The 288,358-nt window shown below is 47.4% G+C and overlaps 5 protein-coding genes across 9 annotated transcripts; 2 read left to right on the forward strand and 3 right to left on the reverse strand.

Annotated features, from left to right (window-relative positions):
- Positions 1–14,080: 14,080 nt before the first annotated feature.
- On the reverse strand, positions 14,081–150,259 carry WDR27 (WD repeat domain 27). Its single transcript, XM_055136760.1, has 26 exons — positions 150,116–150,259; positions 148,052–148,241; positions 136,299–136,440; positions 125,895–126,019; positions 120,852–120,965; positions 119,748–119,799; positions 118,471–118,541; positions 117,301–117,418; positions 109,337–109,457; positions 108,626–108,729; positions 107,958–108,025; positions 107,713–107,834; positions 107,185–107,267; positions 104,361–104,439; positions 102,773–102,970; positions 101,938–102,015; positions 98,424–98,521; positions 95,958–96,047; positions 88,988–89,109; positions 88,004–88,137; positions 86,834–86,931; positions 85,100–85,221; positions 73,773–73,870; positions 71,425–71,527; positions 62,213–62,311; positions 14,081–14,203 (listed from the first exon to the last, which is right to left on the reverse strand). The coding sequence occupies exons 2-26, from the start codon at positions 148,232–148,234 to the stop codon at positions 14,153–14,155; spliced, it is 2,673 nt and encodes an 890-aa protein (XP_054992735.1). The 5' UTR covers positions 148,235–148,241; positions 150,116–150,259; the 3' UTR covers positions 14,081–14,152.
- Positions 149,749–152,284, forward strand: C4H6orf120 (chromosome 4 C6orf120 homolog). Its single transcript, XM_055136761.1, has 2 exons — positions 149,749–149,809; positions 150,176–152,284. Exons 1-2 carry the CDS (start codon positions 149,749–149,751, stop codon positions 150,985–150,987), a joined length of 873 nt encoding a protein of 290 aa, XP_054992736.1. The 3' UTR covers positions 150,988–152,284.
- PHF10 (PHD finger protein 10) lies at positions 151,327–174,331 on the reverse strand. Of its 3 annotated transcripts, none has more exons than XM_055134416.1 (12): positions 174,180–174,331; positions 171,805–171,911; positions 169,390–169,520; positions 168,690–168,767; positions 167,202–167,335; positions 166,968–167,117; positions 164,140–164,249; positions 161,986–162,139; positions 158,354–158,509; positions 153,365–153,473; positions 152,456–152,644; positions 151,327–151,514 (listed from the first exon to the last, which is right to left on the reverse strand). In XM_055134416.1, exons 1-12 carry the CDS (start codon positions 174,264–174,266, stop codon positions 151,429–151,431), a joined length of 1,491 nt encoding a protein of 496 aa, XP_054990391.1. In that variant the 5' UTR covers positions 174,267–174,331; the 3' UTR covers positions 151,327–151,428. The 3 variants fall into 3 exon arrangements, with proteins under 3 accessions (XP_054990391.1, XP_054990389.1, XP_054990392.1); XM_055134414.1 differs by having other exon boundaries at positions 168,690–168,773; XM_055134417.1 differs by lacking the exon at positions 158,354–158,509 and having other exon boundaries at positions 168,690–168,773.
- A 7,498-nt stretch (positions 174,332–181,829) lies between these two features.
- Positions 181,830–203,624, reverse strand: DYNLT2 (dynein light chain Tctex-type 2). The gene is made up of 4 exons (XM_055136474.1): positions 203,376–203,624; positions 193,104–193,310; positions 185,345–185,503; positions 181,830–182,539 (listed from the first exon to the last, which is right to left on the reverse strand). Exons 1-4 carry the CDS (start codon positions 203,481–203,483, stop codon positions 182,429–182,431), a joined length of 585 nt encoding a protein of 194 aa, XP_054992449.1. The 5' UTR covers positions 203,484–203,624; the 3' UTR covers positions 181,830–182,428.
- Positions 203,625–203,628: 4 nt separating this feature from the next.
- On the forward strand, positions 203,629–231,855 carry ERMARD (ER membrane associated RNA degradation). 3 transcript variants are annotated; one of them, XM_055136472.1, is made up of 18 exons: positions 203,629–203,698; positions 205,218–205,383; positions 207,700–207,839; positions 208,928–209,029; positions 209,520–209,609; positions 212,204–212,301; positions 212,761–212,897; positions 213,966–214,080; positions 215,403–215,505; positions 220,851–220,880; positions 222,440–222,508; positions 223,320–223,493; positions 224,338–224,421; positions 225,846–225,922; positions 226,320–226,445; positions 226,583–226,801; positions 227,466–227,579; positions 230,269–231,855. In XM_055136472.1, the coding sequence occupies exons 1-18, from the start codon at positions 203,636–203,638 to the stop codon at positions 230,447–230,449; spliced, it is 2,088 nt and encodes a 695-aa protein (XP_054992447.1). In that variant the 5' UTR covers positions 203,629–203,635; the 3' UTR covers positions 230,450–231,855. The 3 variants fall into 3 exon arrangements, with proteins under 3 accessions (XP_054992447.1, XP_054992448.1, XP_004617332.1); XM_004617275.2 differs by lacking the exon at positions 203,629–203,698 and adding an exon at positions 203,722–204,092; XM_055136473.1 differs by lacking the exon at positions 208,928–209,029.
- Positions 231,856–288,358: the final 56,503 nt, after the last annotated feature.

Raw genomic sequence — 288,358 nt, forward strand, 5'->3', positions numbered from 1 at the left:
GGGAGAGTCCTGGTCACTAGCCCAAGGGCTGCAGGAGGGCATTCCGAGAGAGCTGGCAAGGAAGGAGAGATGCAGCCTGAGGGTGGTCACCCACAGAACTCCGGCTGCAGCCAGGCAGTGGCCAGGGCACGTCCTGATCGACAGACCAGTCGGGGCAGGGGGAGACGCTGGACAGACAAGCCACTGGGCCCTGCTAATGGTCACCATCCTGGTGTCGTCATAAGCACTGAGGTCATGGGGCCTGGGGCATAGTGAGGAACAGTGGTTACGGCAGGGCACAGTGGGGCACAGCGGGTACAGCGGGTACAGTGGGTAAAGCAGGTACAATGTGTACAGTCAGTACAGTAGGTACAGCGGGTACAGCAGGTACAGTGGGTACAATGTGTACATCAGTACAGTAGGTATAGTCAGTACAGCGGGTACAGCGGGTACAGTCAGTGTAACAGGTACAGTGGGGGTACAGAGGGTACAGTAAGTGTAGCAGGCACAGTGGACACAGTGGGTATGGCAGATACAGCAGGTATAGTGGGTACAGTCAGTACAGTCAGTACAACAGGTACAGTGGGTACAACAGGTACAGTGGGGGTATAGCGGGTATAGTAAGTGTAGCAGGCACAGTGGACACAGCAGGTATGGCAGATACAGCAGGTATAGTGGGTAGTGGATACCATGGCTACAATGGGTTCAGGGTACAGCGGATACGGTGGATACAGCGGGTACAGCGGGTACGGTGGGTACAATAAATACAGGGGTATAGCAAGTGCAGTGGATACAGTGGGGTACAGTGGGTACAGCGGGTACAATGGGTACAGTGGGTACAATAAGTACAGTGGGTACAGCAGGTACAGTGGCTAAAGTGGGGTACAGTGGGTACAGCAGGTACAGCGGGTACAATGGTTAGTGGATAGAGTGGGTACAATGGGTACAGGGGTACAGCAGGTGCAGTGGCTAAAGTGGGGTACAGTGGGTACAGCGGGTACAATGGTTAGTGGATAGAGTGGGTACAATAGGTACAGAGGTACAGCAGGTACAGTGGGTATAGCGGGTACAGCGGATATAATGGGTTCAATGGACAAAGTGGGTACAGTGGTGTACAATGAGGGTGACAGGGCATAGTGGGGTACAGTAGGGTACTATGGGATACAGTGTGTACACTGGGGTATGGTGGCTGCTGTGCACATGGTAGAGTAGTTATGTGCTGTGGGGAGGTGTGGTGTGTATGTGGCTGTGGTGGGCATGTGGTGGGTGTGTGGTGTGTGTGCTGAGTGTTTGCTGAGTGTGTGGTGAGTGTGTGTTTGGTACATGTGGTAGGTATGCATTTGGTGTGCGTGTAGTGGGCATGTGTGTGGTGTGTGTGGTATGTGCATATGGTGTGTGGTAGTGTGTGTATAGGTATGTGTGTGGGTGTGGTGGGTGTATATAAGGTGTGTGTGGTGTGCATGTAGTGGGTGTGTGGTGGGCATGTGTGTAGGTGTGGTTGTGGTGGTATGTGTGTGGTGGGCATGTGGGTGTGGTATGCATGTGGTGTTTGTATATGTGTGTGTGGTGTGGTAGTGTACGTGTGTTGTGCATGTATGCATGTGTTATGTTTAGGTGTGTGTTGTGCATGTGTGTGCATGTGATGGGTGTGTGTGTTGATGTGTGTGGTGCTGTGCATGTGTGCACGTGTGGGTGTGCGTAGGTGTGTGGGTGGGTGTGGTGTGCGTGTGGTATGCATGTGTAGGTGTGTGTGCTTGTGTGTGCGTGTGTAGGTGTGTGGGTGTGGCAGTGTGCGTGTGTGGTACGCATGTGTGTGATGTGCACTGGTGAACGTGGGTGTGCGTGTGTGGGTGTGCGTAGGGTGAGTGTGACATGATGGGGTGTGCAGGTGAGGTGACTTATCCTGTCTCCCAAAGTCCCCGAAGCAGCAAGAAGCTTCCGGGCAGGAGACACACACAGCTGTGCTGTACCCAGGTGGGACCCATCCCGGGCACGTGCCCTCCGGCTCCTCTCCTCACCCTGCCCCACCCCCGCCCCGGCCCCTCGGCCCTCTCCGCTGCCGCCCTGCTCTGGGAAGCCCACAGCGTTGGCTGTGCTCGGAGGGGAGCCGGAGCCAGGCCTCAGCCGGGACTTGGCCGCGCGGAGCCTCTGGCAGCTGGAGGCGGCTGAGTGGAGACGCTGACGCGGTTGGCTCCCTCCCGCGTACACGGCCCGGGGTCCGAGGGGTCAGTCAGGGTCACCCTGCTCTCCCTGCCCCCAGGGGAGGGTCCTTGGGGTGCAGAGAGGACGGGGACCCAGCATGGGCGCCCGCCTTCACTCAGCTCCCACCCGGCTGGCCCACGGCCTGACACGCGCTGTCTCGGGCCTGCCCTGAGGTGCAAGAGCCCACGCGTGCTCGAGGCCGCCGTGACTTCCCCGTGTCCATCTGCCGGACCTCAGCAAGCTGAGGGGGCTGGGCAGGGTCCCCCGGGCAGGCGCTGCCCTCCCCCTCCAGGCCGGCCTCCCTCGGGGCCCCTCCCCCGCAGCCCCCTCCCCCGCCAGGCCCGGTCTGGGCCACAGCCCAGCAGCTGTTCGCCATTAGCGCCTGTGTAGTAGCAGCAAACGCTCTCCAGCCAAAGTCAATCTGCCACGTCCACAAGGAAGTGAGGGGGTAGGCGGGGGGCCCTGGCATCTGCCCAGGCCGTGCTGGCGCATGTGAGGCCCAGAGCAGGCTCCGGGTGAGGCGCTGAGCGCCAGGGGTCCAGGCCTCGCGGTGGCAGTTCCACGCGGTACGCAAGTGAGGCGGGCCAGAGCAGCGCCTGAGGAACCAGGCCCTGGACGGGCTCAGTGGGGACCCACCCCCTGGGGTTTTGGGCCGGTCACCCCACGCGTCAGCCTGGCCCAGATGAGGGCCACAGAGGCTGAAGGCTGTGCCTTGCTGGGGTCCGGGAGGCCAATGGCGAGGCTCAGGGGACCAGGAGTGCCCAGGGGTGCAAAGGAAACAGGGCAGTTGCTGACTGCCTTGCACGCGTCTGTCCCCGTGCTCAGTTCTGATGTCCCTAGACCACGCCTGTCTGCTTCGTGTCATGTCCAGGACAGCCGTCCTGCTGGGCTCCAGGCCCCTCTGTCCCCTGAGCCGTGGCACCAGCCCTGGGCCCGCTCCGCTCTGCTCACAGCTGCCTGTGGCTTGCTGGCCTGGTCTCAGGACGTCCACCTGGCCCGGGGCATACTCACACGCCCTCAGAAAGCTGCCTCAGGCATCAGTGCTCTCTAGGAGCTTCTAGAAGCTTCTGGTCTGGCGGGGGCCCCTGGGCTCATTTTTGCTTTTCTGTCTCTTGCCTTTGCAAGGCCCCAAGCTCTCAGAACAAGGTTAGTGAATTGTCACTGTTTACTTACCAGCTGACATCCAAGCCTCCCTCGACCTCATCCAGACCTGTTTGTGCCGGTCAGGTCTTGACATAGTTCCCGTCTCCGCGTGTAACCATCCAGCTTTTACTGAGTCTGCCCTTCCCTCGCTAAGTGCTCCTGGCTCCCTTGTGTGGCCTGGTGGGTCTCCATGCTCTCACTCCACCAGTCTGTGTCATCAGATAACTGTCCCCCTGTGGAAGACCCGTGCCACCATAGCATAGTTTTGCTTTTTCCTCAGGATTTTGTACTGTGACCTTTTTATTTCAGCGTGTATTTCTTGACTTTCCATGCTTCTCTCCAAAGCATGCCATTGGGGTTTGACAGAATGTTGTGGCATCTATAAATTGCTCTGGGTAATTGAGCGAAGGCCACGGCCGTCATTCCCCTGCCCACGAGGCCAGGACAACCTCCATCTCCTTAACGGCATTTCTGAGTGTTCAGTGCTAGGGCCTCCTGTGGCTTGGGTTACATTTATTCTAAGGTATTTGATTTGTTGTTGACACTATTATAAATGAGACCACTGTCCTCTTTCTGCTAGTTCATAATTTGTTTATAGAACCCAAAATTACTTTAATTTTTCAGCTGCCTATTTTGTCATATTCTTTTACTATTTCCATTAGCTTTTTTCGGGACTCTTGGATTTGGGGGGTTAGGCCACACCTGCAGTACTCAGTGTTGACTCCTACCTCTGTGCTCAGCGGTCACTCCTGGTGGGTTGGGGGCCACATGGGATGCCAGGGTTCGAACCCACAATGGCCGCAAACCCACAATGGCCACATGTGAGGCGAGTGCACTGGCCGCTGCAGTATCACTCCAGCCCTGATTTCTTCCCTCCTGTCATGCTGCCTGGCCAGAGTCCAGGTGAGCCTGGCTCCCGGCAGTGTGGGCGTGTTCCTGCGTCTCTGTCAGCGAGGAGAGTGGACTTCCCTCTCCCCTCTTGGGAAGGCTGGGGACTGCTCTCTTCTGGAGTTCTGCGGCATGGCCTGCGAGGCACTCAGTCACCCTCCCGTTCCCGTGCTCAGGCTTTTTCCCAGACCCCGTCTCTGAATGCCACATGCTCCCAGATGTTCCTGTTTGCGACGGCCAGGTGTGGTGACAGTAGAGTTCATTGTCTCTTACTGTGTGGGTACGCACGTACATGGGCGTGTGGGGCGTGCCTGTGTGCGTGTGTGTCTCTGGGCGAGTGTCAGGGAGTTGGCTTCTTACTTCAGGGAACTGCTCTAGTAGCTGTCCCGTCAGGTTGGTAGATTTTGTTTTGCTTTTCTGTTATTTGGAGGCCACACCCTGCTGTGCTCAGGGGTCACTCCTGGCGGGCTCAGGGGACTGTGTGGTGTCCGGCATCGAATCCAGGTCAGCTGCTTGCAAGGCAGGTGCCCTCCTTACTGTGTTCTCTGTCCATCCCATCTTCACGGATCTTTACATATTTCTCAGGGTTAGGAAATTCTGAGTCATTATTATCGGAGTCTTCTGCTTCCCCCCTGGGTCCCCAGACCCTGCTGCCATTCCGAGTCGCATGGAAGTTCTCGGTGCACCCCTTCACTCCCTCTCTGGTGGCTCTCAGAGTACACAGATGTCCTCCTTCAGTCTCAGCTGCTCCCGCGGCTTTCAATGGCCCTCACCGCTGAGGTTTCAAACCCTGAATTGATGATTCAAGATGTCAAATTCTAGATTTTGCTGCTAAACTTTTTTCCCAAAATTTCTTCTTTGCTTTTCTGAGTTCCTTTGTGATTTGGGGGAACTGCTTTTTGGGGTTCTGTCTGATCCCTGCATTATCTTCTCTCTGTGCTGGTCAGAATCCTCGCCGTGTTCCCCCATGTGTGTTCTCTGTGCCTTGGGCTGTTCCTGCCCACCTGGAGGAATCCCACAGGCTCAGCACTGGGCTCCGCCAATGTCACATTCCCAGCAGCCGATGCCCTGGCTTCACCTCATATGGCTTGTCCCATGGCTTCCAGGTGATTCAATACGGATGTGCTGGTATCAGATGACGGGGTGTTAGTGAGGTGGGTGTTGTGGAGGGGCAACTGGTTGCCACGGATAGGCTGTGGGGTGACACGGTGCGTATCCCTGGTGCAGTGGAGCCCTAGAGTCAGGGTCGGTCCACATTTCCATGCCAACTCCCACGTTCCCACACCGACTCTCACGTTTCCACAATGAACCCACAATTCCCACACTGATCCCCATATTCCCCACACAGACCCCGCATACCTTACACACTGATCCATACTGACCCCCATTCCCACACATCCCCCCCACACTGAGCCCCACATTCCCCCACACTAACCTCACATTCCCAAATGCTGACCCCACATTCCCACACACAGACCCCACATTCCCACTGACCCCACATTCCCACACATTGATCCCACATTCCCACACACTGATCCCATATTCCCCCACACTGACCCCCATATTCCCCCACACTGACCCCATATTCTCACACACAGACCCCATATTCTCACACACAGACCCCACATTCCCACACACTGACCCCACGTTCCCACAAACTAACCCCACATTCCCTTACAGTGATCACCATATTCCCACACTGAATCCCACATTCCCCAACACTGAGTCCCACATTCCCCCACACTGACCCCACATTCCCATACACAGACACCACATTCCCACACACTGACCCCACATTCCCACACACAGACCCCCACATTCCCCCACACAGACCCCACATTCCCCCCCACAGACCTCATATTCCCCCACACTGACCCCCACATTCCCCATACACTGATCCATACTGACCCCAATTCCCACACATTCCCACACACTGAGCCCCACATTCCCACACACAGACCTCACATTTCCCCACACTGCCGCCACATTCCCCCACACTGCCGCCACATTCCCCCACACTGACCCCACATTCCCCCACACTGAGCCCCACGTTCCCCCACACTGACCCCTGTTCCCCCCACACTGACCCCCATATTCCCCCACAATGACCCCATTTCCCCCACACTGAGCCCCACGTTCCCCCACACTGACCCCCATATTCCCCCACAATGACCCCATGTTCCCCCACACTGAGCCCCACGTTCCCCCACACTGACCCCCACATTCCCCCACACTGACCCCCACAATTCCCCACACTTAGCCCCATGTTTCCCCACACTTAGCCCCATGTTTCCCCACACTGAGCCCCACATTCCCCCACACTGAGCCCCACATTCCCCCACACTGACCACCAAAATTCCCCACACTGAGCCCCATGTTTCCCCACACTAAGCCCCACATTCCCCCACACTGAGCCCCATGTTCCCCCACACTGAGCCCCATGTTCCCCCACACTGAGCCCCACATTCCCCCACACTGAGCCCCACATTCCCCCACACTGACCCCCATATTCCCACAGACCCCCATATTCCCATACAGTGGCCCCACATTCCCCCACACTGAGCCCCACATTTCCCCACACTGAGCCTCATGTTTCCCCACAGAGCCCACAATCCACATGCTGAGCCCCATATTCCCACATAATGACTCCTACATTTCCCAACATGGACCTCCGTTTTCCCCCACACCAACCCCCACATTCCTGCACTGAGTCCCACATTTTCCCACTCTGAGACTTTGGACACCTGCTGGGCTAAGGTCCAAGGGTGCTTGGACACCAGTCCTGGGGACCAACAGGTCAGGGAAAGATCCGGGACAACAGTGAGGATCTTTTGCTCAGGACACGCAGGACACTGTGGGATCTGCAGTGGCACCAGGAAGAGTGACCAGTCGGGACACCTCCTGCATTTCTGCACCTTTCCCCAGTGCTGCCCAGCCTTAGGCTGGGGTGCAGGAGCGCAGGTAGCAGCCCCCTCCTCACAGGGCCCAGACCCCGCAGGGAAGTGAGAAAGGAGGACCCGTGTCGTCTCTGTGCCTGGGCCTTCCTCCAGCTGAGCCGCGTCTCACTGCCAAAGGCGACCCCAAAGCTGTGTGGCCTTTGTGGAACTGCACCGGGGGCCCAAGAGAGTGGGGCGCAGGACATGAGGAGCCCCTGGGCCACTCTGAGCAGGCCCTGGGCCGCCCAAGGACGGGATCTTCCCCGGAGAACCCCAGGCATGTCTGCAGAAAGAGCAGTGTGTGATTCTAGCTTGTGGGAATGAACCCTTTTCCATGTTACACAATTCTTAAAATCGTGGTTCAATAGCACAATCAAAGTCACCCAAACATATGGATCGAATTTCCCTTAAAAGCACCAGGCTTCAGAAAATAAACAGAAAAGAGCCCGGCCATGCAACTGAAGCGACGTTTCCAAACGGGCTGTTTCATCAGGCCTGTTTGGGGCCCCAGGCCCACGGCCTCCAGGCTTCCTGCACCTCCACTTCACAAGTGCCCTGAACCAGCCGACAGGGTTCCTAGGCCCACGTGTCCTGGCGCCCAACTGAGCAAGACCGATGTCACCCCTTGGCCCTTGCTGTCATCCTCTCTGGCAAATAAAAGCCCCCAGAGACATCCGATAATCAAAATCTGTTTCCTCATTTTCCATCTGTTCATTGCATTCCTGGAAGCCGAATGCGGTGTCTGCCCCCCTAGGTCCAGCCACCCACGGAACAGTGTGTTTGATCTGAAGCCCGACCAGAGTCTGGGGGCAGCGGCCACGCCACCCTAACCACGTCCTGCCGGGAAGCACGCCGCTCAGTGTGGGAGCAGCACTGCCTCGTGGCCACAGCCCGCCTGGGTCAGCACGGGCCAGGCCGAGGGCCATTCCGGCCTCCTGGGAGATTGGGGACCACCAGTGCCCGTGGCCAGACCCTCAGTTTCAGGAGTGCCTCGGGCTTCACTGACTGAGTCTGGATGGAGACGCCTGTGGCTGCTGTGGAGAAGCCACCCGCCACGGACCCCACTGGAGCAGCTGGAGTGTGTGCGCCTGGAACACATGTGTCACCTGTCAGTGCACACACATTCACATGTGTCACTTGTTGCACACAAGCACTCACAATAGGCTCCCCTTCTCTCCGTCTCCCCCTCCCTGTCTCTCCGCCCGTCTCTGTCCCTCCCAGTCTGTCTCCTCCACCCCATATCCCCTCTCCCCGTCTCTCTCCCTCTGTCTACCCTCCCTGCAGACGGCTGCATCCTTCTGTCCTTTATGGAAGCTCAGTGTCAGCATCTCCCCCGCTCACAGGCCTCACTCTCTCCTCACTGAGGCCCACTGGGAAGCGGCAAAGGCACCGGGGCCCTCCAAGCATTCTCTTCCTCAGGCTCACCAGGATCAGGGCCATGACCGCAACACAAGGACACGGTGCTCACCAGGCCTCATGCCCCACTCCTGACAAGGGCCCATGTTCACATGGCCCTGCAGCCCTCTTGTGGGACAGGGCCATGAGGTGACCACGAGGCCACACGGCTCTCCTATGGGACAGGCCCTCGTGTGGCCACGTGGCCCTGCAGTTATCGCAGGCTTCCTGCATCACTGGAGTGTGCAGCTCAGTCCTTCGCGCCCTCCTGCGGGGCAGCCAGAGGGCCTCCCAGGTAGATCTGCCCAAGGACTTTGCAAGGGCGTTTGCTAATCTGAAAAGCTCCACTTGTTCTACTGGACAGTGTGAAACTGACTTCAAGCAGAAGCCGTGCTGAGACAGGAGGCCCTGCTTGCACGCTGCCCCTCACCTCCGCCCCTCCGGCACTGTCCCGGCCACACCTCTGTCTGCGGGCTTGACCACAGCAGGCCTTCCTCGGGGCACTCAGCCAGCAGAGGCAGGAGCTCTGCACACACAGCAGGAACGGGCTGCGGCTGACAGGAAACAAGCCTCCCCGCGTCATCCCTGCTGGCAGACCCCACGTGCCACGGTCTCACAAGACCCATTTCCAGCGCAAGACAACAGCCACTGGACAGCCCGCATCCTGGTCCACGCTGAGGCTCCTACATCACAGCCCATCACAGAGGAAAGAAGGAAATGCCTTTCCTGGCATGTTCAGCCATCAGAATGGGGTGGCCTGGCCCCCTAGTCCACCGCTTCAGGCCGTAAGTAGCAGGAGTGTGGAGCAGGTTGCCCTTAGCCTGGGTTTTTATTTTTATTTTTGGTGGTGGATTTTTTGCCAGACCCGGGAGGCAAGCGACCATACCCCCAGCCTCTGCACTGTCCTGCGGGGTTTGTCTATTCCTGGGCTGCGCAGGAGGGCCTGTGCACACGCGTGGAAAACCATGATGCTGGGAAGGCACAGGGTCCTGGAGGCAAGTCCCGACTCAGCGGACAGCCTGCAGGCCAGGAGACAGTGGCAAAGGCCCACAGGCACCCAGGCGGCATGGGGGAGCTCACCCTGGAACCCCAACACCGAGTGGGGAGCAGCACGGTGCCAACCTGAACTTGCTGACTCGCCTGGAAAGTCACTGAAGGTTGAACGAAAGGAAAGAGGTTTTTTAAACAAAACACGAGTCCACTGTGGGCAGCTGGTTTTCCTCTGGAAGGTTCTTTTTCAAATCAAAGACGCCCAGAGAAAGCCACTCTGGTCGGGTTTCTCAACAGAGAACAGAGGTTCCCCTCAGGGGACCCGGAACAAGCCGGTGCCAGCCGCCTGGCTCACAGGAGCTGCCCCAGGGCTGGCTGCAGCACCTGGGTGGGAAGGTGCCAGGAGCCAAGGTCTCCCCTGGTGCCAGTGTGCCCATGCCACAGCTGACTGCCAGGGAAGACTCCCGGGAAGCTGCTCTGCCTGGCGTCTCTCAAGCCAGGGCCAGGACGTGGGGTCATGGTGGGAGCATGGAACATGCATGCATTTAGAGTGCACTGCCCTGCAGGCCATCTGTCTCACGCTCACCGCTGCCTTCCCACACCATCGTGGAAAGATGGGCAGCAGCACTCTTCCTGATAGCTGCGTGTCCAAGCTGCTGGGGCCCTGTCAGCCAGGCTCTGCACCCTGGTCCAGCCCCCGAGCCCAGGCCCTTTGCCCCTGGATAGGCTTGGTTCTCACAGTACTTATGACCGTTCAGTGCCGCTTCTACAAGTTGTGGAACGCCATGGCCCTGAGTGACCACTGGGTCACTCAGCCTCGGCCGCAGCCTCGGCCACTCCTATGCTACCCGCAGGGCTGTGATGGCCTCCTCCTTCCCATCTGGCTACTAAGTCTCGGTCACCTTCCCCAGGCCCCTTGCATTGATCTGCCCACTCGATGTACAAGTTGGCAGATGGAACCATAATAAAGGTCCAAAAGGGACTACGGAACGGGGCTTGGTCGTGCCGCTCCAGAGGTGCTGGGCACGGAGTGTGTGGCGCTTATCACCAATGACAGCGATTCTGTATTGCCCAGGTGTAGATCTCTGGTCGGACGTACATGATAAACACACTCTTCCCTCTCTGAACCGCTGTGGGTTCCCCCAGTGCTGGTTTTGAGAAGGAAAGTCTGGGTTCCCCACTCAGCCTCAGGTTGGTAACTGTTTTCCCCAGAGCTCACGCCATCAGCAGCGAAGAGCGAGCCCCATGGCTTTGGGGTGGAGCTTTTATGCACCTCTTCCACATGTCTTTTCTGGAGTTCTGCATGTGTGAAAGGCCAATCTGGGTGTTGTCACAGGAAAGCCCCACGCCGCCTATGGTCTCGTGATCTCACCTGTAGGATAACATTGCTTCGTCCTTTCCCCCTTTGCCACAAGGAGCTTAGGTTCATTCCAGTCACACCTATCAAGGTGCTCCCGAGTCACTCTCATCCCTTTGTTTAGCTGTAACCACTTCTCTATGTTCTCTTCCCCAAACAGTTAATCAGCTTTTCCCCCTAATCTGACTCTGCTAATTTGTAAGGTCAGACCTTCCTAGGACACTGAACTTATATTATAAGTTAATATTGCCTTTCTCCTCTCCTTATGCCTTTTGAATAATTTACTTTGAAGCAATGTCCTTTTTGTATAGACACAAGAAGACAATATTATGCTTTTGTAACTTGGGATTAAATTGGCTTTGAATATTATTCATCCCTGGGCATCTGCTTTCTCCACTTAAGCCTCAGTTGCCCTCAGTTCCTAGCACCCCAAAAGCAGGGTCCCGACGAGGGACGGGAGTTATGTGCTACCCTGGTATCGAGATGGGCCTGGCCAAAGTGCCTAATGCTTAACTATAAGTTAAGAGCTTGATCATGGACAAATGCTGTCATGATCAAAAAGTAATGACGAGACTAGGACCCTGCTAGGGGTAGGAAAGACTAATCTGGCCTGAGCACTGTAGTCTGAAATTGACATGGCCCCAGGAGAGCAATTCTAAAAGCTTAATGCATTTCTTATTGTGTCCATACAAAATGATTAATATTATGAATGCTTATATGTTTGCTGGATGAGGAGAGGAGAAACACACTCATGGGACTCCGCCCTTGGGTGGATCCTCCTGCTGAAAGAGAATCAGTCCTAGGAGAAGCATCCCCTGAAGGAAAGGAACCTCAACCCTATTGATTGTGACCACACCTATGTGTACGCCCCAACCCCCTCATGCTGGGGGATTTAACTAGGCTGTAAGGGAGAGATCCAGAGAGAGATCCAGAGCCGGGAGAGAAGCAGAGAGAGAGAATGAAATAAACTGATCGAGCAACCAGTTTGGCCTTCTTCCTTCCGTCACCTGCCCTTGACCAACAACCACACACAGCGGTTCCAGAGCACCAAACGTGGGCGGTGAGACAGAGCCGCTCGGAGAGCCCGAGAGTGCACACGCCCGTTGGCGTGCTTTAGTTTTTCACACTCACCCCTGCACATGCATCTCACTTCTTTTTCTCTTTCTTTGCTTGCTTGTGTTTTTCACTCTGGAGAAGCCCGTGTTCACTCATGAACACTGACCTCCTGTGTTTCTTTCCCCTCATGTCTTTCTAAGCAAATTTTGTTAAACCAAAGCTACCTTGCATCACCGTTTCGCCTCCTGAACTTTTCTGCGAGGGAAGGTGATGGGCCCAGAAGGTATACACCTACGCTAGGGCGAGGACTAATTCTCCTTTCCTGCAAGGTGCAGTTCCTCGCTCCAGCTAGAGCCCAGGGCTCCCCAGTAACTGGGCGTCAGGGGTGAGGACACCTTCTGGGGCTGGCAGGATGTGTTCATGCCATACAGAGAAAACTGCCAGTCGTGATCCAAGCCGGGCGTTTCCCCAGGTGGCCAAAGTGGATCAAGCTGAGAGGTGAGAGCAATCTTCCTGAGTCGACCTCCCTCGACGTGGCAGCAGGAGAAAGGAGTGGGTGGGAGCAGAGGCTGCCATGCTGGGTGACATTCCTGGTCACAACTATGAAGCTGGCACTTTGGGGTCAACAATCAGAGCACTGGCCAAGGGTCTCCAACTAGTGTGAGAGTCCTGACCGCGGCTCCCACTCACACACTCCCTGAACACTCCAGGATGTGAGTACCATGGGCCTGACCTCCCTCCTGCGGCTGAACATGAGCTGAGTGGTGCCGTGCAGAGCAGAGGGAGGAGCTGCTGCCTCTGCTCAGGCCCTCGTGCGTGGATGGCAAACGGACAGGACCTTGTTTACTCGGGGCTCGTGGGCCTCTGCAGCTGGTCACATGCTCATTTGTCTCAAAACAAGGGTGTGCCAGGCCTCGTGCAAATCCTGTGACCCTGCCCCAGAGTGAGTCACCCCCAGCCCAGAGGAAGTCTAGCTCTTAGCATCCCCCAGCCCCACCCTCACCAACAGCTGGTGTCCCAGAAGCAGGAGCTCGGGACAGCCGATCTGTAACAGAGGGCACTCTCCTCACAGGCCGTGAGGTCAGCAGGCAAACCCACTATTCCTCTGGAGATGTTCCCACTGGCCTGGCCACTCTGGACCTTCATCCTATCTCCTTTCTCTCAGAACCAGGTGAACACCAGTTCCTCCTCCCAACCCCATACTAGCAGGGCCACGGGGTGAATGGCTTGTGTCCGAGTGTCGTGGCAGTCGTGTCCAGTGTGCCCCCCCCACACATGGTGCAGGCCTGGGCGTGAGCTCAGTGGGCAACAGTCTCAGAGTCTCTCACAAAGGGACTGCACACCTGCCACCTCGTGACCTGTATATGCAAAGCAGACATGGCACCACAGAACAGGTCAAGGGACACATGAAAATGAGCCAGGACTGTGACAGTCCTAAGGAGGACCTGTGGCAGTGGACACAGCCCTGAGGGGGGACATGTGGCGGTAGACGTATCACCTGAGAGGTGATAATGTGGCGGCTGAGACAGCCCTGAAGGGGTGATATGTGTCAGCGGATACAACCCTGAGGGGTGGAGCACAGCCTGCTGCTCCCTGGCAGATGGGGAGTGGAGGGGCACCTGCCCCCTGCCTGTTCTCCATTGTAGGGAGCCATTTTACCTTACTGATCTTATCCTGTCACTATTTGTTTAATCACTAGCTAACCCCATGCCACACCTAGCAAAGGTTGCCACTCCTAATCTTACTGATCTTATCCTATCAGCATTTGTTTATTACTAGCTAAATCCCGTGCCACACCCTGCATTTCTGTTGGGGGTCCTGGCACCATCTCCTCCCAACAGGGAGGTATAAATACTGTAACTGCCATAGAATAAATGCCTTTTCTCTCTCCTCCGGGCTCTGTGTCTGTTCTTTCGGCTGCGCCCTACGAAGGGTTCGCCCTGCTGAACAGAACGAGACCTCCACATCGACTTCCACACTCCATGGCTGACAGGACCCTGCCCGGCCCTCACTGCTCCTACCTCATGGCTCCTCCCTGTCGGCGAGCCCTCCTTCCACATCTCCTAGCTGTGGGACACACTCTGTTTCTTTATTGAGGAAGGTACCAGGGGCCACGTGAACTTTTCCACGAAGGGGCTCCCTCGGGATCCGGTGCCCCCCAGGGTGGTATAGATGAGTTGTGCAGCTGCGCCAGCCTCACTGACGCTCATGGGGCTGTGAACAGCTGGAGCTTCCCATCCAAAGAGGCCGTGATGAGCTGTGGGGACAGAGACACAAGCCGTCACTTCCCTGGCAACACCCATGGGTGCTCAAGAGCGTCAGCTCCCAGAGACTTTCCACATCATGGACACTAAGATGCTCATCTGTCACTGACGGCCAGTCACACCAAACCCCGTCTGCTGCCCTTCTCACACTGAGGGGAGCCCGGCTGGAGCTTCTGCCTACCCAGTGCTCTGTTCCCCATTCCTTCTGAGGCGCTCTCTGGGGAAGTGCTCGCTTGAACACATCTGATTCTTCGTCCTGGGGCCGGGGTGCGGGTGGGTATAGCAGCGTAGATTCTGCCTTAGGCCTCTCATGGGGACTCCACAGGGGCACGGGGCAAGGGTGCTGGCGGCTCCCCTCCATGAGGACACACACCCTGTCTAGAAGCTTTGCCGTGACCCAGCACTCCTGATCCCATTTCACACCACGTTTCTGGCCTCGTCATCAGAGCAGGAGCAGTGAGCGACAGAAGCCTGTGGTCCCCAGCCGGCCTCGCTGTGCCCCCAGCCCCAAGGGGCTTCACAGAGCCTCGCCCCTGCCTCGCCCCATCATCCTCCGCCTTCCACGGGCCCCATGAGGGCGGATGGCATGCCAGCTGGTGAAGGAGCATCCGTCTTGCCCAGGCTCCCTCAGACCACAGAGGCTGCGCGAGGTGGGCCGCACAGGGGGTCTGAGTGGAGACTGACCCTGTCCCAGCCACAGCAGCACCTAGAAGTGTCAGCACATGGGCAAAATGTCTGGTGCGTCCAGAGCTTTCTGTGAGGCTGGGGACACAGGACGGCCACCAGGCCTTGGTGGCGGCACTCAGCAGCAAGCTCTGACCTGGAGCACTGCACGGGACAGGCCAGGGAAAGCAAGCGACAAGCCAGAGACAGAGCAGGACACGCGTCCATGACGGGGCTCCCGAGTGCCCCACTGGACCACACATGCTGGCCCTGGAGCACCACGCAACACGTGTGACATGGCTCTGCCCTGGGCTGTGTTTAGTTCTGGGCTGGAGAAACTGAGCTTGTGTTTCCAAGATGGCTGCAGCAAAGTCCGACTTACCTGGATACACTACATGTGGACACCAGAGTCTCTCCGGTGGGGCCTGACGCCTGGCAGTGAAACGCTGCCCGCTCAGCACACAAGCAAGACAGGCCGAGGGCCAGGCCAGAGTGAGGGCCGGCCCGACGCCCAAAGGCCCAGAACAGGAAGAACCAGCCCAGACCTCTGTCCAGGAGCACAGGGAGGACAAGCTGCCTGGATCAGTGGCGCTGGCCCCATGGACACCCTGAAACAGGGGCACCGAGCACAGGCCCCTCCGCGGGCTGTTTGCTACGTGACTTTCTCCTTCCAGGGCTGGGATTCGCCTGTCGAGGAGTCCTGGAAGTGAACCTGAGCTTGATGACAGAAAGCCCAGCTTCTGCCCAAGAAGTTCTGAGTCTGTTCCACAGCTCTCCCGGCCAGCCCCACACAAGGCGTGTTCTCGCGCTCCGTGTCCAGCCACATTATTCCTATTTAGGTGTGAGGGCAAACTAAAGACATTTCAAATACACAAAGATTCAAACACAAAGACTGTCTTTCAGAACCTTACTCAGAGACACAGAGGCCACAGAAAAATATCATCAAGAACAGGGAACCAGGAGAAAGAAACCAGGTACAGAAGATTCAAATGGTGGCAATGGCCCACACCTCCTGCCACAGGGCACGGAGCCGCCCCCTGGACACACTTGCTCTTCCTGGGGAAAGCAGGATGTGGTGATCTCAGGCTCGCTCACCAGAATATGCTGACCAGGGTTAGGTCAGAGCAATCACACAAAGTAGGAATAGCAAGAATACACCCAAAGCCTTGGGTAATGTTCTCAAGATTTAATCAACCTGCAGACAGATAAAAAAAAATTTAAGAATCTGAGTATTAAGGTATTAAGAAGGAAACAGCATTTGTGGAAGCAAGTCTGGGTAACAGCACCAGACACTGTGGTTGTGGAAATCTTCCACTTAGACACACACACACACACACACACACACACACACACACACACACACACACAGATGCACGCACACATGCACACGTACACACCAGGTTGATAAACAAAACCCAGCTGGGAAGAGAAGCAGTACACGGCACGAGAATGCCACTAAGATGCAGGTCCGGCGAAGACACTGCATTCAAAAATGTGCAGAGAAAGTGAGAAATGGTAGGGGAGCCAGGGGGCTGCTCACTGGAGCCCAGCCAGGGGGCTGCTCACTGGAGCCCAGCCAGGTGCCACCTGAGCACGTGGTCTGGGGGCAGTGTCTGCTGCAGCCCTGACATCCCTGAGCACAGCCAGGGGAGGTCCAGTAGTTCCTGGAGCTGCAGGGTCCAGCCACACCACACCCTCAGGCCCGAGCACTGGTGTGCAGGCACAATTGGAGGAGTAACCCCAAGGTCCCTTAAGCATGACTTGGGAGCCCCCCTCCCCATAAAAAGACAAAACCGTACAAAGGACAGGAGGTGGCTATGAAATCACAGAACAAAACAAAATCCCAGGAGACCAACTTATTCTAGTCAGTAACCACACCAGTAAGAACAGGAGGGCCTGGACCAATGTAGGCACCTCCTACATCGACTGCAGAGCAAAGGGCGCTGGAGGGTAGGAAACAGGACAGGCTGGACCCCTGTGGCACGCATCTGCCACCTCCTACCAGACGCTGTCAGAAGCGTGAAGCAGGACCCTGACACACAAGCAGAGAAATGGAAAGAGAGTTTTAAAAACACACAATTGAAAACTGCAAGACTTAACCAGAAAGAAGTAGGTCACTATCCCAGGGACTGTGAATCACGATCTCTGAAGCAGCATATGAATCATAATCCTTGGAAATAATTAGAAGTCACATGTTTGGGAAGGCAAAACACAAAAAGAATGCATTCCTAAGCCACTCATTGAGTAAAAGTGGAACTTTCAGGGAGATTTAGGAACAGTTTCAAATGTATTAAATAACGCACTTGATGTGGGATCTGTGGGCTGAAACAAGTTTTGGTCCTTCAGAGACATCGACAGCCTTAAATGCAAACATTGAGGGGGAAAAGGACACGCAGAGGCACAGCTGCGGGTGCAGCAGGACAGCTGCACAGAGAGAGCACCCCTTCCGGCAGAGCCCTGTGGGTGGAGGAACACGAAGGCTGAGGGGTCGCCCACAGTGTCCAGGAAACACCACCATCTTAGGCTCTTCCCATCCCCCTGGACACTGCTTTTCTCCAGAGCCCCAGACCAGCAGAAGCATGTCCTGGAGAGCACGAGCTACAGACCCCACTGCTTAGGGCACAGTAATCTTCCTGTGTTGTTTCTTAACTGGGTGTTCTGGGTCACACCCAATTGTGTTCATGGTTTACTCCTGGATCTATGCTCAGGGGTCACTCCTGGAGGGACTGGGGGGGGGGAGGAACTAAGTGGTGATGGACCCCAGGTCAGCCACATGCAAGAAAAGCAACTTCCCCGATGTACTATCTCTCCAAACCTGTTAATGTTCTTTCTAAATATCTGCAACATGTTACATCTGAAATGTGTGTAATGTGTGTTTTCAAGGTTTTCAGAGAAAACTTCCTTCACCAGCAAGACGGGAAATAGAGCTCCATCTTTTGCCTGAACAGATGAATGAGCCGTACATGCTTCCCCAGATGAGACCTGTGTCTCTGATGAGGGGGCCGTACATGCTTCCCTGATGAGACCAATGTGATGGTATCAGAGGCAGGAGTGGTCCTTGCTGTCTCTGATTCCATCACTGATCATGTCTACTAGTTTCACTTCACTTGTCACTTGTCATCCCATTGATCTTCGATTTGCTCGAGTGGGCACCAGTAACGTCTCCATTCGTCCCTGTCGCGTGCTAGTGTAGCCCAATGGCATTTGCTCGCTCCAGGAACAGGAAGATCCTCAAACCATTTGTTCAGGGTTTTGACGAAGAAATCTGACCATCATATAGGTGGGCAGCCATGTATTTTTTTGACGCCCCAACATCAATAACAGCTCTAGTTCAGCAGTTGTCTCTAAATTGCATTATGTGTCTGGCCCATGTGATTTTCGATGCCATGGCAAACGAGACACCGTCCCTAATTCTTGATCGCTGATGAAGGTCGGAACTACAGATTCCTTCTCTCACTGAAATGCGACCCGAGTGGCCGCACGTTTGTGTGGCTGCTCGGCTGCTGATCGACCACAACCCGGAGGCCAGCTAGACTACTTTTTGTACCAGCAGCTGCTTTCAGAAATGTCTCTAGACTGTGAACTAAGCCATAGCCCCACACCAGACAAGAAGGGGAAGGTCTTTCTTTCTCGGCTTTTTTCCCCTTTTTGGGGAAAGACAGCGTGGCGTCTGCCATTTTCTAAGGACCACTAAGGAGGTATGAACTTGGAGGCAAGAGAAGAAAAAAAAATAGAGGTATGTACTTGCAACAGCGGGACGTGCGGGTGATCTCGGGACGGGGGCGATACCAGCACGCTCTCCGCTGAGATGCGACCCGAGTGGCCGCACGTTTGTGAGGCTGCTCTGTTGCTGATCATGGTCACGATCTGGAGGCCAGCTAGACTACTTCTGGTCCCAGCAGCTGCTTGCAGAAATGTCTCTAGACTGTGAACTAAGCCATAGCCCCATTCTGCCCCAGGAAGGGAAATGATGAAATTTCTAACATAAATCTCCCTGGACTTAGTTACTAAAATACTAAAATATAGAAATCCCAAACCGCGTAGCTGCAACAGCAGCCGCGCGACTTCATATCTCTTCATTCTCAGCAATGGAAAACTAATTATCAAATGCTTCCTTTTCAGCAGGGCTGTTTTTTTGGGGGAAACTCCAACAACAATAGTGAGTTTTGTGTTGAAATATGGAATGTAATCAAGGTAAAGAGAAAGTGAAGTGAAATTTATCAGCTATGCAGGAAGGAGTGGGGGCGGGGTGGGAGGTATACTGGGGTTTTGGTGGTGGAATATGTGCACTGGTGAAGGGACAGGTGTTCGAGCATTGTATAACTGAGACATAAGCCTGAAAGCTTTGTAACTTTCCACATGGTGATTCAATAAAATAAATAATTTTTTTAAAAGAAAATAAAAAGATGTGCTCAGAGCCGGAGGTTCTTTGTTCTCTTGACAACTTCTTCGATGCTCTTAAAGATGTTCCACACTGCTCTCTTCCTCCTGCACAGTTCTGGTGCCAAGTCGCTCCTCATGTTGAGTTCTCGACCCAGGTACACATAGCTGATCCATTCAGAGATGTTCACTATGTTGAGAACAAATGGAACATCAGGGACTAGTTTGTTTTTCATGAACATTGTCTTGGTGAGATTCAGCTGTAGTCCAACCTTTCCATACTTGCGGTCAAAGTTAGCCAGCATTTGTGCTTCTTGGCTAATGTTTGGTGTTATGAGAATGATGTCACCAGCGAAGTGGAGGTGGTGTAGTCGCTGACCATCTATCTTTACTCCCATTCCTTCCCATTCCAGTCATCACATGACGTTCTTGAGGGTGACACTGAAGAGTTTCGGTGAAGCGGTATCACCCTGCCGAACCCCTCTCTTTATGTCAATGATCACTTCCTTGGAGAATGGTGAGATCCTGGTGGTAATACAGCTCGCAGAGGATCTTGTTGTACTGAGTTTGAACGCCCTGTTTGGCTAGGGCTTCGATGATTGCTTCAGTCTCAACAGAATCGAAGGCCTTCTTTAAATCTATGAATGTTAGATGGAGCAGCATCTCAAGATTCTTGAGAAACTTCAATGAGCTTGGTCACTGTGTGGATATGGTCGATCGTTCTGAATCCTTTTTGGAACCCGGCTTGCTTGTATAGTTGTCCTTCGTCTAGTGTCCTGCCTATTCTATTCAGGATGACTCGAGTGAACAACTTGTAGACAACCGATAACTGGCAGATTGGGTGATAGTTCCCCACATCGTGGATGTCTCCCTTCTTGTACAACAGAAAGCTCCAGCTTGTTTTCCATTGGGACAGAACCTTGCATTTGGACAGGTAGCGTGTGAAGAGCTGAGCCAGTGTATTGGCGAGTACTGGCAGCAGATTCTTCAGGTATTTGGGTCTGACCTTGTCTGGACCGGGTGCTGTATGCTTCTTTACCAATAAAATGGAATGTCAGATTTCAGAAGGGAGGACGTTGGGAACGACATATCCATCCTGTGGATTTGGTATGTGGTCTGGTGGATGTGGCTATCGAAGAGATCCAAGTAGAAGTCATGAGTAATCCTCTCCATTGCCCTTCTGGAAGATGTGATAGATCCATCAGGATGTCGGAGGGCAGTCATCTTGGTCTTGTAGTTGGCGAAGGACAGGCGAGTGTTGCAAATACTTTTCCCAACTTCTGCCGCATTGGCCAACACTGCTGCTCTTCTCTCTTTGATTTTTTTTCTTTTTGGGTCACACCTGGCGATGCACGGGGTTACTTCTGGCTCTGCATTCAGGAATCACCCCTGGCAGTGCTCAGGGAACCATATAGGATGCTGGGAATCGAACGTGGGTCGGCTGCATGCAAGGCGAATGCCCTACCCGCTGTGCTATTGCTCCAGCCCCTACTCTTCTCTCTTTGAGGTCTTCCTTTATTGCTTCTCTGCACAGCTTTGTAAGTTCAGACATTAGCTTGTGATTGCCTTTGGCTCACGCCAAACCACGTTGGCAAATGAGTTCGAGTGTTTCCGAAGACAGGCGTCTGTTTGTGGCTTTCCCACTCTCGGCATTCCTCGTGCAATTATGGAGGTGCTGAACCAGTCAATTGTATTTCTTGTCGATGTTGTCAACAACTGCATCTTTCCACGTTGCCGCAACAGTGCCAAACAACTCCCTGTGGTGGTCATTCTAGGAGTTCTCTTCTTAAACTTAAACTTTGCAGTTCTTTCTCCCTGCTCCATGAAGTAGAATTTTGCACAAAGGAGACAGTGGTCTGATCCCGTTTTGAATTTTGGGACAACAGCGACATTGGTCAGGTAAAACCGTTGATTGAATATGATGTGGTCAATTTCGTTGTGGAACTGTCCACCGGGAGACTCCCATGTCCAATGTTTATATTCAGCCGTCTGGAACTGTGAGTTACCATGGATGGTCTTGGTCGACATGATGAACTCAGACAGTCTCTCACCCTGTTCGTTCCATTCTAGACCATGGGTCCCAGTGTGGAGTTCTTCGGGCGACCTTCTTGGTCCTATCTTGGCATTAACTCACCAACACTGATCTTGTAGAAGGTGTGGTCTTCTTTATAGAACTTCTCCAGCTCCACGTAGAACTTCTCAATTTCTTCTTCACCGTAGTTGGATGCTGGTGCATAGACAACGAAAATAGAAACTGCCAGCAGTGAGCCACATCTATTCAAGTATAATTGTCCAATTCGGTTTGTTAGGCATTCGAATGAATCAATGCTCATGGCCAAGTTCGTGTTGACAAGGACACGGACACCACTGATGCTTCTACTGTCGCATGTTCCGAGGAACAGTTCTTCTCCAGTGTCGAAAATGGAGTGATGTGATTGATGCCTTGTTTTAGTCAGACCAATGATGTCATACTTGATCTTCTGCGCTTGCACCATCAGGTCCTCGATGGATGCTTTCAATGCCAGCATACATGCGTTGAAAGTACAGACAGTCATTTTAGTCCTTCTTCGTTTTTGCAGCCTAGTTTTTCCCTGAGATTTTATCAGCCTTTCCTTGCTCATTCTTCTTAATGCTGCCATATTGGGGGCTCTTTCGGTGTCAGGCAAATGAGGCTCATTATTGTTACTGTTTAGGGGATACTGAATATGCCACAGGTAGCTTGCCAGGTTCTGCCGTGCAGGCGGGATACTCTAGTTGGTGAAAGAAAAGAGGAAGTCCTACAATTTGCTCTTCTATGGAGGGACCCGAACAGGACTGTGCTGAGTGAAATGAGTCAGACACAGAATGATCTCTTTCATTGCAGGATATAAAGATACACGGTAAGGGAATAACAAATACCCAAAGGCAACAGAAGTGAAGAGCATGAGAAATGATGGATGACGAGCAGTTGTAGGGGAGGGTTGATGAGCGAAGGGGTCAATGGTTGGACAAGCAGATAAGTGAATATGTGAATATGTGAATGGATGAATGGGCAGGAGGACAGAGGATGGGTGAGTGACTGGCAGGATGAACAAAAAAATTCATGCCTATAATCTTTAATCACCACAATCTTCAATTTTCAGCTTACTACCCTCCTAAAAGGAAGGTGAGCTCCTTATAAAGTGTTATGAAAGGAAAAGCTGAGTCTCAAAAGATCTTACATCCAGACAGAAATATCTTCCATCCTTAGTAGGAAGCTTGCCACTGGGTTACAGGGGACAGAGTGGGATGGGCCAGGGAAGAACCACTATGTCAATGACAGTGGGAAGGAAGGGGTCACTCTGGGTCAAGGCGAGGTGCTGAAAGGAGATAAAGTGACCTGCATGATGCCGTATCAGTAACACTGCAGACCACAGTGCCTAGAAGGGAAAGAGGAAGAGGAAACAGGGCCTTCCATGAAGGCAGGCCAGGGCAGGCGGGAGACAAGGACACGGTGGAAGGAAGTGGACGCTGGGGAAGGGAATGGTGCCAGAACACTGTGGGACTGACACTCAATCATGAAAATTTTTGTGATCCACGGTGATTCAATAAAAAATATTTAGAAAATGTCTTCACTCCGAGTCCTTCCAGCTGCTGCTGGGGAGTTTCCACCTACACCCCTTATGAAAGTGACTTTTCTGAAACATAATGAAATATGAACAGGCAAAGAGCACAAGTAAAACCTAAAAATTCTGACCATGTTTGCCCAACAAGGAATGTGCTCTATGAAAAGCAAATGCTTGTGGTTGATACCAGTATTTGGCTGCTCCTATCTGCATGAACAGACATTCTCAAAGCTGAAACATGTGGTGCTTCATTGCAGATGAGGAGAAACAGATGACCTTCTGTAGGATTTGGGTGATAGAGAATGTTACCATGAAGCCCAATTAAACAAAATGCTGCCCATCTCAGAAATGTAATTTCATTATTCTCATCCATAGATCTATGCACTAAAGAGAATGCACTCAAAATTGATTAAACTTTGAGAGTTAGTAACAAAAAGACTATAGTTACTTTTCCTTTCTTTTACATGAGTACATACATGATATTCTCAACTTTGCTTTCTGGTCCACAAACTCTAAAACAGTTACTTTATGGTACTTTACCTGAGGGAAAATAATCTTCACTCCTTGTTCTAGATATTGCCTTAATGACCCAATTGACAAGTGACAAGTATTTAGCTAATGGTTAGACAGTACACAAATATGTTACATTCACAGAAAAGTGGATGGATGGATGGATGGATGGATGGATGGATGAGGGAGGGGTGAGTGGATGAATGGATGGAGAAATGGAGAAATTTACGGATGGATGGATGAACAGATGGATGGATGGAGAGATGAATGGACAGGATGGGTGGGAGAGATCCATAGAGAGATGTGGATAACAATGGATGACAAGCAGGTGGCAGGGAGGGTGGATGAACGGAGGGGTCTATGGTTGGATGAGCAGATGGATGATAAGTGAATAGATAAATGGGCAGGAGGACAGAGGATGGGTGAGTGGCTGGTGAGATGAACAGAATTCATGTCTACAATCTTTAAACACCACAATCTTTAATTTTCAGTTTACTACCCTCCTAAAAGGAAGGTGAGCTCCTTATAAAGTTATGAAAGGGAAAGCTGAGTCTCAAAAGATCTTCCATCCAAAAGGTCCATGCTCATGTCCAGAAGCAGCAGTTTTCACTAGGTTTTTTTGTTAAAAGCATTTCAATTCTATTAATAGCAAAATAAGCTTTAACTGATACGAACACCAAAAAAAAACCCCAATTAATTATCTCCTAAATAGAAAACAAAAGCAGAGCCAATGGAATACATATTCTGGAATTGTCTTCACACAGTTACAACTTGTATCTTCAGCCAAATGTGAGAATTTATTCCCAGAGGCTGAAGATAGAGTCCTTGTTAATTCAGCAAAAATAGCTGTCTAATTTTATCCTTCCAATAATCTAATCCTTTGATTTCAATAATGAAAAGCTACTCTGAACTGGCATCCTGATGCAAGCACAGTGTACCCCGAGTATGAGCAGTCTCTGTGGAATCAGGGGTGAAAGCACATGACACAACCCACCCCAGCAAGCCGCACAGCCAGTGGCACACTGGTGAGCTCACCAGGCTCCACACGGCGCACAGGCACATCGCTGGTGAATCACAAGGCGCTGCTTTAGGCTGTCCACACCCCACTGTCTGCTGTTCCCGCAGGATGAGAAATACCTGACCGGAGAGTTTGGCGTAGAGCAGCTCGGGCGTTCACACTCACGCACCTGTGGCCCTGAGGCTGAGCCTTCGTATCCTGGGACCACACGAGGCTGAACCAAGCATCAGCTTTCTGCTCCTGCTCAGTCAACCCTTCCAATGAGCAGTGGAAAGGGCACCCCGCTTCCTGAGCCTGAACAGCCTGGTGTTCTTAGATGATCACGTACTTCAGTCTAACAGGACGATAGCGCAGAAGGATGACCCTAACCACTGAGCTCGGGGAGGCTTCAAATCACATGGTCAGGGGGCTGGAGCGATAGCACAGCGGGTAGGGCGTTTGCCTTGCACGCGGCCGACCCGGGTTCTAATCCCAGCATCCCATATGGTCCCCTGAGCACCGCCAGGGGTAATTCCTGAGTGAAGAGCCAGGAGTAACTCCTGTGCATCGCCGGGTGTGACCCAAAAACCAAAAAAAAAAAAAATCACATGGTCAGTTTCCTTGGCCAGGGTCTCCCGGAGAAAGATGAGCTGGAGGAAATGTGAGTATGAGCTCCTGGGGAATGTAGGAGTCTGTCCACCATGTATCAGGCAGCTGTCCACTATGCACCAGGGGACACCAGCGTGAAGGCCACTATGCACAGGTGTCCCTGGGGGGTTGTCATCTATGTACCAGGGGACCCCAAGCGGCTGTCCACTATGGACGAGGAACCCTGGGGGGTTGTCTGCTATGCACCACTCGCCAAAAGGCTCCAACTGCGAGACTTCCTTCCACACTAATGCAACGGAACCCTCTGGTGAGTTTTTCTTATTTAGACATAAGACTCAATGTGTTGCCTTTGATTTTATTAATGAGATTTCCCACATCTTAAGAGCTAAACTTGGAGGGGGGAAAACAGTTCCTGGCAGATATCTCTCAAACAAAGCCTGTGAAGGGAAGATCCAGAGACTGTGCCAACACGAGTCCAGACTTGGTGTTCAAGTTGGGGCCCCGAGGGAAAGGAGACAGAGAAGGCCGAGTCCCTGTGCGAGAAAAGCCACACGGAGTGGGAAGGGGGAAGCAGCTGCCCAGGGCCCATGGCTGCTGCGGCTCCAGCCCTTCCCATGGGCGGCTCATTCTCCAGTGCCCAGGAACCGGGCGTGTCCAGGGACTGATGCACAGTGTGGTCTCCAGTGTGGACTGCCCTGGTCACTGCATGGCCCAAATGTGGAGGCTTGCCCTGGGGGGGTGCCTACAGCACTGCGCCACGTCTCCGAGCAAACACACCGCAGAGCATGAAGGCAGGGCTGGGCGTGGCCCTAGAAGCCCAAAGGTGCTCTCTGCGCCTGAGTCAGGTGGTCACAGCTGAAGCCCTGGGCCTGGGAGGTGGGGACACTGATCACATCCCTGATGGCAGAAACAACAAGTTCTAGATTTGGAGTGGACAGTGTCCAGAACACAAGGGGGCAGGTGTGGGGGGCAGAGCTGGCCCAAGATGTGCCAGCAGGCTGGAGAAGGTTCTCCAACAGTGGTGGAAGCTGGAGGCAGCTGTTCCTCGACAGGTGTGTCCCTGCAGGCCAACCAGACCCTGCCTGTCCTCTGCCCAGAAACCCAGTGCCTGAGGCACTTTTATTTTTATTTTATTTTTAAAAAAATTTTTATTAATGAATCACCATGGGGGTACAGATACAGGTTTACATATTCTCGTGCTTGTGTTTCGGTCATATACAGCTTGAGTATCTATCCCTCCACCAGTACCCGTTCTCCACTGTTAACCCCATCATCCCTCCCACCCCCTCCCACCCCCTTCACCCCGTTTCCCTCCCCACTCTGCCTTATTGGCAGAGCATTCCCCCGAGGCACTTTTAAAGATACTGCAGAAACAGAGACCCGTCCCAGTCAGGCTGGCGGAACAGAGGAGATGACAGGAGAGGAGCAGTGAGGGGTGCGGAGGAAGTGCAGAGGTATGAAGAGTAGTACAGGCGTACAGGAGTGTGCAGGAGTACAGCAGCAGTGCAGGGATGCGGGGAGCAGGGCAGAAGTGTGTGGAGTAGTGCAGGGATGTGGGGAGCAGGGCAAGGGTTCAGGGAAGAGTACAAAGAAGGCTCTTCTCAGTGAGGTTAGTGCTCCCCAGGAGAGCAAACCTGGAACGACACCTCCTCACCCCACTGGCAAACCAGCTTCCACATGAGAGGCCAAACAGCTGCACTTCTCAGATGACGGCACAGACGGCCTCCATGACTGTGGAGGAAGCACTGACAGAAAGGTTCTCCCAACTACCTTATGCTCTTCATGGAGGCTCGACCGTGCTCCACAAACATGGCAGACAGGAAGCAAGCGGAAAATGGCTGTGAATATGTGCCACTCAGGGTTGCTCTGAGCCTCCTGAGTCGGTGCTGACAAAGAACAGCAAACACCCACGGTGAACTGTGACACAGATAGGCACTTCATGGCAGAGGGCACCCTGGTCCAAGCAACACAGAAAGAACATTCTCTTGGGTTAAAACACACCACCACATGCACAAAGAGACCAGAATTGACAACACTGATGTTGCCGGAAGAACTGGAGCAGCAGCAACTCTCTGTGGTCACGGGGAGCCCACTGTCCACTCAGCCTCCTTGGCAAACCACAGAACTGAGCACAATACCCCAAGGTATGCCCAGGAATGCACCTTGTTTTTCAAGATCAAAGCAAAGAGAATACTGAGTGAACAGTGAGCACTAATAAAAACAAGAAAGATATGCATTTAAAAGTTTCATTCATGATAGGTAAGGCATGATTATTACCATTATGAGATCCAAATGTAAAATAAAATTTAATGCAATATTAAAAAAAGATACGCATGTTTTACTCATTTATTTTTGATTTGGGGGCTACATCTGGCAATGCTCAGGGCTTACTTGTGGCTCTTTGCTCTGGTATCACTCTTGGCAGTGCTTGGAATCGAACCCAGGCCAGCCATGTGCAAGGTAAGCACCTTACCTGCTGTCCTATCACTCTGGGCCCGGGGATGCATGCTTTAAAATGAAGAACCACTGAGAAGGCCAGGACAATCTGCACTAGAACGCTGATGAGCTTTGGGATAACCAGATAGCAGGCTGAGTGCAATCCTCATGGTGAGCCTTTGTGTCATGCACACGTGTTCATGCCCCTATCTCGATACACAGTATTCTCAACAAAAAAGAAAACTGGGACATATGAATTTGATAATACACCTATCTCTTGATAAAACAAAACTCTTCCCGGCAATGGTAGGACCCAACCTCCAGCAAGAAGTCAACCCTCTGTGCTCACAGCTGTCTCCAGTAAACCCATGTGAAGCAACTGACACCAAAACTGCAATATTGTCAGACCTTTCATTTACTACACTTTCAAAAACTACAACAAAATGTCAGTGAAACAAAGGTGTTTGCTCTCACTGCAGTGATACAAAAAAATTCATAGTGATATAAAATGAGGAGCCTAAATGTGGAGCCCAGATGTTGGAAATTAAGTGCCAAACTTATCAGCATCTGCTTAAGTTCTTTCTAAAATAATCATAAGTATCCCACAAATGTTGCCATTTGGTGAGCCGCTGGGGAGAGCTGCAGTGGCAGAGAGGGGCCTGGCCATGAGAGGCACTGGGTCCCACCTGCAGCACCACACGGCTCCTCAAGCACAATCAGGTGAAACACCACATAGACTTGTGGGTCACCATCAAGTGTGACAATCTATACATAAACCTATACATGAGTCACCATGAAGAGTAAAATCTATATAAACCCTGTGGATTAACATCTAATGTAGCAATCTACACATAATGGGAACCAGAGGAAAATAACTAAGAGTACAGTATCTTTGAAGGAATAATGGCAGAAAATGCCCCAAATATCATAAAATTACTAACCTATCTATTCCTGAACAATGACAGTCCAAGTAGCATAAACTCAACTACTACTACCGAACATTTCCTAATCCAGCTGTTCAAGAACAAAGCGTCAACCTGGACGGTACATCCTATAACAGGACCATCAACAGGCTCATTTCGCTCCTTCATGAGACCATGGCCACGGGGTTAGACTCAATGTGCTAGAAGTAAAAGCATTTCTTTTAATTTAATTTTTATAAAGTTATTCATAATAATTTATTACATTCAATATTCCAACCAATTAATTTGTGGAAAAGAGAAGGATTATGCTGCTCTAACAAAGTAGAATTCAAATAGATTTAACTGGATCCCTAGCTCCCCCAGATACTGGCCACAGAAAAGCATACTGAAGGTTAATAAGCACAGAAAATCTCAATGAATCATCTATGATGACCTGATTTTTAATCTCCCAATTCTCCTTCAATCTATTCTTGAATTGGTGAATTGCATAAAGCTGTAAAGTAAGCTGAAGTAAATACTCTCTTTCCCTGCCTCCTCCCTCCCTCCCTTCCTTTCTTCTCTCCTGTCCTTCCATCCTTCCTTTTTTCTCCCTCCCTCCCTCCCCTACTACCCTCCCTTTCCTTCTCTTCATGTCTCTCCCTCCTGCCCTCTGCCTCCCTCTCTGTGCCAGATGATTTCTTCAACCACATGCAATTGCACTGATTTTCTATTTTGAAAGCTCTATTTAGAATCACCAGACATATTACTGATATCAGGATTACACCACACTTTCAGATCCTCTGCTTGAGATGAGACCAGAAAAGTTAAATTGCATTGACAAGAATAGATTTACCTTCTATTCTTGTAGTGCTCAGTGTTATGAAATGTCTCTTACTTGATAGAAGACGGGGGTATTTAGTTTGATGGAATATCTTGACATTGTTTAGGATTAGGAATCAAGATATTCAAGTTATTTTTCTTATTCTGCAATTCAAGTATTCGCTTATATGATCTTGAGAAGCTGCTTCTCTAAGTTACCTCTTCTCTAAAATGGGGATGAAAATAGAGCTCTTCATTTATGCGTTCTACTGCCTAATGAGTATCAAATGAGATCCCTTGTGAACAAGTTCCCTGAAAACCAGAGTGCTTTGCAAATGTTAGTTTTGTTCCTTGGGTGTTTATTTAATGAAGTGCAAAATGAAGTTGCAGAAACTGGCTAGGGGTATTGTACAAAGTATTCTTGAGCGGTGAGGTGTGGGGAGAGATGATTTAGAGTAGACTGTCAGAATTTTAAAGGTTTATTTATTCTGAAATCTTATAGCCTAGTTCTCCCTCTGGGAGAATCTGGCTAGCAACCGAGAGCTTCCTGCCCACATGGGAGAGCCTCGAAAACTCCCCATGGTGTATTCATATGCCAAAACCAGTAACAATGATGGGTCTCATTCCCCTAACCCTGAAAGAGCCTCCAATGCAGCATCGTTGGGAAGGATGAGTAAAGATAGGCTTCTAAAATCTCAGGGCTAGGACGAATGGAGACATTACTGAGACCACTCCAGAAATTCGACGATCAACGGGATGCTGCTGCTGCTGCTGATGATGATGATTTGCTCTGAAATCTTTTGTACATGTATCTTTCTTACCTCCACTACCCAGACACCACCATGCTCCAGGCCACTTTCCAGACACTTGGGCCGAGGCTCACGCATGAGTGAGCCCAGGGATCATACCCAGATGACCCCACCCTACCGGCGCCAGATAAATAACTTCATTGGCCGACCTCCACTACCTCCACTACCCAGCCACCGCCACGCTCCAGGCCACTTTCTGGACACTCAGACACATCATAAGACACTTAATACCCATTTTCCATAATTACTGCACCATATTTGATAAGGTTCAAATATGGTGTGAACCATGGGAACACCTGTAAGGGCAATTAGAGGCCGCCCTATAAGTGTCCATCCATCTCGAAGAGCCTGCCAAGCTACCGAGAGTATCCCACCCGCACGGCAGAGCCTGGCAAGCTCTCGTTTGCCAAATTGTCAAAAATCAGATGGGCTGGAGACGTAATGCGATTTAGAGACGACTGCTGGACTAGAGCTGTTATCAACTGGATTCCACGGGATGTCAAAAGACCGTGTGGCGGCCCACCTATGAGATGGTCAGACTTCTTCGTCAAAAGCCTGAACAAACGGTTTGAGGCTCTTCATGTTCCTGGAACAAACAGATACCACTGGGCTACACTAGCACGTGACAGGGACAAATGGAGACGTTACTGGCACCCGCTCAAGCAAATAGAAGATCAATGGGATGACAAGTGATACAAGTGGTCTTTTCTTAATTTTATGTTAATTTGGTATTAGGAACTATTTAGTGTACCTTTCAGCAGGGGTCTAATCATTCAATCATCTGCACTGAGTAACTAGAATCAGATCATCTTTTATATATATGTATACATACATATATACATAGATTTTTTTTTGCCTTTTGGGTCACACCCGGTGATGCACAGGAGTCACTCCTGGCTCATGAACTCAGGAATCACTCCTGGCGGTGCTTGGGGGACCATATGGGATGCTGGAAATCGAACCCGGGTCAGCCGCGTGCAAGGCAAACGCCCTACCCACTGTGTTATGGCTCCAGCCCCAGATCATCTAATGTTGATTATAGTTCCTAGTTGACATTTTTCTGAGGGAATGTACAGTTCCTGGGAATGAAAAACAAGATATGGGAGACCAATAATTTTGGAATATAGTATAGGTCACTGAAAGGTAAACTAATAAACTTGATATATGAGATAAGGCCAGAAGGTAGAATAAAGATGGATGGAAAAGGAATACCAGTATCTAAGATAAAGACAGAGTTTTAATTTCATAGTGTTTGTTTTTTCTGTATTTTCAAAGTACCAGGTAAAAATATGAGCCATACTAACCTTTTTATCCATTAGAATTAGAAAGTTTTTATTTCATTATAGAGGAAGTAGAAAAGTCTACCACAAGTTTCAGACATTTGTTTTTAACTTCTGCACCACTTTCATCTTTTGAAATAATAGTAGACTCACACAGTTACAGAGATAGAACAAAGAGATGGCGTGTACTTTTACCACTTGTTCCCCAATGGTTTCTTCTTATGTAACTCTAATACAGTGCCAAACCAATAATTTGACAATAGCAGTATGCATATATGTACGTAATTGCCATCACATTCAAATACAGAACTGTTTCATTAAGGACTGTCCTCATGCTATATCCAGTTAGTTATCTGCTATCCCTAACCTGGAAAATGCTATTTCTATTCCATATCCAGAATTTTGTCATTTTGCAATATCATGTGAGTATATAGAGATTCTCTTGCCCACGCACCTGGCTGTCTTCCCCAGGGCCTCCTTGAAGGGGATGGGCTCCAGCTTCCCTCCCCACCCCGAGCAGAGCTCCCGGCAGCCAAAGACCTCCGGAGCCTAGACACAGCCATGCTCAAGGCCCCTCTCCACAACGTTCGGACGAACCTCATGCATGAAGGAACCAGCAGAGGAACCCAGGTGTGTGGGACCCAGGGCTGAGATCTCCAAGGCTGCTCGGATCAGGACTGGGCCTGCTCTGACCAGATTTCCCATCTCCCAGTGGCTAGGTGGTCACACCCAGGGACTGCCCCCATGCTGTGTAATCCTGTCAATGGCCAGCATCCAGAGACTTAAAAGCAAGCTCCCAGAAGCACGTGGCCGCACGATATCTTATTAGCCTACTCTTCCCTCTGGGAGAACCTGGCAAACTATTGGGAGTTTCCTGCCCCCATGGGAGAGCCTCGCAAGGTCCCCATGGTGTATTAATATGTCAAAACCAGTAACAAGCTGGGCCTCATTTCCCTGACCCTGTAAGAGCCTCCAGTATGGCATCGTTGGAAGGACAAGTAGAGAGGCTTCTAAAATCTCAGGGCTTGGACGAATGGAGACGTTACTGAGACCGCTCGAGAAATTCAACGATCAATGGGATAATGATGATGATGATGATATGACCCTTTGAGATTTTTTTTATTCAGAGCCGTACCCCTGAGATTTTATTCAAAGCTGAACCCCTGAGACTGTTGCTTGTTTCAAGAGCTCTTTCTCTTCCTTCACAACTGAGCAGTATTCAGTAGTATGGGTGTATCACAGTGTTCATCTATTGTGAATATTTTTACTATTTCCAGTTGGGTGAATTTAAGTGAAACTTCTATAGTTATACACAGGTTTTTATGTGGACTTTAGCTACCTCCATGATCTATTTCTTTCTTCAGACATTTAGCATTGTCACTATTTTGTATATACTTTGAAAAATTTTCTTCAGATTATGAGATTGATGTGCTGCTAAGAAGACACATAAAATTTGGACAGGAGCAATAGCACAGCGGGTAGGGCGTTGCTCGTGGCTAACCTGGGTTCGATTCCTCCATCCCTCTCAGAGAGCCTGGCAAGCTACCGAGAGTATCCGCCTGCATGGCAGAGCCTGGCAAGCTACCCGTGGCGTAGTCGATATGCCAAAAACAGTAACAAGTCTCACAATGGAGACATTATTGGTGCCCACACGAGCAAATTGATGAACAACGATATGACAGTGCTACAGTGACAATATTCCAACATCAATTCCACCATCATTACACCTTTCCACCATTATTTTTTAGAATTTTCCCACCACCACCCAAGACTGCCCCAAAAGCAGGTCCTAAATAATTTATTTTGTGTTGCTTATTATGAATAATCTGCAAAAAATGATCCAAAAAGTTTCCTTAGAGGAAAGTGCACGGTGATTGTTGTATCTCACCCTGGAGCCATTAAACCCTTGTATAAGAGATTACTAATATGTTGTTACAGGCTGAACCTTGTGTGCTAATATATGTAAATATATATATATATATATTTTCAAGATTGGTTGCCTTCTAAACTTCACACCCATCAAATGTGGTGTGCAACTCTTGTTACATCAGCGGCGTAGAATATGAGATGGGGGAGGTTGCTCATCTGTGAGAACCTGGAGATTCTGGTCACAAAACCCGCATGCCTGAGTTTTTCAGCAGATTCAGTCTCATGGATGAGGCTCATCCTGAGCTTTTGGAGACAGGCTGTGAGCATGGTGGTTTGGGTTCTGGAGGCTTCTGGCTGCCGGGCTCTACTGAGGCAGATGGTGGAACTTACCCGCTCCCCTCCGGGGTACCTGGTATGAGACTGGCATGGGGTCTGAGGCATCTCTGCAACTTGCTGCTCTCTTCCAAGGTTTCAGTGTCTCTGGATCATGGCCATTAATGAACTTATATGATGCCAGAGGCAATTCATGGCATGACTACCAGGCTCCCAGAAGAAGACAAAGATTGGGGAGATTGCAAAACCTGGAGTGAAAGTACTTTTCAGGAACTATCTCCAGGGACTAGAGTGACAGTACAGTGGGTAGGGCATTTGCCTTGGACGCAGCTGACCCGGGTTAGATTCCTAGCATCCCATATGGTCCCGAGCACCACCAGGAGTAATTCCTGAGTGAAGAGCCAGGAGTAACCCCTGTGCATCACCGGGTGTGACTCAAAAAGAAAATAAAATTTCTGTATTCAGTACATAATCAGAAATATACTCAGCATATTTCTAAATCTTTCTTCTAAAATGTAGGAGAAGTTAAGATGATTCCAGGGTCAACTCCTGGGAATATATCCTGGAGAGGCAAAAAGGTATAGTAGAGATGGCATCTGTATTTCTATGTTCATTGCAGTACTGTTTACAATAGCCACAATCTGGAAAAAACCAGAGTGCCCCTAAACAGATGACTGGTTAAAGAAACTCTGGTACATCTACACAATGGAATACTATGTAGCTGTCAGAAAACATGAAGTCATGAAATTTGCATATAAATGGATCAACATGGAAAGTATCATGTTAAGTGAAATTAGTCAGAAAGAAAGAGACAGACATAGAAAGATTGCACTCATATGTGGAATATAATGTAACTGAGAAGTACAAGTTGGCAATGATGCAACTTCTGGCAGATATCTCTCTGGATTTAGTTACTAAAATTCTAAAATACAGAAACCCCAAACCGTGAGGCCACTAAGTGTGGTCACTCGATTTCATATCTCTTCATTCTCAGCAATGGAAAACAAATTATCTAATGCTTCCTTTTCAGCAGGTCCGACTTTAGGGGAGAGACTCTCCAAACAATAGTAGTGAGTTTTGTTGAAATATTGAATGCAATCAAAGTGAAAGTAAAGTGAAATTTAATAGTTACACAGGCGGGGGGGGGCTATGAGTGGGGGGGCTAGGGGCGTGGGGGGGCTAGGGGTGTGGGGGTGCGGGGTGGAGCTATACTGTGATTCTTGGTGGTGGAATATGTGCACTTGTGAAGGGATGGGTGTTCGAGCATTGTATAACTGGGACTTAAACCTGAAAACTTTGTAACTTTCCACATGGTGACTCAATAAAAAAAGTTTAAAAAAAAAGATGATTCCAGGGTCAGCTGATGACCAAGATTTCCCACAATAAATGCTAATGGGCCTTTAGACTGATAGGAAAACAGTGGGTGACAGTTTCAAAGCCCACACAGAGCACTAAGGATGCCAGTAAGGGCAAGCAACACAGCTAATACAAAAACAGAGTGGAAATAGATTTCCAGCATAATTCCTTTTATTTTCTAATTCAGCTGAAAGACATATACAATGATGAATGAAGAAGAACAATCATTATAAATCTATTCTGATGGACAATCAAAGAGATGCTACAAAATACTAATATTGGGAATGAATGGGGACTGACATGAACCTTATGGATAAATGAATAATTACATGACAATAAAGACAATAATCTAGATGAAATGGAATAATTCCAAAAATACAGGTTGATTCTCATCCAGGGCACCCTGGGGGGGGTCCCACCAACTGCCCCCAAATACAAAACTACAAACTACCAAAATCTATTTGAAGAAACATAAAATACTTATAGAGGCTCTTTGCTGAGCTGTGACCCGAGCGGCCACACATGTGCAGCCTCTCCGTTGCTGAATGACCATGATCCTGGAGGCCACCATTTTTGGCATCAGCAGCTTCTTGCAGAAATGTCTCTAAACTGTGAACTAAGCCATGGCCCCATGCCACCTCAGGAGAGGAAAGGTTTTTCTCTCTCGGCTTTTCCTTTCTGGGTGGCATGGCAACCGCCATCTTATAAGGTCCACTAAAGAGAGGTACGAGCTTGCAATTATGCAATTTCTGGCAGAAATTTCCCTGGACTTAGTTACTAAAATACAGAAATCCAAAACCACGTGGCTCATATCTCTTCATTGCCAGCAATGGAAAACAAATTATCATATGATTTCTTTTCAGCAGGTCTGATGGTGGGAGGGGGGACTCCAAACAATAATAGTGAGTTTTTTGCTGAAATATTGAATGTAATCAAAGTAAAGAGAAAAGTAAAGTGAAAATTATCAACTACACAGATGGGGGGATGGGGGAGGAGAGGTATACTGGGGTTCTTGGTGGTGGAATATGTGCACTGGTGAAGGGATGGGTGTTTGATCATTGTATGACTGAGACTTAAGCCTGAAAGCTTTGTAACTTTTCTCATGGTGATTCAATTAAAAAATAAAATAAAATACTTATAGAGTGTGATTTAGTAAATGTAATAATGTTAATAATAAAAATATAAATTCTCAATTAGATATTTTATGAACAAATACTCAAAATATAAAGACTATAAAACTAAAAGAAGCATCAGATGTTATCAAATTTTTTAAATATGAAAGAACAGAAGCTCTTCTCTCTTTGAGGTCTTCCTTTATCATTTCTCTGCACAGCTTTGTGAGCTCGGATGTTAGCTTGTGGTTGCCTGAGGCTGTTGCCAAACCACATTGGCAAATGAGCTCAAGAGTTTCCGAAAACAGGCATCTGTTTGTGGCTTTTCCATTCTCGGCATTCTTTGCACAGTCATGGAGGTGCTGAACCAGTCCATTGTATTCCTCGTCAATGCTGTCAACGATGGCATCTTCCCACATTGCCGCAACAGTGCCAAAGAACTCCCAGTGGTGGTCATTCTGGGAGTTCTCTTCTTAAACTTAAACTTTGCAGCCTGTTCTCCACACTCTGTGAAGTAGAATTTTGCAAAAAGGAGCCGGTGACCTGATCCCGTTTGGAATTTTGGGACAACAGTGACATTGGTCAGGCAAAACCTTCGATTGAATATGATATGGTCAATTTCGTTGTGGAACTGTCCACCAGGAGACTTCCATGTCCAACGTTTAGATTTGGTCTTTTGGAACTGTGAGTTATCATGAATGGTCTGGGTCGACATGATGAACTCAGACAGTCTCTCACCCTGTTCGTTCCATTCTAGGCCATGTGTCCCAATGTGGAGTTCTTCAGGCGACCTTCTCGGTCCTATCTTGGCATTAAAATCACCAACAATGATCTTGTAGAAGGTGTGGTCTTCTTTATAGGACTTCTCCAGCTCCACGTAGAACTTCTCAATTTCTTCTTCATCGTAGTTGGATGTTGGTGCATAGACGACAAAGATAGAAACTGCCAGCAGTGAGCCACATCTATTCAAGCGTAATAGTCCAATTTGGGTTGTTAGGCATTCGAATGAATCAATGCTCATGGCCAAGTTCATGTTGACAAGGACACTGACGACACCGACGCCTCTGTAATCGTATGTTCCAAGGAAAAGTTCCTCTCCAGTGTCGAAAATGGCGTGATGTGATTGATGCCTTCTCGTTTTGATCAGACCAATGATATCGTACTTGATCTTCTGTGCTTGTACCATCAGGTCTTCAGTGGATGCTTCCAATGCCAGTGTACGTGTGTTGAAAGTACAGACAGTCATTTTAGTCTTTTTTTCTTTTGGCAGTCTAGTTCGTCCCTGAGATTTTATCAGCCTCTCCTTGCTCATTCTTCCTAATGCTACTGTATTGGGGGCTCTTTTGGTGTCAGGCAAATAAGGCCCATTGTTGTTACTGTTTAGGGTATATCAAATATGCCATGGGTAGCTTGCCAGGTTCTGCCATGCGGGCGGGATACTTTCGGTAGCTTGCTGGGCTCTCCGAGAGGGATGGAGGTTTTTAGGGTTACCTCCAATTGCCCTTACAGGTTTTCCCATAGTTTACACCATATTTAAAGCCCATCAAATATGGTGCGAAAATTATGGAAAATGGGTATTAAGTGTCTTTTAAAAAATTTTTTAAATTTTTTAAATTTTTTTTTATTGAATCACCATGTGGAAAGTTACAAAGCTTTCAGATTTAATTCTCAGTTATACAATGCTTGAACACCCATCTCTTCACCAGTGCACATATTCCGCCACCAAGAATCACAGTATACCTACCCCCGACCCCCCAACCTCTTCAGCCCCCCACCCCAACTGTGTAACTGGTAAATTTCACTTTACTTTCATTTAACTTTGATTACATTCAATATTTCAACAAAAAACTCACTATTATTGTTTGGAGTTTCTCCCCCCAAAGTCGGACCTGCTGAAAAGAAAGCATTTGATAATTTGTTTTTATTGCTGAGAATGAAGAGATATGAGGTCTAGCGGCCACAATAGCGGCTGCACGGTTTTGGATTTCTGTATTTTAGTAACTAAGTCCAGAGAAATTTCTGCCAGAAATTTCATCATTGCAAGCTTGTACCTCTCTGCTACTTTATATTCCAGATATAAGTGCAATCTTTCTATGTCTGTCTCTTTCTTTCTGACTCATTTCACTCAACATACTTCCCATTTTGATCCACTTATATGCAAATTTCATGACTTCATCTTTTCTGACAGATGCATAGTATTCCATTGTGTATATGTACCAAAGTTTCTTTAACCAGTCATCTGTTTTTGGGCACTCTGGTTTTTTCCAGATTGTGGCTATTGTAAACAGTACTGCAATGAACATAGAAATGCAGATGTGATTTCTACTATGCCTTTTTGCCTCTCCGGGATATATTCCCAGGAGTGGTATTGCTGGATCAAATGGAAGCTCAATTTCTAATTTTTTGAGAATCGTCCACATTGTTTTCCAAAAGGGCTGAACCAGTCAGCATTCCCACCAGCAGTGAAGGAGGGTCCCTTTCTCCCCACATCCATGCCAACACCGGTCGCTTTTGTTTTTTGGGATGTGAGCCAGTCTCTGTGGTGTGAGATAATATCTCATTGTTGTTTTGATCTGCATCTCCCTGATGATTAGTGATGTTGAACATTTTCTCATGTACCTCTCAGCCATTCGGATTTCTTCTTTGAGAAAGTTTCTGTTCATTTCATCACCCCATTTTTTGATCGGGTCGGCAGTTTTCTTCTTGTTGAGTTCAACCAGTGCATTGTATATCCTTGATATCAACCCTTTATCGGATGGGTACTGAGTAAATATTATTTCCCATTCTGTAGATTGTCTTTGTATTTTAGTCACTATTTCTTTTGAGGTGCAGAAGCTTCTTAGTTTGAGATAGTCCCATTTATCTGTCTCTGTTTTCACTTGCTTGGCCAGTAGTGTGTCATCTTTGAAGATAGCATTGTTTTCAATGTTGTGGAGGGTTTTGCCGGCCTTGTCTTCAATATACCTTAGGGTTTATGGTCTGATGTTGAGGTCTTTAATCCATTTTGATCTGACTTTTGTACACGGTGATAGGTGGAGGTCTAAGCCCATTTTTTGCATGTAGCTGTCCAGTTTTGCCAGCACAATTAATTTGTGAAGCATGCTTTCCTTGCTCCACTTCACATTTTTTGCTCCCTTATCAAAGATTAGATGATCATATATTTGGGGGTGTGTGTCAGAGTTTTCAAACCTGTTCCATTGGTCTGCAGCTCTGCCTCTGTTCCAGTATCATGCTGTTTTAATTACTACCACTTTGTAGTAGAGTTGGAAGTTGGGGAGGTTGATTCCTCCCATTTTCTTTTTTCCCAAGAATTGCCTTAGCTATTTGTGGGGGCTTACTGTTCCATATGAATTTCAGGAGCGCTTTCTCCATTTCTTTGAAGAATGTCAAGGGTATCCTTATAGGGATCACATTGAATTTGTACAATGTTTTGGGGAGAATTGCCATGTTCACAATGTTAATTCTTCCAATCCATGAGCAGGGGATATCTTTCCATTTCCTCGTGTGCTCTTTTATTTCCTGAAGTAGCATTTTGTAGTTTTCATTATACAAGTCCTTTACCTCCTTAGTTAAGCTGATTCCGAGGTACTTGATTTTTTGAGGCACAATTGTGAATGGGATTGCTTTTATTATGTCGCTTTCTTCTCTCATTATTTGCATGTAGGAAAGCCATGGACTTTTGGGCATTATTTTATAGCCTGCAACTTTACTATATGAGTCTATTGTTTTTAGGAGTTTCTTGGTAGCAGTTTTAGGGTTCTCTAACTATAGTAGTATCATATCATTTGCGAATAGTGAGAGCTTGATTTCTTCCTTTCCTACCTGAATGCCCTTAATATCTTTTTCTTGCCTAATCGCTATTGCAAGTACTTCCAATATTATATTGAACAGAAGTGGAGAGAGTGGGCATCCTTGTCCCATCCCTGTTCTTAGAGGGAAGGCTCTTAGTTTTTCTCCATTGAGGATGATGCTTGCCGTAGGCTTGTGATAAATGGCTTTGACTATATTGAGGAAGGTCCCTTCTATGCCCATTTTGATGAGAGTTTTCATCATACACGGGTGCTGGATCTTGTCAAATGCTTTCTCTGCATCTATTGATATGATTATATGATTTTTATCTTTTCTTTTGTTGATATGATGGATTACGTTGATTGATTTCTGGATGTTAAACCATCCTTGCATCCCCGGGATGAATCCCACTTGGTCGTGGTGCATGATCTTTTTGATGAGTTGTTGAATTCTATTTGCTAATATTTTGTTGAGAATCTTCTCATCTGTGTTCATCAGGGATATTGGCCTGTAGTTTTCTATTTTTGTGGTCTTTGTTTACTTTTGGTATTAGGGAGATATGAGCCTCATAAAAACTGTATAGGAGGGTTTCTGTTTCTTCAATTTCCTGGAAAAGCTTGAGAAGAACTGGCAATAGGTCCTCTTTAAATGTTTCGAAGAATTCGCTAGTGAATCTGTCTGGACCTGGGCTTTCGTTTTTGGGAAGACTTTTGATTACAGTTTCAATTTCCTTGATATTAATAGGACTATTCAGGTACTCCAGTCTTCTTGGTTCAGCCTTGGGAGATTATGGGAATCCAGGAATTTGTCTATTTCTTTTAGGTTCTCTTGTTTCGTGGCATACAGATTTTCAAAGTAGTCTCTGATGATCTTTTGAATTTCTTTGGTTTCTGTTGTGATATTCCCCTTTTCATTTCTGATTAGTCTTATAAAGGTTCTCTCTTTTTTCGTGAGTCTTGCTAGTGGTTTATCAATCTTGTTTATTTTATCAAGAACCAGCTCTTGGTTTCATTGATCTTTCGGATTGTCTTTTGGGTTTCCATGTTGTTAATTTCTGCTCTAAGTTTTATTATCTCTTTGCTTCTGCCTGGTTTGGGTTCCTTTTTAGGTCCTTTTCTAAGGTCTTGAGCTGTGAATTCAAGTTATTTATGTGGGCCCTTTCTTCCTTCCTGAGATATGCTGGCAGAGCTATAAATTTTCCTCTTAATACGGCTTTAGCTACATCCCACAGGTTCTGGTAGTTCGTGTCTTCATTCTCATTTGTTTCCAGGTACCTTTTGATTTATTCCTTGATTTCCTTCCTGACCCACTCATTGTTCAACATTGAGTTTTTTTAATTTCGAGGTGTTTTATTTGGTTTTCTGCATCTGTACATGATTAGCTTCTATCTTCAGTGCATCATGGTCTGGAAAGATAGCTGGTACAATGTCTATCTTGCTGATTCTGTTGAGGTATGTTGTGTGGCCCAGTGCATGGTCTATTCTGGAAAATGTTCCATGTGCACTGGAAAAGAATGTGATTCCTTTTTTTTTTGGGGGGGGGATATAAAGCCCTGTATAGGGGGGGATATAAAGCCCTGTATAGCCCTCTCTCTTCAATTTCTTCCTTCAAAGCCAGTATTTCCTTGATGAGTTTTAATCTTCTTGATCTGTCCAGAGGTGATAGGGCGGTGTTGAAGTCTCCAACTACTATTGTGTTGCTTGCAATGTCCTTCTTAAGGTCTGTTAGCAGCTGTTGTAGGTTATTCGCTGGTCCCTCATTGGGTGTGTACACATTTAGGAGTACATATTCCTTGATTAATAAAAAATGGCCTTCACTATCCCTTCTAATCTTTTCAACCTGAAATTTATGTTGTCCAATACTAGCAAGGCCACCCCAGCTTTTTTGAGGGAGTTGTTTGCTTGTAGGATTGTTTTCCATCCTTTGACTTCGAGTCTGTGTTTGTTCTGGCTATTCAGATGTGTGTCTTGCAGGTAGCAGAATGTTGGGTTCGGTCTCTGAATCCATTTTGCCACTCTGTGTCTCTTAATTGGTGAATTAAGACCACTGACATTGAAAGAAATTATTGTTATGGGGTTTTGTGCCATCTTTCTATAAGGGTTTGTTGTGCTTGTAGGAGTTTCTCTTGTCTTACAGTAACCCCTTTAGTCCTTCTTTTAGGTTTGGTTTTGAGTCTATGAAGTTCCTGAAATGTTGTTTATCGCAAAACATAGTGTATCGTTCCTTTGAGTTTGAATGAGAGTTTGGCCGGATAAAGTATTCTTGGTGAAGCATTCATTTCACTGAGTTTTTTCACTATTCCCCACCACTGCCTTCGGGCTTCGAGGGTTTCTTCCGATAGGTCGGCTGTGAATCTAAGGGGTGCTCCTTTGAATGTGATTTCCTTCTTTGACCTTGCTGTTTGCAGTATTGTGTCTCTATCCGTTACGTCCATCATCCTAACTATGATATGTCTTGGAGTTTTTCTGTTAGGGTCTCTTTTAGCTGGCACTCTTCTGGCTCCTTGAATCTGGATGTCTGCATTCTCCAGCTCTGGGAATTTTTCAGCAATGACATTTTGGACTGTGGCTTTTTCATTGGGGTTGGTTCCCTGTCCTTCTGGTACTCCGATGATTCTAATGTTGTTCCTCTTGAAATCATCCCCTAGGACTCTGATTCTCCCTAGAGCTATTTTGAGGTCTCTCCGCGTCGATTGTTGCTGCCTGTAGGTTTCCTGCAGCTCATCTTAGAGCTCACTGATTCTCTCTTCGGCTGTACCCATTCTATTGTTGAGGGCACCCATTGAGTTTTTTAATTCATCTACCAAATCCTTTATTTGTGACATTTCCTTTTGTAGGTTTTTTATTCCTGCTCTCATTTCTTCCCATAATTTCTTGACTGTCTGTTGTATCGTTTCTGTCAGGTCCTCCTTTAACTTGTCAATCTTTCCATTGGGTTCATGGATATTCAGGACTTCAACTCTGAATTCTTTATCAGAGAGCTCAAGTTTGTAGGAAACGTCTATTGAGGCATCTGGAATCCTTTTATCGTCCTCTCCTTGTGGCGGGGATTTGCACTGTTTCTTCATATTGTTGTGATGGTATGGAAGAGGGACCTTCGAGTTCACCTCTGGTTGCGATAAAGGATTCTGAATGGGCTTGGTCAGTGGTGGTCAACTTCTTCTGTACCCTCTCTAGAACATGTTCCTCCCTGATGTTCCTCTATTCTTTATGTGAGACTTCAAGTGATGCTTTTTGAGAATGGGCTCCTTTAATTGGCTTGAAGAGCTGCTTATATTCATTGGTACTTTTGAAAACTGGAATTAGCTAGCGAACTATTGGCGAACTATTTTGGGGACAGCTAAGATGATACTCGGGGACATAGGTGATGAACACTGAGATGTACTGAATAATTGCTTGGTATTTGGGAAATACGTGCGGCTGAGGAGGCCACGCCCACTTTTGTTGAGGGCATGCCCACTAGAGCAATGTGGTGGGGTGCCCGCAGGGAGAGAGCGAACTGAACCCGTGTGGTGGCGCTGGAGGGTGGCGAAGGGCTAGATGGGCGGTGCTCAGGCAGGGTGGGGTTCAGGGTCCGAGAGGAGACGGCTGGGGGTGGGGAGGTGCAGGCACAGAGGAGATGGCGCCCATTTCAGTTCACTAACCTGCAAGAGGGAGCAAACCAGCGTGGCAGCGCTGGAGGGTGGCGAAAGGGTATTAAGTGTCTTATGCTGTGTTGTTTCCGGGTCTCATTGAGCCTGGAGTCCAAGTTCGCAAAGTTCTGCTTTACCTGGTTCTGTGGGGCTTCACTCATGTGTGAGGTTCAGCCTGAGTGTCTGGAAAGTGGCCTGGAGTGTGGCGGTGGCTGGGTAGTGGAGGTAGTGGAGGTCGGCCAATGAGGTATTTATCTGGCTCTCGGTAGCTTGCCAGTCTCTCCAATTGGATGGAAGCTTTTAGAGCGGCCTCCAATCGCCATTACAGGTGTTCCCATGGTTCATACCATATTTGAAGCCCATCAAATATGGTGCAAAAATTATAGAAAACGGGTGTTAAGTGTCCTATGCTGTGTCCAGAAAGCGGCCTGGAGCATGGCAGTGTCTGGGTAGTGAGGTAGTGTAGGTCAGCCAGTGAGGTATTTATCTGGCTCCACTAGGGTGGGTTGTCTGGGTTTGATCCCTGGGGTGGGGCGCCAGAGATTAGAGGAGGCAGAGAGGAGAGAAGAGCAGCAGTGTTGGCCGATGTGGCAGAAGCCAGGAAAAGTATTCACAACACTCACCTATCCTTCACCAACTACAAGACCAAGATGACTGCCCTCTGACATCCTGATGGATCTATCAGATCTTCCAGAAGGGTAATGAAGAGGATTACTCACGACTTCTACTCGGATCTCTTCAACAGTCACGTCCACCTGCCCACACACCAAATTCTGCAGGACAGACATGTCGTCCCCAACGTCCTCCCTTCTGAAATCCGATACACCATTTCGTCAGTAAAGACACGTACAGCACCTGGTCCAAACAAGGTCAGACCCGAACACCTGAAGAATCTGCCGCCAGTACTCGTCAATACACTGGCTCAGTTCTTCACACACTACCTGTCTGTATGCAAGGTTCTGTCCCAATGGAAAACCATCAGAACTGTTCTGTTGTACAAGAAGGGAGAATCCACAACATTGGCAACTATCACCCAAATGCCTATTGTCTGTTGTCTACAAGTTGTTCACTCAAGTCATCCTGAATAGAATAGGCAAAACACTAGACAACCATGCAAGCAAGCCGAGTTCTAAAAAGGATTCAGCAAGATCGACCATATCCAAACAGTGACCAAACTCATCAAAGTTTCGCGAGAGTTCAAGATGCTTCTCTGTCTAACGTTTATCGATTTAAAGAAGGCCTTTGGTTCCTTTGAGACTGAAGTGGTCATCGAAGTCCTAGCCAAACAGGGCATTCAAACTCAGTACATCAAGATCTTCTGCGAGCTGTATTATAGATTCACCACCAGGATCTCACCATTCTCCAAGGAAGTGATCATTGACATAAAGAGAGGGGTTCAGCAGGGTGATACCATTTCACTGAAACTCTTCAGTGTCATCCTCAAGAACGTCATGTGATGACTGGACTGGGAAGGAATGGGAGTGAAGATAGATGGTTGGCAACTACACCACCTCTGCATCGCTGATGACATTGTTCTAATAACACCAAACATTAGCCAAGTGGCACAAATGCTGGCCAACCTCGACCGCGAGTGTGGAAAAGTTGGACTGCAGCTGAATCTCAGCCAAACAATGTTCATAAAAAATGAACTAGTCCCTGACATTTCATTTGCTCTCAACAGAATGAACATCTCTGAATGCAGCAGCTATGAGTACCTGGGTCGAGAACTCAACATGAAGAACGACTTGGTGCCAGAACTGTGCAGGAGGAAGAGAGCAGCATGGAATGACTTCAAGAGCATTGAAGAATGGTTACGAGGACGAAGAAACTCCGGCTCTGGGCACACCTTTTCAACTCCACCGTTCTTCCTGCACTAACATATGCCTCAGAGACCTGGGCCCTATGAAAACAGGATAAGAATGCTATTCGTGTGTCACAAAGAGGAATTGAAAGAGCTATGCTTGGAGTATCACGTTTCACTCAAGTGAGAGAAGGAATCCGGAGTTCCGTGTGGAGAGCCTCCACGGGACCGTGCTTCGTGAACACCTGTTTCTTGTTGGTTGCACCGTGCTTCGTGAACAACACCTGATGGGGAATCAGGATTTTTGTCACGCCCACAAGTTGTGGCTAGTTTATCAGCTGCAGACACTTGGGCGTAAACAAGCAGCGAGAGGTATATAAGGGGGGAAGCTGCCTAGCTAGTCGGTTCCCCTTAGTTCCCCCTCTTTCCTCCCCCTCGTTCCTCCTCCTCATTTCTCCTCTTTCCCCATTTCCCCTCTTTCCCAATGCATGGGAAGGTCCCTGCATAAATCGCTGCAAGAAGAATCTCTGGTTTGCGTGTTTCTTCGCTGGTCGAAGCGGCTCGAGACAGCTGGTGGCCCGTATGGGGATCCCGACCTCCAGCACCCTCCAGTTGATTCAGAACTTGCTGCGATTCGGCGCAGTACCGGAAAGTTCCTGTGGTGAGTCAGGACAATAAAGTCCACGGAAATAGTGGTGCTAAAGTTCCTGTGGTGAGTCAGGACAATGGAGTCCACGGAAGTTGTGGCTAGTGGGATGAGTGGGATGGATGTGTATGCTTTTCTTGCAGGTTGGGTTTTTATTTGCCTCTCCTTTTGTTTTTTCGCTTTTGCTTTCTATGCCTACATTAAGGATCAGAAGTGCGGTAAGGCCGTACAACCGGGACAAGAAGTGTTAGAAGAGACAAAGAAGGAACTGTTGGACAGAGACAGCCGTCATGGCATTGTAGCCTCTGAGCTAGAGGAGGGTTTGGACGTGGAAAGCGAGGCCTCTACGGGAACCCCGCTAATGCAGGGACGCGCCCCAAAAAAGAGAGGAAGGCCCCGAGAACCATCCATGACCCGTCCGTCTCTTTATCCCTCGCTACGTCAATTTCAGCAGGGACGGGCTAATGGGTTTCTGACCCCTCTATTGAGGAGGAAGCTGCGACACATGATAGTGACTGATACTTGCCGCTAAACGGCTCTGAGGATGATCCACCCCTTTATAACAAATCGGGAGGCGGACTTTCTTTCGCAAAACCCGGGCTCTGGGCAGAGGTTAGGCGAGAGTTGCAGTTGACTTATCCTGTTTTTGAAGATTATAATCAACAGCGATATCATGAGCCCCTAGATTTCAAAATAAGTAAGTCCTTGGCAGAATCAGTAAAGATGTATGGAGCAAATGCGGCATTTACTGAAACTCAAGTAGAAGGCTTATTCAGATATTGTATGACCCCAAATGATTGGCAACATGTGTTGACGCCCGGCCAATACTTGGACTGGCGCACTTTCCTAATGGAATTTGCAAAATTGAGCAAGCTCTTACCGCTGCTAGCAATATACGCGTGCAGCCTGAGTTTCCCGTTTTACTTTGTGTGCTTCCAACATATAAGCAGCCTACTGCAGTCCTATGGCAGGAGGGACCCCTTCTGTGGATTCATCCTAGGGTCTCTCCAGCGAAAGCCATGGAGTTATACCCTTCAGCTGTAGCCTGTTTGGCTATGACTGGTATTCAGGACTGCTTGCAATACTTTGGAAAACTTCCAGATACTCTTATAACCCCCTATAATTCCACTCAAATAGTTTCTTTGTGTAACTTACATGATGATTGGGTGATTCTCTGATTTTCTTTTCCCAATATTATTGATAATCATTATCCCAAACATCCACTAATGACCTTCTTTAAAACCCATCCGGTAATTTTCCCCAAAGTCACCTCTTATGTACCCCTTCAGGATGTTCCAAACATCTATAGTGATGGTTCAAGTACAGGCTGGGGGGCTTATATGATAGAGGGTCAAGATCCTATTCGTATGCAATTTCCAACTACGTCTCCTCAAGTTGTGGAACTTGACATTGTCTTGACAGTGTTTGAGCATTGCCCCTTTGCTTTCAATTTGATCTCTGATTCACGATACGTTGTAAATGCTCTTTGCTCACTCGAGGTGGCAGGACCCATAAAGGCCTCCAGTTCGATAGCATTCTTGTTATCTGCTTTACAGCAAATTCTTTAGACCCGTGAAAAACCATTTTTTGTCACACATATCCGCTCTCACACAGGCCTTCCGGGTTCCTTAGCAGAAGGCAATGCTTGCATTGATGCACTCACTAGACCATCTTGTTTTATTATTCAGTCTCCTCTACAATTAGCAAAAAATTTTCATGACCGCTTCCATGTTTCTTCTCGGACCCTTCAACTTACTTGATGTTGTAAGATTTCAAATACCTCGAGCTGAAGCTCGGACAATTGTTTTACATTGTCCACACTGTGTCCCTTTTCTTCCTGCCCCCGCCACAGGCATAAACCCTCGTGGTCTTGTGCCTTTGCGCATTTGGCAAATGGATGTTACACATTTCTTGGAATTTGGCAGGCTCAAATATCTCCATGTATCCGTGGACACATGCTCTGGTATCATTCATGCCACTCCCCTTCCTGGAGAGCGTTCCACAAATGTTATCTCTCATTGCCTTGAAGCATGGGCAGCCTGGGGCATTCCGGCCCAACTGAAAACAGATAACGGTCCGGCATACACCTTTGCAAAGTTCACCGCATTTTGTGCCCAGATGGGAGTCTCTTTATCTCATGGCCTCCTGTATAACCCACAAGGGTAGGGCATAAATGAGCGTGCCCATTCCACCCTTAAAGCATGCTTAATAAAACAAAAAGGGGGAGTTGGCCTGGGACGGCCCCCTCGAGAAAGAACCTCTATTGCACTTTTTACTCTAAATTTTTTGATTATTGATGATAAGGGCACCTCCCCTGCATATAGGCACTCTTCGAAGATCCCTGTGTGCCAAGGATATGTTAAATGGAAGGATATCCTTTCTGGTGAATGGCATGGCCCGGACCCCGTGTTAACCTGGGCCAGGGGTTCTGTTTGTGTTTTTCCGCAGGACAGGGCAGAACCAGTGTGGATTCCTGAACATCTGACATGGAAGACCGCGCCTCCAGTAGACCAAGATGTGGAAACTGGTGCTCCTGTTCAGCCTGGTTCCTGTGATGATACGAGCTGAAGAAGCAGCTTTTTGGGCCATTGCTACAACATGGCCTGCTTTAATCCCTTCCTTACCCATCTTAATAAGACCAGAATAGAAGTCCCCTCCATTTCTTCAAAGAGTGGGCGGGGGTGGGAGCGTTACTATCCTTATTGCTTCTCACTGCTTTGATTTTTGCCTGGTGTCTATACGAAATGCAGCAAGAACAACTTATTACAAAGGCATGGTATTTCCAGGCATTCGCAGCCCTGGAGGCACAGCAATCCCCCAGCTTTGGCTTGCAACTTTGAAACAATAATCTCGCTTAGAACAATCAGGTCTAGCCGATGTAGCAAAAGTATTATGCAGCTGAGAGCCCTTAACTGCAGGGGACCTCCTGTAGTTGAGGAGTTTGAAAGGGTGCATTATACCCCACCTGACCTTTGGACCAACCTAAGACAGGGACCTACAAGCGAGAGGGCTCCCAATGACGGGTAAGGCCAAGGGGGCCGAGGTCGCTACACAGACTTGCTATTCTAAAACAAAAAGGGGGAACTGTGGAGAGCCTCCACGGACCGTGCTTCGTGAACACCTGTTTCTTGTTGGTTGCACCGTGCTTCGTGAACAACACCTGATGGGGAATCAGGATGTCTTGTCACGCCCACAAGTTGTGGCTAGTTTATCAGCTGCAGACACTTGGGCGTAAACAAGCAGCGAGAGGTATATAAGGGGGGAAGCTGCCTAGCTAGTCGGTTCCCCTTGGTTCCCCCTCTTTCCTCCCCCTCGTTCCTCCTCCTCGTTTCTCCTCTTTCCCTGTTTCCCCTCTTTCTCAATGCATGGGAAGGTCCCTGAATAAATCGCTGCAAGAAGAATCTCTGGGTTGCGTGTTTCTTCGCTGGTCAAAGCGGCGCGCAACAGTTCCGGCCTCTGTCGATGGTCAAGAATCAGGGACGCTGTCTCATTATCAAGGTGTCAAAAATCAAAGGGCCAGACATGTAAAGCAATTTAGTGATGACTGCTGGACTAGAGCTGTTACCAACTGGATTCCATGGGATGTCAAAAGACCATGCGGCCGCCCACCAACGAGATGGTCAGACTTCTTCGTCAAATCCCTGGATGAACGGTTTGAGGCTCTTCCTGTTCCTGGAGCGAGCAGATATCACTGGGCTACCCTAGCACACGACAGGGATGAATGGAGACGTTACTGGTGCCCGCTCGAGCAAATCGAAGATCAATGGGATTACAAGTAATATAAGTGATACAAAAGAATAGAAGAAATAATTGCTGCTACAGAATCAACTCAAAAGTGTCAAAAGCACAGTTAATTACAGAGCAATATCCCCTATTTATTTGGATATAAAAATCCTCAATGCAGCACAAGCAGAGGGACACAGGTTCATGCTGAAGATCACACTGGGTAAGCAGGGGTTATGCCAGGAGCATAAGCCTGTAGAACATACAGATCAATCTCTGCCATGCAGACTATGAATAGGTTATAAACATTTGATCATCTAATAGAAGGTAGCATCCTTGAAGACAAGAGGTAAGAAGACACGGCCTCTCTTGAGGAGCATTCCCTGGTGACAGCAGTGCTCACCTGCCACCTGGAGCCCAGTAAGGGCTTGGCTCTCCTCACTCTGCCACACTCCAGGATGCCAGCAATATGGTAAGAAAAAGAGAAGCCATGGCCATCTCAAGTGGGAACGCAAATGCAGAGCTACCTCATCTATGCACACCTGATCTTACTCACTGAAAGCTCAAAGTATCCTTTAAAAAACTTAAGTGCTAACAAACCCGTTCAGTACAGGATCAAGATATAAAAATTATTTCTGGGACCAGAAAGTTCATGGAGAGCACTTACCGTGCACACGGATCGTGGTCTGTGGAATAATTCATTTAAGGAAGCTGAGAGAGGAGGCCCCTCCAGCCAGGGAGGGTCAGAGCGGTGAGGAAAGCACTCAGTCAAGAGGGGGAAGCGTGGCTAGCCATCCCCAGTCACACACAGGAGGGTTCTCCAAATCCCCACTTTCACAGGGGTAACATTCTGTGCCCTTTCACAGGGGCTCCCAGCAGAGCCTAGAGTGGACTGCGGGTGCTGAGGCACTGAGGCGCCACATGACCACTGCTGTCAGCCGGCCCAGCAGCACATAGAGCCACCAGGTATACACAGCAGAACTCAGGAAAGGTGACACTTCAATTCAAAGTTAAAGCATGTAAAAATAATGTAAAAATAAAACACAATGAGGACAGTGAAAATATGTGTTCTGAGAGAAAACCTGAGTCAAAACACCTTTAGCATTTTTCAAGAGTCATACACTAAAAAATTCATTGCTAAGAGATGGAAAGGGGTTAATAAAGAAAAACAGATATTTCAATGAAGAAGCTGATTTTAGGGTCTGAGACCATACAGGGGTTAAGGCACATACTCTGCATGCAGCCAATCATGGCTTGATCCTTGGCACCTCACAGTGAACCACTGGGTCAGCCCCAAATCTCGAGGATTGGGGGCCTTGGGGGCCTTGAGCACCAACCAGAAAGAAAGGTTAATCCAATGCTGTGAATGATTCCTCCACACCTAGACTATCTGGGCAAGACACGAAATGCCACTGGCCGTGTCCAGCAGTCTGTGTTGTAGGTTCTGGGCAGGCATGAGGGCTGGAAGATGAGGACATCAGCCGTGCACCTCCTGCCTGGGCCTAGTATTGGTGTGAGTGGAACTTCTAAAATATAGATCTGTATTGTTGGAGTTACACATTCTTCTCACACTCTATAAGAAAACACATAAGTTCGCACAGACTTGGGGAGAAGAGTTTGGAAATATTTGTCATGAAGTTGGCAATATTTGTCATGTTCAATAAATATTGAACATGAAGGCCACTCAATACCTCTATTGCAAACTACAACACCAAAAAGAGAGAACAAAAGGGAATGCCCTGCTGCAGAGGCAGGGTCGGGTGGTGGGGGATGGGTGGGGTGGTGAGAAGGATACTGGGATCACTGGTGGAGGTAAATGGGCACTGGTGGAGGGATGGGTAAATGATCACTGTATGAGTGAAATGCAAACATAAAGTTCACAAGTTTGTAACTGTACATCACAGTGATTCTCTAATAAAAAATTAAAAAAAAAAGAGTTGGCAATATTTGTCAAAAGCTGTTCAAAAGTGAGGGCTGTGACTCAGCAATCATGCCTCTGTAAATGTTATGTAACTCGCACACACCAAAACCAAATGTGTTTGAGAATTCCCCGCACACCCAGCACATCCCAGCTAGTCTAGTCAGACGTTCCCTGCATGCAGGACAAAGGAGACAAGATACAACATACCCTGGAGAGAAGCCCCTCACAAAATTACAGCTGATCCTTAAGAAATAACTCTTGCGAGAGGACCTACCCCATTTTCCCTGATATACCCGTGTACAGCAGGCACACATGCACGTATGCCTCATGAACACATGTAAGCACTCAGGGAAAGGTTCCCAGGTTCCCAGACAGACCAGAGAGCATTACAGGCCTGGAGCAGTATGCTGGGCTTTATTTCTTGGTTATTGTTTCTGTTGTTTCCATTGATTAGTGCTTTTATATTTTTTATTTTCCAAAGCATTATGTAGTTCCTTCCCTAAGATGGGAAACATTTGGAAATAATATCCTCGAAGCTAATTTAGCAGCCTATTTGTGGAACCGCATCTTGACTTTTTCCGAAAGGCGGCTGGGGCTCCCCCGTTCCTCTAGGACAGTTTTCCTTCCTTGCGATCGCCCAGGGTCCACTTTCTAGTCCCACCCTGGCCTGTTCTCCACCAGGGCAAGGGAAGAGCAGCTCTGGCCAAGGCCACGACTGAGATTTCCAGGGAGACAGCACATGGTACATGAAGAAAGAGGTGTTCTGGAGTCTGTGGGCCTCTGTGAAAAATGTGGGTCTCTTCCTGCAGAACTGAGCTGCTCCCATGGAAACTCACCCTGAGCCGTGTCTCCGTCATGCCTGAGAGATGGGCCTCAGTGCAGACACGAGGATTACATGATGCAGGAACCCTCCATGCCAAGTACAACGAAATACCCTCACTTGCATCCATGTATTTTTTTCCAGCAGGGCTTGTAAAGCGTGTACATGGAAATGGAGCAGAACAGAATTTACAGCCCAGTGACCACATTCCTGCAGTGTGACCACATGCACGGGGCTAGAGGCCATACATGAGCCTTCAGAGGGGCAAGCGCCCTCCCTTCTCTACCCCCACCACCACTTAGCTCTGCAGCAATCCACAGGAGAATCCTCTGCCAGGGCCCCAGGGCCAAAGTCACACTGGCCTGGTGCTGCCGAGAGCCCCCAGGATCCCCTTCTTGAACATCCCCAGCCTGGGCCTCCCTAACACCAGGCAGCAACACATGGGAAGGACCGGTCCACCCACTAATGCCTGGGGCATTTGAGCTGAGTCAGGGGCATTTCACATTCTCCCATGGCTCAGCAAGGGAACAGAAGACCCAACCCAGCACAGAAATGTGGGTGGAGGAGATAGCACCAGAGCCTAGCGAGTCCTTGCATGCAGGTATGGCCAGTGGACACAGGACCCCACCATACTGCCCAGCCTCACTTCAAACCTGCTGTCAGCCTCCCCCAAGCAGGCAGAACTTGGGCTGCAGGAAGGCAGCACAGAGGCCAGGGGGGTCAGGAGCTGAACTCCCCGGGTCATTCATGCTCCCCTCAGGAGGAAGAAGCAGGGGGCATGGGGAGCAAGCACAGAGCAGCAGGGACACAGGACAGGGGAAGAGCCCTGGAGGGTCACTGCCTGTGGGGCTCTGACTGGGGAGGAAGCAGCGACCGGCCGTGCCCATGACACGGGTCCTGAGAAAGGTGAATGCTGACTGTGGGAGGGTGCAGATGCAGGCCAGACATCCCAATTCCATCCCTGATCCCCAGCACCTGCACTCCTGCAAACTGGAGCTCTCACCCAGAGAGAAGCCAGGAGGAGGCCCTGGCCTGAGGCTGAGGGTCATTTCTACACATGTCACAGCAGAGACCTCAGGGCAGAGGGTAGGCCTTGCTCTGCAGTGAAAGGACACCTGGACCCGCACATGGTCTGCCACAAGGAGGCTCTATGCTCGTCCCATGGCTCCCTGAGCACTGCAGCACCTCCTCCCTGGGAAAGCCACCTGCCATCCCTGCTGTCTACAGCCTCTGTGTCTGGAAGAGGCTCCACAGGTCAAGGGCCAAGGAGAGCAACTGGACAACACAGCTCTCAGTGGGTCAGACTGAGGAGTTTGTGTGCAGACCCTGACGAGAAATGCCTGAGAGCACTGTGGGAAATCCTTCTTGTGAGAAAGAGAAAGGTAAAGTGAAATGGGCATCGACTATGCTGGAAGGCAACTGGGCACTCTGGAGTGGAGTGGACAGGAGCGGAGTGCTGAGGCTCAGGCTGGGGTACCTGAGGGTCAGTGGCTGTGGGCTCCACTCTCCAAGGGTCAGAGGGACTGAGAGCAGGAGCAAATCAGCAGAGGCATACTTGGACTGCACAGGTGCACAGGGTGACACACAACTGTGAGCACACACATGCTCAGGGTATCAGGGGTCACACTGCAACTTCACAGGGATATTGTTCAGGACTGACCCGGCCACCTCAGGCGTCCTAGAGACATTACATAAGACTGACCATCACTTCAGGCCTCCCAGGAACACTGCATGAGACTGACTCAGTAACTTCAGGCTTCCTTGGAATCCTGCATGGGACTGACCAGGTGACCTCAAAGCCTTCCAAGGACACTACACAGGACTGACCTGGTCACCTCAGGCCTCCCAGGGACTCTGTATGGGACTGATTAAAGTCACCTCACTCCTCCCAGTGACATAACTCCAATGGAAGATGTGATCTGGTCACCTCAATGCCAATGCATTATCAAGAGTTATTACTACTTAACAACAGAAAGACAAAAATCTCATCCAAATGGGACTTCCCACGTGAACAGTCACTTCTTCATAAAGGAGAGACTCGTGGCCAGCAAACACTAGGAAATAATGCCCACGCTTTCTTTCTTTCAGGGAAATGCTGATCAAATACCCAGGAGATTCCACTCATGAGCACTCGTGAGGCCAGTGGACAGCAAGGGCAGCAGCACTACGAGCTGAGGGTGTGAGAAACACCTCAGGCACTGCTGGCTAGTGTCCGCTGCAGCCAGGTTGGAGAAGGCTGTGCACGTCCCGAGGAATGGAAGACAGAAGTCCACAAGGTCCAGCTGTTCCAACTCTGGGTCCATCTCAGACTGAAAACATTCACACACAAGTCCCAGGCGCCTGCGTGTTCCCTGCAGTGGCACTTGCAACAGCCAAACCGTAGAATGAGCAGACGTGGCGCTGAGGGCTGAGCAGACCCAGACCTGTGGAGCGTTACATAGTGGGGCACACATAGCTCTAGAGGGGCGGTTTGTGGCTTCACGGTAACAGGGATGGAACGAGAGGGAATCACGCACAGGGCAGTGAGTCAGGCGGAGCAGACAAGCAGCGGGTGATTTCATCCACTTATGCAATATAAGGATGAACAGTTGATGAAGAGACAGAACAAAACAAAACAAAAAAATCCACAGTGGATGCTAAACTCCTGAGCCGAGCTGACGGAAGGGAGAGGGTGGGGCAGAGAAGAAGGCTGGGTGCAAAAGAATAAAACCATTTGTACCCTCAAACTGAAAAGAGACCACAGGGTGCTGCCAGAGGCTGAAACAGGCACTGAGGCTAGGCGGGAAGTGGAGAGGGGCCTCCCAGGCATGGTATTGGAACAAAGGTAGATCCACAAAACAATGGAACAGGGTTGAATATCTTTATACACACCCTCAGATATATGATCATCTAATCTTTGATAAAGGAGCAAGAAATATAGAGTGGAGCAAGGAAAGCCTCTTTAACAAATGGTGCTGGCAAAACTGGACAGCTACATGCAAAAAAATGGGCTCAGACCTCAACCTAACACCATACACAAAAGTCAGATCAAAATATATTAAAGACCTCAACATCAGACCAAAATCCATAAAGTACACTGAAGACAAGGTCAGCAGAACCTTCCACGACATTGAAGCTAAAGTTATCTTCAAAGATGAAATGCCACTGACCAAACAAGTGGAAACAGAGATAAACAAATGGAACTATCTTACACTAAGAAGCTTCTGCACCTCAAAAGAAAAAGTGACCAGAATACAAAGACAGTCTACAGAATGGAAAAGGATTCTGATAAGGGGTTAATCACTTCACTATCATCCCGTTGATCGTCGATTTACTTGAGCAGGCCCAGTAACGTCTCCATTCGTCCTAGCCCTGAGATTTTAGTAGCCTCTCTTAATCTGTCCTTCCCAACAATGCCACATTAGAGGCTCTTCAGGGTCAGGGGAATGAGACCCATCATTGTTATAGTTTTTGGCATATGAATACGCCACAGGGAGCTTGCCAGACTCTCCCGTGCAGGCAGGAAGCTCTCGGTAGCTTGCCAGGTTCTCCGAGAGGGAGAACTAGGCTATAAGCAACCGCATGCTTCCAGGAGTTTGGTTTTACAGTCTCTGGATGTTGGCCATTGATGGGATTACACGGTGCTGGGGGCAGTTTCTGGGTGTGACTGCCCAGCTACTGGGAAATGGGGGATCTAGGAAGAGGCCCAGTCCTGATCCGAGCAGGTTTGGAGATCTCAGCCCTGGGTCTCACACACCTAGGTTCCTGGGGACAAAATCAATGAGCTCCCAGATGAAATGCATAAAACCTCCATGGAACAGCAGAAGACAGAAAAAAAAATCCTCAAAATGAATAACAGCAGACAAGAGAACTTTGGGATAAATTCAATAGGAACAGCATAAAGATCATCAGAACCCCAGAGGGTCAGGAAGGCAACCCCAATGTTACTTATGGAAGTAACAGCTAAATTCATTATTGCTAAAAAGTTCTCAGAGCTGGAAAATGCAGGCATCCAGGCCTGGGAAGCATGAATGGTACCAGCTAAGAGACCCTAATAAAAAGATTCCAAGACATATCCTAATCAGGATGACAAGAACCATATGTGGAGATACAATATATAGAGATACAGTACCAAAAGCAGCAAGGCCAAAGAAAATGACATAAAAAGGAACATCCCTAAGACTTAGAGAGGGGCTGGAGTGATAGCACAGCAGGTGGTATACTTGCCTTGCAAGCGGCTGACCAAGGTTCAGTCCCCGGCATCCCATAAACCTGAGCAACACCAGGAGTAATTCCTGAGTGCAGAGCCAGGAGTGACCCCCAAGCACTGTCAGTTAAGCCCCAAAGCAAAAACAAAAAGCTTTACAGCAGACCTACTGATTAAGACCCTCCAGGCCCAAAGACAATGGTGGGATATCACTGTCACTATCACTGTCATCCTGTTGCTCATCGATTTGTTCGAGCAGGAACCAGTGTCGTCTCTCATTTTGAGACTTATTGTTACTGTTTTTGGCATATCGAATACGCCACGGGTAGCTTGCCAGGCTCTGCCGTGCGGGCGCAATACTCTCTGTAGCTTGCCGGGCTCTCCGAGAGTGGCGGAGGAATCAAACACGGGTCGGCTGTATGAAAGACGAACACCCTACCACTGTGCTATCGCTCCAGCCCAATGGTGGGATATAGAAAAAAAAAATTAACGAAACTTAAGTATTCTCATCAGGAATACTTCACCTAGCCATACTCTCCTTCAGATTTGAAGGAACAATACACAACTTCATGGATAAACAACAGCTCAGGAACTCATAAACACAAAACCAACTTTGAAAGAACTGAAGGAGCTATTTTAAGGCATGACAATGCCACAAACACACCTAACTTCTACAGAAAGATGGCACACACTCCAATAATAATGTCATGATTATTGACAATAATCTCTTTCAATATCAATTGTCTAAATGTATCAATTAAGAGACACAGAGTGGCAAAATGGATTTTTAAATTGAATCCAACATTCTGCTGCCTGAAAAAAATAATGTATTTGAATAGTCAGAGCAAACGTAGACTCAAAGTCAAAGGTTGGAAGACAATCCTTCAAGCAAACAACTCCCCCAAAAAGGTTGGAGTGGCCATATTACTACAAGATGACATAGATTTCGGGCTCAAGAAGGTTAAGAGACAGAGAGAATAATTTCTTAATAATCAAGAGATACATACATCAGGAAGAAATCACACTCCCAAACATAGTCCCCCAATGAGGGACCAGCAAAATACTTAAATCCACTGCTACCATGCCCTCCCCTAGCAGAAGGCTGCAGCATGGCACATTCGGGCAGAAGAACTTTAAAACTAATGCCTGTTAGCCCATCCCAAATCTGGGTAAGAACAGTGGTGGGTGTGGTTTTGGGGTGGGCCACCACTGACAGTCACCAGTTAATCTTCCCTTCCATATCCTGTAAGATCCATACCTTCTTCTTGGACTTTTATAATAAATTCTCGCCAGGGCAGCCTGGCTACCCTGAACACATTAGGCCAATAGCCCATGAGCCCCTACTCCAGTCAACATTCCCCCAAACTCCCAGTCCAGTGCAGCCCCTGAGGAACCTCTAGGGCCCATATTCGGACCCTCACTTAGGAAGTACCCTTCATGGTGGGTGGTACCTTTGATGTGACACTTGGCAGAGCGGAACTTTCCTGGGCATGGTCCTGGGCCTGCAGTCCCATGTGCTGGCACTGCAGTGACAGCAACATGACCCTTGATCTTGACCATCGGACACACCATGCAAGAGCCAGGGCCCCCCGATCTCTACCAGCTCTCCTCGGAGTGATGCCAGGGGCTTGTCAGTATGCTTCTCTCTGTGGAATAGCTCCTAGAGTTGATTCTTCTGACCCTCCTACAGTCAATTTTGGTTTAAAAATGCCACTTGCTGGGGGTATGGTGCTGCCAGCAAGTCAACCTTTATCTGTGAGGCGAGTGCATCAGCAGCCTGATGGTGCCTTCAGATTTCCAGATACCCCAAAATTGCTGCTGTGCCTTTGGCCAGACCCCAACAACTTGGGTCCAAGTTTACCAAGAAATTAAATGCCAAAAGTTAGGTATGTGGGAGATACACCTGTAGAATAACAATGGTTTGTCCCTCCTCCCTTGCCACAAGAAGTTTAGGTTTAAGTGCTCTGGAGACACTCCCATTCCTTTGTTTATCTGTAAACTCTTCTCTGCACTCTCCTTCCCAACCAGTTAATCACCTTTTCCCTAATCAGACTCTGTTAGCTTGTCAGATCAGATCCTTCTAAGGACTCTGAACTTGTACTGTAAGTTAGTGTCTTTTGCATAGTTTACTTTAAAGCAATGTCCTTTCTGTATGGATACAGTAAGACAGTTAATATTATGCTCTTGTTATTTGGGAGCTGATTGACTCCAATAATATTCACTCCCGGGTATCTGCTTTCTCGACTCAGTTGCCCTTAGTTCCTATCACCCCAAAATCAGGATCCTGATGAGGGATGGAATGACCCAGGGCAAGCTGTGAGCTACCCTGGCATCAAAATGGGCCAGGCCAAAGTGCCACAATACTCAACTGTAAGTTTAGGGCATGATCATGGACAATGCTGCCATGATCCAAAGGTAACGACGAGATTAGGATCCTGCTGGGGTTAGGAGAACTAACCTGGCCTGAGGACTGTGGTCCTCACAATATATAGTGAGATATCCTTAGGAAGAATCAAACTTTATATCTCTTACTGTGCTCATACAGAATGACATTGCTAGAAATATTAGAAGTAGATTTACTATAACTATTTAAGTAGATTACTAGCTCACACCCTGACACATCCTTTTTTGGACCCCCACCCTTGAGTGGATCTCCTTATATGAGATTTCCTTAGATGAGATTTTTGTTAATCTCCTCAAGAAATGGTTTTACCCTTCTTTGTTGATTTGTTGATGTTAGACCCACCTTTGTGTCACCACCCTATGTAATTTGTTATATAAACTAAGACTATGGGGCACTGGGGGAGAGAGAAAGAAGACAAGGGAGACAGAGGAAGAAAGAGACAGAAGAAAGAGACAGAGGAACGAGACAGAGGAAAAAGACAGGGGAGACAGAAGACAGGGGAGACAGAAGACGACACAAGAGAAGACACAGACGACATACAGGAAGACACAGAAGCAAAGGAGACAACACAGACAGAAGAGGACACAGAAGCAGAGACAGAGCAGTCGGAAGAGACCAGAGGAGAGACTACAGAGACAGAGAGACAGACAGAAGCAGGGGAGACACCGAAGCAGAGCTCAAGGCAAAAGAAGTGAGAGTGAGCAGGGGCGAGAGAGAGAGAGAGAGAAGCAGAACGGGAACGGAGATTGGAATAAACTGCAACTGAGACCAACCAGCCTGGCCCTCGTTCCTTCCTTTGCCTGCCTCATCATTGCCATCAACCTCCCCCGGGGTGGGGGAAGCGGTGTGAGACTACCGAATGCTGGCAGGCGGTGGGAGAGATAGAGCGCCGCTACCCAGTGCCCGCGGTGTGGTGCCCTCTCCCCTTTCTTTTTTGTGTGTTCACACATACACCTGCAAACCACCTCTAATTCAGCTATATAAGCTCATTTATTGGCATTATTTCAGAGACCCATAAATCTCAAAAGAGATCAAAAGACGCAGTTAGAGCCTATAGCGCAGAGGAGTGGGAACCTGTGACTGAGAGCTCCAGGCCCACCTGGATCGGGATGGACCTCCTCCTCCCAGGTCCCCAGTTTTCCGGTAGCTTGGCAGTCACACCCACAAACTGCCTCCAGCGCCATGTAATCTCATCAACAGCCAAGACCCAGGGACCAGAAACTAAAACTCCCGAAAGAGAGCACTGCAGAATGTCCTGACCCCATGCCATGCTGTCTTCACCAGGGTGAGAGCCCTCCCTGCCCCAAGGGACCCAGCTCCAGCAGCCAAAAACCTCCACAACCCAACTGCTGCCACACTCAAGGCTTCTCTCCTGAGCTCGGGCTGAGCTTCATGCATGAGTAAAGTCCTACAGAACCCAGGTAACATGGAACTTTGTGACCTTGGACTCTGGGCTCAACAGGACAAGGAGCAGAGATCCTCTGCCCACATTACCCAGTCTCTGGTGACCCAGGGGTCATACCCATAAGTCACCTCCTGCTGGTGCCAGGTAATCTCATCATGAACCACCGTCCAGATCACATGGCTATTTCTCCCGGAAGGGAGCACAACATGAGGTCCACCTAACCATGCCACTGGACTCTGCGCCAGGCTGTTTCACACAGGGCGCCCAAGAGGGGAGCGGGTGAGAGCCCTCCCTGCCCCAAAGGGCCAGGCCCTGGCAGCCAAAAACCTTCACAACCCAACCGTCGCCACACTCAAGGCCACTCCCCATGCGCTCAGGCTGAGCCTCAAATATGAGTAAACATACTCATATTTTGCAGCCACATGACACATCTTAAACACTCCCTACCCATTCTCCATGATTACCACACCACATTTGATGGGGTTCAGATAGTAGGCAACAATCGTAGAGGAAAATACATATATATGTATATATAACATATTTTCAGATACATATACCAAAGCTCACATCACCCAAAGTTTAACAACATGTTAGTGATATCCTATAGAATGTCTTAATGGCTCCTGCCAAAATAGAACAATCTTCACACAGTTTCCTATATGAACACTTCTTTGTAAGCATGTTCAGCAGCTCTTCATAACAGACAATACAAAATATATTAATTCGGTTGTATTTTAAGACAGGAATTGGGGTTTGGGATGGAAACATCCCAAATTTGGTGGTGGGAAGGTGTAATGGTGTTGGGATTGGTGTTTGAATATTGAATGTAATCAAACATTGTGAACTAACTTATAAAATTAAAAAAATTAAAAATAAAAAGTAATGTGGGGGCTGGAGCAATAGCACAGCGGGTAGGGCATTTGCCTTGCACGCGGCCGACCCGGGTTCGATTCCCAGCATCCCATATGGTCCCCTGAGCACCGCCAGGGGTATTCCTGAGTGCAGAGCTAGGAGTGAACCCTGAGCACCGCTGGTTGTGACCCAAAAAGCAAAAAAAAAAAAAAAAAAGTAATGTGGAGTTCATGCCCAATTCAATCAGCTTAACCAATGGCTGAATAAATAGCAGTGTTCCTACATTATAAAAGAAAAGGAAAGAAAAGAAAAGAAAGGAAAAGAAAAGAAAAGTGCCACTTGGCCCCATGCCTAACTCTCCTTAGTCAAGCCCGAACAGCCTCATGGAAGAAGCTCACTTGGCCAGGCACACTGAGGCCGCCATACTCTCAGGTCCAACATCCGTCCAGAACTCAGAACAATATTCCAAGAGGGAAGGTAATCAGCTGTGGAGAGACGAAGCCATCTGCAGTGCCAGACTAAGCAATGACAGGGTGGACAGTCAATTGCAACCAAAATCAGTGAGGTGAAACTTTCTACATCTAGAATGAATAGGACAACTACAAGTTCTGTATATTTGGGACAGTATAGGAGTTAAGGCGCTTGCCCTGCAGAGCCAGACTTGACTCAAGCCCCACCAGGGGGTAGGTCTGCACACTGCTAAGGTGGCCCACATGGACGCCCTCCCTCTCATAGGACAAGACTGTTCCTTTCCCGTGTGGCTGACTAGCAGCCGTGCGATTTCTCTCCTGCTTTCCTCTCATCACCCAGTTTCTCCAAGGTCTGTGGTCTCCTTCCCCACCCAGACTTTCTCAGAGGGTTGGAAATTCCTTCCTGCTTGCTGGGTCTCTCTCTCTCCAGCTTCCTCCCTGCAGTCTTCACCATGTGCCTGTGTCACTACTTGAGACCAGTCAGGACACACACTGCCCCACTTTCTCCACTGTGGGCACCAGCCGAAAGTTACAGACTGAACTTAACTGGCAAACCAAGACCACTCCTCACCGAGGTCTGTTCCTGCCTGTAATCTTAAATGTCACAAACGTCAGCAGCATTAAGTCCAACAGCCACATGGTACACAGGGTATGACCAAGACCACGTGTTATACAGAGGAGTCCCCAGGACTTACCTGGGAGACTGACGGGCTGAAAGCCACTCCAGTGACGGTGTCCGTGTGTCCTGCCAGTTTGCGGGAAAATGTGCTGCAGCCCATCTCGTACACATATGCCTAGAAGGTAGGAGGGGCAGAAGCCTGTGTGGAAAGCGCCAGGAGCAGCCACAGGTTTCTGTGCTCATCAGACGTCGAGGCAGCAGTGACACACTGGCCTCGACACATGTGTCCCAGAACCCAATCCCCAAGACAGGGGCTTCTTCTCTCCCTGCTGAGATCTGACCCTGGGGGGCCACTTCTGTCACCGGGTTCCTGTCACAAGCTGCCATGGCCCGGAGCCTGAGGGAGGAGTATGAACATGGCCTCGCCTGGGAACCAGACCATGAGGAAGAGTGACGCTGTCCTATTCTTCCCTGTACATTTGACAGAACCTGCCGTGCTATTTCCAGCCAAGGGAGCTGGGTATTTGGAGGCTTGTGTATTTAGAATGTACCCTACCGCTAAAGATAACATTAAGAGCAAATGCACACATGCCTTCCTCTTCAATGGTGTCACAAGACCCGATGTGCTAGAATAGATGAGTCTCACTAGCTGTTCAGTAACAAACGTGCTGACAATCCTCTCCTGACCCCCACCTGGAAGACAATCCACTCCTTCCCAGTGATCCCGGGGGCAGCAGTGCTCTGGAAGGGCAGGAGCATGGCTATTCCGCTCCACAGACAGATACTCTGCATAAGCATCACAGATGCTGAACTACAGTGAGGAAATTAGTTCTATTCGTGCTTGCTTCTGACTGCCACGTGTCAGTTTGCCGGAGCAGCCCCAACTGCAGTATGTGAGTCTGTGAAACACTCACAGTTGCTGTCCAAGTCATCTCAGCAGCCTGGAGTGACAACTGTCCTGGTCATGTGTGAGGGGTCAGTGGCACGAGCTACAAGTACATCCTGGGGGTGGATCTGGGCTTTCTGGGACCAAGCTACCAGGGCGCTTGCAGAGAGCTGGGGATCCTGGAGCCTTCAGCCTAGCATCTCTGGGGACTTCCTCATGGGGGCCGACTTAACAGAGCATCTCTCAGGGCTCAGAGCCCTCTCATCTGTGTCCTACGTGAGGTAGCCAAGGAGTCTTGTCTGCATCTCACTTACAGAGGCAACAGGAGCAGCATAGCTGACTGCATGGTCATGTCCCACACAGCCTCTACCCCAGGAAGATGGTCCAGCTCTCCATACCAGGAAACCAGGGCTGGGGTCCTGTCAGGTCACACAGCCGTGGGACTGAGCATCTCCTCCACTGCGACTCACAGTACTCTTCACACTGTCCTGATGAGTGGCCCTGGCAACCTATGACTCCAAAGCAGTGGCAGAGTTCACGCAAGGCCTGGGCAGGGCCTCAGAAGCTCTGCTCAGTGAGGTCCATGCTCACACACACTCACCCATCAGGACGGCTCTGCTCGGGGACCAGCCTCAAAGCACAAAGTGTACCAACCCCTCTGAGTTCCCAGCCTCAGAGCCCGGAACTCATCTCCACTGGCTGCTGCTGTCTCCACAAGTCACCCCCAAACTGCGACCAGAACACCAATGAGGAGAGCTCGGGTATCCAGGAGGCAGCAGGGGAAGCTGGGAGACCTCACTTCCAACCTCCAGGGCAGGGCTGAGGTGGGGATGGGGTGAGACCTCACTCCCAGAGCAGGGCAGGAGGAGTGAGGTGAGATTCACTTTCACAGCAGGTGGGGGAAGGGAGGGGGTGAGCTCTCACTTCCAGGGCAGGGCAGGAGTGGGGGGCGGGTGAGACCATACTTCTAAAGCAGGGCTGGGGGTTTTGGAAAACAATATGGACATTCCTCAAAAAACTAGAAATTTAGCTCCCATTTGACCCAGCAATACCACTTCTTGGAATATATCCCTGGGTTGCAAATGCATGGCAGAAATGACATCTGCACCTGTATGTTCATTGCAGCACTGTTCATAATAGCCAGAACCTGGAAACAACTCAAGTGCCCGAGACAATTTTAACAGACAACTGGTTAAAGAAACTATGGTACGTCTACACAGTGGGATGTTATACAGCTATTAGAGAAAAAAATGAATTCATGAAATTTGCTTATAAATGGATGGAAAAGGAGAGTATCATGCTAAGTGAAATAAGTCAGAAGGAGAAGGACAGACATAGAATGACTGCACTCATTTGTGGGATATAAAAAAAAAGTAACAAAACATAGTAAGATACTAAAACCCAAGGACAGTAGAAACAAGGTCAGGACAAATGGTCCACATTTGGAAGTCTGCCTCAAGGACTGGGGGAAGAGGGTAGTTGGGACAGAGAAGGGACCATTATGACAGTGATGGTGGGAAGAGATCGCTCCAGATGGGAGGTGCGTGCTGAAAGTGGGCAAACAACTAAACAGGATGGCCTCTCAGTAAATGTATTGCCAATGACAATGCCCAAAAGGAGATTGAGAGAGAGAGAGAGAGAGAGGGAGGGAGGGAGAGAGGGGGAGAGAGAGCGAGTGAGAGAGAGAGCAAGAGAGAGAGAGAGAGAGGGAAAGAGAGAGAGAGAAAAAAGTGCCTGCCATAGAGGCTGGGGGTTGGAGGTGGCAGGAGGGATACTGGGATATTGATGCTGGGAAATGTGCACTAGTGGAGGGATGGGTGTTAGAACACTGTATGACTGAAACCCAATCATGAAAGCTCTGTAACTGTATCTCATGGTGACACAGTGATTCAATTTAAAAATAATTAATTAATTAGAAAAGCAGGACTGGGTACTGGGGACAGAGGGTTGAGACCTCACTTCCAGAGCATTTGCCTTGCATTCATCCAACCCAGGTTCAATTCCTGGCACCCTACGTGGTCCCCCAGCACCTCTAAGAGTGATCCCTGAGTGCAGAGCCAGGAATAAGCTCTGAGGACAGCCAGGTGCTGAGGACACCCACAAAAGAACTAACTCTGCAAAGGTGAGTGGGGAGCGGGCGGGGAGCCTGCATCTCACCCTAAGTGCAGACTCTCGGCTCTCCCTCTGGGGAACCCTCATTCTCTCTTGAATGCATTCCTCTCTCCTTCCATCCTCTGAATAAAGCATTTTTATTTCATTATTCATCTTCCCTGAAATTCTTTCCCGTGAGGGAAGGTGACAGAGCTGGGATGCCAGGGTAAGATTTAAGATTCACTTTCCTTTCCTGCAAAGAGCAGCTCCTGGCTCCAGCCCGAGTCTACAGTTCACTGAGAAATCAGGATGCAGGAATCAACTCATGCCGGACAGGACACGTGGAATCCAGGTGTGGTTGGATGACCACCCAAATGGCTGTTAGCTCCTCATTAACATCCAGTCTGATGGGTCAGTCCCACAAACCCTCATGGGCACAAGTAATGTGTAACCAATTGCATAGCAGAAACAGCAGAGGGGTGGGTCCCAGGCCACTTGCACGGGAAGCATGTCAGTTATGGAAGCCAGAAATCCCAGCTAGTCCATAATACATACGCACTCTGGTTGATCATAGGCACCTTGACTGGCACAAAGCCCATGGCACAAGGAGCAGAAAAACTAAGGGGAATAGATAGTAAACCTTCATAAACTCAGGTCACTGTCTAGGAGAGGAAGCCGAGAAGAAGGTAGGAAAAAGAGAAGTGAAAAGGGAGATGCAGCGACTGGGGCTGCTGACTCTGATGCAGTCTGCTGACACTGGACACTGAAGACTCAGCTTGCAGAGATATACCCATGTGAGCATAAAAGCAAAGAGTAATGCCAAAGTCATAGGGAGCTTGGTGTGCCAAACTTACACTGTCCATGAGAACCCCAAGGCACAAACAGCGAAAATCCCCACCACGAGGAGATGAAGAAAATATTGCAGAAGCTTCAACAGGGGTTACATACAAATACGATCTCTCAGATAAAGAATTCAGAGAGGAAATGTTAAAGATGGTCAACGAACTCAAAGTAACCATGGAACAGACATACAATAAATTAAGGGAGGCTATGAAAGAAACAGTGGAATGGTCCATCAAGAAAAAATGGGAAGAAATGAGAGCAGAAATTTTAAAGCTACAAACAGAAGTGACACAAATAAAGGAATCGGTAGATGAAATAAAAAACTCAGTAGGTGCCCTCAACAGTAGAATGGCTACAGCCGAAGACAGAATCAGTGAGCTTGAAGATGAGCTGCAGAAAGCTTACAGGCAACAACAAATAATGGCAAAAGATCTCAAAATGGCTCGAATCAGACTCCTAGGGGATGACCTCAAGAGTAACAACATAAGAACCATTGGAGTACCAGAAGCACAAGGAAATGATACCAATGAAAAAAAAAAAACACAGTAAAAGACATCATTACCAAGAAATTCCCAGAGCTGGAGAATGCAGGCATTCAGATCCAAGGAGCCCGAAGGGCACCAGCTAAAAGAGACCCTAATAAAAAAGACTCCAAGGCATATCATAGTCAGAATGATGGATGCCGTGGATAGAGACACAATACTGCAAGCAGCAAGGTCAAAGAAGGAAATCACACACAAAGGAGCACCCCTTAGATTTACAGCAGACCTATCAGAGGAAACCTCCAAGCCCGAAGACAATGGTGGGATATAGTGAAAAAACTCAATGAAATGAACGCCTTACCAAGAATACTTTATCTGGCTAAACTCTCACTCCAACTCAAAGGAACTATACACTATTTCATGGATAAACAACAGCTCAGGAACTTCATAGACTCAAAACCAAACTTAAAAGAAGGACTAAAGGGACTACTGTAAGACAAGGAAAACCCCTACAAGAACAACAAACCCTACAGAAAGATGGCATAAAACCCCATGACAATAATCTATCTCAATATCAGTGGCCTAAATGCACCAATCAAGAGACACAGAGTGGCAAAATGGATTCGGAAACTAAACCCAACATTCTGCTGCCTACAAGAAACACACCTAAACAGTCAGAGCTAACACAGACTTAAAGTCAAAGGATGGAAAACAATCCTGCAAGCAAACAACTCCCTCAAAAAAGCTGGGGGTGGCCATACTAGTATCCGACAACATAGATTTCAGGTTGAAAGAGGTTAGAAGGGACAGCGAAAGTCATTTTTTATTTATCAAGGGATATGTACAACAGGAAGAAATCACACTCTTAAATGTATACACACCTAATGAGTGGCCAGCTAAACACTTAAAACAACTGCTAACAGATGTTAAGGAGGACATCACTAGCAGCACAATAGTAGTCGGAGACTTCAACCACCTTATCACCTCTGGATAGATCGACAAGAACAAAACTCAGCAAGGAAACACTGACTCTGAAGGGAGAAATGGAAGAGAGAGGGCTAATAGATCTATACAGAGCTTTACACCCCAAAAAAGAAAGAATACACATTCTTTTCCAGTGCACACGAAACATTTTCCAAAACAGACCATGTTCTGGGTCACAAAACATACCTCAATAGAATCAGAAGATAGAAATTGTATCAACTATCTTTTCAGACCATGATGCACTGAAGATAGAAGCTAATCACGGACAGATGTAGAGAACCAAATCAAACAACTGGAAATTGAACAACTCAGTGTTGAACAATGAGTGGGTCAGGAAGGAAATCAAGGAAGAAATCTAAAGAAACCTTGAAACAAATGAGAATGAAGACATGAGCTACTAAAACCTATAGGATGCAGCTAAAGCCATGCTAAGGGAAAATTTATAGCTCTGCAAGAATTCCTCCGAAAGGAAGAAAGGGCCTATATAGATAGCTTGACTTCATAGCTAAATACCTTAGAAAAGAACCAGCCAAAGGAACCCAAACCAGACCGAAGGAAAGAAATAATACAATTTAGAGCAGAACTTAACGACATGGGAACCCAAAAAACAATCCAAAAGGTCAATGAAACAATGAAACCAAGAGCTAGTTCTTTTAGAAAATAAACAAGATTGATAAACCACTAGCAAGACTCACAAAGAAAGAGAGACAGAACCCTAATAAACTGAATCAGAAATGAAAAGGGGACTTCACAAAAGAAATCAATGAAAGTCAAAAGATTATCAGAGACTACTTTAAAAATATGTATGCCATGAAACAAGAGAACCTAAAAGAAATGGATAAATACCTTGATTCCTACAATCTCCCAAAACTGAACCAAGAAGACTTGGAATACCTGAATAGATCCATTAATATCAAGTAAATTGAAACTGCAATCAAAAGTCTTCCCAAAAACAAAAGCTCAGGTCCAGATGGATTCACTAGCAAATTCTTCCAAACATTTAAAGAGTTTGCCAGTTCTTCTCAAGCTTTTCCAGGAAATTAAAGAAACAGAAACTCTCCCAAACAGTTTCTATGAGGCACATATCTCCCTAATACCAAAAGCAAACAAAGACACCACTAACAAAGAAAATTATAGACCAATATCCCTGATGAACACTGATGCAAAGATCCTCAACAAAATATTAGCAAATAGAATCCAACAACTCATCAAAAAGATCATACACCATGACCAAGTGGGATTCATTCCGGGGATGCAAGGATGGTTTAACATTCGGAAATCGATCAACATAATCCATCACATCAACAAAGGTAAAGATAAAAACCATATGATCATATCAATAGATACAGAGAAAGCATTTGACAAGATCCAACACCTGTTTATGATGAAAACTCTCACCAAAATGGGTTTTGAAGGAACTTTCCTCAAGATAGTCAAAGCCATCTACCACAATCCCATGGCAAGCATCATTCTCAATGGGGAAAGGAATAAATCAAACTTTCACTATTCACAGATGATATGATACTATATCTAGAGAATCCTAAAGCCTCTGCCAAGAAACTCTTAGAAACAATAGACTTGTATAGTAAAGTTGCAGACTATAAAATCAATACCCAAAAGTCCATGGCCTTCCTATATGCAAACAATGAGACAGAGGAAAGGTATATGAAAAAAGCAATCCCGTTCACAATCATGCCCCAGAAAATCAAGTACCTTGAAATCAGCTTAACTAAGGAAGTAAAGGACCTCTACAAAGAAAACTATAAAACGCTACTCCACAAAATAAAAGAGAACATAAGGAAATGGAAACATATGCCCTGCTCATGGATAGGGAGAATCAACATTGTCAAAATGGCAACACTCCCCAAAGCATTATACAGATTCAACATGATCCCTATCCATGAAATTCTTCAAAGAAATGGACCAAGCAATCCTGAAACTCATATGGAACAGCAAACGCCCGTGGATAGCTAAAGCAATTCTTGGGAAAAAGATGATGGGAGGCATCACTCTCCCCAACCTTACACTCTACTACAAAGCGTAACAATTAAAACAGCATAGTACTGGAACAAAAGCAGAGCTGCATACCAATGGAACAGGGTGGAATATCCCTACACACAACCCCAATGTATGATCACCTAATCTTTGATAAGGGAGTAAGAAATGTGAATTGGAGCAAGGAAAGCCTCTTTAACAAATGGTGCTGGCATAACTGGCCAACCACATGCAAAAAAATGGGCTTAGACCTCGACCTGACACCATGCACAAAAGTCAGTTCAAAATGGACTAAAGACCTCAACATCAGACCAGAATCCATAAGGTACATTGAAGACAAGGTTGGCAAAACCTTCTACGACACTGAAGCTAAAGGTATATTCAAAGATGACACACAACTGATCAATCAAATGGAAAAAGAGATAAACAAATGAGACTATATTAAACTAAGAAGCTTTTATAGTGCAAAAGATACAGTGACCAGAATACAAAGATAATCTACAGATTGGGAAATGATATTCACCCAATACCCATCTGATAAGGGTTGATATCAAGGGTATATAAGGCACTGGTTGAACTCTACAAGAAGAAAATATCCAACCTCATCAGAAAATGGGGTGAAGAAATGAACAGAAACTTTCTCAAGGAAGAAATACTAATGGCCAAAAGGCACATGAAAAAATGTTCTTCATCACTAATCATCAGGGAGAGATGCAGATCAAAACACTATGAGATACTGCCTCACACCACAAAGACTGGCAGACATCCAAAAGAACAAAAGCAACTGGTGTTGGCGTGGATGTAGGGAGAAAGGGACCCTTCTACACTGCTGGTTGAAATGTCAACTGGTTCAGCCCTTTTGGAAAACAATATGGACACTTCTCAAAAAATCAGAAATTGAGCTCCATTTCACCCAATAATACCACTTCTGGGAATATATCCCAGAGAGGCAAAAAAAGTATAGTCAAAATGACATCTGCACTTATATGTTCGCAGCACTGTTTACAATAGCCAGAATCTGGAAAAAACCTGAGTTCCCAAGAACAAAAGACTGGTTTAAGAAACTTTGGTACATATACACAATGGAATACTATGTAGCTGTTAGAAAAGATGAAGTCATGAACTTTGCATATAAGTGGATCAACATGGAAAGTAGTATCATGCTAAGTGAAATGAGTCAGAAAGAGAGAGAGAGGGGCTGGAGTGATAGCACAGCGGGTAGGGCGTTTGCCTTGCACGCGGCCAACCCGGGTTCGAATCCCAGCATCCCATATGGTCCCCTGAGCACCGCCAGGGGTAATTCCTGAGTGCAGAGCCAGGAGTAACCCCTGTGCATCGCCAGGTGTGACCCAAAAAGCAAAAAAAAAAAAAAAAGAAAGAGAGAGAGAGACATAGAAAGATTGCACTCATCTGTGGAACATAAAATAACAGAATAGGAGACTAAAACCCAAGAATAGTAGAAATAAGTACCAGGAGGTTTGCTCCATGGCTTGGAAGCCGGCCTCACATGCTGGGAGAAAAGGCAGCCTAAATAGAGAAGGGAACACCAAGTAAAGGGGGTCTGGAGGATCCGATCGGGATGGGAGATGTGGGCTGAAAGTAGACTACAGACTGAACACGATGGCCACTCAATACCTCTATTGCAAACCACAACACCCAAAAGGAGAGAGAGAAAAAAAGGAAATGCCCTGCCACAGACTTGGGGTGGGGTAGGGGAAATGGGGTGGGAAGGATACTGGGATCATCGGTGGTGGAGAATGGGCACTGGTGGAGGGATGGGTTCTCGAGCATTGTATGACTGAAACACAAGCACGAAAATATGTAAATCTGTAACTGTACCCTCACGGTGATTCACTAATAAAAAATAATAATAAATTTAAAAAAAATAAAATTGAGGGTTTTCTACCTCACAGGTGGTTGCTATTGAGATCCCCATAAAGTGTGTGAGATCTCACGAGGAGGACTCCTGTGCTCTGTGCACACACACCCATGCCACGCAGCACCTACGTGTCTGTCCTCGGCACCACAAGCTATGTATCGTCCACAGGGGCTCCATGCGAGTCTGCAGGGATGGCAGCGGCCGGGGTGGCCTTCAAATCGGCGCTCACATCTAGAAGGAAACAGACACACCAAAACAGTCTTTTAATCCCAATGGCTCAGACTCCCTAGTGCTGCTCTCTTGATCCCCGACACCAGTCAAGCTGCTACTATTAATAGATATTTCAGTCTCCTCGCTGAAAACTCCAAGAAAAGCCCTGGAACCCACAACCAACAGCTGCTGCTACACCAACCCCCAATTCCACTTCGCCATGAATAATCTCTGCAAACACACCAGATTGCAAATGTGCCAGGTACACACCAGTCTTTAGGCTGAGAACTCTGTGGTCTTTTTGGAGTGGGGCTTGACATTAGTCATTGGGTTGTAAAAGCAAAATGAAAATGACACAAATTATTGTGCCTGCTAAGGGGACAGGTTTTGGGGGTGGGGTGTGGACAATGGGGACATTGGTGGAGGAAAGGTCACTCTCATGGCAACGTGTCAATCAATGGCCGTTTGCACATGGCCACCTAGTTTTATCCCCTGCCTGGTCCCTCACCAGTCCCTCTTGGCCAGGTTCTGTGCCCAAGACCACACTGTCTGCTCTCCCTGAAAAGAGCAGAATGCTGTCGTGTCACTGTTGGGAAACAAATGTTCAGCCACAATCACCTCATGACCTCTGCTTTTCCTTTTGTCTCAGCTTCTAGTATTGTGGCTCAGCCTCAGAAGACACTAGCGAATGTAATGTCTGATCAGTTAAGGAATGGACCACTGAGGTCGGGAAGCAGGCTACAGTGGAGGAGCACATCCTGAGCAAGTATGAGACCTAACTCTGAGCCCCAGAACCACCTGATCCCCCCCCAGTACTGCCAGACAGCTTACAGGACTACCACCTCTTCTGAATTTTCCAGGCTTGGAAAGTTTCAGTTTGGATGGGTGTGAGGGACACAGTGCCCACCAGAGGATCTTCACTACATGGTTACTTTCTAGGGTAGTATGTAATCTGGTCTAATGCCCTGAATTCATGTGCCCATGGCTTTCTTTCACCATGACTTCCTTAAGGTCCACACACAGTTGTCAACGCCCAGTAAGGCAAGACCACCATGCCTGCTCATCTGTGTGAAGAGTCATAACAAGTAAACGCTGTGCCAACTGCAGCCAAACTGTCAGGAAGCTAACCGGCATTCAGTGGCAGAATGGCTACAACCACCAGCTATGCAGTGAAGCTTTGCTAGGGACCAAGAGCTTACAGAAATCCGGGTGCAAGTATGTGAAATGGGAAATTATTAAGTGATTGTTGAATCATTATAAACAGGTTATTTTCAGCACTTTTCAAAATCACATTCACAAAGACTTAACATGAAACATTTTCTATAGTTTACGAAAATAGTAAACTATAATAAACATATTCTGGAAATCTTAAAAAATTAAAAAGGCCTCTGAATCCTGTCAAGTATGAAGTTGGGAGAGATAGAGCAAGCTGAGTGCCAGCTTCGCAGGTGGGAGGCCCAGCACCACAGAGTTTCTTGAGCACTCCCCAAAGCAAACAAAACTCGATTTATGATGCAAGACTTTGGGAAAGTGAGCCTGCTCTTAGAGTGGATAGCATTTCTGGTCAGCTCTGTAGATGTGTGGTTGTACCTGCCGGGCCAGGGTGTCCTTCACAATGTTGTGGTTCAACCACATCTACATGAACTTAGATCACCCTTGAGGCTCTCATCCATGTCTGATGATCTGAGAGGTGAGCAGAAGCACTGCTAGTTTTCTCCTGTGTCAATGTATGCAAAGTTTTTTTGTGTTCCAAATTTATTAGTATTGGCCACAATTATTAAGGGATATATGCACGCTCATATACACTTATGTATACATGTGAATCTAAATATTTAGAGAGGTCCTCACAACCAGGAACCAGCTCAGGAAGACCCAAAGGACAATCCCAGTGAACCTTGACCAACTAGGTTGAACATACAATTCCTAGACCAACAATTCAATACCACACAGGCACAGTGGTGCTCGGGCCCACCAGGACCACCCTCAGGTATGAGGTGGAGGGGTGGGGCCATGTGATGCCTCAGGCTTCGGTGCTTGCCAGGCCTTGGTGCTTGCCAGGCATGCACCCGAGCCATGAACTGGCTTTCCTACTTCCACATCCACAGATCTTCAAAGGACAGGGGGATATGTTATTAGAATCTATCTGGGTGGCAAGATAGAATGTTTAAAGCCAACAAGTAGGAAAGCTGGTGAGAGCAACACTTCCCAGATGGAAACAGGTGACTCTTCTGTACCCCTCGCCGCATATGTGACACAGAGGACCTACCTCAGAGTTCTCAAGTCCCACAGCTTTATGCCATCACCAACAGCTATGGTTGCGAAGAGGTTATAATCCTGGGAAGACTGGCTCGCCAGCGAGGACCCCTGTGGTGGTGAGGGGAAATGAAGGTGGGATATCAAAGGCTGAAAACACTCCTTTGTATAATGATCTGAAAACTGGCTCTGAAGAGACACCTCAGCAAAATCTTTTTATTATTTGAAAACCATTTCAGAACTCAACTCCAAAACGGTGCACATAGGCCATTAGTGATATACGTTAGTTCAACCCTGAAAAGTACTGCTGCATGTTTTCTGTGTCTAATCGCTCAGTCACAGAACGACACTTGAAAAATACCCGAGATGCACCTGGAGCCCGCTCCCCCGCCCCCCCCAGCCGCAGACTAAGCACGTGCCACGTCCATAGTCAAAGGGAAGATCCCTCCTTACTGAGACCTAGAGTTGGAGGGCAGCTGCCGTCTGCTGATCCTCAGACCCTGAGAAAGAAGCCCGGCCAGGCCCCAGTGACTGAGCAAACCCTCGGCTCAAGAGCCTGGACTGATGGGAGGACCGGGGCTCTCTGGCTCCCATGAGGCTCTCCATAAAAAGACTCTGTGGCATGGTTCATGGGGCCAGAGAGGACAGGCTTTGAGCGCATGTCTTTTACGCAGCTGATCGGGCTAGATTCCCATCACCACACAGTTCCCAAACACCACTAGATGTGCCAGTGTAGGCCCCCAAGCACTGCCAGAGTAGCCGTGGACACCTCAACACCGCCCACATGGCCCGGGTAACTGCCCGCATCACAGGGCCCAACCAACACTGAATTCTCAGTCCCTCACACTTAACTTCCAGCCCAGCTAGCCAAGAATCACTTGGGGGGACCCCTGCATCCACAAATGCCACCTGGAAATCCCCCTAGTAAATAAACAAGAACTTCATGAAATGGAGCAGGGCCCATCTACGAACTCCTGGGACCCAAGACAACTTAATATAATGCAGGTTCACAACAGCTCCCACGATTTGTCTGTGTCAACGTTATTCCAGACATAGTCAGTTTTGCCAGGGATTCCCCTGACAGGGTTTGGGGGCTTTAGGGCTCTCCTGGCAATGCTCATCCCAGAAATGCAGGCCTGATGGTTCACTGCTCTACTCTACCAAGGTGCTGCTGGGGCTCACCAGAGCTGGGAGCATCCAGAGCACCTTGGCAGTGCTCTAGGGCAGTACTGGGCACTGAACTCCGGGTCTGACACATGCAAAGCATGTGCTCTACCACTAAGCTATCTCCCTGGACCCTTAACAAATCATCTTAATAAGTAGTTATTCTTATATAAGAGATGTGTTTCTTACAGAGACAGAAAATACAGGTTTACATAGACCTAATAATAACACTGCATTAGCATATGCATACGCTGAGTCTTCCAGTTCCAGGCAGCATATAAACACCTGGAACTTTATCCTCTTAGCAAACACGCAGGACAACAAACGTGGGCTATGAAACACGACTCTCATACTGGACCTGATCACTGGACACAGACCCTGAGCTCAACACAGTTCAGTATTGCAGGAAGTGGCACTCACCAAAGCCCCATGATTCCTGACACAGAAGCAGTTCTGCAGACATCCCACTCCTGCAGGAACATCAAGTGAAAGATGGCACCAGGCAGGGCACAGATACAAAGAGGAAAACCAGACCTAGTTCAACAGGAAAGTGGCCACGTGGTCACAGCACCTGACAATCTGCTGCTCTGTTGAAGCTTCAGTGCAAAGCTTGCACCTGAGACATGACTCAAATGGTGAGTGTGGGCTTCTGAGGTTGGATTCCCCAGGACACGTGGCCTTGCCAGCACTGCAGGGAGCTATGCACCTGCATGACGCCATGCCAGGAGTGGCCCCTGATCATTGCATGGTATGGCTCAAAAACAACAGGAGTGAAATATTTAATGGATACTACACAGAAACCAAGTCAATACTTATCAGGGGAAAATTAACTCAAAAAAATTCTGTCAGTTCCCAGTGCTCAGGGGATGTGGTGCAAGACTCCTGCAGGCAAAACCTGTACTCTAGCCCTGAACCGTCTTTCTGGCCCTGGGCTACTATACTTTGATCAAGCCAATAGAGGCTATGTAAGAAGTAATAGGAAAAACTAAATTTATGACAATCAGAAAGAACAGAAATGTCTTTAAAGTAGAAGACAACATAAGATGGGAGGATGAAGGACAGAGAGATGGCACAGGGGTTAAGGCACCTGCCTTGCGCGTGGTCCGCCCAGCCCAATCCCTAGCACCACATGATCCCCTGAGCATCTCTGCTCAATAATCCCCCACCAGAAAATGTACAATATATCTCATGGGATCAAATATATGAGAGATCATGGTAACTGTTAACATGCCCTCAAAAAGGAAAAGGTGATCTTTAGCCTAGACACGCAAAACCTACTTTCAAAGGCCAGAAGTGAAGGTAGGTGAGAAAAGCATGTACAACATCCAGGGGCCCAGTAGACGCCATCAGTGCAGGCAACAGATAAAAGCCAAAGACACCCAGTTTTCAGAGTTGAAAAGCAACAACTGCATATGAGAGTATAAGAATTCTAAGTTTGGACTCACCTAAAGCACAGCTGCAAAGACACAAAGCAAATGTAGCCAACTACAGAAGACAGACTGACTGCAGTCCACGGGAGACTTCTCCCACTTCTGACTAGTATGGAAAGTCTGGCAAGCTCTAGCAGGGCAGTGCAAATAATTATGCAGACACATATTCAGCACTTATTGAAAAGCATGTTCTTCTCATATATGCCTGTGATAGCAATTAAATGAGCCAGATGCAAGTTTCTCAATAAATACAAAAATCTGAACGAATACCAGGAAGACCAATATTATAGAGAGTAAATATCTCAGAACAAAACCATGAAGTTAGAACAGGGTTCTCAAAGACGAACTTGGACATCTGGAAAGCAGCCAGCCCCAAGAAAATATGGTCAAGATTGAAGTCTTGGTGAAATCAGTACTATTTAGTGCTGGGCAAAAAGTGCTTAGAATGAGAGATGGTATTAATGCAAGGCTCAGGGAAACACACCAACTTACATACATGCTTTCTGAATACATAAAAGTGGCAGAATTCCTGTAGATGACATGGAGCACACTCATCTACTTAAGGTTCAGACCCAATTGGTTGTGTAGTAAAAAGCAACACAACGGCCATTGCAGATCCATTTCTGAACAGACGCGTGAGAAAGAGTCAAACCCAGCTGTGCCAAGTGAGAAGAATGAGGAGGCAGTTGAAGACAGAGTTCTATCTGTAGCAACCATCATTTTCTTTTTTAAAAAATATAGCAGAGGGGCTGGAGCGATTGTACAGCAGGTAGGGCGTTTGCCTTGCACACAGCCAACCTGGGTTCACTTCCCAGCATCCTATATGGTCCTAAGCACCACCAGGAGTAATTCCTGAATGCAGAGCCAGGAGTAGCCCCTGAGCATTGCCGGGTATGACCCAAGAAGAAAAAAAAAGAATATAGCAGAATCTCAGCATAATAAAATTGAAAGCAGTCATATAAATTTCAATGGCTAGTGTTTCTAAAAATCTAAATTTGTCTGTGTGATAAATATTTTGTTAAAAAACTTCAAGGATTTGTGTAGTTTTTAGATTCCAAAAAATTGCCACTCTAGTCTTCTATATTTTTATATCATAAATGCACAAGAAACTTATTCAGACATAGAAAACAAACAGTAAAAGCAGCCAAGTCAAAATCAGATGAAGGAAAAACATCCCATCTATATTTTATTGAGATGATTTCTAAAGATTTTGACAAGATATAAATAAGACTATTTAGCTTTATTCTAAAGTCAAGCCATTCTACGACAGCGCATGGTTAAGCAGGAGGCTGGCCCTGGTTTTGGAATGGGCCCTCTGGTCTGTGTGAGGAAGATGCCTTGGGTGACTGGGAGGTGAGCAACCAGGCACAGCATCAACTGAGGAGGCTTTAGGAGGGATTTCTATCTCGCTGGGAAGGGGAAACCAGGCGCCCGACTGCTCCATGTCTGGCCTCAGGGGTGGCAGTGCCTAGCAGGACCCCTGTAGCTACAGTCAGCAGAGCACTGGGACGAACATGTGCTACTGAGCAAAACGTCATGTCTCCAAACACCTAACAACAGAGAGGTCTGGACCCTGCAGAGTGGCACGGGCCCATGCAAGTGGCAAGCCAGGGATCTTCCCCCAAGAACCTTGGGGCTCCCAAAGCTCCCCAAGGTCGTGACCATGCATGGGGCACACGGTAGACCATCAGGAACTTCTTGGAGCGGGGCGGATCCCACCAACATCCCCACTGGGAAGTCCAGGCTGAAACACTGGCCCTCCACAGCCTGCGCCAAACCCACAGCATGTCTGCAGGGTACTTCCCCGCACCCCCAGCATCCCACCGAGGCCACAGTCGGGGAGAAAAGTGGCACCTGAGCTGCGGCAATGAGGCATGAACCTACTGTGTTCCAGCATGCCCCAGCGTCTCTTGGGGGCAGGAGAAGTGCAGCAAGGTCTGAGGCAGGCTGACCCTGACACGCTAGCCACGACCCAGGCTGCCAGCACAGGGAGCTCCAGAGCTAGTCCTGGGCCCTCAGGCATCGGGGGGCGAGGAGGGGGAAGTGCTCACTAGGAAGCCCCAGCCGAAGCAGCCCAGACACAGGTTCTGCCACCGTGGCAGGCCACCCACACTGGTGGGCACAGCAGCAGAACAGAGAGCAGTTTCCCTTCTCAGCCTGCCAGGGTGGGTAGAGGGTTCCGGGAGAGGCTGCAGATCATCAGGGGGAGCAGGCCTGCACGTGGACAGGGGCAGTGCACACACACGCTGTGCCCCACACTCCTCTACTCCTCCCCACTGCCTGCCATGACAAGGCAGCTGTTCGCTCAGCAGACGCCACTAAAACCACAGTCTTCTCGGGGCCAGGGCCGCTCGGCAGCTCCCTTCCCCAGAGTCAGAGAAGTCATAGGAACACACCAGCAAGGTGACGGAATGATGGCTGCACCTGCCAGCATATCTAAGTGCATGTAGACACTCACACAACTGCCAGTAACCATGTGCACACACCTGCGATCGTGTATGCATGATCGTGCACACACATACGTGTGGGCATGCACTCTGACACACTATGCCTTTTTGTGTTCGAGTGCACATGAGCCATCACGCCACTCCTGGTCTCTCTCTGGACGAGGCCACCGTCCATACTGAGAGCTGCTTCTGGTTTTAGTTTGGTTTTTTGTTTTGTTTTGTTTTAGTGAAACAAGATAGTTTTTATTGGATGAAACTTATTCAGAAAGATGTTGGGGAAGAAAAAGAGAGGAAGTATGTGCTCAAGAGTGGACACGGGCTCCTCCAGAGTGGAGAAAGCAAAGATGCAGAGAGACAAGCAAGCAAGATACGTGTTCAAGGGAGAAGCGGCTTGTAGAGGCAGCCGAGAGCTTCTCCCCTCCACAGCATCAGCATCCAATCCAGCAGGTTTGGGTTTGGGTTTCGCTCCCACTGATGAGCACACATGCCCCTTCACCTGGGAGCCAACCCAGTGACTAGTCTCAGATAATCAACATATTTCCATCAACTTCCACTATTTCACATGGGAGGCCCGAAGCCCTGAGAATCCTAGACTCTGGGCTGAGTCTCCCTGTCCCCCGTGAGAGGCCCCGACTCTAAGTACCACACAAAGACCAACAGCCAGGTGCTGAGAGGGTCCCTAATGAAGTACCAGCAAGGCTGACAGGGAAGAGACCCTGGCCCCACTGCACACCAGGGCCTTCCTATCCTACTGGACACCACAGTGCCCCCCAAGGCCAGCTGAACTAGCAGCCCCCACTTCCTGCACAAACATCTGGCACAGGGGGAGAGCACAGAGCAACGGGTGCATTTCACTGAGGAGAAGTGAAGCCTTCACAGGCAGCAAAGCCCCCTCACCTGGAACAGTCCCATCCAGGCACCTGTGCTGCATGTCACATCTTACACAGGTGCCCACAGACCACTTTCATGCTGCTTTGACACACACAACCACCGGCTCCGTATCTACAACACATACATAGCCTAGTCATCCCTCAATTCTTCTGAAAGCAGTGTCAGTCTTACTTGGCTGCTGCGGGTAGAATAATTCAAATGCCTGTGAATGAGACTCAGTAACAGAATGTGTACATCAGTCTTAACCTAGAATTAAGAAATATTGCCTACTTCACTGAGTAATACTGGGGTCGCAGAGATAGCATAGGAGGTAAACCACTGCAAACCTGGTTCAGTCCCAGCACCACATATGGTCCCCTATGCACAGAGCCCGGAGTAAGCCCTGAACACCTCTGGGCATGACTTAAAAAAACAACAAAAATCATAACACATACAAAATAAGGTGAAACCAGCGCCAGATAAATACCTCATCAGCCAACCTCCACTACCTCCACTACCCAGTGACCACCACACTCCAGGCTGCTATCCAGACACTCGGGCCGAATCTAACACATGAGTGAAGCCCCACAGAACCAGATAAAGCAGAACTTTGTGACCTTGGACCCCAGGCTCAACGGGACCCGGAAACAAGATCCTTTGTCTGCCTCCTTCAATCTCAGGCGCCCCAGGGATCATACCCAGACGACCCACTCTACCGGCGCCAGATAAGTACCTCATCAGCTGACCTCCACTACCTCCACTACCTAGCCACTGCCACGCTCCAAGCCGCTTTCCAGACCACACGGCCGCAGACACATCATAAGACACTTAATACCCGTTTTCTATCACTACTGCACCATATTTGATGGGGTTCAAATATGGTGTGAACCATGGAACACCTGTAAGGATGATGAGAGGCCACCCCAAAAGCCTCCATCCCTCTCGGAGAGCCCAGCAAACTACCAAGAGTACCCAGCCCGCACAGCAGAGCCTGGCAAGCTACCCGTGGCATATCTGATATGCAAAAACAGTAACAACAATGAGCCTCATTCGCCTGACACTGAAAGAGCCCCCAATACAGAAATGCTAAGAAGAATGAGCAAGGGCTGGAGTGATAGCACAGCGGGTAGGGCATTTGCTTTGCACGCGGCTGACCCAGGTTCAATTCCCAGCATCCCATATGGTCCCCTGAGCACTACCAGGAGTAATTTCTGAGTGCAGAGCCAGGAGTAACCCCTGAGCATCGCCGGATGTGACCCAAAAAGAAAAAAAAAAAAGAATGAGCAAGGAGAGGCTGATAAGATCTCAGGGATGAACTAGACTGCCAAAATGAAGAAGGACTAAAATGACTGTCTGTACTTTCAATGCACGTACACTGACATTGGAAGCATTCATTGAGGACCTGATGGTGCAAGTGCAGAAGATCAAGTGCAACATCATTGGTCTGACCAAAATGAGAAGGTATTGATCACATCAAGCCATTTTCAACACTGGAGAAGAATTGTTCCTCAGAACATGCGACAACAGACGTGTCGGTGTCCTTGTCAACACAAAGTTGGCCATGAGCATTGATTCATTCGAATGCCTAACAATCCGAATTGGATAATTATGCTTGAATAGATGTACTAAGAGACTATTGCCCACTTGGGAGAGTCTAGCAAGCTACCCGTGGCGTATTCCTATCCAAAATACAGTAACAGATATATACATACCTCTTGGAGAGCCCGGCAAGATAACGAGAGTATCCCACCCACATGGCAAAGCCTGGCAAGCTACCCGTGGTGTATTCGATATGTCAAAAACAGTGACAATAGGTCTCATTCCCCTGACCCTGAAAGAGCCTCCAATCGTTGGGAAAGACGAGTAAGGAGAGGCTACTAAAATCTCAGGGCTGAGTATAATAGAGACGTTACTGATGCCCGATCGAGTAAATTGGTGAACAACGGGATGACAGTGACACAGTGATACAGATGTAGCTCACTGCCAGCAGTTTCTATCTTTATTGTCTACTAACCAATACCCAACTACAATGAAGAAGAAATTGAGAAGTTCTACATGGAGCTGGAGAAGTTCCATAAAGAAGACCACACCTTCTACAAGATCATTGTCGGTAATAGGATAGGACCTATCCAAGATAGGACTGAGAAGGTCACCCGAAGAACTCCACATTAGGACCCATGGCCTAGAATGGAACGAACAGGGTGACTGTCTGAGTTCATCATGTAGACCAAGACCATCCATGGTAACTCACAGTTCCAGAAGGCCAAATCTAAATATTGGACATTGGAATCTCCTGGTGGACAGTTCCATACCGAAATTGACCACATCATATTCAATCAAAGGTTTTGCCTGACTAATGTTGCTGTTGTCCCAAAATTCCAAATGGGATCTGACCACTGTCTCCTTCATGCAAAATTCTACTTCACAGAGCAGGGAGAAAGGACTGCAAAGTTTAAGTTTAAGAAGAGAACTCCCAGAATGACCACCAACTGGGAGCTCTTTGGCACTATTGTGGCAACGTGGGAAGATGCCATCACTGACAACATCGACGAGGAATATGATTGACTGGTTCAGCACCTCCATGACTGCGCAAGGAATGCCAAGAGTAGAAAACCACAAAATGACGCTTGTCTTCAAAACCTCTTGAGCTCATTCGCCAACGTGGTTTGGCATGAGCCTCAGGCAATCACAAGCTACGTCCGAGCTTGCAAAGCTATGCAGAGAAGTGATAAAGGAAGACCTCAAAGAGAGAAGAGCAGCAGTGTTGGCCAATGCAGCAGTAGCTGGGAAAAGTATTTGCAACGCTCGCTTGTCCTTCACCAACTACAAGACCAAGATGATTGCCTCCAACATCCTGATGGATCTATCACATCTTCCAGAAGGGCAATGGAGAGGATTATTCACGACTTCTACTCGGATCTCTTCGACAGCCACGTCTACCTGCCCACATACCAAATTCCACAGGATGGATATGTTGTTCCCAATGTCCTCCCTTCCAAAATTTGACACACTATTTTGTTGGTAAAGAAGTGTACAGCAACTGGTCCAGACAAGGTCAGACCCAAACACCTGAAGAATCTGCCACCAGTACGTGCCAATACACTGGCTCGGCTCCTCACATGCTACCTGTCCAAATGCAAGGTTTTGTCCCAATGGAAAACGAGCAGGTCTGTTCTGTTGTATAAGTAGGGAGACATCCACAACATTGCAACTATTGCCCAATCTGCCTGTTATCCGTTGTCTACAAGTTGTTCACTCAAGTAATCCTGAATAGAACAGGCAGAACACTAGATGAAGGACAACCATGCGAGCAAGCTGGGTTCCGAAAAGGATTCAGCATGATCGAACATATCCACACAGTGACCAAAATCACTGAAGTTTCACAAGAGTTCAAGATGCCAATCTGTATAACATTCATCAATTTAAAGAAGGCTTTTGAGTCTGTTGAGACTGAAGCGGTCATCGAAGCCCTGGCCAAACAGGGCATTCAAACTCAGTACATCAAGATCCTCTGCGAGCTATATTATAGATTCACTACCTGAATCTCACCATTCTACAAGGAAGTGACCAGTAACGTAAAGAGAGGGATTCGGCAGGGTGATACCAATTCACCAAAACTCTTCAGTGCCACTCTCGAGAACGTCATGCAACAACTGGAATGTGAAGAAATGTAAATGAAGGTAGACGGTCGGCAACTACACCACCTCTGCTTCGCTGATGACATTGTTCTCATAACACCAAACATTAGCTAAGAGGCACAAATGCTGACCGACTTCAACTGCAAGTGTGGAAAGATCTGACTGCAGCTGAATGTCACCAAGACAATGTTCATGAAAAACGAACTAGTCCCTGATGTTCCATTTGCTCTCAACAGAACGAGCATCTCTGAATGCAGCAGCTATGCGTACCTGTGTCAAGAACTCAACATGAGGAATGACTTGGTGCCAGAACTGCGCAGGAGGAAGAGAGCAGCGTGGAATGTCTTCAAGAGCGTCGAAGAAGTGGTTAAGAGGACAAAGAACCTCCAGCTCTGGGGACATCTTTTTGACTCCACTGTTCTTCCTGCACTACCATATACCTCAGAGATCTGGGCCCTACGAAAACAGGATGAGAACACTATTTGGGTATCCCAAAGAAGAATTGAAAGAGCTATGCTATGCTAGAAGTATCACATTTCACTCAAGTGAGAGAAGGAATCCGGAGTTCTGACCTCCGTCGACAATCAAGAGTCAGGGACACTCTCTCGTTTGCCAAGGTGTCAAAAATCGGATGGGCCTGACACATAATGAGATTCAGAGATGACTGCTGACTAGAGCTGTTATCGACTGGATTCCATGGGACATCAGAAGACCGCATGGCTGCCCACTAACGAGATGGTCAGACTTCTTTGTCAAAACCCTGAATGAACAGTTTTAGGCTCTTCCTTTTCCTCAAGCAAACACTCCATTGGGCTACACTAGCAAGCAACAGGGACGAATGGAGACATTACTGGTGTCTGCTTGAGCAAATCGAAGATCAACGGTATGACAAGTGATACAAGTGATTTAAAAGCCCATAAGTGGATTCACTCTGACCTCAGCAGATGGACATAAAAGCACCAACTCACGTCAGGCTCCCAGGGACAGAGCAGCCAAGGGCGTGACCCTCCCAGATAACACATCTGCACACAGAGGTCTCATTGCCCCAGTCTGCCTAATGTGTGCTGTGCTTCTGGGCTTGCTCTTCTGGTACCTCACGAGGTTACAGTTTCAACAGCATTCCTGCATAGGAAATAATCTCTCCAACAACACCCTAAGCTGTCATTTCCCAAAGCCCTACAGAAACCAGAAAAACTCTCTCCTATTCAAAATCTCAAGCATCCTAATAGCACAGCAGGTAGGGTGTTTGCCTTGCACATGCTGACCCCGGGTTCAAGTCCTCCATCTCTCTCAAAGCGCTTGGCAAGCTACCGAGAGAATCCCACCTGCATGGCAGAGCCTGGCAAGCTACCCGTGGCGTATTTGATATGCCAAAAACAGTAGCAAGTCTCACAGTGGAGACGTTACTGGTGCCCGCTTGAGTAAATAGATGAATAGGATGACAGTGACAGTGACAGTGACAAAGTTAAAATGTTGGAGGAACATCAGGATAACTGCCTTTAAGGCCTCCCTCCATGACCAAAGGTGACCCCAACGGTGAGCCGTGGAACCCCAGAGCCACTGGCCATCCACTCAACTGTCCACGCAGTCCCTTAAGCCTCTTCTGCCAAAACTCAGGCTTAAAATATCTTCAAAGATTAAACAATATCTAGAATAATTCAATGATCAATAACAAAGTACATTAAATTCAGCAGCAAACTGATAAAACTGGATTGTGTCACACATTTGCATCTACTGATGATGTTAAAAGCTGTGTGGTTCTGTAGAAGTTGTCTCTGGGCAAACACTCACTTGATTCTGACAGATCTGGTGCACGGGCCGGGCATGGGCCTCTGCTATCACAGCTGTGCTGCGGCCTGCGTTGCAGTCGAACACTTCCAGGGACCGGTGTCGGCCGGCAGCAAGCACGATGTCTGGGCCTTTGGTCAGGAAGAACAGGACCGTCCCATCCACTGATATGTCTGGGACATCAGAAGACACAGAGGGAGTGGCTGGGAGCCCGAGACTCTCTGGGTTCTCTGGACCTGAATGGTCTCAGAGGGGCAGATGTCTGCTGACAGACAAGGGCCTGAGAGGGCTCGGAGATGGCAAGAGTCAGAGGTTGGGGTGCAGCCCCAGAGCCCAGAGCGGTTGCTGGCAGTGGGCGCAGGGGCAGGGGACTGTGCACATCCTGTGTCTCTGGCAACTGTAACAAACTCTGCAATGGCCAGTCACGAGGACACTGTAGATCAAGGCTCTCCTTGAACAAAAACACCCAATCTTCAATGATGTCAGAAAAGTAAACAGGAAGAAAACTAGAGCCAGTGAAAAGAGTACTAGATTCAATAAAAACCTAATTCTAATTCCAAAATATGAAGACTTCAGCAGTCAAGGCTGAAGCAGTCAAAAAGATGCCTTTATTCTAAGCATTTTATTTTTAAAATGTTCTAAGCCCCAAAAGATCACATTTCTAGCTAAAATATACTAGAACCTTCTCACTAGTTCTTATGAAATTTTAAACATAAAGGCCTTCAAAAGAATTCAAGTTAACCCTTTGAAAAAGTTAGTTTCATCAAATTAACTTAGATCAAGTGCTTAATTTCAAAATAAATTAGGCTAAAGCAATAGTACAGAGGTAAGGCGCTTACCTTAGTGCAAACCCATGCAGCAGACCTGGGTACAAAGTTCCGTGCCACAGGTGGTCCCTGAGCACAGAGCCAGGAATAGGTTCTGAGCACTGCTAGGTATGTCCAGAGCTCTCCACCAAAAGAACAAAATTAATTTAAAGGGGATAGGTATGTAAATTTTGTTTTCCATGATTAAATTTTTGGAGCTAATTTTATATTCTTTTTGGAGGTTGGAGGTTGGGGGTGGATTTCAGGCCTCACCCAGCAGTGCCTAGGGGTTACTCCTAGCTCTGCACTCAGGAATGACCCTTGGCAGGGGTCAACCCTATGTAAGGCAAGTGCCCTGCCCACTGTGCTGTTGCTCCAATACCAACTAATTTCATATTCTACCCAGCAGGACTGAAGTGATAACACAGCCAGTAGGGCATTTGCCTTGCATGAGGCCGACCCGGGTTCGAATCCTCCAACGCTCTCAGAGAGTCCGGCAAGCTAACGAGAGTATCCTGCCTGCATGCATGGCAAAGCCTGGTAAGCTATTGGTGGCGTATCTGATATGCCAAAAACAGTAACAACAAGTCTCCCAATGGAGACGTTACTGGTGCCCACTCGAGCAAATCAATGAACAACAGGACAACAGTGCTACAGTGCTACCCAGCAGGAACTGCTGAGAGTCTGACTACTGGCATGAGCAGAGCCAATCCTACACTATCAGAGGTGGTGCGAATCAGAGTAACCGACTGGACATCCCAGAAGAGGCAGGGTAGGGCCAGCTGCCTGTGGACTATCCCCAAGGGATCCCTCATCTTAGAACTCTGCGTCTGCAGGTGAGAGCTGCCCTGGAGCTCAGGCCCTCAGCAACCCTATGCCAGAGTACTTTTCAGGATGAGGACACTTTAGGGATGTGGGGAAGAAAGGATACAGGAATAAAAATCATTTGCTGCTGACAGACACGTGACCTCTCCTCCTTCTGTCAGAGGGAGTCGAAAAACAGGCTTGTACCAGCTCTTGGACTTGTATCTGGAAGGAAGAAAGAGATAATGTCGACCAAGTAATTTGTGTCCCTCCCATGAGAATAAGTTTTCAACTTCAGCAGGCTGGAAGTTTGAAAGTTTTCAAGTCACCCAACAATCATGTTCTATAACACTGAGGGAATAAAAAAAGGTGCTTACCCTAATTTTCCTAAGAAATTCTAGCTCTTCCTTAAGGAAAACCTCATGAAAAGTGATCAATGCAGGTAGCCAAAATAATTCATTTCTATCTATGAGAAAGCAAATTTTTCTCCTAATTCTAAAATCAGGAGACAACCAACCAGCTATAAATTATCTTTCACACAACATATACACTTAATATTTTCTGAACAACATCATAAGCAGTAATGGTTGATTGAATGATTTTTTTCAGTGGGCCCTAACAGTAATCTCATAAAGGAAAGGAACCAGCTCTCACATAGATGTCTGGGATTTGACACACAATCATTTTTCTTTCCCCACTTTCAGTCTCATGGGGTCGATCAGTGGCAACTGTCTTTCCTACCAGTCTGTGCATTTCTGCAGAATCCTACAAGTCTGCCAACCACTCAGATGAAAAAAATGATTCAGCTTTACCACAATCAAAACCCAACCCAAGTGCTCCGACATGGCTTTTAAAGCAACACCCTTAATGGGCTGGAGATAATTCAGCAGGGAGGGCACTTGCCTTGCACGCAGCCAACACAGATTCATTTCCAGGGGCCCCGTATGGTCCCGAGCCCCACCAGGACTGATCCCTGAGTGCAGATGCAGGAGTAAGCCCCGAATACTGCTGGGGGAGGCCCCCAAACAAACAAAAAATCCCAATAAAAATGAAGAGAAAATAGAGAGGCCAAGGCAAGAAGACATATAACACCAGCAGCCTCTCTCCTTGAAGCCAAGGCCTCACAGGAGGGAGGATTCCATATATGTCGTCCCAGTTAGGGGGCCCTCACCCACGGGGCTCCCACAAAGCTAGCATCCCACTGAAACTGCTCTGTGCCCACCATCAGACCCTGCACAGAGAGTGAATATGCTTGCCAGGAGCAGGTCAGAGAAAAGAGACCCAGCGGGCAGCCTACCTTTTTATCTCCTCCTTGGAAGTATCAATGTGATACTTGAGTAGCTGGAATTCCAAGCCAGAAGACAACAGTATAAAAGCATCGATGAAATAAAACTGTGCAGACTGGACGGGCCTGGAGAACACGCCTCTGCCCTGCAATGCAAAGCAGCAATTCTTCACCAAGGCCAACCTCAACAGCACTGCTGCTCTAGAACCACCCTCATCTTTGGTCCTAATGTGCAGACACATTTAGAACCAAGTCCGGCTACTTCAAAGTTATATTACATGAGTTAAATTGTGTTGTGTGGGGTGTTGAATTGTGAACATTAAAAATGACGAAAGTAAGACTCCTGAAACAAGGCAGTTTTATGACCTGTAGCACAGGTTCTAATGTGATGTTCTATCAGCTTTTGTATACCTGCTCAGACACTGTAACCTCACAACAATCACAACCTCCACTGGGCTCCCCACATCTTTTCTTTCCCCTCTGGAGTTCCTGGATACAATTCCATCCTACAAAACTCTCAGAACATAAGTGCTAATATCATCTTTGAGCACTTGTGAGTGCCAGCTTGTGAGTGTCTGCTCCTCTCTCTGCAGAGGACACTGGTGCCATCTCCCTGTTTCCCAGGTCCCATTCTCTTTTCCAATGATCTCCGTAAGTTCATTAGAAGAAGTCATTTTTCTCCCCAAAAGTACTGCCTCCAAGAATGTTCCCTTTGGCATCAGTAGCTCCAGTAATATCACATCAAAGTTATATTTTAAATTATTCCACTCTTTGAGTATCGAAGATCTCCAACTTTAGGTCATCACAGAAGGAAGACACGTCCAACTGTGTGTGTGCACTTGCACACCTGTATGTCATGTGTGTGTGCATTTCTGCACTTGGCTATGCCTAACCACCCACTAAAGGAAGAAGTTGGACTTCGAGAAGGCTCTGCTGGGGCAGCTGTGCTACCTCAGAGCACCAGGACGGTCATTTCAAACCTACAATTACTGTTACCAGAAGCAGGGCCAGCTCCATCCTGCGAACAGACCACACCCTCACAGTCCTGTCCTGGGAAGCAGAGAGCAGCCACCTGCCACCATGGCTCCAGCTCACCGTGCTCACAGCCCCATCATGACCTGTGGAACACACAGGAAGGCTCATTGGACACTATCCCCCACAGAGCTGCAGGCATCACATGGGACATGGAGGGACAGAGGCTGCACTGAAGGAATGGGGCAGCTTCTGTAGGACATGCCCCTAAACTTCATATTCTGTAAAACACACCCAGAAATAAGATGTGAATCTGAGAGTGCAATTTTAGAAGAAACATAAGGAGCCAGAGAGATAGTGCAGGAGGGAAGACTGTGGTGATCACGACCCTGATTCAAATCCCCGGTATCACACATGGTGCTCTGAGTATTGTTAGAGTTCCTGAACATAGAGCCAGGAATAGCCCCTGAACATTACAGGTATGGCCCCGAAACAAAATAAAATAAATTACTTAAAAGTAAAGAATCATAAGATGTGGTACCTTAGGATTGGAGATTGTACATTGCATTAGGGCGCTTGCCTTGCACAAAGCTGACCTGGATTCAATCCCCAGCACCCTTTATGGCCCCCCAAGCACTGCCGGGAGTAATTATATGTGGTATTCTGGATTCTACTACATAGACCTGTGTATTTCCTGACAATTCTGCTTTCTTGTCATTTTTGTGACTGGGGGTGGAACTGAAATCCTCACATTGCCTGCTGAGTGCTGTAGCACCGAGCCGCCTCTCTGCTATTAAACAATGAATTTATCTGCTTTGGTTTCTTGGGGGGAGGAGGGGAGACACATTTGGTGGTGCTCAAGGCTTACTCCTGGCTCTGTGATCAGGAATTGCTCCTGGCAGGCTCTATGGACCATCTGGGATGCATGAGATTGGATGAGTGTCTGCCCAGGCCAGCTGCAAGGCAAGTGCCCTACCTGCTGTACTATCTCTCCAGCCCCAAATCTTTTTTTTTCTGTTTTTAATTTTGTTTTGGGGCCATACCTTGTGGTTCTCAGGGATTATTCTAGGCCCTTCACTCAGGAATAAGCCTTGGTAGACTCAGGCAACCATCTGGGATCCGGGGATCGAACCTGGGTGACCAAGTACTTTAAAGAACTTACTTCTTAATGTTGTAGTCTTAACTGCATAGAATCACAGGTGAATGACCACAGGCTGGCCTAGACTCTCTTTCTCAGGGTGCTTCTGTGCTAGCTCAAGTTAACTAATCACCATGGTGCTCACAGATTATGGGGCTGACCATCACTGTCCTGCACCCAGTACTGATAACAGTTGCACCCTGTTGTATCACCACAGCTAAACAGTGACTTCTCATTGGACAGCAGGGGGATTTCAAGGGATAACTTCAAGGTCTGACAATGAACTGCAATGTCACCCACATCACAGTTTTCAGGGAAGAAACAAGATGAAAATGAGAAAATCAGGCTGGGGAGATGGTTCAAAGGGCTGAAAGCATGCTTGGATGAGGGAAACCAAGATTAGATGATGCTATATGGTCCCCAACACTTGCCACCAAGTGTGGCAAAAAATAAAAACAAAGAAACAGAAAACAAGGGAAAATATAAATGATTATAAGTTAGTCAATTGAATAGGGACTGGAAAAGGAGAGTAACGCTTTACCATCAGGAAGATTCCCAAGGGCTCTGCTGCCCTCTGGTGGGCATCCTGGGTTCCACCGAAGTTGTCAGCCCACCGTCACCCTCTTAGGTATCTTATGGACCAGTGCTGCCCTCAGGACAGAACCAGGACATGGGACTGGCTCCTGGGTAGGACAAGTATCCCTGATGTAAACAAATTGTCAGGCTTCTGGTCCAGTTCTTGAGCCCTTCCTGGCCTATCATTGGACACTGGCCCTCGCCTTTAACCCACAGATATCAGAGAGGTCATTCTCAGAGGGACATGCAGGGTGACAGAACCACACTTGGCTGAACTCATTTGTTCCCATACAATCACATGCATTGGAGAGCTATACCACCCCCTTAAGTCCATGTCTCCATCTGTCCATCCACTGCCCCTTCCACTGGGGACAGGTAAACATGGTAAAAGTCATATATGAACCCCATACATAAAGGTAAATGTATGGAAGTTCATATATGAGCCCCAGAAGACACTAATGAAGGCAAAGCATAATGGTCATGTGCTGTCTCCAAGTGCCCCCAGCCTGAGGAACCTGCCCAATACTTCAGCTAGGACAAGCAGAGAGCCCTACAGAAATTGGTCCGGAGTTGAGAGCTTTGAGGTAAAAACTGGGAACTTAGAGCCCGGAGGTGAGATCCCTGAGGGTGAGATCTCTAAGTAAAAGCTCTGAGGTGAGAACCCTAAGCTGAGAGCCCTGAGGTAAGAACCTTTTGGTAAGCTCCCTAAGGTAAGAGCCCTGAGATGAGAGCCCTAAGGTGAGTTCCCTGAGGGTCAGAGCCCTGAAGTTAAGACCTTTAAGGTGACACACCTGAGGTGAGAGCTCTAAAGTAAAAATCCTGAAGGGAGAGCCATACTAAGGTGAGTCCCCTGAGGGTGAGTCCTGAGGTGATACCTCTGAGTTCAGAACCCTGAGATGAGACCCCTGTGGAAGAGATCTTGCAGTGACACACCTGAGGTGAGAGCCCTGAGGTGAGAATCCTGAGGTAAAAGTCTTAAGGCAGGTCACTGACGTGAGAGACCTTTGAGGTTAGACCCCTGGTTAGATAGCCCTGAGATAAGAGCACTTAAGTGAGCCCCTGAGATGAGAGCCCTGAGGTGAGAATTCTAAGGTGGGAGACCTGAAGTGAATCTCCTGAGATGAAACCACTGAAGTGAGATTTTTGAGGCAAGATTCCTAAGTGTGAACTCCAGGGTCCAGAGTCCAGCGTTCTCTCCCTTTTTCTCCAGTTAAGCATGACTGTGCAGAGGCTTCTGAAACCCACGGGCTTATTTAGATGCCTGATTCTCTTGGGTACAAGAGTTAAGAACTTTAAAACAGAGGAATTAAAGATATTAAGGACATACATATAGGAAAGGAAGAGGTCAAACTATCACTATTTATGGATGATATGATACAATACCTAGAAAATTCTAAAGACTCTAAAAAATCTCCTAGAAACAATAGGTTTGTATAGTAAAGTGGCAGGCTACAAAATCAACACCCAAAGTCCATGGCTTTCCTATATACAAATAATGAAAGAGAAGAAAGAGATATTTTTTTTTAAATCCCGTTCAAAATAGTATCTCAGAAAATCAAGTACCTCAGAATCAGCTTAACTAAAGAGGTGAAGGACCCATACAAGGAAAATTACAAAATACTACTTCAAGAAATAAAAGAGGACACTAAGAAATGGAGACACATCCCCCTGCTCATGGATAGGGAGGATTAACATTATCAAAATGGCAATACTCCCCAGAGCAGATTTAATGTGGTTCCTATCAGGATACCCATGACATTTTTCAAAGAAATAGACAAAACACTCCTGAAATTCATATGGAACAATAAACCCCCACAAACAGCTAAGGCAATCCTTGGGGAAAAGAAGATGTGTGGCATCCTTCCCCAACTTCAAACTGTACTGAAAGGCAGTAGCAATTAAAACAGCATGGTATTGGGCTAGAAATAGACCCGCAGACCAATGGAACAGAGTTGAATATTCTGTCACAGACTCTCTGTATATGATCACTTAATCTTCGATAAAGAAGCAAGAAATGTGAAGCGGAACAAGGAAAGCCTCTTCAACAAGTGGTGCTGGGAAAACTGGACAGCTATCTGCAAAAAATGAACTCTGACCTCTGTCTAACGCCAGGCACAAAAGTCAGATCAAAGTGGATTAAAGACCTCAGTACCAGACCTGAATCCATAAGGTACATGGAGGAAAACGTAAGCAGAACCCTCCATGACACTGAAGCTAAAAGCATCTTGAAGGATGAAACACCACTAACCAAGCAAGTGGAAACAAATATAAACAAATGGGACTACATTAAACTAAGAAGCTTCTGCACCTCGAAAGAAACAGTGACCAAAATACAGAGAGAGCCCACAGAATGGGGAAGAATATTTATCCAATACTCACCTGATAAAGGATTAATATCCAGGATATACAAGACACTAGTAGAATTGTACAAGAAAAAAACCTTCAACCCCATAAAAAATGGGGAGAGCTCCGCCGAGATGTGACCACATGTGCGGCCCCTCCATTGCTGAACGCCCATGATCCCAGAGGCTACTAGACAGCAGTATGAGTTTGCATTGGTGCAATTTCTGGTAGAAATTTCTCTGGAGTTAGTTACTAAAATACTAAAATACAGAAATCCAAAACTACGCGGCCGCGACAGCGACCTCATTTGCTCTTCATTCTCAGCAATGGAAAACAAATTATCAAATGTTGCCTTTTCAGCAGGTCAGGATTTTGGGGGGGGAATTCCAAATAATAATTGTGAGTTTTCTGTTGAAATACTGAATGTAATCAAAGTAAAGAGAAAGTAAAGTGAAAATCATCAGCCACACAAGTGGGGAGTGGGGTGGGGGTGGGACGGATGGGAAGTATACTGGGGTTCTTGATGGTGGAACATGTGCACCATTATCCCTGGTGAAGGGATGGGTGTTTGATCAATGTATGACTGAGACTAAAGCCTGAAAGCATTGTAACTTTTCACATGGTGATTCAATAAAAAAATTTTAAAGAAATTTTAAAAAAGAAGGAAAAAATGGGGAGAAGAAAAGAACAGAAGCTTCCTCAAAAAAGAAATACAAATGGCCAAAAGCCACATGAAAAAATGCTCTACATCGCTAATCACCAGGGAGATGCAAATCAAAACAACAATGAGATATCATCCCATACCACAGAGACTGGCACAAATTGAAAAGAACAAAATCAGCCAGTGTTGGTGTGGATGTGGGGAGAAAGGGATGTTCCTTCACTGTTGGTGGGAATGCCGACTAGTAAAGCCTTACTGGAAAACAAAATGAGCATTTCTTCAAAAACTAGAAATTGAGCTTCCATATGACCTTGCAATACCACTTCTGGGAATATATCCAGAGATTGCAAAAAAGCAATAACAACTGCACCTGCATGTTCATTGCAGCACTGGTCACAATAGCCAAAATCTGGATACAACCCAAATGCCCGAGAATAGACGACTGGTTAAAGAAACTTTGGTACATCTACACAATGGAATACTATGCAGCTGTTAGAAAATATGAAATCATGAAATATGCTTATAATTGGATGGTCATGGAAAGTATCATGCTAAGTGAAATGGGTCAGAAAGAGAGGGACTGACATAGAATGACTGCACTCATTTGTGGAATATAAAATAACATAATATGAGACTGAACACCCAAAGACAGTAGAAACAAGGGCCACGAATATTGCTCTATGGTTGGAAGTCTGTCTCATGAGCTGGGGGAGAAGGCAGCTGGAATAGAGAAGGGATCACTAAGTCAATGATGGCTGAAGGAATCATTTGGGATGGGAGATGTGTGCTGAAAGTAGATAAAGAACCAAACATGATAACCTCTCAGTATCTATATTGCAAACCATAATGCACAAAAGTAGAGAGTATGGGGGAAACTGTCTGCCATAGAGGCACGGGAGGGCTGAGAATGGAGGGGATTCTGGGGACATTGGTGGTGGAAAACGTGCACTGGTGGAGGGATGGGTGTTTGATCATTGTATGAATAAAACTAGCTTCTGCGCTACATCTTATGGCCTAGTTCTCCCCTCTGGGAGAGCCTGGCAAGCTACTGAGAGTTTTCTGCCCACATGGGAGAGCCTCGCAAATTCCCCATGGCGTATTCATATGCCAAAACCAGTAACAATGCTGGGTCTCATTCCCCTGACCCTGAAAGAGCCTCCAATACGGCAATGTTGGGAAGGACCAGTAAAGAGAGGCTGCTAAAATCTCAGGGCTAGGACGAATGGAGACGTTACTGAGACTGCCCGAGAAAATCGGGATGATGATGATAATGATGATGATGATGATGATAATGATGATGATGATGATGATTAAAACTCAAACATGAAAGCTTTGTAACTGTATCTCATGGTGATTCAATTAATAATTAAAAAAAAAGAGGAATTGTACAGAAGCCCTGACTGGAGGCCTTCTTTCTCCATACAGGAGGGTGTAAGTGATCCTAGATGCGCCCCCCACAGGGATGATACACAGTTAGGGGATCCAGCAAGAGCTCCAATGAACCAGGGGCTTCAGAACAGAAGCAGAACGTTCTGAGTTTAATATGATAGTTCGATAAAAATTACTTTTTATACAATTCCACATGCCTAATGAGATTTTAACCAAACATTATCCTCTGATGGGCCCCAGAATTTAATCCCCAGTAAGTGGTGCCTCCTGTTCTATGCTAGTATGAAATTAAACTCAGAACATCCTGCTTCTGCGTGTTTGTGCCTGGGGCCCTTTCTCTTTCTTGGACCCAGGACCCTCCATCTCTCCATCCCGCCTGCCAGCTTCCCCACTTCTCAAAAAGTGAGAAGTGAGCAATTTTGGAGTTCTCTGTGTTTTGTTGTAAAATATATACCACACGTAAATTTGAAACAAGCAGTTTACCTCATCAAGCATGGAGAGACTCTGAGGTTTCAAGATGAGGAATCTGTGTATTAGAGTTACAAATCTAAACCAGTGAAATTTTAGCCACTGTTTCTTTCCTCTCAAATCATTTGCTTTTGTAGAAGGCCTTGTTACACTGGCACGATGACTGTGTCCACCCTCTGAGCTCTCATTGCCCATAATTCTGCTCTCCCATGCTCCTGATCTCAGCTACACCCACTTTTGGCTCCAGGAGCTCAGTGAAGCCTATCTTGCTCATCAACTTGCTCCATCAAACTCCATTAAGCCTTGGTTCTCATCAGCTCAGGTCTTGAAGAGAGCAAAAGGGGCACTTAGCCATCATTAGCCAGGGCCAAAATAAGACCCAGTCACCAACTCACACTATTTAGATCAGACAATGTTACCTGGAAAGACCCTGGGTGTCCCAGTAAGATCAGCATTGAATACCAGTGACAAGTGATTCGCCAAGCCACAGGCCAGATGTTGTCCATCTCCTGTTGAGGCAAATAAGAGACGAGACATACAATAGTAATGTAGAATTTTGAGTGAAATGGATGCTGGTTTTTTCAAGAAGAGACACAGACAGTGAACAATGTTCAAATAGCTGCAGACTGCTGGCACCAGGTCCTTAAGACTTCATGCACAGGTGGATGCTGAGGGCCACGGCTGAGGTGAGCAGAGCATACCCATAGTCAGCACTAGAGCTGACCCAGCCCCCACTCCTCAGCACCCACACTGAAGCGCTGGGAAACAAGCCTCCACCAGACTGAAGAGGCCAGTTCAGCAGTGGAGCTCCACTTAGAATTCCCTAAAGCTGTCTAGAAATTGCAAGCTTTGGTCATAATGTTTAAACTTGATGACCCTGATCTTAAAATCACATGGCTCATGCTTGCTTCACATATGAAATACCACAAAACATTGCCTTTTCTGGTATAACTCTACATCTAATTACCTCCCCCAAAGTATTAAAAAATGATTCTGCTGGAACTCTGTGAGAAACGATCTCCAGAAATTCGCTTTTAAAACACTGAGTCCTATCGGGTCCAGACTTGCAGAGGGGTCTGCAAAGGCTGGAAGTTCACTCTGAATCAAGCAGGGATAACCCCATAAGTGGGGCCCACTAACTTCTGCAATTAGAACCCCATTGTAGGATAACATGGGATTTGTCCTTTTACCCTTGCCTTAGGGAACATAGTTTACCTTAAAGCAATGTCCTTTCTGTATGGACACAGGAAGACAATATTGTGCTTGTAACTTGGGAGCTGATTGACTCCAATAATATTTACTCCCGGGCATATGCTTTCCTAGCACCCCAAAAGCAGGATCCCGACGAGGGACAGGACGGATCCAGGGCAAGTGGTGAGTTATGTGCTACCCTGGCATCGAGATAGGCCAGGCCAAAGTGCCACAATACTCAACTATAAGTTGAGAGCATGATCATGGATAATGCTGTCATGATCCAAAAGTAACGATGAGATTAGGATCCTGCTGGGGTTAGGAAGATTAACTTGGCCTGAGGACTGTGGTCTGGAGATGTCCTCAGGAAAAACCAAACTTTATATCTCTTACTGTGCTCATACAGAATGACATTGCTAGAAATATTAGAAGTAGATTTACTATAACTATTTAAGTAGATTACTAGCTCACATCCCAATACACCCTTGTTTGGACCCCCACCCTTGAGTGGATCTCCTTAGATGAGATTTCCTTAGATGAGATTTTGTTAATCTCCTCGAGAAATGGTTTTACTCTTCTTTGTTTATTTGTTAATGTTCAACCCACCTTTGTGTAACCACCCTATGTAATTTGCTATATAAACTAAGACTGTGGGGCACTGAGGGGAGATAGAAGAGACGGGGCGGGGGCGGGGGGGAGAAAGAAGACAAGGGAGACAGAGGAAGAGGAGACAGAAGAGGGAGATAGATGAGAAGACAGAGAGATAGAAGAGACAGAGAGGCAGAAGAAGAAGACAGAGGAAGAAGACACAGAAGCAGAGGCAGAGAGACAGGTGCAGAGAGACAGGCGCAGAGAGACAGGCACAGAGAGACAGACAGAAGAGAGCACAGTGGCACACACATAAGCAGACCACAAAGTGAAAGAAGTGAGAGCGAGCAGGACAGAAAGGGGAATATTAGAATATCCAGAGAGAGATCGAGAATGGGGAGGAAGCAATGAGAGAGATGGGAGTGTATAGAGAGGAGATTGGAATAAACTGTGATTGAGACCAACCAGCTTGGCTCCGTTCCTTCCTTCGCCTGCCTCATCATCGCCATCAACCTCCCCGGGGTGGGGAAGCGGCGCGAGACTACCGAACGCGGGCAGCGTGTGAGATAGAGACCTGTTGGGCCTTCTTCTCTTTTGTGTTTTTACACACCCCATCCCTTCTTTTTCCCTTCTTTTAGAAAATGCAACTTCTAAACTTGCTTAAGAATGTATCAGGAATACGATCACAGATGAACCGGAGGCAGAGACCTGCAGGACAGGCGCCTGTGGAACGAGGGACCGGGGTGCCACAGTAAACAGGCTGCCCTGTGGGCCTCCTTCTACCCACAGGACCTGGCTGTGAACAAACGGCCACTTGTGAAACCTGCCTGCTGGGCTGGCTCTAAACCTGTGCGGGACTTTCTCACACCAGATCACAAATCTAGATGAGCTGGGATCTCAAACCTAGGCTCCCTGGTCCACAGGAGACTGCCCAGCATCCTGGGTGCTCTGTGAGTGGATTCTGGCGACCATCAGGTCAGTCATCTCTGATTCTAGTCTGGACTCAAGCGAAGTATTAGGACTTACAGTGACAAGGATTGGGGAACTCTGTCTAACAAAGAGCAGCAGGCAGGGCAAGACTGTCACAGGAGGGCAAGGACATCTACCTGAGAACTGCAGAGAGCAGATAGCAGTTCTGCCAGGCATGACAGCACACTGTTCGCTGAGTGTACACGGCAGGGAATTCTCCAGAGGGTATTCCTTACTGGGTGAAAAAAAGAGAGCAAGAAAACCAAGAGAGTTCAAAAACAAACTATAGAGGAGATGGCTTTACTGGATACATATGTACATTTTATTCCATCAAAGTTGGACTAAACTATATTAGAAACTATAAAGTATGTCTGTACAAGGGGGCCAGAGTCAGAACAGTGGGTCAGGCATTTGCCTTGCACATGATCAACTTAGGTTTGATCCCCAGCATCCCAACTGGTCCCCTGAACCCGCCAGGAGTTATTTCTAAGCACAGAGCCAGGAATAACCCCTAAGTACTGTAGGGTGTAGCCCAAACCCCTGCCACCCCTGCAAAAAAGGAAAATAAGTGTATATAAGAACTTACATTCTAGAGCACCAAAAGTACAAAATATCAAGGATCTGTTCTGTTTATTTCAAAGTGACACAAATCCTACAATTTGGGATTCCTAAGCACAGAGCCAGGAATAACTCCTAAGTACCACTGGGTGTGGCACAACACCTCCCCCCACTGCAAAAAAAAAAAAAAAACTTTATATAAGAACTTATATTCCAAACGTATATTCCAGAAGCAGAGATCCTCTGCCTGCTATCCCCCAATCTCTGGTGACCCAGGGATCATACTCATAAGCCACACCCAGTAACAGTAAGGGTAGGTCTCATTCCCCTGACCCTGAAAGAGCCTCCAGTCGCTGGGAAAGACGAATAAGGAGAGGCTGCTAAAATCTCAGGGCTGGGAGGAATAGTTATTGGTGCCTGCTTGAGTAAATTGATAAACAATGGGATAACAGTGATAGTGATACAGTGATAAGAACTTATATTCCAAAGAGCCAAAGGTATAAAATATCAAGGATCTGTCCTATTTATTACAAAGCAACACAAATCTTACAATGCTTCCGGTAGGTCCTAATGCAAGAAGGTGAACTCCGCAGCTTCATGAGTGGCAGGCATTGGACACAGTTCTCCTAACAATCCAAATGCCTCAGACTCCCAGGAAAATAACAACATTCCCAGCTGCACGGAAGATCTGAGGGAAGTGACCTGTACTGGTGTTAGAAAGCCCAGACTGTAGCCGCGTGAACAGTGCAGCCCACAGGCTGAGCAGAGGCGTGAATGGCAGGGCACTAAAGGTGCCGGGACGGGGGAGTCCAAGGGCCCCTAAAGGGACCTTCGTGTTCCTCGGGAAAATATCTCCTGGGGTTCCATTTCAGTAATTGTCTTACAGGCTCATGAGTGGCCAGGCAATGTGAGGATTTGCCCGTGACTGCTGTCCCTCCTCTATCCCCATGACTGCATGTAAGAATACCAGCAGAAAAACATGCAGGCAACCCACAATGGGCAGAAAGACTCATTGCTGTGAAAACGAATGTTGCCAAATTACTATATATTGCTCACACCGTGTGCAGGTGTAAACAGCCAGTATCAAGTGTGAAAATGTTCACAAGACTATACAGGCACAGTCACTAACAGCTGGTACCAACTGACCAGCTGTATATCACTTCTACCACATCTAGCTGTTAAGAGATGATACCGAGTGACTAACCATACTTATCACTTACACAGTTAACAGCTGCTACTGAGTAGCCAGCCAGCAAGACCATTTACACTGTGGACAGTCAGTAACTGGGAGGACCGAGAGATAACTGTATGGATCATTAACAGCCAGTACCCAGTGAACAACTCAACCTCACTTCCGCCATGTACAATCAGTATGGCCAGTATCTATACCGTGTACAGTCATTCACAGGTGAGAGTGAGTGACCCACTGCACAGACCATCTATACCCTGTATACCTGGTAACAGATGGCACTTACTGACCAGCTGTACTGATCACTCACACCACATTCAATCAGTAACAGCCTGTACCAAGTGACTGACGAAATGCTTCATTTATGCTGTATACAATAACAGCCAGTACTGAGTGACCAATTATACCCACCCCTGATAATGTGCATAGTCAGTAACAGTCAGTGCCAAGTGACCATCATACACATTACTCACACTGAACAGTAACAGTCTTAACAATGAACAACTGTAAATATCACTTCTGTTGTACACCATCAGTAACAACCTGTATCAAGTGAGCAACTCTTCACATCACTCATATCAGATACAGAGAGTAATAGCCTGCACCATGTGACCAGTCTTATGTCACTCACACTGTGTACAGTAACAGCCAGTACTGAGTGGCCAACTGTGTTATACTATACTGTTCACAATCATTAACAGGTGGGACTCAGCGACCAACTTGACACTACAGAACCAACCATACACAGTACTGAGTAACTGTGAGGTCAGTAACAGCCAGTACTGAGTGGCATGTACCACTTGTACCACTTGTACCACTCATCACCAATGAGACCAGTGATGCCAGTCAGCCTTGCAGCAGAACAATACCATACTTTCTTTGTCAAATGTGGAAAATGTTCAAATATAAGTAGGCAAGGCTTGCTTGTGGGGTTCTCCCATCACCATGCTTCAGAGATAAACACTGAGTATACTCACACGGTCTGAGTCAGCTTGCTGTACCAAAACAGCAACAAGGGGCCAGAGATAGTACAGAAGTTAAGATCCTTGCCTAGCACACGACCAACTGTGGTTTGATCCCTGGTACTACCAGCAGTGACCACTAAGCACAGAGCCAAGATTAAGCCCTGAGCACTGTCAGCTATGCCGCCACACCCACACAAACACACACGTAGCAACAAGCCAGGGCTTGGTGTTACTGTGTTCGTGTCACATTTGATTACAGAATGTTCACCTAAGAACATTTTTTTTCATAACTATATGGCTAATATCCATTAACCACTGAAATGGGAAACCCCAGAAAGTGGCAGGACCAGGGACAGGCTTCATTAGCATATCTGTGTATGGATAAATATTAAAATGGTAATATTCAAATGCAGCAGCCCATTATCTATTAGACGATGGACCCTAAAATGTGGGGCTGTCAGGAGCCCCAGAGTACCCCCTCACTCCTTGTTCATATGGCCAGGACCCAGGGGGTGTTCTCTGATTGGTCCTTTTCACACAACAGATGTGGGACAGACCAGAGACTGGCCTCAGCAGCTCAGAGCTACTGGAGAAGAGGAACATATCTCCAGAGCTGTGAAAACACTCTCCCATTCAAAGTCAGAATGTGTCAAACAAATGCCCAACTTACTCCGTTCAAGTGGCTTACCAAGTTCTGTATTTACTAAAATTGAAGTGTAACAAAAACTAAATATTCCCAAATTGTTAAATGGTAAAAATAACAGCATATCTGAAGATTCACCTATAGGAATTTAATGTGACTAGAAAATATATATTAACATATGCTTACATACCATATACACACACAGATGCACATAACACTTCTGAAACAATTCTATTCAAGCATGTAACAAATTTGAACATTTGCTATGTATTTGGATGTACAAAGGAACCACATACCCTGGAAAACTCTTTCTGCACTTGGAGGGTCTCTCTTGACCTCTCTTGCGATTAGTCTTGGGTAAAAACATGGTGCCCCTAGAAAGGGAAGTCCTGAGGGTTAGGGCTCTGACTCTCTTAGGAGACTTGTAATTGACTAAATACCACAGACAGTAGTGTGTCCAGGGTGCCAGGTGTGCATCTGCAGCAAATCTGTCTCTCTGGGGACAGACTTTCAGATATCATTTTTCCATAGCCCCCACTGTCAATGGTCCACCAGTCAAATTGCATGAGATTTGTGGAAAAGATTTAAAAGCAATTGATTATAACAAAATCAGAATCTAAAGTGAAAACACAACCATTCTTAGGACATTGCTATCCTTTGGAGAATAAATGGACCCTGCCCGTTGCCCAGAAATGAAATTCCATTTACAGGTGTGATTTGCACAGCTGTGAGTGTGCCTCCCTGGAACAAAATCTCCCCATGGGATTCAAGCATCACACTGTGCAGGCCCTTCTGGGAGGGAGTCCTGCAGAAAGCTTGAGCACCATGGCGCCCAAGGACAGACGCGTGTGTAGGAGCATCCTGGGCCCTGCCCTTGCCTCGAGTGGGACCAACTAGCTGTCAGCACTGTGCCCTGAGCAAGGCCAGGCAAAAGGGCTGGCCCCTGCCCTAAGGAGTCTGCTTATAGAAGAAAGGAACCCAAGTCTCTATGCACCTGGTGCAGGTGGTGATACTCGAGGGGGCCCAGAGGGGTCTCATCTGGGGAAGTGAGCGGAGGACTGTCGAGCAGGGTCCAGGGGAGTTTGAGGAGCAAAGAGGTGGTGAGAAGCACCTCCTGCCTCAGAGGCACACCTTGGCTCCACACAGGGCCTCATGCTCAAGAAACGTCCCCGAACGCTGCACACAGGAGTCGCCAGGACAACAATCCACAGGCTTCGGCCACCCCCAGGGGGGAAGGCTGGGGGAGTCAGTGCTGAGGCAGAGACACTGCATGTGGCCAGGTGCCATACTATCTCCCTCCTGTGCCCCATTCTCTTCTTCCTTCTCTCCCTTCTCTTCCTTCCCTCCCTGCTCCATCCCATTCTCCTCTTCCCATCCTTCCCTTCTCATCCCTCTCTCCCTCTCCTCCCCATTCTTCCTTCTTTCCCTCCCTTCTCTTCCTTCCTTCCCTCCCTCCTCTCCCATTCTCTTCTTTTCTTCCATTCTCTCCTCCCTTCATCCCTCTTCCTCTTCATTCTCCATTCTTCCTTCCCTCCCTCTTCCTCTCCATTCTCTTCCTTATCTCCCTTCCTCCCTTTCCTCCCTACCTCTCTTCTTCCTTCCCCTCTTCCTTCCTTCCCTCCTTTCTCTCCCCTCTATTCCTTCCTTCCCTCCTTTCTCTCCCCTCTAGTCCTTCCCTCCCTCCTGCTCTTTTCCCTCCTTCCTCTCCCTCCCTTCTTGCCCTCCCACCTCCTCCATACTCCCCAATTCCATTCCTCCCTTCATTTTTTCTCCCTATCTGTCTTCACTCCCTTCCTCCATCTCTTCCTGTCCCCCATCTCCCTCCTATCCTGCCATCCTAGCCTTCTTCCTCTTGCTCTCCTCTCCTCCCTGCCCCCTATCTCCTTACACCCATCCCTTTCCCCTTCTTCCCTCCCTTCCTTCTCACCATTCTTCCATAAAAACTTCCTGGAAGGGCCTGAGGTAGCAGGGGCTTCCTGTAATGTCTAAGACCAGGGTTACATACCTGTAAGTCCATTGCATTCTCACTGGCCAGTGATCAGATCAAAGATAGGACAGAGCTGGGAGGAATAACAGGTAGGGCACAGGCAGCTCAACTGGCAGCTCAACTAGGTACCACTATGTGGTCCTCAGGGAGGCTCGTGCAGAAGGGAAGGCCCAGAGCAGAGCCCTGGAGGGAGGGAAAGACGGTGGGTGGACAGATGGCAGGATGGATGTGAGGTCAGTAGTGAGTGGAGGGGTAGTGGGTGCCACGCAGAGAGGCCCAGAGAGCCTCTTGTTCCCAGTGAGGAGGTTCCCTAAGCCCTGAGTTCCCTAAGCCCTCCATCGTCTGTCCTGAGCTTCAGCCCCTCCATAAGAGCAGGCCAGCCAACAGATGGGACTGAAGTAAGGAGGCTTGTGTCCCCTCTCACCTAGAAAATCCAAGGCTCCGTGAGGACTGTGGCTCGGGAAAGGCCAGGCTCAGGCAGCAGCACCTACACTACTCGGCCACCTCACTGCCGGGCTCTGTTACAGTCTGCCCAGGGTCCTGAGACATCAGGGAGGCAGGTGGGCACAGAGGGCAGCCCACGTCTCCACCGCCCCACGCCTACCTGTCTGGGTCGACAGACGGCTTGTCCACAGCTGGCTGAGCTGGGTGGCACTCAGGAGCGAGTGCAGAGGCCCCTACTCCTGACTGCAGTCCTCTGCCAGCCCCACTGCCCACTGGCTGCATACTCACCGTGGCGGAGCCCCGTATCCAGAGGAGTGGACCCTGTTGTGGAAGACCAAGGGCTGATCCCTCACCTTGTTCCGCACAGCTACACAAAAAACAGAGTCGCATGGTTGGCCTAACAGGCACGGAGAGAACTGACCTCAGACAGCCAGACTCAAGAACAGGAGTGGCTGCTGCCTGGGCCATGCTCCACCCGGAGCGAGTCCCAGACAGCACAGGCTGGTGGTCCGCATGTCCCCTGACTGAACACCGGAGGGAAGGTCTCCCTGGGATACAACCCCTCCCACCTACCCCCTGCCAAGGACTCAGCACGAAAATGGGAACCGACAAGAAAAGCTCTTCTCTGGGACCAGGACAGCCTGCCATGGGCTCTGGTCACAGCCTGGGGACAGCAAGCAGGAGCCCCGCAGCACTGCGTTTCCCACCTTCCACCATCGCCAGTGCCACAGCACCGGACAACGGGCTCCCACACATAGGTTCAGCAAGCTCCAACATGTTGGCAGGAAACATGCAGTACTGCCTGAGCACTTTTCACTCATGTGATACTTTGCATTTGAGTGTTTTTCTACAATATTACTAAAAAGCTTGAGATAAATGGATGACATATGTGGTAGGATAACATTGGGTTTGTCCGTTTTGCCTTGCTGCAGGGAACTTAGTTTACCTTAAAGCAATGTCCTTTCTGTATGGACACAGGAAGACAGTTAATATTATGCTTTGTAATTTGGGAGCTGATTGACTCCAATAATATTTACTCCAAGGCATCTGCTTTCTCAACTCAGTTGCCCTTAGTTCCTAGCACCCCAAAAGCAGGATCCCAATAAGGGACAGAATGGACCCAGGACAAGCTGTGAGCTACCCTGGCATCGAAATGGGCCAGGCCAAAGCACCACAATACTCAACTATAAGTTGAGAGCATGGTCATAGACAAATGCTGTCATGATCCAAAAGTAACGACGAGACTAGGACCCTGCTGGGGTTAGGAAGACTAACTTGGCCTGAGGACTGTGGTCAGGAATATATAGTGAATGTCCTCAGAAAGAACCAAACTTTAAGTCTGATATATCTCTTACTGTGCTCAAACAGAATGACATTGCTAGAAATATTAGAAGTAAATTTACTATAACTATTTAAGCAGATTACTAGCTGAGGAAAGAAGACATACCCAAGTGACATACCCTTGTTGTTTGGATCCCACCCTTGAGCGGATCTCCTAGTAATCTGGAGTAATCTCCTTAGATGAGATTTTGTTAATCTCCTCGAGAAATGGTCTTACCCGTCTTTGTTGATTTGTTAATGTTCAACCCACCTTGTGTCATCACCTCACGTAATTGCTATATAAACTAAGACTGTGAGGGGAGAAGGGAGAGAAACAAGACAGAAGCATCAGAGAAGACACAGAGGAGAGAAGACACAGAAGTGGAGAAGACAAGGGGGCAGAGGCAAAACAAAAGTGGCAGAGGTAAGACAGAAGCAAGGAGAAGAGACAGAAGCAGAGAGAGAAGACACAGAAGCAGAGACAGAGAGAGGTCAGAAGAGACCAGAGGAGAGACTACAGAGACAGAGATAGAGAGACAGACAGAAGAGAGCATAGCGGCACACACAGAAGCAGAGCACAAGGAGGAGCCATCCTGATCCGATCCATATACAGCGGCTGCTCGAGAGCACCAAATGAGAGCAGCAAGAGAGAGAGAGAGCACCGCCCCGAGAGCCCACGAACAACACAACACACATCACATCGCACCCTCCCGTGTGCATCTTTGTATTTTTTACAATATACTATTGAGTATATACAAAAATGGGTTTTTTAAGCAAAGATGTTCAGGTTTGTTCCAGGCACTGCTCAAATCTGATGACCTAAAGTCATATTCCCATCAAAAGCCAAGTGAACTATGAGCAATATACTGAGTCTCTCCCACTGCACAGTGGCCCAGGACGGCGCTGGCTGACAGGGGCTGGGCAGAAGCACAGAGAGCCAGACTGCAGGAATGTACAGGACTAACCCTGGGGATCCCGAAAATCTACTCTCTGAAAGAGCATCTGAGGAAAATAACATGAAATGATAAGAAAATAATTTCAGGAAAAATCAGAACCTACTATAGAAGCATTAGTACTTGACAGACTTGAAATAACTAGAACCAAGTCCTTGAATACATGACTCCATTTTATTTTTATAATGCTCGAGCGGGCACCAGTAACATCTCCATTGTGAGACTTGTTACTGTTTTTGGCATATCGAATATGCCACAGTAGCTCTGCTGTGCGGGCGGGAGACTCTCGGTAGCTTACCTGGCTCTCTGAAAGGGATAGAGGAATCGAACCCGGGTCGGCCATGTGCAAGGCAAATGCCCTACCCACAATGCTATTGCTCCAGTCCATAAATCCATTAAAGATTAAAAATCCAAGACTACACCAAGAGATGCTTGGGGGACCAAATGATTCCAGGAAGTCTAACTGGGGTTTGCTGCATGCAAGGCAAGTGCTCTACTCCTGCACTCTCTCGAGCTCCTATATTTTGTTACTTCTTTTAAACCATGCTTTTGTAAGTATGAGTTACAAAATTAAAGATTGTGACAGTATATATAAGTCAAACACCCTCAATAATTTCCAAATGAGTATTTCCCACAGTAATTTAAATGCTATGTAGAATCTAAATTAAACAACACCCAGGAAAAGCAGCACCTAGCACCTTCCACAGAGCAGAGGTGGATAAATCTTATGAAGAACCCAGAGCAGACAGGAAAGAGGGCAGGTAAAGGAAGGCGGGAGGCCAGTACAGCAACCCCCACCCAGGACTCCTCTCAGCTCCCATCAGAACCCACACACTCACCTCGCTGGGTTAAAGCAGGCAGCTTAGTGGTGCTCTCCTCAGCCTTAACCAGATACAGAGGAGAGGCTGGTGAGACATGGGTGCTGGGGAAAACAAAATTGTCGTGAGAGCACAGGGGCTGAGGTGGGCCACGAAACCTACACCCAGGACAGGGCAGGGCTGCTCTTTGTGCACAGGGCAGAGAGAGAGCATATGGGGACAGCACAGGACTGATCCGTACATCCAGGGACAATGTTGTGAATGGAAGAACAATACCGAATACTCTCCTGAGAAGTGAATTCATCCTATCTTCGGTTACATGCTTTTTATCATCATTTACATTATCTCCTAAAATACAATAATGTGCCCTATTTAATTATGATCACATTTCTCCCATTTTAAAAGGCCAGAAGCAACTGTAATGTGAGTATGAACTCTTGTCCCCCAGGCTAGAGTAGGAGAGACTACTAAGTTGGCTTTTGTCTCCAAAGAAAGGATGAAGGCTGAAACATTCCTACTAGCCCCAGGCACGCGTGACAGGAAGAATACCTGGCCACCACGGAGAGATCCCGCTCCAGTACAGGCCTCTGCTGAGCCCTGACCAGGGCTCTGACACCAATTTCCAACATGGCGATCTTGTTGCCAAATAGGGACGAGAGAAGGCAGAAGGCCTAGGGACAAATGCGGACAGGGTGGGTGCGGGGAAAGTGTCTCCCACAGCCACTCCTCCCAGGGTCCCGAGCATCACTTGACAACTCATACCAGCAGGGTCCAGAGAAACGCTCCCTGCTCACCTGACCGCTGCAGCCTCCGCTCCTCACAGCACACGAGCCAGACACCTGAATGCTCAGCTGCTGACACTCTGCATTTTCAGCAAAGAGGTATTTCAGGTACAAAGTGAGTGCCCAGCCCCAGGGGCTGCTGCCTGGTTCCCTGCTCCAAGTCCCGTGCTTTCACCTGCCTTCCCCCAGGCCTGCACCACAGGTCCCTTTGGTGAGAGCCACTGTGAACAGGCAAGAGGGGAGCAGTCTCTGCTCTGGAGGAGAGGGCTGCAGGGCAGGCACGAGCACAGCAGGAGGCAGCCAGTGAGCTGAAATGGAGGCTGATGAGGTCTCCTGGCCAGCGCGATCCCAGCTGCCTCCCCAGGAACAGAGCATAGGATGAGACTGGGGCAGTCAGGGGAGGTTTCTGGCAGGCCTGGGAGGGCAATGGCTGCTCAGAGAGATACAGGCCAGGTCTCCTGTTAGTGAGCTCTCAGTGAGGCAACGTGGAGCCCTGAGACGCAGCCACGGAGTAGGAGAGTAGGAAGAATAAGCAGATGCAGTGACTGGGAAACCCCTGGGCAGGTAGGGAGGGGTTGCTGGGGCTGCCATGCCCTGCAAGTTGGGCTTCCCAACAGCAGACACAAGGAGGAGGCAGGCAACTTGGCCTTCCTGATAAAGAAGCTGGAGGGTGCTCTTACCCTTGTAATGTAAAACGGCTTCCAGTTCGAAGTTGGCCAGGTTGACTATGAATAAACCAGTGGAGCTCCCAGCCCATATGCAGCTGGTCTTCTCAGGTGACAAACTAGTTTGCAAAGGAGCAAACAATGCAGGCCCATCTCAGAGTAGCCCTACCCAGAGGCCCCTACTGAGGCACTTGAGCTACTCACCAACTGCTACTAAACCTAATGTGGCCTCCAGGGTGCCCACTTGCCATGGACACATCAACTCAAAGGGTCAAACCTGACCCCCACTCCACCCAGCTGCCAGGCTGTCTTTTCAGTGCTCACAACACAGTGTATGCCTGTGGCCTGTGCAGTCGCCAATCTGGTGGGGTCCCTGTAAGTGAGTGGGCTGGAGCCCCCCCAACACCTGAAGACCAACCAGTGGCCTCCATACTGAGGAGGAAGATGAAGAGGAAGGCTCAGTGAACAGCAGAACCCAAGGAGGCAAGTGCTCTGCACTTCCTCCTGGTTTTCATGTGACTGACTAGATTCTTTCCCATACCGTGGCAGCCAATTCTGGACTATGCCTCCCCCCTCCTTCCCACCCTCCCCCACCTCCTCGCACACACCCTGCCACCTCTCCCTGGGCACCCTGCAGCTCCTGAACTTCTGACTTGAGGGCCCAGGCCGGCATCACAGCATCTGAGAGAAGAGCCTGGCTGGGCCCATTCCAGCTCAGATACTCACTCAGAATCCAGGATGACGGAGAAGTCACAGGGCGCCAGTCCCAGCACAGGCAGTGCCACATCCACCCTTCCTGATGCTCCTCCTGACCCTCCTTGGTCCTCTGCCTGGGAACACTGACTGTCTGTAAGGGAAAAAGACTCATGGAGATTGGGCAGTGAAAGGAAAACCAGTTGGGAGCAAGCAACTGCTGGTGGTGGGAGACACACGATGCTGAACAGATCGGCTAAGACACACAGTGACACACAGCTGGACCGAAACATGGGAAAGAGCATGAGAAGGAAGTCAGACCCCATCACATTCAAAATGTGACACTGGGTAAAGTTAGTGTCAAGAGAAAACCTCAAAAGGGAGTAGGGAAGAGATTCGATCTGAATCGCCTTAACATTAAAAACAAAACAAAACATAAAAATCTACCACTTAGGGCCAGAGCTATTAGTACAGTGGGGAGGGCACTTGCCTTGCATCCCATAGGGTCCCCCAATTACCCCCGCCAGGAGTAATTTCTGAGTACAGAGCCAGGAATAAATCCTGGGCTCTGCTGAGTATGACCCAAAACCCAAAAGACAAAACCCACTATTAAACATTCAGGGAGATAAATTAGATGAAGATTTTAGGTACCATGATCTGCAATAATCTTAATATTGTTTCAAGTATACACTGCTGCTACATCACACCCACCAACCAGTGTCACTGTCCCTATATCACTGTCTCTCGGTCCCCTTTTACTCACCCTCCCCCCAACATTCCCTAGCAAACTCAGCTCTGTAAACCAGGTGTTAGGGTTTGTATCATGGGTCATTGTTCATTTCCTTATTATGTTTCTTTATGCTCCACACATGATAGTTCAGTAAGTATTATGTCCTTCTATCTTGGACTCTCTTCACCCAGCAAGACATCTTCCAGCCCTATCCAAGCTACAGCAAACATCCTGTTCCACTGTGTACATATGCCATAACCTTTTTATCCATTTTTTTCCTTGAGCACATGGGTTGTTTCCAGACCTTGGCGACTGTGAATAGTGCGATTATGACTACTGCAATATAAATATATTTGTAAATAATGTGTGGGGGGAGGCTCTTGGAATGTGTACTGGTGGAAGGATGGGTGTTTGATCATTGTGTGACTGTAACCCAAACATGAAAGCTTGTAACTATCTCACAGTGATTCAATAAAATAATAATTAAAAAAAAAGAAGTTTGTCTGTTGGGGACTGTTTAGGACCCTGAACAAAAGGGAGCCCCTCAACCTTTACTTTGTACAAACTGGAAAATTCCATTACCAGTGTTTGCATAACTTGAGGCACAGGTGCCCTTGTGACAAAGGAAATAGCTAACCTCAAGAAGTAAAAGTAGCCCAGGGCAGTTAACCATGAGACCCTAAGGGCCCGTAGAGAAGAATACCTTCCTTTACAGTAAAAGCCATACTCTAGCTTACAAAACCTTGTACGTTCCGCCTGACAGATGTTCCTGCCAGATAAACCCTTGTCTATGTGACCGCTCCGTCCCCTCCCCACTATTTCTCAACCGACTCTTAGAGAATATTGTAGCCCACCAAAGAACACCCCGAACTTTTCCTTATTTGGTCTGAGAAGACACTTCCCTGATGATTGACAACTCATGTACCAACCCCCTGCTAAGAAATGTATAAAACCAGCATGATTGGTAATAAACACACTCTTGATCAGCATGTGCTGTCTTGAGCCTCCTTCTTTCTAACCTCACCAGTTTTGTTCTCAGGTCGGGACCGCTCACGAAACCCACTCAATTAGAAGCGCTTTCCACTGTTATCTCTCGGCCGGCCGGAGAGATTTCGGGGAACGTGCATTTGTCCCCTTTTAATGTCTAGGAAAACTCACTGGTGACTCTTATCTGGGTTATTGATTAATGTGTTCATTTCCATGTTAATAGTTGGCTTATTTAAGTTTAATCACTTAAGTTCTGTAACCTGAGTTAGTCTTAGGAGTTTATAAGATTCTAAAAATGCATCCATTTTTCCTAGGTTCTTCAACTTTGTGGCATGAAATTATTCATAGTATTCGCATATGATTTTTTAAAATTTCTATGGTATCTGAGGCATATCCTCTTTCATTTCTTCTTATCTTTATTACCTTTTTCCCCCCTCTATTTTCTTTGTGTATCTATGAATGTGTGTTGATCTTTATTCCTTTGGAAAACTAGCTCTAGGCTTCATTAACCTCTTTTTATTGGTTTTTGTGTTTGTTTGGAATTTGTGTTTCTATATTGTTAGTTTCTACTCTAACTTATTCTTTCCCTCCTGCATACTCTGGACTCACTTTATTCTTTTTCTAGTATCTTAAGGTTGTAGTTAGGTTATTTGGGTCTTTTCTTCTTTCCTGATGAAACCTTCATTGCTATGAATTTCCCTCTTAGAACAGCTTTTACTATGTCCCAATTATTCTATGTCTTGATTTTCATTTGTTTCCAGAAATTATCAGATTTCTCCTTTGATTCCTCTTTGATCCACTATAGTTCAATAGTAAGTTGATTAGCTCCAAGTGTTTCCATTTCCCCCCCCCCAGATTTCATTACACTTAATTTCCACTTTCAAAGTAGTGTGTTCTGAAAATATGCTTGACATTTTTTATCTTTCTAATTTTATGGAGATTATTTTTGTGCCCCAACATGTGGTCTATCTTGCAGAATGTGCCATGTGCACCAGTGAAGAATGTGAACTCAACAATTTTAGTGTGGAGAGCTCTACACATGGCTATTAAATTTATTTCTTCTATTTCTTCAAGATCAATTAAATATTATTATTTAATTTTGCTAATCTATCCATTAGTGAAAGGAGATTATTAAAACCTCCATGGGTGTACTGATATCAGCATTTTTCCCTGGGTCTATTAGCAGTTGCTTTATAAATTTAGGTGAGAAGGTGGTCTTAGGTCCACACCCAGCAGCGGTGGGGGATCAATCCTGGTGGTGTTCAAGGGACCATATAGGGTGCTAAGAATTGAACCTGGATTAGGCACTGTAGCACTGTAGCACTGTCGTCCCGTTGCTCATCGATTTGCTCAGGCACATGAAAGGCGAATGCCCTACCCACTATACTATCTCTCCAGTTCCTGTTTTAAAAAACATTAATGATTTTTCATTTGGTGCATATAGGTTAATGTGTTTTCTTTCTGATGATCCCTCTGAGTAAATAAAATACATTCTTATACCTTACGGTTTTTTTTTAAAAAAACTGGAAGTATAAGTTGACTGGATAGGGTTATCACCTTATTAAGGATATTATCTGCCTGTAAGATTGTTTTCCAGTCGTTTACTTTGGAACTGTGACCTGAACCTAAATGTTCAGAAGTATCTCCTGTAAGCAGCACAGCTCGGTTTGTTTTTGTTTTTGTTTTTGCTTTTGTTTTTTGTTTTTGTTTTCGTTTTTGTTTTATTGAATCACCATGTGGAAATTTACAAAGCTTTCAGGTTTAAATCTCAGTTGTACAATGCTTGAACACCCATCCCTTCACCAGTGCACATATTCCACCACCAAGAATCACGGTATACCTCCCCCCACTCCACAGCCCCCCACACCGCCTGTGTAGCTGATAAATTTCACTTTACTTTCACTTTACTTTGATTACATTCAGTATTTCAACAAAAAACTCACTATTATTGTTTGGAGTTTCTCCCCCCAAAGTCACTGGGTTCAGTTTTCTGATCCATGCAGCTACTCTGTACTTTCATTTGGTGAGTTCACATCATTTACATTAAGTGATATTACAAAGAAGGGAGACATCCACAACATCAGCAACTATCACCCAATCTGCCTGTTGTCTGTCATCTACAAGTTGTTCAGTCGAGTCATCCTGAATAGGATTGGCATCACACTAGACAAAGGACAACCATGTGAGGAAGCCGGGTTCTGAAAAGGATTCAGCACGATTGACCATATCCACATGGTGACCAAGCTCATTGAGATTTCACAAGAGTTCAATGCCGATTTAAGGTTCATTGATTTAAAGGCCTTTGATTCTGTTTGAGACTGAAGCAGTCATCAAAGCCCTAGCTAAACAAGGCATTCAAACTCAATACAGCAGGATCCTCCGTGAGCTGTATTATGGAGTCAGCACCAGGATCTCACCATTCTACAAGTGATCATCAACATAGAGGGGTTCGGCAAGGTGACACCATTTCACTGAAACTCTTCAGTGCCACCCTTGAGAACGTGATGTGACAACTGGAATGGGAAGGAATGGGAGTGAAGATAGGCAGTCGGCAACTACACCACCTCCGCTTCGCTGATGACATTGTTCTAATAACAACAAATATTAGCCAAGCGGCATGAATGCTGACCGACTTTGACCATGAATGTGGAATGGTCAGACTGCATCTGAATCTCACCAAGACAATGTTCATGAGAAATGGACTAGTTCCTGACATTCCATTTCCTCTCAACAGAATGAATATCTCTGAATGCATCAGTTATATGTACCTAGGCTGAGAACTCAACATGACGTGACAAACAACTTGGCACCAGAGCTGCACAGGAAGAAGAGAGAGGCGTGGAATGCCTTCAAGAGCAGTGAAGAAGCTGTAAAGAAGATGAAGAACCTCCGGCTCCAGGCACATCTTTTCGACTCCACCGTTCTTCCTGCACTAACATATGCCTCAGAGACCTGGGCCCTACAAAAACAGGATGAGAACGCTATTTGGGTCTTCCAAAGAGGAATTGAAAGAGCTATGCTAGGAGTATCACGTTTCACTCAAGTGAGAAAAGGAATCTGGAGTTCCAGCCTCTGTCAATGATCAAGAATCAGGGACACTGCTTCGTTTGCCAACGTGTCGAAAATCAGATCGGCCAGACACATAATGCGATTTGGAGACGACTGCTGGACTAGAGCTGTTACTGACTGGATTCCAAGGAACATCAAAAGAACACCTGGCCGCCCACCTACAAGATGGTCGGGCTTCTTCGTCAAGACCTTGAATGATTGGCTTGAGGCTCTTTGTGTTCCTGGAGCGAGCAGATGCCATTGGGCTACACTAGCACATGACAGGGACGAGTAGAGACGTTATCGGCGCCCATTCGAGCAAATCGATGAGCAGCAGGATGACAAGTGACACAAATGCAAGTGATATTACAAAGGAATTTTTATTCCCATTTTTCAAAAGATTGTATGTTTCTAAAGTTTGTTGTGTCTTTTAAAGACCATTCAAGATTCTTTCAAAACTTGCTAACTTGGGGCCGGAGCAATAGCACAGCGGGTAGGACGTTTGCCTTGCACGCGGCCGACCCAGGTTCGATACCCGGCACCCCATATGGTCCCCCAAGCACCACCAGGAGTAATTCCTGACTGCAAAGCCAGGAGTAACCCCTGAGCATCGCTGGGTGTGACCCAAAAAGAAAAAAAAAACTTGCTAACTAGCCACGAACTTCTTCAGCTTTTGTCTGTAAAGCTTTGTGACACTCCTTTGAATTTAAATGATAACTTACTGTATAGAGTATTCCTATTGTGATGTTTATTTCATCCAAAACTTTGTTGCTTTAGTCAACCATTCCCTTTTGCCTGTAGAGTTTCATTTGATAGATCTATGAGACTTACGGGGGTTCCTTTATGTGTTTCTTCTTTGCTTTTGCTGTTCTTAGGATTTCAGCTCTATCTTCAACTTTTCTGAGTTGAATTACTATGTATTTTAGAGATCTTTAGTGTTTATTTAGAACTTTTTGAGTTTCTTTGATCTGGTTATATGACTTAATCCTCCAACCGGGGAAATTCTCAACTATAATTTCTTCAACCAGTATTTCTTCCTCATACGCACTTTTTTCTCACTAGGATCTCCCTCAATTCAAATGTGGTTCTTCCTAAAATTTACCACATAGTCATAATTTTGTCTTCACTTCTTTTCTTCCTTTCCCTTCTTCTATTCTTCACTGATAGTTTCCTGCTGCTTATCCTTCACCACACTGATTTGATCTTCCATTTCTATCACTCTATAGCAGAGACCTTCCGACAAGTTTTTAGTTCACCTCTTATGCTGTCCAGTTTGACTGCTATTTCCTCATAGCCCTTCTCACACTTGACTGTTCTTCAGTCAGAGATATTCTATTATCTTTAGTTTGTCGAGCAACCTTACCAGGGTGACTCTAAAGTTGTCATAGGAGAGATTATAGAGCTGATGGGTTCTGGGGAATCCTTCTGAACTATGAGTTACCATTAATTTTGGTAAGCTGCCCCAACTCCTTGCTGTGTCTACTGTAGAGTTAGGCTAAGGGGACTATTCAATTTGGTGCAGGCTTGTAGTTCAATTTGTGCCATCTGAAGTCCATGATCAAGTCCACCCAGTCTCTGCTGCTATATTTATGTTGCATCTAGACACTGCAAATATTCTGTAGTACAAATCAGCACTACCTCTCTACCTTTATGATTCCCAGCAACACAATTTTTGAGTTTGTGCTGCTAGCACAGCATACCAGAACCAGTCTTCCTCTTTTCTCAAACCAAATTCCTTCTTAGACTAGGTGAAAGTCTGAAAGATGTGCTTTGAGGGAGGGTACATATGGTCCTTATTTCTCTAGCTTTCTGCCTGCCTCCTTAGCCTGGTGGGTTGTCTTCTTGCCTGTGATCATAGTTATGAACCGTGCCAGCTTAAAACTCTGCCAGGCGCTTGTTCACATTTGTACCAGCCTCTTGCTCATATTTTTTGCAGGTGGACAAAGTGTGAATACTTATAAGGCTGAGATTAAATTTACAGTCTGTTGTTTTTATCCACTGTCTGTGTTGTGTCCACATATTTCATCCTTTCCTCAATCCTGGGAATGCACTGCTCATATTCCAGTTCGGAGGCTCCTCAAAAGAAAACTTTCCCAGAATTGTATGCTGGTTATTACAGAATTGTCATCTTTGTGGGTAGAAGGGAGGCATTCACAGAATCTTTTTTTTTTTGGTCACTTTTGTGTGTTGCTGCATTTGGGGCAGTGTATTTCACTGGGTACCCTTTACCTCTATTGTGGCCCTGCCCCTTCTTCAATAAAGCTAATTTCCAACCTACTCTGACACTGAACTAAAAGAAAAAATTATCAATGAGGACAACTTTAAGGCAGCAAAATCACATTTGCTGTAACCTCAATCAATGGACTGCATTCTCTGCAATGTAATCAAGGGGCTATGTCTCCCACAATCCTTGATCAATGGGTTGCATTCCCTATAACCTTTAATCAATAAGTCATTCCCTTCTTAACCCATGATCAATTGGCTATGTACCCCATTCCTCCCTTCAATAGACTATCTCATGTCCCCCATGATCATGGACTGCATCTCCCATAACCCATCATCAATGGACTATGTTATGTTCCCTAAAAAACATGATCAATGAGCTGCCCACCCTGTGACCTTTGATCAAAGGGCTGTATCCCCATAACCCATAATTACTGCACTTCATCACCAAAAATGTTGTCACTTGGATGCAGAGGAAACATTTTCCAGTAGAGCACCAGCTCCTTCTGTGATAGTGTGGGAGTAGGTATCATATATGCAGTGATGTACGCATGTATACAACTGTGACATGCAGGGACCAGGAGGGATCAAGGCAGGAGGGAAAACCCAGGTGGGCCTATGACATACAAAGTCCAGGTGAGAGCCTGTAGGAAGGAGGGAGGATCTATGAGGTACAAGATTCAGGCGATGGAGTACACAGGAGAGGGCCAGCTCAGGTGTAGCTGTGCCCTCAAGTCCATACGGGCTGGAAGATCATCCTACTCTTCCACAAGAACAGTGGAAATTGGGAGCTATGCTGGTACAAGTGCTTTCCTGTTTCTATACCACATGCACGAGGTAAATCATCCCCCACCCCATCTTGCTCCCAAAATGCCTGGTGCCAGACGTTGTCTCAGGTCAGGGCCTGGGCTGATAATTCTGAACCCCTTCCCTCAACACCACACCAGGTTCTGCACAGGTTGTCATGTCAAGCCCCAGTGTTGTGTAAAGGAGTAGTCTATAACATTACCTGATGGAATGCCACACTGTGACCCTACTCTCCTGCTGAAGTTCTCTCTCATTTTCCCGAGGTCAATACGTGTCACACAACGGTAATGATGCCCTTCAAGCAAACTGAAGACCCAAAGCTGAGAAACAAAACAGACACAGACACCAACTCTTTCATCAAAAGGGTCTGGAAGGAAAAGTGAAAACAGACCAAGAAGAGCAGGTTCCTGAGAGTCGACAGGGCTCTATGATCTAAGACCTGCCCTTCTCAGTCTCTAACACCCACTAAGATCCCTCCTGCCCCAGAACACCCCCTAATAAATCTCTGTAATCATAATACATCATACATGTGATAAAATCTCTAAAAGAACCAGACTGTAAGGACTTCATGGGGCTTCCAAGCAGCAAAGACCATCGGGATAAACACTCCTGCCCCACTGTTAGGTCTCCATTAGGCTTCTCTTACTCCCGCCATAAGTGTCTTTGTTTCCCTTAGTTCTGTGAGCTGCTGTCTCTAAATTCCTCATAGCAAAGTTGGGATCAAGGAATGGTGGGGGACTTGGGGACCTGCTCCCTCGGATTGGTGTCTGAGGTGGTTATCTTGGGAAACTGCTGCGACCTGATGCTGCAGCCTGATGCTCCTGTGTAACAAGCAGGAGGAGAACTAGATTCAGTGATCTCCTACAAGCCTCGGCAGTGTGTGCTGTGGGCAACTGCTGCACCTGGTGTCAGAAATGCCAGGTATTTGGCATGCAGAAAGTATGTGTTTTCCCTGACAAAACAGCTTTTCCAATACCATCAGTAACTCTCTTTTTGATTTGAGGTCATATCCAGTGGTGCTCAGAAAACAACAGGCTGTGCCAGTGATCTAACCTGGACTCCTGCATGCAAAACCATACTTGGACCACTGAACTATCTCCACATCCTCAAAAGCAACTTTACTTAAAAAAGAAGAATCTCCTACTTCATGAAGGAAAGCTAAAATGTCATGGAGTAGAAGGTCTGAGGTCTTCCCCATAGCCACATATGGGAAAATAGCCACTGTGAACACTGTAGAGTAATTTAGCCTCACTGTCTGGGAGCCCGAATAAATCAAGACCTGAGGACAAAGACAGTGGCCTTGCAAGTCCGTGCATACAACGTGCACTCTGTCATGCTGAGCCAGAGTGGAATTGCCTCCTGTGTCCCTCACCTGGCCATCAGCTCCCCCGGTGACAAGCTGTCGACTCACTCCATCAACAAGCAGGCTCAGGAGAGGGTACGCTGTGGAGCAAAGACTTGGATACTTACCTTGGAGACAGCCACACAGTTCACCTAACCCAGAGTAGCAAGTTCACTTATGCTGCTGTCACTCTGTGCCTTCTCCATGCCCACAGGCAGCAGAGAGAGGAGGAGGAGGAGGTCATTTCTGCACGACAGTACCACATCACCTACCCCTTGCAGTGGAGGCAGACACCCCACCAGAGAGGCCATTCCTGTCAGGGAGCTGAGCACAAACAAAATAACTCCTGCATGAGTCAGAAGTAACACCATCAGAGAATGTGAACAGCAACTGAACAGTTGTTCTCTTCAGTTCTTCTCCAGGGTGCTATTTCATTTGAAACTTAGAGTTCTAAGGGTAAATTATGAAACTTTAGGATAATCTGGGATAGGTATTTAAAAGTTCTACAAATCTTAAATAAATGACATCTTAGACCAAGTGCATTCTTTCTTGAATGCTGATAATTCCACGTAAGTATTTTCACGTAAGTAATTCCAACACAATTCCCAGTAATGGGTTTCAGTCTGAGCTTGGTACACAAATTCAAGTTAAAACAGCAGATACGGTACTTGGAAGAATGATCCAGGAAGAATGCCAAGTCTTCTGGAAAACAGAACAGTAGCCTGAGTAGATCAAAGGTATCTAAATGTGCCCTTGTCCCAAAGGGCCCAGACATCTGCTCTACTATGTGAGTCACCCTCCCCCCAATTTGAATATACTTAAATCCTGATTTATATATTACTAACTCCAAGAAAGGCCTATCCTATCCAAATCATTCTCTTCTCAACAGGGGCACAAGGAGAACAGGAAAACCAACCTGGGAGCCACAGGACTGGATGGCTTCAAGTATCATAAAGCAACCACTCCATGCCTCAGCATCCCACTGCTGTGCAGCTCCTGCCAGCTCTAGATGAGAACAGACGCTATCCTAGCATCAGGCTAATGAGGAGGCAGGGCTTCCCCAGAACAAGGCATGTGCCCACTTTAGTCTGCCCTGCATACAGGAGTGGTATTCCTCTTTCCCAACCACACCTGGGTCCTCACCCTAGGGATGCAGCAGAGGGTACCCCTGCATTGGCCATCAACCCCTTAAACAGTTATATTCTTGAGGAATGGCAAGATTCTCCAGAATATTATATATATGTATATATATACACTATATATATAGGGAGGTGGGGCCACACATCTGGCAGAAAGGAAGTGTCTACCTGTGAGCACTGATGAAGTGTAGATCAAGGATCCCATGTGATGGTTCCAGACCTGATGATAGGAGGTTTGTTAGGAAAAGTAAACATTGGCGATTTTTTTGTCACAGCCTGAAATAAATTACAGCTTCTACCCATTTTTTGCCATAGCTTGAACTAAAATTATAGCTTCTACCCAATTATAAATGAAGCTATGTATAGGTTATCTAACAGTAAAGTAACAATAAAAGTAACAATAAAGTATAACGGTACTAAAACTATAGAAATGCAATAAAAGCTAACATGTAAGGTAATGACCACCTATGAGTCAGAAAAGCCAAAACATGAGGTAGCTCAGCGCTTATTCAACAGGCCTATATGGAGGTGGCTGTCACCCTCAACTGGCCATGTCCAATGGAGGGACACACTTGAACCTATACACTGTTCCCAATTCTTGTCATCCTGTGGCAAACCTGAGTAGATGTCCCCATCACTCAGCCATGCAGGGAGGAAAGTGAGCACAGTGTGGCCAAGCACTGAGATGCGGCGAGGAGGAACCTCAGAGCTGGGTGGCCCGGTGAAGGGTTCTCCAGCACTCTCCCTGAGGGTGTGTGCTCACTACCCCCCACCCCCTCGGTTACCAGAAGAGTCCTGAATGCCGCCCACTTGGAGTTGGAACGGAAATGAGCTTGCATTTGTCCTTTTCCTTAGGTCAATTCAATCTGACCAATTCTTCTGATAGCAGCTTTGCACAGGGGCAGTACTGTAGCCAATGAGGTTTATCCAAGATGTGATTATTGATAACTGAAAACTTCTCCCAGTTTTTTCTGTTAGCAACAACTCTCTGCTCTGGATCTAGTTCACTGTGGTGAGAAATGGGAGTTTTCATGGCCTGGCCCTGGGCTCCCAGAGAATCCTGTATCCACCTCAAGCCCCTCTGGGAGAAGGGTTCCTCCAGAGTGCTGTGAGTACCATGCAGTCCTCCCAGACCAGTCCAGAGACCCCAGCTAAACATCAGACCAGGATTCAGAACTCAGAACTCAGCCCGGGGCAATACACCCAGAGTCTATATTCAGCTCAGCCAGTGAGCTGCCCAAGCTTATAGAAGTGCTGGTCTCCAGAGCTTACCTTAAAGGTCCTATCTTCAGACACTGAGATGATGATACCAGCTTGCCAGGGACAAAACTCAGCCGCAGTCACTGGGCCCATGTGTCCCTCCAGCTCAGCCAGCAGAGACTGACTCTAGGAAATTTACATGGCAGAGTCATAAGTGAGGGTCCTAGTGATTATGGTTCAAATTTACATCCATGACCTAGACAACCATTTCTAGAAAAACAAATTTAACTTTACATAATTCCATCTTCCATGTTTAAACTGGTTTTTTTGTGCAGTACTTGGTATCCAACCCAGACCTTACATATATGAAGCCTGTTCTACCCCTGAGCCATATCTCAGTCCTCCTCTTGAATGTTTATGGTAATAATGTATTCTAATTAAAAGTATCTCACCAGGGGCTGGAGTGATAACAGAGTGGGTAGGACATTTGCCTTGCAAGCAGCTGACCTGGGTTCGATTCCCAGCATCCCATATGGTCCCCTGAGCACTGCCAGGAGTAATTCCTGAGTGCAGAGCCAGGAGTAACCCCTGTGTATTGCCGGGTGTGACCCAAAAGCAAAAAAAAAAAAAAAGAAGAAGAAGAAGAAGAAGTATCTCATCAAAGTATTCCATATTTACTTCAAGTCTCAGATAAATCTGATAGGATGCTCAGTAGAACACACTGTACAAAGGCAAGAAGCCACCTATGTCCCTGAAAGCCCTCCTGGCAGCCCTGTCACAGCTAGACAGGACACCTGACCTGAGATCTTCCTCTCTTTTCATAGACTAGAGGCACCACAGTAACTCCACCTCATCCTCCGCAGTTCCCAGGGCTGTCCTTTCTCTTTCTGGGCATCCCATCTTCCTACAAATCTAACAAGATCCTTCCAATTTACTCGTTTCCTTACATCAAGATGATTAGCTATCTGTTACAATATCGAAGGGCATCATGTTAAGCAAAATAAATCAGAGGAAGAGGAACAAATCAAACGACCTCTTTCATCTGTGGAATACAGAAATGGAACAATAGATAAACACAGAAAGTACTGAACAATAGCACTGGAATACAAAATTACCAAATAATGAAGAGAAAGAAAAAGGGGAAAATGATCAGACTAGAGGTGACATAGGAACAGTGGTGGTGGGTCTTAGGTACTTTGGTGATAACAGAGTATAGTAATTGTGCATATCTAATATATTCAATATAATATCTAATATAATAATATATAATAATACTATATTGCCAAAAATATAATAAATAATTTAAAAGATAGGGGGTTACCGCGACCCACACGGCGAGTCGAATATTGACCCGAGAGAGGGAATAAGAGTGGCAAGGACAGGGTAGGGAGGATTGTATGAAACATACAGCGACTTCATTGCAAAGCTCATTGACTTTTGTAGTATGCAGTAGGCAATTTGTGAGAAAGCCAAGGGTTACAAGTTGAGAGAGCTACTCTATCTGTTATTCTGTTTTGCAGCTGCTTATGTGGGCAGTTCCTTGAACTTTCTCAGCAAAACAGGACAGAAGTGAGATTGTGGCTTCTGGCCTGACCAAGGTGGATCAGGTGCAGCCTTCTCTTCAGCCCTCCTTATCAGGGTCAACCACCAGGGCATGGTGCTCCCACATGCCAAGTTTTTCCCCTGCTCATTCCCTTTTCAGGGAAAACAAGCAGGGGCCACCAAGGCCAGTCTCCAAGTTCCCAACAGGGGTTGAACCAGACAACATTCCCACCAGCAGTGGATGAGAGTTCTTTTTTCACCACACTTCCACCAACAGAGAATGCTACCAGTATTTTTGATACGTACCATTCTCAATAGCATAAGATATTACAATATCATCTCGATTTGGGTTTTCTTAATAAGTGACGGCGAGCATTTTTTCACACGCCTGTTGGTCTTCCTCAGAGAAGTCTCTGTTCATTTCCTCTCCCCATCTTTTGATGAGGTTTCAGATTTTTTTGTTGTTGATCATTGTGAGTACTTTAATACCTTAGATATCAACTCTTTATCTGATGTATTGACAGCAAATATTTTCTTCCATTCAGTTAACTGCCTTTTAGCTTTAGCCCATGTTTCTTTTGCCATGTAGAAACTCTTTAATCAATGTGGTCCCATTTTGAGTGGAGGGTGTGGGGAGAAGAGACAGACAGGAAGCAACAGGGGGCAAAGGTCAAAGTACCCGGGTGGTGATAAGGAATCTCACGAATCACGAAATCCCGTTGATCATCGAGTGACTCGAGCAGTCTCACTAACCTCTACAATCGTCCTATCCCTGAGATTTTAGAAGCCTCTAAAGGCTTCAGGATCAGGGGAATGAGATTCAGCTGGTTATTGACTTTGGCATATAGATACACCATGCGAAGCTTGCGAGGCTGTACCATGTGGGCAGGAAGCTCTCGCAGCTTGCGAGTTTCTCCCCAAGGGAAAAGTAGGTTATAAGATATCGTATGGCTACTTTGCGGCCGCACGCTTCTGGGAGTTTGCTTTTAAGTCTCTGGACGTTGGCCGTTGATGGAATTACACACACCTGGGTTCCTCTGCCGGTACCTTCATACGTGAGACCTGTCCGAACGTGTGGAGAGGGGCCTTGAGCATGGCTATGGCTAGGTTCCAGTAGTCTTTGGCTGCGGGGAGTTCTGCTCGGGGCAGGGAGGGAAGCTGGAGCCCATCCCCTCTGAGGGGCCCCCAGGGAAGACAGCAGGTGTGCAGGCAAGAGACTCTCTGCAATAAGGAATAACAGAGCTAAATATCCAAACCACAGAGTCAACAACACTGAAATCAGGAGACCCAAACTTAAACAAACTTAAAAAGGAAAGATTCTTGTTGAGATAATAAGCAGAGGTGGGGGTGGGGGTGAGGGTAGGAGAGGGAACCTGGGACACAGGTGGTGGGAAGATGAACCTGGTGGTGGGATCGAAAACGGAATGTTGTATGTCTAAAACCCAACTATGAACAACTTTGTAAATCACGGTGCTTTCATAAAATAAAATTTGGAAGGGAAAAATAAAAGGCTACAGAGAAAAGAAAAATCTCTAAAGATAAAAAAACGATGGAGATGGTTAGTTATTTAGGTTTGGTAAAGTGATCTAATGCTAATTTATTTAGACACCAAGGTAGTAGCACAAAATATGAGTAATATTTATAGTTCAAGTCCCAGAAGAAGTTGGGACCTTTATAGTCTGTCTCTTTCAAACCTTCACTGGTCCTGGTGCTCTCCTGTCATCCAGGACTCCCCAGCTGTGTTACCTTCTATGCATAAGCCTCCATTTCAAAATCTGATCAACAGTCACTGGAGGACAGAAATGTATACTCGCTGTCCACACTGGTCAGCATGCAGCAGTCAATTAGCCATGGATTCAGACAATGTGCCTTGCATTCTTCCTAATCTGGATTGGTTTTTTTCCAGTTGGTTTTGTTTGTTTGTTTGTTTGTGGGTCACCCCTGGTGTTGCTCAGGGACTACTCCTGGCTCTGCACTCAGGGATCACTTTTAGCAGAGCTCAGGGAACCATATGGGATACCGAGGATTGAACCTGGACCAGCCACATGCAAGGCAAGCAACTTACCCGCTGTACTATCACTCTGGCCCCAGGCCTGGATGTTCTTTGTGTGTACATGGCCAGAAATTTCTTTGGAGCAAATAGGTGTGTTCTATATGTTCATCTGGCAAGCAGCAGACATGATATCAAACCTTGGGTAACCATCTCCTAACAAGCTTTACAAGGAACATAAATTTTGAATAAACCAGTCTTTCATGATGCATCTGACACTGAGCACATTCCACAGATCTCAAGCATTATACCTCACAACCAAATGAGAAACTGAACATCCACACCCTTATGGAGGAACACTCTCACATAGGCCAATCCCAAGGAAAGTAATGGTGGGAAGGTTCAATTGCTGGGAAAGTAACTGCTAGAGTGAAACAAAATCAGGGAGCCATGAGGGCATAAAGACGTGAGAGAGTGACTGTAGCAGGGCAGGTGAAGGGAAGGAAAATGGGGCTGAGTGAGCTGACTCAGTTGTCCTACTCAGTACTATCCTAGTATAAAGGAAGGCTTACTCTCATGCATTTTCCAATGATGTGGCCACAGTGACCAGCTAGCATGTTACAGAGATGGTACAGCCTCTATCTTGAGTCATAAAACTGCACTCAAGTCTCACAGGTGAAAAACTCTCCCTACTATCAAGTGTTGTCGGCTCTTTACTTAATTTTAACACTTTGTCAGACTCATCCCACAGCTTTATGCTCAGTATTACACCACCCCCCAAACTGCCAATGTTGTCAGACTCACCTCTTTATTAAGTTCCTCCATCAGCAATGGCCCCCAGGTCAAATACAGGTATCAGATTCACCCTATATCCAAGACCATAAGCCCTTTTTCCTCATATAGGAACATAGTACTCAGACACAAAGAAAACATATGCACACTAATAAGGTATGCAATACTCAGGCACCAAGAGCAAACACCCATATAAGTTACATAATACTTAGCCATCAGCACACACATATGTACATGAAATACATAATACTTAAGACACAAAGAGGGGCTAGAGTGATAGTACATCGGGCAGGGCATTTGCCTTGCACGCGGCCGAGCTGGATTCGATTCCCAGCATCCCATATGGTCCCCTGAGCACTGCCAGGAGTAATTCCTGAGTGCAAAGCCAGGAGAAACCCCTGTGCATCATTGGGCATGACCAAAAAAAGCAAAAAAAAAAAAAGGGAAAAAATAAGACACAAAGAGTGCACATACACATATAAGGCACGTAATACTCTGACATAGAAGGGGCCATATACAGAAGACACATAATACTTAGATACCAGAGTGTGTGGGCACACACACACACACACACACACACACACACACAGTCCATAATACAGACACAGAGAGCACACATAAATACTACATGATATACAGACAAAGTGGAAACACACATATAAGGCATGTAGTACTCAATAGACAGAGCACACACACATAAAGTAGTTAATACCTGAAGAGCACAAAACATAGGTAGTACATGATACACAGACACAGAGAGCATATACACACACATGTAAAGTAGAACTCACCTCCACATCCAGCATGAAGATTCTATTCCCAGCACACACAGCTACAGCATGATCATCTGGACTGAACCGCAAACACATCACCTTCCCCAGACAAGTCCCAAGGACAGTCCCACGAGGAGATTGGCCTGGAAGGAACATGATCATTAGTGCTAGTACTTGGAAGTCCTTCAGCCTTTCATGGAAAACACTGACAACTAATGTGGCACCTTCTTCACTGGCCAGAGAGACCAAAGTAGAACAGTGATGGAGTGAGAAATTTAAAGATGTGAACATGAACACGTGATCATCAAAAGTTCTGTGAGATGCACCTCCAGGTATTCAAAGGGTCTTTGAGAAGCTGCCTGGGCACATGTAAGCCCAACAAAGAAGGACACCAACCCCACTTCCTGCAGCCACCTCTCGGGTCTGGATTGGGCAGCAAATCTAAGGCTTGGCTTGGCTTGGGCTCTCCACGGCAACAAGGACATCCCCCAGCAAGAATCTGGAGCCCCAGGTGAAGATACAAATATCATCACTGCTACATGATAAGGTTACAACCACTGCAGCAGACACCAAGGCTGAGATCTTGCAAAAACTAGGCTACTCATGGTGTCACTGGGAACCATGACAGCCTGAAATTAAGGAATAGAGAACATGGGCATGCCTGGCCCCAAGTTCTGTGTGGCAATCCACAAGGGATCCACATCAACAGAACCAGGGAGTGACGAACAACGGGCTCTGCCTTTTTGGATACGTCATACTCCAGTGATAGAAGCAGATGCTAGGAAATAAGTCCGCAGAAACAGGAAAGTGAGCACTGAAGAGGAGGGTGCAGGACAGGGGACCACGGTTCGAGGTTGGGTACAGAGTTTTGAGGAGGACCTATAGCAAGAACACAGTGGAATATAATAGAGAGAAAACAGTGCGGTCAGCAGAGCCAAAAATGAGTCCAATGTGTGAGAGTGTGTGTGTGTGTGTGTGTGTGTGTGTATGCTCTGTATCTGAGTATTATGTACTTTATATGTGTGCCTGCCTGTGATCTCTGATACAAAAATGAGTCCAATGTGTGAGAGTGTGTGTGTGTGTGTGTGTGTGTGTATGCTCTGTATCTGAGTATTATGTACGGCACACATATAAAGTACATAATACTCAGATACAGAGCATACACACACACACACACACACACACACTCTCACACATTGGACTCATTTTTGGCTCTGCTGACCCCACTGTTTTCTCTCTATTATATTCCACTGTGTTCTTGCTATCTTGGTCTTGTAGTTGGTGAAGGGCAGGCGAGTGTTGTGAATACTTTTCCCAGCTTCTGCCACATCGCCAACACTGCTGCTCTTCTCTCTTTGAGGTCTTCCTTTATCGCTTCTCTGCACAGCTTTTCAAACTCAGACGTTTAGCTTCTGGTTGCCTGAGGCTCATGCCAAACCACATTGGAGAATGAGCTTGAGAGTTTCCGAAGACAGGCATTTTTTCCGAAGACAGGGCTTCCCCACTCTCGGCATTTTTCACGAAATCATGGAGGTGCTGAACCAGTCAATCGTATTCCTCGTTGATGTTGTTAACGATGGCATCTTCCCACGTTGATACAATAATGCCAAAGAGCTCCCAGTTGGTGGTCATTCTGCAAGTTCTCTTCTTAACTTACACTTTGCAGACCTTTCTGCCCACTCTGTGAAGTAGAATTTTGCACGAAGGAGACAGTGATTCGATCCTGTTTGGAATTTTGGGACAACAGGGACATCAGCCCGGCAGAATCTTCGATTGAATATGATGTGGTCAATTTCGTTGTGGAACTGTCCACCGGGAGACACCCATGTGCAACGTTCAGATTCAGCCCTCTAGAACTATGAGTAACCATGGATGTAAAAAACTAAAGCTCACCGAAGGGCGAGTGCACTCGCAGTCTCTCTAGGCGGCTCTGTCTCACCGCCCGCGTCCGTTGCCCCAGAACCACTGTGTGTGCTGTCAGTCGAGGGCAGGCGACGAAAGGAAGAAGGAAGAAGGCCAAACTGGTTGCTCGATCCGTTTATTTCATTCTCTCCCTCCACTTCTCTCCCGCTCTCCTGGATCTCTCCCTGTGGATCTGCCCCGTGGATCTGGCCCCCCAACCCACTCTTCCAGCCTAGTTAAATCTCCACAGCATCAGGGGGTTGGGGCATACACGTAGGTGTGGTCACCATCAATAGGGTAAGGTCCTTTCCCTTAGGGGATGCTTCTCCTAGGACTTAATTCTCTTTCAGCAGGAAGATCCACCCAAGGGTGGAGTCCCATGAATGTGTTTCTCTTCTCCTCAGCCAGCAAACATATAAGAATTCATAATATTATTTTGTATGGACACAATAAGAGATGCATTAAAGCTTATAGAATTGCTCTCCTGGGGCCATCTCAATCTCAGACTACAGTACTCAGGCCAGATCAGTCTTTCCTATCCCTGGCAGGGTCCCAGTCTCATAATTACTATTGGATCATGACAGCATTTGTCTATGATCAAGCTCTTAATTTATAGTTAAGAATTAGGCACTTTGGCCAGGCCCATCTCGATGCCAGGGTAGCACATAACTCACCGCTTGCCCTGGATCCTTCCCGTCCCACGTCGGGGACCCTACTTTGGGATGCTAGGAACTGAGGGCAACTGAGGCTTAAGTGGAGAAAGCAGATGCCCAGGAGGGAATAATATTCAAGGTTAATTAATTCCCAAGTTATAAAAACATAATATTGTCTTCTTGTGTCTATACAAAACAGACATAGCTTTAAAGTAAATTATTCAAAAGGCACAAGAAGAGGAGAAAGGCAATATTAACTTATATAATATAAATTCAGTATCCTATGAAGGTCTGACCTTGCAAATTAGCAGAGTCAGATTAAGGGAAAGCCTTGGATTAACTGTTTGGGGGGAGAGAGCATAGAGAAGTGATTATAGCTAAACAAAGGGATGGGAGAGATTCGGGAACACCTTGATGGGTGTGCCTGGGGTAAGCCTAAACTCTGGGTCAAACTGGGACAAGCTACTTGTGGCAAGGAGGGAAAGGGCAAAGTAATGTCGTCCTACATCCTTGGTCGACATGATGAACTCAAGACAGTCTCTCACCCTTTTCGTTCCATTCTAGGCCACGGGTCCCAATGTGGAGTTCTTCGTGCGACCTTCTTGATCCTATCTTGGCATTGAAATCACCGACAATGATTTGTAGGAGGTGTGGTCTTCTTTATAGAACTTCTCCAGCTCCATGTAGAACTTCTCAATTTCTTCATTATAGTTGGATGTTGGTTAGTATACAATGAAGATAGTAACTGCTGGCAGTGAGCCACATCTATTCAAATGTAATCATCCAATTCGTGTTGTTAGGCATTCAAATGAATCAATGCTCATGGTCAAGTTCGTGTTGACAAGGACACCAACGCCACTGATACCTCTGTTGTTGCATGTTCCGAGGAACAGTTCTTCTCCGGTGTCAAAAATGGCATGATGTGATTGATGCCTTCTCATTTCTGTCAGACCAATGATGTCATACTTGATCTTCCACACTTGCACCATCAGGTCCTCGATGGATGCTTCTGATGCCAGCGTACGTGTGTTGAAAGTACAGTCATTTTAGTCTTTCTTTGTTTTGACAGTCTAGTTCGTCCCTGAGATTTTATCAGTCCCTCCTTGCTCATCCTTCTTAACACTGCTGTATTGGGGGCTCTTTTATTGTCAGGCAAATGAAGCCCATTGTTGTTACTGTATTGGGCACATCGAATACGCCATGAGTAGCTTACCCCGTGCAGGCGGGGTACTCTCGCTGGCTTGCCGTGCAGGCGGGGTGGTACTCTCCACCCCGAGAGGGATGGAGGCTTTTAAGGCAGCCTTCAATCACCCTTACATGTGTTCCCATTGTTCATATCATATTTGAAGCCCATCAAATATGGTACAAAAATTATGGAAAATGGGTATTAAGTGTCCTATGCTGTGTCTGGAAAGCGGCCTGGAACGTGACAGTGGCTGGGAAGTGGAGGTAGTGGAAGTCTGCTGGTGAGGTATTTATCTCGCTCCAGTAGGGTGGGGCGTCTGGGTTTGATCCCTGGAGCGCCAGAGATTGGAGGAGGCAGACAGAGGATATTGTTTCTGGGTCTCATTGAGCCTGGAGTTCAAGTTTGCAAAGTTCTGCTTTACCTGGTTCTGTGGGGCTTCACTCATGCGTGAGGTTTGGCAAGTGGCAAGTGTCTGGAAAGCAGCCTGGAGCATGGCGGTGGCTAAAGTACTAATATACTTTATTTTATACATGGATACAGTAAGTTTCAGTATTATATAATTTGGGCTGGAGCAATAGCTCAGCAGGTAGGGCATTTGCCTTTCATGGACCTGGGTTCGATTTCTCCACCCCTCTCGGAGAGCCCAGCAAGCTACCGAGAGTATCTCACCCACAGAGCAGAGCCTGGCAAGCTACCCATGGTATATCGATATGCCAAAAACAGTAATGAATTTCACAATGGAGATGTTACTGGTGCCCACTCGAACAAATTGATGAGCAACGGAATGACAGTGACAGTGATAGTGATTATATAATTTATATATAACTATGGACTGTGTCTATGTGCTCTATGGATATTATATGCTCTGTTATAATATAATAATATGTATAATAATATACACAATATATGTATATACTCTCTGAGTATAATTTAGTTTATATGTGTCAGCTGTGTCTGAGTATTGCATGTTTTATAGATGAGCATATATAGTTTATGTATGTATTTCTAAGGATTATACAACCGATTGATCAACCAGCTTGGCCCTTGTTTTCCTCCTCTGTCTGCCCCATGGCCCAGGCCACTCCGGCTGGGCGAGCAGCCTGGGACCAAACCCCCTCGAACCCGGGGGGTGGCCAACGGGGAGAGCTGCCGGGGCTCTTCCCCCAGTCGCCCCCCAGCAGATGTTTTTTACAATCTCTCAATAGATCAACCAGACTAAAGCTCAGCAAGGACATGCTTTATTTAAGGGAAGAAAGGGGAGAGAGGGGATCAGTAGATAAATACAGACTTTTTATCCCCCAAAAGCTGAATACACATTCTTCTCCAGTGTACATGGGAAATTCGCCAAGACAGATCACATGCTGGGCCACAAAACATACCTCCATACCTCCATAAAATTAAAAGGATTGAAACTGTATCAATGATCTTTTCAGACCATGATGCACTGAAAATAGAAGTGAATCGCAAACAGAAACAGAAATTTAGATCGAACACCTGGAATTAAACAGCTCACTACTGAACAATCAGTGAGTTAGAAAGGAAATCAAAGAGGAAATCAAAAGATTCCTGAAAACAAGTGAGAATAAGAACACAAGCTAACAGAACTTGTGGGACTCAGCAAAGGCAGTGTTAAGAGGAATGTTTATAGCTCTACAATCATTCCTCAGAAAAGAAGAGAGGGCCCACATCAATAACAACCTCACAGCTTAGATCTTGGAAAATGACCCAAAAAAGGAGCCCAAACCAGGCAAGAGGGAGGAAATTATAAACCTTAGAGCAGAAATCAATAACCTGGGATCCCAAAAGAATCCAAAAGATCAATGAAACCATGTGCTGGTTCTTTGAGAAAATAAACATGATCGATAAGCTACTAGCAAGACTCACAAAGAAATAAAGAGAGAGGAACCTAGTAAACCATATCAGAAATGAAAAGGGGGACATCACAAGAGGAATGCAGAAATTTATAGGATCATCAGAGATTACTTTGAAAATCCTTACAGGGGCTGGAGCGATAGCACAGCGGGTAGGGCGTTTGCCTTGCACGCGGCCGACCCGGGTTCGATCCCCGGCATCCCATATGGTCCCCCAAGCACTGCCAGGAGTAATTCCTGAGTGCAGAACCAGGAGTAACCCCTGAGCATTGTTGGGTGTGACCCAAAAAGAAAAAAAAAAAGAAAAGAAAATCCTTACAGCATGCAATAGAGAATCTTGAAGAAATGGGTAAATTCCTGGATTCTTATAACCTCTCGGGGCTAAACCAAGAAGATTTGGAAAACCTGAATAGATCTATCACCATTGAGGGAATTGAAATGGTAATCAAAAGTCTTCCCCAAAACAAAAGCCCAGTCCCAGATGGATTCACTAGTGAATTTTTCCAAATCTTTAAAGAGGACCTATTGCCAGTCCCTTTCAAACTTTTCCAGGAAATTGAAGAAATAGAAATATTCCCACTCAGTTTCTATGAGGTAAATATCACTCTGATACCCAAAGCAAACAGAGACACACCATAAAAAGAAAATTACAGACCAATATCCCTGATGAACATGGACACAAAGATCCTCAACAAAATACTAGCAAATAGAATCCAATGACTCATCAAAAAGATGATACACCAAGACCATGTAGGATTCATTCTGGGAATGCAAGGAAGGTTTAACATTCAAAAGTCAATCAATATAATACACCATACCAATGAAAGATAAAAAAAAAAAAACATTATCGTATCAATAGATGCAGAAAAAGCTTCTTACAAGATCCAGCACCCATTCATGATAAAAACTCTCAAGAAAATGGGAGTCAAAGAAACTTTCCTCAATATAGTCAAAGCCATCTACCCCAAGCCCACAGCAAGCATTATCCTCAATAGGATCCTCATTATCCTCAAAAACTAAAAGCCTTCACTCTAAGATCAGAGACAAGACAAGGTTGTCCACTCTTGCCACTTCTATTCAAAATAGTGCTTAAAGTACTCACCATAGCAGTTAGAGAAGAAAACAATATTAAGGGCATCCAGATAGAAAAGGAAGAAGTCAAGCTCTCACTACTTGCAGATGAAATGGTATTGTACTTAGAGAAACCTAAAGCGTTTCTAAGGAGGTAAAGGACCTGTACAAAGAAAACTGCAAAACTCTACTTCAAAAAATAAAAGAGGACACGAGGAAATGGAAAGACATCTCCTGCTCATGGAAGGGAGAATTAACATTGTCAGAATGGCAATACTCCCAAAAGCATTATACAAATTCCATGCAATCCCTATAAGGATAGCTCTGATATTTTTTCAAAGAAATAGATCAAATGCTCCTGAAATTTATATAGGACAATAAACCCCACAAAGAGTTAAAGCAATCCTTAGGAAAAAGAAGATGTAAGGGATCACTTTCCCCAACTTCAAACTGTACTACAGAGCAGCAGTAATTAAAACAGCATGGCATGGAGTAAAGACAGACCTGCAGACCAATGGAATAGAGTTGAATATCCTGGCACAGATGCTTAAATATATGATCACCTAATCTTTGATAAAAGAGCAAGAAATATAAAGTGGAGCAGGAAAGCCTCTAACAAGTGGTGCTGGGAAAACTGAACAGCTACCTGCAAAAAAAAAAAAAAAACTCTGACCTCTACAACAGTTAGATTAAAATGGATTTAAAGACCTCAACATTAGACCTGGATCCATAAGATACATAGAAGAAAACATGGGCAAAACCCTCCATGACATTGAAACTCAAGGCATCTTCAAAGATGAAACACTACTGACTAAGCAAGTAGAAGCAACAATTAACAAATGGGACTATATTAAACTTAGAAGCTTCTGTACTGCAAAAGAAACAGTGACCAAGATACAAAGACAGCCCATGGAACTGGAAAAACTATTCACCCAATACCCATCTGATAAAGGGTTAATATCAAAGATATACAAGGCACTGGTAGAACTTTACAAGAAAAAAAATCCAACCCCATCAAAAAATGGGAGAAAGAAATGAACAGAAACTTCCTCAAAGAAGAAATCTAAATGGCCAAAGGGCACATAAAAATTGCTCTATTTTCACTAATCATCAGGGAGATGCAAATCAAAACAACAATGAGATATCATCTCTCACAAGAGAGACTGGCACACATCCGAATCAACAAGAACAACCATGGCATGGACACAGGGAGGGAGGGACCCTCATTTGTTGCTGGTGGGGATACTAACTGGTTCAGCCTTTTTGGAAAATAATACAGACATTCCTCAAAAAACTAGAAGTTGAGCTCCCATTTGACCCAGCTATATACCACTTCTGGGAATTTCCCCCCAGCAATTCAAAAACACACAGCAGAAACACCATCTGCACTCCTACGTTCATTGCAGCACTATTCACAATAGTCAGAATCTGGAAACAACCTGAGTGTCTAATAACAGACAAATGGATAAAGAAACCATGTTGTTTCTACACAATGGAATACTACACAGCTGTTAGGTCTGTGTAGTATGAGGTCACAAAATTTGTCTACAAATGGATGGACTTGGAGAGTATCATGCTGAGTTAAATGAGTCAGAAGGAGAGGGACAGATATAGAATAACTGCATTCATTTGTGGGACATAAAAAAATGTTTTAAACAGTATGAAACTAATATCCAAGACCAGGGAAAACCAGAAGGACTGATCAATGGCTAGAAATTACCACAAGGGTGTTGTGGGCGGAGGGTAGGTAAGATAGAGAAGGGTCCATTATGATAACATCAGTTGAAAATGAACACTCTGGAGAGGAACTGAGTGTTGAAAGTAGGTATACGGATATCATGATAATCTTCCAGCATCTGTATTGCAAATCACAGTGCCTAAAATGGGAGGGAAAGAGAAAGAGAGAGAGAAGTGAGGTGCCTGCCATAGAGGCAGGTGGGGGTGTGGAGGAGCTTGGAGGGTAGGAGGGAAACTGTGGATATTGGTGCTGGGAAATTACACTGGTGGAGGGATGGGTGTTGGAACACATATGACTGAAATCCAATCATGAACAGCTTTGTGAAAAAATAAGTAAATAAATAAATATAAAAATAAAATAAAACAAGTGAAATGAGATTAACCTCCCACACAGTAAAGGTCAAACAATATGCATGGGCCATATGCCTTCCATTAGAAGGTTCAGATTAGACATCTGGTTTCAAAGCCAAAGAAACAATAAGCAATCCTGTTGGATATCACTGGTTTGTCCTTTCTCCCTTGCCACAGAATTTGGGCTTATCTGGTAATAATCTCTAAACAATTCTAGACTACATTGGTATGTCCTGCTCCCCTTGCCACTAGGAGCTTAGGTATATCAGTCATGCCCATCAAAGTGCTCCCGAGTCACTTCCATTCCTTTGTTTATCTGTAACCACTTTTACCAGTTTATCTGCTCTGTTAATTTGTAAGGTCAGACCTTGCTAGGGCAGTGAACTTGTATTGTAAGTTAATATTGTCTTTCTCCTCTCTTATGTCTTTTGAATAGTTTACTTTAAAACAATATCCTTTTTGTGTGGACAAAAAAAAGACATTTATTAATATGCTTTGGTAACATGGGATTTAATTGGCTTCAAATAGTATTCACTCCCAGGCATCTGCTTCTGGACTTAAGCCTCCACTGCCCTTACTTCCTAGCACGCCCAAAAGCAGGGTCCTGACGAGGGACAGGACGGACCCAGGGCAAGCGGTGAGTTATGTGCTACCCTGGCATCGAGATGGGCCTGGCCAAAGCGCCTAATGCTTAACTATATGTTAAGACCTTGGTCATGGACATGTCATGTCATGATCCAAAAGCAATGCCGAGACTAGGACCCTGCTAGGGCTAGGAAAGACTAATCTGGCCTGAGCACTGTAGTCTGAGATCGAGGTGACCCCAGTCGAGAGCAATTCTATAAGCTTAATGCGTCTCTTGCTATGTCCATACAAAATGATTTATAATATGAATACTTATATGTTAGTTGGACAAAGAGAGGAGAAACACAGCCATGGGATTCCGCTCTTGGGCAGATGTCCTGCTGAAAGAGATTCTGTCCTAGTGAAAGCATCCCCTAAGGGATAGAACTTTACCCCCTATTGATTGTAACCACACCTATGCATAAGCCCCAGCATGCAGAGCGGGGGGGGGGGGGCTAAGGTGGCTGTATGAGGGGGTTGGGGGGAAAGCAGAGAGAGAGAATGAAGTAGGATGGGGGAGAAATAAGACAAGGGAGACAGAGGAAGAAGGAGACAGAAGAGGGAAACAGATGAAGAAGACAGAGAGATAGAAGACACAGAGAGGCAGACACAGAGAGGCAGACACAGAGAGGCAGACACGGAGAGACAGACACGGAGAGGCAGACACGGAGAGACAGACAGAAGAGAGCACGGTGGCACACACATAAGCAGAGCACAAGGTGAAAGAAGTGAGAGTGAGCGGGGCAGAAAGGGGAATTAGAGGAAGATCCAGATAGAGATCGAGAACTGGGAGAGAAGCAGAGAGAGAGAATGAAATAAACTGATCGAGCAACCAGTTTGGCCTTCTTCCTTCCTTCACCTGCCTCATCATCGCCATCAACCTCCCCAGGGTGGGGGAAGCCCCGCAGGGCCCTCTTCTCTTTTGTGTTTTTACACAAATCCCCAAATCTCCCATGTTACTAAGTATAATTCAGGATGAACTATTACTCTGCATATTTTTTAAATGATGTCATAAATGTTTGTTTACCTTGGAGTACATTCTCTCTGCATTTATCCAGGTCCCACATAATAACACAATCTTTGGATGCAGAACATATGAGAGGTGCATTTTCTATGTTGCCAAATGCCACAGAAGTAATTGGATGGGAGTGTCCTCTTAGAGTGAGAAGCTAAAGAGGTAACAAAAAAATAGATTATAGGTAACATATAAAGAATAATAGAATATAACATAAGCTCAAACCTAAGACATTAAATGGAAAAGATTTTTCATTCCCAGAAACTACCAGAAATGGGACAGCTGTGTGAGAAGGAGAACAGACAAAAGAGAGTACTCAGGACACTGGGAAAGCGAGACAGGTGTGAGAAACTTCTGGAAAGAGGTGGAATGGGGAGAGGCTGCCCTGGCACATATAAAGGAGGTTTTTTGGGGGGGATCACACCCGGCGATGCACAGGGGTTATTCTTGGCTCTGCACTCAGGAATTACCCCCTGGCAGTGCTCAGGGTACCGTATGGGACGCTGGGAATCCAACCCGGGTGGGCCGCATGCAAGGCAAATGCCCTACTTGCTGTGCTATTTCTCCAGCCCCTGTAAGGAGCTTTTATGGAGCACCTGGATGTGAGTCTCCAAATAAAAGGCATGGGCACGCGGGATTCAAGCACTGAGTGGCTAAGAGCTGCCTCTTTAGGCCAGATGACAACAGCAACGGACAAAGGACCCGGGAATGAAGAAACTGGGCCTAGGCCCCAGGCTGGTTGGTAGCTGGTTTATTTATCTCTCCTCCCTGGCAAATTCTGATCTCTCCCCTCATGGCACAAGTATAATTGTAGTTTTGGTCAGAGTTCCAGTCATAATAGGAGACTAGACTATCATCCTAGTCTCCTGGTAGATCTCAACATCTTCTACCTCGTTATCTCCTTCCTTATCTCGTCGTAGTCTCATATTCCCCTACTTCCAGTCATCATCATCATCTAGTCCTCCTTCTAGTATTCAAAGACCTCAATGTCCCAAAGTCTCAGTTCTCATCTTCTATCTAGTCATCAACTTTCTAGTTTTTCTAGTCCTCAAAGATCTCAAAGTCCCAAAGTCTTCATAGTCCTCCTCTAGTCTCCAATGTCTCATTGTCAACATTCTAGTCCCTCTTTCCCCTTGCAGCATAGTTTGTAGAAATCATGAAGGGTGGGGATAGACAAAGATGGAGTTGAACATTATCATAACAACAAATAGAGGCAAAGCCACTCCTTCGAGAGATCAACTCAAGGACAAAATCTCATCTCAGGAGATTACTCCAGATTACTAGGAGATCAGCTCAAGGGCAGGATTCCATAGAGGGTGTATTGCTTTCTCCTTTCCTCAGCTAGTAATCACAGTAAATTTACTTCTTATAATATTTCTAGTCATTTTGTATGAACACAGCAAGAGATATGTTAAGCTTAAAGGTTGGCTCTTCCTGGGGACATCTTACTGTATATTCCAGACCACAGTCCTCAGGTCAAGTTAGTCTTTCCTAACTCCAGCAGGGTCCTCATTCGGTTACTTCTTTTTGGGTCACAACAGAGCTTGTTTCATGATCGTGCTCTTAACTTACTATACTTAGGGCACTTAGTTTGTCTCCTTTCGATGTGAGGGTAGATTACAGCTTGCCCTGGGTCCACCAGTCCCTTCATCGGGACCTTGCTTTTGCAGTGCTCGGAACTAAGGACAACTGAGGCTTAAGTCAAGTAGATATGGATGCCCAGGAGTAAATATTATTTTGGAGTCAATTAACTCCCATGTTACAAAGCATAGCATGAACTGTTTTCCGGTGTCTATACAAAAAGGACATTGCTAAATAAACCATGCAAATGACACGAAGGAAAGAGAAAAGCAATATAGGATTATTGGTGCCTGATGGAACTGGGTGTGCCTCAGGGACACTGTTGTGGGATTGGCTCAATAAACCTAAGCTCCCTGTGGGAAGAGCAAGGACAACCCATTGTTATCCAACACCTGGATACTGGAAGTCAGCAGAAATGCACAAGCAGAGGAAAATGGTGACCATGTTGCTACTCAGGAATATCTTACTCCTGCAGGTATAGAAGAGAGTAGAGGGAGATGTGGGAGGCTAAGAAGACTATGGGAGTAAATGGGAAACTCCAAAGAGATACAAGATACAAAGAGATACAAGGCAACAGGATGGGTTTAGGCAGGATATCCCTTGATTGAGATACTCAACTCATCATCTCCTACCCAAAGGCTTGTAGGATGAAGGAAAGGAAAAAAATAAATATAAACACTTCACAAGTGGAGGCCCTAGGTGGAATGATGCAACAGAACCAGGAAACCCTGGTGTCATGATAAGCTGAGGTGCTTACAAGATGATACATTGAGAGCAGGTAGTCATGTGTTATGACAACTCTCACTCAGGGAACCAACAGGGATGGTTCTTCTGTACCAACCCTCCAAGTGAGAATGACAAGAAAAGTAAAAGGGACCAGAGAGATAGTATAGTGTGTAGAGTGTCTGTCCTGCACGTGGCCTACCCTGGCATCCCATATGGTTCCCTGAACACTGCCTAGCTAAATTAGATCCCTGGCACCCCATATGTTTCCCTGAACACGACCAAGTGTAATTCCTGAGCATTGCCAGATGTGGTCCAAAAGTCAAAAATAAAAAAAGTTTAAAAAAAACCCTCACAAATACATATGTATTCCTGTGAGGTACCAGAGCATAATGAAGGCAAGGTGACAAAGGGAAAGGACAGTCAGAGCAGCATTCCCCATTACAACACTCCTCCCAGGCAGAGGGAAAATCCTAGGGAGGCAGCTTAGAAAGAGATTTTTGCAAGGGACTGAAGCACAAAAGCAGCCTCTCTGCTGCTGCACGACCATGGCCCCGGAGGCCAGCTAAACTACTTTGGGCACAGGCAGCTTCTTGCAGAAATGTCTCTAGACTGTGAACTGAGCCACGGCCACCATCTTATGACGACCACAAAAGGGAGATACGAGCTTGCAGTGATGCAATTTCTGGCAGAAATTTCCCTGGACTTAGTTACTAAAACACAGAAATCCAAAACCACGCGGCCACAGGACCTCCTATCTCTTCATTGTCAGCAATGGAAAACAAATTATCAAATGCTTCCTTTTCAACAGGTCTGACTTTGGGGGGTGGGGGGGAACTCCAAACAATAATAGTGAGTTTTTTTGCTGGAATATTAAATGTAATCAAAGTAAAGAGAAAAGTAAAGTGAAATTTATCAGCTACACAGGCAGAAGGTGGGGGGGCAGGAGTGGAGGGGAGGTATACTGGGGTTCCTGGTGGTGGAATATGTGCACTGGTGAAGGGATGGGTGTTTGAGCATTGTATAACTGAGGCTTAAGCCCAAAAGCTTTGTAACTTTCCACATGGTGATTCAATAAAAAAAATTTTTTAAAAAAAGAGTAAAAGAATATTTTTTGGGAGAATGATAAAGTACCCCCATCACCTTATAGTACACCTGAAAAGAGATAGCCTTAAAATAGGCCCAAGATAGTCTTCCTTATGCTTGAATTACCCCCAGAACGCAATAGGAATCAGCACAGAACCCCATCATGAGTAGCAGATGAAGATTGTGATCCTGAGGACTCATCAGTAATATCCACCCATATAAGCTCTCTGAGAAGGAATTGAGAGTGGAAATTCCTAGGATATTTAACAAGCTCAAAGAAATAATGGAATAGACAACCAATAAAACATAAGCGGCTATGAGAACAGAAATGAGAAAACTATGAACAGAAATGAGGAACTGAAAAACTTAGTAAGAGAAACTAAAAACTCACTGGAAGGCCTCACCAGCATAGTGACAGCTGCTGAGAGCAGAATCAGTGAGCTTCTGGACCAGGTAAATAAATCTTTCAGACAACAGTAAAAGGTGGGGGGAAGTCTCAAAATAAATGAACAACTGACAAGAGAACTTTGAGATGAAGTCAAGAGGAATAACATAAGAATCATCAGAGTCCCAGAGGGGCAGGAAGGCAACCTTGATGAAGAATCAACAGTCAAAGACAACATTGTTGAGAATTTCCCAGAGCTTAAAAGTACATGAACCCAGATCCAGGAGGCCCAAAGGGTACCAGTTAAAAGAAATCCAAACACAAATACTCTAAGACATCTTACTCAGAATGATGGAAATCACAGATAGAGACAGAATAGAATCTTGATAGCAGCAAGATCAAAGAAATTATACATAATGGAGCATCCTTAAGATTTACCCACAGATTTATCAAATGAAACCATCTGGACCCAAAGATACAGTGATACAATATAGATTGAAAAAAATCCTCAATAAAATGAACTAAACATGAATAATTTACCCAGTCAGACTCTCATTCAGCTTTAAAGGAATGATACACAATTTCATAGATAACAACAACAATAATAACTTGGTAATTTCATAGACTCAAAATCATCTTTACAGAAGAACTAATGGTGTTACTTTAAGATAAGTTCCACAAACACACCAATATCCTACAGAAAGATGACACAAAACTCCATGATAATAATCTTTCTTAATGTCAAAGGGCTAAATATACCAATTAAGAGACAGAGTAGCAGGATAAATTAGAAAACTGAATCCCACATTCTGCTGCCTGTAAGAAACACATTTGAATAGTCTGATTCAAAATCAAAGGTTGGAAGAGAATCCTTCAGGCAAACAACTCCCACCAAAATAGGCCAGGGTGGCTATACTAGAAAAAGATGACACAGACTTCAGACTGAAAAAGTTTACAAGGGAAGTGACTCAAGGATATGCACATCAGGAAGAATCCACACTTCTAAACATATATGCACCTAAGGAGGGACCAGAAAAATACTTAAAAAAAACTGCTAATGGACTTGGAAAAAGACATTAGTAGAAACACACTTGTAGTTGGAGACTTCAACACCGTTCAGTCACTTTTTTTCTTAATTGAATCACCGTGAGATACACTTACAAAGCTTTCATGTTTGAGTTTCAGTCATACAATGATCAAACACCTATCCCTCCACCAGTGCATATTTTCCAATTCCAATGTACCCAGTATCCTCCCCATCGCACCCCTCCCCCTGCCTCTATGGCAGACAATTTCCCCCATACTCTCCTTCTGTTTTGGAGCATTATGGTTTGCAATACAGACACTGAGAGGTTATCATGTTTAGTCCTTTATCTACTTTCAGCACACATCTTCCATCCCAAACAATCCCTCCAACCATCATTGACCTAGTGATCCCTTCTCTATTCCAGCTGCCTTCTACCGCACCTAATGAGACAGGCTTCCAACCATGAAGCAATATTCCTGACCCTTGTTTCTACTGTCCTTGGGTGTCAGTCTCACATTATGTTATTTTATATTCCACAAATGAGTGCAGTCATTCTTTGTCTGTCCATCTCTTTCTGACTCATTTCACCTAACATGATACTCTCCATGACCATCCACTTATAAGCAAATTTCATGACTTCATCTTTACTAACAGCTGCATAGTATTCCATTGTGTAGATGTACCAAAGTTTCTTTAACCAGTCGTCTGTTCTCCGGTTGTTTCCAGATTCTCCTCAGTCACTCTTAATAAGCCAACTAGATGAAAGCTCAGTAAATAAATACTTTCTTTAAAGAAAGAAATGGAAGAGAGGAATGTAATAGAAATATATAAGGCTTTTCATCCACAAAGTCAAATACACATTCTGCTCCAATGCACATTGGATATTCTCCGAGAGAGACCATGTGCTGGGATACAAAGCATATCTCCACCAAGTCAAGAGAAAAGAAACTGTATCAAAAATATTCTGAGATCGGGGCTGGAGCTATAGCACAGCGGGTAGGGTGTTTGCCTTGCATGCGGCCGACCCGGGTTCAAATCCCAGCATCCCATATGGTCCCCTGAGCACCACCAGTAGTAATTCCTGAGTGAAGAGCCAGGAGTAACCCCTGTGCATCGCCGGGTGTGACCCAAAAAGCAAAAAAAATATATATTCTGATATCATGACACACTGAAAATAGAAGTTAATCACAAATATAAATGGAGGAACAAATCAAATACCTGGAAATTAAACAGTTTATTGAGCAACTAGTGGGTCAGAGAAGAGATCAGCAAGAAAACCAAAAGATTCCTGGAAATAAACAAGAATGAGGACAAAATCTACCAGAACTTGTGGGACACAGCAAAAGCTGTGTTAAAAGGAAAGTTCATAACTATGCAAGCATTTATCAGGAAGGGAGAAAGGGCCTACATAGTAACCTGACTGCACAACTTAAGAACCTGGAAAATGACCAACAAAAGGAGCCAAAAAGCAGACAGGAGAAAGGAAGTAATAAAACTTAGAGCAGAAATCAGTGAACTGGGATCCCCCAAAATCAAAAGATCAATGAAATCTGGGGATATGGTGCCACCAGCAGGTCAACCTGTACCTGTGGGGAAAGTTCATCAGAAGCTTGATGGTGCCTTCAGGCTTTCTGATACCCCAAAACTGCCACTCTGCCTACGGTCAGACCCCAACAGCTTGGGGCCAAGTTTACCAAGAACAGCCAAAAATTAGGTATGTGGGAGCCACACCCACAAAACACCTCGGGCTCAGCTATACAAGCTCATTAATCAGACTTATTTCAAAGACCCATAGATAAATCTTAAAAGAGGTCCAAAGCCACAGTTAATCTCAGACCCGCACATGGAAAACAGACTGGGGTAAATCGGGAGGGGGGGCGGGTTGGCCTTTGCCTGCCCAACCAAGCAGAGCCCCCAGAAACCACTTGCTTCCATAATCCAAAATCACCTCCATATCCCTGGCCTGACTCCATGGTCTTAGGACAGACCTCACCAAGATATAATCTGCAGAAAATTCTGGAATGTGGGTTTTGTAACGGAAATCTCCAGGTTTTCTCAGAGTTGGGGTGGGCTACCTCCACTCCATTTCCCAAAAGACATGGAAGCACTGACAGTCACCCCCATGAACCAACTCCAGCACTACCCTCTAAGCTCTACTGCTGGCCTTGCTTCAGAGACAGCTAAATAAATCTCGAAAGAGATCAAAAGCCACAGAAAAGCTCGGCTGAACAGACCGGGGTAAATTGGAGGGGGACAGGTTGACCTATGTCTGCCCAAGCTGAGCCCCCATCAGTCATTAGCTTCCACAATCCAAAATCACCACCATACCCCCAGCCTGACTCCACCGTCTCAGGACCCTCACCAAGATATAATCTGTTGAAAATTTTGTAATGTGGATCTTAGTGCACCAAAAGCCCTGGCCCAGAGACCCAGCAGCAAGTCCTGGGAGACACCACAGTGCCAGAGATCTCTCCAGGCCCCATACTGGGAAAATTTCACCGGGGCACCCCAGATGGAGCAGGTGCACTGTCCCTACCTACTCTAGATGGAATCCCAGTGACCAAGAGCTTCCACAAGCAAGGCCCAGGTATGCAGGTTCTAGGGCTGAATCTCCAGGCCAAATGGCAGCAGAGGACTGAGGCTGTCCCTGCCCGGGTCCTTGCCTGCCCAACAGACTGGCTGTCACACCCACAAAAAAAATGAAGAAAAGATATTTGCACCCCTATGTTCCTTGCAGCACAATCCACAAGAGCCAAAATCTGGAAATAACCCACATGTCCAAGACTAGATGACTGGATAAAGAAACTATGGTACCTATACACAATGGACTACTACATGCTGCTCCAGGTAGGGATCTGGAGAGTATCATCTGAATGGGAGTTAGCCAGAGGTTAGAGACCGACATAGAAATGTAAAAAAACTTAACAGTGAAATAATACTTGGGAATACCCAAAGACAGGAAATAAAGAACATGAGAACTGATATTCAGTAGGAAATATACTGAAGGGACCTGGAGGATAAGACCAAGAGCAGGGGCCACAATATCTACAATGAAAAGAAGCATTCAACCAGGAGGAGGAAGTGAGACTGAAAGGTAGAAGTAATGTATGAAACCCTATCAGCAACAGTACTGTAAACCACAGTGTGAAACATAAATATATATATACATAAACATCCCATATGGCCCCCCAAGGACCACAAGGAATGATTCCTGAGCACTGAGCCAGGAGTAACCCCTGAACATTGTCAAGTGAGGCACAATGCCCCCCCAAAAGATCATCCTAAGTCTTAAACCAGCTGTATATTTTTCATATATAATGTTCAACGATAAAAAAAACAGATATTCAAAGATATAAGACCAGTCCCAAACCAAGAGAAATTTAATAAAAAATGCAAAACATTTACAAGGAATTCAGATGGTCTTGAAGTCAACCCAAAACTGAATCAGATAAAAGTATTAAGTCATGCACATAAAGCAGTTATCAGAATGTCACCCATATGTTTAAAAAGTTTAACAAAGACATAAGGTAGATATTAAAATAACCCCCAACCTATCTTGGGAAGGTGAAAATTAGAGTGACAAATAAAAAATAAAGTGAGTAGGACCAACAGCAGATTCAACATGACAGAAGAAATTGAGGGACTGAGCATGCCTCTGCTCTAACTACTCTGGAATAAAAGAAGCCAGACCAGAAAAATTATACCACATGCCTTGCATGTGGCCAACTTCAGTCTGATTCCCTGCACCACATACAGTTCCCTGAGCAATACCAGGAGTGACATCTGAGCACCGAGTCAGGAGTATACCCTGAGCAGTGCCAGATATTGCCAAAAACAACAACAAACAAAAAAGATGGGGCTCGATCAATAGCACAGCAGGTGTGGCGTTTGCCTTGCATGCGGCCAACCCGGGTTCGATTCCCAGCATCCCATATGGTCCCCTGAGCACCCCCAGGGGTGATTCCTGAGTGCAGAGCCAGGTGTAATGCCTCTGCATCGCCAGGTGTGACCCAAAAAGAAAAAAAAAAGCCTATTTATCTGGTCTAACTCTGGAAAAAGTACCCAAAAGTGTGTTTTTAGAGTACACAAGTAATTCTTTCAACTCAGAAGGAAAGAATCTTTCAAAAGAAAACTGAAAGTAATAATAAAAAAGCATTCTGTACAGTGAAATAAAAAAGTCCAAAGACAACAATAAGCAAAAATATAACTCTAATTAACTGTCAGAGAATTGAAAATTATAATTAGGTCTTACAACAATGACCTGAATGACAAAACTTAAATGTTTTAATGAAAGGAAGAGAATTTGTTGTTTTGGGGCCATACACACTCATTTGTGGAGTGTGGGGTAGCATCACATGAGGCTGACATCCAAGGACAGTAGATACAAGGGCCAGGAGGATGTCCCCATAGCTGGAAAACTGCTTCATGAGTGGAGGGAAGAAGGCAGGTAGAATAGAGAAGGGATCACTAAGAAAATGATGGCTGGAGGAACCAGTTGGGATGGGAGATGCATGCCCAAAGTAGATAATGGACCAAACATGATGACCTCTCAGTGTGTGTGTTGCAAGCTATAATATGCAAAAATAGAGAGAGAGTATGGGGAATATTATCTGCCTTAGAGGCAGGGGGAGGGTGGGAAAGGGGGAGTATACCCGGGATCTTGGTGGTGAGGAATGTGCACTGGTGGAGGGATGGGTGTTTGATCATTGTGAGATTGTAACCCAAACATGAAAGCTTGTAACTATCTCACGGTGATTCAATAAAATTAAAAACATTTTTTAAAAAAGGAAGAAAAGTGTGTCACTCAAAATAAGGAAACAAAACAATAATCTCAAACACAGAATGGAGGTGGTCTATACAATGAAATATAATGCAGTCATAAAAATAAACCGCGTGGATAAATCCCATAAACGTGATGATGAATGAAAGAAACCAACACAAAAGAATACAGAATGAATTATCCCCTTTATACAAAGTTCTCTGGTGCTAGAAGTGTCACCATAGGAGAGAAGAAGGGAACAAGAAAAGCAGAAGAACAAGTTTTGTACACTGGTTATTGTCACTAGCAGAATCTCGTGTGGCAGAGCCTGGCAAGTTACTCGTGGCGTATTCTATATGCTAAAAACTATAACAATAATGGACCTCATACCCCTGACGCTGAACTCAACAGGGACAAATGGAGACATTACTGGCGCCCACTCGAGCAAATCGATGAATAACAGGAAGACAGTGATACAGTGATACAATCACTATAACAGCACTTGAATTCTGGGAAATAGTTTGTTTTTGTTCATTTTGGGGGCCACACCTGGCAGTTCTTGGGGTACCATATGTAGTGCGGGGATTTAACCTGGGTTGGCTTTCTGCAGGGCAGGCACCCTACCAACTGTACCATCACTCTGAACCCTGGGCACATTAGTTTCTAAGACCTTTACACTTAACTGAAAAACTCAGAGAGAAGCTGGAAATCTGAATCAGTATTAGCTATGACAGAGGTATTCATAAAACTCTCTTCTGAAGGGGAGAGCTCCTTCTGCAATAATGACCAGCTTCCTTTTTTGCTTTGCTTTGGTTTTTGGGGGACACAGCTAGCTGTGGTAAGGGCTTACCTCTGGTCTCCTAGCTCTGTGACTGTGGGACCGTATGAGGTGCCAGGGATCAAATCTGAGTTGGACACATGCACGCCAACTGCTGCACAACAGCAGTCTATCAGCTATACTCTCTTCAGCCCCTTTAAAAAGTTTTTTTAGGGGGAGGGTGAAGTTACAGACAATACTCAAGGCTTATTCCTGACTCTGAGTTCAAAAGATTACTATAGTTATGGTTTGAATCTGGGACAGCCGCATGCAAGGCAAGGGCCTTACCCACTATCTTTCCATCACAAGGTCCAGTTTTTACTGTGAGCAAGAGGAATGGCATCAAGAATGAATCAAAAAAAAATCTCAATACAGAAAGAATCAATAGTATTTACTTTTTTTGTTTTATATAACAAAAACTATTTTTATTTAGAGTACTGAAATAATTGTATTTCATAAAATATCAATTGGGAGGAGAATGTCTTTAAAACTCTATGCACTTGATGTAAAAGATTCTGCAATTAACAGAATAAACTTTCTTAAATGTGTTGCATTAAAAATTAAAAAGATAGTACAGTGGGTAAGACATTTGCCTTGCATGAAGTAGAGCTGGGTTCAATTCCTGGCACCCCATATGGTATCCTGGGCCCACCAGGAGTGATCCATGAACTTAAAAACAGGAGGAAACCCTGAGCACCATTGGGTGTAGCCAAAAAAACAAAACAAAATAATAAATCTTTAAAGTTAGAGAGAGAGAAGACAAAGAGATAATACAGCAGGTAAGGCACATAACTTGCATGCAGCCAATACAGGTTCAATCATATATGGGTTGATCCCATCATCCCATATAGTCCCCAGAACCACTAGGAGTGATTCCTGAGTGCAAAGCCAGAAGTAACCTCTGAGCATTTCTGGGTGTGGCTCAAGTAAAATAAAATAAAATAAAATAAACCTAGAGAGTACAATGCTAAATCCTTCCTTGCTTTGCATATAGCTGACCCCAGTTTGATCCCCAAAATTGCATAGGGCTCCCCTGAGCACCACAAGGAGTGATCCCTGAGCACAGAATAAACCCTGAACACAGTTGGGCATGGTCAGTGTTCCCCCTGCCTGAAAAAATAAACTGAAGCAAAATAATAAAAATCTTAAAGTTCAACTTGTCATTACTGTGTTAGATTCACCTTCCTTTGCTTATGTTCTTAAGATTTCTTTTAAGTGATTTCCAAAAATTTATTTTCTGAAAGTCAAAAAACACAATGTTTTGTTAACAATTATTTCTCCCATAGTTGCTAACTAACTCCATAGAGTTTTATCACTCTATCACAGAAGTGGAGAAATGGTCAGACTCTTAGTGTCATCTAACAAAAAAAAAAAACTTTTTTAATACCTGGTATGCAGGACCGGATGTATTGCATATACAAAGTTCATTTCCATCCAAAGGGAAAGCACAATGCTGCCTACTGCATGCAAGCTGAACATGGGATGCAGACTCCTTGGATACAACCAGGTACTTCTCTATAACTATGTCATCTGCACAGCCATCACTGTTGGAGAAAAGTGGGCTTTCCATTTTCAACCTAAGTACAAAGACAAATAAGATGATACTCATATTTTTAACATAGATAATAATCTGTTTTCAATTACTAGAATAATTAAACATACAACACATATCAGACCTAGGTATTCATCTCTCTGCCCAAGTTTCCAAGAAAAAGAAATCTACCAGGAATTCTGTTGGTATCCATCTCACTCCTCCCCTCCAGTGGCCCATCACACTTCTGCCCCAGCTGATCCTTCCGTTAGGTATGAAACAGCCTTGACAGCTATCAAGAGAGTGTGCCAACAAAAAGCGGGACAAAGGACATGGCCATCTAGTTATCTGGCTAGTCAGTGAATTTGAAGAATCTCACTATGAAGTCCCTCACTAGTTAGGCTTGAGGCAGGCAGGTAGTGAGGAAAGCCAGAAGACCATCCTCCTCCCCACCAACACCACTATGGCAATGAATTCCTGGTACGTAATAAAACCAATAGTTGCAAGGCTGAGAAAGCCCATCTTGTGGAAATATGAACTAAGGTCTGATAAGACCTTCATCTGGCGCCAGCACACACCCCGAAGGCTGGACACCCACCTCAGAAGCTCCATCAGGAACAAAGGCCAGGAAAGGACTTTCAAAGAAGACCATCAACTACTCCCAAGTCTACCCACTTGGAAACCACCCTAGCAGTTGACTCTTACCTAGCTGGAAAAGTCCAATGTGCAGCAGTTTGGGAAAAACCCTATAAAAGCCAACTTGAACAAAGGAAGCACACAAATATCTTGCTGGAGTCCATGTGCTGCCTGTGCCTATGTGCATGTGGTGCCCAAGTACATGTCACCTGTATCTCCCCTCTTGAGACGGATACTTTCATACCTATGCTGAGATGTGTAGTGGGGCTCTCTTCACCTTTGGAGAAGCCCGTGTTCTCTCTCTCTCTCTCTCTCTCTCTCTCTCTCTCTCTCTCTCTCTCTCTCTCTCTCTCTCTCTCTCTCTCTCTCTCTCTCTCTCTCTCTCCTTCCCTCCCTCTGTGTGTGTCTATCTCTCTGTCTCTGTCTCTCTCCCTCCCTCCCTCCCTTCCTCCCCTTCCACCAAATAACATCCTGTTGGTTTGGGGTCTTTTGTAGGTAAAGCCTAGGACTGAATTTACTTTCCTGCAAAGAGCAATTCCTCACTCCAACCTGAGTGTACAGCTGCTCAAGAAATCAGGTGGTGGGGACTAACTCCCATGCCATGCTGCCTCGTGTGGCTAGGGGGACATGAGGTCCATGCCACCTAAGGACTCATCAGGGCTATTCCCAGGGTAGCAGAGGTGGATCAGGAGTTAGTGGCAGACCCCCTTCACAAGGTAGCTGTCTCTCCCCTGGGCTTCACATAAGTCACCTGGGGATCCCACCATCAGAGGAAATTCCAAACATCCGATTGTTTGGTCAGCAGGCTGGCTGTGTGGACAGAACCTGGATTGGCTTCCTAGGAAGTGAAGGCCAAGGCAGGCAAGTTGGTCCTGAGTCAGAAAGGTTTGGAAGGCTAGAAAGCAGTCTTGGAGGAGATGGCCTGGCATGATGAGAGATCATCTGACCACCGAAAGAGCTTCCACGCCAACTCAGACCGTGGAGAGCCACAAAGGCTGCCCAGTCACCAGGGACTCCACAGTAGTCTTGGGTCACCGTGGAAACCGCCCGTTTGTTCATCTCTTCAAGTCTGAGGACAGCCACAGGCCAGGGCCACCTTGAACCTCAGCCACCTCGCACCTCAGTGTCCTCCAACCTGGGCCATCTTCTACCTCAGCCATCTTATGTGGGATTCACCTCCCACCTCAGTGCCCTCAGATGGGGACGCCCCCCCACCTCAGTCACCTCCCGCGGGGCCCCTCGCAACTCAGTGCCCTCAGGTTGGCCCCCTCCCACCTCAGTCACCTTCAGCGAGACCACCTCGCCCCAACTGAGGGCGCGTGAGGCCGGCCGTGACCCCAACAGCTCCTCGAGCGGCCGCCAGCGCCGCCCCGCACCGCCCCGCGAGCGCCAGCCACAAGGAAGACCCTCAGCGCTCAGAAGCCCCGACCCGCGCGAGCGCCTCTTCGCTGACACCTCCTACCCGGCGGTGCCGGGCCACGCCCCCAGCGGTCGCCGTGGCAACCGGCAGCCTCAACCCCGCCCCGTTCTCGCGAGAGCGCGGCCCGCCCACTTCCGGGCTGCTGACTTCCGGCTCGGCGGCGGCGGCGGAGCGGAGCCCGCGGCCTGCCCTGCGCGCCATGCCGGCCCCAGGGCCGCGCGCGCTGCTGCTGCTGCTGCCGCTGCTGCTGCTGGGCGCGGCGGGCGGCGTGGACGAGGATGAGGTGCCCGGCGACTGGGTGCTGCTGCACGTGGTGCAGGGCCACATCGGCGCGGGCAACTACAGCTACCTGCGCCTCCACCACGAGGGCCGCATCGTGCTGCGCATGCGCAGCCTGCGTGGCGACGCCGACCTCTACGTGTCCGACAGCACCCTGCACCCCAGCTTCGACGACTACGCGCTGCAGTCGGCCACGTGCGGTCGCGACCTCGTGGCCATCCCGGGCCACTTCCAGCGGCCCGTGGGCATTGGCATCTACGGGCACCCGTCGCACCTGGAGAGCGAGTTCGAGATGAAGGTGTACCACGACCGCACGCCCGAGCAGGGGCCCGATGCCGCCGCCCGCGCCGCCGTGCCGCCGGGCCCGGTGCCCGAGGACGGCCCGCACGACGAGGACTCGCTGCTCTGGACCGTGCTCGTGGGCCTGCTCAAGCTGGTGCTGGAGGTCCTCTTCTGACGCTGCCCGCCCGCGACCTTGCGACTCATCGGCTCCGGCATCCTTCCACCACCGAGTAACGTTCCTCCTGCTACCACCTGGCGCCAGCAGGAAACCAGGAGGGTCAGGAAAAACTCATCAAAAAACCAAGCCGAAGTGACTTTAAGGCTAGTCGTGGAATAGTTACTAGTTTCCCGTGAAGGTGCCAGTTGCCTACTGGGTTTCTGCAGAGCTAAAGGACCAAGAAATGTAAAAGCTCCTGAAAGACGAACTCTGCCTGAAATTGGTTTCAAGGGTAGGAGTAGTTTATACGAGAATAGTTTATATGAGACGAATCAACTTGCAGATTTTTAAAACACATACTTTCAAAAATCTTTTATTGGCATAAAAATGAGAATGTTGTAAATAAATTGGCACCAAATATTTCACTTAAATCCATATTGCAATATTGAGATCAAAAAGCTATCCCTCTTTGCTGCTTTTCCCCCTTCTGCCCACTTTCCTGGGTGTTGGGGGGGCTCGCTGACAACAGTCACATATCCAGCGACCTAGGAAGAAAATGGTTGTTACAGAATGAATTTCATTCTTCAGGAATGAATTTCAAACCCACGTATGATGTAAGGCTCTCCTTAGCAATTCCTTTACACACTGCCCCTAGGGATCAGTTTCGGGAAGGTTTCAGGTGGATTCCCACTTCAGGCGTATTGCTGTGTCTGTCCACTGCCATGTGAATTACTGAAAGTGAGGTAAGGGATCAAGAACAGTGCAACAATCTCTAAAACCTTTAAAATGTTAGGGTAGTTCTTTCCTAAATGCAAACATGGTCTTTGAAAGATAGAAACAATAAATCTTACATAAAACCTATTCCTAAAGGTAGCTTATTTTCAGCCTTTTTCTTTGATGCTTTCACTGGCAGCTGTGTCTAAGACCATCTTCAAGTCTGGTATGTATGCTGAGGACAGCACATTAGAACTTAAACAGTACTTGCCAGCAGGAAACAAATTGCTACATACTTGATGTGAATGACTATTAAACCTTAATTATTTAACTTCCTAATGATTTCCAGGAAACTTCTAGGTACATGTTTATAGAATATTATACAGTGCTAGCTAACCATGCAAGTTCTAAAATTACACAATTATCTGTGTGCGGTTTTAGTCCAATTACTGTGATTTATTCAATAATAGGTTTATTTTTAAAGTTACCTGGAATTGTCATGCAGCCTCAATTTTTAGAAATCTGGTTTAATAATTGTAAAGGAATAGCAGTCATTCTGTTAAGTATACAGAAATAAAATCAAGCCTTTGAAACAAACTGATACTTGCTGATTTAGATATTTGGCAAATTTGTCATTATCACTCTACCCTGAATTTTACTTCCAAAACTTAGTAGGCTAGCACTCGTTTGTCTAATAAAGGCGGCTGTGACATGGGTAATGCTGGTCCAGTCCCTTCACTCAAAGATAATGTTACTTTTCTTTAATCTTTACCTGATGGAATAGCACCAAGGCCCACACAAAAAGTATGATAACCTCTGTCACACACATCACAGAACATCATTTCTTCTTCATGGTGGGGTTGTCCACATATAATGCAAGTTTTACATTCCATGCATTGCCATGGGTAGGTCTTAATGATAGAAACAAGCTCCATAGTCATATCCAGGCAAGAAGGATGGCCTAAATCAGAACCAATATTAGTAGTTTTCACACAAATATTTTTTAACAATATGGCATAAATAAAATGCTAGTTTGCTTTAGGATTTCTCATGAGTGGCTATAATGGGGCCAGGCAGTACAGCAGGTAAGGTGCTTGCCTACATATGGTTGATCCAGGCTTGCTCCCCAGCACCACATAGGATGACAGCCACACCAGGAGAGATCACGGAGTACCACCTCTGTGGCCCAGCCGCCCTCTTCCCCAACCCCTGGCCCTCAGGAAAATAAAGTGGCTATAATGTTTGATCACCAAAAGGAAATGAAAATACAATGCAAAGAAAATACAAAAATACAAGAAAATCTTTTCATACTAGCTGGAGTGATAGTACAATGAATAGAACATTAGCCTTGAATGTAGCCGACCTGGGTTGGATCCCTGGCATCCCACACTCCCCTACCCCCGCCCCAGCACTGTCAGAAGTAATTCCTGAGTGCAGAGCCAGAGGTAACGGTAACCAGGAGTCACCCCTGAGCTTGGCAGGGTATGATCCAAAAATTACCCCCTCCCCTCCAAAATAAGAGAAAGTACTTCCTCAACAGACTGCCCCACACCTTATAAATTACCCTGTGTCTGATGATTCTTTGGTTCCAACTCTAGGTGACAAGTAAAAATCCTAGATTTTTTTAATTGAAGCAATAAATGAGGTGGTTAATATTTTAAGAAGACATTCCAGTACTTACCACTATTGTCACATTGAGAGCAGTGTATAAGTGATTCAGCCTTGCCTTTCTTGTTGGACTCCTTACCCTTCAGACAAATTCCACATATAGCATTTGGAATGACCTTTGGCTGGAAGGGTAGAAGAGGGCTATAAAATCATGCCAAAAGAACTTACTATGGGTTCAAAAGGAATTCTGTAACGGTACTGCCTTATCTTTACTTTTTGTTAAGCTGCTAATGGGAACCTTCACAAGATACAAGTTGACATGAATTTGTTTGCAACATACATGGACCTTATACAAACTAAAGCCTTATATTTAATTTTGAAATTTGTCACGGCATGATCTCAAATAGGATTAAATATAGCATTCTACATTCCATAGATAATAAAATCTTCATAATGAACTGAAACTAAATGCAGTGTCAAGTTACACTTTGGGAAAAGAAAAACCAAGTGACAAATGACCATAACGTGAATTAGGCTTATTAGACAAGAGTTGTAAGCAACTTACATATACTGATTTTTTTTAAATGACATTTGCTAGTATTGTATAATTAGGGCCATAAAATAACAAAATTCAATGTTTCAACATTTTTAAATAAGAAATGTCTTATGGATATATTGTCATATGCATAAATGCAGAAAACCAAAGCGTAATTTTTTCCTTACATATCTAATAACAGAGGTTGTGCTTAAAGGAAAAAACACTATCAGATACAAAACATAAAAGAAAATTTTTCAGAGAAGCAAAATTAAAAAAGCTAAGTAGGAATTGCAGATACTCTTCTATTTCAAGTACCATTCATTTTTTTCAGATTAAAAACAAGCACAAATCCAATGATGGTTTTTTCAGGCTTTCATACAATATTTAGCAACACAAGAAAAGGGACAAAGGGAAAGAAAAAGTTTTACTACACCGAAAATTACCAGGGAAGTAATTTTACTCAAATGTAACACATCTGAATATCACAACTTTCACCATAATGAAATGAAGTTTATGCACACTGTAATAAATGCCTGTGTGTTTGTGTGTATACATATATATATATATATATATATATGTATATATGTATATACACACACAGCAAAAGAAAAACAGCATGGGTTAAACATGAAATGGTGGTCAAGAGAATGTGGGTGTACATGTATGTATGTGTTTATCTATGACTGGGATAAAATTATTTTAAATATCATTATTATATTTCTATTTCATTCTAATCCAATTCATCTGTTTCCCTTTCCTGAGTTACTACACCAAAGAGAAGCCTAAATAATGCCTAATGTATCTAGTTCTCTGGCTTTGAAATGTTTCACTGCCTTCATAACTTGTAAGGCCTAAATAATACTTTCTTAACTCTTTATATATTTTTTAACTTATAAAAGTATCTTTCTTAGCAAAAGATGACAGAGGCATTCAAAAATAATTTTTGGCTTATTTATTTAAAAAAGTCAACCTTATACATAAATATAATAAAAACAATAACTAAACAATCACAAATATCTCTACAAAATAAATATCATGGAAGTTAAAACATACATATAAAGCTTGACCATTGGCTATTCTACATCTCCTGTATTTAGACCTTGATACCCTGCTCCCCCAACAAAAGGATAGTGTCACATGCTCAAACCTTTTAAGTATCGCAGTGTAGTTACCCTGTTGTTGCTATAGTCTAAGCATTAGGTTCTCATTCTATTTCCTAAATAAATATAAATATTACCTAAATAAAAATAGCTAGGAAGTGCACTTCTATGACCCAAGTTCTGGTTCAATTATGATCAAATCTGTCACTGCCATAATATACAGCAGGAAATTACCTCTCAATTCATCAAACTAAGAAATATCTTTTAGTTACGGTACTTGTGCGAAGTGTAAAAGATATATTTATTTAGCACTTGCAGTTTAGATACTGGCATACTAAGCACTCTGATATCTAGAATCAAGGAAAGTAATCACACAATGTTCAGTTCTAAAGAGAACTCCTCATAAGAGACCCTTTACAAAAGTCAAATAGAATAAAATACAAAGCTAATCATTCACATTCTAGAGCAATTCAAGTTCTACAATCATTAGATTATACATTAAGCACCTATAATAAAAGGGCCACCAAGAAAATTCTAGGTTTACTTCTAAGCTTAAAAATAGTGTTTTGTTAAACCACATAAAGTTTTTCTTACCCAATAGTCTTCGTCTCCATGAAAAAAAGGAAGAGAGAGGATTGGAGAAGAGAAAGAAAAAGACAGAGCTTCATAGCGTTTTGTATGGTGATGCGGCAGCTCCAAAAACCTCACTGTTCATGCACAGAGAGGTCTCTAGGAAGACACACTGTTCACAGCCAGCTGCCAATGCACACACACAACACCAGCAGCTGGTTGGGAAACTAGTCTCTTCTGGGTACTAATGAGCTGATGGAGGAGAAAGGAAACTGCGTAGAACTCCCCGAAGGTTAACAGGACAGAACCCTACGTCTGAGTACGTCAGCCAGGTCCACTTCTAATCACTGCAACAACATCAAGGTTTCACCACTACAAGAATGTTAAAACATTCATCCAAATAGCTCTATATATCTCCAATAAAATGCTTCAAAAATCAACCAAAAGTGAGACTTTCATAACACACAGCATAGATTTTAATTATATACTTATAACATAGGCTTGAATCCTAACAATTATGCTTTAATTTCAGGTTAATGTAACCTAAACAACAACACTGTCCTACAGATTAAGGGCAAGCACTAGCGAATCTTATGAAGCAAGACATCAGATACATTATCATAACTTCCATTTTAAAACTAAGACCTTCAGCTTGAAATACCCCAATATTTAGGCACATCTTGGTTTATTAATATTTTTCATAGAGAGGTTAATTCTTAATAAACATATTCACATTAATGTACTAAGTCTAGATACTTGCTCCAAACTTCGAAATACCTGAAACATTTTTAGGTACTAAAAATGTTCAGATTATAATAAAAAGTATATCCTGCATATTAGACTCCCTTCAGTACTATCAATATAGGTTCATCTATATGACTTATTCACGATTAAATCAATGATAGTGATATTGAATACTTCTTCAATTTTCAGCCTCTATTAAAATGTCAGTATTCTCTTCTGTAACTCATGATTAATCCAGGTGTGTTGTGTGAAAGGTGTACAACACAGACGAGTTCACAGGAAAGTGTGCTTGAAGCTGCTGCTTCTTCCACCAGAAGCTCTTATCAGACTAGTAGCACACATAGGCTAACTTTCCAAAATTTAATATCTGAAGTTCATTTCCTTTCAGTACTTAAGTATGAATTTAAATCGTTAGTTTAAAAGAAATTAGATAAGGAGTATACATGGATGTGAGTATATATGTATAAAATGTTTATATGTGTATGTATATGTATATATGGACAGAGACGTAAAAACAGTATAAAACCATAAAGGTGTAGCCTCCTGAAGTCATCCTCAAGAGCCCCTTCCTGGTGGAAAGATCCCTACAATTTCCTTGCCATAGATTGAGGAAACATTTTGGGGGAGGGCGATTTGGGCATGGGCAGTGCTCAGGGCTGACAACTGGCTCTACGCTCAGGCAGGGATCACTCTTGGCCAATTCACGGGACCATACTAAGTGCCAGGAATCAAACCCAGGTTGGCTGCACACAGCAGGCATCTTATTCCCTGTACCAATTTTCCAGCCCAAAAACCGTTTTTGTTGGGGGGGGGGGCACACCCAGCTCTATGCTCAGGAGTTACTCATGGCTCTGCACACAGGAATTAATCCTGATAGTGCTTGAGGGACCATATGGAATGCTGGAGATCAATGCTGGTTTGGCTGCATGCAAGGCAAAAGTACCCTGCCTGCTATACTATTACTCTGGCTCCTCAGAACATGTACTTTTATGTTCATTCCATGAAGGCATTCCCTAAATACAGACACCTTCATTTGTTAAGTCACTTTTTTACTTTAAGGAAAAGAAAGGCAACCAAAACACTGGAAGTGTTGGGGTTTGGCTGAGGGAGTCAGCCTGCAGCTCACATGAACCTGTTCTGGATTAGCAGAAGCCCAATTCTGATACACAAGCTGGAACATTTTCACTCAGGAAAACTTGTTCATTATCTCCCTCTATGAGGCCTTCAAAACACTTCCATAGCCATAATAAAAAGCCTTTTCTAATGCATTCGAGACAAAAAGAACTATTTCACAATTATGGTCCGACCATAAAGCTGTAGTTAACTGCAATCCTTTCAGCTATTTCCCCATTCACATACAGGAAGAAAATGACTCACCTCTTACCTAACCATAAGAAAAGCAGAGGACAATTAGAAGAAAACGATAAAAAGGAAAATATTGCTGATGATGCTACTTTACTCAGAAAATAACCAGGGAAAAAAGTATCTACGATGAAATAGCTCAATAATGTTTACATCCTTATAATAGAATAATACAGGTTACTTGCCAAGATTAAGCAAAACTAAAAACCAAACTCAATATAAATAGCAGCTTGTACCATTTTCTAGGCCATAGCGAGTTGCATTTGGCAGATGGAGATATAAATCTTACTTTAATCCCAGATCTTTCTTAATAAAAGGCACTACAAAAATACAACTCAAATACTATACCCACTCATACTTTATCACATGGCATGTTTACCTATACTAATTACTAGAATAGTTAAAACATAGGATTAATTATGATCTTTACTAAGAAAACAAAGTATAAAGTTCTGCCTATGAAATAATTTTTAAAATCCATACTTGCCTGGTTGTATTTAAAAATAAAAGATTCTCTTAAAAATTAAACATATACAGAAAACAGAAGCTAACCCAGAGCCAAAAGTAAAGGCAACAGCAAAGCCACCAGGAAAAGAGCCCAAGAGCAGGAAGCTGAGAGGGCACACCGCACAGAGCACGGACAGGAGTATAGCGAGCAGAGTGCCCCAACTGTGAAAGTCAAAGGTGAGCTATTTCAGGGAGAGAGCTGGTCAGTAAAGAAGCTGAGTCAGGGGCTTTTTTCTTCTACCTTGTACCCAGGCACTGATTTGGACAGTACAGAACGTTTGGAAGCATCTTTTCTCGGAGTAGCAGTTCTGTCCTTGGTTCTCTGTCTTCCCTGGAAAGGCTCCTCCTGGCTGTCGGGAAGAGCTTCCCCCTCAGATACATTGCCAGAGGAGCTGTCCTGGAGTTCAAAGGCACAAAGAAAGATTCCTTGGCATTCACATAGATTTGAATCTGAATTTTGAAAACTACAGAAAATATCCCCAAAAATATGTTAAAGTTGTACACCTTCAAACTGCTCCCAGTACCACTTGTTAAGAGGCTTTCCTTGCTCCACTTCATATTTCTAAACTTCCAGCATTTTAAAAATAAATATTAAACTAATTTTTCCAGCTGAGACTAAAATAAGTCACATTTTAAACATTTATCCTAGGGGCTGGAGCAATAGCACAGCAGGTAGGGCCTTTGCTTTGCAAGCGGCCGACCCAGGTTCAATTACCAGCATCCCATATGGTTCCCTGAGCACCTCCAGGGGTAATTCCTGAGTGCATGAGCCAAGAGTAATCCCTGTACAGCGTTGGGTGTGACCCAAAAAGCAAAACAAACAAACAAACAAAAATTATCCTAGAGGCCAGTTGACCCCAGTTCGATTCCCAACACATAGCCCTCTGAGCAGCCCCACAGCCAGGGGTGGGGGGTCCCTCACCACCTCCAGGGAATCCTCAGGCCGTGATGCTGACCTCCAGGCCACACTGGCTGCAAATAGCCTGGAGGGCCCACAGGCCTCCTGAGCACCATTGTGGAGCACCCAATGAAACTAAAAAAAAAAAAAAAATCATCCCTCTCTGAAGTACTCCACAGCAGTACTTTCAGGAGCAATTTCACCATACAGCTTCAACATTGCATTGCCATTCTGCAAAGAAATACGCTTCTGTCATACAATAGTTTAAAACATAAACTTCAAAATAATTATGTTTTCATGTTACATACGGCAGCATATCTGCCAACAGTATCTGACATATTTTACACATTCAAAGTTTAGGGATGTAGTACCTGATCAATTAGACCTTCATTTTTTAATTATAAATTTTCTAAAATAAATTATATGTTCATATAAAATTATAAATATTACAAACGAAGGTACTTGGTTACCTCTAGCATGATTTCTTTCTCCTTGGGGATAAGGGCTAGAGGGGCTTGGGTCACACCCAGCAATGCTCAGGGATCACTCTGGCTGTGCTCAGTGGACTATATATATATGCAGTGCTGGGGATCAGTTACCATGCAGACCTGGGTCAGTTCCATGCAAGACAAAATGCCTTCACCCCTAAATCAGAATTTTTTGTTGTTGTTTGGAGCAACACTGGCAGTGTGCAGGGCTGACTTCTGGCTCTGCACTCAGAGGTCACTCCTGGTGGTGCTTAAGGGTCAGCCGCATGCAAGGCAAGTGCCTACTCACAGCACTATCTCCCTGATCCCACAGATGAGGAATTCTTAAAACTTTTCCACTCATGACCTCTTTTGCCTCCTCAGATATAGTTTTACACAACCCCAGGTATATAAAATAGGCAAAAACTCTAACATTTACTAATAAAAAATCCTAAAGTTATTTCAAATAAATTTTGTGACCCCCATTATTACATGTCCCCATATGGGGCACAATCCCCAGTTGGAAGCTAGGATCTACACGACCACCCAGATTAACACTCTTTTGAGACCACCACAAGGAACATGTTTGCATCTCAAGTTTCTCCTAGCTCCATGTGCACACCCAGACTCCCTAACTACACTCTCACATACTCACCAAAATGACACCCGTGTCCTCCTTACTTAATTCAGAAAAACAGAACACACTGCATGTATGTGCTCCCGTATTTTTTAAAGCATTATGTGCATTTTATCACAGTAGCCGCATTTCGGTCATGAGGATGTGCATCACCCACTGACTGAACAGATTTCTTACACTAAAGTTAACATACCAACAGGAGTTTTATTCTATTTAGTTTGTCAACATCTCTTACAATGTGTATTTGCACATCAAATCCTAGAGGTTAAAACTTTAGTATATGCCATCAAAACTTTAGTATATGCCATTAATCATCAATCAGATTACAATTCTAAGTACAGTGAGAAAGTACTTCATTATACCTTCACCATACCATCATAATAGCATGATGGAAAAAAATGTGGTAGAATATTGTTTGAGCAGCTCCTTTTAAGATGTTTCATGTTTCAGAAGCTGCTGCTAACACAAATGCAATTCCCACTCAACAATGGCACATTCTTAGGACCAGGTGCTTAGAGGGAACAGTTTTTATTTATGCATTTACATAAAATCTCCCAAACAGGTGCTACTCAGGCACAGGACATCCCAGTGGTGCCAGGGGTCAACCCCTGGGCTTTCACATGCCAAGCACACACATTCCAGCCCCCTGAGTGCTCTCCCTAGCCCAACTGAACAGTTTTAAGCAGCCATTTGCTTCATACACAGTGCTAAAATAAAATAAAAACTGCTATCATATTTCAAGAGCACAACCACCTTCCTATCATCTTACAACGGCACCTTGCTGCCCCATAAAGGCCACACATAGTAAGCTACATCTTCCTACTGGGACTCTTCAATTCTCTTTTGTGGGAAGACTCCTGGCCATGCTCAAGGAAGCAAAGGCAGCTCCAGCAAGTCTTGGCCAAACAGGCCAGAAGGTTGATGCTTGAGGCCAGTGATACAGTGGTACTCAGCCTGCAATGCTGAAGCCACCTGGGCAATCCTGGAGTGTTCTGAAAGCCACTAGAGCCATCACTGGCACTCGTTGGGGATGGCAGTGGTGGGTGGGAGAATTGGGCAATGGGAGGGCAGGGAGACCAATCAAATCTCTGAGCATGCAAAGTGTATGCCCTAGACCACAGAGCTATCTCCCAGCACAGAGGAGCCCAACAACTCTTAATTAAGCAGTAAGAATATAATGAATTCACCAAATCCAAACAACCAAGTATCAGACCATAAGTTAATGACTGGCTAACAGCTAAGGGACGGCCTGAAAAATAAGATTTACCATAGCCACATATAGCTAGTCTGTACCAGTACACACGAAAATAGCTTTTTTTTTTTTTTGCTTTTTTTTTTGGTGGGGGGAGGGTTGGAGGGGGTGTCACACCTGGAGATGCACAGGGTTTACTCCTGGCTCTGCACTCAGGAGTTACCCCTGGCAGTGCTCAGGGACCATATGGGATGCTGGGAATCAAACCTGGGTCAGCCGCATGCAAAGCAAATGCCCTACCTGCTGTGCTATTGCTCCAGCCCCAGAAATACCTTCTCTTAATGAAAAATTTTCGTCTCAAAAACTATGTCTACTATGGGGCTGGAGTGATAGCACAGCAGGTAAGGCATTTGCCTTGCATGTGGCCGACCCGGGTTCAATTCCCAGAATCCCATATGGTCCCCCGAGCACCGCCAGGAGTAATTCCCGAGTGCAGAGCCAGGAGTACCCCTGTGCAATGCCGGGTGTGACCCAAAAAGAAAAAAATTATGTCAAATATCCTTTAAAAAAAAAAAAAGAGAGAGACTGGTGATACAAGTTCAACTTCACATTTGAGCAATAAAATTAGCAGAACTCCAAATGTAAAGTATATAGTTCCTACAAAGCCCAACATTCTCACCGAAGTGCCTTTATTCTTCCGTTTCTCATCACTTCGACCATCCTCTGCATCATCTGAATCACCATCACTGTCTAGAGCCGGGAGCTCAGGGTCCAGGGGAGGCTCATAAAGCGCAGTGTTTAACGGCAGGTATCGCAGCTCATCTGGAGAGTACCTACATTTCAGAGGTGCTTTAGTTATCCTTTATTAGTAAATACAAGTGAGTTAATCTGAGCTAGGGAGACAGCCTTCACCTTCTCCATTCACTTCACCTTTGAAAATGATTCAAAGTTAATAAGTAATTTTTCATTCTGGTAATCAAGTAGGGCAAGTAATAAAATACCAGAACATTTCTTCACTAGGTAATGTAAAATAGGCACTAAATTCTGACTATCAAAATGAAAATCTCGCTCTTATGTGGTAAACCCAAACAAGAAGGAACTGTCAGTAGAGTGTGTGTGCAAACCAGGCTGCCTACTCCACTCCTATAGCCATCACTCCGCTGAGCGTGCATATGTGCGATAGTCTTCCTCAAAGAATGACGGGTGCATAACAGGTACAGGATGGAGTTCGGAAGCAAAGTTTTCAGTTATTACTTTTAATTATCTTAAAACCAATATGTAATGCATGCTTTCTAATCAATTTAATCACCTATTATACTTGAAAGCTTTCTGGGGGGTCACAACAGGTAGTGCTCAGAGAATCAAGTGGTGTGGGGGACCAAACCTAGCTCCCACAGGTGAAACCTGCTGCAGTCCTCTCCCTAGACCAGGCGACTCTTTTTTTTTTTAATTTATTTATTTTTAATTAGAGAATCACCGTGAGGGTACAGTTACAGATTTATACACTTTTGTGCTTATACTTCCCTCATACAAAGTTCGGGAACCCATCCCTTCACCAGTGCCCATTCTCCACCACCCGTAAACCCAGCGTCCCTCCCACCCTCCCCAATCCCATCTCCCCCCCACCCCACCACTGTGGCAAGGCATTCCCTTCTGTTCTCTCTCTCTAATTAGCTGTTGTGGTTTGCAATAAAGGTGTTGAGTGGCCGCTGTGCTCAGTCTCTAGCCCTCATTCAGCCCGCAACTCCCTTCCCCCACATGGCCTTCGACTACAATGTAGTTGGTGATCGCTTCTCTGAGTTGACCTTTCCCCGGAACGTGAGGCCAGCCTCGAAGCCATGGAGTCAACCTCCTGGTACTTATTTCTACAGTTCTTGGGTGTTAGTCTCCCACTCTGTTATTCTATATACCATAGATGAGTGCAATCTTTCTATGTCGACCAGGCGACTCTTGATGAGGATGACACTCACCTCGTCCCTGCCACAGGAAAAACCCCTGCTCCTCTGTAGCCAGCACCTTGCCTGATTTCTCACACCAGAAAGCAAAGGGGCTGCCATATGCCTATTATCATCTTTAACTTGCTGACCCAACAATTTAAAAAAGTTTCCTGAACCACATCTGAAATTTGACTTTAAAGCAGTATAATTATAATCTATCTTAAGTACTATTCTCTAATTCAACCATACAATTAAGTTCTGGGATATTCCAAAGGGTTCAGGGTGGGTCACAGCAGGAGACAGGGAGCAAACATTAGCAGGCCAGGAGGGAAACAGAAAAGAAACAAGGTGGGAAGGGGGCCATAGTCAGTGAGAAAACATTGGTCAACAGTGCTCTAAAGAAAACTCTGTAGTGGAGGAAACTATTGTCCCACAGGAGTTTAAAGAGCAAACACTGAAGTTGTGGAACAAAGTAACACTCTAACCCTATTCTCATTGAAGTCTGGATAAGGAGTAACAAATAAACATCCTTCTTGCTACAGCAGAGGCAGAAGTCAAGGGGAGGACTGATGAGATGGCTCCAAGAGCCCCTCCAAGCATTCTACTTTTTCATTCTGGCCTTCCAGCTGCACACTAGCCACACAGATGTGTGAAAATTCAGGCTCTAAGGAGGTAGAACTGCGACTATGCCTGAGATTCCCCACTTTCAGCAAGCTTCTGGAGATCCCAGTAGGTGGTGACAGAGAAAGGCAATTCGGCTTTCATGGGATGTTCAAATTCTAGTTATAGGCCATCTTTCCCCTAAGACACAGACCCTATACAATATCCCATAGGGACATAAGCTCGGAAGTGCCTCACCAACAGCCCAGTGAAACCACTGCCTCTTGTAGTAATACCTTTTATAATATTCCTGGAATTGTCCGGGGATGAGGGCCACTGGGTAAGAACTGACCTTGGTTCGCTCTGTTGGTAAAACTTTGTACTTCCCTTGAGGCACCTGGATAACCTGGAATAACGTGAAGAGAAATACAAAACTGACTTCAGTTTCTGGTAGTTTTTTCCTCGTTATCCACTTTATTAAGGAAAGGTTGGGGAGGGGGGAGGAGTAGACCTGAGGGTTTTCTTTTTCTAAAAATACAGGAACGCATCCTGTGCTTGATGCCAGATACCCACACACATGCCAAACAGGGCTCAGTGCCTAGTGGTTTGGGGCATTATATGAAGCTTCATGGGTTTGCTGAAGGGGATGGTGCTCTCCATGCTGGTTTCTACTTGTGGAGTCATGTCACCTCCAAATGACCAAAGGCCTTGGAAGGGGGGGAGGGGGACTTGGATCGGAGATGCCTCACCTCTACCCATAATTAGGACTTTACAAAAAAAAAAAAATCCCATCTTGTTCTGTATTGCAATACTCATCCAGCCAAATTTTGTAAAAAGCTCCAAGTTTGAGAACACAGGGGAACAGGACACCTGGGGCTTTACCTTTTCATAGGGGAGTTTTGTCTGGCTCCGTACTATGGCCATCATTTCTTTACTTTTGTTTTTTATTTTGGGGCCACACCTGGCACTAGCCAGGGGAGCAATGTGATGTCAAAGATGAAACTCAGGCCTCCCGCATGCAATACTTCACATGTACTCAGCCCACTGACCTACCATTATTTTTGAGGGAAAGTGGTGTCTCTGCTCCCAACTTTATAGCCTATGACTTGAGCAGCTTCTACAAACTCCAAAGCTCAACTTCCTCATGCAGCAAATGGAAGTGACACTAGAGTATCCAGCTCACAAGTTCACTGTGAGCAGTAGGTGAACTGCTACAGAAACCGCTGACAACCCTGAGACACACAGCAAGCTCAACATGGTGGGCAGTCTGTTGAGACTGCCCACTTTGGAACCAAAGAGCACACACAGCTTCATCAGGCGCACCAGAGACTGGTACACATTGAAAAGAACAACTAGTGTTGGTGTGGATGAGGAGAGAAAGGGACTCTCAATCACTGCTGGTGAAAATGCCAGTTAGTCCAGCCTTTTTGGAAAACAATATGGACATTTCTCAAAAAACTGAAAACTTTGATACGACCCAGCAATACCACTCCTGGGAATATATCCTAATGGCCCAAAAACAATGCAGAAAAGCAATATGCACTCCTATATTCATTGTGGCACTGTTCACAACAGCCAGAATCTGGAAACATCCCAAGTGCCCGAGAACAGACAAGTAGATAAAGAAACTATGGTATATCTACGTGATGAAACATTACACAGCTGTTAAGGAAAATGAAGTCATGAAATTTGCTAATATGTAGGATAACACTGGGTTTGTCCTTTAAGCCTTGCCTCAGGGCAACTGAGTTGAGAAAACAGATGCCCAGGAGTAAATATTATTGAAGTCAATCAACTCCCAAGTTATAAAGCATAATATTAACTGTCTTCCTGTGTCCATACAGAAAGGACAATGCTTTAAGGTAAGAAGTAAGTTCCCTGCGGCAAGGCTAAAAAGACAAATCCAATGTTATCCTACACTCATACATGGAGAGTATCAGGCTGAGTGAAATAAGTCAGAGAAAGACAACAATATAGTAAATTAATAAATCCCAAAGACACAGAAACAAGGGCCAGGAGAACTGGTCCATGGTAGGAAGCTTACCACAAACGGGTAAGAAAAGAAAAGTTATGATAAAGAAGGGAGTACTGTGACAACAACAGTGGGTAATTATCACTCTGAACAAAAACTGAGTGCTGAAAGGAGGTGACTTGATATGCATAATACTCTTTCAGCACACCAGTAACAATAGTGCAAATAACAAAGCCTAAAAGGAAAATGAGAGAGAAAAAGAGAGGAGAGGAGAGAGATGATTAAAAAAAAATTAAATAAAAAATATTTAAAAACGCATCAGGGCTGGAGCGATCCCACAGCGAGTAGGGCGTTTGCCTTGCACTCGGCAGACCCAGGTCCTATTCCCAGCATCCCATATAGTCCCCCAAGCACCACCAGGAGTGATTCCTGAGTGTATGAGCCAGGAGTAACCCTTGTGCATCGCTGGATGTGGCCCAAAAAGAAAAAAAAACCCACATCAAAATGTTTCATTAGAAATGGTTTAAGGGGCTGTAGCGATAGTACAGTGGGTAGGGCGTTTGCCTTGCATATGGCTGACCTGATGGTCCCCCAAGCACCGCCAGGAGTGATTCCTGAGTGCATGAGCCAGGAGTAACCCCTGTGCATTGCTGGTTGTGACCCAGAAAGAAAAAAGAAAAGAACACACACACACAAATACCAGGCTGGAGCAATAGTACAGCAGGTAGGGTAATCGCCTTGCATATGGCAGACCCAGATTCGTTCCTTAGCACCACATATGGACCCCCAAGTCATATAGGAATGATTCCTGAAATCATTCATGCAGTCATGAGTAAGCCCTGAGCACTGCTGGGTGTGGCCCAAAAACAATGACAAAATGTAGTACTAATAAAGGCATTACTAAGAATTCCATCATATACAATAAGCTAAAGTGAAGGATTAGAGGCTAGAGAAACATTAGAGCAGGTAGGGCACTTGCCTTGCAAGCAGCCAACCCAGGTTCGAGCTCCAGAATCCCATATGGTCCCCTGAGCACCATCAGGAATAATTCCCATAATCCTTGAGCAGCACTGGTTGTGACTCCCCGCCCAGGTCTCCCCAGTCCCCTCCCCCCAAAAAAGATGAAGGATTAATAAATTTAAGCAGACCTACATGTGTCTGTAAATCAAAATAAGCTCTTCTCTCTTCCATACGTTCCCGGTTTAAGTTGCTATTAAATTCAGCTGCCTTTTTAGCCGCTTTCTTAATGTACTCAGGCACTTTGCTGGCTTCTACTTTCTGAGTATTCTGTTGCTGCATTTGCTAAAATAAAAATAAAATAGTTGAAAGTCCTAACTTTATACGTTATTCTCCCAAAATGAGTTATAAGTTACCTTGATCACTTACAGAATACTCTTTATAATGATCTGTAATTCGCTGACGTTCTTTTTCTTGTAGAATAACAGAATATTCAGCATGTTTGGCTGGATATTCTTTTATCATTAAATCAATCACTTCATCACTGCGCAATGCTGTTAAACCTAATGTAGACCAAAAAAAAAAAAAAAAAACGGGTTAAAAAAAGGTCCTACAAATGAAGTATTTTCAAACTCTGCTTTCCCTTAAGCTTATCCTACATTTAAAGGGTTTTCTAACAGCCAAAATATTTAATACAGTAAAAATAACAAAAAATAATACTAATAATATAATCCAAACACTTAAAAAAAAAAACTGGAGACCTAGGGAATGCCCTGGAGAACACTCCTACATGCAGAGGTTCAGGCCCAACCCCCGGCCCTCCCAGAGCACTGTAACCTGCTACTGTGGCTCCTACACAGGCCCTGGCTGAGGGTCATCAGGAATGGCCCCAGGTTCCTTGAGCAATGGGTGGGTCACCAAAAATAGTACTTTTCTAAATAAAAAAAATGGAAAGTTACCAAAAAAAGTCTATTTTAAGCCAATTTTTGTTTACATTCTATATACCACAAGCACAGAACCACTAATTAGAAAAAGTTGTCAACCATAACAACACTACTAACTAGGTCTTTTATTAAAATAACAGCATTTTTCAATATATTACAGTTGTTAGTCTTCAAATTCCATACACTGAATCATCATGAATAAGCTAAATTCTACCAAAACAAAGCACCAGTGCACACAGCTCATATACACTTTTTTATTGATTTATCTGGGGTTGTAGTTTCCAGTCCACACCTAGTGAGTTCCTCAGGAATACTTTGTGCCAGAGACAACACCCAGGCTCCTTCCAGCCAACTCCCCAGCCCTCATACAGGCACAGCCTAAGACACACTGTACCAGACATGCAAACTGCTAAGATGAAATTCCATAATTTTATATTAAAGTCATGATTGCATTACAATTTTGATAAAAGGAAAATTACAAATACGGCACAAGGGTAACCAAGTTGGAAATGAGTAAAATGTCTTTATTAGATAAGAATCAATACTTTAATGCCATACTTCTTTGTATTTTAACTCCAAGAGTATCCTGCCTGCATGGGCAGAGCCTGGCAAGCTACCCGTGACGTATTCGATATGCCAAAAACAGTAACAATGGGTCTCATTCCCCTGACCCTGAAAAAGCCTCCAATCACTGGGAAAGATGAGTAAAGAAAGGCTGCTAAAATCTCAGGGCTGGGAGGAACAGAGACATTACTAGTGCCCACTCGAGTAAATCGACGAAAAACAGGATGACAGTGACTTCCTTTGTATTTTAACAACTAAAAATTCAATAAATACACTAGCATTCAAGTTATTGAATCTATTTTACTAATTTTGTAAATTATTTTCTGGAAAGGAGATACAAGACGATATTCAGACAGTATCACTTCACCAAGTTTCAGCCTGCAAAATTCACATGAAAAGTTTCCATTACCTAGAGTGCACTGAGTCTCCGTGATGACATTTAGTTCTCTCAGATAGAGTTTCTCCTTATGAGACAAATCTCGTCGCTCTAAATCTCCAAACAAAATAAAAACAAAAGACTGTTAGAAATAGTGGAACACTAAGCATTTATAAAACTTTAAAAAGCTTAGTAGTTTTTCTTAGATTGAATTCATTTGACACATTAACTTGGGCAAAAAAAAATTGAAATGAATAAAGAGAATAACATTCTCAAACTACTGAAACATAGTAGTAGTCAAAATAATGAATTATGGAATAAACTTCGGCATTAAATGCACAAGAACACGCTGTACAGAAAACTTTCATGGGGCAGGAGCTATAGTACAGTGGGAAGGGTGCTTGCCTTACACACAGTCAACCCAGGTTCAGTCCCTGATCCACCAAAGCCCACCAGGAGAAATCCCTGAGTGCAGTGCCAGGAGTAAGCCCTAAGCACTGCTGGGTGTGGCTCAAAAACAATTAAATTAAGATGGTCTTTATTTGTTACCCTTATTTTCTTTCCTATCAGTTCATAAGGCAGAAGAACAAATGGATAGTACAAAGAGATCAGTAAGCAAAAGAATATAAAATATACTGGAAATAATTCATATTAATATATTCCAAAGTTGACAACCATAAAAAAAAATCACTATTAAAAGTCAGATTTAGTCTGTTACATAGAGACTAAATACCTGGATATTTCCGTTTAAAGGAGGTCACACCCAAATATTCACTGACTTGTTCTTGAAGCATATAGTATTCTCCTGTTTCATCAGGTGGCCATTTGTACTCTATCAAATTTTCTGCTGGATAGTAGCTAAAGCTAAGCACAGAAATATACATTATGCCTCAAAAAAAAAATGTAGCTTTTAATAAGTCTAACCATTTTTAAGAATTTACTTTTAAAGATATTTATTCTTAAGGATTTTGAAAAGCTATTTCAGTTACCTGAATTCTGTCTTCTATGACTTTGCAAGACAAAAAAGTTCCCATGATTTTTAAGTATATCAAAAAAATTATAAAATTGGTATAGAGTAAGCAGAGAATCATCTGCAATACCATAACAGCACAATTTCATTAACCCAAAGTAATCAATTGTTTTTCTGCTTTTCAAAGATTTACAAGCTGATAGGAAAGCAGAATTCAGAAAAACGAATTAAACTCTAAAGATGAGTTCTTTGTTTTCAAAAACCCCATAAAACCAGAAGAAGCAAAGAATGAATCAGTTTGCTGGTGCCAGTGTATTGCACATTAATCCCAACCCTGCACAGCAGAGACTGAATTTCTAGATTAGTTAATTTCAACCACTAAGTTTCATCAATGAACAACAGAGCCAGAAACTGACATTATTTTATGCATCTCTACAATTATTAAAAAAGTTTTCTCTGAGCCATGGCAAAAGGACAGAGGGAAAGGCGTTTGCCTTCATGCTGGAGACCAGTTTCCATCCCTGACATCCCACATGGTGCCCCAGGCACTGCCAGGAGTGACCCCTGAGTGCAGAGTCAGGAGTAAGCCCTTAAGCATCACCCGCTGTGGCCCAAAAATAAGAACAAAATTTTTTTTTCTTCAAAAATGGTACATGGGAAACTGGATACACAAATGGAATATAACATATCTGAATGTTTATCTGATGTCTCATACAATTCAAAAATTGAATCATGACATAAACTAAAACTGAGAAACTCAAAATAGAGAAGTGGGCCAGAGAGCAGTTTGCCTTACATGCAGTTGACCTTGGTTAGATCCCAGACACCATATATGGCGACCAGGCATAGCCGTAGTTGAGCCCTGAGAAAGCCCTGAGAAGAGTTAGGAGTAAGCCTTAAGCACAGCTAGGTATAGCCAAAAAAAAAGAAAGAAAGAAAATATAGACATAAACTTTCATTAGTTTAGCAATGGATCCTGAGCAAAAACAAGAACAAAATCAAATCAAAAATCAATGATCTGGGCTTCCTGAACAAAAATGGCCAATAAGTAAATAAAGACATTCAATATCACTAACTCATTATGGAAATTCAAATCAAATTACAATTAAAGACTTGACATTTTTAGAATAATTTCTTTCAGTGGAAAATAACTTGGTAAGGATTAAAGAATGGAATCTGCATTGTTGGTGAGGATATAAAATGGTGGATAAGATAAATGTAAAGTTGGGTTGTTCTCAAACAACTAGTCATAAGATTATCATGTGACTTAGCAATTACAGCCATAGGTACATACTCAACAGCTGAAAAAGGAATTATGAACAAATTATTTGTAAATCCACATTCAAAGTAGAAATACAACAACCAAAAGATAGAACAGTGCCACCATTCCACAATCCACATCCATCACAGATGAGTGGCTAAACAAAATCTGGTATTAACCCAGTGTGGAAAGTGGGAAAGAGGAAAGAAAGAAAAAAGAAATTCTGATACATATTAAAGCATGTATCTAAGAAGTATCTATGCTAACTGAAATAAGCCAGACACAAAAGACAAATAGATAATATATGATTCTACCTCAGATACACTAAAATAGGTAACTCGGGACAGAAAGTAATGAAAAGTCAGGCATTTGAAGAAGGGCAAATTCTGTTGTTTTGTTTTGGCTTGAGGGGCCAAAACCAACTCTGCTTACTCCTGGCTCTGTGTTCTTTGCAGAGTTTAGGACATATGTGGTGCCAGGGATTGCCCTTGTGTCAGCTGCGTGCAAGTCAAGCACCATACCTGCTGTACTGTTTTTCCTGGCCAAAAGGCAAATTCTTATTACTTACGAGTTATGGAATTTTTTTTGCATGCAGTAGTAAAAATATTTTAGAAATGGGTGACAGCATAAATTGCACATTATGATAAATGTAGTTAATGCCACAGAATTAAGTTAAAATGCAGAATTTTGTGTATGTTATACCACATCTAAAGAAAATTTTTTCATTATACTAGCAAAACCAGTATTGTAGTCACTATGTGAAACACAATAAAAACTATTCTCTCATTTTATATTCTCTCATTTTAAATAATTACTTTTGCCAAAGCTGCTGCAAAGGAAAGAGTAAAAAAAAAATATGCAGAAAAAAATACACCACCAGAAAAAAAAATTATTAGGCAATCAATAAATCACAGTACCCAAGATCTTGACTTGAAGTTTCACAACTCCTAGAGCTATCCCCTGAGCCCATTCGCCTCCTCTTGGATGGTTGGGTCCCATCATTCGAATTATCTTCATTATCATCCTATCCATTTAAAAGATTGAAGAAATAAAACGTGAGAAAGAACAAGGAAAAACTGAGATCTCCCCTGACTTGCTGAATAGCGACTACTCTAAGTTTTCTAAAAACTAGTTATACAAATGTTAACTTTACATTATAATTAAAAGGGGCCAAAATCTGCCTGAAAAAGACCTGGGGAAAAATGAAAATCTCATCTTCAAAACAACCAAAGAAAATATTTTAGTCAAAGTTTGGCATGTAAATATTTTACCTATAACATATTAATCTGTTAATCAAAATCTACTTTTGATTTCTCACCAACCAAGATGAAAATGCAAGCTGCTTAAAATAATGTATTTAAGCTGCTAATATATAGAAAGCTAACCATCCTGGGTCAAAGATGTAGCTCAGTGGTAGAGCACTTGCCTTGCATGTGTGACCCTGGGTTTGCTTTCCAGTACCACCAAATTAAGAAACAAAAGTAGGAAAAACAAATACAGCAATCCTTCCTATTCCACCTGGGAAAAATAATGTGTGAATCATGGCTAGCCCAATTTATAGCTGATTCACAGGACTACTCTAATTGGCTATTTTACTTATAGTCCTGTGATAGGATAGGCATATAAGGTTTACAAACAAGTTACCAATTCTACGATTTTGTTCTTCATTGCAAATATTTAGTGTACTATTAGAATATATTCTTATAAGTCATTAACATATATAGGAACATCTAGCACCCTCCCTTGCCAAAGGGGGTTACGTTATCCATTATGTGACAATAAGAGGATTGGACCATGCCAGTAAAGACATAAATGAGGTCAAAAATAATACAAATTGGTTTGTTCACACAACTAGCCAAGCCTCACTTGATGGCTAATGCCAAGGACTACATTAATACATGAGAAGCACTGAGACCAGACCTAGCAAATAACTAAACGCCCAAAGTTAGTTACAATTATGCTGCTAATTAAAGTGTCAAACAGCCCCAGCTATTAGAAATTTAATCAGATTCTTTCCCAAGAAATAATACACAGGTAAGGTCTCCTTTTCAATTCTTGTAAAGAAAAGCATTCAACTTAAGTTCTGTATATTCATTCCTATTAAGACAAGCAGTCATGAGAGAGTCTAAATCTATTTTCCCAAACCTACATCTGACAGCACAACTGCAATATTTCATGTTTGTTACTTTGGACTTAACTACTTTTAAGCACTCATATACTCTTATATTTTACTTGCTCCTAGCATTTTAGGGATATTTACCAATGTGTCTAAGTATATTTCCCTTCGGCAAAAAAATTAAAAAATAAAACTTTCAGAGACTAAAATTAAAATACAAAGTTCTTTAAACTTTTTCATTTGCAGTGTTTTGAATTTGTTACTGGTGCAAATACTTGGTTGAAAGCAAAAAGCGAGCACTGACCAGCTGACTCTGCCCTACGAGTAACAGCACCATCTTTTCTAATATACCACGGAATACACTTTCAAGCCCTAAGAATCTGCTTACATCCTTGCTGTCAAAGCAGAAATAAGTCCAGGTTTAAGCCTGTCAACTCTACCGAGAACTTGCATTCCGCCGTTACTAGAGGCGCCCACCGTTGTCTAAAATGTTCCTATACGTGTGTACATGCTCCAAACACTAGACGGGCGCTCTCCAAGTGGCGCCCAGGCCCCGGCAGGGAACGCTGCCCACCAGGGCACTCGCGGTCTCGTCAGCCGGACTGTGAGGAGACCCCACACGGCCCAGAGGGGCGCGAAACCCGAGAGCTGTGAGGCCGGGCAAACCTCATCCATCCCCACAGAACGGGCTCCACAGCTGGGGCTGACCCCACACCTGGGAGAGCCCAGCAAGCGCTCGTCTCCGCGCCCCTCGGTTCACCTTCCCATCCGAGTCCAACTCCGGGCTCCCGGCGCCCTGACCCTGAGCTGCTGAGGTAACTTTGCAGTGAGTTCCCGGGCCGGGCCCCTTGGGTCTCCCCCGGTCGTCTCCGGCCCCGGACGCCGAGGCCCTGTCAGCGCGCGGCCCGGCGCAGGGGCCACAGCGGACCGCGACCCCGACCCGGCCCCCGGCCCGCCCGCACGGGCTCGGTGATTCCGCAGCAGGGTCCGGGGCGGCTCCAGAACCGCACCGAACAGCTCTCGGGCCGCGGGCACGGCGTTTCCGCACCTCTGCGCGACCCCCGCCTCCTCCCGGGGGTCGCCCGCCCTCGCCCCCGCCCCCCGCGGGCCTCCCGGGCCGCCAGACGCGCAGCCCCGCCCGCCGCCCGGGCCTGGCCCCGCCCGACCGCTCCTCACCTTCGGGGACGGCGCTCCGGGGGTGGCGGGGTCACTGTCGCACGGGCGCGGGGACAGCGCCGTCCCGGGGCCGGCCGCCGCCGCCATCAGCCCGAGCGGCCCGCGCCGCCGCCGCCGTCGACGCCGCCGCCTCGTCCCGGCCGCCGCCGCCGCCGCCGTCGCCGCCGCCGCGCGGGCCGCTCCCCGCCGGCCCGGCCCCGCCCCCTCCGCCCGCCCGCCCGGGGGCCGGCCCCTGCCTCCGCGCGCCCCGCGGCCCGCCAGCGCCAGCGCCGCCACCGCCATGGCCGCCAGCGCGCGCCGCCGCTCCTCAGGCCCCGCGCTCCCGCCGCCGCTCCTCGGGCCCCGCGCCCCCGCCGCCGCCGCTCCTCAGGCCCCGCGCTCCCGCCGCCGCTCCTCGGGCCCCGCGCCCCCGCCGCCGCTCCACGGGCCCCGCGCCCCCGCCGCCGCTCCTCGGGCCCCGCGCTGCCGCCGCTCCTCGGGCCGCGCTCCGCCGCCTCTCACCACAAGCACCGCGATCCCTCAGGCCCCGCCACCGCGCTCCCTCAGGCCCTGAGCTCCCGCCGCCGCCGCTCCTCAGGCTCCGCCGCTCCGGCCGCCGCTCCCTCAGGCCCCGCCGCTCCCTCAGGCCGCGCCGCTCCCGCCGCCGCGCTCCTCAGGCCCCGCCGCTCCCGCCGCCGCCGCGCTCCTCCTCAGGCCCGGCCGCTCCGCTCCCGCCGCCCCGGGCCACCCCTCCGCCCCGCTTCCGCTGCCGCCGCCTCCCGGGCCGCCCCCTCACCCCGCCGCTCGGCGCCCGAGCCCCCCGCTCCGCCCGGCCTGCGGCGGCTCCTCCCGCCGCACGCTCCGCAGCCCCGGCCCCTCGCCGCCGCCTCCCTCCCGGCCGCGCCGCGCTCGGGCCCCACCTCCCGCCGCGCCCCCCGCCCGGCTCCGCCCCGCGCCCCCCGCCCGGCCCCGCGCGTCACTCGGCGCCGCGCCCGGGGGTCCCTCCCCTGACCCTCCCTCCGGACGCAGCCCCCGTCCTTTGTTCTGCGGCCCGCGCGCGGCGCACCTGGGCCCGAGCCCCGACCCACCTGCCGGGCGGGAAGGAACCGGCGCGGGCTGGGGCGCGGGTGGCGGGTGGCGGTGAGCCCCGGCCCTGGGCCCTGAGCGGCCCGGCCGACACACAAGCCCGGCCTCCGGCGCTGTCGGGGAAAGGAAGAGGGGAGTGTGGGCCGCTTTACTTAACCGGAACTTGCTTTTCGTTCCACATTTTCAGGGTTCACCTGGTCACTCTGGGACGTCAGACACTGTCCGTGATAGAACCTTGGAGCGAGACCTGAGAGGTGGCCGAGCTACCCACTCGTTATTTTGCAGCAGTGTGACAGCAGGCCTGGGGCTGAGAGAGGTTCCACAGCATATAGCTTCACCTCACTTGCGTACTTTCGCTCACACTCATCAAACACAGTGGGCAAGACTCAGGACGGGCTGTTCTCCATCACACTACACCCCTCAAGGCCCGCTCTGCCAGCATGTCCCAGTGTGTCCCATCGGGCATGCTCCTGAGCCGTACTGCTCAGACTCCTCCTGACGTACCAACGTTCTGTCTGAACCCACCAAGACGGACCACATCTTTCCCCTAATGTCTCTTAGCTGATTAGAATTAAGATCAATTCAGAGTTTGGTTAGAACACTTAAAAATGGTCATTCATTCCTTTATTGTGTTCTCTCTTCTCCCTTGAATATTCTCTAAATCAAATACAATGTAAAACACTTCATTCTAAGTCAACAAAGCACTAATTCAGCCTTTCAAGGAAGAAAATAAGTAGCAGTATTTAGATTACAGTATCTGCTCATGTTACACAACTATAGACAAAGGCAGTTTAGCAGGGAAAGTTTACTTACTACTGGGGAAAGAACAAGTTTAGTTTGACATAGAACTGGAAAGTACCTTGAGAATGGTAAGACAACTACAGGTAGATATACAGTGGGAAGTGGAAATTGGGTTTCAAGTATGAGACAAGATTAGGCTGAGGTGAGAAAAAAGGCATTTTTAGGTACATAAGAAGATTGGAGGAGTCAAGAATGAAATACACAAGAGGCAATATAAAGTAATGTTGAGACTGAAGACTAAGAACAACAGTTCAGCCTCAATCTTGGGACTGGAGAAATAGCTGGAGAGAGAGCAGATCCAGCATTGCCTTGCATGAAGCTGCCTTGGGTTCAGTTCCTGGCATCACATATGGTCCCCTGAGCCAGCCAGGAGTAATAGTAAGCCCTGAGCACTGCCAGGTATGCCCCCACTCTCAAAATAAAGTCCAGAGGTAATTCCATGGAGAATGTATGTGAGTACCCAGCAACCTTTCAACAGATACTACAGCCAGGATATGCCTAAGCACCACAACTAAATGAATGAGACCTTTGGTCCAGTAAGAGTGTTCAAAGGACTACAACACATGCTCTACATGAAAGAGACCCTGGTTTGATAACTTAGCAATACCAGGAGTGACCTTCAAGCACCAAGCTAAGAGTAGCCACTGAGCATCATCAATTATGGCTCCACAACAAGAACAGAAAAAACAGAAAGTACAACCCATGCATGTAACCAAGTATATGAAAACCACAACCAAGTGTGTGTGATCCTGGGTCGTCATAGCAACAATGGGAATGTGTAAAGAAAAATAGGAGTGTGGGGTTCCTTGATACAATGCATTTGGTGGGCAAGAACTACCTCCACAGCCACCCCGGCAGAGGAACAAAGAGACAGGGAACCACAGACTGATGGCCAAAATGGCCCATTTATTTTCTGAACTCAATAGCCTATATAAGCACTCTGAGGGGGCTTGGACTCTGGGCTCAACGGAACCCAGGAGCAGAGATCCTCTGGCTGCTTCCCCCAACTTCTGGGGACCCAGGGTCACACCCATAAGCCACCTCCTGCCAGCGCCAGATAATCTCATCATCAGCCACCCTCCAGAACTCACGGCTGCTTCTCCCAAAAGGGAGCATAAAATGAGGCTCCCATAAACATGCCACTGGACTCCGGGCCAGGGCTGCCCCAGAGGGGGCAGGTAAGAGCCCTCCCTGCCCCAAGGGACCCAACCCCAGCAGCCAAACTCCACTACCCAACCGTCACCATGCTTCAGGCTGCTTTCCGCACACTCGGGCCGAGCCTCATGTATAAGTGAACATATTCATGCCGCGCAACACATCATCATAAAGAGAAATATATATGTATACATATATATATGCCTCTTAGAGAGCCCAACAAGTTACCGAGAGTATCCCACCTGCAAGGAAGAGCCTGGCAAGCTCCCCATGACATATCTGATATCCACATAACAACAGGCTCATTCCCCTGACCCTGAAAAGAGCCTCCAATCATAGGGAAAAACTAGTAAGGAGAGGCTGCTAAAATCTCAGGGCTGGGACAAATGGAAACATTACTGGTGCCCACTCGAGTAGATTGATGAAGAACAGGATGACAGTGATACAGTGACGGTGACAGCCAGTCTACTGGGTAGGCACGGACTTTTCTGTATGTACACAGGAAGACTGTTAATATTATTCTTTGTAACTTGGGAGTTGATTGAGTCCAATAATATTTACTCTTGGGCATCTGCTTTCTCACTTAGTTGCCCTTAGTTCCTAACACCCCAAAAGCAGGGTCCTGACGAGGGACTGAATGGATCCAGAGCAAGCTGTGAGCTACCCTGGCATTGAAATGGGCCAGGCCAAAGTGCCACAACATTCAACTATAAGTTGAGAGCATGGTCATAGACAAATGCTGTCATGATCCAAAAGTAACAAAGAGACTAGGACGCTGCTGGGGTTAAGAAGATTAACCTAACCTGAGGACTGTGGTCTGGAATATATAGTGAGATGTCCTCAGGAAGAACCAAACTTTAAATTTGATATATCTCTTACTGTGCTCAAACAGAATGACATTGCTAGAAATATTAGAAGTAGATTTACTACAACTAATTAAGTGGATTACTAGCTGAGGAAAGAAGAAAGCTACACACACTGGATGGGATCCCACCTTTAAGCAGATCTCCTAGTAATCCGGAGTAATCTCTTTAGATGAGATTTTGACCTTGAGTTAATCTCCTGGAGGAGTGCTTTTACCCCTCTTTGTTGATTTGTTAATGTTCAACCCACCTTTGTATCACCACCTTATGTGACTGCTATATAAACTAAGACTGTAAAGGCGGAGAGGAACGGAGTCAGAAGTGAGAGCGAGAGAGAATCGGGTCAGAGTCAGAAGTAAGCATCAGAGTCAGAAGTGATAGCAAGTGGGGCTCCAAAGAGAGAGATCAGAAGAAGAGAGATCGGAAGAGACCAGAGGACAGACAGAGAGTTCAGGAGAGACCAGAGGAGAGACTACAGAGATAGAGTCAGAGATAGACAGAAGAGAGCATAATGGCACACACAGAAGCAGAGCACAAAGGAGGAGCCATCTCGATCCGGTCCATACACAGTGGCTTGAGAGCACCAAACAGGAGCAGCAAGAGATAGCCGCCCCAAGAGCCTTTGAACACACATCACCCTTCCGCGCGTGTGTGCTTCTGTATTTCTTACAAGAGGGGTTTTTAATTTTTTGATTCTTTTGGCACTGTCAAAGTCACATGCCAAAAAACAGTAACAAGTCTCACAATGCAGACATTACTGATGCCTACTCGAGATTCCTTTGGCATAGATTAAAAAATAATAAAAATAGTATCCTAACATCAAACTAAAAAATTGTTGCATGCCAAAAGAAAGTCTGGATAAAATTAAAAGTCACCCTATTGAATGGTAGGGCATATTTGTGTGTAATGCATGAAATAAAGGGCTAAAATTCAAAATATATAAAGCAAAAAAAAACCCTAATAACCCCATCAAAAAATGGGAAGGAGAAATGAATGAGACATATTCCATAAAGAGAACATACAGCCAATAGGCATATGGAGAAGTTTTTGTCTTAGGGAAATGCAAATCAAAGCAACAATGAGTATTATCTCACACCAGTGAGAATGATTTATATCAAAAAGATTGGGAAAGGTGGGGTTGGTACAGTGGGTAGAGTGTTTGCCTTGCATGTGCCAAACCAGGTTCCATCTGCAGCACCCCATTTGGGTTCCCAGGCCACCAGGTATAATCCTCAAGCACAAAGTCAGGAGTAAGCCTTGAGCACCACTAGGGGTGGCTCCAAAACAAAATTCAAAAAGGTATCTCCACACTTATGTTCACTGTAGCACTAAGTACAAAATCCAGAATATGGAAATAACCCAATTGTCCAATAACAGACATATAAATATAAAATTATACTATCACTATGTAGAATTGGAAGATATCATATTAAAGAAAATAAACCAGGGAAGATGAACATAATGGATGATCTCATACATGCAGTTTACAGAGAAACAAAACAAGGCAATGGATAATAGTAAATGGTAACAAAGCCTTGATCTTGGATTACAGAACTAAAAATACCAAATAAGGGGAAGGGGGGAAATTAATGGTTGGGAGGTAATGCTGAGGTGGTCTGATGAGGTCAACTGGAAGTAACATGAGGACATTGGTGGAGGGTCTTGAGCATTTTGATAGTTGGGAGGTGAAGTTAGCTGTATACATCAGAATCATAATAGCACTGCCGCACTGTTGTCCCATTGTTCATCGATTTGCTCGAATGGGCACCAGTAACATCTCCATTGTGAGACTTGTTACTGTTTTTGGCATATCGAATATGCCACAGGGAGCTTGCCAGGCTCTGCCATGTGGGCAGGATACTCTTGGTAGCTTGTTGGGCTCTCCGAGAGGGACAGAAGAATTGAACCCAAATGGCTCCGTGCAAGGCAAGTGCCCTACTCACTGTGCTATCACTCCAGTCCTTCTTAACTACATTTACTCAAAAATGATATTATCATAAATCTTCACACTAGCAATGTAAAAAAAAATAAGTGTCAATAAGACCATGTAAACCTCAAGATCAGATATGCATATATTTTATATATAAGATGTAATAAACTGCTGTACAACTGTTAAAAAGAATGAGAGATCCAAAAAGCCAATAATGAAAATATTTCACAAACTGGTTTTAAAAATACCATGGTAGGGCTGAAGAGATAGTACAGTGGTAAGGTGCTTGCTTTGCACACGCAGACCCAAGTTCAATCTCAAACAACCCACATAGCCCCCCCCCCAAGCTTACCAGGAGTGATTACCAGAGCGCAGAAGCAAGCCTTGAGCTCTGCAGGGTATGGCCTCAAAACCAAACCAACAAACAAAAAGATCATGGCAAATTGTAGAATAGAAGACTATACTGCTACTGGTTTTGTTCAAAACAAAAACATATGTACGTTTGCACAGACAAAAATCTAGGAGCATTTGTTTAAAGCTGTTCATTTTTTTGAGGTAGAAAAAATCACAATTCTTCTATGTTTCTATACGTAATTTTGTAACAACCAAATATGTTTTCCTTACAAGTTGGCAAGGGGCTCTGTTATTAACAAAAGTAATCATATCTCATGCTGGAAAATGTTTGGAGAAAGTAAATGACTGAAAAGGACACGAAAAAGTTCCTCAGTCACCACTTAAAGATAATTGTTGGTGGTAACTTCTGCTGTTTTTTTATTCTGTGCATTACAAAGTGGAATACTTCTTGTGCCATTGTGCATATTTTTTGCTTTCTTTTATGGAAATTTTGGATCCAATTATAAGCACATATTTAAATATGAAGATATGACAAATATCTCTACAGAAAATTTTCACTAATTTGCACTCCTAGCAAAATCATGTCACTGTCACTGACATCCTGTTGCTCATCGATTTGTTCGAGCGGGCACCAGTAATGTCTCTCATTGAGAGAGACTTATTGTTACTGTCTTTGGCATATCCAATATGCATGGGTAGCTTGCCAGGCTCTGCCACTCGGGCTCGATACTCTTGGTAGATTGCCAGGCTCTCCGAGAGGGGCAGAGGAATCGAACTCGGGTCTGCTGCATGAAAGGTGGACGCCCAACCACTGTGCTATCGCTCCAGCAAAATCATAATATTCTAAATTAATATAAAGTAGTTTTTAAAATTAGGTCCTGAAGATAGTACAGGAGATAAGGTACTTGCCTTGCTTGGGACTCCCCTACAGTGAATCTGGCTCCAACAGCAGCACCAGAGACTGTTTCCTGAACTCTGTGCCAGTCATTCCTGAGCAGAGCCAAGAGTGGCCCCAGGCGCTGCTTCATGTCACCCAAAAATGTTTTTAATAAAGGAAAAAGAAAATTAGTAGGAAAGTGTAAATGGTATCAATGGTGGTGAAACAGCCTAATTTTATTTTAATACTATTATATTTTGGACTGGAGCGATAGCACAGCAGGTAGGGTGTTTGCCTTGCACGTGGCTGACCCAGGTTCAATTCCTCCGACCCTTTCAGAGAGCCTGGCAAGCTACTGAGAGTATCTCGCCCACATGGCAGAGCCTGGAAAGCTACCTGTGGTGTATTCGATATGCCAAAAACAGTAACAAGTCTCACAATGGAGATATTACTGGTGCCTGCTCGAGCAAATCAATGAACAACGGGACGACAGTGCTACAGTGCCACTATTAGTTTTTAGCACTTTTCTAACTTTCTAATTAACTTTTCTAATAAACTAGAAGACCAGTCCTTTAATACATGTTAATGTTAATATATATAACACATACAGATATATTGCTATGTATATACTTTGGCACATACACATAATATCTTTGGGACAAATAAAAATTCTGGTTTTGGGGGGCTACACCCAGCAATGCTCAGGGCCGACTCCTGGCTCTGTGCTCAGGGATCACTCCTAGGGAGGCTTGGGGGAACCATATACAGTACTGTAGATTGAACCCTGGTCAGCCACGTGTAAGGCAAGTATCACTGTACTATCCCTCTGGCCCCAAACAAATTTTCATTAAATTCTAACAACAGCATAAAAAGTTTTCCATAATCTATATTAACATTTAATTTGGCAACTTAACAGTTTGTGTCACAATTTCATGTGGCAAATTTAAATTTTGTTAGATATAACAAGAATGATAAATATTTTTCCCATACTATAATCCATTATTGGCATTCACATACTTTAGGCTAATAGACTGTTAACAAATATATCAACTAGTAAGTGTTAAGGTAAATAAAAACTTTTACTTGTTTGTTGTTAAAGAAATACAATTAAAAGTTTCAATCAGAAAAAATTGAGCCTCAAAATCCATAAATTCCATGTTTTGAGGGGATGCTCAGAGTGAAACACTCTTTAGTACACATCAAGCTATTCACAATAAAGAGCAAATATCAAGACCAATGCCACGTAACCTTCAGTTTCATGCTTGGCAGCAACCCAGCTATCCCAAGCAACATCCCATATCCATCTGCTGGCAATCTATAAGAGAAAATTTTAAAGATCAACTTTAGGTTGTGCATGTTAATATGTAATTTTTAAATAAATGCAATGTTGTTGTTTTAGTTTTTTTAGAAAGATTCATTAGTATCTAAAAAGGACTGGAGCAATAGCACAGCGGGTAGGGCATATGCCTTGCACGCAGCTGACCTGGGTTCGATTCCTCCGTCCCTCTCCGGAGAGCCCGGCAAGCTACCGAGAGTATACTGTCCACATGGCAGCACCTGGCAAGCTCCCCGTGTATTTGATATGCCAAACACAGTAATGACAAGTCTCCCAATGGAGATGTTACTGGTACCCGCTTGAACAAATCGATGAGCAACAGGACGACAGTGCTACAGTGCTAGTATCTAAAAAAGCTATATTTTAAAAAATATTTTGTCCAATTTTCCCCTTCCCTAAAAAGACTGAATAGTGATGCTTTCTGATCCTTCTCTTTTACTGGAGATGGTGGTTTCTGATGCAGAGACCTTAGCAGAGCATCTGGGGACAGGAACAGGAGACCTTTTGTAATTTAGGTTCAGTAGTTCTGGTTTAGCCCCTGATAAAGAATTCTTTTTTTGTTTTTGTTTTGGGGCCATACTCATAAGTGCTCAGGGCCTACTCCTGGCTCTGTGCCCAGGGGTCACTCCTGACAGAGTGTGGAGGACCATATGGGGTACCAGGGACCAAACACAGGTTGGCCAGGTGAAGGTAACTGCCTTACCCACTGTATTTTCTCAGTCCCCTGAAGAGTTCTTCTTACAACCCTTGCAGCCAGGGAGAAAATGTAGCTCAAAAGGAAAGAATATGTGCTTTGTATGAGAGAGTCTCAGGGTTGATCCCTGGCATCACATTGCCTCCTAAGCACCATAGGATAGAGATAAAAGCCGAATAAAGAAAAGAGAAATTATTACCTGAAAGTCTGTTATGACCTTGTTTTGTTATGAAGAAATGGCAGGGACTAGAGAGATAGTATAACAGAGAGGGCACTGGCCTTGCACAAGGCCAACCTGGGATCAATCCATGGAACCCCCGAGAATTGTTAGGAGTAACTCCTGAGCAACACCGGGTGTGCCCACCTTTCCAGAAAAAAAAAAAAAGAAGAAATGACATTCACTTGTACATGAAAGCTGCTAGTCCATGCTAATACATAGTTTCATTTCTAAAACATGACCTGATTACAGCCTACTTTTCTGTGTGAGCGCTAAAATGGTCACAAGATATTTGCTGACTTTTTCCTCTATAAGGCTGGGGCCATTTTCACTTCTTGACTATGTGTATGCCTTGGGTATTGCCTTGAGAAATAGAATGTGACACTGTGCAGCTTGCTTATGTGCAGGAGACACTGGGTATCCTATCCGCAGTCATACCAATTGACAAACACAGCATGAGAAACCAGGTTGGATCTCCAGGCCAACCAAGTCACTAGAGCTGCCAGAACATCACTGAGACCAACAGAAATACTAGCTCCTAGCTGAAGTGGGCTGACCCACAAGACTGTGAGCAAATCCATAGATACTGTTTTATACTACTAAATTTCCCTGATATTTCAACTGGGGATGATGAAATCTACTTGCTTAAGTTGCTATAGGATTTATTTAATTTATTGATTTATTTATTTTCGTTTTTGGGGCCAGACCCAGCAATGCTCAAGGATTACTCCTGGCTCTGTGCTTAGGAATCACTCTTGAATCACTCTTGGGATGATTCAGGAATCACATATGGAATGCTGGGGATTGAACCCAGGTCCACTGTATGTAAGGTACACACACTCCCTGCTGTGCTATTGCTTCAGCCCCTGCTGTAAAGATTTCATGAGATTACCAGCATTTTTGATTACAGAGTTTTCAATAAACAGTAAGATCTTGCTTATTAAAATGAGGCTACAGCTAAGCTCAATGAGTGCATAGCAAGCTAAGAGTGATTGTGTGGCAGTGGCACTCTGCAGAGACCATTTGGAGGAGAGCACCAGACAGAGGGTTGGGAGAGAAATAGGTAAAGGAGCTGATCATGCAACAATCATTAAGTCAAAGGGTGTCTTGGCTCTAGGAAGCAGAGAACTGGCACCTCTCCGCACACATACTCTGGAACTGGAGACTTCCAGAGGCTAACACATCTCTGAGGAAAAAAATAGGGTATGGGAATGTGCTGGCATGACAGAGTGACTACCAGGAATTGATGGACATTAGTTCAGGAAGGAACCAGCCAAAGAACAAGGAGAAGACTGTTCAAAGCAGAGAAAATATGGAGTGCAGAATCCTAAGGCAGGACTGACCTCAGTTGCTTCAGCTGCCTGGTTGCTGGATTTTCAGGTAACTGTGTGTGTCAGACTCAGGATCTGTCATCATACTATCTGCATGATTTTCTCTTAGACCTTATACTGCATTACTTTGTCTCTTCATCTGAAGTAAAAGCTTCTTGTACTAAAATGCTTAAATGCTCAAAGTAAATGTACTGGTAAGTAGACTGAACCAGGTCTTACATACACAAGGCACACACTTTACCACTGAGCCACATCCCTGGACCCTGTATTGGCTAATCATTAAGTGATGTTGAATTGTAAAATGGGTATGATCAACAATAAGACAGTCACATAATTTAATAAATTTCTATTAGAAAATTGCCATTTCAAAGTACTTTCAAATAATTTACAGCAAAAGAAAATAGATTTAATAAAATTGTAGTCTCACTGATGAGGACTTAATCTCGCCAAGCACTTTGGAGCATCACAAAGAACATCAAATCAGCAGTGAGGAGAGATCTTACTATTCTAATTGATAGATACTGGATTTATGGAACACTTACATTTATTGCCTGACCGGTTTTTTGAATTAATAATATTTTTATAATGATTTTGTAACGGTGGTACCCAAATTCTTTGACAGCTGATAATATTTGGTCTGCTAACTCAAGTGACAAATGAGAGAAGAGCTTATCATCATATTTGACATCTTTTAGAACAGCCTTTAAAAAAAACATAAAACATTTAAATTTTCAAATGAAATACTTTTCTAAATAAAAATTAAAGTAGAAAACATGTCTAAAAAAACACACGTTAACTTAAAAATACACATATTCCTAACCAAGTAATATTGAATTTCCCATTTATTTCAGTAGCCATGAAGAAATCTTGATTTTGAAGAAAATTTGGTTTTGTTATTATGTTCAACTAGCCTTCATTACCAATCTTCAAACTATATCCTTCTCTTTTATGATTATCAAAGAACTATTAGGGAGTCACGAAAGGAATTTTTTAAAAGTATCTGGGAATTCTTAGAGAAATAATTTTTAATGTATATATTTACTAAAATTCATAGTTGGGCTTTCCTAAAGTAAGAGTTATGCTATCCCTTGTTTCTGCAGTCTCCTGGAATTAGAACCCAATTCTTTCTAACCTTTCCCCATGGCCCACTCTCTCCTGCTATTTTCTGAGATTTCCTAGAAAGTGCCAGGAAATCTAAAGGTTCTCAGCACAGGTGTCAGTGAATTCATAGATCACTGGTGTGGGGGAAGGGGGTGCAGGAATCTGTCCATAGTATAAAGCATAAAGTGTAACACTAGCATTATGCTTTTTTACAGATACTAAAGAGACTGGGAGTATCTAGTGAAAATAATGTCACAGGCTTTCAACTGACTCAGGCTAATACTAAATTAGCCAATGCTCTGGGTTCCAGTGGTAACTGACAGGCTGACCAATTATGGAAGGGAAAAACAGGAAACTAGCAGTATGGGGTACCAGAAAAAGCCACAGACACCACAGTTACCTAGGAAAGGTTGCCCTGAAGACCCAGCACACCAAATTCCGAATCTCCATATTTGGTTGCCACATCTGGAAGGGTGGATAATATCCAGACCCACACATTGACCGAGGCTCCTTGAAGATAAGAGTAGGATCCAGTCTTTGCATTTCTTATACATGGATCACACCTGACCCCCAAAATGTATACTTCCCAACTCATGTCTTTTTTGGGTGGGGGGTTGGTCATACAAGGCAGCATTCAGGGGCTACTCTGGTATAATGCTCAAGGAGTTGCTCCTGGCAGTGCTTGGGGGACCCTGAAGTTCGAGGCATTGAGTCAGAGCATTTAGTAGGAAATGCATGCATACTAGTCCAAAGGGCTATCTTCCCAGCCCAAAGTTATCTACAGCATGTCTGTCCTTCCTTCCTCTTTCCTCCTTCCTTCTGGCTTTCCTTCCTCCCTCTAATCCCTTTCTTCCTCCATCCCTCTTTCCTCCCTTCCTTTATCCCTCCTTTCCTTCATTCCTTCTTTTTCTTCCTCCCCTCCCTACTTCCCTCCTTCTTCCTTTCCCTCTCCTTTCCTTTTATTTTTCTTCCCCATTCCTCCCTTTTTTATCTTCCTTCCTTCCTTCCTTCCTTCCTTCTTTCCTTCCTTCCTTCCTTCCTTCCTTCCTTCCTTCCTTCCTTCCTTCCTTCCTTCCTTCCCCTCCCTCCTTCCCTTCTTCCTTCATTTCCTTTCTTCCTTCTTTTCTTTCTTTTTTTTCTCTCTTGTTAAGGATTGAATTTAGAGTCTCACACATGAAAAGCCCAGTGCTCAGATACTAAGCTTCAACCTCATCCCTAAAACATCTATTTTTACCAAAGGATATTAGATCAAGAAATACTGGTTTTTTCCATAAGGTACATTGAAGACAAGGTCGGCGAAACCCTCCACGATATTGAAGATAAAGGTATCTTCAAACGTGACACGGAACTAAACAATGTAGTAAAAACAGAGATCAACAAATGGGACTACATTAAACTAAAAAGCTTCTGCACCGCAAGAGATACAGTGACCAGAATCCAAAGACTATCCACAGAATGGGAAAGGATATTTACACAATACCCATCAGATAAGGGGTTGATATCAATGGTATATAAAGCACTGGTTGAACTCTACAAGAAGAAAACATCCAACCCCATCAAAAAATGGGGCGAAGAAATGAACAGAAACTTTACCAAGGAAGAAATACGAATGGCCAAAAGGCACATGAAAAAGTGCTCTGCATCACTAATCATCAGAGAGATGCAGATCAAAACAACTTTGAGATACCACCTCACACCACAGAGACTAGCACACATCCAAAAGAACAAAAGCAACCGCTGTTGGAGAGGATGTGGGGAGAAAGGGACCCTTCTTCACTGCTGGTGGGAATGCCGACTGGTTCAGCCCTTCTGGAAAACAATTTGGACGACTCTCAAAAAATTAGATATTGAATTCCCATTTGACCCAGCAATACCACTGCTGGGAATATATCCCAGAGAGGCAAAAAAGTACAATCGAAACAACATCTGCACATGTATGTTCATCGCAGCACTGTTTACAATAGCCAGAATCTGGAAAAAACCCGAATGCCCCAGAACGGATGACTGGTTGAGGAAACTTTGGTACATCTATACAATGGAATACTATGCAGCTGTTAGAAAAAAGGAGGTCAAGAATTTTGTAGTCAAGTGGATGGGCATGAAAAGTTTCATGCTGAGTGAAATGAGTCAGAAAGAGAGAGACAGACATAGAAAGATTGCACTCATCTATGGTATATAGAATAACAGAGTGGGAGACTAACACCCAAGAACTGTAGAAATAAGTACCAGGAGGTTGATTCCATGGCTTCGAGGCTGGCCCCACGTTCCGGGGAAAGGTCAACTCAGAGAAGCGATCACCAACTACATTGTAGTCGAAGGCCATGTGGGGGAAGGGAGTTGCGGGCTGAATGAGGGCTAGAGACTGAGCACAGCGGCCACTCAACACCTTTATTGCAAACCACAACAGCTAATTAGAGAGAGAAAACAGAAGGGAATGCCTTGCCACAGTGGCAGGGTGGGGTGGGGGGGAGATGGGATTGGGGAGGGTGGGAGGGACACTGGGTTTACGGGTGGTGGAGAATGGGCACTGGTGAAGGGATGGGTTCCAAACTTTGTATGAGGGAAGTATAAGCACAAAAGTGTATAAATCTGTAACTGTACCCTCACGGTGATTCTCTAATTAAAAATAAATAAATTAAAAAAAAAAAAAAAGAAATACTGGTTTTTTAAAAAGTGCTCTATTTAAAAATAAGTAACGAACTCTATTAGATGCATCCTACTTTCCACATAGAGTACCAGTTGTCCCCTTCTCTCAGGAGGGGTTGATGACAGCAGATGATCTGAACTCTCTGAGGCACAATTCCCTACTTGTCTTTACTTTCCATTGAAAATGAAGACATATGATATCCTTGATGAACATGGATGCAAAGATCCTCAACAAAATATTAGCAAATAGAATTCAGCAATTCATCAAAAAGATCATACACCACGACCAAGTGGGATTCATCCCGGGGATGCAAGGAATGTTTAACATTCGCAAGTCAATCAATATAATCCATCATATCAATAAAAGAAAAGATAAAAACCATATAATCATATCAATTCACTTTTCACACACTCAGGTCAGCTTTATGCATGAGAAAAGTGGCCTGGAGCATGGTGGCGGTTGGGTAGTGGAGGTTGGCTGCTGGGGCTGGGTCCCCTGGGATAGGGAGAGCTCTGATAAGGGATTTATATCAAGGATATATATACAAGGCACTGGTTGAACTCTACCAGAATAAAACATCCAATCCCATCAGAAAATGGGGTGATTAATTGAATAGAAACTTTATCAAAGAAGAAATCTGAATGGCCAAAAATAATCTTCATCACTAATCATCAGGGAGATGCAGATCAAAACAACTATGAGATATCATCTCATACCAGAGACGCTGGCACACATCCGAAAGAACAAAACAACTGGTGTTGGCATGGATCTGGGGAGAAAGGGATTCTCCTTCACTGCTGGTGGGAATGCTGACTAGACCAGCCTTTTTGGAAAACAATATGGACGTTTCTCAAAAAACTAGAAATCGAGCTCCCGTTTTACTGAGCAATACCACTTCAGAATATATCCCAGAGATGCAAAAAAGTACATAGAAATGACATCTGCACTTGTGTATTTATGGCAGCACTATATACAATAACCAGAATCTGGAAAAAACCCAAGTGCCTGAGAAGAGATGACTGGTTAAAGAAACTTTGGTATATCTACACGATGTAATACTATGCAGCTGTTAGAAAAGATGAAATCATGAAATTTGCATATAAGTGGGTCAACATGGAGAGTATCATGCTAAGTGAAATGAGTCAGAAAGAGACAAAGAATGACTGCACTCATTTGTGAAATATAAAGTAACATAATAGGAGACTAACACCTAAGGACAGTAGAAATAAGAGTCAGGAGGATTGCCCCATGCCTTGGAAGCCAAAATCATGCACTGGGGGAAAAGGTAGTTGGGATGGAGAAAGGAGCACCAAGTAAATGATGGTTGGATGGCTTGCTCGGGATAGCAGATGCATACTGAAAGTAGAGTATGAACCAAACATGATGGCAGTTTGCAAGATACCTGTATTGCAAACCATTAACACCCAAAGGACAGAGAGATTAAGAGGGAATGTGCCTGCCACAGAGGCAGGGGGTGGGAAGCGGTGAGGGTCGGGGGAGAGATACTGGGAACGTTGGAGGTGGAGAATGGGCACTGGTGGAAGGATGGGTACTTGAACATTGACTGGAACGCAATCATGAAAGTTTCTAAGTCTGTAACTGCATTTCACAGTGATTCATTAAAATTTGTTTAAAAAGAAAGAAAGAAAACAAAGAACACTAAACAAAAAAAAAAAGAAAGAAAATGAATCCATAGACATTGGACTGCAGCATTATCTTTCAGACACTTAACAATATACATTTTTTCTTCTGAAGCTGTCTAACAAATCCTAGGCTTCAACTGCCTGTGTGCTCTTTTAACATGATGGCCACTGGTTATAGGAAGATGACTGCATGCTCCTTCAGTATAACCATTCCTTTGTCTGGAACTATGTTCAGTACCCCCTGTACCCAAGAAGAAATCACTGATCTCTTTCATCCATCCATAGAGCCAATAAACCTTATCATGTTCATTGCATCAATAAGTTATCACTTGTAAATGAAATGTTAAATCCATCTATATTTAATAAATTTAAGCTATAAGTGGTAGGCCTATTGAGACACACCAAATGTAAACTGTCAAATATTTACAATTAGTGTTTAAATCATGGACTGGAGCCATAGCACAGCAGGTAGGGTGTTTTGCCTTTCATGTGGCTAACCAGGGTTCGATTCCTCCATCCCTCTTGGAGAGCCCGGCAAGCTACCGAGAATATACCACCTGCATGGCAGGGCCTGGCAAGTTACCCGTGGCCTATTCAATATGCCAAAAACAGTAACAATAAGTCTAACAGTGGAGATATTACAGATGCCCACTCAAGCAAATCGATGAACAATGGGATGACAGTGCAACAGTGTTTAAATCATAGAAACTAATTAGTAACTTACTTTACGGTATTAAATTGAGTTGAATTTCTTTGTTCCCTAAGTTGTGAACCAATTTATCTTTGCCAGATATTAACAATTAGCTCAGCTCAGAAATACTAGTTTATGGTGATGGAAGGAGATTGGAAAGTGAATCTCCTAAATATTAATGTATTCCATATTAGTAAATGTTCTCACTTGAAAAAAATCAGCTTTATATAAATGTGTATTAATCAGGACTAGAGAGATAGTACAGGAGCTAAGACACTTGCCTAGCACAGAGTGGATCTGAGTTTGTTCCCCAGCACCCTATAATGTCTCCTAAACCCTGGTAGGAGCCATTCCTGAGTGCAGAGCCAGAAGTAAGTCCTGAGAACAGTCAGGGTGGCTCCCAAACAAAATCATTTATACATATACATTTAATATTTTCTTCCCACTAGCTTATCTCAGTTGTTACCAAAGAAAATCAAATTTCAAGTTTAAGAAGTGGGAAAAAGGGTGGGGGGCAGGAGGGGGGTATACTGGGGTTCTTGGTGGTGGAACATGCACTGGTGAAGGGATGGGTGTTTTATCACTGTATGACTGAGACGCAAACCTGAAAGTTTTGTAACTGTTCTCATGGTGATTCAATAAATAAATAAATAAATAAATAAATAAATAAATATTTTAAAATTTTAAAAAAAGTGGGAAAAAATTAAAAAAAAAACAAGGAAACAGGTGGAATTAGGCTAAGTCTCACAAAGGGATTCTGGTCTTCAGAAAATTCTGCCTACTACCTACACCTGGAGACTAAAGATGAAAAGGGACTCAGAAAAGGTCACCCTTATTCATCAACACATCTATCTACCCCTCCCCGTTCTGTCACTGTTGCAATGACCAGAGACCACACACTTGCCCTGTAGTGGTTCCCAAAGGTCGCACACTTAGTTGTGGTGTATGTATTGGTACACTTAGTTGTGGTGTATGTATTGGTATTCACTGAATCAAACACTTAGATGCTGTGCTTGTACCCACTTGGTTGCAGAACACCTAAGATCAGACACTTTGTTGTGGTGCCAGGGATCCCAAATATCAGTGCTAGTGGGATCATGTTCCATGCATGCAGGGTATACTGAAGGTAAAATTCAAGACTTTACACATGCAATGCATTATTTTTCCACTAAGCTGTCCACAGGTTCCATATGCTTTTTATAATTAAAAAATCCAGATCTTTAATAGCAAAGACAGTAATGTCTGAATGTCACCTTTAGATATCTAAATTAGCACAAATAATATTTATATTAATATAGTGTTAAAGCATCTATTTCACAAAATTGAAGCGTTTTTAAACCAGACTGGAAAGTCTGTTTCACAATTGTGAACTTTAGACTTGTGTGTGTGTAACAAGAAACTCTTTATTGAAACGTATTTAGAAAGATGTGCAGGGAGAGTAAGGGAGAGGTGTGTCTCTTTCAAGAGAGAGCACAGGCTTCTCCATAGTGGAAATAAGCAAAGAAACATACAGACAAGCTAGCAAAGGCAGAACACGGGCTTGAAGAGCAAGCTAATGAATTTTAGATTTCAGTCAGTTAAGAGAGAAAAACAATCAATGCAGAGCTGGAGAGATAATACAATGGGTAAGGGCTTGAGAGACTGTACAGTAGGTAAGGAAATTGCCTTGAGTGTGGGTGATCAGGTTGATTCCTGGCATCCCATAAGGTCCCCCAATCACTGTCAGGAGTGATTTCTGAGTGCAGCGCCAGGATAACTCCTGAGAATTTACAGTTGTGGCTCCAAAACAAACAAACAAAAACCAAAACTGGAGATTTCTGTTCTTAAGATGTTCTAGTTAAGAATATGCATTGTTAAATGTTTGTTTTTTCACTTATTTCTCCAAATATGGGAGAAATCTGGAAACTCAAAGAGTTGAATGAAATAACAAAATATTCCCTTTACTCTTATTCATATGTGATATAAGCCAATTAATTATCATTTGCACAAATTAATTTCAATGTAAAGAGTTTGCTATGGCTACAAACCACTGTTTACTGTATAGATACATGATACCAAAACATCTATCAGTTAAATTGGAGTGCCATATATCTTAACATAGTTTATCAAGCACTCAAAGCTAAGTTATTGCTACTATATGTCATGTGGCACGATAGATGTCACATCTATATATGCATTAGACAGATTTATTCCAGTTGACATATATATGTAAAACCCACCTCTAATATCTGCTGGGCTTTAATTTCTACAGAATGAGCTTGAAATTTTTTCAGTGGTTCCATTCTATATGAATTCGCAAACTTCAGCTTTGCCAGGGCACTCTTCCATTCTTTACCTATATCAGCAATTGAGTCATCAAATGGAGGTTCCACATACTGAACATCATGAATGGATTCTCTCAGTCGTTCTTTTAAAATTTGTGCATACTGTGAGAGAGAAGGAAGAAAGGGAGGAGAGGGAGGAGGGAGAAAGGGAGGAAGAGGAGATGGAGGGAAAGAAAGAGGGAGGGGGATGCTTTATTAAAATTGTATAACGAAATTTTAGAATTAGTAAACTTGGTGCAGGGCTAGGTGATTCATGAGGTTGGAATGTACTTTTCATGCTTCATCCCCTGTACCACATGGTCCCTTGAACACTACTGAGAGGAGCCAACCAGCACTGCCAGGTGTGCCCTATCCACTGGGAAAAAAGAATCCTCATGCAGGATTCTTGTAAATCCATTCTAACAGATTTTTATGATTATGTGCTTATTCTATATCCTAGATCATATCATTTTGTCAAAAGAAGAAACAGGAATCTGAATATCAGTATTTATTTATGATTGGCTTGAGGGCCACACCCAGAGGTACTCAGGCTCATTGCTCAAGGATTACTTCCTGGTGGGCTCAGGGGGATAATATAGGGTGCCAGGGACTGAACCTGGATCTGCCGCATCCAAGGAGAGAGCCTTACCTGATGTAAGATCTCTCCACACTCCCATCTTTCTTTAAAGTACAAATTTGCACTTAAATGCCTAGACTCTCCGTGAAGGAAAAAAAATCCAGTGACGGGAGTGACAGTGATAAGTGGCTAAGAGGAAAAGATTTAATGAAAACCATTATGTTCCCTGATTCTTACATGAAGATTATGAAACTATTACCCTTCATTGAACTTTTGAGGGGTTTCTTTGCCATACTCAGTGATGTTCAAGAATTACTCCTGGCTCTGCACTCTGGAATCTCTCCTGGTGGTGCTCAGGGGATGAGCACCTGAGATGTTCATTTAGTCCCTGAGATGCTGGGACCAAACCTGAATCAGCTTCATGCACGGTAGATGCCCTACCTGCAGTACTGTTGCTCTGGGCCCCCTTCATTGAATTCTTAAGGCTTTGTTTTACTTCTCATTTATGTTTTTATAAGTAAGTTAGGCAACACTTTTATAAGTCTTGCAAAGTAACAAGTTATTATGTCACTTCATACATTTGACTTTAAATATTCTTTTACATTCAGCACTTCTTAAAGGAGTATTTCTTTACTGCCAAGTATGGCCCAGAAAAATGCTCTAGACTGCAATTATTCTAACAGAAATTGTTCTGCTTGCATTAATTCATAATTACAAACTATGCATCCAAGTAGAAAAAATTCAAGTAGGAAAGAGGGCTGATAGATCGTAATGTATAGGGCTAAATGAAGAGGCTAATTTTAAAAAGCAGTAGTTGTTAATAACATTTGAAATTAATCGAGAAACTAATTTAGACATGATCAAGGGTAGTCCCTCTGAAATAAAATTTTGTAAGCTTTAGTCTAAAGGCACAGGGAATAAGAAAAGCTAAGCCTTCAAAGCAGGAACTAAATGTGTCATCAGAAGATAAATGTCATTAATGCATCTGAAGCATTCTTAGGGAAAGACTAGTAAGAAAACGAGACTAGAGAGCCACAATTATTTTTGGTAAGGAGTTTGAATTTTATTCTCAGAGCAAAGAAAAGCTATTGGGAGAATTTTTAATGGATGCATATATTTTGTATTTTACCTTTAAGTGGTCATTCTTGCTGCATAATGTACAGAGAGATCAGGGTTCTCAATGAAGGAAATAACTTCATATTTCAAAATACTTTATTTTTCTGTGTCTTGGACCACACCCATAGATGCTCAGGGATTTACTACTGATAGCACTCAGGGACCATATGGGATGCCAGGGGTCAAACCCAGGCCAGTCACAGGCAAGGGAAATGTCCTACCCACCGTACTATCTCTCTGGTCTGTCATACTATGGTTTTGGAAATGTTAACAGTAATATTATAGTTTTAAGTGGACATATTACAGATATATTTTATTTTATAGTGAATATAAAGTCGCATTTAGTTGACATTACCAGTCACAAAATTTTTCCTGTCATAACTTTAAGACTACTGTCTTTTCTATGCTGAGCTATGGAATAAATATTACCTTGAGTCACCACATTCAATTTTACATCCCCAGGACTGACCTTGAAGTGTGTACCATTTGACCCCTTTACCCACCTACCTGTACCATTTCACTGCCTGCAACAATACTAAAACAGTAATATTTAGAATATTTTATACTATAATATGAATATTAACATTTTACATTTAAAACCAACAAATTATATTCTAACATTTTATTCACGTAGGACATTCAATATATTAAACAGTTATGGGGGTGAACACCCTTGTTTTAGAGGAAAATATTTTGTTGATTTCAAATATTTGTTTTCCCTAGCGAAGAACATGTTTATTTCTTCTGAAGCACTTTTTTTTGTTTTAAATACTGTACAGTATTGTTTTAATATAGAACTGTGTATCTAGTTTTTGATTCTAATGTTTACATACCTAATTTTACTAAATATGTGAATCAACAGTTCTATCAAACCTTTCTCAGAACCTATTGCAGTTTTAAGTCTACAGATTAAAACTCATGGAGCTGGAGATAGTACAGCTCATGGAGCTGGAGATAGCAGGTATCGCATTTGTCTTACAATTGATCAAGATTCAACCAATCAGGAATGAGATGTGTGACCAGATGTGACCCCCCAACCCAAATTAAAGCCCTTCATAGAGCACATAATGGAAGAATATGTACTCCCTAAATGTTATTTTCCTCACGTTACAGAAATTTACAGGATCAGTATACTTCCTTTTCCCTCTCCCATTTTCCACCTGAGGGTTCATTGGATTGCTGAACTGATAGAGAGAATGTCATATGCAGAATCTTCCTAGCTTTTCTTTTGGAATCTATGTGAACATGCTATCTGTCCTACCACTGCATGTTTTAAAGGAACGGAATACTAGATTCAGCTACAATCATGACAATTTGAGCAACTGGTTTAAAGTGGTGTATCATTTGTCAAACTTTCATCATTAGTGATTCAACTTTTATTGAGTCTTCAACGTTCAACTTGCATCACTAAACACTACACTGACATAATTTAACTTACCCTTACTATAAATTTATTAATTACTGCACATATATTCATGAGGAATATGAGTATGTTGTTTTCTCATTATTACTATCAGTGTTTCAAAAAAAGCAATACTGGTCACATGAGGTGAATTCAGTAGAATTCTATGTAATTTCCCAAGACATTTATCACAGAAATGTCAGAAGTCACTGAGACTTTTTGTTTTTAAATGGAAAAGTTTTTGTTTGGGGAGGTGGGTTAGGTCACACCCAGATCTCAGAAATGGTCCCTGGCAATGCTCAGACCATATGCAGTGCAGATTTAACCTGGGTCAGCCACATAGAAATGCTTTATCTCCTGTACTATCTCCGTGGTTCTCAATGAGATCTTAAGCTACAAATAATATATATATTTTTTGCTTTTTGGGTCACACCCAGCAATGCACAGGGGTTACTCCTGGCTCATTCACTCAGGAATTACTCCTGGTGGTGCTTGGGTGACCATATGGGATGCTGGGAATCGAACCCGGGTCAGCCATGTGCAAGGCAAATACCCTACCCGCTGTGCTCTCTCCAGCCCCTACAAATACATTTTAACATATATAGGGGATATTTAAATATAGGGACTAGTTTTTTTTTTGAGAAATGGCTACTAAACACTGCTCAAAGGGACCAGAATCACTTCCAGAAATACTCAGCCTGGTTGTACCTGAGCTATACCCACTGGTGTTTGGGGTTTCCCTCTGGATACACTTGGTATGCTGGGGTTGGGGGATGCAGTGCCAACAATCAAATTTAGAGATAAGTATATGAAAAGGATGCACTTCAGTCCTTTAACCATCTTCCTTACCCCAGGAACTAGTTCTAAATTAATGATAGTTAATCCATTATCAGTGTGCTAGGGTTACTATAAGAAAATATCACAGGCCAGGTGGTTAAACAGGAATTTATTTTCTTACATGCAACTTTAGAGGAAATTGTAGATCAAAGAGTCCAAAGGTGTCCCCCTCTCCCCCGTGATTCCATGGATGGCTTCTATTATTGCTGCCTCTTCAAATAGTCATCCTCCTGTGCTTACTTCACTCTGGCGTCTCTTCCAAATTTGTTCATGAAGTCTGGAATCAGCTGAATTAGGGCTCACCTTCATGGCCTCATTTAAATTAATGCCTTCTTTTAGGTTCCATCACTTTACACTAGGTGTAGAGCTTCACACTTGACCTACACACTACACCATGCCCACCACCAAAAGTCTAATGACCATCTACCACCATCTAATTGAGGCCTTATGTGTTTTAATCTCTTCTCTCTTCTAGTAGACACTACTTGACTCTGATCAGGTCTAAAGCCTTTTTGTTTTGATCATTTATACTTCTCCTGACGTTATTTCACTAAGCATGGCTTCTCAAGCTTCACCCACATTGTCACAAAGATAGATTTCTTTGGGTAGGACATCCAGTATGTCAAATATCTGCAGGTGTGAACATCCTTGTCCTAGAGGAAAAAATCCTTGTTTTCTATCATTCAGTATGTTAGCTATGAACTATGTGGTCTTCATTACAGTCCTTCCATATCCATTGATCATAAATGATTTATTAAAATCAATTGCTTTTTCCATACCTGTGATTTCTTCCTTCGTTTTTGTCTAGCTATGATTAGCCTGCATTAATTACCCTGTATTCCTAGGATGACAACTGATCATGGCATATGATCCCTTTGATGTATTATTCCTGGATTCCATGTTCATGCTTAGGGAACATCATTTACCTTTTGTTGCACAGGGTACTCCATGAAGTCCATTAGTTGAAGTGTATTATCACTTATAAAGATGTAAGCATATAAGTGATACTACGTTTACAAATCCCTCTCCCCCCAAATAATGGTACTTCTAAAAGTTAATGAGCATGTAAGTACCATTTTTGGTAGTGGGGGGGTGGGTGGAGAAAGAGGGATGTGTACTGATATTTTAAACTGTAATTAAGGTATCTTCAAGTGTCTTTCAGTACTTTAAAGATGATGTCGCAGTGCCTTGTGGCTGGTATTGTTCCTGGTAAGAGGTCTTCTATTGTTTCCTATGTTCTTAAAATTTCCTAAGTTTACATTTAAAATAAATTATGTTTCTGTATCACTTATTGTGCTTAGGTTTGCAGTTTCTTGGATTTGTGAATGTTTTCATCACCTAAAATGATCTCATCCTTGGGGCTGGAGCAATAGCACAGCGGCTAGGACATTCGCCTTGCACATGGCTGACCTGGGTTTGATTCCCAGCATCCCATATGGCCCCCTGAGCACCACCAGGAGTAATTCCTGAGTGCAGAGCCAGAAGTAACCCCTGTGCATTGCTGGGTGTGACCCCAAAAGCAAAAAAAAAAAAAAAAACCCAAAAAACCATATCCTTTATTGCTTCAAGTATTTTTGTCTGGACCCTTTCCTCCCTTTGTGACTCAATTACAATTTTTATTTCATAACTCACTGATGTCTAGTATTTAACTATCACTGCTTCTAAATTTATTATCCATCTGTAGTGACAATTAATTCCAATTTTGTATTTACATGTCATCAATATAGAATTTCAGTTTTAACATGCTCAAACTTCTCTGTACACCTAAGAATATAAGGTGTAGGGGCTGGAGAAATAGCACAGCGGGTAGGGCGTTTGCCTTGCACGCGGCCAACCCGGGTTCGATTCCCAGCATCCCATATGGTTCCCTGAGCACTGCCAGGGGTAACTCCTGAGTGCAGAGCCAGGAGTAACCCCTGTGCATTGCCGGGTGTGACCCAAAAAACAAAACAACAACAACAAAAAAGAATATAAGGTGTAATTACAATGACTTTTATAATGCCCATTTATATTCCATGAATGATTTGTAGTGTTTCTGTATTTTTCTATTTTGGGTAGGGGGGTTAGGGGAGGAGGTGGCACACCTGGTAGTGTTGAGGGATCACCTCTGGTAGGCTAAGAGAACCATATGGGGGTGCAAAGAATCAAACCTGAAAGGCTGCTTGCAAGGCCAAGTACTCTATCCACTGTAATATTGCTTTGGCCCCTCTAGAATGCAGTGAGTTACAATTTCTGAAAGCTTTCTTGCTTTTAAGTTTGCTAGGTCAAAGAATAAGTCTAGAACCATTTCACTTCCACTACTGAAACACTTTTCTTAGCACTTTAACCAATGTCTTATCCACATGGATTTTTTCCCCACTTACTGATAGGAATGCCAAGCATTTTCTATGAAACCAGGGATTTTTGTTACTTTTGGGTAGTTCTTTAACCACAGGTGGTTCCTTAACAGATGAATTGATACATGAAACTAGAGTTGAAGATAGGCAGCTCCCCAGAGTTCTTTAGACAGTCCTTATACTATGCCCTGCTGACTCAAAGCACCTTGACCTTTCCATGCACCCACATCCTTGTTCCTTTTTTCCATAAGGTGTGGTCTGAAACTTCTCACCAGGTAGATCAGAGAAAACCCTGGTGCTCACCTTTCCCTCTTTTCCTTTCCCTGGCTATCATTATAGTGTCTTGTTTACAACCAACCAATGGAAAAGAACTGCTTCATACATCATTGTTACTAGTACTTTCTGGGAGAAGCCACTCATGTTGCCTGTTAGGAGTTCATTAGAGAGGGTCAGCTTGCTTTGTACACAGCTGACCTGGGATCCCTGGCCTCCACAGGGTGCCCTGGAGCACTGCCAGGAGTAATTTCTGAGTGCAAACACAGCACTGCTGGGTGTAGCCCCAAAATACAAAGAATACAAGCAAAAAAGTCCATGGAAATAAATCTGCTTTTTGCTCACTTATCAGACTGCTTTATGTTTTAAATGGGGAAGAGAAATTATTAGATACTGAATCCTCCTAAATACTGCACCTTTCTTATTTTAAATCAGAAGAATGCATCTAGGCTCATTCCCCCTTCCCATTATATTCAAAGGATGCGACATCTTTAAGTGGCTTCCAACTACTAAGATTGGCTTGGAGCTAAAGCCTAAATGTTTGAATTTAAAATACCTAAGAGATCTAAAATCTGAAAACGTGATGCTGAAAACTCACTTTTTGTGTATGTGTTTTGGGTCACATCCAGCTATGCTCAGGGGTTACTCCGGGCTCTGCACTCAGGAATTACTCCTGGCAGTGCTTGAGGGATCATGTGGGATGTCAGCCATTGAACCCGGGTCGGCCATGTGCAAGGCAAATGTCCTACTCGTTGTACCACTGCTCCAGCCCCCAAAACTCACATCTTATTTTCACCATCTATATTGGTCTTCTGATGTAATGCACTTCTAGAAATTAGATTTTAAATATGATAAAACTTTTTTGGCAGTTACCAAAACAGTCTGTCTAATTCACCTATTTGTAAGGTTTGCTCGGGATCAAATGGCAGCAGGCTGATGAAATAGCAACATCACCCTGTATTCTGGCACTGAACACAGGGCTTATGGCCCATCCCAAGCCTGGTAGCCCCCAGGATGTATCTTCTGTTTACCAAGCACCATTCCCACTGGTCTTTGTTACCTTTCCCATCTAAGACAACTTTAAAATCCACTTAGTTTCTTCTAAGGCACAGCCCTACTCCCGGCTCGCCAGGGGTTGGAAGGGCACACCTGGGAGCGCACCCTAATAAACTTGTATTTCTACACTCTATTCCTGCTCTTGTCTGTGCCAGGTGAGGTCTGCAACCTATCACTACTGACATATCATTTCCTTGCAATGAGTCTAGAATGAGTTTGAGATGCCATTAGAAATATATTAAACTTCTAAATGCTACTTGCTAATATAGATTTTCAAACAGCGAGCATAATCAATTTTCTTTTTGCAATGTTTAAGGTTCTGTGATTTTTTTTTATGATTTCTATTGAATCACTGTGTGATATACCCTTACAAAACTGTTCATGATTTGGTTTCTGTTATACAGTGTTCCAATACCCATCCCTCCACTGGTGTACATTTCCCAGCACCAGTGTCCCCAATTTCCCTCCCATCACCCCCACTCCACCCCCAGCCTGCCTCTATGGCAGGCACCTCACTCACTCCTTTTGGGCATTGTGGTTTGCAATACAGATACTAAACGGTTGTCATGTATATCCCTTACCTACTTTTAATACTCAGTTCTTGTCCATCATGATTATTTCCAACTATTATCAGACTGGTCTCTTCGCTCTTACCTACCCTCTACCCCACACAAACTTGTGGTGGATTCCAACCACTGAAGGTTATGTAATTTTTATACTCAAGCAGTAGGAACTGAATCTTGTGAAGGAAAAAATGTATAACTAGAAAGACATGCAGTTGAAGTTTCAATAGTCCACGCAGCTTTTCAGCATGGTATCCTCAATCCGAAATTATCTCAACTACTCCTCTGTACTATCCCATCAAGACTTCAACCAATTATCCCCCAGTCTAATACTCATCACAATTAAAACTAAAACTAATGATGGTGACTTCTTCCAAGGAAAACTATGAGATAGGTAGGCACAAGGGAAGTCAGACAGGTCTACACCTGTGCAGTGGGTCCTTACTCTTCCATGCTCAGAAACATGCGTTAACTCAGTCCTATGATCTAAGGCAAGTAGGAGCAGTCTTTCTTGGTCCTTTCCAACCCTCACCTGTGTGCCCAGGTGTGGGGATGGGGGGGGGGGGGGTTCGGGGGAGGAAAAGAGAGGAGGCATGACTGATCACAATCACAGCAAAGGAGTACTCCAGTCCCCGGCTCAGGCTCACAATCAAGCCTTCACGAGTCAGATCTTTTAGGCTGAGGATAGGCACGCCCCAGGCAATAGTCAGCCCAAACCCTCTGACTCCGAGTGCAGCACAGCACAATGAGGAAGACCAGAAATCTCTGGGAAATGCCAAGAAATGTACTGGCCTCTCAGCGAGGACAATCAAGGCCCAGGTTTCTGACAGTTAGGCAGAGAAAGGCCCCAGTGGCAATGGAATTCCTTGGATGTAATAAAACCTATAGCCCAATGCTGCAAAGGCCCACTTTGTGAGCTCAGGCCTTATAGTCACCTGATACCAATAGCAGATGGAGAGAAGGCTGGATCCCCATCTGAATAAGTTCCAGCAGGAACAAAAGACCATCACCACTCCCAACTCTACCCTGTTAGCAATCACCCTAGAAATGGACTCTTACCTAGCTAGAAGCCTCACATGGGGCCTGGTTGGAGAAACCCTATAAAAAACATCTGAACAAAGGAAGCGCACCTGTGCACGTTTATGCTGCCAGAGCCCATGTGCGGCTTCTACCCACCACGTGTCCAACTGAGGCCATGTTGTGCCTGCACCTCCCCTGTGACGTGTACTTTCATGCTTCTATATCTAATGCTCTGGTATGTGTAGGAGCTCTCTACCTTTGGAGAAGCTGCGTTCTCTCTTGACCACGTGACTCTCACTTTCTCTCCCTCCCTCCATCCCCTTTCTAAAAACTTCTGAATAAAATCTGTTTCAAATTCACTGCTTATCTACTCTTGAAATTATTTTCTGAGAGGTGAGACAAAAACCCCAAAACCCTGGGTAAGGCCTAGGGCTGACTTTCCTTTCCTGCAAAGAGCAATTCTTCGCTCCAGCCTCAGTCTGTGGCTCCCAAGAGACTGGGTGGCGGGGATCAGCTCCCGTCCTGAGAAGACCAAGCAGACATCAGATGGCTGTCAGACAGCCACCTGATGGGGCTGGCAGGACTCTGGCCATGCTGCAGAGGGGCTGACCGAAGACTATCAGTCCTAATCTTCCTCGGGGTGGAAGAGGCGGATCAAGAGAAAGCGACCGTCTCTCTCTCCCCCCTGCCTCACATAATCCACCTGTGGGGGCCCACCAACATCACCTGTTCAGCCCCTTTCCTCCCTCCCTCCTAATGCAGCAACTGTGTGCGTGGCTTCCCATACAGTGTCCTATTTAATCTCTGATGGGCCCTTTTCATACAGGATCCCACCGCTATTCACTATCCCGCTGACAGGCCCTTCCCGCACAGGGTCCCGTTCCCCCTCCTGACAGGCCCCGGCCCCGGGCAGGCTCCACACGCGAGCGCCCCGCGTTCCGTTAGAGCCGCCGCCGGGCGTCCGGCCGTGCGGAGGAGCCGCGTCCGCCGGGATGCCTCCGCACTCACGGCCTCTTTCTCGAACATGCTCAGCCTCCGCTCCTTCTTAGGTGTCGGAGGGAGCTGCGCAGACTGCAGAGTCGGGACCGCCTTCGCGAGCCGGCCGCGCTTCTCCATTGCGCCCGGCCTCCAGCCGCCCGGCCTCCGCCGAGCCGGGCCTGCCCTTCCGCGAGCATTCGAGTCTCGCGCCTGCGCGCACCCCCTCCGCCCCGTCCCGCGAGAGGATAAGCCTCGCGCCTGCGCCGTACGAGATCCAGGGCGCCCGAGGGATGGGCGCGGAGTCGCGGAAGTCATCTTCCGGCGCCGACGGCGCGGAGCCGGAAGACATGGAGGTAGAGCCGGGGGGGGCGGGGGCTGCTCGCGGGATGCGGGGCCTTTGCCTGGTGGTCCCGTGCCCCTTTGATCCCTCACTTCCGGCTGAACATGTGGGCGAACGCAGTCTCTTCCGGTGGCGGCCGCGCCGGGGAGGTGTCCGCACGTGCGGCGTGTGTCGGGCGCCCCGGTTCTCCTTGGTCCAGGGCCTCGTCGACTCTGTGCCGAAAGTCGGATTCTTATGTAGTCACCCCAAAAAATGATGATGTGTTCCCCCACCCCCCGCTTCCACAGTTAACAGCAGCGGCCACTCTTCACCAAACACCTCCTGCGACGACCTCAGCCCGGAAATGTTGAAGATTTACACCATCTTGCCCCAAGAGGCTTAGGGACGTTTCCCTTTCAAGGCCAACGGTGGGAGGAGCCCGCGGGGTGCCCGACGGGCTGCAGCGCTGAGCACAGCGCCTGACAGCGGCCCGTGAAGGAAGGGGCAGTCAGGAAACTCACACTCTGGGTTCTAGTCAGGAGGGAAGCCAGGCCTGTTCACGCTAAAGCGGAGCACCACACATTTGTCTGAGGACAAAGAGTTGCAGCATCTAACGTTTTGTTGATTTGCGGTTCGATTTTTATGTCTAAATAATGGAGGCTTGGATAAAGCATGTATTTTAACCCCAAATCCTACTTTCAGAATTGTGCATCTGTTGGTCGTGGATAAGATAGACTTGTTCCTCAAAACTGAAATTTGTGGAGGCCTGAAGAAGTCTCAGCTCAGAGTCGGAGGAGCCTACCATTCAGTTAACTATTCATTGGCTTTGTGTCAGGGTAATGCTTAGGATGTCATTTAGAGCAGCGCTAGTAGTGGAGTGGGTGTTTGTGCAACAGCTCTGCCCTGCATCCTCTCAAGAACTATGGCTCATTCCTTTAAGGCTTGAGCTTTTATAAAACTGCAAGGAGACCCCTTCAGAATGAGAATAACTTTTCCTGTTTATTGTATTTTTGTTTCAGTCAGGAGAAAAACCAGTTCTCTTAGTTTCCCTCTGAAAAGCAGTCACTGCCTGTAGGACTGAGGGAACTAAGAGAAGTGGTTCAAACGTGGCAACTTATACTCTAGGGCAGGACACTCAGAACAGACCTGGTCTTAAGGAAGAGGCAGTTCCCCTGTGTCACCTCTTTATGCTCGATTTCCTGCTTTTCCCTTCTCCAGCAAGCAGAACTTCCAGTTTTGTATAGGGGGTGGGGGAGAGTTGCTGGAAGGAGCCGAGCCTATTCTTCAGTGTCTGAGAGATCCAGAGACCTTGTGTCTTCAATAGGATGACTAATAAACTTACTTTCAACCTAAACATTTATTGAAAATATTAAGATTTCTTAATACAGAATCACAGTGTTCTCATCATAAAGCTCTCCTGATATCCAAAAAGTGTGTTAACATTGGTTATACCTGAGTAAATTCTACTTAGGCAGATACAATTTTCCAGGCTTAAATATATAAATAATGTCCCTGTTTCGCTTTTAAACAGCATCTTCTGGTTTTTGTTTCAGATGTTAGAAGATGATATCACCACATGCCTCTCTCCCTCAGTGTATGATATGATTTGCAAAGCTGGACTGGAAGTGAGAGAGCAATGTGCTATCAGCAGCATCATCACGGAAGGTGGTAGTGTGTGCTGGGACACCATCACAGACTGTGTGGTCTCTACAGAACCAGGTTTGCGCTTACTCTGCATCCTAAATGTCTCTCAGCACTGATCTGTGGGACAAATCTTGACCTTACTGTTCCCTGTGACTACTGGTGATTTTGGTTGAGGCTCATCCGGGAAAGTAGAGAAGTCTGAGAAGTAGGTAAGAATGTAGGAGAGCTGGAAAAAGAGAACCACACTGGGGAGGAGAGGGCAAAGGGTGTACTGAGTAAATATCAGGTAAAAAGTGTAGAAAACAGAAGATATGAGAAGGGTAGTTATGAGAAGAATGCCAAGAATTTATTACAGTTATTTGAAATCACTTTCTGGCATTCTGGTACATTTTTTGGATTGGAGCAGTGGTTTGGGAAACTTTAGAATAGTTATAAATAAGCATATGCTCTGACCCAGCAGTCCATGTGCATTGATTGTGACCTGTTAGCAGGCGTGCATGTAGAGAATAGGAGAGTACGAAAGTGAGGTTATCTAGGAGAGTGAATATGCGAGGTTGTACAGGAGTGGGCAGGCAGGTGGAGAGTGAGCATGTGAGGTTACCCAGGCACAGATGAGCAGGCCAGAGAGTGAGCATGTGAGGTTACTCAGGCACAGATAAGCAGGTCAGAGTGAGCATGTGAGGTTACCCAGGCACAGATGAGCAGACTGTGCATTTGCGGTTCTTCTCTGGAGTGTTGTTGATAGCAGGAAGGAAGAACATGAGGACAGTGACCGGCCTGCAGTTGAGATTTTGACATTTTCTGTGGGAAATGCATTTGATGGGATGTGTGTGGTGGGTAAAGAGTGGGGCATCCTGTACTTTGTGCAGCGATGTTTGAAATGCAAAGGGGCCAAGCCGAAGCGCATGTTTCTTGTCTGTTCTCAATTACTAAGAATATACCTAAGGAGGTGACAGCAGTAGATCAGAGGAAGGGAGTGTTGGTGGACCAGGAGGGATATTTTCACTTTGTTACTATTTTTTTTTATGATGAACATGTGAATATTCAGCCCTAAATTTTGCAAAAAATTTAAAAATGGATTTTATACATGTGTTCTAAATGATACTGGAAATCTCACAGTCTGGCATTCAGTAAAAAAATGTGATTTTGTGTAAACATGTATAGGCAAAAAAAAAAAAATCAAAGACTATTTTTTCTTTTATTTGATATTTCTCTGTTTTCTTATGCATAGTGTATTTGTCTTTCATAAAGAGATAAGTTGTGTGTGAATTATTCCAACAGTGACATGAAAATATTTATTCTGAGTAATTCCTGAGTTCCAAGCCAGGAGTGACCCCAGAGCATTGCTAGATATGACCCAAAAAAGCAAACAATAAAAAAAAACCCAAACCTTAAAATATAAAGAAAATAGATCGGCATGCTAGACATTCTTAAAGATGAGAATAATGACACCCACAGAATAAGAAGGTGAACCTAAAACAAAAGCTAAAACAAAAAATCCAAGTCAAGAAAAAGTTTGTAAGATTAATGGGGAAAAATTAAATCTATTTAAATATTTGTGAGATTATGGTTGTTAAACAAAAAGCAAATTTCATAAAGTAGGGCAGTGTATGGAAGAGCCTGGCAAGCTCCCCGTGGTGTATTCTATATGCCAAATACACTTGTAGTAACAGGTCTCATTCCCCTGGCCCTGAAAAGAGCCTCTAATTGTTTGGAAAGACAAGTAAGGAGAGGCTGACAAAATCTCAGGGCTGAGACGAACGGAGACATTACTGATGCCCACTCGAGCAAATCGAGGAACAACAGGATGACAGTGTTACAGTGATAAGTCACAAGCAGACTGTAGTCTTGTGGGTTCTTTCAGCACTCTTCCTTCCTTCCTTCCTTCCTCCCTCCCTCCCTCCCCTCCCTCTCTCCCTCTCTCTCCCTTCCTCCCTTCCTCCCTCTCTCCCTTTCTTTCTTTCTTTCTTTCTTTCTTTCTTTCTTTCTTTCTTTCTTTCTTTCTTTCTTTCTTTCTTTTTCCTTTCCTCTTTTTTTCTTCCTTCCTTCCTTCCTTCCTTCCTTCCTTCCTTCCTTCCTTCCTTCCTTCCTTCCTTCCTTCCTTCCTTCCTTCCTTCCTTCCTTCCTTCCTTCCTTCCCGCTTTTTGGGTTATCCAGCGGGATGCTTAGGGGTTACTCCTGGATCTACACTCAGGAATTACTCCTAGCAATGCTTGGGGGACCATATCGTATGCTGGGGATTGAACCCTTATCAGCCACATGCAAGGCAAATGCCCTACCCACCGTACTATCACTCCAGTGCCTTTTCAGCACTTTTCTTTAAAGGCTAGATAGGGTTCTATCATGACATAGGGAGTGGTGATTCTAAGATGTGTTTTCTTTATTTTTAAGACCAGAGTCTCGATTATCGGGCCAGTGTGAGACTATTGGGGCCTGTGTGTGAGGCTGTTCATTCACACTTGTCATCGCTGACCAAAGCACAGTTTGAAGTTCAATTTGCACCCTGGTTCCAGTGGACACGTTTGCCAGAGGTTTGGCCCTTAACAAACTTATCCATGAAGATTATTCAGTGTCTACCTAGAGATTCCTGTTACTTGCTCTTTGCTGGGTCCCCTCCGCTGTCATGGCTGCTGGCATGAGGTTTGCTGGCGGTGTGCTAGGCAGGTTAGGGCCATTAGGTTGATCCCAGACCTGAGCTGAGAATGTATCCTGGGTGGAGGAAGTTGGGGTGCTCTTGAGGGTGAGGAGCTAGATAGTGCTTCAGTGCAGTCAGGGTCCTGAGAAAAGGCCGGTGTGAGGTTTTGTGAGCCAGCAGGCCAGGAGATGGGAGAGGGCAGCCAGTTGCCAGATGGTGGGAGTGCAGGGCAATATGAGCACTGCAGAATCCTACTGTAGATGTCTCCTCCTCCATTCTGCTGAGCCTCCAGGTGACCAGGCAGCTACACTTCTGCTTCTGGAGTCACTTTTCTCAGTGCTGGGGGAGCTGCCTTGTGCATGTTAAGAACCAGAATGAATTAAACGTGGGAAGCTAGGGACTGGGGAGAAATCTCAGGGCTAAGGGGCTTGCCTTGTATGCAGCTGAGCCCTATTGGATCTCCAGCACCATCAGGAGTGAACCCTGAGCATAGCCAGGTGTGGCCCCTTCAAGAACAGCCTCCACAATAGGATGGGAAGTAAGATTTAGGCTGAAATTGTTTTTTATTTGAAATTATATTTAACGTATTGTTTTCAGTAAACAAAAACTTGCAAAGAACTTCTTAGATTTTAAAATACTTCCCCTTATTTTTTTAAAAGGTAGTGTTATATAAAAAATGTTTACTTAGTTCAGAGAAAACATCCCAGTTGGGGTTGGAGAGATGTGATCAAAGTGTTCCCCAATACTGCAGGCACTGGGGGAGCAGCCCTATGTCCTCACATTGGATCCCTGGCAGATTGTCCAAGAATTCTGGGAGGGCGCCCCAGGCCTCCTGAGCTTTTCCAGGGAGCTCCCCTATGCCCCAGACCCCACAAATATGCCAGTTGAAATCTTTGTAGAGCTTTGCTTCCAATAATAGTATTGTTTCTTAGAGAAGTGTGTGTTACTGAGCACAAGTGTAAACACACATCTTACTCTAAACAGTTATTTGGTGAAGTATTCGATGCCTTGGGCAGTCTGGACCCAGCTACTGTTTGCCTCAGCCTGCTGAAGCTGACCTCACTCCTGGAGCGTGCCCTGGGGGATGTAAGTGCAGGGCTGAAGCTGCCCGAGCCCTGGGGGGTATAAGTGCAAGGCTCGCTCATCCTAGCTCAGGGAAGGTTCCAGATGAATGGATACTTCTATACTCACCCTCAGATTTCTTGGCTTCAATTACTGTTTTTCTTTAAAATAGAGTAATTGGGTATGATTTTTAATGTTTTCCTTTTGAGTGGTTATGAAATCAAAACACTGGTTGTCTCTTCATTTGAACAAACTATTGCTTTGTGAGTGATTTTTATCTTTAACCATTATTTGGGCTGGGGGTATAGTACAGTGGGAAAGGCAGTTGCCTTGCACAAACCTGACGCAGGTTTGATCCCCAGAACCATAGTTGGTCCTATAAGACCTGCCAGGAGTGATCCCTGAGTGCAGAGCCCCGAGCACCAATTGGGTGTGGCCCCCAAACAACAGCAACAACAAAAAGCCACCAAAGTAAAACTCACTTTGGTTTGTAATGCACTTGTTATGATTTCAGGTATATTTACTAACTGGGAAGGAATGCCCCTTTCTTTTACGAGACCTGCTTGCATCCCAGGAGCTTGCTCAAGTGTTTGGACATTCTGTGGTAAGCTTGATCACCTAAAACTAACAGTTCAGGCACCACACAAAGCAATTCCTGCTAGCTCTGCTTTTTTTCCTCAGAAATTATTTTTGCATTAGTGTCAGTGATCTGAGAATATTCCCCTTTCCACCCCTTCCAGAATTGTCTTTCTTCTGCCAAACACACCCCTCATCTATCCGAGTCTTAGTGTAGTGTAGTAACCTCTGCTGTGATGTGTATAGTGTAAGAGATTATGTGTGATGACCTTTCTATTGCCTTCTTAGAAAGGGCTTTTGTGTGGTGGACTCTTATGGAGACCTCTTGAGAGGTGACCCCTGGTATGATGGCCTCTAATGGCTTCGTTTATCTGTGATGGTCTCTGGTGTAATGATCTGTAATGTAAGAGCTTATGTTATATGTTCTCTGCTGTGGTGGCTTCTGCTGAAGTGACCTTCTCTGTAGTGACCTCTGTTGTGTGACCTTCACTGTGGTGATGTCTTCTTATGGTTTCTGCTGTGGTGGCCTTCACTGTGGTGACCTCTGCTGTGGTGGCCTCTAAGAAGAGTTTCTGCAGAGGGGACCCCAGGTGTGATGGCCTCTAATCTAGTAACAGTGGGAGCTCTCATGATGATCTCTCATGTGGTAGCCTCTGCTGTGGCAACCTGGGCATGGGGAATTATGTGAACACTTTGTATCCTGTTGCTATCATTAATTTTGTTAATAAGTTTGATCAGTATTAGAATTCTAATTCTAGAATATGGAAAGTATGTGTGTATGTCTTGCTAGGGATTGAACCCCAGGACACACATATGCTCCCTATTACTGACTCACATCAATCATCTCTAAAATAGAAATGTTTTTAATTGGGAATCATGCCCTTTGTAGTAGTTCAGAGTTAGAGTGAAAAAAATTTAGATGGCAGCTAAGCAGTGCATCGCTAGAGACTTCTTCAAACGCTCCAAGTGAGCATGTCAGAGTGTTTTAGATGTTAGGCCCGTGAGTGAGGCAGAGTAGAGGTGCAGGGGCAAGTGGCCACTTGGTGGCGGTGAGGTAGCGATATTTGCTGTCTTGATTGAGGTGATATGGTGCCCATATCTAGTCTGTGGAGAGAGAACTCTGTGGTGGTAGTCTCTGTTCTCTGGAGACAGGACTTTGGTAGTCATGTCAGCTCTGTGGAGAAAAGAGACTATGATGGTCACATGTAATCTGATGGAGGAGGACTCTGTGGTGACTGCATCTGCTGTGTGGAGAGAAGAGGACTCTGTGGTGGCCACATGTCCTCTTTGCAGAGAGGAGAACTCTATGGTGGCCACATCTTCACTGTGCAGAGATGAGTACTGTGGTAGCATTATTTCGCTATAATGAAATAATGATAGAGAAAGTCTGTGATGCCCATATTTGGTATGTGGTAGCCACATTTGATCTGTAGAGAGGAGGACTGTGGTGGCCTCATCTGTTCTGTGGAAAGAAAACTGTGGTGGTTGTGCCTGTTGTGTGGAGAGAGGAGGAGTCTGTTGTGGCCAAGTATTAGCTGTGGAGAGAGGAAGACTGTAGTGGCCATTTCAGCTCTGTGAAGAGAGAATTCTTGTGACCACATCTGGTCTATCATGACAGAAGGATTCTATGGTGGCTGTGTCTGTTCTGGAAAGGAGAACTCTGATGTTGATATCTGTTCTGTGGAGAAAGGACTCTGATTGCTGTGTCTCCTCTGAGAAAGGACTTCATGGTGTCCTCATTTGTTCTGGAGAAAGGACAACTTTGGTTGCTGTGTCTTTTCTGGAGGATGGTTCTATGGTGACTGCATCTGTTCTGGAGAGAGGACACTGTGGTGGCCTTGTCTGCTCTCTGCTAGTAAGTCTCTATGGTGGCCATGTCAGATGATGGAGACAGATCTCTCTGGTGGCCTTTTCAACTCTGTGGAAAGAGGAGGACACTGGTGACCATTTCTGCTCTGTGGAGAGAGGACTCTGGTGACCATATCTTCACTGTGAAGAGAGGAAAACTCTCTGCTTACCATTTATATTCTATGGACAGAGGATGACTCCGGTTGCTACATCTACTCTGGAGAGAGGAGGACTCTATGGTAGCCCCATCTTCTCTGGAGAGAGGAGGACTCTGTGGTGACCCCATCTACTCAGGAAAGAGGACTCTGTGATGGCCACTTCTGCTCTGGGGAGCAGAAGACTCTGTGATGGCTACTTTTGCACTGTGAAGAAAGAAAAACTGATAGTCACATCTGCTCTGGAGAGAGGAGCACTCTATGGTGGCCTCTGCTTTGTGGAGAGCCGCATTGCCCACTTTCTGATTACCTTGCATGGCCACATGGTGATTGCTGTGGTTCTGGCCTTTTATCTCACTGGACCTTAGGCACCTTGTACACGTGGAGTCCAGTTAGTCCCACTGGACCATGGTTGACCCCTCTATCATGAAGTTCTCTCAGATACAGTTTTGAGGGTTACTGAGTACTGCTGGGGAGTGATAGCCTGTTATCCTCGGTCCATCAGTGTTATTACTTGAACCATCCAGCTGTTGGATTGCTGGTTCTGATAAAGGAAGAAAGCACCTTCCCTCTGGACCCCATAGACGGCAGCTCCATCTCCTGTTCTTTCCCTGCTCAGATGGACACACTCCGAGTCTTCGTGGGCTCCCCACGTGGACTCAACCTGCGGAATGTCCTATGGCATGGCTTTGCTGCGCCTCAAGAGATCCCTCCCAAGTGAGTAGTTTGTGAAGCCTTTGCTCTCTCCCCCTCTTCGTCTTCCTCTCTTTCTGCCTTTCCATCTCCCCCTTCCTTCCCTCACCCTCTATCTCCCTGTCTCTCCCTTTCCCTCCATCTCCCTCTGTCTTTTCCTTTCTCTCTCCCTCTTCCTCTCTCCATCTCTCTGTCTCCGTGTCTCTCTCTCCCTCTTCCTCCCTCCCCCTCTCTCCTGAGGAGTCACTTTCTGTTGACTTCCACTGCAGGGAAGATGTCTTTGAGACAGAAGAGAACATTTCTGGCTGAAAGGAATGTGATGTAGATGTGATTTTCTGACCTCGAGCAAGTGCAGGTGCCTGCCCCCCTGCGGCTGCCCTCTGCACTCTGCTTGTGTTTGTGTTATTAGCCTAGAGTCTCTCTTCCAGTGAAGTCTTTTTACTTCACAGGAAGAAGTCTGATGGCTGTCTGGTTGTCCCCTAGATACTGCTCCATGCTGGTGGTGCTGACAGCGGGGCTGGGCCAGCTCCTGCAGAGGTACCTAGAGCAGACTGGTCTCTCCCTGGTGCACCGTCCTTCTGTGGCCCTCACCAATCTGGAGGATCTCTTCGTCTTCCCTGGCAAGTGCCCTATCTCCGCTTTGCCCTGAGTGTCATGTATTGGTTCGTCCAGACTGCCCCTGCCATTCTCCTGGCATTTTCATCATGGCTTCCACACACCCTCTCCCAAGTGTGCCAGGTTGCTGGGGGTCTCAGATGGTCATGGCTCACGCATCTTCACAAGAAGAGAATTGTCTGTCCTCTGAGGCTCTGCCACACAAAAGGGCACGACCCCGTTCTGTAACCTCTGCCTTCCTCCAATGTCCCCCACCTTTGTGCCAAGGGCTGATACCCAGTGATCCCCACTCTCCTCTGTCCCCCACCTTAGTGCTGAGGACTGATACTCAGTGGTCCCTGTATCTTTTATTACTTTGCCCCAGTGTCTGGCAGGGACAAAGCTGCCGGCTGGAACCCTGAACAGCTGCTATCCGGTGCACAGGTCCCCTTGTTTACCAGCTGGAGCCTTAATTTTTTTTTTTTTTTTTGCTTTTTGGGTCACACCTGGCTCTGCACAGGGGTTACTCCTGGCTCTGCACTCAGGAATTATCCCTGGCGGTGCTCAGGGGACCATATGGGATGCTGGGAATCGAACCCGGGTCGGCCGCATGCAAGGAGCTGGAGCCTTAAGTGTTGTGGACTCTCAGCATTGTCTGTGATTAATCATAGGTGTTCTTTTAAGACTTTTTTGGGGAAATAGGTCTAGATTTACAGCAAAATTGAAAGGAGAGGGAGTAATATTTACTGGCCCATTCTCAGCATCTCAGCAGAGCTGTGTTTTCCTTTAGACTTCTTTTTGAACTAAGGGAACATGCACCTATCGATCAAATTACCTCGGCAAGCTGCAGTTTGCTCCTGGGTGCTCTGTCATGACCCTTCTTTGGAATGTGCCCAGGTCTGGGCCTGAGCTAACCCTCAGGACCGTTGCTTTGAGTCCTCTGCGGATATGCCGGATCTGTCCCCTGTGGTTCTGGCTTCTGCCTGGGGGGACGGCGGGTCCTCTCCAGGCTCCGCGTGCCCATGTCTACTCTCAGCTGGTCAGCAGCACACATGTGTTGAAAGCTCATTTGGCTGCGTTGTGCCATTTTGCAGATGTCACAAGTGAAGAACTCTTGGTATTAGAGGAAGTGATGAAGAAATCCACTTTTATTCTGCGTATTATGCTGCCATACTGGGAAACTGCACTGCTCAGCTTCCAGGCCCACAGGTAGCTGGAGGGCACCATGGGTGTTTGTGGGGTGGGACGGCCCACACCTGCCACTGCTCAGGGGATCTTGTGCTGTAAGTGGCCCTGGAGCGAGCTGCACGAAGAGCCAGCACAGTACAGCCAGCCCACACGGATTCTCTAGCTAGGAGATTTTGCTCCATGGTTACTAACAGCAGAGGCCGTGGAAGTGGGGCTGATTGAGGAGTGACCTGGCACACGGGGCAGCATCGTATGCCCAGTCCAGACAGCCAGCAACTGTGTTTTAGGCGTTCCCTGTCACCCTGTTTGTATAGTTGAGATTCATTTGTGTATTTGTTAAAGTCAACTGTTTAATATTTTTTACTTCGTATTAGGGGAGAGATGTTGTATCCAGCGGCAGAAACAGGGCGGCAGAGGGAGTGCCCCTATAGCCACATTGAGGATCAAAATTGGTGCCTCTGGACTTTCGGTCCAGTGATTGGTATTCAGTTTTCTTCAAGTCACATTGGGCTGTTGCCTTAATGTCTCTGTTGCTGATCTCACTGGCTTTGCAAGGAGAGAAAGGATTTCCTGCCTTACTGGGCTCTGGGGCAGAGCGCAGGTCTCTCAGTGTGGCTCCAGGCTCTGTTCCTAGGAGCAGAAAGAGGTGAGGAATGAAATTAGAGCTGTGGAGACTTGATCTTGGTAGTTTCTGATGGAGTCAGTCCCATTCTTGGTAAGTCATCTCCGTTTCCTGGTGAGCAGGACATGAGATGTGGTCCTGAGGTTGTGAGGCTTAAGCTGGTGTACAGTATCTTCCTATATTCTTCTCCTGGAATCGAGCCGACAGGTTCATTTTGCAGCGCATTTATTCCACCTTGATTCTGCTGTCTGTGTCTGATAAGCAGGGACAAGACAGGTTTCTGTCTTTTCTGTTTTGCAGAAACTCGTGAGAGAATTGCAACTTGTGCACGACAGCTATGGAGATCTGTCTGCAGAGCACACAGCTCTGTGTCTGCCAAACACTGGCACCTGAGGGAGCCCTGGTCCTCTGGGGCACTTCCATCTGTCTTGAGAGCCTGCCACAGCCCTGCTAGTGGTTTTCAGAGAAATCATTTTAAATGAAATGAACCAGGCAGCCCTTTGTTGGCATTTTATTCTACTGAAGGTACCAAATGTGACATGGTCACCTGAGAGAACAGGTTTCATGTCACTCGCCTGGTGAGACTTTGCTCCTGGTCTGACTTCTCATGTAGCAGGTGCTCACTCCACTCTGGTGTCACAGGGGACGGGGCCTGGTATGGGGCCCCAGAGAGCCCATGTTCACTGTGAGCGCAGGGCTGTGCCTCTTTCTCTGTCCACAGGTTTGCAGACAGTGCCATCTTGGTGCTGACACAACTGGAGGCTGGACTTCGGAGAGTTTTTGCTGTGGTGAACAGATGTCCGCAGAGACTCCTGACCGCAGAGGTACATGCACTGACTGTTGCTGATGTGGTCTCCTGTGCTCAGTGAACCATTTTAAAACCCATATTTACGTGATCTTTTTATCTAAGAACTTTGTTGAGGACTTGACATTTTTTGAGATTTTTGTTCTATGGTAATGATTGCATAAGATCTTATTTATTTTATTTGTGCTGGTTTTGATAGTTCTCTGGTATTTCTGTGAATTCCTTTAAGCTGATTGGTGGATGAGAATAGTACCTATGGATTTTCTCTGTAGCTATTAATGAATGGTGAGCCTAGTATCTTTAAGCCAGGGTGTCCATGAGTGACAGTGTGGGCTCTCACATCCGTGGACTGGAGTGTCCATGGGTGATAGTGTAGGGCCTTACATCTGTGACTGGAGTGTCCGTGGGTGACAGCCGTGGGCCCTCACATCCATGAGCTGGAGTGTCTTTGGGTGATAGTGTAGGGCCGTACATCCGTGGCTGGAGTGTCCATGGGTGACAGCCATGGGCCCTCACATCCATGAGCTGGAGTGACCGTGGGGCAGCAGTGTTCTTTCTTTGTCAACTGAAATCAAACACCTGTACTCCAGGGCTGAGATGTGAGCTTGCTTTCAGGGCTGCAAGGACAGAGGCTTTGTCAGCTGGGCCTCTCTAAGTCCCCTGGGCAGACCTCATTCGTGCACCATTTCAGCAGTGGGCCCATCTCAGCAGGGCAGTCGTTGCATTTAAAGTACTGGAGTAAACAGACCATGAGCCTGTTTTCCTCAGGGCACATAGGGTTTACAGCAACAAACACACCCCCCACTTCTGAGTCTGGAGACTTCAGGCATGAGGGGACAAGCCAGAACTCCAGGGTCCACTCTCAGATGCATGCCTGGGCCAGACCTCGTCACTCTGTTGCTGACATCTGTCTTGCTGGGGAATGTCTCAGCAAGGGGTCAGGTTTCCCATGTGACTGGGGGACAACCTCCACCCAAACCCTGCTCTCATCCTTCTGGTATGGGCACTGCTTCCTTAGAGCCCCTGATTTTTCCCACCAACTGCCAGGGACTTGGAGAACTTCCTGGATGGCAGGTGCCAGGGAACCTCAGAAAGCCTTCGGTGGTAAAGGGATGGACATTCTGAGTTCTTGGAGCCACAGTATCTAGGCAGCCCTGGTCTCTCATGACCCCAGGTCTCTACTGACCCCAGGGCAAGATTCTAAGTGACCCCCAGGGTGGGTCTCTAATGACCCCAGGGTGTTTTTTTTTCTTTTTCTTTTTGGGTCATTTGGGTCACACCCAGGATGCTCAGGGGTTACTCCTAGCTCTGCACTCAGGAATTACTCCGGGCGGTGCTTGGGGGACCAAATGGGATGCCAGGGATTGAACACAGGTTGGCCTCGTGCAAGGTAAATGCCCTACCCACTGTACTATGCTCTGGCCCCCCAGGGGTGTTCTTAATGAGCCACCCAAATGTGTCTCTAATGACCCCAGGATGTCTCTAATAATCCCAGGTGGGTCTCTGATAATCCCAGGATGGGACTCTAATGAACCCAGGTAGGACTCTAAGTGACCCCAGGTAGGGCTCTAATGACCCCAGGGCAAGACTCTAAGTGACCCCAGGGTGTTTCTCCAGTGACCCCAGATGGATCTCCGGTGATCCCAGGTGGATCTCTAATGATCCCAGGTGGGTCTCTGATAACCCCAGGGTGTTTCTCCAATGACCCTAGGTGGGTCTCTAATGACCCCAGGGCAGGACTCTAAGTGACCTTAGGGTGGATCTCTCATGACCATCCCCCCAGGTGGGCCCTCACATCCATGAGCTGGAGTGACCGTGGGCAGCAGTGTTCTTTCTTTGTCAGCTGAAATCAAACACCAATACTCCACGGCTGAGACGTGAGCTTGCTTTCAAGGCTTTAATGACCCCCAGGTGGGTCTCTCATAACCCCAGATGTTTCTCTAATGGACCCAGGTGGGATTCTAAGTGACCCCAGGTGGGTCTCTAAGTCACAGGTCCACACCTACTCAATGAATGTCTTCAAATTCACTTAATTTCAAAAACTGTTTTTCCCCCTCTGAAACATGTTGCCTTGGCCCCTGGTTTTCACTGTCCTCTTCACTGGCACCTGCAGACCTGGATACCATCTGTGCTTTGCCAGCATTTCCTTCTTCTTGGTTCTTGGTCCCCAGTGGGTTTGTGCTTGATTGGTGATCTGCACGTGATGTGATTAGCTGACCCTCAGTAGGACTCTGCGCCTGGTCAGTCAGCAGACCATCCTTTTCAGTCTGAATTTTCACCTGGATCCCCATTCCTCTCACCTGAGCTCATGTCCCCACATATCCCGTGGTTCTCTCCCAGGTCTGACCCTTCCCACCCGTTGTTTTCTGGGCTTATAAGCACGTCTTCTGTTTGTTTCCAGAGTGTTAGTGGTAGGCCAGTGCCTGCCAGCAAAGTGTGTATTTCATGTGTCATGGTTGGTCTCAGAGTCTGTTTCTGGGAGCGCCTCAGCAGTTTAGCATGTGTGTCTCACCACATGCGGATGTCGACTTTCCTCCCAGACTGGAGGCAGTTCTGCTTTGGCCTGAGTGAGCTTTTCGAGCTGTCTCTAGTGCAGGTTCCAGGAGAGTGTGGTGTTCACTTCTGTGTTCCCTGCCACTGCTCGTGGCATGTTCTTTGTGCAATGTAGGTGTGAGAAGAAGAGAACCACAGCCCAGCCCAGTCCAGCTCATATACGAGTGCTTCTGTGGCCTCTAAAAGTTCCGTGTGTGCTTTAGGGTACAAGAGGCCCACACCACTTGCTCCAGCAGAAGGCCAGGGTCCCTCCACATAGGGCCTTTCCCTTGGCCACGTCCCACTGTCCCACACTCAGAGGGTAATGATATATTTCACTAGATATTGTCCATCTGCTTTGTTTCTTTATATTGAGAAGGACGACTCAGTATTTGTCTTTTGCTTAGCATGAAACTCTGGTTCCATCCATGTGGAAAAGGCAAGATCTTGGCTTTTCTCCGTCTTTCTGAGTAGTATTCCACTACGACTGCAGGCTGCGTGTTTCACGTACGCTGTTGGGCACTCATGGGGCTTACTGATCTTGGCCTTTTAAACAATAACTGCAGTGAATTCAGTTCGTGTCTTTGCGTGTGTCTGTGATTATTGGTTCTGTGTTTGGTGCCAGGGAGGGAACCTAGGGCCTCACGGGAAAGGCCACTGTGCAGCCTGCCCTGACAGGGTTGTCGTCTTTGTTCCTTGGATGGGTCCCTGGTCTGGAAGTGGTGGGCTGTGTTTGTACTCTCCGGAGAGATTTCCCTACTGATTTCCGGGGGCAGAGCCAGTTTCAGCACCCCACCAAAGTCTGGCTCCTTTCCCCATAGCCTTGCACCGCTACTGGTCTGTGACCTAGGCCTCTCAGCACTGGCTGATCCCAGCTTCGGCTTTGATTTGCATATCCCAGATAAGCAATGATGAGCATGTTTCCTTGTGCCTGTGCCATCTGCTTGTCTTCCTCAGAGTGTCTGTTCCTCCTTTCTGCACATTTTTTGGGGGTTGAGCTGATGGTATTTTGTTGCAGTTTTATGAGTTCTTTTAATAACTTGGGTGTTAACCCCTTATTAGATATCTGATTTACAGATACTTGGTCCCTTCAGTTGACTGATTTTTGCTCAAGTGGTATTTTTTGGTTTTGTTTTTGGTTTTTTGTCTTTGTTTTGGAGCCACACCCGGTGATGCTCTTGAGTTATTCCTGGCTCTGCACTCAGGAATTACCCTAGTGGTACTTGGGGACCATATGGGATGCTGGGAATTGAACCCCGGTCAAGGTATGTGCAAGGTATGTGCCCTTCCCACTATACTATTGCTTCAGCCCTTGCGTTTCTTTGGTTTTGGTTTTGGTTTTTGGATTTTGGACCATATCCGGTGGTGCTTAGGGAACTATATGGGATTCTGGAGATTGAGCCTGGGTCTGTCACATGCTGTACTATCTCTCTAGTCCCACAGTGGGGTATTTTTCTTTTCCAATGCTTCTGAAATCTGTTCCTTGACAAGATCCTACTTGTCTGTTTTTGCTTTTGTTTCCTTGTGGTCAGAGCTGAGTGCCCAAAGACATCAGGGAAGTTGGCTTCATGAAACATTTTGTCTGTGTTCTTCCATATGGTTTTTTTCCTTCTTTTTTTCACTTGTTTCTTATATCCAGTCTTTGGGCTATGTTTAAGGGTTTGTTTGTGAATGCTGAGAGAGACTTGATGTCATTCTTTGCAGATTTATTTCTGGGCTCTCAGTTCTTTATGTTTGTTTGCTTTTTTGTGTTTTACCTGTTTGGGGTCCACTCCCTGTGGTGCTCAGGATTTACTCCTGGCTTAGCACTTGGGGATCACTCCTGGTGGGGCTTGAGGAACCAGTCCTGTGCCAGGCAGTTGCTCTACCTGCTTCATTGTTGCTCCAGCCCTGGGCTCTCCGTTTCTGCCCCATCCGTGTTGTTTCCCTTCCAACACTGATTTACTTACTATACACAGCTCATTTGGGCTGGAGCGATAGCACAGTGGCAGGGCGTTTTGTCTTGCACGCGGCCGACCCAGGTTTGGTTCCTCCACTCCTCTTGGAGAGCCTGGCAAGCTACCAAGAGTATCTCGCCCACATGGCAGAGCTTGGCAAGCTACCCCTAGAGTATTCGATATGGCAAAGACAGTAACAAGTCTCACAATGGAGACGTTACTGGTGCCCGCTCGAGCAAATCGATGAGCAACGGGATGACAGTGATACAGTGATACACAGCTCATTTACTTACATAGCCTGCACATTTAGCTTGAAGTAGGGGAAAGTGAGGCTTCTGGTGACTTTCTTTTTTCTTGAGATTACTTTGGCTGTTGGGGGTCTTTTGTGGTTCTGTCCAGGTCCTAGCAGTGTTTATGCTGTGCCCCGAGTCTCCTGGAAGAATGGGTTACCATGTCTGTAAGGACAGAGGCACTTTTATGAGAGCAGGTTTCACTCAGAAGACCAGGCACATCCTGTTAAGGGAAGAATAATAGGGTCCCCCTAAGATGTTCAAACAGGCCTTTCCACAAGTGGACAGGTCCCCACTGCCAACATGCCAGCATGGGCTATTTCTTTCTTTCTTCCCACATTTCCCCGCTACTGCACTGCTGCCTGTCCCAGCGAGCCCTGAGCCTCATCGCTGTGAGATGGAAGTTCCAGTGGCCCCGCCTTGGGTTTGATAACTTGGGAAGTGTCACACTCAGGGCCTGTGGTTCTAGATGGTTCTGTAACCCTCAGCCTTCCTAGCAGGCTCCATGCCGCCCCCTGACCAACTGGTTGCTTTGGTGGGGTGGTCATTTGGTTGGATAGTCCATTTGCATGGCTTTAATTATTTCTTTTTTTCTTCCCCTGAAGTCAACAGCTCTTTATACCACCTTGGATGAAGTAAGTACATTTATAATGTTTGTGAAACAAAATCTATATTCTTTTCATTTGTTTTGGTTTGGGGATCACAGTTGGCAGTGCTCAGGACTTGCTCCTGGTTCTGCACTCAGTAATCACTTCTGGCAGGGCTTAGGAGATCATTTGTTACTAGCACATGTTCCTTTCTGGTTTGAGGTTTCTACGATATTATAAATGAAAGTAAGAATACTGAATCTCGAAATTTGCCTGAATACTCTAATTAACTCTAAAATAAGCTTTTTTTTTTTTTTGGCTTACATGACCATTAACATTTTCCCTGTAGATATACAGTATATCACTGATCTTTACATCTGTATTTTAGGTTTTTTTTTTTTTTCAAGAGTACAGTACTTTGGGGCTGGAGAGAAAGGACAAGGGTTAATGCACTGCATGAGGCCGACCAGGTTTGATCCCCAGCACTATTGGAGTCCCAATAAATTCCCAATAAATTAGGTAGAGGGTAAAAAGTGTGCCTACTTACCTGTAGAGTTTATTACATGGGGTAGATAGTTTTTCTTATTTATTTTCAAATCTATCACGTGATAGATTTGATGCTGTGAGGATTAAATCTGAGTGTGTAATCAGATGTAAGATTAGGCTGTAGGATTGACAGGATCTTGGGTTTCAAAGCTGCAGCAAGGTAAGAAGTAACAGAGGAAGGAACTATAATATGCATTTTTGCACAAATGTACAAATATGCAGACATGAAATGTAAGCACACCTATTCACAATTAAGAATAGAGCTGTAATAAATCCTTTTCTCTCTTTTTGAACCACACCTGGCCCTGCTCAGAGGTCACTCCTGAGTTGCTCAGGGGACCATGTTGGTGCCGAGGCTTAAAGCTGGGACTGCAGTCTGCAGAGCCTGTGCTCCAGCCCTGCGTATCTGTTCTTAAAGTCATCATACAGTTAAGAGCTTCCAAACAGACTGTCCCTATCTTGTCCACTTTGCTCTGTACAGTGGACAAGCACAGGGCATTTAGAAAGTGCTACTCTAAGTTCCCTCTTAATATCCAATTTCTAGGAAATTTCCATCATAAGTGAAATAGGGTTGACCTGAGGCAACAGATGTGGAGAAGCTCTAAGCCCCTACGCAGGTGTCAGCCTGAGGGAAGACCCCAGTGCCCTTCTAGCAGGAGCTGTTCTGGCCTCGCGCCTTCCTTCCTTCCTCCTTCCCAGCCTGCAGGATCCAGGCCCGGGTCTGGGGTCAGCCCTCCTGCCAGCTCCGTCCAGCCCTTCCAGGGCAGCTGTCGCCCGTGGCCTCCCTCCCTTGCCTGAGCTCCTCCCTCACCCCAGTGAACCCCTTTGGGGTGTGGGAGGAACCTGAATGCCTGAGCAGACCGGTGCAGACAAGGGGACACCTTGGACCCCACCACACAGGGCCTGCATTGGGCCCATGCACTCCCCCCCTCGCCTTGGCTCCAACGGCCGGCCTTGATGAATCATGGCATTGAGATGTGTTTGTGACCTTGTTGACTTGTAAGTTCGGTGCATGAATGTGCTGATGCAGTTAACTGACTTCTTTATTTTTGGTCTTTTAGATATTGGCAAAACACCTGACTGACGGGAGAATCAACCAGCTCCCTCTCTTCCTTGGGGAACGTGCCATGGTGATTTGTTGGCTTCTTTCCCATGCGGCGTTCTCTGTGCTCTGGGCTCACTCTGCCTTGTGATGTGTTCCCAGCGTCCTGGGCGACTCTGCTCTGCATCGGCCGGAGCCGTTGGCTGTGTCCCGGCTCCCACAGGGCTGCTGGGCTTCTCGCCAGTGATTTAAATGCCTTTTCACAGGCTCCGTGGTCTCGCTGCCCTGTTTCCAAACATATCTGGATCTGTGGTTGTGAGCACCGTGCTGGTGGAGAGGCTGCTCGGCCGTGCCAACTCTCTCAGCTGGCGGCGCCATGCGAGGGACTGTGCTGGTGGGGAGAGCCGAGGTCGCTGGGAGCATTTCGGCTCCTGTGTACATGCTGGACGGGGCTGTGCGTGCTGAGTGGCTGCTCGGCATGTGCCAGGGACTTTCACATTTATTCCCTGCACCAGTGCCAGCAGCTCACTGTAGCCCCATCTGTGGCACCACCAGTGTCCCTCAGCCCTTCCCTCTGTGGTGGCTGCCTGCTTGCTGGGGAGCCACTAATGGGGCAGCGATGCCGGGGAGAGGGCAGGCCGTGTGCAGGGGAGGCCCAGGGACACCCCTCCTCCCAGGAAGCAGGGTGTCCTGTGCCTGACCGCTTGCTTGTCCCCCTGTGCCATCTCCCACACCAAGTCTCTTTGGCCCTGCCCTCCCCGACAGTCTTAGATTATGGGGTACAGGGGCTGGGCCAGGGTCCTTGGAGGACCCCAGCTGTCCTCGGGCTTAGGGGATGCCTGGGACAGGTGTGGGCCCTGCTGGGAGCACTAACACTCTCTTCTCTGTGGCTCTGCAAGGAATTTCTGTGGGATCTCCTGAACCACCAGGAGGGGCCCCGTGTCAGAGACCGCCTGAGTCATGGGGAAGTCGACCTCCAGGACTTCCCAGAAGCAGCTGCTGAGCACCTGCTGGCGTTTTCCTTGGTGCTGCTCCTGAGGTTTGTTGGTGAGGACCTTCTGTCAGCCATGAAGGTATGTCCAGGGGAGTCCGTCAGGCACACAGACACTCGGCCGTGGGGAGCAGAAGTTATTAGGAATGATTTGTAGTTGATCTGGGAGAATCGCCTTCATCAGAATCACATGCAGATGGGTAGAGGACACGCATCTGTACCCCCTGAACCAAATCTCTGGGCATGAGTCTGACCCCAGCAGCTCATAGCTTCACACACTTTGCCTTTTTCCCAGTGACTGAGAAACAGAGTAAAAGGGCTGAGTGAATATCCAGAAAACTTTACAGATGTCTTTGGAGTTGATGGGGAGAAATACTTGCGTTTGAGTTTAGACTTTTGTGACTGATACTTTAATCTTTTGAGATCATGTCCATAACAGTTTCTGTAAAGATCCTGCCCACACACGACCCCCACTACCTCTGGTGCAACCCTGGAGTTCCTTTACTTCTGGGCCCAAGTATGGAACTGCCCCCTGCCCTCTGCCCCCTTACTGTTGGCCAAGTAGTGCCAGATGTGGGCCCAGGGGCCCACCTACCCACCCCATTTTCTGTTTAAAATGCAGGTTTTAGGAGGATCTCTTACAGTTTTCAGTTATCTGGAATCCTTTTCTTCTGTCTTCTTTTTGTTTTGCTGCCACAATGGCAAGAGTGGATATAGTCTGCGATTCTCCGTGGTTCACTGCCTTCAGAGTGTGTGATCTGACTGTCAGGTCAGACTGGCCATTAGTGAAGACGTGTGCTGTGCCCCAGCTGAACAGACATATGTGCAGGAGGATAATGAGGAATTAGATTCCTGTGTGAGTAGGAATTCAGGGCAATGAGCTAGAAGTCTCACCCAAACTTGGCCATTGCCTCTTTCTAAACTAGGAAAAAGCTGCAGTGAGCTCCCTGATCAGATGTGTAGAAGGCTACTACGCGCGTTTTCACCCTCTCTCTCGGCTGAAAGCACAGGTAGGTCCCACGCAGCAACTTGCAGAGGAGGGAGGTGTGCATCACCATCTCAGAAGTGTTTGAGCAGACCAGCTGTGGGCAGGTCTGCATCTCAGGTGCTTGGGCCCTTGGGTCTGCCACAGGAGTGTGCACGCTCAGGCGGGTGGGCCTTCAAGTGCATGGCTCTGCTGAATGTCTCTAGCCTTCAGGCCCCATGCCCTGTCAGAGAGTAATAGCTGCTGCTTGTGGCTGTCACTGGCTCCTGCACTCTCCCACTTACTGTTGGAACCTGTTCACCCCACACTGAGTGGACTGTCACTTTTACTTCCGACTAAGGGCATGTGACAGATTCTCATCAGTGGTGAGGATGGGTGAAAGTCTCCTTGTGGGTGATGAGGCCAGGTGAGTCTCCCTGTGGTGCTGAGGGCAGGTGAATCTCCTCATGGGTGGTGAGCACCTGTGAGTCTCCTCATCCATGATGAGGCAGGTGAGTCTCCTTGCAGTGGAGAACACAGGCCTCCTTTATGGGACTGCAGCAGGCTGAGTGGAGTGTGAGCTGCCCGCTGGGACCAATGGCGGGTTTCATTTGAGCACGCACTTGCTTCATTCTGTGTGGCTCTGCTAAAGGCCCCCTTGCCAAGAGCCTGTGGAAACATGCAGTGGACCCCTCCTGAGAGCCGCCTTCATAGACTCCCAGGTGGAAGCAGTGAGCCGCAGGCAGTGCCACAGCCTTGGTGCCAGCAGTCCCTTTTGGAGATGAGCCTCCAGACTTCGTTCCATGTAGAGCGGGTGTGGGGGCTTTCTGCAGCTACAGAGCAGCTGGGAGAGCTGCTGATCTAGGGTTCCTAGGGTCAGCTGGCGTGCCTGAATGCTGTCTCTGTGCAGACAGGGTGCTGTCCCAGCGCTCAGCCTGGATACACGGGAGACCCCCTCCAGAGCCGTGTCAATGGTACTTCCTTGTCCAGGGAAACAGTCAGGGATGAGCAGCACCTACATGAGGAACAGGACACGATGTTAAGGAAAGCCTGTGGTTTTGCAGTTTCAGCCCTCCAAGGCCTCCTGCTTCAGTGTGGCTATGCCTCATGTCCCAGGGGTGCCCCTCAGGCCCTCCAGCTCTCTCTCCCCATAGAGAGCAGTGCCTGCTTCTCCCTCCTGGTCTGCCTTTCATGCGGCCCCCTGCTCTTCTGTCACTCCCTGCCTTAGTCAGTGGTGTCACTGCCTCTTTTACTCACTGACGCTCCAGAGGGTTGGGATGTTCCAATGTCCAGAGGAGGCAGAGTGGACGCCTGGCATGTGCCCCAAAGTTGAGTGGGGCTTCCTGTGGCCACTCTCTGGGTGACTCCAGGCTCAGCCACTCAGTGGGGACACGGCCCGTGACTGGGCCCCTGGCATTGAGATAGTCTCACGGCGCCTTCATTTGAAGCTGCAACTGTGATCTCCTGCAGGTGCTGAGCTGTGAGGAGAGCCTCCGAGTGTGGCCTCTGCTGCCGTGGCCCTTAGACACCGAACAGGAGGCCGCCAGGTGCGCTCCTTCCCAGGGAGCAGACCCAGGCCGGCCTTCACAGACCCTGGCTTGTCAGTGGGGCTGACAAGCCAGGGTCAGAGGGCTCTCCATGGGGGTCTGGGGGTACTGGGGACAGTAGGGCCTGGGGGGCTGGGGGAACTGGGGGACTAGGGACCTAGGGGACTAGGGACTGTGGCCATTGCTGTGGTAGCTGTGTGTGGGGCAGTGCTGTGCTTGGAGGGGGTGGGCAGCCATGATGAGTCTCAGGCCCGCCTGGGGCAGTGAGCTCAGCTGGGAGTAGCCGAGTCTCTTTTTGTCCACCTGCCGCCCTATGTCCCGCTGGCCTCAGGGGCAGGGAGCTACTTGCTGCTGTGCCTGCACTGACCCAGCTCTCTGTGCACTCATGGCTTTCTAGGTCAGAGCTGGGCTCTGAAGTACAAGCCTGCCACTCTCTGATCCTAAGTGTTGTGGGCGAGTTCTGTCGCCACCTGCCCTGGGCTCCAACTGCACCCGGCGTCCTGGACGCGGCTTCCTCTGAGACGTGAGTGTGGCACACCAAGGGTGGTGCTGTGGCAGCTCTGCAGCGGTCAGACGCTTGTCACCTTGGTGCCCGCATGGAGGGGGAGTCCCCTCACGGCCCCCGCCTGAAGGGTCAGCCTGTCACTCCCTTCTCTGCAGGTGGGCCGCCTGGATCCGAGAGCTGTGTGACATCCCCGTGCCCACTCTCTTCTGTGCCAGGGTGGAGCTGGAGGTGCTGGGGCTTCTCCGCAGCATCGTGACCTGCTGTGCCCGCCTGTCGGCCCAGGTGGCCGCCTCTGCCCAGCTGCGGCAGCACATGTGGGCGCAGAGGCAGCTGCGCTCCCGGCAGCGGCAGAACTACCTGCGCATGTGGTGGAGGTGGGTGTGGGTTGCTGTGGGTTGCATGTGTGGGCTGTGACCCTGTGCCCCGGGCCGGGTGGGCTGTGAGTACTGTGTCGCTGTGTGTGCCCACAGTGCCACATGTGGCTGCTCTGTGATTCTGTGTCGGGGTGGCACCCTCTCTGCTGTCCTGCCCTGGTGCCAGTTCCATCAGCCCCAGCACTGCCAGGTTTAGTCCAGGGCCCCAAAGTGTTCCTGGGGGACCCACACAAACCATCCCTGTGACAGCTGCTGAGCGGAGGCCAGCGCATGGACCCTTCTGTGGAAAAGGAAATGTACTCTAATTAGGCAGTTGCAGAAACTGCCTCCTTGAAAGCCTGCATTCTGGCAGGTTCGAGAACTTTGCAGAGTTTTCGGTATCCTGTTACTCCTAGAGTAAGTCCCACACTCCTCCATGTTGCCACTGCACTCAGCGAGGCCGAGATGGTCCAGGACAGCCAGAGCAGAGGCAGAATGGACTGTTCTGGTGTGCAGGGGAGCACGGGATGCAGGTGGTACTTAGTGCCCCTGCACACGGGATCACACCTGTACCCAGCTAAGCGGTGCATTGGGGGAGTATGGGTTGAAGGTGTGAAAGGGCTGCTCACTGAGCATCTGCCCTGCTCGTGGCCACCGGCTCCCCCCACCTACTGTCTGCTTTCAGTATGCGGCTTCTGGCTCCTGTGCTCCAGCTTATTCTCCTGCTGGTTGCTCTGGAAGTGGTCAGCATCCACGCAGCTCCTGGGAAGGCGCCTGGCGATTATCAGCAGTATCTGAAGTGAGTATCCCCCTGCAGATGGAGACTGGGCTGTGTCTTGGGCTCCAGGCTGTGGTTTTCTCTCTCCATGACTTGGCTTCAGTGCCCAAGAGACCAGTGTCATTCAGAGGGCTGCCTTGACTGTACCTGTCTCCTGCTCCAGGTGACACCAGCCTCGAGCCTGGAGTAGAGATGGCTGTGGTGTCTGGCCTGCTTGCCTAGACCCCTGGGCATCCTGCTGGCAAGTTGGACACTTGGGCAAGGCCATGCCTGGACATAGGCCCACACATTCGCTGTCGGGACTAGGTGGAAGCAGGTATCCCTGACTGTGAAGGCTAGAACTGGGGTGTCCAGGAGGTCACAGTGGGCCAGGCCTCATACCTGGTATGTGAACACTGGATGTCCGGGTGGCCGCAATGACCAGGCCGCACCTGGTGTGTGCACACTGGGATGTCCGGGTGGCCGCAGTGACCAGGCCGCACCTGGTGTGTGCACACTGGGATGTCCGGGTGGCCGCAGGGACCGGGCCACACCTGGTGTGTGCACACTGGGATGTCCAGGTGGCCGCAGGGACCGGGCCACACCTGGTGTGTGCACACTGGGATGTCCGGGTGACCACAGTGACCAGGCCACACCTGGTGTGTGCACACTGGGATGTCCAGGTGTCTGCAGGGACCGGGCCACACCTGGTGTGTGCACACTGGGATGTCCAGGTGGCCGCAGGGACCGGGCCACACCTGGTGTGTGCACACTGGGATGTCCGGGTGACCACAGTGACCAGGCTGCACCTGGTGCTTTCATGCCTCTGCCAGACACTCCAAACAGCTTCAGCCAGTGTTGATAGGTCTGGTGGCATTTGATCAGAGAGACATGGAACTCCCCTGAGTCGATACTGACCAGTACAAGGTGGCACTAGTGCCCTTTGTCACAACCCCCAGACTACCTGCCTGATCTGGGCTCTTACGATCCTGCTCACATCTGTGTCCCCTCCAGCCACTTCCTGTGTGCTGTTGTGAGACACACCATGCAGCACTTGACCACAGTGCACTTAGGGTGTTGCTCGCACACATCTGTAGGGACTTCTGAGCTGTGTCTCACACACATCCTGGACATGGGGCACACGGGGGCCCCTAGAGCCAGGGAGTCCTCTTCTCCCAGTTTGTTCTATATCAGTGGAGGCTGCAGGCCCAGGCCTGGCTCTCTGGGAGGTGACAGTGGGCACTGTAAAAAACTAAGCACGCCGAAGGGTGTGTGCACTCGCAGGCTCTCCGACGGCTCTGTCTCACTGCCTGTCTTCGGTGCTCTGTAACCACTGTGTATGGGCTGGATCGGGATGGCTGTTGGCCAAGGACAGATGAAGGAAGAACGAGGACCAAGCTGGTTACTGATTAGTTACCGTTTATTCAATCTTCCATCTTTCTCATCTCCCGCACTCCTAGCTCCGTCCTCTTTAGATCTACTGCAGCCTGCTCCTTCACTAGTCTCTCCCCCTACTTGTCTCTCTCCACCTTGCCCTCTAGGCTACACACAGCCAGGTAGCAAAATCAGCATAAGAAAGCCCTTCCTAAAGGCCATCAGGTTCAAAGGCAACACTACCTAAGGGTATTCCAAAGCCCTTCCTGACTGTTAAGGTGTTTTTCTCCTTTCCTTAGACCAAACACTCATTAACATCTTAATACTAGTTATTTTTGTATGAACATAGCAAGAGATACATTGAGGCTGGCAAGGCAGCTCTCCTGGCAACATCTTGCCACAGACTCAACTACAGCACTCAGGCCAGATGAATCATTCCTAACCCTAGCAGAGTCCGAATCTAGTTATCACTGCTTGGATCAGGACAGCATTTGTCCATGACCAAGCTCTTAACATATAGTTAAGCATTAGGCGCTTTGGCCAGACCCATCTCGATGCCAGGGTAGCACACAACTCACTGCTTGCCCTGGGTCTATCACGTCCCTCGTCAGGACCCTGCTTTTGGGGGTGCTAGGAAGTAAGGGCAGCTGAGGCTTAGGTCAAGAAACAAATGCTTAGGTCAAGAGTCAAATGACTCCCAGGTTACAAAGCATAGTATTTGCTAAGTCTTCCTGTGTCCATACAAAAAGGACATTGCTCTGAATAAACTATACAAAGGACTCAAGGAGAAGAGAAAAACAATATATACAAGTCAACAGGACACTAAGGAAGAAGCTACAAATAAACACAGATCAATGGGAGCACTGTGATGGGAGTAACCCAATAAACCTAAACTACCTGAGGCTGCAGGCCTCCATCCCCATCAGGGTGGAGTGTGTATCACTGGACCCCTACAGTTGCCAGGAGCTTCTCAGGAATTGTGTGCATTACTCAGAAGCAGTGACCTGGTTGAGAGGGAGTGTAATAGGGCACTTGGGCAAGCGGGCGTCCATCTCCACATTTTCCTTCTACATCTGTGCTGTTTCAGTCATGTCTCATCCTTTACTTCATCCCTCAGACAGAAAGTGTATCTTTGTAGTCTTCCCTTCACACAGCTGCTGCATGGTAGTCGGGTGGCTATTCTGGTGGCTGAGGAAGTGTGACAGCCAGAGTGGCACAATCCTTGGTTAAGGAAGTGAGACAGCCAGGTAGCTCTGTGACTGAGGAAGTGTGGCAGCCAGGTGGCTCTGCCTGTGACTGAGGAAGCATGGCAGCCTGGTGGGTCTGCTTATGGCTGAGGAATCTCATCTCCCCACAGGTTCCTCAGGGCCCTGTTGCAGCTGACTGAGAACCTGGTGTCTTACACCAGCCCTGAGAAGAACAGGTGGGATGAGGCCACAGGCCTTGCCTCCAGAGCTGTGTGCAGAGTGTGGACTGTTACTGAGAGGCGGCAGCTGCTGATACACTCAGCCCAGGAGCCCCCCAGCCCCGCCGTCTGATGAAAACACTCCCTATAATGCCCTCGGCACAGGCTTGTGGGCACCTCCAGCTTCGTCGGGTCCATCGGTGGCACGTTCTTCTCTCCTCACATTGCCCTGGCTGCTACTTGCCTCATTCCTCTGGGTGCCAGCAGCTGCACAGCTGGGGGCTGTTCTCCCTGCAGCACTCAGAGGACTCAGTCCACTGCTCTCAGAAGAGGGGCTCTCAATGGCCATGGGCTGAATGAACTCAGGGACCTTGTGCTGTCTCTGGCCTGGGAATCAGCAACTCTAGGCAGTGCAGCAGGTGCTGTCCTCTTGTGGCCCAGCGAGCATAGGCCCCACAGGGATCTGGGCAGCACTTAGGGTGCAGCTGGAGGAGGGCGTTCAGTAGAACCACCAGCTCGTGCTCGGTCTGCATACCTGGGCCTTGACCAGACATCAGGTCCCAGCAGTAGCGCCAAGACCTTGTGCTGTGTATGCTGACCCCAGGTCGAGGTTGAGCCTTTCTTCTCTCCTTCAGGCTTGGGCTTGTGGAGATCCAGTAGATCTTGGGGTCAGAGGTCAGAGTTGAGGACTAGGTTTAAAGGTCAGGCAGGGGTTGGAGTGATAGCACAGTCAGTAGGGCGTTTGCCTTGCACATGGCCAACCTGGGTTCGATTCCCAGCATCCTATGTGGTCCCCCGAGCACCACCAGGAGTAATTACTTAGTACAGAGCCAGTAGTAACCCCTGTGCATTGCCAGGTGTGACCCAAAAAGAAAAAAAGGTCAGGCATACAGACCAGGGCGTTCTGTGTGGCAGCACATTGTCCAGCTCAGTGTCTACTCAGCTCCAGCCACCTCCCTGCCCTTCCTTTTAAAAAGATTTTTATTTAAAGAACTATGATTGACAAAGTTATTTATTGGTAGTTGAATCTTAGGCCTACAGTGTCCTCCCCCACCAGCATCCTCCTGCTCCTGCCCATTCCTGCCTGCCACCTCAACAGGCACATTTCAAAATTCTTGGTTGTATTTGAGATCTCACGTTTTCAGTGTTGTTGGGTCTATGCTGTGACTGTAGAGCTATGCTATTCTCACGTCACTGTATACCCGAAGCCCTGATCCTTGCCTTTCTTATCTTCCCTCCTTGATTTCTTTCCTTCTCTTCCTTCTCCTTCCTGAACTCTGGGGTTTTGAACACTATTTTAAATATGATAGACTTGGGTTGCTCTCTCCTCTGACTCATTCTTTGTATATAAGATGTGACCCACCAATTTTTTTGTATTGACTTTCTGTGGGTATTTTAAGACCATCTATGAATATTATCATGTCATCTTCAAATAGTGATAATTTGACTTCTTTTCTAATTTGGATCCTTTTGATTTGTTTTTCTTGCCTGATTGCTATAGCCAAGACTTCTAATACTATATTGAATAAAAATGGAGTCAGTGGATATTCTTGCTTTCAGTTTCTCACCATTAAGAATCATGCTAGCTGGTATTGGAAAATAAAAACAGACCCGTAGACCAATGTAATAGAATTGAATATCCTGACACACACCCTCAAATATACTATCATCTAATCTTTGATAAGGGAGCAAGAAATATGTGAAGTGGAGTAAAGATAGCCTTTTTAGCAAGTGGTGCTGGCAAAACTGAACATCTACATGCGAAAATGGACTCAGACCTTTATCTGATGCCATGCATAAAAGTCAGATCACAATGGATTAAAGACCTCAACATCAGATCCAAATCCATAAGGTACATGAAAGAAAATGTAGGCAAAACCTTCCATGATATTTAAACTAAAGGTATCTTCAAAGATGAACCGCTACTGACCAATCAATCAGAAGCAAAGATAAACAAATGGAACTACATTAAACTAAGCTTTTGCACCTCAAAAGAAACTGACAGAAATATAAGATAAGGCATAGAGAATGGGAAAGGTTATTCCCTTTCCTGAACCCTTCTGATAAGGGATTAATTTCAAAGATATACAAGGTACTTGTTGAACTTTACAAGAAAAGCAAATCTAACTCCATCAAAAAATGGGGAGAAGAAATGAACAGAAACTTTTTCAAGAGATTTGGATGGCCAAAAGACACATGAAAAATGCTCTACATCACTGATCAGGGAGATGCAAATCAAAACAACAATGAGATATCATCTCACACCACAGAGACTTGCATACATCCATAAGAACAAGAGCAACCAGTACCAGCTCAGATGTGGGGAGAAAGGGACTCTCATTCATTGTGGGAATTCCTACTGGTCTAGCCTTTTTGGAAAACAATATGGACATTCCTCAAAAAACTAGAAATTGAGCTCCCATTTGACCCAGCAATACTACTTATGGGAATATATCCTGGGGGCCCAAAAAACACAGCAGAAACACCATCTGCACTCCTATGTTCATTGCATCACTATTCACGATAGCCAGAATCTGGAAACAACCTGATTGCCCAAGAACAGACTAACAAAGAAACTAAGGCACATCTACACAATGGAATACTATGCAACTGTTAGGAAAAATTAAGTGATAAAATTTGCCTATAAATGGATGGACATGGAGAGTATCATGCTGAGTGAAATGAATCAGAAGGAAAGGGACAGATATACAGAATGCATATTTAAATTTGTGCTATAGATAAACATGTATATACATATATTAGAAGACATATCCATGGCCAGAGAAAACAGGTGCTAGGAGGACTGGTCAGTGGGTGGAATCAACCACAAGTGTTTGTGGGGCAGAAGGCAGGTAAGATCAGGAAAGGACCAGTATGACAATAATAGCTGGAAGTGATCACACTGGACAAAAACTTAGTGTTAAAAGTAGGTGACGGGATATACTGGATAACCTTCCAGTATCTGTATTGCAAACCACAGTGCCCAAAGGGAGGGAGGGAAGGAGGGAGAAGGTGTGTGTGTGTGTGTGTGTGTGTGTGTGTGTGTGTGTGTGTGTGTGTGTGTGTGTGTGAGAGAGAGAGAGAAAGAGAGAGAGAGAGAGAGGTAGAGAGGGAGAGAGAGAGAAGCGCCTGCCATAGAGACAGGTTGGGGGGAGGTGATGGGAGGGAAACTGGAGACACTGGTGCTAGGAACATACACTGGTGGAGGGATGGGTGTTGGAGCAATGTATGACTGAAATCTAATCATGAACAACTTTGTAAGGGTCTTTCTCACAGTGATTCAATAATAAAATCTTTAAAAAATTTTAAAAATGCTAGCTGTAGGATTGTAGATGGGCCTTACTGTCTTGAAAAATCTCCCTGTCCTGTGCTGAGATGTGTAAAGTGCTTCACCTACTTGCGCATCCTCTGGACCTGCGAGATCCCCTCTGGAGTCCAGCTTTCCAAGCTTCTGGGACACCGTGATGGAGGTGGAGCCCTGAACTGACCTCTTCTGCTCGTGCTGGGCCACAGACCCACCTGCTCATCTGAAGAGAGCTGCTGAGATGGCAGGAGGCAGTGGGGCTCCTTGAGATTCTGTTCAAGGGTGTGATCACCCACATGGGATATTTGCACTGGAATTCTCTATCCACGGTATGCTCACCCCCACTGACACAGCCTCTGCACTCACCCACCCATACAGGCCCTGTACTCACATAGACTGCACTTACACTCACACAGACCCTGCACTTAGACACTCTTGTGCACGTGCATGAGCGCGCGCGCACACACACACACATGCACACACACAGACCCTTCACTCACCCTCACATAAACACACAGACGCTGCGCTCACCTTGCACTCGCACACACACACACACACACACACACACACACACACACACACACACACACTCCCAGACTTTCTTCTGACTCTGTCCCATCTTGATTCTTTTTAGTCCCTGGTTGCAGAGTCTCTCCTCCCAATTGTGTGGGCACATGTGCCCGCACCCATCACACTGGAGCAGGAGGAGACAAGGCAGTTTCTTTTTGTTGGAGGGGGGGCTTTTTTTTAATGACACCTGGCAATACTCAGGGGTTACTCCTGGCTCTGCAGTCAGAAATCACTCCTGGTGGTGCTCAAGGGAACTGATACCAGGTATTGAACCCAGGTCGACCGTGTGCAAGGCAAATGCCCTCCTGCTGTACTATCACTCTGGCCCCACTTAAGCCAGGCTGATGAACAGGGGTTCCCCTGCTTCCCCAGATGTCTCCAGCCACAGCCAAGAGGTAGGTGAGCCCTGTCTGTCTGCTGGGCTGTCTGTGGATACCTCCCCCTACCTTCTGTGGGCTGAGGGCTCCACTGCAGGCCACACCAAGAGCCACACACCCAGGTGTGCTACTGTGTCCTGCCACGTCAAGGCATGTGTGACCCAGGTCACCCCAGCTAGAGGGGAGGTGTGGGGATCGGAGCAAAGACACCCCTGCACTGTGGCTTCGGGGAACAGCGCAGGACCCTCGTTGGACTCTGGCAAGTTGTCATCCCTCAGTTTCCAGCTGTTCTTTGCTTTCATGCACAGGTAACGCTGCCTTCCATAACTCTTTATGCTTCTCAGTCCAGTCCTGTGCTTCTGCCTGTCACTTACATCTGGAGTGTTAGCAGTGATTGGAGTAATTCAAACATGCAGTTTCCCTGCTTCCTCAAAGACGAAACTTTCCTGGGGCGAGTGGGATAGAGCCGAGAGCTCACACATGCAAAGCATGTACCTGCCGCATGCTCACCTCTGGGGCCCAGAGATACTAGTATACGTGGTGTAACCCTCCCCCAGGTCACATGGTCACTGTGCAGGGCTGTCATCTGCTACAGAATTTACATACACCGTTCTGCCCACCAGTACACACGGTCACACACGTGACCCTGCTCCCTCGCTCACCTAGGACACATGATCACATGTATGACCCTGTCCATTCCCCCACCCAAGACACATGACACATGCAATGCACATGCTTTCTGCCCGCACCGGGTGGACTGTTGCTAAGTCTGCAGCCCTGGATCCAGAAGGTTTCCCGCTGGGCCCTGCTGCCATTCTGAGGCTCCATTTGTTACCGAGAAGGCTTGTGGCTCATTCTGACAACTCTTCCCTTCGTCTCTCCCGCACCTGTGGCTTCTCTTACCTCCCTTCAAGGCAGCTTTTCTTCCTGACTCCGCAGCACTCTCCAGCCTCTGTGGCCGAGAGCAGCAGGGGGCAGCTTTGCTACAGCACGGCAGCATGGACGCCGCGGTTCCTGCCACGCTCTTCAGTGCTATGCCCATGGCCTGCTGTCCCACTCCACAGCAGCGTCCGCCTCTCAGAGAGCACCCAGGCCGTGCTGCTCTGTTCAGACAGCCCACAAAACCAGCATGTCCTCTGCATGTCCCTTTCTCGTGTCCTAAGCGCTCCAGGGCCAGAGTCCCAGGCCCTCCCTGCTGGTGGATGAGGGAGGAAGGTGCTGCTATGTTCAGCTCCTGAGCTGAAGGCCAGTGCAGTGCTGGTGCAGCCCTGCTGGGGACTGTGCTGAGGTTGATGCCTCTGACAGTTCTGTAAAGGCAGGTGGGCTGGCCCCTGCTCTGTGCGGGGTGAGGGAATCAAGTGATCCTTGGGAGCGAGTGTGAGATGCAGAGTCAAGAGTGAGATGTGGAATTGAGTCTGAGACACATTTGAGTATGAGACACGGATTCTAGTGTGAGACACAGATTCTAGTGTGGCACTCAGAATAGAGGGTGAGACTCAAATTAGACTCGAATTTGAGTGGGAGATGTGGAATTAAGTGAGACGCAGTTGAGTGTGAGGTATGAATTCTAGTGTGAGATGTGGAATCAGGTGAGAGACAGTGTTGAGTGTGAGACGGAGTGTGAGACATGGGTTGAATGTGAGACACAGAATTGAGTGTGAAATGTGGGATCGAGTGTGATAATTGAGTGTGAGACACGGAATCGCGTGAGACGCAGAGTTGAATGTGAGACGCAGAAGACAAGTGAGACGTGGAGTCCAGCCTGCATCATAGCTGGGAAAAGACGGGCAGGTCCAGGCTGACAGGCTGCTTGGGACACGGTCAGCAGAGAGGGAAGGGGGCACGCCTGTGGTGAGGATGGGGATGCAGCTCCAGAGCCCTCCTGGGAAACCCAGCCACTGGACAGAGGCCAGATGGGCGCTCTAGTCACTCTGCACTGAGAGGTGGTGATGCGGACCCTGCACTTCAAGTGAACACTCAGTTTCTGTGCGTGGGGTCTCTGGGATCATGCCCCACAAGTGCACTGGAACACAACAGTGACTGGAGGTGAGCTTAGGGAGCAGTCCCCGGGGCCACCGCCCAGGAGTAATAGTGGCTGCACTGGGAGGGAGGCGGAGCCTGGAGCCACTGGTCCTGAAGTTTGTCTGTGACTGGGCCTGGCCCAGCAGAGCTGGGTTGTGTGGACACATGTCTAGAAAGGGGGAAAGTGTTCTCCGTTTATGGGGAGTAGCTCCTGGGGGCACCGTCACTGGGGATCACCTCCTTTCTTTGATATCCCCACATTTCCAGCCCTGCTCTTTAGTCCTCTATAGCTCTGCTCAGCTCCTGAGTCATGGGCAGGGATGGGGCAGGGCAGTCTCTGCTCTATCTGGTCCACTCTGCACCCTGCCAGCCTCTGCCTCTCCTGTCCCCTCAGACACAGCACCCTCCCTCCCTCAGACACAGCACCCTCCCTCCCTCAGACACAGCACCCTCACTCCCTCAGACACAGCACCCCTCCCTTTCTTCCTCCCTCCCTGCAAACACAGCACTCTTCCTCGGCTTCCCACAGAAACAGCACCCTTCCCCTCCTCCTCTCCCTGCACCTACACACAGCGTCCCTCACCCTCCTTCCTGGGTTGCCAGCTGTCTGAGAAGCAAGTCGGAGCACAGGCCCACAGGGTGATGCCTCATTGAGCCCTCTCCTCCTCCCTCATGTTCAGGGCCCTTAGAAAGTGTTCTGCTTTCAAGAACACGTTGCTTCTTATAAAGATTTCAACACTCTTAAATTTAGTCCTAGACACTTAACTTTTTCACTAATCAATAGGATGTTTCTTTCCATGGTCTCTTCTAAAGCAATTGACTTCTCTGTATTGGCTTGTACTCTGATAACAAGCTATCTCTATCTTGGAAGGTTCTTACTGATATTGTGTCTGGGGCTGACATGTGTCTCACTGTGTTGGGAAAACATCTGCTTGATTCTGTGTAGAGTTTTGAATGTTAAGTTCTTGCACATGTGATTTAGATCCTACATCTGTGTTTATGCTAGAGGGATCACACGGACTTTACCCATGGAGTTCTTATTTTCACCCTTGAGCTAAAGACCAGCCTCTGCTCCCTTTCTTTATTCTAGGATCTGCTAAGAGATAAAGCAGCCTTTCAAGCCTTTGAGCTTAGCATGTGGTTATGTTTCATCTCACTCTCCAGTGTGTCTTTCAGTGCCTGATTTTTGTTTGAAAACATATTCTTAGCTTCTGCCTGGGCTTCAGCGGCATTTTGAGTCCAGTCAACAAAATGGCACAGCAGAAAGCCGGAGCTGGACGGCCAGGCCAGCAATCAGAAGCCAGCGTCTTCTCTCGGGGCTGAAAGAAACTTTCAATTCCAGCCAGAGGCCAGCTCCCAGCATGGTTCTCCCTGAGCAGTGGTTGGAAGTGGTGGCAGGTCTAGGCTGTGGCTGGAGGGATTAGATCAGGGTTTGGTCAGGGGCTGGAGAGACAGTGTGGGGTCAGACCTGGTATGTGGCTGATCTCAGCCTGATCCCCTGTACCACCTGGTCCCCAGGTGCTTCTGGGTTCTCCCCTGGAGACCTTGGTCACCCCAGCTGCACACACTCTCATGCCCTGCACTGGGCCACTGACAATGACCAGGACAACCACTGGTCGCCTGGACACTGCTTACAGGCCCCCAGGGTTAGTCAGCTTAATGCTTGCAACCCTTTCCAAGTAAAACCAGAAATATGGGGTGAGCAGGGGTTGAGGGCTGGCAGCTTGGGACCTGTTTGCTGCAGAGCCCCGCAGGGCTGCTGAGGTGGGTGGAGCAGCCCACTCTGTGTGCCAAGCACCCCCTCGGGCCTGAGGTCTGTCCTGGCAGGTGTGCCAGTGACCGGCTCCTGGTCTGCCACGTGCCCAGCCTGGCAGTCATGGCCGCGTGGTGAGCAGGCTTCGGGGCCAGTGCACCCGACCACCGCATGTGCTGCAGGCAGGGCAGAAGGGGCCTGACTATGGCCGCATCCCCTCCCAGGAAGGGCAGTGGTCAGCCTCTCTGGGTGGCCAGTCTGGAGGAGGCCAGGAAGGGTAGCGGCCTTGTGAGACAGGGGAGGGGGGTGAAGACCACGGGCAGAGCATGGTTGGGTCTGTTTGCATAGGCCAGTGGTGCTGAGGAGTTTTCCGGAAGAGCCAACCCACACAGAGCAGTGCCTCTGTGTCTGAGTCTCCTATACCCTGTTTCCTGTGGCAGTGTCCCCTCTGGGTGGACTGGAGCAGGAAGCCAGAGGGACCTGGGGGTTGCAGAAGGGCAGAGCCACCTTGTCCCCAGATGGATGGATGGATGGACAGTTGGATGCATGAATGACAGGATGGATGGATGGATGTATACACAGATATATGGGGCATGGATAGATGGATGGGAGGATGGATGGATTGGAGGAAATATGGATGGCTAAATAGATGGAGGTATGGATGGATGGATAGACAGACAGGCAGATGAATAGATGATGGATGAATGAATGGGGGGGTTGATGGACAGACAGGTAGATGAAAGGATGGATGGATGCATGGATGATGGATGGAGGGGATGGGTGTATGAGTGGATGGACAAAAGGGTGAGGATGCATGAATGTTGGGTGGGTGGGTGGGTGGATGGTCAGTAGTGGAAGGGTAGATAGAAGGTAAATGCATGGGTGGTGGACAAATAGGTGGGGGCGTGGGTGGATGAATGAATGGATGGATGGGTGGGTGGATGGATGGTAAGTGGATGGATGGATGGATGGATGGATGGAGAGTGTGGGATGAATGGATGGATGGTGGATGGATGGGTGGGTGGATGGATGGATAACATGTCCTGACACGCAGTGTGCTGTACAGTTCTCACAAACATGTCCTGACATGCAGTGTGCTGTACAGTTCTCTCACACACACATGTCCTGACACGCAGTGTGCCGGATGGCTCATACACTCACATGTCCTGACATGCAGTGTGCTGTCTGTACAGTTCTTACACACTGTTGGGGGCCAAAACCTTGGAAAAGAGAACTTGGCCGTTCCCTAAACAAAGATTAGCCACTAGGATATTATGAAAATATATGTGTCACAAGATAATAGCTGAACTGTTACAGAGACAGACATCCTGTGCTGAGGACAAAAAAGCACAGACAAATCATGCTCCGGCCCATCATGTTCCCTTACGCAAATACCCCTCGTGACCCCCTCCGGACCCCTGTTCCGGCCTGCCCTACAGCCTATATATTTTGTGCTTCCGCCTTCAATAAATGAGACCTTGACAACAGTTCCTTGCTTGGTCTCCCTCTTCTTTCTCGCCCTTGCTATTTCAGGTAGCGCCTCTTCAGACCCTGGAATAACTTAGTCCCACGGGACGGGACAACACACATGTCCTGACATGCAGTGTGCCAGATGGTTCATACATTCACATGTCCTGACATGCAGTGTGCTGGGCAGCTCACACACATGTCCTGACACAATGTCCTGACACGCAATGTGCTGGATGGCTCATACATTCACATGTCCTGACACGCAGTATGCTGGACAGCTCTCACACACACATGTCCTGACACACAATGTGCTGAACAGCTCATACACTCACACATCCTGAAACCTGGTGTGGTGGGCGGCTTACACAAAGTGTGCACATTCTCCTTACACACAACACCCCAGCTCCTCACGTCTGCTAACAGTTTACACAGAGAACTCATGTGACTGGAAACAGCTTCAGTTATACCCATCACTTGTATCACTTGTCTCCCCATTGATCTTCGATTTGCTTGAGCGGGCACCAGTAACATCTCCATTTGTCCCTGTTGCGTGCTAGAGTAGCCCAGTGATATCTGCTTGCTCCAGAAATAAGAAGAGTCTCAAATCACTCATTCAGGATTTTGACGAAGAAGTCTGACCATCTCATTGGTGGGTGGCCACATGGTCTTTTGACGTCCTGTGGAATCCAGTTGGTAACAGCTCTAGTCTAGCGGTTGTCTCTGAATTGCATTACATATCCGGCCCATCTGATTTTTGATGTTTTGGCAAATGAGACAGCGTCCTTGATTCTTGACCGACATTGGAGGTCGGAACTCCGGATTCCTTCTCTCACTTGAGTGAGACGTGATACTCCTAGCATAGCTCTTTCAATTCCTCTTTGCAATACCTGAATAGCGTTCTCATCCTGTTTTCGTAGGGCCCAGGTCTCTGAGGCATATGTTAGTGCAGGAAGAACGGTGGAATCGAAAAGATGTGCCCGGAGTCAGAGGTCCTCTTAACCACTTCTTCGAAGCTCTTGAAGGCATTCTATGCTGCTCTCTTCCTCTTGTGCAGTTCTGGCGCCAAGTCGTTTCTCATGTTGAATTCTCGACCCAGGTACACATAGCTGCTGCATTCAGAGATGTTCATTCCATTGAGAGCAAATGGAGCTTCAGGGACTAGTTCGGTTTTATGAGCATCGTCTTGTTGAGGTTCAGCTGCAATCCGACCTTTCCACACTTGTGGTCAAAGTCAGTCAGCATTTGTGCTGCTTGGCTAATGTTTAACTTAACTTACACATTAGCCAAGTTATACCCATGGCCTGGGGAAATGGTCCTGAGGTTTGCATCCTTCTGCTCCACTTCCTTCTCTTGTTGCAAGTAAAACAAGAGAAAGAGGTCCCAGCTGCTCCTGGGATAGTGCTTGCTTGGAGACCTCCAACTCAAATGCCCTCCATGGGCTCTTAGGACAGGAGTGCCACTGTGAACATGCTTGTGACTGCTCGCTGAGCTATGGTGTCTCCATATGAGGAAAGCATTTGGGTTAGTCTCCTATGACAACCTAGCAGCACAGGTATTACAGAACATTCTAAAATGCTGGGAGGAGAGCTCTGGGCCCAGTGGCCCCTGGTCTGGGCTCTTGTCTCCTCTTCCTGGCAGCCTGGCACTGCATACCTGAAAAAGTGATCGCATGCCCTCATTCCCACACCAGCGTGGTGGCAGAGCTCAAGGCACCCCCTGGGAGCTTGGTGCAGCCTCATTCTTGAGGGCAGTGTGAGCATTATGGTTTGAATGTGAGATGTGTGTGTGCAGTGTGAAGATGACATTATCCAAGATTGTTTATGGGGGCTGGCTGTCAGGAGCGGGGATTCGCCCTCTCCCATCTGGGCCTGGTGAGGCTTGCTGCTCTGTGACTTGGACTGCGCCTTCCATACACGTGACTGAGGAGAACCAAGTGCGAGGCATCCAGCCACCTTGCTGGGTCGGGTTGAGAGTGCTGACCTGTGCAGGCCATGTGGGTGGCTGAGTTTTCTATCCTTGTGCATGTCCAGTCCTTGCCTGAATTGGCAGGCAGGGGGCGCTGTAGCTGTTGCTGCAGGCAGGAGGAGGCTGTTGCCTGTGTCTGCAGCTAAGGCCCTGATGGAAAGGGCTTCTCACCATGTGGTCATGCCAGTCTGGAGGTGAGGACATGAGGCCCATGTGTCCTGTCCTCTCACCCCCACCCCTTGCCCCAGGTGTTCTCGAAAGGTCTACAATGGTAAAGTGGCACCTCTAGGTTATATGGAATAATGATGGAGAAACTGGAGAGCTGACATTTGTATCAGCCATTCTGTGGACCATGACTCATTCTGCACAGCAGCAGCTGAGGGCTCTGGTCACCTGAGGTAGGAGACTCAGAAGCAGCATGACTGGCCTCTTCCCACAGGTCAGTGTTTGCTCAACCCAACAGTTCTTTCTTGGTCTCTCCAGGTTACAAGCTGAACCCTGCATTGTTTTCACCACTAAACAAGAGAGGGCGACAGAGAATAACACAGCACTTCTCTGGACTCCATCACCACACAACTGATGACACCTCAGCACAGATAAGACCTCAATACAGACAGTACCCACAACAGACAACACCTCACCACAGACAACACTATACTACAGAGAACACTTCAGCATAGTCACCACCTCACCACAGACAATGCCACACAACAGACAATACCTCACCACAGAAAACACCTTATACCGCACGACAATATACTTTGCCAAAGACATTGCCATAGACATCACCTCACCACAGATCATGCCTCACAACAGGAAACATCTCACCACAGATTATACACCATGAGTCACCTCAGCACAGATCACCCCACACAACAGACATCACCTCACCACAGATTACATTGACTACATTGTGCACACCATAAAAAACGCCACCTCCTAGATTCTTCTTTCTACACCACCACAGTGAAGACAGTTCCATGCACCTTACCTCAGAATACTATGCCTCACTTCCCCACTGCCACATAACACAAATTTGACACGACTTAAACTTTACACCTCATAACACTGACACACATTACACAATATGACTTTACCACACAACATGTCACACTATCCATGCATACTATCCAATTCCAAGCCAGCAGTACCTTACCTGTGCAGAAAGGCTGAGACCACCAGGATTCCCCGGGAGAAAGTGAGGGCAATCCTCCCATCTGGAGGAAGAAACATGTTTGTTTAGACAATTTGCATCCGCTCCTTCATATTCCTTCTTCAAACCGGATAAAAGAGAACTCTGTGTAATATATACAGAAACTCCTGTTACAGGCGCAATCTTAAAATATTTATACCACATACAAACAATGCCAAGGAATTCCCCACAAACCATATATTGGCTTAATAAACATGGAGCCATTATGTACCGTTTGTCTTAGTTATATATGACAAGTTATTGATTACACTAGAGCAAAACTGAAGACACAGACTGTAGGCTGAGACTTTTATATACAATGTGCTTTTAGGTTGGCTACCATAATGATGGAGGGGACTAGTCCAGCGACTGGAAGTCCTCGAGGCCGCATATGTGCTGTTGGACAGAACAGCTCAGTGGCTCAGCAGATTCTGTTAGTGCACAGTGGCAGGAAGTTACCTAGGAGGCTGGTCTACTGGAGAAGCCCCCTCAGCACCCAGAGGTCATTGATTGTTCGTCTCCATCCTGTCCCCCCACCACCTCACACATCTTGTCATTAACTTGGATTCCTTATGGGCACAAGGACACAAGAGGAAAGGTTCTTGCTGGGCCAGAGCTAGGGCCAATACTCTCTTCCATCAGATTCTGGAGTGTCTGAGAACACGCCTGAGACCTTTTTGAAGAGCATATTGTAGTATCCCCATCTCTGGAAGGAAAGAACAAGAGAAAAGACAGCAGCCAGTACTCCAGGTCTGGTACGAGCTATGTTCCTGCCACCTCAGGTTCGGGCTTCTGGACTGTGGGGTGTTCACTGACGAGACCAGACCATAATGCTGTGGCCCCAGAACAACAGGATGATGAATGGGAAGGTCTGAGGAGGAGGAAGGAGAAGTGTTGGGGGAATAAAGGGACCGTTGAAACTGTTTTTGTCAATAGTGCTCATTCCACTGCTGCTCACTGACCAGAGGAGTGAGTGTCCAGTGGCTTTCCAGGGGGAAGGGGAGGGCATACAGTAGCCCATGGTGGAGACTGCCCCCAGCCATTCACTGCTGTGAGCTCAGCTAACTGGTCTGGGTCTCATTCCCACCCCAGAGATGGGAAACAGGACAGGACAGGCTCATTTGCACGGTGGAAATTGGTAGCTGCCATAAATCCAGACCCTCTTCTCTTGAGAGAGCAGATTGTTGAACATTCACTAGCTCATCGCTGTATCCAAAAGTCATCTCACCCACTAAAGATTCATTTCCCCACCCGGCCATCCATGTAATCCGCCTTCCGGAAGATGGGTACACATTGAAACAGATGAAACCACGGAATGACGAGCTGGAGAGCAGTGCCTGAGTGGATCTCATGATGTTTCCTTCACTCACTCACTGCATGCCCGTCCACACCCATAGCAATCTGCTCTCTGTGATTTCCTGGGTGGATGCTCTCACATTTAGCCTTGGAACCAGTGTACATGCGTGATTTGCTCTTGCTGCACCGCATGAGGCTGCAGTGACTGTGGAGAACATGGATTGCCTCCTCCCCTGTGGCATTTTCTTAGGCCCCCGTGGCCTGTGGAACCTGTGTCCTCCTCTCCTGGTTTGCTATCATTCTGAGACCAGGCAGGAGGGTGCTGTGATGGCCACCAGCATCTCTGCCAGCTCACCCAGTCTGTCCTCTCAGGACAGAGAGGTCAGCACTGTTTGTTCCCAGGGTGGTCCTGTCAGCCAAAGGGCCTCATCCCAGCTAAGGAAGAAGGATGAACAGGGGCCAGGTCTCCCTTCAGACTCTGGGACTCTTACACTAAATGATCCTAGGAAAGAAAACTGAAGTTTAGGGTCACTTTACTGTGCTATCAGAATGCCCTCAAGAGTGAGCAGAGTGAGCAAGTGAGGGACAGAGTGGGTGAGCTGACTGAGCTGGGTGAGCTGACTGAGCTGACTGAGCTGGGTGATCTGGGTGATCTGGGTGAGCTGACTGAGCTGACTGAGCTGACTGAGCTGGGTGAGCTGGGTGAGCTGGGTGAGCTGACTGAGCTGGGTGAGCTGGGTGAGCTGGGTGAGCTGACTGAGCTGGGTGAGCTGGGTGAGCTGGGTGAGCTGGGTGAGCTGACTGAACTGACTGAGTTGGGTGAGCTGGGTGAGCTAGGTGAGCTGAGTGAGCTGAGTGAGCTGGGTGAGCTGACTGAGCTGGGTGAGCTGAGTGAGCTGAGTGAGCTGGGTGAGCTGACTGAGCTGGGTGAGCTGGGTGAGCTGACTGAACTGACTGAGTTGGGTGAGCTGACTGAGCTGACTGAGTTGGGTGAGCTGGGTGAGCTGACTGAGCTGACTGAGTTGGGTGAGCTGGGTGAGCTGACTGAGCTGACTGAGTTGGGTGAGCTGACTGAGTTGGGTGAGCTGGGTGAGCTAGGTGAGCTGACTGAGCTGGGTGAGCTGAGTGAGCTGAGTGAGCTGAGTGAGCTGACTGAGTTGACTGAGCTGACTGAGTTGACTGAGCTGGGTGAGCTGATTGAGCTGGGTGAGCTGACTGAGCTGGTTGAGCTGACTGAGCTCACTGGGCTGAGTGAGCTAACTGAGCTGACTGAGCTGGGTGAGCTGACTGAGCAGAGGCACTGGTGTGTGGGGTGCGTGGGGTTTACAGGGTGCGTGGGGTGTGGGGGTACATGTGGTGTGCGGGCTAGTCTGTGTGAGAGGGCTTCATGGGTGCAGATGGAGGTTGCAAAGCTACTTTCCTGCAGTTGCTCACACAGAACTGACAGATGTCAGAGAAAATCCTCTCTTCGATTACATTGTAAAAGGGGAAATCAAAATGTGCCAAATGATGGCCTTTGTTAGATGAAATTTGGCAAAAAAGCGAAGAAAACCAAATTTAATCATTATTGTACATGTTTCAAAATTCAGTTGATAAGCTGTTAACATTTGGATCATACAACACTAAAAGCATGCAGAATTCATAAATTCTTAAAATTTGCAAAAAACAGATTGCTAAAAAATCATGATTTTTATATAATTATATTAATGCTCTAAATTAGGATAGAAAAAATTTACTGCTTTAGAAATATCCAATTTGAATACATACAGTTAAACTATAAGAAAATATAAATAATTTTGTTTTAAAATTATTTCACTGTATTACTGTCATCACTGTCATCCCATTTATCATCGATTTGCTCGAGTGGGCACCAGTAACGTTTCCATTCATTCTAGCCCTGAGATTTTAGCAGCCTCTCTTTATTCATTATTTCCAGCGGTGCTGCAATGGAGGCTCTTTCAGGGTAAGGGGAATGAGACCCATCATTGTTACTGTATTTGGCATATTAAATACGCCACAGAGAGCTTGCCAGGCTCTGCTGATTGTGAACTACTTTATAAAATGAAAAAAAATCAGAATAAAATGATTGCTTCAAAAAAAATAGATGCACGCATACAAATCAGCCTAATCGTAAGCTATCTTACTTTTCAGCTTCATTTCTGTTACTTTACAGCTATATTAAGGGGAAAATAAGATTCCTGGACCAGGGGCTGTAGTGATAGTATAGCGGGTAGGGCGTTTGCCTTGCACGCGGCTGACCCGGGTTCGATTCCCAGCATCCCATATGGTGGGAATTATTTACATTTAATTATAATAAAATGGAAGACATTTGAATTATTAATATTTGTATCACTTGTATCACTTGTAGTCCCGTTGATCTTCGATTTGCTCGAGCGGGCGCCAGTAATGTCTCCATTTGTCCCTGTCGCAAGCCAATGCAGCCCAATGATATCTGCTCACTCCAGGAACATGAAGAGCCTCAAATTGTTCATTCACGGATTTGACGAAAAAAATCTGACCATCTAGTTGGTGGGCAGCCACGAGGTCTTCTGACGTCCCATAGAATCCAGTTGGTAACAGCTCTAGTCCAGTGGTTGTCTCTGAATCGCATCACATGACCGGTCCATCTGATTTTTGATGCCTTAACAAACGAGACAGCATCCCTGATTTTTGACCGTCGACGGAGGTCAGAACTCTGGATTCCTTCTCTCACTTGAGTGAGACATGATATTCCCAGCATAGCTCTTTCGATTCCTCTTTGGGATACCCTAATAGCATTCTCATCCTGTTTTCGTAGGGCCCAGGTCTCTGAGGCATATGTTAGTGCAGGAAGAATGGTGGAATCAAAAAGATGTGCCCAGAGTCGGAGATTCTTCGATCTCTTAACCATCTCTTTGACACTCTTGAAGGCATTCCACGCTGCTCTCTTCCTCCTGTGCAGTTCTGGCGCCAAGTCGTTCCACATGTTGAGTTTTCGACCCATGTACACATAGTTGCTGCATTCGGAGATGTTCGTTCCATTGAGAGCAAATGGAGCTTCAGGGACCAGTTTGTTTTTCATGAACATCGTCTTGTTGAGATTCAGCTGCAATCTGACCCTTCCACACTCGTGGTCGAAGTCGGTCAGCATTTGTGCCGCTTGGCTAATGTTTGGTGTTATGAGAATGATGTCATCAGTGAAGCGGAGGTGGTGTAATTGCGGACCGTCTATCTTCACTCCCATTCCTTCCCATTCCAGTCATTGCATGATGTTCTCAAGGGTGGCACTGAATAGTTTCGGTGAAATGGTACCACCCTGCAGAACCCCTCTCTTTACATCAATGATCACTTCCTTGTAGAATGGTGAGATCTTGGTGGTGAATCCACAGTACAGCTCGCGGAGGATTTTGATATACTGAGTTTGAACGCCCTGTTTGGCCAGGGCTTCGATGACTGCCTCAGTCTCAACAGAATCAAAGGCCTTCTTTAAATCAATGAACGTTACAGAGCGGCATCTTGAACTCTCGCAAAACTTCAATGAGTTTGGTCACTGTGTGGATATGGTCGATCGTGCTGAATCCCCTTTAGAACCCGGCTTGCTCGCATGGTTGTCCTTTGTCTAGTGTTCTGCCTATTCTATTCAGGATGACACGAGTGAACAACTTGTAGACGACAGACAGCAGGCAGATTGGGCGATAGTTGCCGATGTCGTGGATGTCTCCCTTCTTGTACAGCAGAACGGTCCTACTGGTTTTTCACTGGGATGGAACCTTGCATTCAGACAGGTAGCGTGTGAAGAGTTGGGCCAGTGTATTGATGAGTACTGGCAGCAGATTCTTCTGGTGTTCGGGTCTGACTTTGTCCAGACCAGGTGCTGTCCAGTGAAGTGGCATGTGGGATTTCAGAAGGGAGAATGTTGGGAACGACATACCCATCCTGTGGAGTTTGGTACGTGGGCAGGTGGACGTGGCTGTCAAAGAGATCTGAGTAGAAGTCGTGAATAATTTTCTCCATTGCCTTTCTGGAGGATGTGATAGATCCATCGGGACGTTGGAGGGCAGTCATCTTGGTCTTGTAGTTGGCGAAGGACAGGTGAGCATTGCGAATACTTTTCCTTAGCTCTAGGTTCAACGAGACCTGGAAACAAGATCCTCTGTCTGCCTCCTCCAATCTCTGGCATCTGAGGGAGGGGTCCAACCCAGACACTCCACCCTACCCAAGATAAATACCTCACTGGCCAACCCCCATTACATCCACTACCCAGCCACCCTCCAGGTTGCTCTCTGGACCACGCGGCCACAAAGTGGCCACGTGATACACCATAACACACTTAATATCTATTATTCCCACACCATATTTGATAGGGTTCATATTTGGTGTGAACCATGGTAACACCTCTAAGGGCGATTGGAAGCTGCCCTAAAAGCCTTTGTCCCTCTCAGAGAGCCCGGCAAGCTACCGAGAGTATTGAGCCCACACGGCAGAGCCTAGCAAGCTACCCATTGCATATTCGATATGCCAACAACAGTAACAACAATTGGCTTCATTCACCTGTCACCGAAAGAGACCCTAATAGGTCAGCGTTAAGAAAGATGAGCAAAGAGAGGCTGAAAAAATCTCGGGGACGAACTAGACTGCCAAAACGAAGAAAGACTAAAATGATTGTTTGTACTTTCAACACACGGACACTGGCATCAGAAGCATCCATCGAGGACCTGATGATACAAGCGCAGAAGATCAAGTACGACATCATTGGTCTGACCGAAACGAGAAGACATCAATCACGCCATTTTAGACACTGGAGAAGAATTGTTCCTCGGAACATGCGAAAACAGAGGCATTGGTGGCATGGGTGTCCTTGTCAACACAAACTTGGCCATGAGCATCGATTCATTCAAATGCCTAACAACCCGAATTGGATGATTATGCTTGAATAGATGTGGCTCACTGCCTGCAGTTTCTATCTTCATCGTCTATGCACCAACTTCCAACTACGATGAAGAAGAAATTGAGAGGTTCTACATGGAACTGGAGAAGTTCTATAAACAAGACCACACCTTCTACAAGATCATTGTTGGTGATTTTAATTCCAAGATAGGTCCGAGAAGGTCGCCCAAAGAACTCCACATTGGGACACATGTCCTAAATGGAACGATCAGGGTGAGAGACTGTCTGAATTCATCATGTCGATCAAGACCATCCGTGGTAACTCACAGTTCCAGAAGGCCGAATCTAAATGCTGGACATGGGAGTCTCCCTGTGGACAGTTCCACAATGAAATTGACCACATCATGTTCAATCGAAGGTTTTGCCTGACTGATGTCGCTCTTGTCCCAAAATTCCAAATGGGATCGGACCACCGTCTCCTTTGTGTGAAATTCTACTTCACAGGGCGGGGAGAAAAGTCTGCAAAATTTAAGTTTAAGAAGACAACTCCCAGAATGACCACCAACTGGGAGCTCTTTCGCACTATTGTGGCAACGTGGGAAGATGCCATCCTTGACAACATTGATGAGGAATACGATCAACTGGTTCAGCACCTCCATGTCTGTGCGAAGAATGCCAAGAGTGAGAAAGCCACAAACAGACGCCTGTCTTCGGAAACTCTAAAGCTCATTTGTCAACGTGGTTTGGCGTGAGCCTCAGGCAACCACAAGCTATCGTCCAAGCTCACAAAGCTGTGCAGAGAAGCAATAAAGGAAGACCTCAAAGAGAGAAGAGCAGCAGTGTTGGCCAGTGCAGCAGAAGTAGTAATATTTAATTGATAGAAAATTATAATTTAAATTGTTTAAAATAAATATACGTGATAACTTCTCAGCACTTATATTGCAGACCTTAATCCCTAGAAGAAAAGAGCTAGAGTGAGAACGAAGAAAAGTGCCATCATCATAGAGGCAGGCTGGAACAGAGGCTGAAACCCAATGATGAACAACTTTGAAGCTGTGCATCTCACAGTTATTCAATAATAAACAAATAAGTAAGATAATAAAATAAAAAAGATACCTTTTTACATTGAATCGCCTTGAGATACACAGTTATAAAGCTCTTCGTGATTCAATCATACAATGTTCCAACACCCATCCCTTTATCAGTGTACATTTCCAGCCATCAATGTCCCCAGTTTCCCTCCTGCCAATCTCCAGATTTTATGCTTTTATGGCAGATACTTCTCTCTCTCTCTCTCTTTCTCTCTCTCTCTCTCTCTCTTATTTTTCTTTTAGGCATGTGGCTTGCAATATCGTCGTCATCATCATCATCATCCCGTTGATCGTCGAATTTCTCGAGCGGTCTCAGTAACATCTCCATTCGTCCAAGCCCTCAGATTTTAGAAGCCTCTCTTTACTCGTCCTTCCAACGATGCTGTACTGGAGGCTCTTTCAGGGTCAAGGGAATAAGACCCAGCTTGTTACTGGTTTTGGCATATTAATACATTATGGGGACCTTGCGAGGGTCTTCCATGTGAGCAGGAAACTCCCAATATTTGCCAGGTTCTCCCAGAGGGAGAAGTAGGCTATAAGATATCGCAAGGCTGCAAATTGGCCACGCGCTGCTGGGAGCTTGCTTTTAAGTCTCTGGATGCTGGCCATTGACAGGATTACACGGTGCTGGGGTGTGACTGCCTAGTTACTGGGAAATGGGAAATCTGGGCGGAGGAGGCCCAGTCCCGATCCGAGCAGGCTTGGAGGTCTCAGCCCTGGGTCCCACACACTTGGGTTCCTCTGCCGGCTCCTTCATGTGTGAGGCTCATCTGAACGTGTGGAGAGGGGCCTTGAGCATGGCTGTTGACTAGGCTCCGGAGGTCTTTGGCCGCCGGGAGCTCTGCTCAGGGTGGGGAGGGAAGCTGGAGCCCATCCCCTCTGAGGAGACCCTGGGGAAGACAGGCGCGCAGGCAAGAGACTCTCTTGGGCAATATTGTCACCTCTTTGAACACTCAGTTTTTGACCAATGATTATTTCCCAATATCATTGTCATAGTGGTCCCTTCTCCATCCTACCCTGGACCACTCCTCCTGGCCCTTGTTTTTCTGTCTATATCTGTCCCTCTCCTTCTGATTCATTTCACTCAGAATGGTACTCTTCATGTATAAGCAAATTTTGTGACTTCAGTTTTCCCAACAGCTGCATAGCATTCCATTGTGTAGAGGTACCATAGTTTCTTTATCCACTCATCTGTTCTCGGGCACTTGGGTTGCTTCCACATTCTAGCTATTGTGAATAATTCCACAATGAACATAGGCGTGCAGATGGCTTTTCTGCATAGTGGTTTGGGGGTCCTAGAGTATATTCCCAGGAATGGTATTGCTGGGTCATATAGATTTTCAATTTCTAACGTTTTGAGGAACATCCATATTGTTTTCCAGAAAGGCTGGCTATCAGCATTCCCACCAACAATGAATGAGAGTGCCTTGCTCTCTGAATCCACGCCAGACTGGTTTTTGTTTTCTTTGATGTGTGCCAGTCTCTATAGCATGAGATGATATCCCATTGTTGTTTTGATTTGCATCTCCTCAATTAGTGATGTAGAGCATTTTTTTTTTCATATGCCTTTTGGCCATTTGTAGTTCTTTGAGAAAAGTTTCTGTTCATCTCCTTTTCCTGGTTGTATCACTATATCACTGTATCACTGTCATCTCATTGCTCATCGATTTGCTCGAGTGGGCACCAGTAACGTTTTTGTGAGACTTGTTACTGTTTTTCAGCGGCATATTGAATACACCATGGATAGCTTGCCAGACTCTGCAAGCTGTGGGGGCGAGACACTCTCAGTAGCTTGCCAGGCTCTCCGAGAGGGGCGGAGGAATCGAACCCAGGTCAGCTGTGTGCAAGGCAAACACCCCTACCCGCTGTGCTATAGAACCAGCCCTGGTTGTATGTTTCCTGATTGTATGCTTTTTTGTTTTTTGTAAAGTTCTACCAGTGCCTTATATATCTTGGATATTAACCCCTCATCAGATGAATCTTGAGTAAATATTTTTCTCATTCCATGGGCTGTCTTTGTATTCCAGTCATCATTTTCTTTGAAGTGCAGAAGCTTCTTAGTGTAACATAGTTCCTTTTGTTTATCTTTGCTTCCACTTGCTTAGTCAGTGGTGTTTCATCCTTGAAGATGCCTTTAGCTTCAATTTCATGGAGAGTTCTGCCTATGTTTCCCTCTATGTACCTAATGGATTCAGGTCTGATATAAAGGCCTTTAATCTATTTTTATTTGCCTTTTATGCATGGCATTAGAAAGAAGTCTGAGTTTATTTATTTATTTTTTTGCATGTAACTGACCAGTTTTCCCAACACCACTTTTGGAGAAGCTTCTCTTGTTCTACTTTATATTTTTTGCTCCTTTATCTAAGATTAACTGATTATATCTCTGAGGGCCTATCTCAGGATATTTAAATCTACTCCATTGGTCTGCAGGTCTGACTTTATTCCAATAGCATGCAGTTGTTATTACTACCGCTTTGTTTGAAGTTGGGAAGGTGATGCCTCCCAGCATCTTTTCCCCAAGGACTGCTTTCGCTGTTTGGTGGTGTTTATCATTCCATACAAATTTCAGGAGTGTTTGATATATTTCTTTAAAAAATGACGTGGGTATCCTTATAGGAATTGCATTGAATCTGTACAATGCTTGGGGGAGTATTGCCATTTTGAGGATATTAATCCTCCCAATCCATGAGCAGAGGATGTGTCTCCATTTCCTTGTGATCTCTTTTATTTCTTGAAGTGATATTTTGTAATTTCCTTTGTATTTAAGCTACATTTTAACTTATTGTTTAATTAGATTTTTCAAATACTTTGTGAAAATAGAAGTACAATCTAGCTTTTGTTGAGCATCTCTCAGCTACACTAGGGAAGCAGTGATGCTCACCGGTGTCTCTATGCAAGCCCAGCACCGAATCCCTTTTTGTTCTGCTTGGCTGTGTGCTTGGAGAGGGCACCAGCCTGATTTCCAAGTAGATCCCTGGGAGCATAAGCAGAACCCAGAGAGAAAGGAAGAGGAATCCTGGCACTCTTGGGAGATAGCGCTTTGCTCTGACTGCACTACTTTGAGGCTCTCAGGAGAAAAGACCCAATACATGCCTTAATTGAATCAGGACTGGAAGACGGTATAGTGGGGAGGGCACTTGCTTTGCTTGTGGCCCACCTGGGTTTGATCCTCCTCATCAGGAATGATCGCTGAATGCAGAGCACCTCCTGAGCACCGCCAGTGTGCTCCTCCAAAATCAAATAAAGCCCCAAACCCTATTTTTCTGCTGTCTAAATAAGTACTTCCTCAGCTATCTGTGGAGGAGACCAGAGCTTTCAATCTGATCTCCACTTTGCTTACATTTTTATAAAGCACAGTAAAAATGACTTACTGCTGAAAGGAATAAGAAAACAAAGCTCCAGGAAGTGAAGCCCCATCTTTTCATTAGATGGTTCAGCAGACATGAACCCACTCCCTCAAGGTCTGTGACAACGTCCAGCTGCGTGCTCTGGTTTTTGCACTGTTTGGTGGGGGTGATGGAGAGTGTCCACCCTGTGTTCTGACTACCACAGCAATGCTCGTGGGCTTCTTAGGGATCTGGGGGGCTGAGGCGTTACTGTTAGTGGCATGGAATCCCCACTTATTCAACAGGGTGCTAATAGTCTGCATCCTGAACTGAGGGCCCCTATACATCCCAGCCTGCTGCTCCACAAGCCCAGGCCCCATCTGCATCTTGTCTGAGGCCTTCTCCTTCTCTTATGAAATTCTCTGTTGAAATGAACTAGAGTGTGCTTCAGCTTCTCCAGACAGGCCTAACACTGCTCCATGTGTTCAAATCAGGGCAGAGACGAGGGACCACAACTCCCCTCTTGCTTGGGGGTCAGGTTTTCTCCCTCAGGACAGGCCTAATAAAGGAGACATTTTCTGGGTGACTCCCTCCCAGACTGGGTCACTGCTGTCATTCTGATGGACATTTCCACCTCACCTCACTGGGGTCATTCCTGTTAAATTTTTACCTCACCTCACTGGATTCATTCTGCTGGACATTTTCGCTCACCACATTAAGACTCTTCCTATGTCATTTTCATTTCACCGCAGTCTAGTTATTCCTGTCAGTTCTACCTTACCTCACTGTATTAAATCCATGGGCATTTTTTCCTTCACCTAACTGGGGTCATCTATGCAACATTTTCACCTCACCTCACTGGAATTATTCCCATGAACATTTCCACCTCACCACACCGGGGTCATTCCTGTGACAGTTACACCTCACCTTGCTGGGTTCATTTCTGTGACAATGCCACCTCACCTAACTGGGGTTATTCCTGTGACAGTTCCACCTCACCTCACTGATGTTATTCCTGTGACAATTCCACTTCACCTCACAGAGGTCATTCCTGTGACAGTTCCATCTCATCTCGTTCAGGTCATTGAATCCATGGGCATTTTTACTTCACCTTACTAGGGTTATTCCCATGGGCATTTTCACCTCAAGTCACTGTGATCATTCCATGGGCCATTTAATTTCACCTCAGTGGGGCCATTTTTGTGGGCATTTTCACTTAACCTCAGCAGGGTTATTCCATGGGCATTTTACTGAGATTCCATCTCAGCACACTGGGATATTTCATGGACATTATCATGTGCGGTCCTTCTGCAACATTTTCACCTCACATCACAGGGGTCATTTCTTGAGTGAATTTCACTTCACCTCACTGGGGTCATTCCTGTGGGCATTTTTACTTCACCTCGTTCTCCTGTGGGCATTTTCGCCTCACTGGGGTCATCTAGGGTAGTTTCACTTTGTCCTACTGGCAAACCTCGTCTCTGAGAGCAGCTTGTGCCAGTAATACTTGAAGTGGTCAGGCGCTGGAACCAGCAATCTTATTTTTAATATTAAAGTTTTTATTTTATTGAATCACCGTGAAAAAAATACAAAGCTTTCAGGTTTAAGTCTCAGTCAGATAATGATTGAACCCCCATCCCTTCACCAGTGCACATGTTCCACCACCAAGAACCCCAAAATACCCCCCTCCCACCCAAGTAGCTAATGATCTTCACTTTATTCTCTCTATACTTTGAATACATTCAATATTTCAATAAAGAACTCAGTATTATTGTTTGGAATTTTCCCCCAACAATCAGGCCTGCTGAAAAGGCATCATTTAATAATTTATTTTCATTGCTGAGAGTGAAGATTCTATGAACTTGGATTTCTGATATTTTAGCTCAGTTCACAGTCTAGATGCATTTCTGTAAGAAGCCGCTCTGGGTGCCAAAGTGGGGAACCAGCAATCTTTATACTAGCCACGCACGTGTTACCTGTAGGAGGGAAGACACACTTTGTGTAAAGCAGGCTGCTATCCCCTCGCCGATGCACACAGTGCACCCTGGGCTGACATCCTCTACACCAGACTGGGGACCCTAAAGCATGTGCTTCTGTGAAGTTCCAAAGGTGTGTCTCTTCCTTGGTGCCTTCTTGGAATTGCTCTTGGGGAATACAGTTGGGTGAACAGATAAAGAGCATTTTTACTAATCTAGATAAAAGGCCACTTAAACGAAAGGCAGCATTTCTCCACAGAGTTGGAGGCGCGTCTTAATGATGTTGCCTGATGCTCAATCACATCTGCATTCTCATGTGCTGAGTCTTATTCCTGTGAACTTTATGGACTGAAACATGGGCCTGGCTCTGAGTCCTGATGCTCCCAGCAGACCCTGATCGCCTGGCCTGGAGCCTGTCCCTGGGCCATGGAGCTTGGGCATGGGCTCTGCCCCCTGATTTGGCTGAACAAGGCTTCACATCCTGCCTCCATGCTTCCCCTGGAGAGTCCTTGGGGACCCCTCCAAAGAATCCTAACCCCTGGCCCCCCGCTCACTTCGCATCTCAGAGCACTGCTCCATGAGGACCTTTTCTTGCAATTGTGGTTGATCAAACACTGGTACACTTGTATCACTTGTCGTCCCATTGATCTTCGATTTGCTCGAGCGGGCGCCAGTTATGACTTCATTTGTCTCTGTCACATGCTAGTGTGGCCCAATGATATCTGCTCACTCCAAGAACAGTAAGTGCCTCAAATCATTCATTCAGGGTTTTGTTGTTGTTGTTGTTGTTGTTGTTGTTAATTTTTATATATATATTTATTAATGAATCACCGTGGGGGTACAGATACAGGTTTACATATTCTCGTGCTTGTGTTTCAGTCATATACAGCTTGAGTATCTGTACCTCCACCAGTGCCCGCCCTCCGCTGATGATCCCATCATCCCTCCCACCCACTTCCACCCTATCTCCCTCCCCACCCCGCCTCTGTGGCAGGGCATTCCCCTCTGTTTGTTCCCTCTATCCCTTTGGGTGTTATGGTTAGCAATGGAGGTCTTGGGTGGCCATCACTCAGGGTTTTGATGAAGAAGTCTGACCATCTCATTGGTGGGCGGCCATGTGGTTTTTTACATCCCGTGGAATCCAGTCGATAACAACTCTAGTCCAGAATCCATAATACAGCTCACGGAGGATCTTGATGTACTGAGTTTGAATGCCCTGTTTGGCTAGGGCTTCGATGACCACTTCAGTCTCAACAGAATCAAAGGCCTTCTTTAAATCGATGAATGTTAGACAGAGTGGCATCTTGAACTCTCATGAAACTTCAATGAGTTTGGTCACTGTGTGGATATGGTCGATCGTGCTGAATCCTTTTTGGAACCTGGCTTGCTCGCATGGTTTTCCTTCATCTAGTGTTCTGCCTATTCTATTCAGGATGACTCGAGTGAACAACTTGTAGGCAACAGACAACAGGCAGATTGGGCGATAGTTGCCGATGTCATGAATGTCTCTCTTCTTGCACACAGAATGATCCTGCTAGTTTTCCATTGGGACGAAACCTTGCATTTGGACAAGTAGCGTGTGAAGAGCTGAGTCAGTGTATTGACAAGTACTGGCAGCAGATTCTTCAGGTGTTCATGTCTGACCTTGTCTGGACCAGGTGCTGTACACATCTTTACCGACAAAATGGCATGTCAGATTTCAGAAGGGAGGACGTTGGGAACGACATATCCATCCTGTGGAATTTGGTATGTGGGCAGGTGGATGTGGCTGTCGAAGAGATCCGAGTAGAAGTCATGAGTAATCCTCTCCATTGCTCTTCTGGAAGTTGTGATAGATCTATCAGGACGTCGGAGGGTAGTCATCTTGGTCTTGTAGTTGGTGAAGGACAGGCGAGCATTGAGAATACTTTTCCCAGCTTCTGCCGCATTGGCCAACCCTGCTGCTCTTCTCTCTTTGAGGTCTTTCTTTATCGCTTCTCTGCACAGCTCTGCAAGCTCGGATGTTAGCTTGTGGTTGCCTGAGTCTCATGCCAAACCATGTTGGCAAATGAGCATGAGAGTTTCCGAAGACAGGCGTCTGTTTGTGGCTTTCCCACTCTCGGCATTCTTCATGCAGACATGGAGGTGCTGAACCAATCTATCATATTCTTCGTTTATGTTGTTAACAACAGCATCTTCCCACATTGCTGCAATAGTGCCAAAGAGCTCCCAGTTGGTGGTCATTCTGGGAGTTCTGTTCTTAAACTTAAGCTTTGCAGACCTTTCTCCCCGCTCTGTGGAGTAGAATTTTGCATGAAGGAGACAGTGTTCTGATCCTGTTTGGAATTTTGGGACAAGAGCGACATCAGTCAGGCAAAACCTTTGATTGAATATGATGTGGTCAATTTCGTTGTGAAACTGTCACTGGGACTCCTATGTCCAATGTTTAGATTTGGCCTTCTGGAACTGTGAGTTACCACGGATGGTCTTGGTCGACATGATGAACTCAGACAGTCTCTCACCCTGTTTGTTCCATTCTAGGCCATGGGACCCAATGTGGAGTTCTTCGGGCGACCTTCTCGGTCCCCTCTTGGCATTAAAATCACCAACAATGATCTTGTAGAAGGTGTGGTCTTCTTTATAGAACCTCTCCAGTTCCATGTAGAACCTCTCAATTTCTTCTTCAACATAGTTGGATGTTGATGCGTGGAGAACGAAGATAGCAACTGCCGGCAGTGGGCCACATCTATTCAAGCGTACTCGTCCGATTCGGGTTGTTATGCATTCGAATGAATCAATGCTCATGGCCAAATTCGTGTTGACAAGGACACCAACGCCACTGATGCCTCTGTTGTTGCATGTTCTGAGGAACAGCTCTTCTCCAGTATCTAAAATGGTGTGATGTGATCGATACCGTCTCATTTCGGTCAGACCAATGATGTTGTACTTGATCTTCTGCGCTTGCACCATCAGGTCACGTGCATTGAAAGTACAGATAGTTATCTTAGTTTTTCTTTGTTTTGGCAGTCTAGTTTGTCCCTGAGATGTTATCAGCCTCTCCTTGCTCATCCTTCTTAATGCTGCCGTATCGGTGGCTCTTTCGGTGTCAGGCAAATGAGGCCCATTGTTGTTACTGTATTTGGCATATCGAATACACCATGGATAGCCTGCCAGGCTCTGCTGTGCGGGCGGGGTACTCTCGGTAGCTTGCCAATCTCTCCAATTGGATGGAGGCTTTTAGGGAGGCCTCCAATCGCCATTACAGGTGTTCCCATGGTTCATACCATATTTGAAGCCCATCAAATATGGTGCAAAAATTATAGAAAACGGGTGTTAAGTGTCCTATGCTGTGTCCGGAAAGCGGCCTGGAGCATGGCGGTGGCTGGGTAGTGAGGTAGTGTAGGTCAGCCAGTGAGGTATTTATCTGGCTCCACTAGGGTGGGTCGTCTGGGTTTGATCCCTGGGGTGGGGCGCCAGAGATTGTAGGAGTTTCCGGGTCTTGTTGAGCCTGGAGTCCAAGTTGCAAAGTTCTGCTTTACTTGGTTCTGTGGACTTAAACTCATGCGTGAGGTTCGGCCTGAGTGTCTGGAAAGCGGCCTGGAGCACGACGGTGGCTGGGTAGTGGAGGTCTGCTGGTCCAGACCTGTCTGGTTCAGAGTCCGGGAAAGAGCCCCTTGCCTGAGCCTCAGAACTGCCCTCAGAGTGTTTAGGGCCCACACGTGCTCCTGGCTCCCCATGTCTGAGATTCTAGAAGTCATGGTGAATGATCACCTGGGTTTGTGGGTGATGGGCTAAGCCCCTCAAGTGGGAACTTGCTCTCTGAGCAGGGCTTGAGCATGTGGACAGGAGGAGGTCGCTGCAGACACAGGGAGAGCTCCTGGGCACAGCTGGAGCTCTGCCCTGAGCCTTCCCCTCAGGACAGCAGGATCACGGGGCCTCTGGCCACTCTAGCCCTGTCTTCAGAGTGTGAGGATGACCCTGGACAGCAGCAAGCACACATGCGTGCATGTGTGTGGGTGACCATGCATGGTCTGTGCATGAGCCCTCAGATGCAAGCATGTGTGCATGTCCATGCATTCTGTGCATGCATCCATGCATGTGTGCATGGATATGCATGCAATGTGCGTGTGCATTTGCATGTGTGCATGTGTGTGCGTGCATGTAAAGCCCAGAGGCTGCTGCTTGCAGTGGTTTTCAGGAGCAAAAACGTGAACAGAAGCTGTGCTCGACACGTGTTTTTTATGGGCTGTTAACACACATGCTTCCTTTCTAAAGGCGGTTCCAGAAGGCACAGTGAGTTTCCGGCTGTGTGGTCACATGAGCACAGCAGCATGTGGGCAAGCTCCCACGTGGCAAGGCCCTCGCGTGTCGAAGGCCTTGCTGTCTAAGCAGAAACAGATGCTGGGCAGAGACTGTCAGTCCTCAAGCAGGTGATGGAAACATCTGTCAGAGGCCGAGCAGCCACAGCTGGGCCTGTCACTCACATCCCTGGAACACCCTCAAGACTGGAGGCTCTGCATGATGCACTGATATTAGAAATAAATCACACACACAAACAGAAAAAGAAATCAAACACCTGGAAATTAAACAGCTCACTATTGGACAACAAGTGGCTTAGAAAGGAAATCAAAGAGGAAATCAAAAGATTCCTGGAAACAAATGAAAATGAGGACATGAGTTACCAAAACTTATGGGACACAGCAAAAGCTATGTTAAGAGGAAAGTTTATAGCTCTACAAGCATTCCTCAGGAAGGAGGAGCGAGCCCACATAAATAACCTAACCTCACAGCTTAAGAGCTTGGAGAATGACCAACAAAAGGAGCCCAATCCAAACAGGAAGAAGGAAATACTAAAACTCAGAGCAGAAATTAACGAGATGGAAACCCAAAAAACAATCTGAGAGATCAATGAAACCAAGAGCTGGTTCCTTTTTTTTTACCAGTTTTTAAAAATTTTATTGATTCACCGTGAGATATAGTTACAAGCTCTCATGTCTGAGTTACAATCACACAATGATCAAACCCCCATCCCTCCACCAGTGCACATTCCGCATCATTAATATCCCAAGTATATCCTACCTTTCCCACCCTCCCGCTGCCTCCATGGCATAAAATATTCCCCATATTCCCTCTCTACTTTTGGGCATTATGGTTTACAATGCAGATACTGAGAGGTTATTATGTTTGGCACTTTATCTATTTTCAGCACACATCTCCCATCCAAAGGCTCCTCAGAGATTACTTTGAGAATCTTTATACCACGAAACACGAAAACCTCGAGGAAATGGATAAATTCCTAGATTCCTATAGCCTCCCATGGCTGAACCAAGAAGACTTGGAATACCTGAACAGACCTATCACCATCAAGGAAATTGAAATGGTAATAAAAAAGTCTCCCCAAGCACAAAAGTCCTGGCCCAGATGGATTTACTGGTGAATTCTTCCAAACCTTTAAAGAGTACTTACTCCCAATCTTCTTTAAGCTTTTCCAGGAAATTGAAATATCAAAAACACTTCCAAATAGTTTCTATGAAGCAAGTATCATCCTGATACCAAAAGAAGACAAAGATACCACAAAGAAAGAGAATTACAGACCAATATCCCTGATGAACACAGACACAAAGATCCTCAACAAAATATTAGCAAATAGAATCCAACGACTCATCAAAAAGATCATACACCATGACCAAGTAGGAGTCATCCCAGAGATGCAAGGATGGTTTAACATTTGCAAGTCAATCAACATAATTCATCATATCAATAAAATAAATAATAAAAACCATATGATCATATCAATAGATGCAGAGAAAGCATTTGACAAAATCCAGCACTGTTTATGATGAAAACTCTTAGCAAAATGGGCATCAAAGGAACTTTCCTCAATATAGTCAAAGCCATCTACCACAAGCCTACAGCAAGTATCATTCTTAATGGGGAAAAACTAAAAGCCTTCCCTCTAAGATCGGGCACAAGACAAGATTGCCCGCTTTAGCCACTTTTATTCAATATAGTACTGGAAGTCCTGGCCATAGCAGTTCACTCTGTCATCACATTGCTCATTGATTTGTTTGAGTGGGCACCAGTAACATCTCTCATTGAGAGACTTAATGTTACTGTTTTTGGCATATCCAATATGCACGGGTAGCTTGCCAGGCTCTGCCGTGCGGGCTCCATACTCTCGGTAGCTTGCCAGGCTCACCGAGAGGGGCGGAGGAATCGAACATGGGTCGGCCGTGTGAAAGGCGAAAGCCCAACCTCTGTGCTATCGCTCCAGGCCATAGCAGTAGGCCATAGCAATTAGGCAAGAAAAAGATATCAAGGGCATACAGATAGGAAAGGAAGAGGTCAAATTATCACTAGTTGCAGACAATATGATACTATACTTGGAAAACCCTGAAGACTCTACAGAAAAGCTCCTAGAAACAATAGGTCGATATAGTAAAGTGGCAGGCTACAAAATCAATACCCAAAAGTCCATGACTTTCTTATACACAAATAATGAGCCACCCAATTCCCCCATTTCAAACCACAACTCCCAAAAGGAGAGAGAGAACAAAAGGAAATGCCCTGCCACAGAGGGGGATGAGGTGAGGGGGATGGGGGTGGGAGAGATGCTGGGGTCATCGGTGGAGGAGAGTGGGCACTGGTGGAGGGATGGGTGCTCGAACATTGTATGACTGAAACACAAGTACAAAAATATGTAAATCTGTAACTGTACCCACACGGTGATTCATTAATAAAAAAAATTAAAAATATATATACAAATAATGAAAGAGAAGAAAGAGACATTAAAAAAACAATCCCTTTCACAATAGTACCTCAGAAAATCAGGTACCTTGGAATCAGCTTAACCAAAGAGGTGAATGACCTATACAAGGAAAATTACAAAACACTACTTCAAGAAATAAAAGAGGACACTAGGGAATGGAGACACATCCCCTGCTCATGGATAGGGAGAATTAACATTATCAAAATGGCAGTACTGCCCAAAGCACTATACAAATTTAATGCGGTCCCTATCAGGATACCCATAACATTTTTCAAATAAATGGACAAAACACTCCTGAAATTCATATGCAATAACCCCCCATGAATAGCTAAAGCAATCCTTTGGTAAAAGAAGATGGGTGGTGCTGGTGGTGGAGAATGGGCACTGGTGAAGGGATGGGTTCTCGAACCTTGTATGAGGGAAACATGAGCACAAAAATGTATAAATCTGTAACTGTACCCTCACGGTGATTCACTAATTAAAAATAAAAAAATAAAAAAAATAAAAAAAAGAAGATGGGTGGTGTCACTTCCCCAATTAAACTCTACTACGAAGCAGTAGTAATTAAAATAGCATGGTATTGGGCAAGAAACAGACCTGCAGACCAATGGAACAGAGTTGAATATCCTGTCACAGACCCCCAAATATATGGCCACTTAATCTTTGACAAAGGAGCAAGAAATGTGAAGTGGAACAAGGAAAGCCTCTTCAACAAGTGGTGCTGGAAAAACTGGATAGCTACCTGCAAAAATGAACTCTGACCTCTGTCTAATGCCAGGCACAAAAGTCAGATCAAAGTGGATTAAAGACCTCAATATCAGATATGAATCTATAAGGTACATGGAAGAAAATGTAGGCAGAACTTTTCATGACATTGAAGCTAAAAGCATCTTTAAGGATGAAACAGCACTGACCATGCAAGTGGAAGCAAACATAAACAAATGGGACTACATCAAACTAAGAAGCTTCTGCACTTCAAAAGAAACAGTGATCAAAATACAGAAAGAGCCCACAGAATGGGAAAGAATACTTACCCAATACCCATGTGATAAGGGATTAATATCCAGGATATACAAGACACTAGTAGAATTGTATAAGGAAAAAACCTCCAACCCCATCAAAAAATGGGGAGAAGAAATGAACAGAAGTTTCCTCAAAAAATAAATACACATAACCAAAAGGCACATAAAAATGCTCCACATCGCTAGTCATCAGGGGGATGCAAATCGAAACAACAATGAGATATCATCTCACACCACAGAGACCGGCACACATTCAAAAGAACAAAAGCAACCAGTGCTGGCATGGATGTGGGGAGAAAGGGACATTCCTTCACTGTTGGTGGGAATGCCGACTGGTCCAGCCTTTCTGGAAAACGATACGGACAGTCCTTCACAAACTAGAAATTGAGCTTCCATATGACCCCGCATTACCACTGCTGGGAATATATCCCGAGGATGCAAAAAGGCACAGTAGAGATGACATCTTACCTATATATTCATTGCAGCACTGTTCACAATAGCCAAAATCTGGAGACAACCCGAGTGACCTAAAACAGATGACTGGTTAAAGAAACTTTGGTACATCTACACAATGGAATACTATGCAGCTGTTAGGAGAGATGAAGTCATGAAATTTGCTTATAAATGGATAGACATGGAGAGTATCATACTAAGTGAAATGAGTCAGAAAGAGAGGGACATACATAGAGGGACTGCACTCATTTGTGGGGTATAGAATAACATCACATGAGGCTGACACCCAAGGACAGTAGATACAAGGGCCAGGAGGATTGCCCCATAGCTGGAAGACTGCTTCATGAGCGGAGGAGAGAAGGCAGATGGAATAGAGAAGGGATCACTATGAAAATGATGGCTGGAAGAACCAGTTGGGATGGGAGATGCATGCCAAAAGTAGATAATGTACCAAACATGATGACCTCTCAGTGTCTGTGTTGCAAGTTATAATGCCCAAAAGTAGAAAGAGAGTATGGGGGATATTGTCTGCCATGGAGGCAGGGGGAGGGTGAGAAAGGGGGGGTATACTGGGGATATTGGTGGTGGGGAATGTGCACTGGTGGAGGGATGGGTGTTTGATCATTGTGTGATTGCAACCCAAACATGAAAGCTTGTAACTATCTTACAGTGATTCAATAAAATTAAAAAAAAAAAGACTGGAGGCTCTGGACCCCTGAGTCTTACGACCTTGTTCCATCTCACTACCACCTTCTACTCCCTCCAAAGGCTCCCCTGGTCCTCAGGACCTGAGTGTGTAAGTGACTGGGCTGGCTCCTGAGGCAACTCCACTCCCAGACTCTGCCCACCTTGATTTTCCAGAAGGTTCTGTGTGGGCTGTGGTCAATTTCATTGTGGAACTTCCCACCGGGAGATTCCCATGTCCAGTGTTTAGATTCAGCCTTCTGGAACTGTGAGTTACCATGGATGGTCTTGGTCGACATGATGAACTCAGTCTCTCACCCTGTTCGTTCCATTCTAGACCATGGGACCCAATGTTGAGTTTTTTGGGCGACCTTCTTGGTCCTCTCAGCATTAAAATCACCAACAATGATCTTGTAGAAGGTGTGGTCTTTTTTATAGAACTTCTCCAGCTCCATGTAGAACTTCTCAATTTCTTCTTCACTATAGTTGGATGTTGGTGTATAGAGAACGAAGATAGAAACTGCCATCAGTGATCCACATCTACTCAAGAGTAATTGTCCTATTTGGGTTGTTAGGCATTCGAATGAATCAATGCTCATGGCCAAGTTCGTGTTGACAAGGACACCGACGACACTGACGCCTCTGTTGTTGCATGTTCCGAGGAGCAGTTCTTCTCCAGTGTCGAAAATGGCGTGATGTGATCAACATGAGAGTCTCCTGGTGGACAGTTTCACAATGAAATTAACTACATCATATTCAATCGAAGGTTTTGCCTGACTGATGTCGCTCTTGTCCCAAAATTCCAAACGGGATCAGAACACCATCTCCTTTGTGCAAAATTCTACTTCACAGAGCGGGGAGAAAGGTCTGCAAAGTTTAAGTTTAAGAACAGAACTCCCAGAATGACCACTAACTGGGAGCTCTTTGGCACTATTGCAGCAATGTGGGAAGATGCCGTCGTTGACCACATCGATGAGGAATATGATAGACTGGTTCAGCACCTCCATGTCTGCATGAAGAATGCCGAGAGTGGGAAAGCCACAAACAGATGCCTGTCTTCGGAAACTCTCAAGCTCATTTGCCAACATGGTTTGGCATGAACCTTTGGCAATCACAAGCTAACGTCTAAGCTCACAAAGCTGTGCAGAGAAGCGATAAAGACTTCAAAGATAGAAGAGCAGGAGTGTTGACTGATGTGGTAGAAGCCGGGGAAAGTATTCGCAATGCTCGCCTGTCCTTTGCCAACTATAAGACCAAGATGACTGCCCTCCGACGTCCTGATGGATCTATCACAACTTCCAGAAGTGCAATGGAGAGATTATTCACGACTTCAACACCAGCTCTTCACAGTCCCTGCGAGTCCGGCAACGTCTTCCCCAGCAGGTAATCTGGGAACCAAGTTGTGAGCAGAGGCTGGCGCACGTGGCCAGCACACGTGCCACACGGCCCTGAACATGTACCACACAGCCCTGAACACGTGCCACACAGCCCAGCACATGTGTCACATGACCCTCTGCACATGCCACACGACCCTTAGCACGTGCCACATGGCCCAGCACACGTGCCACATGGCCCTGAACACATGCCACACAGCCCTGAGAATGTGCCACATGACCCTTAGCATGTGCCACCTGGCCCAGCATATGTGGCAGCTCTGGCATGTCTGTAGTCTTGCTTGACGGGCATGAGGATGGAGCTGGGTCGGATAGAGCTGGGTCCCTCTCAGTCTGGCTCCAGCAGGAGGCCCTGGCTGTGGCCCGGGCACCTCCCAGGCCAGACCCGGTCAGGCCAGGCGCCCGCATAGGCGGCAGGAAGAGCGTGTGACAGAGAGTGTGTGGCGCTGCCACCACAACCAGCCCACTGCTCCTCTTGGGTTTCTCCCAACAGGCTGCAGACCAAGACAAACACGCTTTGGTGTGGCCACGGTGTGGCTCAGGCCACCTGCAGCAGCCTGAAAGTCACCACAGAAGCAGGGCCTGCAGCAGAGGCCAGCAGAGTGGATGCGGGTGGACACTGAATGGGCAGGAGGGGTGGGCACAGGTGGGACCCTGGCACTGGGCAGTAGGAGGTGAGGTGCAGGTGGGCACCTCTCTGGGCAGCGGGGGGTAGATACAGGTTGTGTAAACACAAAAAAAAGAAAGGGGGCACGGGCAAAGGGCAGCGGCGCTCTGTCTCTCCCGCCACCCGCGTTCGGTAGTCTCCAGCCGCTTCCCCCACCCCGGGGAGGCTGATGGCGATGACGAGGCAGGTAAAGGAAGGAACGAGGCCAGGCTGGTTGGTCTCAGTTGCAGTTTATTCCATTCCCATCTCCATTCTCCTCTGAGTCTCCTCCTGCTTCTTCCTCCCCCAGACTACTTCATCCTCCTTCTCCTCTGCATCTGGATCTCCATCTGGCTTCTCCAGATCTGGCACTGGGACTGGCCCCCAGCCCACTCTTATAGCCTCCTTAAATCCCCCAGCATGAGGGGTCGGGGCTTACACATAGGTGGGGTCACCATCAATAGGGGTAAAGTTCTTTCCCTCAGGGGATGCTTCTTCTAGGACAGATTCTCTTTCAGCAGGATGACCCACCCAAGAGCAGAATCCCATGGGTGTGTTTCTCCTCTCCTTGTCCAACTAACATGTAAGCATTCACAATATCAATCATTTTGTATGGAGAAAGCAGGAGATGCATTAAACTTATAGAATTGCTCTCCTGGGGTCATCTCGATCTCAGACTACAGTGCTCAGGCCAGATTAGTCTTTCCTAGCCCTAGCAGGGTCCTAGTCTCGTCATTGCTTTTGGATCATGACAGCATTTGTCCATGACCAAGCTCTTAACTTATAGTTAAGCATGAGGCACTTTGACCAGGCTCATCTTGATGCCAGGGTAGCACACAACTCACCGCTTGCCCTGGGTCTGTCCCGTCCCTCGTCGGGACCCTGCTTTGGGGGGTGCTAGGACGTAAGGGCAGCTGAGGCTTAAGTCGAGAAAGCAGATGCCCGGGAGTGAATAATATTTGAAGCCAATTAAATCCATGTTACCAAAGCATATTAACAACTGTCTTTCTTTGTCCATACAAAAAGGAGATTGCTTTAAAGTAAACTATTCAAAAGACATAAGGAGAGAAGAAAGGCAATATTAACTTACAAGTTCAGTGTCCTAGCAAGGTCTGACCTTACAAATTAAGAGTCTGATTAGGGGGGAAAGCTGATTAACTGGCTGGGGAAGAGAGCATAGAGAAGTGGTTACAGATAGACAAAGGAATGGGAGTGACTCAGGAGCACTTTGATGGGTGTGACCCGATATACCTAAACTCCTCGTGGCAAGGGGAACAGGACATACCAATGTTGTCTTAAAATGTTTAGAGATTATTACCAGATAAACCTAAACCCTATGGCAAGGGAGAAAGGACAAACCAATGACACCCTACAGCAGGTGGGCACTGTGTGGCCAGCAGGAGGTGGATACAGGGGGGCACCAGTGTGGGCAGAAGGGGGTGGACGTGGTGGGCACTGGCACTAGCAGTAGGGGGTGGACGTGGTGGGCATTTGGCCCTGGGCCGTTTGAAGTGGATGTGGGTGACCCTGGTGTGGTAGCAGGGGTGGACAGAGGTGGACACTCAGCACCACCTGCATGGTGGTCATGCAGGAGTCCTCACCCGTGGTGCTCACCCAAGGCGAGACAGGCTGGGGTCACAGTTGCCACCAAGGACGCAGGGAGGGAGTCGCCTGACCACTCTGAGTATGTGAGCATGGCACACACAGGCACATACATGTCCATGTGTGCATGGCTGCACTGTGTCACATGCATGAGTGCTGTGCATGTGTGCGTGTATGTGGGTAGCGTGTGTGCCATACACGGCAGAGGCACCAGCACTGATCTGGGTCCCCACAGGGCACACTTTCTGGGGCAAAAGGACCAATGACTTGCTAGGGAAAGAGCAGGAAAGACTTGTGGAGAGAAGGGGAAGCCCGGGCAGGTGTATTGTGAGCATGCAGGGCCTGCCTGCACTGGGGCGCCCTCAAGTGTGGGCCTGGCTCGCTGGGGAGTGGGCCCCGCTGGGTGGGGAGTGGGCTGGGTGTTGTCTGGGCCAGGTGTTAGCTGGGTGAGGTTGGGCCGGGTGTTGGCTACGTGGGGAGTGGGCCGGGTGTTATGGTGTCAGGCTGGATGTTGTGGGTTTGGGCCAGGTGTTGTGGGGGTGGGCCAGGTGTTGTGGGTTTGGGCCGGGTGTTGTGGGTTTGGGCTGAGTGTTGTGGGAGTGAGTCAGGTGTTGTGGGGCTAAGCTGGATGTCGTGGGGCTGGGTTGTGTTGTGGGGGTGGGCAGACAGGGGTCAGACACACTGAGCTGGGAGCAGTCGGTGTTCAGGAAACTCCCCCTGAGTCCTCTTGAGACAAACCATCCACTCCTCGCCTGCTCACCCCTGCCAGGGAGGGAGGCTGTGTGGCTCCCGTCCTGCAGCCCGGGAGCACTGGCAAGGCAGGGTCACAGCCTCCCTCCTCCCCCTCCCTCCGTCCCTCCTTCCCCTCCCTCCTCCTGCCTCCATTCTCCTTTCCTCTCCCTCCCTCCCTCTCTCCCCCCTCCATAACTCCTTCCCCTCCCTCCTCCTGCCTCTATTCTCCTCTCCCCTCCCTCCCTCCCCTCTCCATCCCTCCTTCCCCCTCCCTCCTCCTGCCTCTGTTCTCTTCTCCCCTACCTCCTTCCCCCTCCATCCCTCCTTCCCCTCCCTCCTCCTGCCTCCATTCTCCTCTCCCCTCCCTCCCTCCCCTCTCCATCCCTCCCTCCCCTCTCCATCCCTCCCTCCCCTCCCTCCTCCTGCCTCAGTTCTCCTCTCCCCTCCCTCCCTCCACCTCCCTCCATCCCCCTTCCCTCTCCCTCCTCCCTTCCTCCTTCCTTCCTTCCTTCCTTCCCTCCCTCCTTCTCTTTTCCTTCCTTCCTTTCCTCTGTCCCCACAGCATGACCCTAGCGAGTTTGAGCGCCCTCCTCAGCACCCTGGTATGGCACGTGGTCTAGCCCTGCCCTCGGGCGCATGGTCCTGCCCTGTGTCTCAGTCTCCGCGTGAGCGTGCCCACTCACTCCTGCATCTGTGCACACAGAGGCTCGGGTGTCCTGCTGGGCGAGGCCGGGGCCTGCAGAGCTTCCCAAGATGGCTGAGTCTGGGGGACAGGAAGCAGCTGGCTGAGGATTGGCTCGGGGGCATGCGGGTGGGCGGCAGGTGGGGTGGCACGGGTGGTGCCCAGGGGTGGCTCCTCTCTGCACTCAGGAATCACTCCTAACGGTGCTTGGGGGCCACGTGGGGTGCCGGGGATTGAGCCCGGGTTGGCATGTGCGAGGCAAACACCCCACTTGCTGTCTGCTCTGGGCCCAGACACAGCTCGGACCCACGAGAACGTCGAGTCCCACAGGCCCCTCCCCAGCGGTCTGATGCACGTCCTAAGTCCGCTGAGTTGTTCTGGAATGAGAGTGGCCACAGGGCTTGGGCGCAGGGCACGTGGGAAACAAGACATGCTCCGCCCGTGCACAGAGCACAACCTGCTGGGGACAGGGTCGCACACGGGGTCACGCTTCAGAGCAGTCCTCCCTTCCCGCCCGCCCACCAGCTGCTCGCCCTGCCTACCACTCGCGCCTCCTCTCTAAGCCCCTCCCTCACCCTTGCCCCCTGCTCCCCTTCTTCTGTCCTGCCCAGATCCCAGCCCCCACTCTCCTTCCTCCCCACTCTCCTTCCTCCCACTCTCCTTCCTCCCCACTCTCCTTCCTCCCCACTCTCCTTCCTCCCCACTCTCCTTCCTCCCACTCTCCTTCCTCCCCATTCTCCTTCCTCCCACTCTCCATCCTCCCCACTCTCCTTCCTCCAACTCTCCTTCCTCCCACTCTCCATCCTCCCCACTCTCCTTCCTCCCACTCTCCATCCTCCCACTCTCCATCCTCCCCACACTCCATACTCCCCACTCTCCTTCCTCCCACTCTCGTTCCTCTCACTCTCCATCCTCTCACTCTCCATCCTCCCCACTCTCCTTCCTCCAACTCTCCATCCTCCCACTCTCCATCCTCCCCACTCTCCTTCCTCCACACTCTCCTTCCTCCCCACACTCCATCCTCCCCATACTCCATCCTCCCACCCTCCTTCCTCCCACTCTCCATCCTCCCCACACTCCATCCTCCACACTCTCCTTCCTCCCACTCTCCTTCCTCCCACTCTCCATCCTCCCACTCTCCTTCCTCCCACTCTCCATCTTCCCCATACTCCATCCTCCCACTCTTCATCCTCCCACTCTCCATCTTCCCCACACTCCATCCTCCCCACTCTTCTTCCTCTCCACTCTCCTTTCTCCCCCTCTCCATCCTCCCCACACTCCATCCTCCCCACTCTCCTTCCTCCCACTCTCCTTCCTCCCACTCTCCTTCCTCCCCACTCTCCTTCCTCCCCACTCTCCTTCCTCCCACTCTCCATCCTCCCCACACTCTATCCTCCCCACTCTCCTTCCTCCCACTCTCGTTCTCTCACTCTCCATCCTCCCCACACTACATCCTCCCCACTCTCCTTCCACCCTCCTTCCTCCCACTCTTCTTCCTCCCACTCTCCATCCTCCCCACACTCCATCCTCCCACTCTCCATTCTCCCCACTCTCCTTCCTCCCCACTCTCCTTCCTCCCCACTTTCCATTCTCCCCACTCTCCTTCCTCCCCACTTTCCATTCTCCCCACTTTCCATTCTCCCCACTCTCCTTCCTCTCCACTCTCCATCCTCCCCACTCTCCTTCCTCCCCACTCTCCTTCCTCCCCACTCTCCTTCCTCCCCACTCTCCTTCCTCCCCACTTTCCATTCTCCCCACTCTCCTTCCTCCCCACTCTCCTTCCTCCCCACTCTCCTTCCTCCCCACTTTTCATTCTCCCCACTCTCCTTCCTCCCCACCTCCATCCTCCCCATTCTCCTTCATCCCACTCTCCTTCATCCCACTCTCCTTCATCCCACTCTCTTTCATCCCACTCTCCTTCATCCCACTCTCCTTCATCCCACTCTCTTTCATCCCATTCTCCTTTCTCCCCACTCTCCATCCTCCCTCCACGCTTCTATCCTTGTCCCTAATCCTCTGTCCATCCCCAGCTCCATTTTCTTCCCCCCTTCATCTAGACAAAGCCATAGTCAGAATCTGACCTGAATGACCTCCAGATCCTGTCACGTGGCTGACAAGTGACAGAGCCATGGCCAGACATTCTCAGCTCACCCACTGTCCCAGTTGCTCAGGACGAGCACTGAGTTAGGTGCTGGGCTCAGAGCAGAGATCCCATCGCAGCCAGTCTCTCTGTGCACCTCTTATCCAGTCCCTGGGCCCCTGAGGGCTTGTTTGAGCAGAGTGACCTCATTCTCCACTGGCTTCGAGGATGCATGCCTGGCTGGCATTTGGGCACGTACTCGGGTATATCTCCTGCTTCTTGCTGAATCCCTGGGACACTCTGGACTTGGAGCCCACACGCTGTTGACAGTTTGATTTGTCCCGAGTACCCCAAAGGGACTGCTCTGACATGGTCCAGCCGGCCTATCCCAGCCACTGCAGAGCCAGAATGCCACCTCCCTTTCCTGGGGCTCCTGTGCAAGCTGAGCCCAGAGGTGGCCGGCGTCTCCACCCTGGCTCATAGCCTCAGGCCTGGGCGCTGTTGGAGTCTCCGCCCAGGTGCCCTTTCCAGGAGCCCTGGAGCCGGACGTCCACACGGGTTTCCTGCACAGCAACTCCTGCGGGCAGGTCTATGGCCCCCGGGAGGACTGCAGAGCACGTGGCTGTTGGCGTGGACGGCAGCCTCGTGGCCTCTGTGTGGCCGGGGACGGCCCTTGGCTGCCACCTGAGCTCCGTGAGGCACGTGAGGGTGGCCATGTCCAGGAGCCCAGCGCCCTGTGGATTCAGGACTCATGAGCTTCTCAGCTGAGTGCGGTGTGTGGACACATGCCCCTCCTCCCCGGGCTGTCTCCGCAGGAGCCTGGCCACAGCCTGCAAGCCTGCACTCCTGGCATGGGCAGGTGCCGAGGACTCTCCCCTCAGGTGTCGCTGTGCCCTGTGTCTCTAACATCTCCTGGGAACATCTGGGCCTGAGCACAGACCACAGGACAGGGCCTGGAGAGAGCTGGCACTAGGCGCAGCACCCCCAGGGCTTCCACAGCAGCCTCCACTGCTGCCAGACAGCCATGTGGGGCCACACGTAACAAACACACCGCCCCCAGTGGGGGCCAGTCCTAGCTCCACGTCCCACTGCCACCATCAATGACAGGAAGACCTGGCCTCCTCTTGGACCTGGCTATGGTTCCACTGGGCATGAATGGGGGGTGCTGGGACGTGGGCAGGAAGATCTGGGACGTGGGCAGAAAGTGCTGGGACGTGGGCAGGAAGTGCTGGGATGTGGACAGGAAGTGCTGGAATGTGGGCAGGAAGAGCTGGCATGGGCAGGAAGTGTTGGAACATAGGCAGGAAGTGCTAGGAGGTGGGCAGGAAGTGCTGGGAGGTGGGCAGGGAGATCTGGGAGGTGGGCAGGAAGAGCTGGCATGTGGGCAGGAAGTGCTGGGACGTGGGCAGGAAGAGCTGGCATGTGGGCAGGAAGTGCTGGGACATGGACAGGAAGTGCTTGGGAAACATGCAGGGCTGGAGAAAGTGCAGCCACATGACCAGGTTCTGGGCTTTTCTCAGCTCCCCTCAGAGAACTGCCCAAGGACAGTCTCAGTCTGCATGTGAGAGAAGTGACCCCAGTGTCCACAGGATGAGCCCTGAGGGAAGGCCCCATGCAGCCTGCAGCCGGGGACATGGGCTCAGCACGCGTGTCCAGTGAGGAGGTCATAGCTGAGGCCTGAGGAGGTCACCTGGTCTCAGGGAGCGTGTGGTCACCTGGGCTCTGTGACTGACCAGGATGTGGAGGGGCAGCTGTGGCCCTGCTGTGGCTTCGGTGGACTGGTCTGGACAGTGAAGCTTCAGAGAGTCACGGGGTGTGTTGACCGGCCCTGGGGTCACTCTGCAGCCAATTGTCACACATTCGTCGAGTCTGTCGCCAGGTCACTTCTAGGGTGTCCCGAGCTGCTCCGGGCGCCCACACCCAGCTGGCCCCTTGTCAGGATAGACACTGGCACGGGTGACATCCTGCCCAGCTGGCCGTGCCCGTGGGCCCCACACACAGGCCCAGAAGCCTCACCCCCCCGCCTGCAGACCTGGGCACCGCCTGTGTCCCCCGTGCAGGGGCCATGGCCCAGCTGAGCAGCCTCTGAGTGCTCTCGGCCGGGCGTCCAGGACATGCGGACGCACGGTGGTGACTCTGGGTTCTCTCACACGTCTGTGTTCTCAGGTGTCTGAGAACAGCCCAGGTCGACTCCTGACCCTACTGCCGCCGTGGCTTCTTCCTGCCTCCCGCCCATGCACACACTCACCCCCACTTCCCCCCTCCCCACACACACACACGTGACCAGTGCATGTTCAGCCTCAGCAGCACCTGTGTTCACTCATCCTCATATACACACACTCAGTGACAATCACAGGCACACACTCTTTCACACCTCTTCACATGTACGTTCAGTCACTCATACAATGACAACACACGTGCAAAATCTATGCACCGTAACTTGTATGCACACACAAATAGCACCCAAACACATACTCTTACATCACTGACATACGTGCAACACAGTACATATGTGCACACATGTACAGACGCACACTGCGCACCAGTGTGCTCCTACAGAGCGTGCCCCATGGCAGAGCTCATGGCAGCTGCATGCTCTGTTGTGCTGTTCAGCCGGAGCAGCAAATGTTTGAGATCGCCTTAAGTAAACATCAGAAAGTTGGACGGTTAATTGAGTGTCTTTCCAAATACTCTCTTTGGAGAGCCGTTTGTTTGGCCCAGGGATGACCAAAGCCCTTAAAAACCACACGGACTCAACAATGTGGCCTTTTGAGGCTCCAGCTGTGCTGGGGGCGGGGGTGGATGTGGGTTTGGTGCTTGTCCCCAGGCCAGGAGCACACTCTCCAGAGCATGAGCCGGAGGTTGAGCCTGCTTCCAGCCTGCCCCCGCCCCACTGCCTCTGGACACTTGCTTGCAGGGCCCAGCACCAGGCAGGGGTCCCCTCCTCCACCTGCAGGGCCTGACAGCCTGGCCCGTCTCCCAGGCTCGCCCTCCAAGCTCCGGCCTTTCTAACTCCACGGGAGGTACATGTGCTCCTGTCAACACACGTGGGGCACATGCATGAGGCACACAGCTGCTCACGTCCACACACACGTGAGGCACACAGTGCTCACAGCCACACACGTGGCACATGCCTGCTCCCACATGCAGTTGGGAAGTGGGGGCCTGCGGGAGCCCCCTCACAGACCAGTCTGAGTGGAACGGGCACGACAGGGGTTCCACTCGGAGTTGCACACAGGCGAGTGAGTTGGGGGTGAGTCGAGGTTGTCTTTGCACACATGCCTGCTGCCCTGCACTGCACACCTGGTGCTGGAGGCAGCTCGGGGTGTCCTGGTGTCCGGCTGCTCCCTTGCTGCTGCTTCTCTCTGGCACCTTCTGTGGGAGTCGGTGCCCGGTGGCCGGGCGCCTTGGCTGGGTGCAGGCACCTTAGCCAGTGCTCTCTATGGCCTGCTACGTGCAGCAGCAGGGAACTGGGCGCTAGGTGCAGCAGGAGGAAGGCTGGGGCCCAGAGGTCACTTCCTGGCCAGGAGGCAGAGCTCTCGTCAGCAGCGGGCGGGCGGGATAGGTCCCCACCCACCAGACCCCTGCTGGCGGCCACTCTGCCAAACACCACTGAGCAGGAAGTGGACGAGGACCCGAAGCTTGCCAGAGCGGCCCTCCGAGGCCAGCGGCCAGTCTGCCCTCTGAGCAGCCCGGAGACCCTCCTGCTGCCCGTGTGGGCCTCCGGCTGGGGGCAGCAGCCAGCTCTGCTGGGACGCTGTGGGACGCGGGTGGGGGAGGTGCATCGCCCCTCAGCCCTCGCGTCTCCGCTCCCGGGCGGGGTCCATCAGTGTCCGAGGCTGACAGTGGGCAGGCCCCTTAGCAGCACCAGCGCGAGCCCTGAGGTGCAGGAGGAGGTCGGGGACGAGAAATCTCAACAGGGAGGCTGCGGCACTCCTCCTGGGCTCGGTGCTCCCTTACCCTGGCACGGTGCTCCCTCCTGGGCTCGGTGCTCCCTTACCCTGGCACGGTGCTCCCTCCTGGGCTCGGTGCTCCCTTACCCTGGCACGGTGCTCCTTCCTGGGCTCGGTGCTTCCTTACCCTGGCACGGCGCTGCCTCCTGGGCTCGGTGCTCCCTTACCCTGGCACAGTGCTCCCTTACCCTGGCACGGCGCTCCCTCCTGGGCTCAGAGCTGCATCCCCGCACCTGTGCTCTGGCTTAGACTTGTGTCCGGCTCAGAGCTGCCCTCCCCTGGGTCTTCTCTCCGGGCCTGGGGGCACAGCGGCTCGAGAAGCAGCAGGGGCAGTGTTGGCCCGGGAGCAGCCTCTCCCTGCGGGGCTGGCTGCCAGGGCGGGAGACGGCCCTCTTGCACAGCCGCCACCGCGCATTGTTCTTGGGGCCTGGAGCGCTTCCTTCCCGCCCGCACCCTGATCTCCGGAAGCCCCTTCCTTGTGCCGCCCTCACCCAGCTCAGGCAAGGGCTGGCCCGGGGGCCGTGGGTGTGGCCTGGCTGTTCAGAGGTTCCTCCTGCGGCAGCCGCCCAGGAGAGGGGTCTGGGGTCTGCCCAGGAGAGGGGTCTGCGCCGGGCAGGAAGGGCCACACCCCCCAGGGCCCTGTCCAGGGAAAGCCCAGGGCCCAGGTCTGGGAGGGCCCAGAGCCCAGAGCAGCATCTGCTTCGCAGCCAAAGCACACCCACACCTGCACCCGCACCCACACCCCCACCCACACCTGCACCCCCATCCACACCTGCACCCGCACCCACACCCACACCCACACCTGCACCCACACCCACACCCGCACCCGCACCCGCACTCACACCCACACCCACACCCACACCCGCACCCACACGCTCACTTGCACCCATACTCACACCTGCACCCGCACCCACACCCGCACCCGCACCCACACCTGCACCCACACCCACACCTGCACCCACACCCACACCCACACCTGCACCCACACTCACACCCGCACACACACCCACACCCACACCTGCACCTGCACCCCCATCCACACCCACACCAGCACCCACACCTGAACCCGCACCCACACCTACACCCGCACCCACACCCGCACTCACACCCACACCTGCACCCACACCCGCACCCACACCTGCACCCGCACCCACACCTACACCCGCACCCACACCCGCACCCACACCCGCACTCACACCCACACCCGCACCCACACCCACACCCGCACCCACACCCTCACTTGCACCCACACCCACACCTGCACCCGCACCCACACCCGCACCCACACCTGCACCTACACCCCCATCTGCACCCCCACCCCCACCCACACCCCTACCCACACCCACACCCGCACCCACACCTTCACTTGCACCCATACTCACACCTGCACCCATACCTGCACCCACACCCACACCCCCATTCCGCACCAACACCTGCACCCACACTCACACCCGCACCCACACCCACACCTGCAACCACACCTGCACCCACACTCACACCTGCACCCATACCTGCACCCACATCCATATCCACATCTGCACCCACAACCCCCACCTGCACCCATACCTGCACCCACACCCACACCCCCACCCATACCTGCACCCACACCCACACCCCCACCCATACCTGCACCCACACCCACACCTGCACCCATAATTGCACCTACGCCCACACCCGTGTCCACACCTGCACCTGCGCCCACACCCGCACCACACCTGCACCCACACCTGCATCCACACCTGCACCCACACTCACATCTGCACCCGCACCTGTACCCACACCTGCACCCACACCTGCACCCACTCATACCTGTACCCACACCCACACCTGCATCCATACCTGAACTCACACCCACACCTGCACCCACACATGTACCCACACCTGCACTTACACCTGCTCTGGTACCCACACCTGCTCCCACACCCACCCCTGACCCACCCCTGACCCACACCCGCTCCAACACCTGTTCCAGCTCAGCACCCACATGAACCCCTCACCCGCCCCTGTGCCAGCACCAGCTGGGGACTGTGTGACAACTCCTGCACACATCTGTGCATACTCTCAGCACATGCACCTGCAAACATATACCTTGGCACATGCTCCTGCACACCTGTACACATCGGTGCTCATTCCCACCTATGTGTACACACACTTGTGTATGCTCCACACCTGTGTCCACACTGTCTGGCACACACATCTGTTGTCCATGCTGCACGGGCATGCCGACCGCCGAGGTTCCCTGTCTTTGTTTTGCTCTTTGATCACATGAATGTGTAGCACGAGCTGCTGCCACCCCCAGCCACGAGAGGCGCTTCTGTGAGAACTGGGCCATGCGATGGTGTGTTCTCACCAGGGCTGCTCCGGGACGTGGCCCGGCTGTGCCCTCCACACTGACCCGGGGCAGTGTTGCTTGCTGGGTGCTGCTCCCCACAGCTGAGCTGGGAAGTGTCGCCCAAGCCCAAGTGTTGGTGTGACCATCCCTTTGTAGAAGAATGTCTCCACGTCATTCTCTGGGTCTCGGGCCTCACGCCTCTGAATCTGGGGTCGTGCTGGACCCCTAACAGTGAACGAGCATCTGAGGCCTTGGCATCTGTGACAGGATGGACAGCAGGAGGATCAGGCTGTCTGCTACCCCCGCAGTGGCCCTGAAGCCACTCAGGACTCGAGGGCCCCCACCCTCCCTCCGGGGGCTGCACTCCTGGGGCCAGGGTCTGGGCTGTGGCAAAGGCAGGAGTTCGGGGTGGAGACCAAGGGCCCGAGCCTTCCTGAGACAACCAGGCAGCCCGGCCACAGCCTAGATGACTTTTCCAGACCTTCCACCTGATTTGTTTTTCCACAGGAAAGCCGGAGCCAAGCAGGGGGCTGGGAGCAGCAGAATGCGGGAAGCGGGCACAGCTGGGGAGGTGGGGCGGGCTGCAGAGGCAGTGTCTGCCCCAGGAAGGCCGCAGGGCGCCGGGGTAGAAGGGAGTGGGTGCAGGCCTGTGTGCAGGCCCATCTCTCGCCTCCTTCCTCCCATCCCAGGGCCTGTTTGGGGGTACAGGGAGCAGCCCCCAAGGGTCCTTCCCCCGTCCCAAGGGCTTCCCTCGTGGGGAAGCAGGACAGGTGTGACACTTGGCGTGTGCCTGTAAGTCAAAGCTCTCCTCAAGAAAGGGGATCTGCCCCCAGTGGGCAGCATCCCCTGGGGCAAGCAGTCGTCCACCCTCCGACTGTCCTGGTGTAGGGGAGTGAGACGGGGTGTGAAGGTTCTGCCGTGGTCTGCAAGCACCCACGTGCTCCACGTCCACGTGCTCCACATCCATGTGCTCCCCGTCCACATACTCCACATCCACATGCTCCACATCCATGCATACATGGACTATGTCCACATCCACGTGCTCCACATCCGTGTGTTCCACATCCATGCATACATGGACTATGTCCAGGTCCACGTGCTCCACATCCGTGTGCTCCACATCCATGCATACATGGACTATGTCCACATCCACGTGCTCCACATCCACGTGCTCCACATCCATGAATACATGGACTATGTCCAGGTCCACGTGCTCCACATCCGTGTGCTCCACATCCATGCATACATGGACTATGTCCACATCCACGTGCTCCACATCCGTGTGCTCCACATCCATGCATACATGGACTATGTCCACGTCCACGTGCTCCACGTCCACGTGCTCCACATCCATGAATACATGGACTATGTCCAGGTCCACATGCTCCACATCCGTGTGCTCCACATCCATGCATACATGGACTATGTCCAGGTCCACGTGCTCCACATCCGTGTGCTCATGCACTATGCCCACATCCATGTGCTCCAGGTTCACACACTCCATGTCCACGTGCTTTGTGTCCACGTGCTCCATGTCCACGTGCTCCACGTCCATGTACTCCACACCCTGGGGGGAGAGCGCCCCATCCCCTCCCACACCCCTGAGGGGAGCGAGCCCGCCTGCAGACCACGCCAGGAGCCAAGCGCAGCAAGTGGAGGCCGAGCCCCTCCCCGCCCCTGTGGCCTTGACTTGTGCTCTGACACTGGCATCTGTGTGTGTCCTGGCTCTGGACTGGCCTTCTGGGCAGCCCCAGCCCCAGGGCCCACTTTCGTCCTTTCCAGAGATTCGTGTGTCCTCAGAGAGCACCTGCCAGGCCCCGGGGAGGAGCCCTGCTGCGTGGGGCGTCCCAGGGACCCGGCATGTTCCTGGCGGGGTGGGCTGAGGCCGACTGCAGCGCCGTGGCTTCTGCCCTGATGTTATCTGCAGGGCAGCCTGTCCCTGGGGTTTCCCCACCGCCTGCCTTCCTGTCCGCTGGCTCTTCTGGGAAGTGGGAGGGAGGGACCAGCTGGAGCCGTGTGTCCCAGGGTCACTGTCCTGTGACCCCTTGCCCACTCGCTTTCTGCAGGCTGGTGTCTGGCGCCGTCCCAGGGCAGGTCCTGGTCTGGGGACCCGAGACACAGCTGGCCTTTCCTGCCCGAGTGCCCCTTGGCCACGCCCAGGGCCCCTGCACCGTGCCAGGCTGACAAGGGGCAACACCTGAGGGCCACTCACGTCTGAGGGATCAACCGTCACCTGCAGTGTCTGTCTGCACAGGAGCCCGTGTAGACCAAGTGTGCCAGCCCCGCCCACCTGCCCCACACCTTGCTGCCAGCGACACCCCGATTTCACTCTGCTTTAAGAATAATGACCCTGCCCACAGAGCACCTGCCCTCACCCACTTACCCACACCCCCCGCCCTCACCCTCTGCCCACACCCACTTACCTACACTCCCCTGCCTCCACCCACCTGCCCTGTCACCTGCCCACACCCACCTGCTCACAACTACCGACCCTCAGCCACCTGCCCTCACCCCCTACCTGCACCCCCTGCCTTACTCATCTGCTTGCACCCTCCTTCCCTCACCCCCTACCTGCACCCCCTGCCCTTACTCATCTGCCTGCACCCTCCTTCCCTCACCCCCTACCTGCACCCCCTGCCCTTACTCATCTGCCTGCACCCTCCTGCCCTCACCCCCTACCTGCAACCCCTGCCCTTACTCATCTGCCTGCACCCTCCTGCCCTCACCCCTTACCTGCACCCCCTGCCCTTACTCATCTGCCTGCACCCTCCTGCCCTCACCCCCTACCTGTTCCCCCCTGGCCTCACCTCTGCCCGCAACCACTGGCCCTCACCCCCCTGCCCACACCCCATTACCCGCACCCCCCTGCCCTGTGCTCAGAGCTGCCTGATTAGCTGTTGCCGCAGCAGGGACTGAGCTCTGTTCAGAACCTCTCCTGCGGACAAGGTGCCGTCTCTTCTCCTGTCCCTTCCCTGTGGCCAGCTCTCCCCCACCGGCCTGGAGGTGGAGGCAGACACCCCGCTGCCTTGTCCTCTGAAAGTCTTTTCTCTGCAGACACTCTACAGTGCTCACAGCAGCTGCCACAGACAGCAGGCTGAGCTCTGTGCTGTCTGTGGGGCCCAGGCTGCCGGCCCCAAGTCCAGCACGGGGCTGGGGGGAGGTCAGAGTGTGGTGACCGCCAGGAAGCTGGCCTTCGGCCAGGCTCCAAGGCAGCACCTTGGGGATAGGACAGTGGCTTGGGTGCAGGGGCTGGACAGGCTGGCAGTGCCCACCCTCTTAGCAGAGGCCTGAGCGGGCAGCGGCAGCCAGGAGTCTGCAGCTCTGAGGGGTGGAGGGGGTCCCTTCCTAGTAGGACTGCTGCTCTGGAGGCTGTGTCTGCAGCTGGTGTGAGGGCACGCCGGGCATTGCCCTGGCTCAGGCCAACCTGGCCGGGGGGGTGGGGGGAGGCAGAGGCACACACAGGCAGGCCCGGCCGAGACCCATGGAGAGCCCACGTCGGTTGTGCCTTCTGCAGGGAGACGGCGGCATCCGTGCGTGCACAGGCTTGCGGGTGATGGCCGTGCTGCCTGGTCCTGAGCCCTGCATGCTCGTGTGCTCACCCGTCCCCTCTGTCAGCACCCACAGAAGGTGCCCACAGGGCTCCTGCAGAGCCAGCAGTGCTGCCCTCGTTCATAGTGCTAACCAGAGACAAAAGCTTTGCGCCTGGGAGGGCGCTGGGGCCTGAGCTGGCCCGGAACCCCCAGGAGCCGCCCGGAACCTCGAGGGGTGCTGCGGAGAGCAGCTCGGAGAGACGGTTCCCAAAAGCTTCCTGAGGGACAGGCGTGTCCCCAGCAGAGGCCAGGCCGCCTCCTGGGCTTCTTGTCCTGGGTGTAGCCAGAACTGTGAGGTCGATAAGCGCTCACACACACACATCCATATGTGTGTACACACCCGCACACATGGCAGGAGGGTCCCCGGTAGCTGGTGTGTTAAACCCGTGTGGCCTCCAGTCAGTCCTCCCTGAGATGTGGACACTGTCCATGCTGGCATTGCCCCGAGGGCCTACGATGGACCCTCCCTGCGGACTGGCTCTGGCCCCACCTTCCTCGAGGCTCCTCCCCGGTGGGACCCCCCAGACACAGGGCGTCACCCATACTTGCCCCCAGCACCCACCCCCAGGCCTGCGTTCCTGCTTCTAGAAGCTTCACCAAGCAGATGAGCCCTGCGGGGCAGGCGGGCTGCAGGAGAACATGCTCGTGCCACTCTGGCGGGCCAGCACGGGCCAGTGCCTGGACACCAGGCGGATGGACCTGTGCTTCCTCCGGGAGGCCGTGGGGGATGGGCATGGGGGGACTCGCAGGGGGCGGGCAATGACGGAGTCCCTCCTGGAACCAAGGGTGCGGCCCTACCCAGCCTTCGCACTCCTGGTGAGCCTGCCGCCTGCTGCGGACAGAGCCAGGGGCTCCTCCTGCCGGTCCTGGGGAAGTGTGGAGCGAGCCTTGCCCAGGCCTGCTGATGGCCCGGCAGAGCCCCAGGCTGAGCTGCAGCTCGTGGAGGTCCCCCTGCCGTGCAGTGCAGAGAACAGGGGCCAGTGCTGCCCAGCTGGGCTCTGTCCCTGGAGCCTGCTGGTGATGCCCCTTCTCCAGCAGGCTGGAGGGACGGGTGCTGGACACGTGGGGCCCTGCCCACACCAGCCTGGCTGTCAGGCAGTCATCGGCGCTGGGGCTCGCGAGAGGCTGAGTGGGGGGGCGGCAGGGCTGGTGTCGCGAGGTGGGCGGGGTCCTCTCTGACAGCTGGTGGATGTGGCCACCTGGGGGGCAGCCGTGGGCCTGGGTCAGCAGCAGAGCAGAGCGTGCGTTCCCAGGGCCAGCGCTGGCCCCCAGCGACCAGCACACGCCCATGTGTGGCTGTCACTCAGCAGCCCGGCGCCCCCGAGGGAGCGGAGACACTGCGTCCGGCCGCTGGAACTCGAAACCACCCGCGCTGCAGAGCGGCCGCGTCCAGCCGGGATTGACATCAAAGGCCTCAGCCCCGGGCCTCGCCAGCAGCTGGACGAGGGGCTGCGGCAGCTGAGTGGGGGGCTCGGTGCGCAGCATCTGTCTGAGCCTGGGGCCAGGGCGGGTCAGATGGGACCCTCGGAAGGCCCCGGTCCCAGCCCCCCCGGCCTCTGGACCCTACAGGGCCCGTGCCCACCTGAGCTGGTAACAGGCGCTGCCGGCCCTGTGTGCAGGTGAGGGCCCAATGCTGGGGGCCGGGACGTTCTGCTGTGTGGGGGTAGCAGAGGCCAGAGGCCCTGAGCTGGTTCCTGGGCTGTGGTCTGATTTGGAGGCCAGGGTCTAACGTGGAGCAGGGCCGCGGCTGCCCAGGCCCCAGGGTGGGTGGCCCCGGCCGGGAACCAGATGGGAACCGAGCAATGCACTCTGCATCGTTGGAGTGAGGAAGGTTGACAGCGAGTGTCCCCACACCTCAGGCTGGAGCGGTGGCCTGTCCACGCTGTCCCCTTGAACCCAGGCTCCTATTCTCCAGGAGAGATGCTCGGACCTGCTGTTTACTGCTGGCTGCAGCGGGGGCAGCCCGTGGTCCTCACCTCCCGCCCTCTTGTGATTTCCCCCCAGGAACTTTTCTGTTATGGTTTGGTCTGGTGCCTCCCCTGGCAGGGCTTCCTCCCGCTCTGCACCCAGGGCTCACTCCTGGTGGGCTCAGAAGGCTGTTGGGGTGCGGGGACCAAACCTGGGCCCAGTGTGTGCAGGCCGAGCGCTCTCCCCACTGTGCTATCTCTCAGTCCTCCCCTAAGGGGCTTTATTGTTATGATCACAAACTTATTTTAGTGATATATGTATGTGACCAACATTTACACAGGGATTACATTGTTTTGGTTTTGAGTTTGGACCATACCTGGCAGTGCTCCTGGGTTACTCATGGTTCTCACTCAGGGCTCACTCTGGCAGAGCTTGGGAGTGCCGGGGATCAAACCAGATCGAGCGTGTCCAAGGCAAGCACTCTCCCCACAGTTCTATCTCTTCTCCCTCCATACAGATCTTAAGAAATCTTCTGTTTCGGGGATCAGGGATCAGCCCTGGGTCAACAGACCTGAAGCAGGGGCACTGTGAGGATTAAGAAAAGGGACATTGGGACTGGAGCGATAGTTAAAAACAAGAGAGACAGAAATGAGAGAGGAGAAGCATGGGGGTGGGGGGCTGAGAGACCGACTGTCCTCCACCAACAGCATATGTTACTCGGAACCAATAATCATTAAAAGGAGAAAAACAGCATTCTAACAATCTTGCTCTATCCAGGCGAGACTATTGCATATCTGAGGGAGTTTATCAGAATAAATATAGATGTAAGGGGCTTTCTTAAGAGGACTCTTCCAGGAGGGGGAACAGAGAGAGCAGACAGGACCCCCGCCAGGACCAGCATTCCAGGGCAGCATTCCATGTCTGGACTCCAGCATTCTGGATTCTGGTTCCCACCACACATGTACACATGCCTGTATATGCACTGCATCCTGGAAACAGCAAGCACCTATGTGCACATGCCTGTACATGCTCTGTGTCCCTGGAACAGCAAGCACATGTATACACATGCCAATACATGCACTATATCCCCTGGAATAGCACGCACATGTGTGCATATGACTGTACATGTACTGTTCCCCAGTAACACCAAGCACACATACACACATGCCTGTATACACCATGTGCCCAGAAACAGCAAGCACACATGCACATATGCTTCTACATGCACAGCATCTCAGGAACTGCAAGCATGCATGTGCATGCATTTATACACAGATCGTGTCTCTGGGTAAAGCAAGCACATATGTGCATATTCCTTACACAGACAGCATCCCCATAAATATCAAGTAACTGTGCATATGCCTGTATGTCACTGCATCCTGGGAATAAAGAGCACACATGTGCATATGCCTGTACATACAGCTCATTCTGGGAACAGCAAGCACACATATACCATGCCCAGATCTGCACACATACAAACACATCCACACCTGCATACATACACATGCCCACACCTGCTCACATATGCACACACACATCTGCACATATACAAACACGCCCACACTGCACACACACCCATATCTGTATACATACATATGCCCACATCTGTACACACACATATCTACACATATGCACACACTTACATCTGATACACATGCACCTATACCTGCTCACATGCCCACATCTGCACACACATACATGCTCACATCTTCACACATCCACACATGCCAACATCTGTACACATACACATGCCTACACCTACACACACACCCCTACATCTGCACACATATGCACATGTTCATATCTGCACACATGCGCACATCTGCATGCACACATATGCTCACATCTGTACACGGCACATCTGAACACATATGCTTGCCCACATTGTATCCATGCACAGGCACACACAATGCACATACACATGCCCAGGCTCACATAGTGCACATGTGAGCACATGCACAGTCTGAGTGACCGTGGTATCTGTGTGGCGAGGGCCGGCTGTGGCAGCCCCGCGTCCCGGGGACAGGGGAGCTGACCTGCTCCAGACGCTCCCGTTGTCTCCGCTCTGGCTGGTCACTAGGCAACGGGAGTTGAGGCTCAGAATAGATGCTGCTTGTGATTGTTCACCCAGTTACCCTAGAAATCCTCAAAGGATTCCCTTATAGGAGCCTCAGTTCAACCCCACAGCTGCTGGCCAGCTCTCCAAGACCAGAGAGCCTTCCCTTCTGGGCCTGAGGCAGTGGAAGTCCTGCCAGCCCTCCCCCCCAACGGCCAGTGCAGCCAGAGGCACCGTTGCCGCCGTGGACAGGTGTGGGGCCACGGAGGAGCCGAGTGGAGCTTGGGGGGGAGTGGCGAAGGGGCCTCAGGAGCAGCAAGGAGGAGAGAGACAGGGTGTGACACCACGGGTCAGCTCTCGGCAGAGGTGTCCGTGCATCCTTGGTAGTGGGTGGCCGCAGCTGCTTGGACAGAGCTGAGTCACTTCTTAGGGAAGCTGACACAGTCCTGCAGGATGGGGGCTCCTGGCTCTCTCTTGTGCATCTCTCAGGGTAGCTGAGGGACAGAACCTACTGGGGACATGCCCCAGCCAGGCCGCATGCCTGTCCACACTGACGCCGGTGTCCACAAGAGAAGGACACACTGTTCACGTAGAGAAAGACTTAGTACCAGCAGTACTACAGTCTACTTCTACCATGTGCAGTACTGTTCACAGGGAAGGAGCGAGGGAGGGGAGGAAAAGGAAAGGAGAAGAAAGAAGGAAAGAAAGAAAGAAAGAAAGAAAGAAAGAAAGAAAGAAAGAAAGAAAGAAAGAAAGAAAGAAAGAAAGAAAGAAAGAAAGAAAGAAAGAAAGAAAGGAAGGAAGGAAGGAAGGAAGGAAGGAAGGAAGGAAGGAAGGAAGGAAGGAAGGAAGGAAGGAAGGAAGAAAGGAAGGAAGAAAGAAAGAGAAAAAAAGAAAAAGAAAAAGAAAGAAAGAAGGAAGGAAGGAAGGAAGAAAGAAAGAAAGAAAGAAAGAAAGAAAGAAAGAAAGAAAGAAAGAAAGAAAGAAAGAAAGAAAGAGAGAGAGAGAGAGGGAGGGAGAGAGGGAGGGAGGGAGGAAGGAAGGAAGGAAGGAAGGAAGGATGGAAGGAAGAAAGAAAGAAAGAAAGAAAGAAAGAAAGAAAGAAAGAAAGAAAGAAAGAAAGAAAGAAAGAAAGAAAGAAAGAAAGAAAGAAAGAAAGAAAGAAAGAAAGAGGAAGGAAGGAAAAAAGGAAGGAAGAAAGAAAGAGAAAAAAGAAAAAGAAAGAAAGAAGGAAGGAAGGAAGGAAGGAAGAAAGAAAGAAAGAAAGAAAGAAAGAAAGAAAGAAAGAAAGAAAGAAAGAAAGAAAGAAAGAAAGAAAGAAAGAGAGAGAGAGGGAGAGAGGGAGGAAGGGAGAGAGGGAGGAAGAGAGGGAGGGAGGGAGGGAGGAAGGAAGGAAGGAAGGAAGGAAGGAAGGAAGGAAGAAGGAAGGAATGAGGAAGGGAAAGATGGAGAGAAGGAGGGAGAGAAGGAGAGGGAGAGAGGGAGGGAGGGGAGGAAGAAAGGAAGGAAGGAGCAGCCTTAATAACCAAGGGCTCTATTTAGAGGATCAGGAGGACCCTCGGTCAGGGCTGGGCTGTGGTGCCGGGGAGGGGCAGGCACCGAATGTGGCCACCTGGTGAACATGAGTCCGGGTGTCCCGCAGCCTTGAGCTCTGCCACTGACCTGGCAGCTCCTGGGTGGGGCCCAGAGCTGGGCCTGGGTCGTCATGGGGCCACAGTACTGTGCTCAGGTGGCGGCTGACCCAGAGGGGACCTAGCAGGACCGTGGGCAGGGACAGAGCCGGCTCCCTCCCCAGGGCCTGCCCACGGCCGGGCCGTGCTCCAGCCATTCTTCTCCATTTACAGATGAGGAAGTGGTGGCTTAGTGGGGTTATGTACACACGGGAAGGTCAGACGAGCAATCAGGCATCTGACCAGAGCTGCCCTAAATTACTGCCTGACACCACCGTCCCCAGGTGCCCTGCGGAGAGATCAGACAAGAAGGGCGCCCACCCGCCCAGCCAACCTGCCCCCACGCTGAGGAGACAAAGGCCCCAGGACCAGCTGGCTTCACAGTGACAGGAGCTGGGGACGCTGCCTCCCTCCTACCCCATGAGTGGTAGGCCTGGCCTTTCCCAAGGCCCAAATGCCACAGAAAGTGCCACCAGCTTCAGGCCTTGGCATCCAGCTGCTGGTTCCCTGAGCGCACGAACCTCGGAGCCTCGGATGGAGCCAGTACGCTCTCTCGCCAGAGTTGTTCTATTCTGCTGCATGCTGCTGGGGTGGATTTGCCGTGAGAACAAACCTTCCTGGGAGCAGGAGATGGATTGGGTGGTCCTGAGCCTCACAGGGACACACGTCAGCCCAGGCCTGGGCCAAAAGAGCAGGTCAGGGAGAGGTGTCCTCAGGGACGAGGCTGGTGAGGGGACATCAGCCAGGATGAGACACGATCAGGGCAGGAACTCAGGGTTCTGGTAGCTCTGAGTCAGCCTCTTCCTGGCCATTGCCTCAGCAGGTTCCAGCTTCTCACACAGACTGTGTGTCCAGCCTGGCTGTCCTGAGGTCCTCTCACCTGTGTGTGTGTGTGTGCGCGCGCACACACACACGTGTGCATGTGTGAGAGAGAGGGGGGAGGGAGAGAGAGGGAGGGAGGGAGAGAGAGGGAGTGAGAGAGAGAGGAGAGAGGTAGAGAGAGGGAGTGAGAGAGAGAGAGGGAGAGAGAGGGAGAGGGAGAGAGAGGGAGGGAGGGAGAGAGAGGGAGTGAGAGAGAGAGGGAGAGAGATAGAGAGAGGGAGGGAGAGAGAGGGAGGGAGGGAGAGAGAGAGGGAGTGAGAGAGAGAGGGAGAGAGGTAGAGAGAGGGAGTGAGAGAGAGAGAGGGAGAGAGAGGGAGAGGGAGAGAGAGGGAGGGAGGGAGAGAGAGGGAGTGAGAGAGAGAGGGAGAGAGATAGAGAGAGGGAGGGAGAGAGAGGGAGG

The sequence above is a fragment of the Sorex araneus genome, chromosome 4, assembly GCF_027595985.1.
Source record: "Sorex araneus isolate mSorAra2 chromosome 4, mSorAra2.pri, whole genome shotgun sequence".
Taxonomy (NCBI): Eukaryota; Metazoa; Chordata; class Mammalia; order Eulipotyphla; family Soricidae; genus Sorex; species Sorex araneus.

Bases quoted from the DNA above. Each gene is read 5' to 3' on its own strand.
- DYNLT2 (XM_055136474.1), bottom strand. From the start codon at position 203,483: ATGGAGAAGCGCGGCCGGCTCGCGAAGGCGGTCCCGACTCTGCAGTCT. The intron at 193,311-203,375 runs GTGAGTGCGGAG...TCTCTCTCACAG, and splicing joins GCATGTTCGAGAAAGAGGCC to TATGCACAAATTTTAAAAGA. The intron at 185,504-193,103 runs GTGGGTTTTACA...TTTTTTTTAAAG, and splicing joins AAGCCCAGCAGATATTAGAG to GCTGTTCTAAAAGATGTCAA.
- PHF10 (XM_055134414.1), bottom strand. From the start codon at position 174,266: ATGGCGGCGGCGGCCGGCCCCGGGACGGCGCTGTCCCCGCGCCCGTGC. The intron at 167,118-167,201 runs GTAAGTGATCAA...TTTTTATTTTAG, and splicing joins ATCATTATAAAGAGTATTCT to CAAATGCAGCAACAGAATAC. The intron at 153,474-158,353 runs GTAGAAGAAAAA...CTACCCTTCCAG, and splicing joins AATCAGTGCCTGGGTACAAG to CCAAAGGTCATTCCAAATGC.
- C4H6orf120 (XM_055136761.1), top strand. From the start codon at position 149,749: ATGGCCTGGCATGATGAGAGATCATCTGACCACCGAAAGAGCTTCCAC. The intron at 149,810-150,175 runs GTGGAGAGCCAC...TGACCCCAACAG, and splicing joins CTTCCACGCCAACTCAGACC to CTCCTCGAGCGGCCGCCAGC.
- ERMARD (XM_055136472.1), top strand. From the start codon at position 203,636: ATGGGCGCGGAGTCGCGGAAGTCATCTTCCGGCGCCGACGGCGCGGAG. The intron at 207,840-208,927 runs GTTTGGCCCTTA...TACTCTAAACAG, and splicing joins AGTGGACACGTTTGCCAGAG to TTATTTGGTGAAGTATTCGA. The intron at 227,580-230,268 runs GTGAGTATCCCC...ATCTCCCCACAG, and splicing joins GATTATCAGCAGTATCTGAA to GTTCCTCAGGGCCCTGTTGC.
- WDR27 (XM_055136760.1), bottom strand. From the start codon at position 148,234: ATGGAAAGCCCACTTTTCTCCAACAGTGATGGCTGTGCAGATGACATA. The intron at 136,441-148,051 runs GTATTAAAAAAG...TTACCTCTTTAG, and splicing joins CATCCGGTCCTGCATACCAG to CTTCTCACTCTAAGAGGACA. The intron at 86,932-88,003 runs GTAGGCTGCCCG...TCTTCCTTCCAG, and splicing joins TCCAAGGAGGAGATAAAAAG to ATACAAGTCCAAGAGCTGGT.